We start from the raw sequence: 288358 nt of genomic DNA, 5'->3' as shown, positions 1-288358 counted from the left end.
CTTACTAAACATTCCCTTCTCACAGGACACAGTGTGTAACACACTTCTCTCTGTAATACACCTCTGAAGATGCCAGCCACAGATGCAGGAGAAACGTTAGGAACAAGATCTACCAGACCACGGCCACACAGCCTGGAAAGCCCACAATAACCAGTTAACCATAGAGAGGTATATATACCTCCTTCACAAATAGGGATTGTAGAGTTTGAAATTTAGTAAGTATTTTGCATCTCAACATGGCTACAGTTAAATGGGTTGTGATTTAGTCCCACAGAAAATAATGGAATATAAATAATCATGACTAATGTACTTCATGGTGTTTGATCATGACTAGGCCACTTGAACTCCCTCATATGCAGCTCATATTCTGCTCACCAGTCATGAACAGGGACCCAGTTTTTTGGACAACAGGTTTGATAGTTCATCAATCTGTTGGTGCGGTTTTGGCATTCCTTCCTAACTGCCATTTAGCGCAACTGGATTTTTGCCCTTACACTTGCACTCACACAATCCAAAATTAGTTTTATTACAGTCCCATCCTTGTCCTATAACTGATCTGCTCAGCTGATGGTTGTTACTAGACAATTAGACTATTCACACAAAGGTAGTCTTTAATGACACTAACAGCTGCTGATCAGTATAAACTAGCAGCCTCTTTATGCACGCACTGTTTTGCAACCGTTTTTGTAGGCATTTGCAGCTTATTGAATGAACTGATGAGATCATGTCTGAATTCCACCTTCGAACACATCTGCTCAACTGCTGATTGTGTTCACAGCATCTTTAGTCACAACTAGTTGAGTAGGACCATTGTGTTTACAATGGAAACTCATTAACAATTGGATGTCCCATGCACAAATGTAAACAAGGTAAAAGCTATGACAAGAGGAAGGTTTTTATAGACATAGCATGGAGCAGTAGACATAGCATGGAGCAACAGCAAGACTGTATCTCATGTCTGTGCCAACAGAAAATTGAGTTTATATCTCTGTTCAGGTAAGTAAATGCTGTTTTTTTGAAAAGGAGAGAAAATTCTTGCAATCCCTGTCATTGGAATGACAGTCAATTTTTGAATTCACTGATTTTAAAATTATCCAAATCAATTTCTTGCAATCAATTTCCTCTTCTCATAGTTGGTGCCTTTCTTTAAAGAAAACCAAAACTTTTCCTGGATTCGATGCTTCAGAGCCTCATGCTTTGATTCTTCACAGGTCATGCAATCAAAGCTTTGAAGATATCACCTCCCCTGCAAATAAACAGGCGAGGAAACAGAGCAAGTTCAGAAAACACTGCCAAAGAGGAAGTCCGAGGACTGTAGAGATGCATGGGAAATGTTTTAAAGAGATAGACACAGCAAGTCAAAATGTTTTGAAAACATTCAGAACTAGAATAACTAAAATTGAGGATGCACTTAAAATGTTTTGAGGTTGGAAATAACACATTTTGGGCTAAAAAGTTGTAGAACTCCTCAGACAGACGTTTTATTTCCTGCCTCAAAACATTTTATTTTGGTTATGTGGAACAGACCAGTGTCTATTGTGGGGAGGAGGGGAAAGGATGGTAATTTTAAGCTGCTTTAAGACTCCTTAAAGGTTGAGAAAAGCGGGGTATAAATCCAAACTCTTCTACATCTCCTATATAGTAGCTGAGCAGGGAGATTAGTAGGATTACTACTGCTAGTTCCAATATTGTAGCCATATTTTTGTTTTGCAATTCTTAGCTCATGTTTATCTCTTGGGTGTGGCTGGGAGGATTGAGCTCTCGGCTGTGAATTGAAGGGAAGAGCTAAAAGGTTTTTGGCCTTTGGCCTATACCCTGTGAATCTACCCCCCCCACACACACACACACAATGGCTTGGGCTATTGGCCTACTGGGTTTCAAATTGTCCCCAGAACGTTTTGTTCTTCTTCTCTTTTCTTATATATTGGTGTGGTGGTTAAGAGTGGTGGACTGTAATCTGGAGATCCAGGTTTGATTCCCCATTCCTCCACATGAGCAGCAAACTCTTAGCTGGTGAACTGAATTTGTTTCACTGCTCCTAAACATGAAGCCTGCTGGGTGACCTTGGGCTAGTCACAGTTTCCTCAGAACTCTCCCACCTACCTCACAAGATATCCATTGTAGGGAGAGGAAGGGAAGGAGTTTGTAAACCGCTTTGAAACTCCTTAAAGGTTGAGAAAAACAGAGTATAAATCCAAAATCTTCTTCTAAATTGTGTATACCACTTTGTATCTAATTATATTTTTACAATTTTTGCAAGCTTTGAGTTCTGTAGTGAGAAAAGCAGCCTATAAATATACCAGCTAACCAACTAGGCTATAGACCCCCCAAAATATTACTGAAGATGTTAAACTTACCCAGTGGGAGCTAGAAGGGTGAGAGTTAGGGTTGCCAACTGTGGTTTGGGAAATACCCAAGGATTTTGAGGGTGGGGCCTGGAGAAGGTAGGGTTTGGGGAGGGCAGGGACTTCAGCATGGGCAATGCCATCCTAGGAACTAGCAAAGATAGTGGTAGACAAGGAAGAAGTTCTGGCAGCCATTGATAGACTAAATGCTACCAAATCCCCTGGCCCAGATTGCATTCATCCAAGAGTTCTTAAAGAGCTCAGGCATGAAATTGCTGATGTTCTCACTTTAATATGCAACTTATCCCTGAAATCTGCATCCATCCCTGAAGACTGGAAGATGACCAATGTCACACCAATCTTTAAGAAAGGGTCTAGGGGGGATCCAGGAAATTATAGGCCAGTCAGTTTGACATCTGTTCCTGGTAAATTAGTAGAATCTATCATTAAAGATAAAATTATTAAACATGTAGAAAAGCAAGGAAGAGTCAGCATGGCTGTTGCAGAGGCAAGTTCTGTCTTACAAACTTACTAGAGTTCTTTGAGGGTGTAAACAGGCATGTGGATAAGGGGGAACCAGTGGACATTGTCTACTTGGATTTCCAAAAGGCTTTTGACAAAGTTCCTCACCAGAGACTGTTGAGAAAACTCAGCAATCAAGGAACAGGAAACAAAGGGTGGGTATAAATGGGAAGTTCTCACAATGGAGAGATGTAGGGAGTGGTGTCCCCCAAGGATCCGTTTTGGGACCAGTGCTCTTTAACCTATTCATAAATGACCTGGAAGTAGGGGTGGGTAGCGTGGTGGCCAAGTTTGCAGATGATACCAAATTGTGTAGGGTGGTGGAGAACCACAAAGGATTGCAAAAGAGCTCTAAGTGGACCTTGATAAATTAGGTGAGTGGGCTAAGAAACGGTGGCAAAATGTAGTCTCCAACAATGTAGCAAAATGCAAAAGTGGGATGAAACATAGGAGCAAAAAAAAAATCCAAACTTCACATTATAATAATACACTACGCCAAGGGTCAAAGTGCTATCAGTCACAGACCAGGAAAGGGATTTTACGCCTTAGAAGTTGATAGTTCTGCATGGAATGTCAACTCAAATGCATGGTATGCAGCTGTGAAAAAAGGCAAACTCTATGCTGGGGATAATTAGGAAAGGAGTTGATAATTGTCATGCCCTTCTATGAAAGCCATCGCGGCGACCGCGACTTTGGAGTACTTGGTGTTCAGTTCTGTTCGCCACATTATCAAAAAAGGATATCGAAGAGATAGAAAAAAGTGCAGAGAAGGGCAACGAGGATGATTGAAGGATTGGAGCACCTTCCTTATGAGGAGAGGCTTGCATGCTTGGGACTCTTTTTTTAGTTTGGAGAGGGAGACATCTCGAGGGGATATGATTGAAGTCTATAAAATTATGCAGTAGGGTTGAAAATGCTGGACAGAGAGAAATTTTTCTCTCTTCTCACAATACTAGAACCAGGGGGGGGCTTTCATTGAAAAAATGCTGGGGAAGAATTAGGACTCAATAAAAGGAAATACTTCTTCACATCAACGCGGTGATTGGTGTTTGGAATATGCTGCCACAGTGGAGGTGCGGTGATGGCCACCAACCTGGATAGCTTTAAAAGGGGCTTGGACAGATTTATGGAGGAGAAGTCGATTTATGGCTACCAATCTTGATCCTCCTTGATCTGAGATTGCAAATGCCTTAACAGACCAGGTGATCGGGAGCAACAGCCACAGAAGGCCATTGCTTTCACATCCTGCATGTGAGATCCCAAAGGCACCTGGTGGGCCACTGCGAGTAGCAGAGTGCTGGACTAGATGGACTCTGGTCTGATCCAGCAGGCTAGTTTTTATGTTCTTATGTTCTTATGTTCTGGCTGAGAGCTAAGCATCATCCTCTTGCAGTTCTTCTAAGCAACCTATCCCATTTTTCATTTTGGGATCATCTACTTCTGTGTAATATTGCACTCAAGGTTGTATCTCAATAATATATGCGTGACATTTCTAGTCAAAATAAAACAAGAGGGCTACTTTTACTTGCCTCTGCTAGTTTGCTTCCAAGCTTCCTCCCACACATCTTGTCAAATATTGATACATTTTGTGTCTCATTCTTAGTGGAGCAGCTATATTATGAGCAAAGTGGATTATTTACAACCTAAGGACAATGACCACAAGGAAGTTCTTTTCCTTAAGCCCCACTGAGTTGAAAGAAAACGGTACAAGAGCACAAATCAGTATATTGCTATTATTATTGTTACGAATATGGCTGGCAACAACGCACCTCCTAGCGATAAGTTCTATACTTACAACAGATAAGAATCTTCCACATAATCACACTTTTCGGTCAAAGCAACTGGGAAATTAAACAGTAATGAGCAGGTCCATTGTACAGGCAAAAAAATTATCCATCACTAAGTTCTGGAATAACATTATGAGTGGGAGGAAAATAGTCTTACTTGGTTGCTTGTATGGTTGAGTGTGAAATTCAAGGAAAGATTCTTCAAACCAGGGACCAATTATTTTCAAGCTCATCTATGCCCTAAAATGCATAAGTCATTCAACTATATATGTGTCATATTGCTTGAGAGTCTTCAACCAATTTCTGCACTTTTTTCCTCTGTAGCTGTTGTTTATCAGTGTTCTCTGTCAAACGTTCTTCAGCTGCTAACTTATAGATTACAATACCAATATGAATTGACCCCACAAGGCCACAACTGATACCATTTCCCAAAGGACATTATCAAGATCCACCAGAGTCATTATCCATCCTTGTTATCCTACCTCCATACTAATTAGTCCCCCTCCTTCTTCCATATCATCACCATCATCATCATCATCCAGGGTTGAAGCCTAAGGTGTAACATCATTAGCAGATGCAAATTTTGTTTTAGTCTTTAAAGAGGGCAGAAAATCTAGTACAACATGAGGCCTCTGTGTATACAAATGAGGTCAATGAGTAATTATGAAATGTAATTGTCATTCCTAAGTGTGAGATTTGCATACCTATTATGCAGTCCACATTCTGGGAGGGCTTGGTAAATAAATATCAATTACAGATACCTCCCTTCTCGAGCTAATTTCCAAAGCAAGAGGAATTCATTTGCCCCGCTATGTAAAATGCAAGTAGGATTTATGCTACTGCCTAGTTCCCTAACAGCCTTCTCAGTCAACGAAAAGCAACATTTGCAGACTGAATTATAGCTGGCTTTATTGGAGATACATTGCAGCATAGCAGATGCTCTTTTGCAAAGTGTCTTTATTAAATGATCCTTTTGGAAGATGTTGAGATTGGACGATACCTGTAAACTTTTGTAAGCTGCTAAGATGTTTCATGTGCTTTTGGGGAGATGGCCTGGGGAGTAAATTAACTCGCTGAATTCTCAACATTCTTGCCATCGAATCTTCCTTTAGTGCCAGCAACCCGTAATGTTCTGTGGTGCAGCTCAGGTATACCTTAGATTCAGGTTAATAAGCAGCAGTTGAAGATAATGAAAAGAACCCCACTGGAAATAGAGGAAGTGAATGTTAGATGAGGTTCAGAGTTCAAATCCACAAAACTTGCTGGGTGGCCTTGGATAAATATCTGCCTCACCTACTCTCTGTATATCTGTCTCTGTCTTCCTCTCAAGTGCATGCATGTTCTTTCTCTCCCTTGCTCTCTGCCTAACTTACTTCACAGGGTTGTGGCAAAGATCAAGTGGACTATCCTCATGTATGCCACCCTGATGGATGCTAGAGGACACAAATCTATTGTTAGTCATAGCAGTATTAATTATAACTAAAGATAGTAAAATTTAGGAGGTCCTCTCAGTGTCTGCCCTTCTTCTCTGGGGTAAGTCCAGCACCACTCTGCTAACTCCACAGTAGCCTCCTGCCTGGTGTGCTGGAGAGCTCTGCCTGCCTCTCTTTAGAACCCGCTTCATTGGTGCACTCTGGCTCCTGTCCCCTGACTTGCGAGTGGCTTCTCAGCCATCATGGAGGAAGAGCCTGGGGTGGACACTGGGCAATGCCAAAGATCTCAGCTGGCCGGTCACTGAAGCAGTGGTGTTGTAGGTGGCTCTGACCACAGCCAGGCACCCTCCTCTGGGGATTCTCTGCCTTGGGTCAAAATTCTGGTCATTACCTTTGGATTTCCAACCTCCACAACCTGGGCCTACTTGCTTTCTGGCCTCCAGATTTTCTCTTTTCTTCCCCCCTCCCACCCAGATTGGTTTTCTTCAGGGAGGGTTGTGGGTGCTCACCCAGGAGCCATGCTTGAGGTGAGGGGGGCTTCATCTTTGTACTGCCAGGGACAGCAGGCAGAGGGGACCTTTTTTACCTTTCCAAACCTTTGAATGAACTCCAGCAAGTCTCTTGCCCCTCCTCTTTTGCACTGCTTCTACTTTAACTGACTGTTTGAGGGGGGGCACAATTTCAGTGCTTGCCTCAGGCCTCATTTTCTCTAGATACACCCCTGATAGTATGATCTGAGTGGATAAAGCTAAAAACATCCATATATCAAGGCAAATACATGCATGCACGCACGCACGCACGCACGCACGCACGCACGCACGCACGCACGCACGCACCTACCTACCTACCTACCTACCTACCTACCTACCTACCTACCTACCTACATACATACATACATACACACATACACACATACAATTCGCTAATGTCACGACAATGAACCCCCAACCACTGGGCACACAGGAGACTGTCCTGCATGCTCATTGGTTGCAAATTAATTGTCTCACTTAAAAACCAAGCTTGCCTGGCATCACTCAAAAATCAAGCCAGACTGGTGGGGCAGTGGTGCCTTACCCGCCTGCTACTCCACCGGGCCCACCTCCAGCCTCCCAGTTCACCCCATCCCTGCCCTCCAACCACTCCTAAGAACCAAGCTGGACAAGTAGGGCATCAGCACCTTGCCACCCACTGCTGCCAGCCTCCTGGTTCTCCTCCATCCTCCCACTACACCAAGCCACCTCCCACCAGTCTTCCACACTTACAGAACTCTTGGGATCACAGAATCATAAGGTCTTTCTTTCTCCTCCCCTCCCCCACCCCCAGCAGCCCCAAATTCCCCCTGAAATACTGGTCCCGAGGAACATCAATTATGGCTGGAAACAGGTAGGGAAGAACCACATTTTTAAGCATCTGAATTTTCTGGAGAGTTTTCAGTGGCAGTCCTACATGCATCATCTCACCTGGGTGTGATCAGCGCTTGGATCACCATGGCCAGATCTCATGGAAGAAAGACAGCAATGGGAGTTATCTTATGTTCCACATTTCAGCTTAGAATTCAAATCTATTATATTTTTAAAACTGAAGTGAGCTGCTGAGATGCACACATCTTATTCTGTTATTATACACAACTAGAGAAGCTTCATAAAATACTGTAGCATCTGTTGGGACTTGGTGGGACTTTTGAGAAGTTGGTACTGTCCATTAAGTATAGATGATGGCAGATCAATTGTCCCACATATTAAGGAATAATGAGACACTTGACCCTTGATCATACTGTTACAGTGGAGTAGGCCAAACTAACTCATAAAAAAAGAATATGTTGGCGATGATCACATGTTCAAAAAGTTCTGACTATGGGTACTTAATTTATGTCTATTTTGCACTTGTAAATATCACTGGATGCTGCAGTCACTGAAGTCTACTTTAGTTGTGTCTCCTAGCTTCTGATACAATGAGAGGTTAGGCAAGCACAAATAGGAATTATTGCACTTCTTGGCAACAACTTCCTTAAGTAGTGAATCCTGCCAACCAGAAGAAAACTGGGGTTAAATTCTGACCAGAGTGGAGGGATCCTTGACTGAAAACTGGAAGAAGAAACAAGCACTACTGTCTGATGATTACTTTTATATCATATTTCTCTGAGTATTATATACAATGCAGAAGAGATATACAGTGCAATCCTAATTTCACACTTCTAAGACTATTGACTTCAACTGATTTAGAAGGAAGTTAATGCTACTTAGGATTGCACTCCTAGAGGTAGATCTTGCTTCTTTCCTACCACTCCACTGAGACACAATTTAAAACCTTAGTGGAAGGAGAACTTAAGATGGAGGGTGACTCCTTAAACTGGAGGAAGCTCCTTAGAAGATGCTTGGTTCCATGCCATAATTCTTGCCCAGATACCGCAGTTTTAGAAAGAAAGAAAAAACAAAATGAGCAAAGGACCTGATTAAACCAAAGTAGTATGTGCAGGGGAGATACTTCACGAGCACAAAAATGAACTATGCTTATGATGGTCCAGGGTGGTGCAGTTGCAGAAGAAGAGGATCTTCTGCAAGGAAAAATGTATACAATGATATGCCTTTGTCCCAAGTGGCAAGCCATGGAACTCAATAAGGCTCCGTAATGGGTTCTGAGGACATAATTGCAAGTGGCATTGTGGCTAGACACTAACTTTTCCTATTTGTCACACTCAGACTACCTGCTCAACCTGTACAATCTAGTGAAGTTTCTATGGATAAGCATACAATACAAGGAGCATTGCAGCTTACCCAGCCATTACTCACTTTTTCCAAATATATACTGCGTCAACACCACAACGGTGCAAGGGTAGCTGGGGATTATTAAAAGTTATTACTGTATGTATTAAGATATTGTCGCTGCATAAATAAGAATGCTAAGTCAAGGGAGCTGAGAGTTTGTTCCTACCTGGCTGTAATTTATTATCCTATTATCACTCCTTGCAAAGCGCCTGGGCTCAGCACTTCCTCCTTACAGCTGGCTCTGAAATACGGCAGCACTTTTGCAAAGCTTAACCATTGGCAATAAACTGCTGCGTGCACTAAGGTGGAATTAAAGCCTTTATTTGGGGTGATTTATGTTAGCCACCCAAGTGACATAGGAGGCTATAAAAATCACCATCATCTTGATTTTATTTTCCTCTCCTTTGGCAACACTTGCAATGATTAGTTGGCATATTAAATACGGGGCTTTATAATTTGGGGTTCACAAATAAACACCGACAACCTCATAAAACTGATAAACCAGAGAACACCTGTCAACGTTATTATAGCCAGCATTTAAGTCAGTGTTGGGATTAATTGGCCAGATGTTTGCTAGTGCTTCACACCTGGTTTAATGAAGAGATGGTGGTCCTGAAAAGAAAGAATTAAAAAGAAGAAAGGATAGGGCCCCAAATGAAAATGACAAATGTGTGAAAATTGGAGCCATCGCAAAATTCTGAGAATTTCAACTCAACATTCCCAATTTCAGCATAGTCAATGATCAGAAATGATAAAAATGGTTGCGTACAAGGGAAAATTTGAAGAACGTAATAGAGTCTATGTAGATTATTCCAAGCAGAATTATGCTGAATTGCTTTTGGGGGTTTCACACTCCATTTAACATTGCATTTAAAGCAAGCCATAGATACAGGCTATAAACATTAAATCTTGATTTCCTCTCAAGGAATACTAGACAAGGCAGCCCTCAGCATTGGACCCTGCTGGAATCCCTACAATGGTATTCTACAACCATCCTGGAGACAGTATGCACCTCAGTTACTGATTTGATCAGCTATCTTTGCACCTTGCATCAGACCAGGTCAACTGGAACATTGACTGGAACAGGATGCTAGATCACTGGTCTGATCTATAGGTCTCTTCTTGTATTCTTATAATCCGTAGTCTATCTAATCCAGTTTTAGGATCTAACCAGATGCTCCTTAAAAGCCTAAAAGCAGGGTATGACAGCTAACTTCTTCCCCTGTTGATGCCCCCCACCCCACCCCACCCCACCCCAGCAACTGGTACTCAGAGGTATTTTGCCTTTGAAAATGGATGATCAACAGTTACTTACCAGGAGTATTGTAAGATACAACTGTCCTGCTGACCTACTGAGGGCCATGGAGGCTGACACTATTTCTGAGGAAAATTCAGCCTTTAAAAAACTGCTGTGAGGGCCCAGTCCTGATTGGGCCAGTGCTGCAGCAGCGTCGGGTGATTTTGTTTCCCTTTCCCTGCACCTTTTCAAGTGCCAAAACAGCCAAGGGGAGATTAAACCAAACAGCTAAAATGTCCTCTAAAACAGCCCTCGTTGCCAAAGGGTGGGCATGTAGTTTGGCTTTCGGTCTATACATGCATTAAAGATTTAGACTGGGGCTTTTTTCCCCCAGTTCATTTAATCATGGACGCCATCCTACGCATGCTCCACTGCCAACACATAATTTATAAGGGGCTCTGTTGTGGGGTGCTAATTAAACTGCATCTCTCATTTAGAAAATAGATACTCTCAATGAGGTAATTGTGTTTAACAAGCAGGGGGGGAAATGCATTACAACAGATCAATAAAGAAATGTGCTCATTTTCTGCCAAGTTTGCTGCCTTTACATTTCCTGTTTGAACTTGTCACACTGGCGGTCCCCTTTCCCGCAAAGCTGGGATAAAGAATGAGAGACTTGTGAATATTTTACTTATCTCTGGGGAGAGGCAAAAGGGGGAATGGGAGATGAGATGGCTGACTGACAGTCAGGAAATCTGTTTTGCATAAGAACATCTGCATCTTATGCCTGAAGACCTGTTTGAAGCAAGGCCTGTTTCCTTGTATCTCTGCAACAATACAATTACTGCATCATTGGTTTCAAAAATTCAGCACATATGTTCTAGGTAGCTACTGGAAGGATAAAATCCTCTGATTGGAGAACTGGCTATCAAATTTCAAAATTAACGACGTTGCCTAGAGAATCTGGGGAGGGGGGCAAAAGCTTTAGAGATACCCAGAAATAAGCAGACTTTTGACTGAAGTTCATTCTGTCATTTGGAAGTGTAGTGGTCAAGGTCAGCATGGTGGGAACCAAAATAAAGAGCTACAGGAAGCTCCATCTAAATTGGGCTTGTGGTAAACAATGTTACAATTGAAGTTCAGCATTGGGAAGAGTAAGGTGATGCAGACTGGAACAAAAAATCCTACCCTTAAATGGAGATGTTTTGTGGTGATGAACTGACTGAGACTAAGTTTGAAAGAGATCTTGGGATTACGGTGGATAGCTTGATGAAAATGTCAACCAAGTATGCAGCAGCAGTGAATGAAAAGTCAAACTCCATGTTCAGGATTATTCAGAAAGAGTGGTGGTGAATCAGCACGGCCACAGTTGCTGCTCGGGATGGGCAGGAAGGCGTCCCCAGCTTCAGCTCTGGTAGGGGCAGAAGTGGGCTGTTAGCCATGCCATGGCAGGGCAGACAGTCATAAAACCAGTATAATCGACTAAAACTTATAAAAGCAGCGAGACTAAACTAAACAGTAGCATTCAGTACAAGCATAAATATACACGTAGGTGGCGCCCAATAACCTAATATCAAATTCTTCTCCTAAGGGAGGAACGGCAGGTCTCGCAGATGTTATAGGCCCAGATGGAAGGGCCAAGCGGCTGGGGGCACTATCAGCGGCTGGTCCCTCCAAAGGCCCGGCGGAACAGCTCCGTCTTGCAGGCCCTGCGGAACTCACCAAGGTCCCGCAGGGCCCGAACAGCTGTTGGAAGAGCGTTCCACCAGGCCGGGGCCAGGGCTGTAAAGGCCCTGGGCCGTGTGGAGGCCAGCCGCATCATCGAGGGGCCAGGGACCACTAGTAAATTGGCCTCTGCTGAACGAAGAGGCCGTGTGGGAACATATGGGGTGATGCGGTCTCGAAGATACGAGGGTCCCAGGCCGCGCAAGGCCTTGAAGGTCAACAGCAACACCTTGAAAACGATCCGGAACTCTACTGGGAGCCAATGCAGTCGGCGCAACACAGGCTGAATATGATCCCAACTGGCGCTGCCTGTGAGCAGGCGAGCCGCCACACGTTGGACCAGTTTCAGTCTCCGGATCGAGCGCAAGGGAAGGCCAGCGTAGAGCGAGTTACAATAGTCTAGCCTGGAGGTGACCGTTGCATGGATCACAGTGGCTAGGTCTGCTTGGGAGAGGAAAGGGGCCAGCCGCCGGGCCTGGCGGAGATGGAAAAAAGCAACCCGGGTTATATGGGCCACCTGGGTCTCCATGGAGAGAGACAAATCCAGGTGGACCCCCAGGTTGCGCACGGAGGGGGTCGGCGCCAATGTGACCCCCTCCCACACCGGCGGCTGAAAAGTCCCGCCCCCCCCTTCGCGGCCAAGCCAGAGGATCTCCGTCTTCGATGGATTCAGCTTTCCAATGCTGCCGCGCCTGTGCAACCTGTCCCATTTTTCTGACATTCGGATTTGCTGCAGGCGACAAGGTGGGAAAAATAAACCGGTCTGTGTCCCGCAGTGTTTGCATAGGAGTGGGATCGGTGTGGGTTTTTTAAAAATAGAAACACCAATCTATCTTTTTTTGGAAACCCTGGGATAAGGGAAATCTCACAGGGTGGGCCCAAGTTAGGCCCGGAAGCCATGCGGAAGTCATGGCCGAACTGGGATGTTTCACCTCCTTATCCCAGGATATATGGTCCATGCGGAAAACGCCTACCATTAAACATCCTGGTCACAAGCACAGATGGTTTTAGAGGAAGTTAAGGAGGATATGTCCAGCAATGTCTACTAGCTCTGAGAACTAAAGGAAACCTGCATATTTAGTGATGGTACACTTCTGAAAACCAGAACTAGGAGGCAACATAAGGGGAGGGCCGTATTTGTTGGTTTTGTAAGGCAACTGATTGACCACCTAATGAAACAGGATACTGGACTAGTTGTATGGCTGGTGTGATCCAACAGGGTTGACTCTATCTATGCAACCACATGTTGCTGTCATGGTTTTTAGTCATCCTTAGAGGATTTTTTAGCTATGCTAACATGGGCCGAGGTGTTGTGTGACTGCCAACCGGAATGCAAAGAAGCCAACATTGATTGAGCATCAGCACTTGATCACAAGTGTTTGGGAAGTTTTGGTTGCTGTCACTGATCCCAAAACCACCAGCAACTTAGCTATGCAGTCAACACAGGTTTACTTGGGAGTCATTGCTGCTTAGGTAGTGGTGTTGATGTTATTCCAGTTATTCCACCCTGAAAAACTGGAATAAATTGACATGGCCAGGACCTGTAAACTGGGCTTATATGTATGCATACCAGTAGTTTTTAAACAGGGTGATCCTGTTAGGGGGTTGCCCAGTGGTAGACAAGTTTCCCTGAAATACAACTTGCTTACTGCCCCCAATCATCATCTATGATGTGCAGCCATAGTTGGGGGCTGGGGGTGTTTTATAGCATATTTTCCATTTACATGTAACAACAAGGAAATCAATATATGCTTAACCAGTGTACTTGACAGTACAGCAAGTAGCAGGTTTCTGTGGCAGTTCCCTGGAGTGCAACATTCAGAAACCACTGATGTAATCCATGGGCGCAAGACTGTAGCTTTCTTGGCTCTGCCCTACCATGGTGGTCCATATCCTCTGAAATCCAGGGAGAGAGGGAATCCCCAGGAACAGGATTTCATGGGGCATTTCAGGCTGCTGCTGGAGAGGTGGACCTAAGAAAGTCACACTCCATGGGTAGAAGTTCTTTCACCTCTTCTGGATCTAAATATTGCACAGACAGTACAGTAACATCTATCGTAATGTAATAATATCCCAACATGGAAGTTGTGGAAATACCCACAGTAAAAAAAAAGTTTTGGGGAACAGGGTAGCCTAAGAAAATCTAAATATGCCTGCTTTATTTTCTAAAATCTAAGCCTTTGGGTTTAAAAGTAAATCATAAGGAATTTAATAAAGGTAAAGGAACTTTAACCAGATCAATGAAGGCAAGTTCAGTCTGTATTTTTTGACAGAATGTAAAGTGGAAAAAGAGAAATTGAAAGTCTTTGAAACATGCAACACCAACACCAACAAAACGTTATGAATTTGAAATTTTCAAGATGATGGCCCGTTTTATACACTTCTATAAAGTTTAAATTTAGTCTTATTACAGAGATTATCTGCAGGCACCTTTCAAAGAAATTCTCAGTGTTATGATTAATAGAACTGTCAGACTTTATGATACAAAACTGAGAAACTAAAATGCCTCAACTGTACAGCAGTGCCTGCATTTGTATAATATGATGCTAAAAGGCCATATAAAAATACACACCTGCTCACCATGGCTGCACTTTGGGAGTTAAAGGAACTTAGATGTCTGTATAGTTTCAATAAGCACAATGAGAGCAATGACAACATAGCATGCAGGTATCAATTTCTGACTTATTTCCACTATGCACAGATCCCTTTTGTAGCTTTTAAGTGCTGGTAAATTATCTGTGACTAATTTGCTGAGAGGTGACAGCAGCCACCAGTTCTAACGCATGCTGCCTGTGGATTTCTAGCAGTCATCACTATTATTCAAAAGTGCATAAACACTTCTAAAGGAAGATCTAAGGCAAGACTAATGTTTGGACTCTGAACAGTGATTTGGCACCAAGGGTGGCTCCCAGCTGATTAGAGAGAGGCCAATTGTAGGAAAGTGAAGTGCAATATTTTGGTTTGGTTCTAATACAGAAGGCATCTGTTGTCTGCAGATGCTTCAGGCGCAGCACAGAGAGTTTCCTATCTTGCAGAGCTGTGGAGATAAATGGAATGGGAGAACTATGTATGTTGCTCTGAGGTCCTTGGATAAAAAATGGAATAAAATGGATCGAGTGAGAAAGTATGAAGTGGTGAAATGGGCAGATTTCTAATCCATTGGGACTGATAACAAGACATCAACATTGCATCAAGCTTAAATTTCACTTCAGGATTTCATAACTAAGACCTGTGTAGTATATTGGGGGAAAGCTAAAGGGAATTTCCCCCAAATTTATTTCAGCTCTGTTTGTAGTTTAGAATTTCCAGAATAGTTGTCTCTGGGATACAGTTCAACAAAGCAGAAGCCCCAGACAAAAGTTGTTTCACGGGCATAGGACTGCATGCCGAGTGTAGAGTTAGAACTTGTCAGCGATGGAGGTGATATTGAAGAGAGCTAAAATGTTTTATTCAGATGGTGATAATCCTGCTTGACAAGACAAGAGGAACAACAATTTCTTGGAATCTCTTTGAGACTCTTGACAAAGATCCATGAAAGAAGAATCTCACCACACCCCTTTGGAGCTCAGCTGGTGCATTTTCATGTGTTTATATTATCCAATGGCAATGAAAAGGATACTGCTAATAGCCTTAATAATTACACAGGAATCTCATTTTAATTCAGGTATTCTTCATGGATATACCAAAGAGAAAAACGGGGGAATCCTAATTGTGTCTCAGGTTTACACATTTTTTTCTTTTCCCCCAAGAGCTTCTAAGATTCATGACTTCCTGAAACAATTTTGCAATCGGAATGTGTTATGGAAGCTAACTTCTACTCAATATGGTTTTCAAATGGATTAGTATTTTCAAAACTGTGCATCAAACATGCTATGAATTGTGATCAGTCTACAAGAAGAATACTAAAGTTGTAGTTAAAATGTGAATTCATCAGTGTATTTAACAAATGTTTACATTAGCTAATCAAAGATTAACTACTTTTGTTTTAAGCAGATTTTAAACTGATACTCTTCCCTTAAGTAGATTCGCCACTGGGCATAGTTTTGTTGTGCGCCATCCCTTGGAGAGCAATGAGTCCTCAGGGATGAGCAGAGCCCAGTAAGCCTAAATCAGGTTGGGAACCAAGAAGGGCTGGCCTTGGAACAGCCAGGACCCCTACAGGCTCTACAAGGTGAACAACAGGCAGGTCAGAACCAGAAGTGCCACCAGAAGCAGGCCATGCATCCAGCCCTGCTCTATCTGAAGAGACTCATGCATCTAGCTCACCTGAGCCCACATGTCAACAGAGGCAGCGACGCAGGAAGCTTTTGCAAGTTAAACTGAGAAGAGCGCACCTGCTAGCTCAAAGAAAACACCTTCTGTAGCAGCGGGGAGCAGAGTCGTCACAGGGTGAAGACTAATGTGTTGGAAGACCTTATATTTAGCAGGTTCACAGAGCATACCAGCCTGGATGCAATGAAGCATGTGACTGCTGCAACGCTTCCTCTGACTTGTTCACTGTGTGTTCTGACTCTTGGACTGGATCTCTGATGCTGAAATTGCTTGACAGACTCTCTGACTAGACTCAGCTGTCTGCTGTAACTCAATACCTCTGCCTGGCAGTCCAACAGGACAAGTTTCATGCATGCACTTCTATTATTGCAAACAATGAGTTTTAAATCAATTTTTCTGAACTTTTTTAGAAGAAGAGGAGGAGTAGTAGTAGTTTGGATTTATATCCCCCTTTCTCTCCTGTAAGGAGACTCAAAGGGGCTTACGATCTCCTTTCTCTGCCCCCACCCCCACAACAAACACCCTGTGAGGTAGGCGGGGCTGAGAGAGCTCTGAAGAACTGTGACTAGCCCAAGGTCACCCAGTTGGCATGTGTTGGAGTGCACAAACTAATCTAGTTCACCAGATAAGCCTTCACAGGTCAAGTGGCAGGGAATCAAACCTGGTTCTCCAGATCAGAGTGCACCTGCTCTTAACCACTACACCATGCTGGCTTTATTGTATCATTAAGTTAAAACAGGTGATGACAATATTCAATTGAAGGCAGCTTTTTCTGCATGAATCATTTACTTGCTGCCAAATGCTGTATTATTTTCTTTGAATTTCCAATTTTTCCCTATGTTTGGTTCCAGAAATATTTTCCCTTTATTTTTCCTCCACTGATTTCCTGAGCACTTTAACTTTGATTTTTTTCAACCCATTTCCAAGCCAGCTGCCCTTGAGCCGAGCCAGCAATCATGTTAAAATGGCCTTTACTTCTCCACCCCTTCAAACACCTGGCCCTTATCCATTTGTATTTGCCTAGCCTCCCCTTCAGCCATTTTCTTCTCTCCCTCCTCCTCTGTTTTTTTAAAAATATATATTTATCATACCAAACTAGTAATGTAACATTCAAGCAGAGATACCAAGAAGCCAGTTTGATTGGATCAGCTTTGTCAATTTTACCTAGAACCAGCAATGTAACATTTTGGCATAGTGATTTTGAAGCGGTGGGGGAGCAGGGAGTTGCATCAGCAATAGAAAGCTGAGATACTGGGGTGATTGAAAAGAGTACTAGGAGTGATTGCTGCATATAATTGAGGATTGCTGCAGTAATGATCACACATTGCTGCAGATGCCAATTGGCCAGAAAATGTGGTTCTTTGTGTATGGGGGCTACATGTTTCCATTCCTTCAGGTAATGGCACCTGCTCCAAGAGTTGTTTCGGCTTTCATTTTTGTTTGATAGTTCTCAATAGTTGAAATGGAGGCTAAGGCATTTTTGAATTGGTGCTTCAAAATGTAACTGTGCAGTGACACTAGAGCACCTGTGCAAAAGTTTAAAAAAGGAGAGTTGTTCTTCTGCATCATGGATGATATTCCATCCCCATCAAGAATAATACTTTTTCAGCAGGAGCACGGAGAATAAATGCAACTGAAGGGACAAGGGTGGTTGAGAAACCCAAAACAATGGGAGAAAGGAGGTGTATGGAATGATTTCACAGAGAGCATTTCCAAGACACAAAGTATGACCACTAGGAAAATTTGTGGTAAAGATTGTGGTAAACATTGTGGTATGTGGAAAAGGCCAGTGTTTGTAACTAACAGGCTAGTGGCCGTATTTCACCACGAAATTAACATTTTAAAATTATACCTCAATGAACAATGCCGGATATTTCTGTTTCAAAAGATTTGTTCTGAAAGATTGAAAAAGAATGTTAAAGAGGGAAAGTCCACAGAATAAGATAAATGAAATTGTCCATTTTTAATGTTAAAATAGAGAAATAGATGCTTGCAGATATGTCTGTTTCCAACTCAATTCTTCATTTGGAGGGAGAGGTCGTGGCTCAGTCTTTGTGTTTCTGCTCTGCCTGCAACATGCCCCAGGTTCAATTCCTGCCACCGCCTGTTAAAAGGACTAGTGATGTAAACAACCTCTGCCTGAGACCCTGGAGAACTGCTGCCAGTTAGAGCAAGTAATTCTCACACTGATAGACCATCGTCTGACTCAGTATAAGGCAACTTATGTGAGTCAGACATGCTCCACAGTTAGGGATTTGTCCCATGCCCTAAAATAACCCCTTCAAAACTGCATGGTTTGAATTTAATTGGCAAATGCAAAAAAAATATCATTTTACATTCTTACTCCAAAACAAGGGAGCTAATTATCCAGACAGTTTTCATAACCTGACAGATCTTAAAACTGTAACCTATTGAAATCCGACGTTGCTCAGTGAACAACTTCACTTTTGCTAAATGAGAAGTCTTACTCCAGAGAGAGAAGTCTTGCTCTAGAAGAGGAAGTTTCTTCCCTCAGAGCAAGACTCTTTCCTTTACGAAAGTAATAACTGGATCCAATACATTGTTGGTAATGAAGAAGAAGAAGAAGAGTTTGGATTTATATCCCCCCTTTCTCTCCTGTAGGAGACTCAAAGGGGCTTACAATCTCCTTGCCCTTCCCCCCTCACAACAAACACCCTGTGAGGTGGGTGGGGCTGAGAGAGCTCTGAGAAGCTGTGACTAGCCCAAGGTCACCCAGCTGGCGTGTGTGGGAGTGTACAGGCTAATCTGAATTCCCCAGATAAGCCTCCACAGCTCATGAGCAGGTTCATTAACTGGATGCTGCAAGCAGAAGCAGAACCAACTTCTCCTAAGATGTCAAGATCCGTGAGATGTCCAATGGAACATTCTCATCCCAGTCTCATGATAAACTTCATTATTTAGTTCATAAACTCATGACATATCTCAGACTTTTCAGGTCACCACACGTGCATGCATCTCTTAAAGCCCTTGTAGCTGTGCCATTATACAAATAAAACAGTGATTATGGCAATAATGGTGGTGGTGGTGGTGATGATGACAAAGTTGCAATGGCCAATTCCTAAAACTCTGTACTGACCTGCAGATGTACTCATATTCCTTTATTAGGCCTCAAGGGATGGCAAGCGGTTTTCATGGTGTCATTAATATTCATCTGCCTTTGATACAATTTGCTCTCAGAGGTTCCATGGGAACCAGGAAGATTAGAATAATAAAATAATAGAAAATTGCCCAAGGCAGAATTTGTATATCAAGTCTCTCTAATACATTCAGTCTTTGGACAGCAATATGTGGATGATAACTGAATTATACTTTTAACATGATTTTGACGATTGATGGAACAACTACGGCCTTGAAAACAAAATCTCCCCACTCCCCCCCCCCCCAAAGAAATGCCTGAAGAATGACATCCGGACCATTCCCTTTGTGAATGAATCATTGTGTTTATGTATTTCCTCTCTCATAGGCTCCATGGGCTAGGAAAAGGTCCAACCCAGCTTATTTTGTCTCCACATTATTAAAATCACTATTACCATTGCAAATGCTTCCAGGGGAGATAGTATTAATAACAGTCTGCTCTATCAGATCCTGTCAGTTCCCAAGGTGATTAATATTCCTGTCGGCAAGAAGCATTATATCGTTTAGAGTGAGCATATTGCTTGGCTGGTAGGCTATTCGTCATCGGCTGTGATAAGTGCATTGTGATCTGCCATTATTGCATTACTGTTTGCACAGCTTGAGATGCCTCATAAAGCAGTTAGGAATGTGACCAAATGTAGATTGATTCAGATTTTGGAAATGAGAAAGGAACCACAGTTGTTACTGGGGTTGTAAGCTTCATGACTTCCTCCTGTCTTCATATTTTTGTTCATACTGTGGTGGCCACTGAGTTGCATTTTTTTTAAAAGGGTTTTTAAAAAAAAATCTGAAAATTTCCCAAAAACTATCACTGATTTGAAAAACTATATCAGCAAATTCCCAAGCTGCAATTGAGCCAGCACATCACAAACTTGCACAAGGGGCAACAGAGTTTGGTCATAATGGTTTGGTATGGTCATTTCAATCTATCTAGTCTATTTCCCTGGCTTTGAAAGAACTCCAATAGAGGCTGCATTCAGACAACACAATAAACTGTGGTTTGTTTAATCTGTTTGTGCAGCAGACCATGGTTGGTCTATCAAATGTAAGTTACAAATCCCAGTTTCTGCATAAACACTTAGTATGTTTCTTGCCTCTTTCCTTCTTCACATCAAAGAAGATATTCTGCCTGTATGGCTTTCTCTATGTCCACACAGCTGCAACAAACTGTGGTGAATTCAGACATTACAGCAAAGCACAATTAGCATAAACTATGGCTAAGAAACCTTCAATTAAACCTAGAGAAGCAATTGAAATCCATAAGCACATGGACAATTTTAACAGGAAGGAAGAAACTATGAAAATGAACAGAACTTGGCTGCCAGTGTTGAAAAATACTAGGGTCAAGACTGTGTCAAACCAGCTCCACACAAACACAGGATGACCATAGACAAAAGAAACAAAGGCCAGGATACTTCTATTCAGATGCTCCCACCAGTGACCTTGCTATCTACAGGGTTACTCCCAGGCTATAGTCTTCATTGTTACTCATACTTCTATTCAGATGCCCTCAACTATTGACCTGGTTGCCGCCTTTGTTACTCACAGACAAGGTTTCCCCACCCACCCTGGACACTCCAACAGATATATACTCCACTTGCTTTCCCAACATCAGATCCTCTGAAGATGCCAGCCACAGACGCAGGCGAAACGTCAGGAGAGAATGCTGCTAGAACACGGCCATACAGCCCGGAAACCACACAGCACCCAACTAGTAGGTAATACTATTTAAATTCAGCTGGCTTTACTTCTCAGTAAGAACTAAAAAGCCCACTTCATGGGAAGGTACAAAGTGCTGGATCTCTCTTGGAATGAGGTATGTCCATCTCAAATATCGGGGCTGTGGCTGTAGTACTGAACACTCACAATGCCACCAATTTGGCATCTCTTTGCTTGATGTCTGAAGGTGCCTGCTATCAAAACACTAGTTGCCAACTGCATTAGGCACCTGATTTTATAGTGTGCTCCAAAGAAACTGCGTGGGAACATTAATCTTTAAAACATTAAAGGCATCTGACAGCTTGTATACACTTAATGCTTAGATCACAGATTATGTTGATGGATTCCCCTGGGAACTGTAGGCTGTACACATCTTTATGGAGCAAGTCAAAGCCTATTAACATTGCATGGTCAGAATTAGACAAGACAGATTTTACAACACCTGAACAGGTGGTTTTGTACCAATGGCAGAGTGAGAAAGGAATACAAAACTCAAAACGTAAGTTACTCAAGGGCATTTCCAGTGCTGAATGATCACATAGCTCTTTGTTTTTTCGAAGAAAAATGGTAATGTAAGGATACCATAAGGAAGGGATCACTGAAGTCTAGGAGATGCTGGAATAGATGTTTATTTTATTCATTTAAATATGGTTTTAAAAATGTATGAACCCACCTTTGTCGCAGATAACTAGAAATCAAGATGGATACCAACAATTTAAAAAGTATAAAAAGTATTGTAAAAAAATTTCAAAAATCAAAAATTGGGGATGTTTAAAATCAAAGGCCCCCACAAAACAATCACCTTGTGGACCTAGAGGCTCTTCTAAAGAGTTGTATTCTTGCCACTGTGCCATGTTTTACTGTTACCCTAAGACAGTGGTGGGATTCAAACATTTTAACAACAGGTTCTGATGGTGGTGGGATTCAAATAATGACTGTTAAAACGTATTTTTAAAAATATTTTTCATATCCCTTTTGATTCCCCACTCCTCCACATGAGCAGCAAACTGTAATCTGTAAGTAGGGTTTGTTTCCTGGGTCCTCCACATGAAGCCTGCTCTGCTGGGTGACCTTGAGCTAGTCACAGTTCTCTCAGAACTTTCTCAGTCTCACTTACCTCACAAGGTGTCTGTTGTGTGGAGTGGAAGGGAAGGGAATTGTAAGCCCCTTTGAGTGTGAAATATAATTAAAATGAACAGAATAAATAATAAACTGGCTAACCAGTTCAAACTGCTGATAGTCACTTCTGGTCACAGCTGCCACCTCTTATCCAGCAATAGAGCCGGGGCCAAGAGGCCCCCCAGAGCTCTTCCTTTAAGGGGAGTGCAGCTTCATCCAGGATGGGTGACACCTTAAATCCCAGGTCAGATCTTCCACCCTAGCAGCAATCAGGAAAGAACTAAAGCAGGGGTAGGGAACCTGCGGCTCTCCAGATGTTCAGGAACTACAATTCCCATCAGCCTCTGTCAGCATGGCCAATTGGCCATGCTGGTAGGGGCTGATGGGAATTGTAGTTCCTGAACATCTGGAGAGCCGCAGGTTCCCTACCCCTGAACTAAAGGATCTGGAGAGCCGCAGGTTCCCTACCCCTGAACTAAAGGATGGCTTGGAAGAAAACTAAATGACCAAACTGCAATTATAGGTGTGTGATGAAACTCATTTTGCAGTTTTAGTGCACTCAATAAAGGCAATGAATGTGAATCTACATCTCAGTTCATTAAACACCGAAGAAAAACACAGCCTCTGGCCCTCCTGCTTTATTTACATTCTACCTTTCGAGGATGACCAAGGTGACTTTCCAAAACACATTTGCAGTTCTTCCATAGTGTTGTCGCCACATGTTCCAAGTTTGAGTCTGAATCACATTTTTACAACTTAATTCTATACACTTGGAAACATTGTTTATAAATGGATTGCTGTGTGATTCTTAAGCCTAAGGACATACTACTAGAATATTCCATAAAGTTTAGGAAATGTGTCTCTAACAGCACAGTCTGGCTTGGGATACTAATGAAATGGACAGACCTCACTACTTTGTAGCCAACAAGGAGGCTATAATTAAAGGCCTAATTATACAAAAGGAGCTGATGTGACCAGTGGATATCTTCCATTAAGTGGATAAAATCCTGCATTTATGTGGACCTATGGTAGCTATATAGGCTGAACCCAAAACCTCAAGGCACAGGAATGCTGGCCTTCAGATGGCACCTGGGGACCCCCTGGAATTACAGCTCATTTCCAGACTACAGGGATCCATTCTGCTGGAGAAAAGAGATGCTTTGGAGAATAAACTCTATGGCTGATTCCGCATGGACCCAAAACACCAATGTGAAAACGGTGTGAAAATGGTGTAAAAGGGTTTAAAACGGTGTAAAAGGGTTTATACTGTTTTCACACTGCTGTTTTTGGTCCATGCGGAATCAGCCTATGATATTTTGAACCCCAGTGAGGTCCCTGTCCTCCACAGGCTCCATCCCCTTACCTGCAGGGGTTTCTCAACTTGTATATGACAACCCTACCTACCAGAGGCATAGCTAGGGGAAATGGAGCCCGGGGCACGGAGCCATGACAATTTCTCTGCCATTTTTAACAAGTCTTTTCATATATATTTTCATATATATACACATATATACACATATACACACACACACACACACACACACACACACACACACACACACACACACACACACACACACACACACACACACACATATGTATAAACCCTATAAACCCTATGTATAAACAGTATAAACCCTTCCTGCACCTGAACCATGCTTCTTGGGAGGTGAATCCGAGGAACTAGCGAAGATAGTGGTAGACAAGGAAGAAGTTCTGGCAGCCATTGATAAACTAAATGCTACCAAATCCCCTGGCCCAGATCGCATTCACCCAAGAGTTCTTAAAGAGCTCAAGCATGAAATTGCTGGTCTTCTCACTTTAATATGCAACTTATCCCTGAAATCAGCCTCCATCCCTGAAGACTGGAAGATGGCCCATGTCACACCAATCTTTAAGAAAGGATCTAGGGGGGACCCGGGAAATTACAGGCCAGTCAGTTTGACATCTGTTCCTGGTAAATTAGTAGAATCTATCATTAAGGATAAAATTATTAAACATGTAGAAAAGCAAGACCTGCTGAGAAAGAGTCAGCATGGCTTTTGCAGAGGCAAGTCCTGTCTTACAAATTTACTAGAGTTCTTTGAGGGTGTAAACAGGCATGTGGATAAGGGGGAACCAGTGGACATTGTCTACTTGGATTTCCAAAAGGCTTTTGACAAAGTTCCTCACCAGAGACTATTGAGAAAACTCAGCAATCAAGGAATAAGAGGGGAAGTCCTCCTATGGATTAAAAACTGGTTGAGGAACAGGAAGCAAAGAGTGGGTGTAAATGGGAAGTTCTCACAATGGAGAGATGTCGGGAGTGGTGTCCCCCAAGGATCCGTTTTGGGACCAGTGCTCTTTAACCTATTCATAAATGACCTGGAAGTAGGGGTGGGTAGCGTGGTGGCCAAGTTTGCAGATGATACCAAATTATGTAGGGTGGTGAGAACCACAAAGGATTGTGGAGAGCTCCAAGCAGACCTTGATAAATTAGGTGAGTGGGCTCAGAAATGGCAAATGCAGTTCAATGTAGCAAAATGCAAAGTGATGCACATAAGGGCAAAAAATCCAAACTTCACATACACGCTACAAGGGTCAGTGCTATCAGTCACAGACCAGGAAAGGGATTTGGGCGTCTTAGTTGATAGTTCCATGGGAATGGCAACTCAATGCATGGCAGCTGTGAAAAAGGCAAACTCTATGCTGGGAATAATTAGGAAAGGAATTGAGAATAAAACTGCAAGGATTGTCATGCCCTTCTATAAAGCCATCGTGCGACCGCACTTGGAGTACTGTGTCCAGTTCTGGTTGCCGCATCTCACAAAGAATATTGAGGAGATAGAAAAAGTGCAGAGAAGGGCAACAAGGATGATTGAGGGACTGGAGCACCTTCCCTATGAGGAGAGGCTGCAGCGTTTGGTACTCTTTAGTTTGGAGAGGAGACGACTGAGGGGGGATATGATTGAAGTCTATAAAATTATGCATGGGGTAGAAAATGTTGACAGAGAGAAGTTTTTCTCTCTTTCTCACAATACTAGAACCAGGGGGCATTCATTGAAAATGCTGGGGGGAAGAATTAGGACTAATAAAAGGAAACGCTTCTTCACGCAATGTGTGATTGGTGTTTGGAATATGCTGCCACAGGAGGTGGTGATGGCCACTAACCTGGATAGCTTGGACAGATTGGACAGGGGCTTGGACAGATTGGACAGGGACTTGGACAGATTTATGGAGGAGAAGTCGATTTATGGCTACCAATCTTGATCGTCTTTGATCTGAGATTGCAAATGCCTTAACAGACCAGGTGATCGGAAGCAACAGCCGCAGAAGGCCATTGCTTTCACATCCTGCATGTGAGCTCCCAAAGGCACCTGGTGGGCCACTGCGAGTAGCAGAGAGCTGGACTAGATAGACTCTGGTCTGATCCAGCTGGCTTGTTCTTATGTTCTTATATATATCAGTAACATTGGGAATAAAAAGATCAGCTTTGGCAATCTATTCATTTTAAACACAGAAATTATTCCTAACCAGGAAATTCTTAACTTTTCCTATCTTTGAAGATCTTCTTTGATATTTGTCCAAAATGGCTAGGAATTATAAATAATTGTATATGGAGCGGAAAGTAGCCAAGACAAAGATTTTAAATATTACAAGATTTTTAAAATGAGAAAATTTAGCTGTACCAAACATTAAATGGTACTGTCAAGCCAACATAATAGTTTGAGTGTCAGATTGGATTACTAATCCAAACTGAAGCAATGGAAAAATGGAAAAAAATGTTATTAAAGAAGGAATACATAACTCTTTATGGATTAAAAGGTCATTGAGAACAATACAAATGAATGACATATTTAAATGAATGACATTTAAATGAATGACATATTTTGAGAGATAATGTGCTAAGAATATAATTTCAGTGAAGAAGTAGAATCAGTCTGCCAACTTCACTGCTGGTATCTCCAGTTGATGTTTACTGTGATAACAGCATGAAGACAAAAACTGATTTTATTACTTATGAGAACATGATTGACAATCTGGGAAAAATAAAACCTTGGTAAACAGTCAATGAAAGAAAAATATTATGTGGTTATTCTATCATCAGATGGTATCAAAATTGAGAGAACAAATAGTCAAAGAAGGCAGCCAATTAAGGACTACAACTTTTGAACAGTGGATCACTGGCATCTCAAGATATTTATTAAGAAAAAATTATTAAATTTTATTGCAAGATGATACTGAAACAGAGCAGATGAAAGATTGCATGATAAGATGGATGCAAAATTTTGGAGAAAGCTTACACATGAATTAATGGGAAATACAATACTAGAAAACTACAACCTGGAGTAACCATACACAGAACAACAGTGTAGAGTAACCATATGCAGTGAAACAGGTAGCAATCCAACTGGTACAACAATGTAACACATGTGCTGTGACTTGGAAACTTGGCTGCATTGATCTAGAGTTTTCTGGGGCTTATTGTTGCAGAATTTTGATAAAACAAATGCTTTTCTCTTATTTTTTTAATTGTTCTAATTTTGTAAAGCAATCATTTTGAAATAGAGATAGTTCTTTATCTATTTTAGAATGCAGATCCAATCCCTGTGTACAGTGGTGGGATTCTATTAGTTTATCTACCAGCTTGCCCCCCCCCCCGCTGCCCCCCCTGCCGCTGCCTCCGCTGCCCCCTTGCCACACACTTACCTGGCTGCTGCGGAGGAATGTGGCTGGCCTAGCCAGGGCCTTTTCCTCCACTCCCCACCTTTTCTATGTTGTGCTGCCAGGGGGGAGATGAGGGAAGGCTGTGGCTTTACCTGCGTGCTGCTGGGCCAGCCGCCTGGCCACCAAAGGGGCCAGGTTTATTTCACGGTCAGCTGCAGGAATCACGCAAGCACTGTCAGGCTGCACTGTCAGTGGCCAGCGTCCGAAGCCTGGCACTGCTGCATGGCTGGTAGGCCTCTCCCCTGCTGGGGGATTGCGCCAGTGTTGTCCTACTGTGCTGGACGGCGCTGGCAAGATCCCCCAGTGGGAGAGAGGTCTTCCTGGCTGTGCAGTGGGCCCAGCCTTGGGCGCCCCGACTGGCATAATCCCCGGCCTCGAGCTCAGCCACATGACCATGAAGGCCTCTCCCTGCTGGGGGATTGTGCCGGCATTGTCCAGCACAGCCAGACAATGCCAGCCCAGACAATGAGAAGCCTCCTGGCCATGTGGCTGGGCCCAAGGCTGGGGATCACGCCAGCTGCGGTGCCCAAGGCCGGGCCCGCCGCTTGGTCAGGAGCCCCCTCTGCAAAGGGGGTACTCTCTGGGCTCCTGTCCTTACTGCTCCTGCCCTCCTCGCCTGAGCCACTGAAGTAAGTGGGGCATGGGGGGAGCAGGGGGGCGGTTGGTTGGGTGCTGCCCTCGGGTGCCATTTTCGCCCCTGCTTGTGTAACCTCAGCTTGTGGGTTCTGTGGGGCAGAACCTGGAATGAGTTTGCAACCACAATTTAAAAAAACAAAATGGTTTACTTTCTGAACACATAACACATAACATCAACATTTAACATCACATTTCAAGGTCCTGTTCAGGTTGCAATTTCAAGTCCTTCTAGTTACAGTCTACTGATACTGCCAAGTCCAATTCTTCTTTGCAAGTGGGTTGGCTCCTGAAGACTCCAAGGGCTTGATGAACAGGATTCAACATGATGAAGGTTTCCAGGAGAACTCTCACCAATTATAACCACAAAAAGAAACCCTGAAACAATAAACTCCAACATTCACAACATAGCAAAAACAAACAACTACCCTCCCAGTAGTTCCCAACAATATTGCAGTTTACCTTAACAAGGTGTTAAGGGCTTATAGAAATCAAGGCCCGAGTCTGGTAGCCTTGTCTCCTCCAACTACATGAGGTCTGCTGCCTCGTGCTGCTCTGAGTCTCCACCCCTTACTGGGTCAGCCCATTCTGAGCATGGGGGTTACACTTGCTCTCCCCTAGGAGAGAGGGTGATGGGGGTTTTAGCGCCTCAGAGCAGCCTGGCAGCAAGGCACCTGGCTGCTATGGGGTTCTGAAAGTCCCTTCACGCCTCCTCTTCTGGTGTGGTGGGATTCAGCCAGTTCGGTGAACTCAGCAAAAAATGATCTACTGGCCGAACTGGTGCGAACTGTCTGAATCCCACCTACGCTTGAGGAGAATCTTTTTGGACAGGTCTTTACTCAGACATAAGTTGCAGGCAAAAACAATGCTGCTGAGTTCCTTAAAGGGAACTTTATAAATATATAGAAGAATAAAAGGGTTTTTATTCCCTTTCGAAACAGAAATTATTATCACCCAGAATGCCTGTTCTTCCGTATCTTTTTGAGCTGTTATGACTTGAATATTTCTATTGGATATTTCATTGTTGTATCAGTTGGATTACTTATGGTTGCTCTACACTGTTGTTCTGCATATGGTTACTCTAGTTTTCTAGTATTGTATTTCTTGCTCAGGGCATTTTTTAGGTAGTGCCTTCATATTGTAATAAATTTTTACATAGCATCAGATTGTCGTTGCAGTTTAGATATATTTTGCTTATATTGCTTTGGAGGCGGCAAGAGTAACATAAGCAGCAGAATGGAAGGCAGAGAAATAACCAGATTTAAATGAAATGGATGAGAAAATTAACTGAATATGCAACTATGGCAAAATTCACATCCTTTATACACAATAGATCAATTTCAAAATTTCAAGAAAAAAATGTCTTTTTAAAATTATATAGATGAAAATAAAGAATAAAGTAAAGTCAAATTAAACCAAGACAGAAGGGGGGGGGGGGTAGGTAATATGTTTCACAATAAATATCTTATTAGCTATGGCGATATATTGAAAAGGTAAAGTTTTATGCCAGTAAAGGAGATGAGAACAAAAAGATAAAGTAATGTAACTCAAAAAAAAGGGTAAATTTAGATAGTAAGCTCCATACAAATTATAGGAATGTGAATGTTTATGTTTTGTGTTTATCTTTGTTTTGTGTATTGAAATAAAACTTCTGATCCCAAAACAGATCTCAAAACAGTGTTCAGGAGCTGTGGAGGACCCTACCAGTGACTTTGCACTATCTGCTGGCATATCCAGAAAACAAAAGGGAACCCACATGTGTGTGGCATTGATCCAAAGACCTCCACACCCTTCCCCAAGACACTTTATCAACTGTGAGTGTGGAGCCAGTAGTGGGAGCCCATGGGAGAGATGGAAACCCAACAGCTGTAACAAATCTAAGGGCGTTTTCGCACACACTTTTTATTCCAGAATAAAAGCGAACCGCATTGATTCCTTACCTTTTTAATGTAGTTTCGTCGCTCGATGGCATTCACACATGGCCCAGTAGTCACACATCTTCCACTCTTGCTTCAGCCCAACTCCTGGGTTTTGCATTCCTCAGGAATCACGCGGCGCGAACGACGTAATCTACTAGATTGGCTGGCGTGCAGTCCTGGGGCAGTCCGGGGGTGGGGCCTAAGTTACCCTGTGAGGTGGGTGGGGCTGAGAGAGCTCCGAGAAGCTGTGACTAGCCCAAGGCCACCCAGCTGGCATGTGTGGGAGTGCCCAGGCTAATCTGAATTCCCCAGATAAGCCTCCACAGCTCAGGCGGCTTGGAGCTGGGAATCAAACCCGGTTTCTCCAGATTAGATACCACGAGCTCTTAACCCCCTCACATACCACTGGCCGGGTGTGTTTTTCTCCAGTGGTTCTGCTTCTCCCACTCTGGGAGAGAAGGCACAGGAACTACTGCTTTGTTCCGTTTCCCAGGAGGACTTTTCAGCACTGGATCCTTGAGAAAGAGAGAGGGGCCGAAAACAGTGGAATGCCCTCTTCTCTTACCCCTACTCTTTAGCTTAGGATGAGGGAAGAGGAAGCGGGGGGGAAAAAAACCCACACGCATCCCACCCCACCCCCCCCAAAGGAGGGTCTGCAGGCAAATCTAAGGCACCCATTGTGCATGACAGTACAAGAGAATATTCTTCTGCTCCTCTCTCAAAGATGCAAGCCCGTAGCCTCTTTCCAGCCCTCCTTGAAAATCCGCGATCCTTTAAGCTAACATCTCCTACCGGCTCCGCCAAAGCAAGCATGCTTTCGCTTTCTGCCGCGCTCCATTCAGTTGCGGACAGTGGGAGGGACCAGTGAGAAAAAAGCAGAAAGGGGTGGTGGTTGGTTTTTAAGCACCCCTTCAAAGAAGAGTGCCATCTGTGGAGTTAGAGAAATTTCGCTACAAGGCTTACAATGCGACCCGAGATGGGATGAGGGGGGGAAGTCGAGTGAGATGCAAAAGGAACAAAGGAATGTGCGCGCGCAGCCAGCACGCCCCGTCGCACTCCCATTGGATGGATCAAATCTCGTCACACGGTGGGCGTAAACCCTCGCTGCTGCCTGATCCACTTTCGCTCCACTTTTGTTTCGCAACTAGGCACCAAATTCTGGGGGGAAACTGCGTTTTCCAAGAAAGTTGCACAAGTATCGAGCGACAGGAAAAATGCGGAACAACGGCTGGAATGTGGAACAGAAAGGGGGTCGGGACACATTTCGGCTTAAGTGTGTGCAAAAAAATGTGTGATACGGCGACGACCTCACATGCCAGATCTGCAACATACGGTGTGTGCGAAAACGCCCTAAGATTCTTTGAACTAGCTTTATACCCCAAAACAATTCTGATAGAAGGTGAAAATGCTTCTTGATGCAGATTGGACTGCTGTGAAAAGATCCAAACATGACTGGTTGATCAGTACGATAACAAGGAATGGGAAGTTGTGAGTATTTTCTACTCTTTTGGCAAAGTTTATTGGCCAACTAGAATAACAAATGGGCAGCCCCATCCAAAGACCAAGGCACCCAACCATGACACTGCAACCATGCTGCTCTGCTTCCTCCAGAGTGCTTTCAGGTGATGCAGGGAGGCTAACCCCCCCCACACACACACACACAATCCCTGGCTGCCTGAAAGCCCACCATGGGACTGAATGGACAAAGGGTGGCATAACTTTGAGAAAGCAGCTATGGCACTCATGGGGTGAATGCATGGGTGTGGTAATATATTCAGCTCCATAGTCAGTTCCATCCCCAGGAACACCTTCAGCATGCCCCCACTGTGCCAGCGTGGCACTGGGTGCTGTGTCTAAGCACCCCTGGGGGCTGGGTGGCATTTGTCCACCAGTGTTTCTGCCCCTCTGCTGGAGTAAGTGCCCTGGGGAAGGCAAATCTGCCAGTGTAGGCCTGCACCACATTTGGAGGGCAATTTTCCTCTCCCTTTGGATGGGGCTATTAGTTATATGGTGCCCCATTGTCTGTTTATTTTTCTTAATTCCAGAGAAGACACAGTGAGGGAAATAAATATACTGAACAGAGACTGATGCATCCCATCTTACATAGTCCTGTTATTATTTGTGGAAGGCTGAATGTTTTTAACAGAGACTGTTTATTACCTTGCTGGGAGGAGGGAGGGGTTTAAGCTCACATCTGTTTTTTCCCCAAGCTGTAGCTTCTTTGAAGTGTTGTGCTGTGCTGTGATTTTGTACTGCAACATTTCCCTTCTTTATGCTTCCAGATTAAAGGCAGATACCCTAATTTACTATTTCTCACCTTGGTAGAGGCCAACTTTAGGAAATAAACAAACAGGATTCATAACTCTTTTGGGGGTATCAGTGAAGGAATCTTAGCTATGAATGTAATACCATGATCAGAAATTTTTCTCATGGGGTAATATTATAACATCATATTAACAGTCTCTAAAATAGTAAATTTATTGTAACTTCTCCACATTATCTCTCACACAAAATGGCCACATGACTTCACTTGCAAGTATTCCCATCAGTCTTTCTCTTTATGCAACTGATATGTTCTTCTCTTCAAGTTCCACAAAGCTTATACTCAGGGACAGATAGATAAACATGTGGTCCAAATAGAGGAACTCTCAAGTTATATTGAGAGCTTGATTTGTCTGAGATTGTCCTTTACACATTTTTAGTTTATGTATTTCTCAGTCCTTGCTCACATAAGAAAGATAGGTACCTAGGCCTATCTTTCGCATAAGTACATTTCCTGGGGTGAAAAATGGGACTCTACAGAGGCTCTGTGTGTGTGTACACTGAAGCACTTCTACCACACAAATGCTGTAATCCCATTAAAGGATTCTTGAGCTTTATAAAGGGCAGTCAAAGACACGTGCACTTAAGTTTGCTGTAGGTAGGCATAGCCTAAAAAATTGTCAAGACCATGTTCATACATTTAGTGCTGGACAGTGTGAAAATTACATGATGATAAAGGGCTGTAAGCTTCTCCTTTCTAGTGTAAAATGAGCTTCTCTGTGACTAGGCACTTTCTATAAAGAAATTCAGGAATCATCTATGTATATGGATTTTGGTGGTGGAAAGTGCCATCAAGTTGCTGCTAACTTAAGGTGACCCCATGGGGTTTTCAAGGCAAGATACAGACAAAAGTGGTTCCCCATCACTTGCCTCTACATAGCAACCCCAGTCTTCCTTAATGGCCTCCCATCCAACTACCAATCAGAGATTATTTGGATTTTATCACTGTTTAATAATTATTTGATTTTTTGGTTCCAATTCTGAGAGATAAACCTTTTATACAGCATTATTGAATTAATAAATTGATTAAAAGATCTGCTGAAACTCTCAATACTGCATTTTCAAACTTGACTCTCTCTCTCTCTCTCTCTCTCCTTGTCACTGGGCACTGTTAGGAAAACAAAAAAAAGACATAAACTGAGAAAAACTAACCAAAGCTTCCAAGTGATGGTGCAAAGTGTCTTTCATAGGATACTATCTCTAAGTCAAGCTGACCCAGAGGCTCAGAATTTATCCAGATTTTATAAGACTTCATCTCTCCCTTCCATTTACATGTTCTTCTTCTCTTTGAGAAACCCATTTTCACCTCGCCCTTGCCTTTTAATGAGGACAGCTGCTGTTTTTCTAATTCACCAATAGAGTAATTCATTACTTTTACTGTCAGCTCAAGAGACAGAAGACCTCTTTAAATAAATTCAGAATCAGCCTCGTCTGCAAAGAGTCTGAATGAGTCTACCTCAGCAACAAGGCTGCTACAACACAACAAAATAATAAGCATGGGAGGAAGGAGATGGAAATCGGTAAAGGAACGGAATGACTGTGTGAGATCTAGCTTGATATCCTGGCACAATTCTCTCTACTGGGGTTAAGTATATGGCCTATTGTATTGTCGAAGGCTTTCACGGCCGGAATCACTTGGGTGCTGTGTGGTTTCCGGGCTGTATGGCCATGTTCTAGCAGCATTCTCTCCTGACGTTTCACCTGCATCTGTGGCTGGCATCTTCAGAGGATCTTTTAGGCGGTTATAGATGCGGTGAGCCTGTGGTGTTTTGAAAGTCCTTTTGGCTGCAAGAAATGATGGGATAGTACCTGTGTCTCTGCAGCGTAGAAGAAAGCTTAGAGAACACAGCAAGTGTGCTTTCCTGAGCCATAGTTTTTCCAATTTCCGTGTGTCTTGGAGCAATTTCTCCCCGTAGAGATGTTCAATGTATTGTTGAAGGCTTTCACGGCCGGAATCACTTGGGTGCTGTGTGGTTTCCGGGCTGTATGGCCATGTTCTAGCAGCATTCTCTCCTGACTTCAGAGGATCCTCTGAAGATGCCAGCCACAGATGCAGGCGAAACGTCAGGAGAGAATGCTGCTAGAACATAGCCATACAGCCCGGAAACCACACAGCACCCAAACTATATGGCCTATTGATTTCAAAATTCAGCAAGTGCTTAAAACAGTCCTTGCTACATCATTCAACTGGGGGGATGTTGTACATACATTTCATTTCCATTTTCTTGACACTGAAGTTATGTATACAAGTTATACTATGGGATGGTGCAGTACAGCCTGATCTTGTCAGATCATGAGGCTAAACTGGGTCATTATCTTGGAAAGAGGGAGACTTCCAAGGACATCTCTGCAGAGGAAGGCAATAGCAAACCAACTTTGCTTAATCACTTGACTTGAAAACCACATCAGAGGTCACTGTAAGTCAGCTGTGACTTGATAGCACTTTACACACATGTACAAGTTACACTGAATTAATATGTAATCCATGTATACCATTTTTATGATTTTTCATTGCACATACATCCTTGAGTACCATATGTGTACAGCTGAACATGCGGCAAACTCCACATTTGGCCAGTTACTGGTTCTTGGTTTTGTTTTTTAAAATAAGCTCATTGGATTGGCTCTTTCTTACAAACAGACCTCCCTATGCATTTGCAGGATGAAGGCATGTTCACTGTAACTTGTAAATTCAGTTAAGAACATTGCATAATGCTGTTCAAGATTCAGAGATGGAAAATCTTAGGTTTTAAGAAGAAGAAGAAGAAGAGTTTGGATTTATATCCCCCCTTTCTCTCCTGCAGGAGACTCAAAGGGGCTTACAATCTCCTTGCCCTTCCCCCCTCACAACAAACACCCTGTGAGGTGGGTGGGGCTGAGAGAGCTCTGAGAAGCTGTGACTAGCCCAAGGTCTCCCAGCTGGTGTGTGTGGGAGTGTACAGGCTAATCTGAATTCCACAGATAAGCCTCCACAGCTCAGGTGGCAGAGCGGGGAATCAAACCCGGTTCCTCCAGATTAGATACACGAGCTCTTAACCTCCTACGCCACTGCTGCAAGAGGATCAAATCAAACCAATCATATTTGATAGAGTGGTTCATGATCAACATTACATTCTAAGATTTTTTTATCATAAAAAAAAGAAATGTTTGCCTGGAGAAGTTTTTTATTCTCTATATTATTATTTTTAAATGATCACAGCCCTCAAAAATTCTAAGCAGAACTACCAACATATTTGATGGCCTCAATTCTCACCTACTCTGTGAATACACCAAATCGCAGCATTGCAGTAGTGATAGACCTCTGAAGAGACAGACTTAAAAGTGCTTATTGGTTACAGCAGTTTATTGGTTACAGCAGCATATTAAACTTAAATGGGGAAAAAATGGAATTACAGCTAAACTCTCATAGAGTAGAAACAAAAAAAGAATCTGATGCAGCAATGACAGGATACAAAGATTCTATCTAGACAAGAGGAGCAGCATCTCTGAAACAGGAGATGTGCTGAGGTGCCATTTTATTCAGAGAGGAATGGGCAGGTTATCATCAAGATGATCCTCTTCTTTCGAGACAAAGAGAAAATTTATTTCCCTTGTCTCAGAGAAAAAAAGGCAAAATGCCAAAACTGCCGCAGATATGAAATACTGAGAGCACGAGGGAGCATCATTTGATATTGTTGAGATGATGAAGTATCCAGGGTCAATGAATATGTATTGGTTCATAGAGCTTTGCCATATCTAGAGTTGTTTTGGTTGGTGTTGGAGACCATTCTTCCTTTGAGCGTCGCCATAATCAGAACAGTAATGGCTCTGGGAAAGATGGTGATAGTCGTAAAGCATCTGCTTGACATGCAGAAGGTGCCAGGTTCAATCCCTGGTCTTTTCAGTTAAAAGGATCAAGCCGTAAGTAATGTGAAAGGCTTTGGGCGGTGATTGTGGAGAGCCGCTGCCACTCTGAGCAGACATTACTGACTCTGATGGACCATAGACCTGATTCTGTATGAGGCAGCATCATGTGTTTATATGTGAGTTTAGAAACATGAGGAAATTCTTTCCACCTCAAGAGTATTGTTTGCAAGTGAACTGACTGCTATCCTCTAATTTTCTCTCAGTAGGAGGAAATCTGGCAGAAGAAGTGTATAGATATTGGTTTCTTCTTGCTTGTTATCATTGCATTACTGCCCCTTGGTTACCAATTAAAGTCCATCTGTTTATGCAAATTTGGATCTGTGGTACTGACATGAAACGATTACTGTTTTTGCAAAATCCTCTTTAATATGGAGAAAGGAGGTATCAGACAGCAAAGGAGTGTTATACATGCATACATGATGCTAAAGTGAAATTGGAGGTGTCAGTCAAAGGAACTGACACAGATTAGTTAGTCGATACAAAATAGAAAGTAGAAAACCTGCATAGCCCAGGTTAGCCCGATCTCATCAGATCTCAAAGGCTTAGAAGGATTGGCTTGGTTAGTATTTGGATGAGACCACCAAGGTGACACAGAACCAGGCAATGGGAAACCACCTCTGCACAGCTCTTGCCTTGAAAACCCTACAAGAACTCCATAAGTCAGCTGCGACTTGATGGCAAAAAATGGGAAAGAAAATCAGCACTGGAATTCAGGACTTTCTCTCTCTGTGTGTGTGTGTGTGTGTGTGTGTGTGTGTGTGTGTGTGTGTGTGTGTGTGTGTGTGTGTGTGTGTGTGTGTGTGTGTGTTCGTTCCTTTTCAGCAACCCTGTGAAATTTAGGCAATGAGAGACCAACTGGCCCAAGTTTGCTACATGGGTTGAGTCGGTCTTCCCAGATCTAGTCTGACACATTGTGCTAGGATTTTACAAGTGCCTGCTTCATTCAGTCAAGCAAGAGTTAACTGCTGAAGCCACATGCCTAGAATCACATGAGCTTCTGGAAAGATCTCTCCTTTCTTCTTCCAGCAAAAGATGAGAGGCAGATACACAAGCACAGATAGACTGAACAGATGCCCAGATTAAGCACTTGCATAGACAGAGTTTGCTGTTCCTACATTTAGTGTAAATTCATTTGTTTAAAGTTCTACAAAACAACTCACCTCTCTGCCCTTTATTTGCTCTCCTAATTCATTGCAACAGAACACATTGGCTCACAGGAAACTCAATTTTCTGTAATCATCTCTTAAGAATGTTTTCATAAAATACCCCCACTTGGTTCAAGATATGTGGGTATTAGGAATTTCTCTCCTGGGCTGGTCTTAGACAAATCTGAAAGAGACTCTGACAACTCTGTTGTGGAGCTTTTGTTAAATAATACAGAGGTTGTGCTCTTGGAAAAAGTAGCAAAATTTCTTTTACAAGTGACAGAACTTTCTAAGTAATGTCCAATGCTAGATACAGTTTATCTGTCTGTGTTTTGAATGTACTTTTGATTTGTACTTCAGAAATGTCTGTAACGCTCTGGAGCCTATTTTAATATGCCTAATAAAGGTTGTTGTATTGTATTGTCCCACTTACATTAGGTTGAATCTTTGGATTGCAACAAGGCAGGCTTGTCCCACGTTTTCCATCCACAAGCCTAACAATATATGTTCCACACTTTACCTAGCTGCACAGAATATGGAAAGATCCTAAGCTTTGCTACATTATGCAAGAATTCTGGTTTGAGAAAACAACCAAAGTGTGGAAAAGCCACTCTGAGAGATGCAGCGATATCTTAAACTCATGAACCACTAGTCATCAGACTTAGTTAGCATGGGCCTCTTGGACCTCTAGCTTTGCATTATGGGAATTGCCATAATGTCAGTGCGGTGTAGTGGTCAGAATGTTGTAGTGCAATTGGAGAAACCAAGATCGAACCCCCTTTCTGTCATGCAAGTCTTCTTGCATGTACTTAGTAGGGTTGCTAAGTTGTAGTTCTGCCTGGAGATCCCCTGATATTACAACTCATCTCCAAACAGAGAATGGTTATCCTGGAGAAAATGGCTGCTTTGGAAAATGGACTGCATGGTATTACATCCTGCTGAGGTCCCTCATGCTCCCCAAATTCTGCCTTCCCCAGGCTCCACTTCCAAAACCTCCAGAATCTCTAGGCAATAGTCCCTCTAAGACTTCCTTACCACTGCAGAACTGAGCTACCCACAAGAGCTCCCATTGCTGGGCGGCCACCCAACCTATCCAGCACTAATATAGTGCCTGCATGACTGTGTGGCCAAACGACTTACAGGGAATGTCGTTTCCAGGGATTTCCCAATTTAGAGCTAGCAACTTTAGTTCTTGGGCCAGTTGTTGCTTTTCAATATAACCTACCTAACAAGGGTGTTGTTTTGAGGATAAAGTGGAAGAGGGGACAACAATACTGTAAGTCATTTTGCACCTCCACCTCCATGATACAACTGAGTAAAAATAAGCACTGAAATCATTTTAATATTTGGAGGGAGTTTTTACATTATATCTCACTGTGAACCTATGTGATGAAGTAGTTATTATGGTGGTGATCTCTGCCCATTCCTTGTTGCTTGCCTTTGCTCAGTGCTCTGGTGCTATTTGCAGTATATGCTGGAAGCACTAAAAAAGACTGTCTATGAGACAGAAGAAAGATAGTGGGGGAGCCTGCAAGATCTCTGCAGTGATATCAGAGAAATGCTAATGGATTACTCCCACTCAGTAAAGTGTTACTATTTATATGTAATTGGGTCTCTAATAGGCTAATTGCGCTGATTAATTACTTAAAGCTTTTAGCTGAAAAGAAATGGAACAACTTGAATCATATCACAGATAGCGAAAGCTCTGGGGAAGAAGTTGGAGCTGAGATTGTCTTAAACAAAGGTGGTAGGAGCCATAGCAGCATCAGTGGAGTTGCATTGCTTTATCCTAAGAGATCCTGAATGTGTCAGCTAATTATATTTTAAAAGTTAATTAATATATGGGATTGATTTGAGGTTTCTGCTAACCCATTGCACAACTCCTCTCCATTCTGCCAAAACACAGGTCTAGTGGCCCTTGTGGTTTTTCCAGTCAGAATGACCATGGTCTGGTAGTTTTAGCTCCTAACGTTTCACCGGCATCTATAGCTGTTCTCTTCAGAGGCATCTAGTATTTATACTATAACTACAGTATTTATACAGTCTAAACCTCAAATATCACCCAGGTAAGATAAACAGGAAATTGTTAAATGTATTGTAGAAGGCTTTCACAGCCGGAATCACTGGGGTGTTGTGTGGTTTCCGGGCTGTATGGCCATGTTCTAGTAGCATTTTGTCCTGACGTTTCGCCTGCATCTGTGGCTGGTATCTTCAGAGGATCTGATGGTAGTAAAGCAAGTGAAGTATGTATACCTGTAGAATGTCCAGGGTGGGCTAAAGAACCATTTGCCTGTTAACAAGTGTAAAGGGTGCAATTAGCAAGCTAGATTTGCATGTATTAGGTGGGATTGGTGGTGTAGCGCCAAGGGGGCGGGGTGGAGCATGATGTACCGGGCGCACACCAGTGTGGGGGCATGGCAGGGGCATTCTGAGGGCGTTCCGGGAGCAGGGGCACAGGGCACAAACATGCCCCGGGCACAGTTTCTTTGCTCTGCCCCTGGGTGGGATAGACCCATTAAGTGGGTGGATCCCATAGGAAATTGTTAGTTTGGGATAATGGGAATCCCCTCCTTGCCTCTGAAGAAGTGATTTCTCATCCACAAAAGTTTATGTTGAAATAAAATTGTGTTTAGTCTTTACAGTGCCAGAACGTTCCTGTTTGTTATTGTTTGATGGGGTAACTCAGGTTCTATTATGGGGCTGCCCTATCAGTCCTTGTTTCTCCTTTACATTGCTATGTAGTGAAATGGTCAGTATAATTACTCAGAAGTAAGTCACATTAAGCTCCATTGTGCTTAGTCTCTAGTAACTGTGTGTAGAAGTGTATCCTTAGGTATCCACCTGTAAATTGCAAACAGTGTTCCAGTTCACATGGCTGTTGCATGATGAACGTGACAGCTTTTGTGTAAGGTTGCCAACTGAACGGGGCAAAAAATAATCATCCTCCTTTAACAGAGGTTTAATGAGCAGAAATAGGCAGCGGAAAAGTTTCAGGACAGGAAGTTTTAGAAAATCACCTGCTAATTGCTGCTGATATTAAAGGGATTGCTGGAGGGACCAGTTTAAAATTGGCTATCCTATTTATGTGTGGCACTGTACAGTAGTGGCTACAGTGTTGAACTGATACCTGGGTTTGAAGCTTCCTTCAGTCACAAAGCAAACTGGGTGAACTTGGTCAGTGACTCTCTCAACCTAATTTAGCTCACAGGATTATTATACGGGTAAAATTGAGTATTTCTCCCTGTAAGCCTTGAAAGAAAGTGGGGATAAAATGGGTATCTAGATAGATAGCTGCATTGCTTTGAATCCAGAATATTTCATAATAGCTAGCATAGGGGGAAAGGTCAACCGCTCTCTGACTTGGGCTGGTGGAGAGACACTAATAAACCCCAAATGGGGCATGGGATCCCAATGCTAATTTTCCTATGGGTAGGAGCTAAAAGATACAGAGAGCAATCCCAAGCAGATCTATTACTGTTCAATGGGAATTACTGTCTGGAAAGTGTTCTCTGGATTATAGCCACATAATCGGATGAAGTTGCTTATGGTGTGAAGATGAATGGGGACAAATATTAGCCTCTTATACAAGACAAGGAAAAGAATATTCTACCTCCCAACCCCAAATCTGGATATGGGATCACTGGTTACACGAAGAGGAGGGAAAATCAGGCCCGGGACTTGATCGCTTAATAATTATTCAAAGGATTTAAGTGTTTTCTCCTTACTAAAACATCCATGAAATCATTTCCTTTATTTTACAAGCCCGTGTTTCTAGCAGAGAGCTACTAAAAGCATATGCAATCTATCTAGCAAATGGGATGCTGAAAGGAAATCCCCCAAACTGTGGTCAAGGTTGGGTTACAGTTTATACATGCTCACTGCCTAATAGGTTTTTGGGGAAATAATGATATCTACAGCCTTAGTAAATTCATATTGGCACCTGCTGAAACAGCAACTGCTCCAAGACGCAATCCTCAGTAACAGCAATATTACCACAATGTTACTGTTGCAGCAATATTTGTACCAAGCTTTTCATCCATGGTCATTTCAAACGTGGTAGCTTCCCTAAACATAGGGTGGGGGAGGGCGACTCATAAATTGAAAAAAGAAAGAAAAAAGAAAAAACTCACCTCCCTGGAATGTGGGAAGCCCACAGGAGTGTTAACTCTACTCCACCCTTCCCAGTATATGTGTCACTCCCAAAGCAAGCTGACTAGCTGGACATAAATAAGTCCTTTTTCAGACATTTGGTGTCAGTATTCACTATTAAACCACAAATGGGGCATGGGATACCAATGCTTACCAATGCCATGGGTAGGAGCTAAAAGACACAGGCCCCTTCCGCACATGCAAAATGATGTACTTTCAATCCACCTTCAATCCACTTTGCAGCTGGGTTTTACTGTGCAGAATAGCAAAATCCACTTGCAAACAATTGTGAAAGTGGATTGAAAGTGCATTATTCTGCATGTGTGGAAGGGGCCACAGAGAGCATTCACTCTCTGTAAGGGGTGCATGTAATATGCACAATCCTACAGTTAAACATGATTGACATATTGTGTGAATGGGGCACATCTCTCTGTTGTCCATGCATATGGAGCTTTGGTATTCATGAACAGAATCCCAGATTGTTGAGGGAATGCATTGTCTCATACCAAAGCTGTATGTGCATGGAATGTATGCATGTTGGCTTCACTAACACACAATGCTGGCCACTGGTAGTAGGAAGATTACATGTAATGCACTCCCATTATTTTGTGTTGGAGCATCAAAACAGAATGTCTGGAAAAGGCTCACAGAGAATTACACCAGGAAAACTAATTTTCAGATCCAGGCTTGGACATGAAAATCGTTGGGTGATCTTAGGTCAGACTGAGAGAATGACTTCCCTTTCTGACAGTGTTGTGGCATAGAGGCTGGTAGATGGAGAGAGGAAAGAAACTTCAACATGTATGCTGCACCTTGAACTGCTGGGCAAAATTGCCCAGGCAAATGAATCCTGATAAAGCTTGCTACATTTCCAAACATCTTGGCTCTAGGTAATCTTTGACAGAACAGATGAAAGAATGTGAAAGATGCAATGCCATCCATCAGGAAGATGGAACAAGAATGGGAATGTCAATACTCACAGGTCCTGGCAACAATCCTTTAGGTCACAGGGCAACTTGTTGTCTGAGATATTTTCCAACTTTTGTAGAAGTGCATAATACTGTTGCACTAAGAAAAAGTTATTTTGAGGGAATCATTTTTATCCACCTATTGTTGCAGAAGACTATTTGGTAGACAGGATGTAGTCCTTGTAAAGAAATCTGGCTAAGAAGTGAGGCTTTCACCTCAATTCACTAAGAATGTAGAGGTACACCTTGCTATCTATCTCTCTGTCTACATCTGTCTGTCTATATCTATCAATCATTTTTATTCTGTGTATTGTCGAAGGCTTTCATGGCTGGATTCAACTGGTTCTGGTGGGTTTTCCGGGCTGTGTGGCCCAGAAAACCTGTGTAGGGAACCAATCCACTGGCGTAATGCCCATTGGGCAAGGTGGGCAGCTGCCCAGGGCATCACCTTGTGGGGGGCATCAAAATGCTGGGTTCGTTTTTGGGTATTTTAGTGGTTTCCCATTTTTGGCCTGCAGGGGGCGCAGTTTTTAGGCTAGCAGCACCAAAATTTCAGCGTATCATCAGGAGACTGTCCTTATGCTACCCCCCAAGTTCGGTGAGGTTTGGTACAGGGAGTCCAAAGTTATGGACTCCCAAAGGGGGTGCCCCTATCCCCCATTGTTTCCAATGGGAGCTAATAGGAGATGGGGGCTACAGTTTTGAGGGTCCATAACTTTGGCCCCCTGAACCAAACTGCGCCAAACTTGGGGGGTATCATTAGGGCAGTCTCCTGATGAGACTCTGAAAGTTTTGAGACTGTGCCTTTAGAAATGTCCCCCCCCCCTCCCCATAGCCTGCAACCCCTATTGACAGCAATGCAGAAAACTCAATGCAGAACAAAGATTCTTGGGCAAATTTCTAGGATGTTCCTGCAGGGGGTGCATTTTTGGATGTATCGGCACCAAAATTTTAGGGTATCATCTGGAAACTGTCCTTATGGTACCCCCAAAGTTTGGTGCAGTTTGGTTCAGGGGGTCCAAAGTTATGGACCCTCAAAGGGTAGCCCCCATCTCCTTAGCAAAGAATGGGGGATGGGGCACCCCCTTTGGGAGTCCATAACTTTGGACTCCTTGAACCAAACCTCACCAAACTTGTGGAGTAGCATAAGGACAGTCTCCCGATGATGTGCTGAAATTGTGGTGCTGATATGTCTAAAAATGCACCCCCTGCAGGCACCAATGTCCTGGTGCAAAAAAATTGGTCGTGGTGGAGTGGCCGCCCATGGGGGGGGGGGCGCATCCAACTCAGGTTTTGCCCAGGGCTACAGTTTGCCCAGGGCTGCCTCGTTATGCCCCTGAACCAATCATTAAGTGTTTGGGTGGAACTTGCTATGCAAAGGTGTTAATGTTTGGTTCCCCACCCTGGGACATGGACAATATACCACACTAAACTTTCCCTTCTCACTTAGACACAGTGTGAAACAGACTTTTCTCTGTGATACACCTCTGAAGATGTCAGCCACAGATGCAGGTGAAACGTTAGGAACAAAATCCACCAGACCATGGCCACACAGCCCAGAAAACCCACCAGAACCATTTTTATTCTGGTTTTCCTACAAGAGAGTGAGGGAAACATACACCAGGGTTCCCTGTCCCCTAATCCTGTTGAACTTGATGGTGCATGATATGGAAGGGAGTTCTCATCTCCTTTCAAGGCCACCTTACATCCAACAAAGCTCAGCCAGAGTCAAATCACAGCTTTTCCAGCCAGACTTTGTAGTGCAAAGTAGCAACATTCAGCAAAATTCAGCTCCCCACTTTAAGCCTTTCTGCAAGATGAGTGGTGAGATTCAGCACGTTCGCTCCACTTCAGCAGAACTGGTTGTTAAAATGGTCCTTGTAAACAACCAGTTGTTAAATTACTTGAATCCCACCACTGAATCCTGCCCAGATATGAGAATATATTCTTATCCCCTGATTATTGCTCATTTACTTGATTGCGTTATGCATGTGACAAAATGGGTGAAACTCCTCATATATACTCATTTTCGTTTCAATGTCTAATAATTCTTGGGAATTGATGCAAAAAATAATGTAGTGCTGGAGAAGGGGAAGAAACTTAGGACATTGGTCTAAGGACCAAAATGTCCAGATAATCTGATTATCTTCATTACACAATACAGAAGGCTATTAAATTCTCCTTTTTAAAAAGTGACTGGATCTTGTCTTTAATGTTTCCTCTTTTACAATGACACTTTTTGTTCCTGGCAAGCAGAAGGCAGTAAATATAATCAAAACAATTCCTATGCCACCCAAGCCTCATCTTAATTGGATCTGTGGAGCCAGTTGCTGAAATTGAAATTAACAGAGTTCCATTTAGGTATTTGGTTCAAACAAATTGGCTCCAATCACACAATGTCAAGGAATTCCCTGCTATACAATGACATATACACTCCATTCTGGCTCGTGAAAATAAAATTTGGCTGCTGTAGTTCGGCTGGAATAGCCACAGCATGGTTTACTGCATGCATTCATCCCCAGTTTTTACAGCACTGGTGATTACAAACACAGATTTTCTCTTTCCAGACAGTCATCAGCTATTTTTAGTGTTTCTGCAAATGAGGCTGTGACAAAGATCTCTTTTTTACATCTCTGCAAAATTGTACTCTGCGTCTCCTGCAAGGAAGGTACATTATGACTGCAGTTCTGTCCTACAAATGATGCAGATTTCAGATGGGGGCACTGGTCCCTTCTTATAATTTGTGTAAATAATTAAAATGAGAAACACTGAATAACAAAAATTGTGTGTGTGTGTTAACTGCCATCAAGTTGCTCTGACTCATGACTTATGAATCAATGTCCCCCACAATGTCCTATCATAAGGGTTGTGACTTCCTCAATTGTTAATCCATTTCATACTGGGTCTTCCTTTATTCCTTCTACCTTTAATGTTTCCTAGTGTTATTGTCTTTTCCAATTAGTCTTGTTTTCTCATAACATGACCAAAGTACAATGGCCTCAGTTCAGACCTTTTAGATTCTAGGGACAGTTCAAACTTGATTTGATCTGGAACCCACTTATAGTAAATAATTAGAAGACCAATATAAAGATTAAGGATTGGAAATTTAAAAATAGAAGCTGATAATCTCAGTGTTTATTTTTAAAATTGTGGGTTCAGGTGGCTGCATGAATCAGATGTGTAGCTACAAGGGGGCAGGGTGGGGACTGGTGCACCGGGCGGGCACCGGTGGGGGTCACGTGGGGATGGAAAATCACCCCAGACACAGAGGTGGGATCCAGCAGGTTCTCACAGGTTCCCGAGAGTAGGTTACTAATTATTTGTGTGTGCCGAGAGGGGGTTACTAATTGGTGATTTTGCCACATGATTATTGCCTTAGTTACGCCCCTCCTCTCAGCAGTAGCGCGCAGAACTTGAAGCAGTCTAGCAGGAGGTGCACCGGTGTGCGTGGCAGCCTGCGCCTGCGTGCATTCATTTCCTGCCCAAGGACCGGTGCAGTGGCTGTGTCCTTGCCACAGCCCCGCCCAGGAATGCCCCACCCCCGGAATGCCTGGCCACGCCCCCGTTGTGCCCCGCACAGCCCCATTGGCACTACGCCACAGTTTGAATCCCACCACCATGGGAACCTGTTACTAAAATTTTTGGATCCCACCACTGCCCAGACTCCTCCCCTTTCCCCCTCACCCCGCCCTGCCAGGCCCCACAGAGGCAGCTGCTGGGCATCCCAGCCCAGCCCTGCCCTAGCGTAGCGATAAAGGGAACAGGGTGGGAATGATGCAAAAAAAGAGCAAATCTCTTCTCTTCTCCTCCCCTCCCCTTCTGGCCCTCCAAGCAAAACACCAGATAATGGGGGGGGGGCGCAGGGGGCATGGGGGGGCAGTGCGGCGGCCCATGGGGCAGGGGGCAGAAAACTTGGAGTCCGCCTTGGGCTCCATTTTCCCCAGCTATGCCTCTGGTGTGAATCCATTTCATCAGAAAACCAATAGGAGCCTTGTGGCACCTTGAAGACTTGTTGTGGCATAAGGTTTCATGGGCTAGAGTGTGTTTCATGCAACACATGAAGTGCATTGTCATTTGGCACAAATATTTATACGCATAAGACAGATGATAAACAATGGATTCAAAAGGCAATGTAAAAGTGAGGCGTGGAGTCTATGACATTTCTGCACAAAACTTGGATTCATGTCACAGTGCCTCATGCATTTCATCTTCTTTTGACTTTACTGATTACAGTTTCTTAGTGCTCCATGAAAATGTCAGCTCCGTTTATTGCAGTGGAACTGAAAAAGGTAAATACCATGTGAACACTAACATGACTAAAACAATATGGACACTAACATGAATATTAGTTATTTAGAACAGGCCTTGTATGAAACGGGTACAACTCTCTGCTCTGCAAGAAGAAGCCACAGAAAGAATAAAGCTCTGCCTACTGGAGAAACCTCCTCATTTAAAAAAGGGAGTTGTATCAAGCCCAGGCTGGATACGGTGCAAAAATACATTCAGGTGGGAGATAGAACAGGAAAAGTATCAACAAAAGTGTGCAAATAACGTGAGGGTGGGGGACCCATACATTGACAATCAATAGTAAAGTAATTGCAGAGGTATTTGTTGAATATTTCGAATCACCATGGGTTGTATCCAGTCTCCATTTATTCGACTCCATCTCCAGCAGCCATTTTCAACCCCAGTAAAGTCGGTTTCAGGGGTAGTGAGATCTATGCAGATCAGTAGAGTACCGTGAGGCAGGGGAAGAGGGTTCTTTTCTTCCTCTTCCCTCAGTAGAGCTCCACTTATGGAAAAAGCAAGAAAGATAAATAAATATTTCAACCAATAAATGATGTGTGTATATTAAACTTGAAGAAAACTATCAGCCCCATCCAAAGGGCTGGGCACCAAGATGCAGCCCTGCAGCTACGCCATTCCCAAGGAGAGTTTCTAATGGCTTGGGGAGGCAAAGAAAACAAAAAGCCACCCCCTGTCAGGAAGCCCCCAATTGTGGAATCAGTCCAAAGCCCTATCCACTGACATAGCAGGGGCAACAGCTGGGAGGAAGCCAACTATCGTCAGCTCCTCCCCTGGGCACACCCCTGGACTGGCCCACTATGCCAGCAGCTGGAGTGCAGGGATGCTGGTGCAATGTTCAGTGCTGTGTTCCACCACCATGGAGGGCCATGCCAGCTGCTTGCCAGCAGATCCACCCCTGTGTCATTCCCAGCAGCAGGCTCACTCCACCACTTTGGATGGGGCTGTAGATTATTCATTAAATATTTTCTTAATATCTGGAAATTGCATTTTAAAGTGCAATCCCAAATATACTTTCCACGGAATAAGCCCCATTGAATATACCTTCCTAGAATTCTGAGTAGACCTGCATAGGATTGCAATTTTAGAAAGTTTAAAGCAGCCAGCAAATCAAGTTCAGTTTTTTCAACTAGAGAGTTAGTATGTTAAGAGACCTAGGTTCAAATCTCTGTGGGCCTTCCCCCACTTACGATTTCCCGCGCGCCACTCCCAGCGCGAGCGATTTCCGGCGCGGGGTCGCGTTCCCCACTGCCCTGCGCTCTGCTCTGCGCGGGGCAGTCAGAAGGTGCCGTTTCTTCCAGCGTCAGAAATGACGTGCGCTGAAGGGACGTTGGAGCGTAGAGTCGGGGCGGCTGCATTGTCGCCGCCCGGACTCGTGGGGAGCACCGCTGGACCATGTGCTATTTGGGGGCAGTAGCGCGCAGCAAATGGTAAGTGGGGAAAGGGCCTGCTATGAAACTTTCTGGATGAATATGGGCCACTCATTCTCTCTCAGTCTAATCCCACCTCATGGAACTATTGCAAGGTTAAAACAGAAAAGCATTTCACTGCCCTGAGCTCTCAGGAAAAGGTGTGAGAGAAGTATTTACTGATCTAAATAAATAATAAATAAACTAGTCATCAGTTTACAGATTCGGGCAAATAAAATGTTATATATGCTATTGTATTTCTCCTGTCTCAAAACAGCAGAAAGAATAAAAAGAATCAGGGTGAATTCCAAGAGGCATTTTCCCCATAGCCAAAACATTCTAGGGGAAAACCAGGACCATACATACCGGGATGTTTCCATCTCGGTTCCTCCCTCCGTACGGCAGCCCGTCAGCGCATTCAGGTTGGGAGAAAGAACTCTAGGTGATTATGCATGGCCCCCGTTTCATTTTCCTCACCAATGTTGTCGAACATGCGTGAACTGTCCCATTTTTCTGCCGTTCTGATTGGCTGCAGCTGGCGAGGTGGGAAAAACAAACTGGTCTGGCTTCTGCAGTGTTTGCATGGGAGTGGGAGCGGTGCAGTTTTTAAAAAAGAACCCCCAATTTCATAGCTTTTTGAAAGGCACAAGATAAGGGAAATCTTACGGGGCAGGCCCGAGTTAGACCTGGAAGCCATGCAGAATTCATGCCCAAACCGGGATGGTTCACTTCCTTATCCTAGGATATATTGCCTGTGGGGAAAATGCCAGAGACACTCACTTCTGTCTCTTCTGGCAAAATAGCACAAATGAGTAACTTTCGTGCTGTAGAAGAATTTTGCCATGTCTTATAATAGTGAGATGCTGAGTTCTCCTAGGAGAGGCAACTCCATCAGGAAACTATTATAGCATTTAAGACAAACATTCATTCATTCATTCATTCATTCATTCATTCATTCATTCATTCATTCATTCATTCATTCATTCATTCATTCATTCATTTATTTATTTATTTATTTATTTATTTATTTATTTATTCCACTTATATACCGCCCTCCCCCGAGGGGCTCAGGCCTAAAAAAAACCATCCACGTTAGACTTTCACATCTGGATGTTGCAGCAGACAAGGTCACCTTTGTACACCGTTGGGGTTGCTCCCAAGATATTTAGGAAGTAGAGGGCTATCTTTAAAAAGTCAATCACTGATCCAAACAATCAAAATAGCACATACAAATGGGCAGGAGAGATGTAGCAAAATGGGAAATCAATGGGTTTTACCTTGTGTCTCAGCTCTTGTGCTTTTTCCTTCCATGATGTCAAGTTGACAGGAAGCTCCTGGATTAATGGGAAGTCACAGGAGTCCCTCTTCTGTGACTTATTTTTTTAAAAAATGTTTTTGACCAAAACACATGAGTCATTCTTATACAATATGCTAAAAAAGAGAGACATTTTTCATTCCTGAATTGAAGCTCATTTTCAATTTGTATAGATATGTAAAGGGGTTCCAACATGTATTGCTGAAGGTTTTCACAGCCAGAATCAACTGGCTGTTGTGCGTTTCCTGAGCTGTGTGACCATGGTCTAGTAGTTTTTGCTCCAAACATTTCATTCACATCTATGGCTGCCATCTTCAGAGGCATCTATTAATCTATTGCTGGCATCATCAGTAAGATATGTTTCTCTCCATGACCACCACCACCACCAGACTATGGCCACATGGCCCAGAAAACCCACAACAGTGGGTTTCCAATGTTTTTTTACTGATTGATGGAATAGCTTGTACCCATTGTCAGAACGTTGTGCAAGTATAAGCAGAGCCATTGCCTTAAATGCCTTAATCAATCAAATGGGCAATCAACTGGCCAAGTTACTTTAATTCAATAAACTGAGGGCAACCACATGGCACTCAGAATTATTCAATTATATGGACATCGAACTGAAAGGTGATAATACAGAAACACATGCTTGGGTCAGATCACACTTGGTGTAACTACACCAGACTGGCTGGTGCTACACCAAGGAAGAAGACGGTCCATTACAGCAGCAGAGTCACAAATTTCTTTGTCTTGGGGTCATGGGTAGAGTCAATCGACCCCTCTGGCCTTTGAAATGAATTTATACTCACATTCATTCTCTTCTGCCTCAGTAACAGGAGGGATGGTTTATGGGAGATGTCTGTAAAGAACAGCATTGATATTATTACCTGGTATAGCAATAATTATTCTTGAATCCTGAGGCCAGAGGGAAAGCATCACGGTCTTTTATCTTTTAAGCCAGGCATATCAGCAACATGATGTAGATTTTGTTGAACTGTTCTTGTCTTTATGCTTTAGTTGTATATAGAGGGAAATGTTAAATGTCCAATCATTCCCAATGCCAATTTCCTTTTTCTGTGCATTCTCTCTTACAAAAGTCACTATTATTTTTTCCACTAAGGACTACAACAAATGTGTGTGGTCATCATTTAATTATTAAGAGTTTGAATTTAAATCCCACCTTTCTCTCCTATCAGGAGACTCAAGGCAGCTTACAAATGTCTTTCCCTTCCTCTCCCCACAACAGACACCCTGAGAGGTAGGTGGGGCTGAGAGAGTTTCGAAGAACTATGACTAGCCCAAGGTTCCCCAGCAGGCTTCATGTGTAGGAGTGGGGAATCAAACCCAGTTCTCCAGATTGCAGTCCACCTGCTCTTAACCACTACACCACGCTGGCTCTCCCATCATCAGAAAGCATCTTTCTGAACATTTCATCACAGCACAATACTATTTATTTGTGTTTTTAAAAGGCCTCCTGAATAGGTCAGTTTTACATAGTTTGAGGAAAGTCAGGAAAGTGGACTTTTTCCTAACCTTGTCAGGCAAGCCATTCCCTAAGGTAAAGACCGCAACAAAAAATCCATGTGTAAGGGGAGGTGTTGATTTCAACTGTTTGTGACATGGCACCTGCTCATATAAACAAAACTGTCATGAAGGAGCATAGGGAGAGAGGCACACCTCCAGATATGATGGACCAATGCTATAAAGGGCTTTGCGTGTGACAGCCAGTATCTTGAATTGAGCCTGGTAACTGATGAGCAGTCAGTGGGAGTATTATGCATATTCTACTCAGCTCCTGATAACAACCAAGCTGTGGCATTCTCCACCTCATGGAGTCTCCAAGTTTGAGGGGAGATCTAAAGAGAGTGCATTACAGTGGTCTAGTCTCAGTTTTCCAAGGCATGGATCCAGTTGGCCAAATAGGCTGTCGATTTTCCTTTCACAATAACAGGAAAAAAAGAAAAAGAAAACCAATTCAGAAACACTTTACATACAGAAACAAAATAGACTCTCACCACAATAAAAAAATATTGGAAAGAGAAGAAGCTCCTTAATTTTGTTAACTATTGATCTCTGTGAATTCATATCCTTGAGTTCTTCAGCCTTCATCCAAATGTGGAGGAGGAGGAGGAGGAGAGTGGTTGTTGAGTGTCAAATGACCAAGCAGTCAGATGAAATATTTAATCACACTGCTATTTATTCAGCAACATAGTTGTCATTAAATCAATCCAAAGAGGCATGTCTTATGCCAGTTGAATATATATAAGAGGTCCCAGCAAACTATAATGCATGTGATGACACTAAACAGGAAAAACAGATTTGTGAATATTAACAAATGTTTCTGGATTCAGCCTGTAGGATCAAAGAACAGCAAGGGCTACCATAACAGTGACCACATCGTAGTAAGAAATCACAAAAATAATATTCATTTATAAGAATATGAGCACAACCAAGTTAAAACTAATTGTTGCTAAACCAATTGTTGCTAAATCATTGCCGCTGGAAATAAAAGGACTCCAGTCATGACAAATTTAGTTGAAGCATCATCTACATGTATTACATTGCAAAGACAATAAATATTTTAACCAGCATTCTATTTAGGCATTTGTATCTCCTCTGGAGGTGGACTTATTCAAGAATGGCTATGGTAGACTGATACAGAAACCAGACTTGCTGATCTTATGCATTAGAGAACAGGAAATGTCATGATAAGGAGGAACTTTGGGGAACTAGCGTTACCCAAAATGATAGGGTATGTCCAGTGGTGGGATCCAAAAATTTTAATAACAGGTCCTGATGGTGGTGGGATTCAAGCAGTGGTACTGCCGCATACACGCACCTCCAGTCCCTGTTGGGCAGGGAGGTTGCTTTCGCAACCCCTTCTCTGGACTCAGAAAAAATTAGTAACCACTTCTAGAGAAGTGGTGAGAACTGGTTGGATCCCACCTTTTAGAGTGGAAAATTTGTGGGGCAGCTCTTGCTTTGCAAGAGGGGGTAACCACGGATCTTTTCCACCAAAGTTTATGGAGGTGGGTTTCCACAAGATATCCACAGGACTTACACAAGTAAAAGTTAACACTTTTTATTGGGAAAATAAAATAATAAACTTACACACACTCAAATATAAAACACAAGCACAAAGAGTATTCATACAATCCTGGGATATGAATAGAATTGAGTGGATCAGTCTGGAATAGATCAAGGTGTTGTGGGAAGGGTAATAATGACCTTTTCCTGAAGAAGAAGTCCAGACAGACAGAGTCCAATGGCCTGTGATAGATTCTGAAGGAACAGTAAAAGAAGCTGGCACCAAGTGCAACAGATACACTGGGCAAAGACTGCATTGTGGGCAGCCAAGTTATGGGAACATTTGACCCTCTAGAAATGTTAAGAGAGTTAATATTCCTTAAACAAAGTCCTTGTCCTCTGGGAGAAAACAATACAGGGGATATTTGGCCAAATGACTCAAGCCAGGGAGCATCCAGTGGATGATTAGAGTTAGGGTAGAACTGATGAAATCATAGTTACAGAGTAATTTTAATTCAAGGTGAAATGGCAGTTCCCAGAAGTATGGCAGGAATGGACTGATATGATTAATGACGCACAGAATAGCTGTCAAATAGTTTTGATTGAATTAGGCTTGGCTGGCTTTAGCATATCTGTTGTTCTCTTGGGTGTCAAAACCGTGGCTGTTTTGGGGATAAATCCATTGTTTTCCTAATAGCTACAGGAAGGGCATACCTGGTAGGTATGCATACAAAATGAGGGATTGAGGGACTTGTCCAGACAGATCCTTTCCTTAAGGCAACACAGTACAGGGCTGGAGATGGCATCCATCATTGAACCTGTATTGCCAGGGCACTCCTATGGGAGACTGGTAAAGCACAGCTCAAAAGCAGGTACCCCTGTCCTATCACAGGTCAGTCTGGTAACACTAGATGTACTGCAATTATGTGGAAGAGGGATGAAGCTTGTTGTATAGTGGTAAGAAAAGGAGCATCAGTTGAAATGCTGTTCAAACTATATGGGAACCCTCATATTCTTGGCATCTGCTCAGTCTAAGAATTGAGGAGGAAATATAGCACAGAAAAGTCTGAACCATAAGCTGTAACAAATGCAAGAGACTGCTCCAGATCCTGATGTCAAGACTACTATTTGAACATAACAGGCCTGGTTTGATTGCTGTGTCTTCAAAGTCTTGGATCCCTTTCTGAGCTCCAGAAGTGTATTTTTATTTACACTTTTAATTTGAATTGTTTGTGATCTCTTGACAACAGCCTGTTTAAAATGCAGCGCTTCTTATGCTCAAATGGCACTTTAAATTTAGTAGCAGGAAAAAGAAGTGTGTTAGGTTACGGAATCCACCCCTGCTGCTCCAAAACAATCAGAAACAGGAAGAGGTAATCAAAAGCGAGTTTTAATGAGTTATAGAGCCATTGTTTACTCGACTAGAGCAAGATACTTGGAGCCCTAGACTTCAGGACCTCCGTGACCCAGCACTGCCTCTTGGTGGCAAAATATTTGCTTGAAATTGTGTCAAAACAACACAATGTGTGTTTCTGGAGGCCAAAACAGGGGGAGGGGAAGTTGATAATAATAATGGAAACTCCCTTAGTCTCCAGGCCCATGTTTTTAGAAGCTGTGTGTTCTGGGAGCTTTTCTTGAGGAAAAAAAGAATGAAAACAACAGCTGTATTTACATGTTCAGATTAAAGTAGACCAGTGCATAGAACTATTAATCTGGCACAGATCTAAAAATACTTCTAAACCTTTGTTCCACTCTCCTATTGGCACAAATGGTGCAAAACCCCAAATAGGTGAGAAGTTCATCTAGACTTTAGATCCATCAGAGGAAGTGAGCAAAGGGATATGTAAACCAAAAATTTTCATACGTGCAGTGCAGATTCCTTATTGTATATAGCATTCCTTATGGTATGGAAGTCCATTGCTTCACCATCCCAGCAAACCTTTTGCCACATCAAATAATTTTTTGTTGTTGGAAAAGAATAATCAGGCTGGAGCTAGACATTTTAAGCCAACATGGAAACTTCACGCAGTATACACAAAAGATCTGTGAGAACAGTACATTAACGGCAAGGTAAAAATAATTTATAATGATGATGAATTTTTTCATTTTCTTCGGAACTTATTAGATAGCAACTGTTAGTTCTCAGTATCTTACCTTCAAATGTATAGCTTCTATTTACACATAACTCTGAAGTTCTGTCATTGTAAAGGCAGCCAAAGGAGACAGGAGTCTGATCTAAATGAGGCTATGTTGTGTGGGACTAATAGTGCCAAAAGGGGCACCTCAGTTACAACCAAGGTTCACCAGTTATGGACATCTTTTCTTCAATGCAGTATGTAGGTGATATGAGTTATAGGCTCACCAGTAATTCCACCTGATCCTCTTAACCAGCTGACTCTGGCCTGGCTCTTCGATGTAAGTGACCCATTGCTCTGAAATAGATTGAATTCTCAGACTGGCTGTACTCAGATCCTTGCATGATTGTCATGCAAACACGTGAGAACAGGTGTCATGGTCCCTCTTGAGGCATCTCACAGCCTTGCAGAAAGATGTCAGTTGAATCAGTAGAGCCTGAACCAGCACAGGCTTCTGGCTCAGACCTAATTAACAAGATTAAGGAAGATGCCTTTAGCTCTGGGTCTCGAGATGTAAGTCAATGTTGCAGACAGAGATTGGGACTGGCCTTAAAGGAGAGTCATTGCTCAGCAAGATTACAGGCTAGGCATTACCCAGAGTCTTTGTAGAAGCAGTCCCAGGTAAGTAGCTCTGAGGGAAAAAAAGGCCTTTGGCAGAAGCTGCAGTAGTGGTTGCAAAGTGTGTTTTTCCTGATCTTGCCTGCACACCACTTTTGTTTCCAGACCCTGACTGACTACAGACCAGCTTCTTGACCTTGATTCTTGGGTTCTCCTTGTTGCTGTGTACCTTTCAGGCTTTTGATTCCTGGTTTGACGAACATTGCTCTGGACTCTCCCATGGACTTGGTATCTCTTGAATTATTCCTTGCTAAACTATTGTCAGCATAGCCCCAGCTCTGAGTCTCCTCAGTGCAGTGTGTTGCTGTGACAACATACCAGCCCCACTCCATCTGCACAACGGGTCTGACTCTCTTCTAGTCTGAGCATTTCACAAGGGTTGCAACAGACTTAGCACAAAGGGTTGCAAGCCCCAGGTGGAGCCTGGAGATCTCTCAGAATTAAAACTGACCTAAAGATGTATTTATTATTTACTTTATTTATACACCTTCTTTATACCCCTTCCCCAGTGGGCATCCAAAGCAGGTTACATCATTCTCCTCTCCTCCATTTTAACTTCACAACAGCCCTGTGGGGTAGGTAACTGGCCCAAGTTTCCATGGCATCAGGGACATAGCTTAGTAAACCAGTGCCCAGGGCTCCCCATAGGCAATGAGCCTGACAGCTGCTCTGTGAGACACAGCTGACCGGTGGGGCCACACCCAAACTCCACATGAGTTGGAATATGAAGACCAGGTGCCTCACCTCATCTCCACATGGAGTTCAGATTGATGTTTGCTGTTGGTCTTCCAGCCTGAAGTTTTATAGGCTCTAGTTTTATAGTGTTGGCTCTGCCCCTTCCCAACTCCACCTCCAGTCAGGTAAAACTTGGAGGCAGAGTCAAAACCACAAAACTGGAGTCAGTCAGCCTTCAGAGCTCAGTTTGCTGCTGGCCTCACTGAGGCTTGGGACCAGCTGAGGCCAGCAGTAAATAGAATGCTCTGATATCCACGTGGAGATCAGGCAGGGTGCCTGGTCTTGCACTCAAACTCCACGTGGAGCGGGGGGGGGGGGGGGCAGCCCAGTGCATGACATGAATAGGATTTCAAACCTGGGCCGGCCAGATCTTAGTCCAATGTTCTTAACCACTACACCACACTGACTGCAAGTTCAGTTCCCCTGGAAAAAATGACAACTTTGGAGGGTGGACGGTGGCTATATACCCCACTGAGCTCCCTCCTTTCCCCAAACCCCTTCCCTCATGAGGCTCCATTCCTAAATCTCCATGAATTTCCCAACCAGAGTTGGTAACACTAGTCAGCAGGTTGGACAAAACCCAGAATGCAGGATTGTTTTATTAAAGACTGAGGTGTTTTAAAGAATCATCCAAACATACTTCAGCTGCTAATATTGTTAATATTGGTATGAATCTGGCCCCATTTGTGGGATGTTGTGAGTTACTAGAATGAAACTTACTTTGTGGCATAAATGAAACTTACTTTGTTACATAAATGCAGAGAAGGGAAGTGAGAAGGAAACAGCACAGGGCCACTGCAGTACAAGCTCCAGTGCTGTTCTCCGTGCCCTCTGAGTGCAGGAAGTTTTAAGGGCTTGTTACATTTGTTCCCTGACCAACAACAACCAAAAAAAAATCAACCAGGAAGTTTATGAGAGTTGTACTTTTCTGTGATGGAAACTTGGGCCTTGTTGTTTAGCTAGTGCAATGATTAAGAAGCTGGTCCAAGCTGGGCCATGGGTCAGCACGCACATAAAGAATGAAAGTAGCACCAAACGCTACAGCGAGAGAAAGGCACTCATGCAAGGAATACTAATTGTTTAGACCAAAAAAATTTAATAGTTCACTATTAATACAAACACAGGGGGAAATCCAGTGGAAACAATTGGGTGGCAGATGCAAAAGAGGCTGATCAATAGAATCCAAAATGTTATGAATATGTTTTCTCTCTTGTTCCATTGCAGCATTAAGGATTGGCACAACTGGATATTGAATGGTATGTCCAGTAAAGGACTTAGTGCAGGGGTGGGCAATTATTTTTTCCATGGGGCCGCATAAGAAACAGAAAATATTGTGGAGGGCCGGGCCAAAAAGCAGGGGGGGCGAGGCGCTTTTGAAAGCCCCGCAGAAGCCGGCAGCCAAGGCAACCGGCTTCTGCCGGGCTTTCAAAGGCACCTTGCTCCCCAGCACGGCAGGGGGGCCAGTCAGGGTCATCCAGCGGGGCAGATGTGGCCCACGGGCCATATAATGCCCAGGTCTGACTTAGTGAATGGGGTTTCTTATGCTTGCTGATCTCTGTATATAGCATTAGGAATATACAAAGCATAGGTACTCCCCTCCACCCAGTGAAGCTCACATACTGATCACCATTCATTTAAGGTGGTTTCACATGGTTTTACACAATGTAAATAAATAGATCTGATCAGTGATGCAAAAATAGGATTGCAAAATTAGAAATGGCTTTTTGCACTATCAGACATGATATGTCAAGCGATGCAGAAAGTAGGAAGGAGAAATTCAGGGTAATAAGATCAGGATAATGCATGCAGCAATTAGATAATACATGCCATGTAGAATGGCTTAGGTGACTGTCTTGAACCATTCTGTTATACTATTGCCTTTATGAAAATGCCCTCCTGAACAAATGTGTAGTGAGAAGGAGTCAATAGCTTGGTGAGCTTCAGATGACTCCAAACAAATTTAAATTTCTGTTTCACGTGATTACTTTGCTGTTGGAAAACATAGTGGCAGTTGTCAACTTCTATCCACATTTGGGTGCTGTGTGGTTTCCGGGCTGTATGGCCATGTTCTAGCAACATTCTCTCCTGACGTTTCGCCTGCATCTGTGGCTGGCATCTTCAGAGGATCTGATGTTGGGAAAGCGAGTGGAGTATATATCTGTTGGAGTGTCCAGGGTGGGTGGGGAAACCTTGTCTATACTTCTATTCAGACGCTCCCACCAGTGACCTTGCTATCTACAGGGTTACTCCCAGGCTATAGTCTTCATTGTTACTCATACTTCTATTCAGATGCCCTCAACTATTGACCTGCTTGCCGCCTTTGTTACTCACAGACAAGGTTTCCCCACCCACCCTGGACACTCCAACAGATATATACTCCACTCGCTTTCCCAACATCAGATCCTCTGAAGATGCCAGCCACAGATGCAGGCGAAACGTCAGGAGAGAATGTTGCTAGAACACGGCCATACAGCCCGGAACCACACAGCACCCAAGTGATTCCGGCCGTGAAAGCCTTCGACAATACATCTATCCACATTCTTTGCCCTGGCCATCACCTTTAAAAAAAATAAAATTGCAACAGGCAGTTTTCCTGTGGAATGGTGTCATGATATGCTCTTTAAAACTGAGGTATAATTCACTAAGGTTAGCAAACAAAGGGAAAAACACTTTTAGGTCACTGATTACAAAGGGTTTTTTTACAGCCACCATCCCTTCTCTTCCTGCTCCCCCAGTGCCTCCAGTTTTAAAAAGCACAGAGTTCAAATAATAACACTTAATTTGAATGGAAACGTGTACCATTTCAGTGTTTCTGCGTGTTTTCTGTTTCTTGTGCTGATTAATCTTCTTCCCCTCCTGTGCCAGTAGAGGTATACCTCTTTCATTCTTCCCCTCCCATTTTGAGGCAATTATCACTGTAAGATCATGCCACCAACATGATTGCCCAATGGTGGGAATGGTGCCATAGTATCCAACTCCATTTGAGGATGTCTGTGGAAAAAAAATGACTGCACAGAAACTGCCAGCCCTTGTAGAATTACTGACTATTGCACAGGGTCCAAGCTGCTTGACACAAATTTTGATACAACCCATTGAGGCAATTCAATCAGGATCATGTGCTGCATTTGTTTGAAAGAGTTGAGCAAGGCAAGTTCACTTGGCACTCATTTAGTGCATCCTCTCCTGCTCCCCTCCTAATTGGTTGACTTTATGATTATACACAAGTGGATTCCCCCATGTAAATTTAGTGTACTTGCAAAGAAACAGACATTTCTTGTGATTCTGAGGAATGAAGTACACACTGGTGATTTCCTCACTGGCGATTAATCCTGGGATAGTTACCCGAAATATCCAGGTTTCCTTGAGATCTCCTCACAGCCGAACAGTGGAACACAGATAAGTCTTGTTTCTGGCGCTCCCCCCCCCCCCCGCCTTATCATGGGATTTTCCTGGACCTGCTTGTATATGCACCTTTTTGGAAAAAAAACACTCCAATGGGAGCTAATAGATAGGGGCTACACACTTGAGGGTCCATAACTTTGGCCCCCATGAATCAAACTTCACCAAACCTGGGTAGTATCATCAGGAGGGTCTCCTAAAGATACTCTGAAATTTTGGTGCTGCTAACTTAATAATTGTACCCCTGACAGCAGCCCCCCCCCCCAAGGGGCAGGCCTAGATGTCTTCACTAGAAACATGCTGCAGTGAAGATGTTGGAACCTGGATGAAAAGGTGCTGATTCTTTTGTATCTAGATTAAATTTTCAGTGGGAATTTGGCCACTGTTTTGGATATGCATACAAGAAGGTCCAGCGCGCTTCGTTGAATAGCATCTCTCTCCCTGCAAGGGCTCATTGCAAACATCAGCACTAAGGACAGCCATTCCAAGTCAAACCCCTCAAATGTGCATCCTTTTTTGAATTAGGATACTTCCTCCTGCCTACAAGAAACAAGTCTGTTCCTCTTTCCTGCTGCATCACACTCATTATGTATAATGCAAAAGTTCGCTCATTCCATCTATAGGGTTGGATCCTGTCAGCCATTTCTGAATGATAATTTGGCCAGTTCCTGCTTTTCTTGACAGATCCTCCTTCAAGCTGTTTCTGACCATATTTTGTCCCCCAGAACCAGCTTTTAGGGAATTTGGGGGCTGCAGCAGGAGCTGACAGAAATCTCACCTGTGGTGATTTTTGAGAGGATCTAAATCATACTATGAAATATGTTGTGCAATTTTCAGAACTTTTTAAAAACTTACCATTTGGAGTCTGACATTTGGGGAATAATTCAGCTACACAGATATACAAATGAATTCTTCTGAAAATCCTTAGGTTTGCAGCCACTTCAGATATCAGAATTTGGCACTAGACACAAACATAGAATGACTTGTTATAAGAGTTTTGTGTCACCTTTGGCAATACAGGTCCCCATAAGCACTATTTAGAAATGAGAAGGCAATTTCCAGGGCAGAGAAATATTTTTGTTTTTAAGAAGTCAGAAAACAACTGCTCTAGTTTCCTTTCATGGTAGAAAAACATGTTTTGCCTTGTCTTATAATAGGAAAACAAATTGGAGTGGGGAAAAATAATTAAGGGCCAAGGCATCGCACCCCTACGCTTTCCTATGTGAAATAAAATAAGGAAATGGAAGGCTAGTGTGGGCTGCAAAACATGTTTTCCTTTGAAAAATTGAGATGTAGGAATATTTAGAAGTTGTTACAAAAATACCAGAAACATAAAGAAAGGGAAAACATGCTTGCCCATTTTGCTGAAAACACCGGATATTTGCCATTTTCAAAGTGAAAACATGTTTTGGATTTGCCAGGTTTTCTCCTGGTTTTCCTCTTGTTATAAAGGTTATGGAAGCTGTTTTTCTGTTTCCCAGCTCTGTTATCAGGTAACTGAGACATTCTTAATTTTACAATGCATCAGCTCTTTATGGTTAGATAAAATCTTCCCACACAATCCGGTAGCTGTCCAGAGAGGAAGCCTCTATTGCACTATTGACATTCATTGGCCGATTACACATGGTGAAGTTCCCGTGACTTCAAAGAGAATTGGCCGGGGAGTCTTTGTTTTGCGGCATGTTTGACATAATTCCCCACCACCCGGTTTGCAGTGGGGCAGGTATTGCCCATCAGCTGGCTTTTTGCTTGTTTCCAGGGAGGGGGGATGTTTTGCGGGTGCATGCGTGCTATAATTTTTAATATAATCTTTAAATTTTATCTTTAATCTTATCAATAGATCAATATATCTATCTATGGCCCTTTCCACACCGCAACGGTGCGGGGGTGCGTCGACGTTAAAGACGCCAACACACACCCCTGGGACCGTTCGCATGGATGGTCCCGGGAGGGCGGCAGGCAGTGGCACAGCCTTCACACAGGCTGCGCCGTCCCTGAAAGCTTACCTTGTCCCTTGGCCTCTGGCTCGTTGCAGAGGCCAGGGGACACGCCCCTACAGGCTGGAGCGACGGCTCTAGAGTCGCAGGCCAGGGGGGCATGTCCCCTGGCCTCTGCGACAAGCTGGAAGCCAGGAGACGAGGTAAGCTTTCAGGGATGGTGCGGGGGACATGGCGCCTTCCAGCCGCTGCCATTCACACAGCAGCAGTTGGAAGCCGCTGTTTCCGGAAAACCTTGCTCAGGGAGCGAGGTTGGGAAACAGCGGCTTCGCGCCGCTGGGGGGGGGAGAGAGGGCGGCGATGCTGCAATGTAGCAGTGCCCCTCATGCGAACAGCTCCCTAGGGACAGCTGATATGGTTATTTAATTTTTTTTAATGATGGAAAGATCTAAAGATATGCAGGAGTGGGGAGGCCACAGGCAATAGAAATGGCACAGCAGGACAAGAAGTGGGAAACAACTGGCAACTGGCAACAGGGAGGAGGGGGAGGGGGAAGCATGCAAAACAGTGTGAGGGAGTGGGGGATAAGACTAGGTGGGCTGGCCATGGGCAGAGGGAAGAGATCTGGGCAAAGTTGTGGTCACTGGCAAATCTGTCCCACTCTGGCAGCAAAGCAAAATTAAATCATGCTTGCTGTGGAGAGAGTGGAAAGTGAAAAGAGGGCTAGAAGAAATACTTCTATACAAGAAAACTTGCCGTGGTGGACATTTGCCTCCACTATGCAGCAGACTCCTTGAGCATAACTGGCCACTGTAATAGCCAGTCAGTTTCTTATTTTGTTAAGTTTATCAATCAGCTTGTAAAATGATGGGCATGGTTAAACTGGAAGCATCAAGGATGTATTACATTTCTGTCAAAGAAGAAAGGATAATGCCTTATGCAATAGAACCCATTAACCAGTCTATTGACAAGGATGCCAATGAAAATTTTTTTGGATCTATATTTGTCTGTAATGAAGTGGCTGGCTGGATCAGATGCTGTTAAATTATCCATCAAGGAAAACAAGGTTGCTTCAATCCACCAACAACAACTGTTCACTATTACCATATCTACAAGGTAGTTCCAACAGAGTCAGCATAATTGTGTCTCCTTCCTGCTTCTCTCTCCACAAACCCGCTACTTTTTATCTGAGTCACCAAGACCATTTATTCCTTCACTTACAGGCATGGATCAGCAGATTCTAGTAGTGTTAGGGGGTAGCTTAGGCATACCCTTTTCAAATTTGACAGCTACTTCCGGTCCCGCCCCCTGAATTAAAAAGGGGGAGGGGGAATTAAAGGGGTTTGAATTAAAGTGGGAGGGGATTAAAGGGTGGGAAAAAAAATGCTTGAAATGTGAGTTTGATTTTATTAGGTTTGTGTGTGGAAATTGGTTTGTGTTTTAACGAGTGGCTGTAGTCTGGGGCAGGGATCAGAGAGTGAAATGATAGTTTCCCCAGATGCTGGTAGAGTGAATGCTGTGTTTGAGAAGAGGACTTTGCCTGTTTTTACACACTTTGTGGAGAACACACTGTGAATAAGCAAACCCTGTCCTTTAAAATCCGGCAGCACTCTGTGTTTCACACTTTCCCATTTTACACACTCTGTGGAGAACACAGAAAAGCAAACCCCCACCACTCTTTCTCTGGAAAGCCTGTTTCACTAGCGGCACCCACAAAAAAGCTGTACCTCAACAAACACGGTTTTTACATGCTCTTTTGGAGAACACTGTGTGAATAAGCAAACCCTGTCCTTTAAAATCCCGCAGCATTCTGTGTTTTAAACCTCCCAAAAGGTTTTAGGAAGCAGAGAGCCAGCCAGAGTTCCCAAAACTCTACAAAAGCAGTCCCTCTCCACACCCCAGTGTTTTAAATCCCACAGCACCCTGTGTTTTACACACTCTGTGGAGAACACAGAAAAGCAAACCCCCTCACCCCCTTTCTCTCTCTTTCTCACACCTCTCCCACCCCAGTGTTTTAAATTCAAACAATCCTATGATTTTTACAGTCTATGGTTTTGCAGCCTGTTATACATATTCTTTCATTCCCCAAACTGCGTGCCTTTTGCTAATGTGTGCCTTCCCCAAAATTCGCTGGCAGAAACTAATGCATTTCCAAAATACACAGAAGGATACAACGACCTGCAAGTCCCACACAATAGGGTTGGGAAAACAATTAGTCAGCATATCCTGCCTGAATCTAAAAATAGCTCACATTCCCCGAATCTCATCCGACTTTGAAAAGTTCCCTGCAGGAAGCTAAATTAACTTACACACTTTATAAAATGATATAAAATGGAAATTGAACCATTGGGGATAGGGGATACAAGTTCTGAGGTGTTTCCTGCAAGATGCTAAAAAAATAGTTCACCCATCCCCCCAAGCCTTTCACATCCTTCAGCCCCTGAGTGCAAAGCAGAATCTCTCATTCCAAAAGGCTTGTAGAGGCTGACAGCCCAGAGCCTTCAAATCCCCTTGAAAACCATGTGTGTCAGTGTGAATGTTGGCAAATGGGACAGGCAGCACTTTTTTGCACAGTGGCCAGGCGGTTTCAAGCAGATATTCACAGTAGAAGCATACACCAACCCTGCAGAGTAGACCTGTCCCAATAAACCATGCAAACCAGGCCATTCCCTCACCAAGTCGCTATCATAAACACAAACATCTCTGTCTCTGAAGTATGCATTTTCCCATATGTTAAGACTTTTTAAAAAAAAATAAGAAAGCCCAGAATCCCCATTGTTCTGAATAAATATTGACTTTTTATCTGAACAACACTATACAAAGTGCAGGGCCATTATCCATGAGTAGGTTTTAAACAGTAAGAAAATGTGCAGGCAACCTGAAACTGGATAACCAGTGTGTTGTAGCAGTTAAAGAAATCACAGACACATTTGCATTAGGGAATCGGGTTTTATTTAATTATGATTTCATAGTGTGAATTTACACAGTTTTATATACCCCTTCTAGGTTTTCATGCAGGCGGGCTATGGCATTAGCCCACCAAATCAAAAAGCAGATTGAAGGCCTTGATTTTTACAGCATTCTAAAGTTACAGTAGTTACACGTGTTGTGAAGGAATGTTCCCACCACGGTCTGTTTCCCCACCCTTCCTTGTAAGCACCCAGGATGGTGGTGAGGTGATCAGTAGCAGCTACACTGAAATCCCCTAGGGAGTTTGTTGTACATTTTACCAGAAGCGTATGTTAGGTGACCAAAGCCGGTCACAATTCTTCAAGAAGCACCACACTGAAGCCTGTTGTGGGGAGATTGAAAGCAGTTTTGAGGGTCTTTAAAGCTGGGGTCTGAATAGAAAGCAGTTTGGTCTGAAATCATGGGCAGAACCCCAGCACTAGGAAGCACCACAGCCCTAGTTTTCAGGGGAAAAGACCATACACAGGGGACAACTGTGGAATCAGGCATTCAACCGTGCGGCGATAAACCCTGCAGGGCAGGCACAGGGTCAGAAATAGAGTTTGGCTGTAAACCAGACCAGAGTGTCAATTTTGATTCAGTGCGTGGCGTCATATGTCAAACAGAGCACTTTGGAGATCACTTTGGAGGCTGGGCCACATAGCATTATAACCTGCCACCCCAAACACACCTTCCTCAGGCATCCCCCCGGCCCCTCCATGAATTTCCCAGTCAAGATTCTATGCAAATCCCCAAACTCTTTGCAGATCTAGATGCTTGACAGAAGAAGAAATGTCCTCTAAAAGGAAACTTTTGTTATTTATCGGTCCCTATGTGTTTTTTTACTTGTTCGTTTTGTTGTTTCAGCGGTGTATTCACTAAACCTTGCAATACCAATTTTAGATTTAGATTTTTAGTTTTAAAGCGTCAGCTATTTTAGTTTCTTTTATTCAGGAATGCTGTAAAACTTTTAAGAATGACAGCAAACCATTCTTAAGAATGTTAAATAATCACAGATTCAAGGCCAAAATGTTTTCTGGACTGTAGGGTGCCCATTCAAATGGATTTTCTACAAATTTCTTTAAAATTATATTCCCATAGCAGATACATAAAAAAATGCGGGAACTGGGGTGTGTCTTTGCTAACATACTACTTTCGGCAAACAAAGTTTTGCAAACCAGCTTTTAAAATCACCTTTTAAAACTTTAGATTACCCTCAAAATCCTAAACCTGATGGAATGCCCTCCTAGAAATATATCTAAAGTTGCTGTAGCAAGTGAGGGTTGTTCAGTAGTTTTCTAAAAAATCTGTGGGGAGTTTTCACATCTGCAGAAAGCTGGCTGTTTTCTGAATGATTTTAAAGCATGCCTTCAGGACAGCCAGCAAAATACAACAGAGGGTCTTCATCTTTGTAAACCCTGCTTGTCCTAAAAGCAGGAAGTTAGAGAAGCTGTATCTACACTCCTGAGTTTAACTTTGTCAGGAGGTCTTTTAAAAAATACAGAGGGATAATCAATGAACCCAACACAATCAAGCACTCCCAGCCACCGTTCTTTCCAGCAAATCAAAAGCTGCCCTGTCATTTCAAGAGCAGTTCCCTAAAACAACTATTGGAAACTGAGGTTTTGCTCCTAGTTTTCCACAGGACTCCTGAACTTTGCCATTTTGTACTCTAAGGGTCAATGATTATTGGAGCATCCAGTGTTTTTTTTTTATTGTGCCATCCCTAGGCTTGATAAAATGTGTGTTATTTTTTCGCGTTAGTGACATTCCCACAGGGCCCCCCGAGATCCCAGTTCTGTCTTTTTTAGAGATTGCATTTGATCTTTCTTCATTACTGATCTCTCGCGGTTATCTTCATAGGCTTACACCTACTCGAGGAAGCTTTAACTCTACCTACTCAGGATAGGCAAAGCGTCCTGCGTAAAATAAATTCAGGGCCAGAAACTTGTTTAATCATTTCCTATGACAAAGTTGTTGGCCACTGTATTATACTTCAATCTCTTTTACACTTGTTCTCACAAAGAAAGTTGATTCTTCCTACCATGCATAATAAGTATTGGCTGAACGTTATAATACTGTTTCCTACTGGTCAGTTTCTCTTCTGACTGAATGTCCTCCTTGATAGGGGAATCTCCGATTAACGATGTGGGAATAATAATGGGGAGATGTAGAACTGTGTTGCTTAAACATCTGCCTCCCCTACCCACAGGAAAAGATACACGTGGTTAAACATTTTGTAACTGTATAGAGAAGTAATTGCACCATTTCTTGAGTCTGTATGTATTTGCTGAAAACCAATCTTTCAAGTTGCTTTCGCCACTTATACTACTACTACTACTACTACTAACATCTTAGCTACTCAATGGTTGATCGTAGTTAAGAAGGAACCCGTTGCTACTTGGATGTCGGGATGCACTGTGTTGCAGAGCTATTTGTCGGTTCCTGACCGTTCAGTAATAAGAAAACTTGGATGCTTTTATAGAAATGTAGGCTGATGACAGGCATCGTCTTTGTTCAGCTGTTAAGGTTTTTTAGCACACAGATCTATGTGTATCAGGAGGAGAGAAGCCTGAGTGGCTGGCAGATAAGCAGATGGTAATTTGGGGTGTCACTTTGTAATGAGACTTCTTATGTGTAGTAAAATGGTCAGACTCTTCACAGAAGGATAGTGCCCGGATGGGTAATATTCTAAGATAGAAATTCTAAGATACACTAGTGTCCTTTTAAAGGGTGGAGGGATGTTTACAGGGAATGATGATAACTATAACAGGTTCTGGAAGATAAAGGGGGGGAAGTGGTGATAAGGCTTTTGTCCTAACCAGACCAGAGGTTTTTTCCAAACAAACTATTCGGAAGAGGCATTAAAACTCTCCCGATAGGAGCATAGCTTTTCTTGCCTTTTAATAATCTCTTAGCCCAGAGCATGGACGGGCGGTTTTATAACATGAGAGAAATTGTACTTTTAGCAGACTAGGAACAAAATGAGAGTATATAAGATATCCCAATTTAAGACCCACAAAAAATACTATTTTGATTTATAAAGCGGCCCCAGCTCTCCAAAACAGAATTGAAAATTTAGGAGATGAGACTGAGGACTTCATGGAGATGAATTATTTTGCTAGGAGTAAACTTTCTAGACAGCAACCTATAATGATTTTTTTAATTCTAAAGAGTAATTAATATCACACCGAAGCAACATTTCATTTTCAGCAGCAAAGCTCTTTTCTAACACACAGAGAAGGGGCCAAACAACGAAGACAGCATTTTAAAACGCGTTTTTTTGTAACTCTCTTTTTTGGAAGAAAGTTTGGGAAAAACACAAAATCGCATAAAAACTGAAATACTTTTTCAACCATTACGTGGGCAAGAAGTAAAATCATCCAGGAGGGTGTTGCTTAACATGTAAAGCTGACAAAATCTCCTGAATTCTGGCCCATCTACTCCCACCCTATGGCTCCCCAGTTTCTCAAAAGATACATTAATACCCAGGTATTGCCCTACGTGCATACAGAAATAAAACAGAGAATACAACTGAAACAGTTCCGTTGACTTTTATTTATCGAGAGAGTAGCATTTCACCTGAGGTTCCTGTTAAGCGCTTACACCAAAGGTTCCTCTTACTACCGCCCATCAGGTATGTTGATAGCTCTGTGTGTGGGAAGATTTTTTACTGTCCCCTTCAAAACTGGCTGCTCTTTTTCCAACCTGTTTGGTGAGACTGGCATGGAAAGCGTAAAAGGCATTCTGGACCCAAGTGCACAGTCAAGTTATCATAATTGATGATCATCGGTTTCCCTTTTTTTTTACCTATTATATATTTACCGAGTCTAGCCTTATCCAACCATGAGAGATCCCAACGAACATTTATTTTATCATACGGCCAGCGGACAACAAGAATTGTACCGGCAGCGTGGTGCAAAACAGATAAAGTGCCCATGCAGGAAGATTGGGAGAGACAAGGTGCTTTCCTGCTATATGTGAACTCTGAGCCGAATACCTTTTGAATCATATGAAGTGATATAAATGGGAGCCCTTGGACCAATTATGTGTGAATGACTGAATTTTTTAAACTATTCCTGAATAAAAGGAGGGAGGTTTATTTTATTGTTCATTTTATCTTATACTCTAGATTCTCAGGGGAAAGTAGGGACTGATGATTGGTATAGAGGAGAATATGTATCTGCTGTAAATGTTAGTAAGGGTATAGTTGTTTTGGTGTTAAATAGTTATGTTGCACTTAAAGTTATGTGTGGCCTTGTTTTTAAAAAAAGAGAAAAAGTGTTAATAACAATAACAATTTTTTTTAAAAAAACTGACTGCTCTTTCCAGACTGGAGTGTGTGGCCCTTAAATGACTTTTGAGGCTTATTACTGTTATTGTGCTCTGGCTAGAACTCTCTCCTAGAGCTCTCTATGTAAAAAAACTCATACTCAACTAGGTATTTCACGTCACTGCATAGTCAACAAACCTTTCAAAGTTATGGTGAGTCTCAATTTCATTGTAAACAGTGTCCCCCAGCATCCTCAGGGCATCTGCAAATCACTCTTTTACGATTAATTTGCCCTCATCCCTTTCTGCCTCTCCAAGAAGATATTTCCCTTATATTGTCCCCAGCATCCTCAGAAGCCTGCATGCAAATGAGCCTTCTTCATTACAGCTCTCATTCACTACCAAGCCTTTGCCTCTCTCATGGGGTGGGGGTGGGGAGGGTTGGGAGTAGAGTCGGGAGAGTGGAGGTCGAACTTTAACATGCCCTTCTGAAATCCTCAAGTAGCACTGAGTTTTAAAAAAGAAAAGGCGATCTTTTTTAGAGAGGCCCTCTGCAAAAGGGGCTAATTAGTGGAGCAAAAGACATTTTACCTGTAACCTTCCACTACTATGAGCACTTTTAATTATGATATTTGTGAATTGTATTTGCATGAGGATCTTTAATGTATTGAATATGAAAATAATCCCTTTTTTTTAGGTAATGGTTTCCAAATTTCAGTTCTGAATTGTAAATTTTAGAAATATTGCATCCAGCCATGGTAAACTTGAACAACAATGGAGCCTGCAAAGCTCTTTTTTAATTAGTAATATTTTTATATTATGCTATTAAATGGTGTTGCATACTTGGAAAACTTATTTATCTTTAAGTCTTCTAGTCTTCCCCTTGCTGTATATTTTAGTTTGCCTGTGGCTATTTTTGTTTTGGTATATGGCTTTTGGCAATATAATCTTTTACAATACTGTGTCTCTCAAAATGCATAATGTGGTTTTCACCATTCAGGGTAGTGGAATTGAATTTCAGATACATAATAGTTAGCCTTTAAGGAGTCGCGAGTCTTATATTGTTCCCAACCTCCAGGTGGTGGGTGGAGATCTTCTGTAAATCATGTATAATTCCAGGAAAAAATGGCAACTTTGTATGAGTAGATTCTGCATTCGTTCCACCTAAAGCCTCGGGGCCAGTCCCTTCCTCTCTCTCTGAGGGCACCCCTTCCTTGGGTTTCACCTTTGAAAATCTCCAGGTATCTCTTAGTCTGGAGCAGGCAAACCCCTAGTTCCTGCACAATGTGGGATATTTTAATAATAGCTATATTTTTTTCCAAGCGTTTTAATGTTAGCACTGCTTGTTTGTGATTAATAAATTGTAACCTAAAAGGAGTATAGAAGAAGAAAGAGCAGAGGACGTGAATACATAAGCTGTTCATAATGTTTCTGCATCAGGGAGTTGTAGAGAGCTGCATGTGTCGGAATGCTTAAACTCCCGAGGTTCAATTTGCTGTAATTTGGATCATCAGTTATGATGAACAGCCTCTGAGAACATTTTAAAAAAAATAATTGCATTTTATCATGAATTCTAAACTGAAAGGATGGACTTGAGACAGGGCCTTGGAGTGTTAGAAGTTAAATGTTAATGTTTGATTATTGTTATATGTTAAAGAAAAGTAAACCTTTTTGTTTTAAAATTTAGTTGTTGCCAAACCCTTCCAAGCTCTGCCCCAACAGAACCCACAAGCTGTGGATTACACTACCCGCGATGTCATACCGGATCTATGCTTTTAACCCCTCTTGGCGCGAGTACAGGATCCACGTTCCTGAACTGCGTGTACAAAATAGCATCTGTAACAACACTCAAGATTTACTTTCTCTTGAACACACATAGCCAAAGAGAGCGTAGTCCACGGACCCATCCCATACCTGCATTTAAACACGGAAACACATGGTGTTTTCCTTTACAACAATGAACTTTTTTTCTTTATTCAGCAATATTCTATACAGAAGAGGGCACTCGAATCCGCCCGCCACAAGCCCTGAAACACACTTCTAGTCAGTCCTGGGTTTTTTTTTCATCCCTTGTATGCAGGTCGGGCTTTAGAACGACATGCTCATTCACCAACTTCATCGCTTATAACCCGTGGTAATTTTTTTGAAGCCTTACCGCACGTGCTTTACCTCGGGTCCTGAAGCTGCTATTGCTTAACGCTTCGAACAATTCCGATCCAGGCTTAGCACCGACTACAAGCATTGGGATTCAGTTCTCCCCTGAATCCAAGCTTAATAGCAATGTCAGATCCGCGAGCTCTGCCACACCTCACGGGTTTTAGAAAAACATTAAAAAATACCACATCAGCTTTGGGTTTGTAGACTTAATACACATTGGCCTTTTTTTCTTTTTTGCATACTCACGATGGGAAATAGCTCCGATCACACAGAGAGTCTTCTTTGCATCAACCTCTCAAGAGGGTCGTAGGCCTGTTCCTTTCTGAAGCGCATTGGTGGCCGATTATGGTGGGGTGTCGATTGGAGTGTCACCCTCATCTTCCTCAGAAAAAATCTCATGCTCGAACTGGCAATGACCAGAGATCCAGGTTCGTCATCATCATCATCACTACAATCGATCCCTGAATTCCTTATAATATGCAATATTGAAGCTTAATAGGGACAACAATCGAATCCAACTTTCCACACCCAAGCAGTGTGCACTGGCCTTAGCGAAAGCAGTGTCAGCATTGAGACACCCTCACAAAAATAAAAAAAGAGAAAGAAGATTGTTTGCTTTTCACAATACTACTACTACCACACACACACACACACACACACACACACACACACACACACACACACACACACACACACAGAGAACCCCATTACATTTTTTTAAAAAAATCACCCCCCACCACCCTCCAGAGCGCTTACCCGGCTCTAACATGGGTCCTATACATTTAAGCGGGCCTCTCCAAAACCGCGAAGTGGGGCCGCTTGTCCTTGAGGCGGGGCGTTTCCATCATAAATGGGCTCTTCTTCGCAGCTCTAGTTCTGCAGAAGTCATAGCACCGGCACACATGTTCTCCTTTCTCCCAATGTATTGTCCACTTAAAGGGTCCTTTAGCCAGCAACTACAGAAGCGGCTTCAACTTGTTCCTCTTTTTCCATATTTATACCGTGTTATAACCTCTAGAGAGCATGTAGGGGCCATGACGCACACACCATTCATGTCTCTGATTGGTTGTTTTTTCAAGCGCTTGGAGTGGGAAAGCTGTTTTTAACTATGTGACCTATAAGAGCTGCATTCACGTCCATTTTATATCCTTTTATTACATTTAAGAAAGGGTGGGATTCCATGTGGAGTCTGGCTGAGGGCTTGGGCGCCAAAGATTAAAACATAAAGAAGTTTGAGTATTACTACATTACTAACTGAAATTATTGGATATCGGTGTATGATTTTTTTGAGAGCCGTTGAATTGTGTTGCTCTTACATTTCACCGGAGGCCAATTCAAATGGGTGGTCCCCATTTATTACCTGTTTCCATAGATATGTAAGCGATTAGGTGCATGAAGAAGGTGATTCTGAACATCAAGAAGGTGATAGTAAACTCTCACCTATATTGTGTTTGTATTTGTTCCCCTTTCACTCTATGGCAAGGTTGGAGGCTTGCCAAAGCCAATCCCGGTTTACTGTGCCCACTATATAGTGCATACAGCAGAAATAACTGGCGATAAAACTACAGACTGCTTTCTCAAAGGGGTGCCCGACTTCTTGTTTGTTTTGTTGTTCTCAGGGGGCACAGCTAGGAGTCTCTCCCCACTCCTTCAGACTGACAGGGACAGGAACATTGTAGGGTTGCCATGACACACACCTGGGCCACATTCACCTCCATCAGGAGTCTCAAAGAGAGCAAAGGGACGGCTGTAAAAGCTATTGCTTTGCTTTTATTCTTACAACCACCTGTAACACTTCAGTAATTTTTTAACAGTCCAACAGTCTGTTTTAACAAGCCTGATAGGAAAGCCACCTACATGCTTAGTTTATAAGAGCTGTTGAAGTGAAAAAGAAAATAATAATTTCGAGACATATTATTTCACACAGCAATACCCTAAGGAAGATTAACATTTTGTAATAGGAGAATGTGTTTATAAGGTTTTGCTTATGTTTTCCCATCTCTTAATGATAGATTCTTTTAGTTGGCCCTAATTTGATTTCACGAACTGCATATATAAAATGGGGGTTTGAAGGTTTTATTACTTCAAGGCTTAAAACAACACCCCACAAATCCATTATATTCATTATAAAAGGAATGCACATAGCTACAAAACAATTATTTACGACTTGTCCCAATATGGTCTTTAAATCCGCAGAGCAAGAAGCAAGAATGAATAATGAATGTATGTAGGATTTGAAAGATCATAACTTAATGGCGTGACTACGAGAAGTTTGGTCCGGCATCGCCTAATAAGGACCACGTCAGAAACCCCAGTGTTTGGTAGATGGATGCCCCTTTAAAACCTACAATCCAAAAAACTCCACAAGAACCAGCACTTTAGAATATTTTTCAATAATGTGTTTTATTAATACCACATATTGAGATTAATGTTATTAATACTACATATATTCAGATTTATTTTACATGATAATCTTGAAAAGCTACCAAAGGTTGATTATACATATATACAGAGTTTTATTTTTCAATAAGGGTAGAAATGTGTTGTGTTCTATTAATGCACTACATATTCAGATTTATTTCTTTACATGGAAGGGTTTTGCAACAACTAGAATTTTAAACAAAAAAGGTTTACTTTCTTTAACATATAACAATTATCAAACATTAACATTTAACCCAACACTCCAAGGCCCTGTTCCAAGTCCATCCTTTCAGTTTAGAATTCGCTGATAAAATGCAATTATTTTAAAATGTTCTCAGAGGCTGTTCATCATAACTGATAATAAAAGTACAAATTGAACCTCGAGTTTAAGCATTCCGACACATGGCTTCCTACAATCCCTTCTTCTTCTGATGCAGAAACATTATGAACAAAGCATATGTATTCACGTCCCTGCTCTTTCTTCCTATACTCCTTTTGGTTACAATTTATTAATCTGGAAACAAGCAGTGCTAAGCACATTAAAACGTTGAAAAATATGGCTATTGTGGAAATATCACTGGGTACATTTGTGCAGGATCTAGGGTTTGCCTGGGCTCCAGGACTAAGAGATGCCTGGAGATTTTCGAGGTTGAAGCCTTAAGGAGGGGTGCCCTCGGGGGGGGGGGGACTGACTTTTTGTAGTGAGGCGCAATGCAGAATCTACCATACAGAAGTTGCCATTTTTTTCCTGGAATTATGCCAGTTTGAGAGATCTCTCCACTTACACCACCTGAGGTTTTAGACAATATATGACTGCGCACTCCTTGGCTAACTGTTATGTAATAAAATTCATTTCCACTTACTGTAATTTGAAAGCCACATTGGCCATTTGGGGGGACACGGTATTTGTAAGAATTGTATGCCAAAGCTTTATGCCAAAAAACAAAATATGGCACAGGCAGCTAAAATAGCAGGGAGGAAGCATCTTTAGAAGGCTTGAAAGATAAATGTTTTCCAAGTATGCAACACCATTTAATAGCCAATATAAAAAATATTGCTAATTAAAACTTTTGCAGGCTCCATTTGTTCAGAAGTTCTCATGGCTGGATGCAATGTTTCACAAAATCTCTTACATTTCAGGGCTGAAATTTGGAAGCCATTACTCCTTAAAAAAAGGGATTATTTTCATGTTCTATTGCATTGAAGATGCTGTGCAGAGTACAGTTAAGTAATAAACTATTAACTTTCATGAATGAAGGTTGAGTAAAACTGTCTTTTCTCTAATTAACCAGGCCTCTCAGGTCTTCTTTCTGAAACTTTCAGTGCTCTTGATGATCTCCCTTCCGACTCCCAACTCCCCACTCCCCCACCCCCCACCCCGTGAGCAAAACAAACAGTGAGCAGGCTTGAATGAGCTCTGTTACATGCAGAATAAGAAATATCTAGGCTTAAAGACCAATTACTAGTACCCTAATAAGCTGAACTCACTTTGTTGATTATATTGACAATACCCTAGTTGATTTTACATATGAAAGTTCTTCATCTCAAAAGTCACTTGTCTTAATTTTAAAAAATTATTGTTATACTACTCTTGGCTAAGCCACCGCTAAGTGCAACACATGTTAACATAGGCTTCTAACTACCCTTAACATTGCAACAGTCTCTATATAATCATCGTCCCCAATAAATGGTGTAAAACCTCCCCAATGTGAGAATAGTTAAAAAGAGTGGTCATTCACATATTAATTGTTGTTATATGATTCAAAGAGTATTGTTTAGAGCTTGTCTCCAATCTTCCCGTGCTTTTCTGTTGCGGTATGTTGCATGCCATGCCTGATATATGACCGTTGAAGTTTATCAGTTGAATGTATAATAGGTAAAGAGCCGATCTCAGTGAATGACGACTGGCACTTAAGGTCCAGATGCCCTTGTCTCTGCAAACAGGTTGGCAGCGGAGGGACACAGTGTATACCTGATAGACGTGAAGGAACCTTTAGTGTCATGCTCAATTGTGTATAAAGTCAGCATTCTCTACTGACTATTAAATTAACGGCTCTAGTCTTTTAACTGCTGAGGAGTGATGGGCGGCTGCGTCGGCCCTGTTTTAACACCTCCCTGGCCTATTTTGTGTTTGCAAACTTTCAAAGAGTACAAGCGTTTTAAAAATGCTTCTGTTGGGTGGCCCCTTCTGTCAGAAAGAGTTTTGCTATGAAATGTTGCTAGTACTCTTTAAATTAAAAATCATAATTGCTGTCGAAGTTTACCCCTGTAGTAATCGTCTCCAATGGTCATGATGTCATCTCCCTTTCTGTTTGACTGGCAGCTTTATATTGAAATGAACGTGTCATATGATTATCATATGCTCTCGTTTGGTCGATCTGTAAACAATTTCTCTCATGTTAATAAAACGATCGTAAGGCTAGATGGCGGCGTTCGGTGTTGCCTCTTCATCGTTCGAGAAACCTCTCTCTGGTCTAACCCACTTCCCCAGCTTTCCAGAACCTGTCTCGTCATTCCCTCTTTAAAGGTTAGTGCAATTTCTATCTTAGTATTACATCGAGGGCATATCTGTGAAAGTCATGCATTTTACTACACCTGATTACAAAGTGACCTTTAATACCATCTGCTGTATCACCAGCCGCGAGGCCTTCCTGATACATATAGATCTGTGTAACGGCAGGCGATGGTATCAACCACCGCATTCTATAAAAAAAAGCTGGCTATTGCGGCTGGTGATGCCGGACATCTTCTGCTGTACAATTATCCGACATCAGTTCATGCTGCATCGAGTAGCCTTGATGATGATGTATGAGTGGCCGGTGGTTTTCGGCAGATGCGGGCGCTCAGTATTATGCAGTTACAAAATGTTGAAATCGTGTTATGTATTTTTTTTATTGAGGGAGGCGGATGTTTACAGTTCGATATTCACATCGGTGAAGTGACCGGTAGGTTGTGCGTATTGTGGTGCGTCAACTTTCTTGTGGTGAGATGGTGAAGTGGCGCAGTGTGGCTTCTTGTCATGATTATGGCTCTATTATTTTAAAGGCGGCGCAATTAGGCAAATTTCGAGTAATATTATGATAACGAATCGTGAAGATCTGCAATCTCCTAAAGAAACGGAGACGCTACCGTGATGATAGCGCAATTTTTTATCAACTGGGATGACGCAATGAAACGCCGGGGATAACCAATCGACTAAATTGCAAAATGAGCAGTCCTATTGAGCTTAGAATTATCATAGTTGTTTTGAACTGCTCTTGATGAGGGAGCAGCAGCGATGGCACAATGTATTGAACCTCCTGACAGTGAAGCTCGGGAGTATTAGTTGCTCCGACTGGCGAATTCTCTTTGGTGTTTATGCGAACGTACTTTGTCTGTTTAGAACGAGTTTACAAAGATTGATATACGGCGTCGAAGGCACTGACCGGCTATTACTCCTGCAGTTTTGAAACTGAACAATCGCTACGGCGAAGGTGGGGAATTCCTATCGGTTACGGAGAATCTGGTTTAAAGGTGATTTTTGAAAGCTGGTTTTGCAAAACTTTGTTTAGCGTAACAGTTCCCGTTTACTTTATGTATCTGCTATGTAATTTTAAAATTTGTGTAAATCCACAGTCTTCCAGCGAAGCATTTGGCCTTGAATCTGTGTTAAGAATGGTTGCTTTGTCATTCGGCATTCTGATAAAGAAACTATGGCGGCTTAATAAATCTAAAATTATTGCAGTTTAATTGAATACTGCCGTTGAGAACAAACGAACAAAGCAGACGATGAGAAGTTTCCTTTTAGACTTCTTCGGCTCTGAATCACCATTTGGGGATTGCATGTAAATCGACTAGCGTCTGGTGATGGTGTTTTGATATGTCTTTATGTGGTGACTGAAAGTCTGTTTGATGATACTTGTGAAGCGACGCTCTGATGGTTGTACGTGTCAGCAGCACCATATTAACAAAGAACTGATAACGACAATTCAGTTGTCCTGATGATGTGTTTCTGATGCTGGGGTTCTGCCGCTTCAGACCAAACTTCGTTGACCCCAGCTTTAAAACCCTCCAAAAGCTAACCAATCTCCCCGCAACAATGATGCCATGGTGAGCGACTGATCACCCTAGCCGTGGGAAGTCGGCTGCCGTCTTCTCGCCATGGAGTGTAACGAAGGTGAAGTGACGAATTTCGCAATGACGGCTGGAATGCTGTAACCGGTGCGTTCAGTTTGAGACTGGCCATGGCCGTAAAACTGGTGGCAAAACGTAAAGATAGTCATGGTGGGCGTTCGTGTTAAATCTGTGATTTTGGCTGCTGCTTATTACCGGTTGCCTGCGCATTTTCTTGTTTAATTACTGCTATATGCTATGTTGTTCAATAAAGGAATCCTGTTATTCGAACAATGGGGATTTTCTTATTTTTTTTAGTAACGTGAAAATGCGTCGAGACACAGTGTTTTAATGAAGGCCTATTACGTAGTTTATTAGGACGAACTCTGCGGGAGGTGTTGTGTAGTGTCTGCTTGAAGCAGCACCGTGCTGCGCTCTGTTGCTGTCACGCGGTATGTTTTATTGTCAGCTTATTTTGGAGGCTTCACTCAGAGCGAAGAAAATAATATTAATAGCTTGAAGTATTTTAGCATCTTGAGAAACTTGAAGCTTATCTATTCGCCTAACCGTGCAAAAGTGTGTGGATTATTTAACTGGCTCAAGTCATGTCGAGAATGCTATTACAGATTCGAGCGAGATATGCTATTCCCAACCTGTGTTCTGTCGTTCTGTGTATTTGAAATGCGTGAATTCTGCCAGCGTACAGTACGTGCAACGATATTAACGAGCACAAAAAAACAGACTGAAATCATAGATACTGTGTTAAAACACTGGGGAATGAAAATGAGAGAATTATTTCTATACTCCGCAGATAATGGCTTACAGGGTGCTGGAAATTGAACAACAGTGAAATTGTATGCTCGCGGGAAGGTTTAAAACACCATGTGCAATCAAAATGTAAACAAATTTTATATGCGCTGAGCTTTCGAAGAGAAAGTGTTTGCTAAATGTTCTCGGGGGGGGGGGGGGGGAGGAATGAAACGCAAAAGAACTGCGGTGGGCAGGGTTCTTATTCGTGTGTTCTCCAAAGTCTCAAACAACACCGGCTCTGGAAATCATTTCACGAACCACTTCGTTATGCCTGAAATCAAACTCACATTTGCCCGTTGAAACCCCAACTGTCAAATTTGAAAAGGGTATGCCTAAGCTACCCCCTAACACTACTGATTCTCATATCAAAAATCATGTACAGGGCCATTTTATGTGCCAATCACTTCACCTAAGCACCTAATCCTCCAGCAATCTCAGCTATTCTCTGTCACTGTCTTCCCTCTCTCATTTTCTTGAGCCAAAGCCCCCTAAACATGGAAACGTCTCAACTTGTTTGAAAGGGTGATGAAGGAATGGCCCGCCTTCTTTGCATCTCTTGAACATATGCATCAGCTGTTTCTTAATTAGTCTGCATTTATGTTCATGATGGAACCTGTTATGCACAGAAGTTCATTCTTTGGTGAAATGTCCACAGAGCCAACCTGTACATCCATGAATGCAGTATAGTAGCACATTAGGTTATGTGGTCATTCAAATCATTGCTTAATAAGCTTAACCTGTGAAATAGTGAGCGATGATGAGTGCCTGTCATGGATGGGTGCCTGTCAGTACCTCAGGCAGTTACCAAACAACATTAGCCAACAGTCAAGGATGAGAGCTCAAGTAATGGGTCGACTGGGGACCGAAGATGTTGGATGTTGTACTATTATTGCCCTAAAGCAATCACTCACAACTGGACTAGCTTGTCCAACAGGATATTCGAATTGTGAATGATTACAAGTGCAATGATAGCATCATATCAAATGATGCGCAGAGGCAGTCTACGAAACAGACCAACAAACAATAGGATCAAGGGTATCTCATATTAACATCACCAAGTGACTGAGGCCCCTTCCTCACATGCAGAATAATGCACTTTCAATTCACAATTGTTTACAAGTGGATTTTGCTATTCCGCACAGCTGCAAAGTCCATTGAAAGTGGATTGAACGTGCATTAGTCCGCATGTGCGGAAGGGGCCTGAGTGAAGGTGTGGTTGAATTCTCCTCTACTCCCCTCCTATTTCTCCATGATGCTAGATAATTTTCCCAGTCTAAAAGAATTGCACTCCCTTTACCCACCAACTCCATTCGATGAAACAATTTATTCTCTCCATCCACTTTACATTTGTGAGGCAGCCATGTGACCGAAGGCAGTCATATCTAATTTGACTCTAAGCAACTAAAGCTTCAGAAGTCACAAAGGTCCAAGAAGTTCTTAATTCAAATATTGACTCTTTCATACATACACTAGCCATCTTTAGTAAGCCACTCTCTTCCAGTTCACCCTTTCATCTGCTATACGGGGATTATAATACTGGCCTATGCTACGTTGTTTCTGTAAGGAATATTGAGATACAGTGGAACCTCGGTTTTAATTGCCTTTAATTTTCATCGGTTTTAGTTTTCATCGATTTTTTCAGTGAAAAATTTGTCTTGGTTTTCATCAATTTGCAGTAAGGTGCAGGGGTTTGTGGGAAAAAAAATCACCCGGACAAAGCTGTTGCAGGCCGTGTCTGCAACTTGTTTAATGACAATGTCTTGCCCCATTTCGGACAAATCTTAAAGAGGAGTCCGAAGCAGACCTCTTAGGACAGCTTTCTGGTGCGACATTGGTCCACTGGCTCTGAAGCTGGTCCTAGTGTTATTGTTTGTTACGGTTTTCAGCATTAAACACTATGTTTATTCACCCAAAAAATGTGGCTTTGGTATGTTTTATGGAGTGCCTAGAGCGGATTAATTGGATTTACATTGATTCCTATGGAAAAGTTTGCCTCTGTTTTCATCGGTTTCGGTTTTCATCAATTCTTTTTGGATGGATTACCAACGAAAACCGAGGTTCCACTGTAATGTATGTGAAGCACTTTGTTTTCATTTTAAGTCCCTGGAAGAATTATGATGTCTGTATAGGACAGAGGTTTAATCAATTCAGTGAACCATCAGTTTTGGGAAGGCCATTAGATTTTTGGCTGATTTGTGTGTCTGTGGTGGGGGGGGAGGTTCTTTACAAACTCAGATGTGTTCAGGAGATGAAAGCATGAAAAGTGGCTCTGTGACTGATTATTTGTAATACTTAAGCCGTCAGAACTCAGAGCTGAATATGGATGCAAAAACAACGTAGTAAAAGCTTTTTGAACCTCAACCGTGATTCTGTGTTCTGAACCTTCAGGCAACAGATGTTTCGGTTTTGCTGTTTTTGAACAAAATTAAATGAGTGGAATGTAAGTATGCTTTGGGAGCATGAAGTATGCTTTTCAATAACCCAGGTGATTTGACAAGAGAGAAACTGGCTGGAAAGTAATTATTCTGCAGCAATAACTACACCACTGTTATTCTCGAAGCTAAGAAAAAATACATCTGCCAAAATGACGGCAAAAAGTAGCTTTTGATTTTAAAAAAGTGCCTTCGGGTAACATGCCCTCCAGAATTATAACAGAGGGAAACATGAATCTCTACCCAGACACAGACAGACAACTTCCCTTGATATTAATTCCTTCCAAAGGCTCAATGTCTGTTCAATGGAAAATCATGTTCCTCCTTTTATAATCTCATGCAGTACAATACACTGACCAGAATACCAGTGTCGACAAGCTGGATACAATACTTTGTAAAAGGCACATGTCTGAATAATATTGTCAATTATTATGACTTAATATTGTCAGCATTTGAAAGATGAATCAGCTTCTGTCTGTCACAGAAAAATCCACATATTTCACGAGGCCATGCACAGCTTTCCAGTAACAAGGGCACCACAAACAAGAACTTCCTGCTTCTCCAAAAGAGTGTAGAGGCCACTGTTGCTCATGTTCCTGGAAAGACTCCCTCAGCACTGGTACTTTCACAGCTGAGTACCTTTGTTCCAAATGCTGACCAGTAGGTGGCGATAGTGTACATTCACAATGACCAAAGCATCCCTTCGTACTAAACCAGAGATGAGATCTTTCAGTTACAGGTGCTTGTAGAAATGCATTCATTAGGCTTGTTGTCATAATCTCTGAGCTACATCAAAGCCAGACAGCAGAAAGTGGACAAACCCCAGTGAGGTAGTCTGTTGCGGGGGGGGGGGGGGGGGGGGGTGGAGCCTTAAAGCAATTTAAAGACTAAAAGATTTATCGAAGCTCTTGGACTAGCACCACATACATTTGATACCACGGGCTCTAGCCCACAAAAGCTGCTTCAATAAATTGGTTATGCTTTAAGGTGTCACAAGATGCCTCTTTTTTTTGTTAGTAAACAGGCAGTAGATTATTGGCAACATGGCAGTTCCTGCTGTAGTAATGCTCTGAAAATGAAAAATCAACTTAATGTTCAAATTCCTCGGGAGCTCATAGCCTTACCAGTGCAAAAATAATTGTCCCATTGAGTACAGTGTTCCGTCACCAATTATTCCTGGTTCTAAATAGTATATGGGCAACAACACAAGCAAATAAAGTACCCTACTTTTGATGCCTTCCTGGCAGAATGGTGGTTATAAATATCGCTCCAGCTCAGCATGTTGCCAATGTGGCAGCAGATGTACATATGGATGAACATCTTTTTCATCGTTATGATATCCATCTGAACCCCACTGGCCACATCTTTTCATACTAATGAGATTATGAATGTGTGTGTATTCTCATTAGCATGAATGAACACACACACACACAAATACAGACACACATATCTATATCGCCAATTGTTAGGAACGACTAGTTTCCAATTACTATTTATTTATTTATTTTGTTTATTTTATTAGGCTTTTATACCGCCCCATCCCCAAAGGGCTCTGAATGAAACTACAGATACTACAGATGAATGAAAACCATAGGATATGAAAAACAGACACTCACTACACTTTGTAGATCATTTCTAACTTTTGGCAGTCTGGAATACAGAGATAACCATTGTAAACAATAGCCAGTGATATTAATTATCTTCCATTTCTTTTTAAACAAAGGACCATTGGCCCATCCCCCATGTTCCAGGAAACAATGGGTAAGAGGTCCAAAACAATCCATAGTTCTCCACTGTTCTGCCCCCCAAGTGAGTCAGTTTTTGGTGCCCTGTACTTGGCTAGGACAGAGTCGGGGAGACACAAGCCAGGTTCAACAATGCAAACAGTATGTTTATTACTTAGGAGAATTAAGACCCTAACTCCTCCCTTGCGTCTGTCTAAATCAAAGTACTTGCTTGTCTTGAGCAGATTTGAAGCTGTAGAACAACAACAAGAAGAGTTTGGATTTATATCCCCCCTTTCTCTCCTGTAAGGAGACTCAAAGGGGCTTACAATCTCCTTGCCCTTCCTCCCTCACAACAAACACCCTGTGAGGTGAGTGGGGCTGAGAGAGCTCCAAGAAGCTGTGAGTAGCCCAAGGTCACCCAGCTGGCGTGTGTGGGAGTGTACAGGCTAATCTGAATTCCCCAGATAAGCCTCCACAAGCGGCAGAGCTGGGAATCAAACCTGGTTCCTCCAGATCAGAGTGCACCTGCTCTTAGCCACTACGCCAACTGCTGCTCCTTACGCCACTGCTGTAGACTCTTGGTTGCTTTCAAGAAAGTCCACTGTGTCTTGCTTCCATTGAATTCTTTCAGTCTTTGACTGGTTCTAATTGATGTCAACCTTAACTTGTGCTCTATCTATCACCATAGACTACTATGGACTATATACGTCACAAATATTACAGTCTCCAGCTACCCTTGGCACCTTGCTCTGACAGACTGGCTAGAGCTCAAACAGGGGATTGCTGGGTAAAGAAGGAAGACTGCTTCTTGGGAAATGTCTCAAAGGGACAGGAGCTAACTAAAATCCCCTCCCTTAGAAGACTTAACAATGAACTAAACCCATGCTAACTATGGGGAAACTGAAGCTTATTGGGAAATAACAAAAGCCTCTGTGGGGGCATGACATCCACTTGGTTTAACTGTGAAAACCACAAGCCGACACTTATTTAGGTAGGTTTGACATCTGTCCATTATTTGCGGGAATTATTTCAATATGATTCAAGCTGCAATATTGTGTACCTGATCTGGAAGTAAGACCCCTTCTGCACATGCAGAATAATGCACTTTCAATCCACTCTCACAATTGTTTGCAAGTGGATTTTGCTATTTTGCACAGTAAAATCCAAAGTGCATTGAAAGCTGATGGAAAGTGCATTATTCTGCTTATGTGAAAGGGGCCTTAGTCCTGTTGCCCAAACTGGAATAAACAGTTGAGTAAATATGCATAGGACAAAAGATTTGGACTTGCCAGGAAGTGCAGATTTTCTCCCCCTCTCCCCAGCTTGATTATCTTCCTCTTAGGTGTAGCTCATTTTTCCATACAAGCTCCAGTTTACTGACACTTCAAAGACACTTCAAAGAGTGCAATATCACTGAAAAATTTGCAAGAATGGTGGGGAAATTAATCTCAGCTTGATTTTCTGGTCTAAAAATGCTTGACTACCAATCTTGATCCTCCTTGATCTCAGATTGCAAATGCCTTAGCAGACCAGGTGCTCGGGAGCACCAGCAGCAGCAGAAGGCCATTGCTTTCACATCCTGCGTGTGAGCTCCCAAAGGCACCTGGTGGGCCACTGCGAGTAGCAGAGTGCTGGACTAGATGGACTCTGGTCTGATCCAGCAGGCTGGTTCTTATGTTCTTATGACTTCTGACTCTGGCTCACCTATCCTATTCTCCTGACCTGTTCTGGCTGTCCTTGCCTCCACTTGCTCCTGGCCACTTTCTCATCATCCTGGATGTCATGTTTTCATGTGTCACTTCAGATTGCAGCAGAAAATGCTAAATGCCACCCAAATCTCAGGGGTGTGTGTAGGGGTGTATGTGCGCGTGCATACACGCGTGAGCATTCTCTCATGCCATTTTCACTTGAGGGTACCCCCATTTTAAAAATAAGTTTTGTTTAGCAAAGCTGGCAATTCATCTGGTTTCACAAAACCCAGGGTTGTAAGTATTCATGGACCCATTGTGAAGATTTACCTATCCATATGGGAGTCAACCATTGGATATAGAGACTGGTATACATCTTCTTCCTGTGCTGTTCCTTTTGTGTTGTTTTGGACTGATCAGACAAGTGTGTGTGTGTGTGTGGGGGGGGGGGGGTTGTTCCTAGGACTTTCCCCGGAAAACCTTTTTCTTTTCTCCCTTTTTTTGCCAGTTTCTCAGATTACCTGGCATCGTTTCCACACACCCCTGCTCAAACTCTCCCGTGAAGAAGGTGATTCACAGGCATAAGCCATCTTCCAAATGTATGTGTCATTTGCTAAAATCAAAAACTGCACAAATAGGTTAAGCCTTTAAATTAGGTTTGCCAACCTCCAGGTGGAGCATGGAGATCTGAAATTACAAGGGATCTTCAGATGACAGAGCTAAGTTTCCTTGAAAGGAAATGGCTGTTTTAGAAAATGGACCCGGATGAGGTCCCTCGCCTCTCCAAACCCTGCCTTCACCAAGTTGACCTCAAATCTCCAGGAATTTCCTCACAGAGTTGGCAACCCTACTCTAAATGACCCAAGAGTCTGGCTGGAAGTTACATGTGTATTTCTCTTGAATGGAAGCCCACCAGCTATTCTGCCTACAGTTGTGGGTTGGAAGAAAGGGGAGGCATAGAAGGAACCTCTGAGTAACGCTTTGGAGTGTCAGGGCCAGTATTTGCCTTGCATTGTTTTGAGTGGAAAACCATTTGACCATACATATCCCCATTTTGGTGCAACTTGTTATATGAGCGTATCTTCTAAAATTGTGACTAGAGCTGTGCTGGGTGAAGTAGCACAAATGCACCGTGCATGTCTCCTAAACAGCATGTGGAAGTAGATACAAACTCTCCTTCCTACTGCCCCTTGGGGAGTTCGGAGGAACTCATCTAGACTAGAAGCTCTGTGCTTCTTTGCTCACTTCATTTACTTCCCAAGTGTCTATTATGTTGAAATTACAGCTGTCCTCAAGACTTTGGAGAGTGCTTCACTGTGCAGTAGAGAAGAAACTCTTTCAAAACATGAAGAGCCAGGAGAGGAAGACTTAAATCTCCTAGTCAGGGCTGGCATGCCTAGCATCTTAATGGATTTAACACACACACACACAGAGGGATAGAGAGAAAGAGAGAGAGATGAGGTGAGTGGTAAACCAGATAAAAAGAGATAATTGTATCAGCTGGCTAGAGCTTTTTAGAGCGGTACCGTTAAAGCCTTCGTTTATCTGGCATCAGTGAATAAGAACTGATAGGCTTACTGGTTAATTTACACCTATTTGGCAAGTGCTCTGAATTTCTGGCATGTCTTAAAATTTGCAAAATGAGAGTCTTTTAAATTATTTGTGCAACATTATGAAAACAGGCAGATGTTCTGAAATCAGTGCTTTGAACATCTTTTTCCAACCAACTATTAGACTAAAGGTGTTCACAATGACTCAGTATTGGCACTTTGTCAGTCCCATGGAATCTTTTGTCTTGCCGGAAATCTAATGATGGCACAAACCAGGAAGTATGATTGCACCACCAGAGTCCAAATAGGCATGGATTTTCTCTGACCTGGAAGCTCCTTCTATAACCCAATACCTGTGATGATGAGCGGTGCTTGGTCAAGGTGAAATATGACTTCAACTTTTTTTGTGGTGGGGGGGGGGGAGTGTGAAAGAAGCTCAATGAAAATGAAACCCTGAGTTTAATTATTTACAAACCTATGTAAAAAATCCAGGAAAATCTTAGTCTGTAAAAACAAATTATAAATTTCCATCTTGTGATTTCCAGCTTTGATTTCCAGGCCTAGCACCTTCTGAGTCCCTTGGACAAAAACAGTACATTAGCCATGTGTGTAAAGTGAAATTAAGTCACAGCCAACTTGCAGAGGTCTGGTAGGGTTTTCCAGCAGGAGGCTAATAGAGATATGCCTTCCTTGCACCGTGACCCTTGCATTCCTTGGTGGTCTCCCTTCCAAATACTAACCAGAACAGGCCCTGATTCTGAAATGTGATGAGATTGTGCTAGCTTGGGCCCTCCAAGTCAGGGAAAACTAGTTATATTTGAAAGCAGTCTGTCAGGGATGGCATCTGATTGAGATGCATTCCTAATTCCAAACCCGAGCTACATAAAATATGGACGGTGATTGTATCTAGGTGATTGAGATGCATTCCTGTCAATGTAACTGCTTTTAGATGTATGTACTTTGCTTGTTATATATTACCACTGCAATAATGGAACATTCTTTCCTTGATCTTGCTTTAATGGTTTTGCACACTTGGTAAATAACTAGGCCTATCCTTGATACTCTCTACTCCCATCGGAAACAGAATGTTTCCGTTGCTCTGTGGGGGTGAGAGACCAGGTGACTTTGGCCCCTTCCGCACACACAAAATAATGCGTTTTCAAACCACTTTCACAACTGTTTGCAAGTGGATTTTGCTATTCCGCACAGCTTCAAAGAGCACTGAAAGCAGTTTTTCTTGGCTTATCATAACAATGGGCATTTTGCTAGGTTTCTCCCCTTTATAAACTGGTGAGAAAAGAAAGAAGAAGATATTACTACAGCGTACTAAGATGCATCTAGCCCTTACCATGTATAAGCGCCCCAATTTATTAGGTACAATTAATTATATTAATTGGTACATGAAAAGAGAGCTAAATCATCAATGACTGGGGACCATCAATAATTAGAGGTTAAGTTTGTCATCTCATTTTCTGGTAAATGCGAACACTCAGACAAATTAAATGGCCTTTAACAATACTCCTTGATTAAATGGCCTTTTCATCTCATAGCCAGTGTCCAGAGTACTTCTGGCTTTGGATGAAAACATCAACAAATGTCATGATAATGGGAAAGAGAAGCTGGCATCTATACATACAGATGTGGCTCAGAGAATGTTCTGCAAGCACATTATAAGGTTAAAAACATAAACACAGACAAGCAGAGTCCTTTTAGAGCAGACCAAGAGACCATTCGTCTATTTCCTACAATGTTCAGCCAGATTCTTGGAGAAAGTCCTGAAATAGGACATGAAGGTGACATCTCTGACCGTTTGCCCCACCAGCAACTGATACACTGCCTTTGAACATGGAGGATCCATTGCATTATCTAATGCATTTATCTCTAAGTAGACTGGTCCTCCATGATTCTTTCTAAACCACCTGTCAAATGACCTAAGTCAGGAGCAGGCATGACAGAGATAAAAAATAATGGAGTGGGGAAGTCGGGCTAGTTGTCATGCCCCCACAGAAGCCTTTATTATTTTCATTGTTAAGTATCAGTTTCCCATAGATAGCATGGGTTTAGTCCTCTGTATAGTCTCCAAAGGGAATTTTAGTTAGCCCCTGTCCCTTTAAGAAGTTTTCCAAGAGGCAGTTTTTCTGTTATCTCCCAGCAATGCCCCTGCTTAACTCAGTTCAGTTCAGTACAGGTGCCCAAGGAGTTAGGAGGCAGCAGTATTTTGCCACATCAAAGGTGTTCAGAGAGCACACAGTTGAGGTTTACAGAGAATAGTAGCCAGAAAAAGACTCAAAGAACTTAAAGAAGTGGACTTTCCTAGAAGCAGTCAAGGAAAGAACAAAAGTCTACATTGGTCGAATCCCCACTTGAAATTTGCACGCAGATCCAAACCTGTTCGTTTTGAAACTGTGTCCTTTTCATCGGAGTTTCTCCCTCCCCACCGCAGTGAGCACACAACAGATACACCCAGTTGCAGAACTCTTAGCAATCCCCACTACCAGGCTAGCTCGCTTCGCTGGTCCCCCCTGATTGGCTGGCGTGCCTTGATGGGGCGGGACCTTTTCCCACTGCGGAAACATACATTGTAGGGGTGTGATAAAAAAAACCAGCGTGTAAAAGTTTAACGTTCAACTGTTTAACTGTGCAAACAGTTAACTGTTACCTGTGTAAACCATGAATGATTAAAAGTTACGCGTTTGTTTAATGTTTGCCTCCCCTTCTGCTGGCTGATTGCAAAAGCAGAAATGAAACCAAGGAAAGGCTGCATGTGCATTGCAGTGCTGATTGGTTGCCCAAATTCTGCGTCACACTCCAGGGTGGGAAACAAGTCATGGTTTCAACCCTCATCCCTCCCTCCCCTTGGATCAGCTCTGAACCGTGTTAATGGGGTCTATGCCACTTGCAACCAGGTCCTGCCAGAACGCAGATTAACGGGGAGAATGGGCACCAGAAATGGAATCTGCCACGCAAGCAATGGGGAGGTCGTCCCTCAAACCTGGTTAGTTTATGTTTTGAAACCTGGCTAAGACGGTAGTGGGGATTCGACCTTAGTCTATTTTGACCACTGCAGCATCCTGGTTTGGTCTGAGTGAGATATATAGAATTTATCATCCCAGCTGCTTTACTATAAAAAAAAATTCACCTTTCAATTGGCTTCTCGCTTTGTTGCTAAAACCTGTGGTTCTTTATTTTTCATGCAATTTTCTGTTTCCAATCACCCCCACCCCTATCATAAATCAATATTATATGCCTCAGTAAATCAGCATTGTACATAAATGAGATACATTGTACATATAAATAGCATATTAATTTCATATAAAATGATATACATACTGTTAGATTTCGTTTAGAGTCATGGATGTGCCCAGTAGTGTGTGTGAATGCAGTTTGTAGAAAGTTCTCCAGAGACATAAATGTAAAAGGTAAAACTTACATTTATTCAATCATCTTCAGTTCACAACTTTGTTCCAAGAAAAGGTAAATAGAAAGAACCCTATCTAAAGAGATTACTTTCCCTATGACAAGTGGGCACAACTAACGCGTCATCACGTGTGTGGAAGTGAGTGGATGCTGCAGTGGCAAAGGCCCCACTGAGCAGGCTGCCATTGACCATGCGCTCGGGTCAAAGGCTAGAGCAGAAGTGAAGCTAGCATGGGGAAGAAAGGAAGTTAGTGGGCGGTCTCCTGGCCCAGACAAGGAGGGCAAACAAGAGAGGCAACATCACAGTTAGAGTGATATACAGCACCCCCCAGTGTCCAGGCATGCAGAAGTCGCTTATTCCAACACTCCCTCTCGACACTGCATGCTTTCCAGGTATACAATGTTCAGTTTGTCACGCAGGCTTTGGAACTTGTCTCTTGGCAGTGGTTTGGTCAAGATGTCTGCTGTCATCATATCAGTAGGACAGTAGCGAAGTTTCACAGTTCCTTCTGCCTGTAAGAGTCTTACATATTGATCCTTAATTCCAATGTGTTTAGTACGTGTACTATTCTTTTCTGAAAGAGAAAGAGCTATACAACTCTGGTTATCTTCTAGCATTTGTACAGGTAAAGGTTCATCAATACCAAAATCTTCTAACAACATTAAAAGCCATTGTAATTCTCTACATGCCTCAGAAACTGATACTAATTCTGATTCAGTAGATGAGTGAGCAACAACACTTTGTTTACGGCTCTCCCAACTTACAGCACTTCCTCCATAGAAAAACACATAGCCACTGGTAGATCTTAGATCTGTTCTTTCTCCAGCCCAATCTGCATCAGCATATCCCAATAGTGTGGGATCTTTAGTTGCTGGCAGTTTCAGTTTAAAGTCTAAAGTACCTCTTAAGTACCTCACCACTCGTTTAACAGCAGTCCAGTCTCTTGTGGTGGGTGCGCTAACCCTTCTGGACAATATACTCACAGCTGTAGCCATGTCAGGTCTGGTTGTCATTGCTAAGTACAAAAGCTTGCCTATTGCAGTCCTGTAATCATTGTTGTCAGGTAGCAAGTCATCAGGTAGTACTTGTCTGTAGAAATCCGAACTCATTGGGGTAGGCATTGGATTGACACCTTCCAGGTTCAGACTCTGTAGCAGTTCCAATATTTTCTGCTTCTGGCTAAGAAGATAGCTTCCATCTGGTTCACGTTCGATTTGGATCCCCAAGTAGAAGCTGGCATCTCCCAGGTGCTTGACTTCTACTTCCTTGTTGAGTTGGGATATAATCTCAAAGCACAGTCAGTTTCATTTTCATGGCAAATAATCAAGTCATCAACATATGTCAGGATAAATGTCCATCTCCCATTTCTGTGCCTGCTATAAAGACAGGGGTCTGCATTGCCTTGTTTGAAGTCCTGACTTAGTAGCATCTTGGCTAGCTTATCTGACCAAGCTTTAGCTGCTTGTTTCAATCCATAAAGTCCTTTCTGAAGTTTACAGACTAAATGTTTATTCTTTTCATCTATGAACCCTGGTGGTTGCTTCATATAAAGCTCCTGTTCAATTTAAGCCATGCAAAATGCGGTTTTAACGTCCAAATGCTCAGTTCTCATGTTTCTAGATGCAGCAATGCTTAAGAGCATTCTAATTGTAGAATATTTTACAACAGGTGCAAAAGTCTGATCATAATCTGTTCCATAGATCTGAGAGAATCCTTTAGCAACAAGTCTGGCCTTTATATCTCTCAATCTGACCTTCTGCATCTTGTTTAGCTTTAAAAACCCATTTACAACCGATAAAGTTCTTACCCTTAGGTAGTTCTGTGAGAGTCCATGTTTGGTTTTTATGTAGTGCAGCAATTTCTTCTTGTGCTGCCTCTTTCCACTTCTTTGCTTCTGGTTCAGGCATTCGCTGTAACTCAGACCATGAAGCTGGTTCATGCAGTGACGGCGCCCTTGCTAGGTAGGTAAGTTTCTCGGCTGGAACTCCCTTGTTAGGCCGCGATGAGCGCCTGAGGGCCAAAGGTCTGTCTGCCTCCGCAGTAGTCTGTGACTCCTCTGCCTCACCTGTCAGGTCTGGGATTTCCACCGCTGCTCCCTCTTCAGGTTGAGCATTTGCTGGCATCTGCACGGTGATGTCATCCTGGGACTCTGGGCGATGTAGGATCAGCTGGTCGCTATCGCCATCTCCCTCTGAATGGTCATCCATCACAGCAGGCTTGCCATTTCTGGGTCACTCGTCAAACTGCACAACTCTGCATATAGTAATTTGGTTAGTTTCTGGATCAAAAATCCTGTATCCTTTACTTTCTGGAGAATAGCCCAAAAATATACCTGCTTGCGTAGTAGGGTCTAGCTTGGATCTCTTTTCTATTGGTATGTGAGCATAAGCTTTACATCCAAAGACTCTGATGTGTTCTACATTTGGTTTCCTGCCATGCCATAACTCATATGGAGTTGCTTCTGTGGCTTTGGTTGGCAATCTATTTTGTAGGTAAACTGCAGTCATTGCTGCCTCTCCCCAGTGCTTGCGGGGAAGGCCTGAATCAATGAGCATGCACCGAATCATGTCCATTATATAACGATTTCTTCTTTCGGAAATTCCATTTTGTTCTGGCGAATGGGCCACAGTAAGTCTGTGTTGGATCTCATGTTCCCTCAAGAAATTGTTTATAGATATGGAATTGTATTCACCTCCCATGTCCATTTGAAAACACTTGGGTTTCCTATTAAACTTATTAGATACCATAGCAACATAGTCTCTTAATTTCTGTTCAGTCTGAGACTTTTCTTTTAGCAAATAACACACAGTGTATCTCGAGTAGTCATCAATAAAAGACAACAGATAGGTGTTATTACCAGTTGATGCTGGTTTGATTGGTCCACATAGATCAGAGTGAATTAAGTCAAGAGGCTGCTTAGAGCATCTTTGGCTTTGCTTTGGGAATGAAGGCCTAGTTCCCTTTCCTCTTAAACAACAATCACACAATTGGTTATCATTGGGACAGTCTTTTATGGAAATACCTGTTACCAAGTCCTTGCTTTTCAGCTTCAGGATGGCCTCTTTATCACGGTGGGCAAACCTCCTATGCCAGAGCTCCAAAGACTGCTGGGTAGAAGTTATCTTGGCTGTGCAGGCTTGTGGTTCCTCACAGTCCAGTTCAAAGACTCCATTTCTTAGAGTACCTGTGGAATATAGCTCACCATCCCGCGAGATAGTGCACACATTATTCTCAAAGTGAACAGCAAATCCTTTTTTGACAGTGTGGGGGCAGCTGATCAGATTAGCCGCAAGGTCTGCAATGTACAGGACATTTTCAGCCACAATCTCAGTTCCATTATCATCCAGTCGGCAATGTAAAGTAACTTTGCCCTTTCCATTCACTGGAGATCTGTTTTCCATTGGCTAAATACACATTGCATCCAGCATCTCTGTCTAATTCATTGAACAAAGCAACATCTGAAGCCATGTGCCTAGAAGCACCGCTATCAATAATCCAAGGCTTATATTTTTCATTAGTTTGTATCATGTGGGTTGTGCAAAAGTTGAATGGATTTTTAGGAGTAAAATCTCTTTGTCCGTGTGAATAAGCAGTGTAGAGATGGCTTGCTGCCAGTCTCAGCATTCTTATTGCGTCGACACTCCCTCTGGATGCGACCAGGTTTATTACACTTGGAAACAGATGGGTGGGCTCCTCCCTTTCCCCTGTGGGATTGGATTTTCTGTATCCAAATGATTTAGTTCCCTTGCCTCTGGCTTCTTGGGCAATGTAACTTGAGCCATTCTTCCCTCTGCTCTCAGAGATACTCTTGCTGCTTGCGAAATTCAGCCCTAGTTAGTCCTAGAATTTCCTCAAATGTGCAGTCTTTGCCATTTACAGTAGAGACAAAAGCTGAATATTTCTCAGGCAATGAGCTTAAAAGCAGTCCAATTTTCAGTTCTTCCTCCAGAACTGTGCCAGTGGTTGCTAACTTATCAATCAGATTCAGCAATTTCTCTATATGGCAATCAGCATCTCCATTTTCTTGTAATTTGATTGAAAATAGTTGTTTGAATAAACTCACTTTGCTATTTCTGTCTTGCTCTCCAAAGACCCTTTTTAATGCTTCTAGCATGTCTTTGGCAGAATCTTGTCCTTTAACATACACCAGTTGTGAGTTTGTGAGAGTACTAACAATTACATTCATGGCCTTTTCATCTGCTCTTTGCCATCTAGTTTCTTCATTTCCACTGTTTGGTTTTGGTGTAGTTAAAACAAAACCTATGCCCTCTTCCTTTATTTGGGATTGAATTCTGTAGAGCCATGAGTTAAAATTCAGGCTTGTAAGCTTCTCAAGAATTGCCTTACGCTGAGCCATTTTTAATGCAAAAGGTTTTCTCTGCAATCTCAATGAGTCACACACACAAGAAAGAGAAAGCAAGCTTTTCAGGCTATGCAACCTTTTGTTACTCGCTGGCCTGTTAGAGCCAGGTGAGCAAGAAAAACACAAGAACCAAGGCAATGGCTGCTAAGCCATGCAAGGAAAAAATTTTTGCTCCAACTTTAAAACAACTGGGCTTCAAAAACAACCATCAATCTCTGCTACCATGTTAGATTTCGTTTAGAGTCATGGATGTGCCCAGTAGTGTGTGTGAATGCAGTTTGTAGAAACTTCTCCAGAGACAAAAATGTAAAAGGTAAAACTTACATTTATTCAATCATCTTCAGTTCACAACTTTGTTCCAAGAAAAGGTAGATAGAAAGAACCCTAGACTAAAGAGATTACTTTCCCTATGACAAGTGGGCACAACTAACGCGCCATCACATGTGTGGAGGTGAGAGGATGCTGCAGTGGCAAAGGCCCCACTGAGCAGGCTGCCATTGACCATGCGCTCGGGTCAAAGGCTAGAGCAGAAGTGAAGCTAGCATGGGGAAGAAAGGAAGTTAGTGGGTGGTCTCCTGGCCCAGACAAGGAGGGCAAACAAGAGAGGCAACATCACAGTTAGAGTGATATACAGCACCCCCCAGTGTCCAGGCATGCAGAAGTCGCTTATTCCAACACATACATCATACAAACAGAATAACTTACAAGTTAGTTGTAACAGATAACTTACAAGTTAGTTGTAAGTTAAGATCTCCAGTTCCCACCTGGAGGTTGGTAATGTTTTATTGTATTGTAATGTTGGCAATGTTTGATTGGTAATGTTTTGTTGTATTGTAAGTTTTAAAAGCCACCAAGTTATTACAGGGCACTTGCCTAGACTGTGCTGTTTGTGAGGCGTGTTCAGTGGTGGGATTCAAATAATTTAACAACCGGTTCTGGTCGGGGGATTCAAATAATTTAACAATTGGTTGCTTACAAGCACCATTTTAATAACCGGTTCTGCCGAAGTGGTGCGAACCTGCTGAATCCCACCACTGGGCGTGTTGTGAGGAGTCCAGTAGCAATGGGTAATTCTGGGAGGCCACGGGCATCTGGGGAGCATTGGGAGGAGTCAGGTGGTGACAAGGGGTGCTGGGAGGCATCACACTATGCACCTTTGAAATGTGTCAAGTGGTGAGGGGACCGTAGGCAGACATTAGTGACAATGGGTAAGGTTGGGAAGCCTCGGGCAGTGGGGAAGCTTTGGGAGGAGTCAGGTGAGACGGGGAGCACTAGGAGGAGTTGGGCCACATGTGGGAAACTTTGGGAGGTGACGGTCTGCTAAAAGGTGGCAAAAACGCAAAACGTTGGCACAGGTGATTGGCCAATCGCTGCACAGGACTCACAGGTCTTTAAATGGAAAGGAGTCCTGCATAGTGATTTGTGGCGGGTTCATCATCATGATGTTCTAAACATTCGACAGTTATAGGTGTTGGAATAAGTGACTGCTGCATGCCTGGACACTGGGGGCTGCTGTGTATCTCACTCTAACTGTGATGTTGCCTCTCTTGTTTGCCCTCCTTGTCTGGGCCAGGAGACCGCCCACTAACTTCCTTTCTTCCCCATGCTGGCTTCACTTCTGTCCTAGCCTTTGACCTGAGGGCATGGTCAATGGCAGCCTGCTCAGTGGGGCCTTTCCCACTGTAGCATTCTCTCACCTGCACACACGTGATGGAGCAGTAGAGTGCCCACTTGTCCATAGGGAAAGTATTTCTTTAGACTAGGGTTTCTTTCTATCTAGCTTTTTCCTGGAACAAAGCTGTGAACTGGAGATGCTTGAATAAATGTAAGTTTTCCCTTTTACATTTATCTCTTGGGAAGTTTCTAGAAACTGCACTCACACACACTACTGGGCAGATCCATAATTCTAAACTAAATCTAAACAATAGGTTAGGATGTAAAAGATCTCTACGTGAGATTCTGTGAGAGTCACTGCAAGTCAGATTTGACACCTGGCACACTAACCGCTATACCACACTATCTCTCCTAATACACTGGCTCTTGGTACCCTGAAAGTGTTCATCACAGTCAGTCAGCAGGCCTCCTCCTCTGGTACCTATTAATAATACTAGTTTGAGTCACATCCCAGTGTGATGCATGTCAAATTGGGGAGCAACCAAGGAAGGGTGTGGGGCATTTCAGGAATGTTGACTCACTCAGAATTTTCCCCAAGTTGTTGTAGGGCACTAATAATTAATTAAAGCATGTAAACATTGATCAGGAGTTGCTGGGAAAACAGGCAAAAATGATTGCATGGGGACCAATGCCAGCACAGTCTGATAAATCTCATCATCTGGAGCATCAGCAGAGTGTTCTGGTTTGACTAGAAAGAGCCGCATTGAAAGCTCAGGTCATCTCGATTTCCAGATTCTGCATTCAGTATATCATGAGGCAGGATGTAAAAAGGTATAGTATAGATCAATCTCAGAAGAACTCAGAAGCAAAGCAGGGTCCATACTCGGATGGGAGACCACCAAAGAAGACTTTGCAGAGAAAGGCAATGACAAACCATGTTTGCTTTATTCAGGGACCCCCCCCCCCCCACCATTCTGAGCCTGTGGTCACATTGAAAGTTCAGACCCAGGGTGGTTGGTGCGGCCACAAAAATGGCTGCTGCGAGAGGTGGGGCTAACCACAAAATAGATAGTGCGGGAAGCAGAGAGAGGCACACCACACAAGAACTCCAAATGTAAGGGGGAAAAGCAGTAAGGAGAGAAAATAAAACAAGCACTCTGGTGGCAGCTTGAGCTAAAAAAATGTTATTTTAATCTGCACAGGCAGATTTCCAATACAAATCAGAATCTGGGCAGTCACCCCACTTGGTCACGCTCACTTTCTAAAAGCACTTGGTGGGCACCAGGAAAGGTGTTGCTTGGTGCCATGTTGTCCACTGGCACCATTCTGAGCTCTCCTGACTTAATTACTTGCCTGGAAAACCATATTGGGTTGCCATGTTAGCAATGACTCGATGGGACTTAATGCACACACACATATTATTAACCCCATGGAAGACAATGACATTAATGGTCTTGCTGTTACCCAAAGGGTGGGAAGTCTCTCCCTTTTAAGAGTGGGGAAATAGCAGAAGCAGATTTTTCGCTTTGCAAAAGGCTGGGCAACATGAGACCTTGATTGCCTATGTCTGCGATGATTTTAATTCTTTCCTTTCTATTTCTTGATCGTGGAGAAATAAGGTATAAGATGGAGGGGTGCATGTTCTATTTGTTTCAGAAGGATTCTATTTTGTCTCTGCATGCAGTTTTTTAAAGCCATTGTGAGAGGAGCTGACACTCAATGGGGATAATGAGAGGCAACGGATTGCACTGTACAGGGGAAGCATCAGATAGGAGGAAATAATGGCACAACTGATTTGAGCTGGTAAGTTGTTGATGGGTGATCTGATTCTAGAGGAATCAAGGACAAGGCAAGAAGACTCCCATGACAGTAAGGAAAAATGGGCAAGAAGCACAGTTGGCCCTGGGCTGATAAGAATTTAAGGAAAGGCATACACGAACAGCATCCTATCAGGAATGACAGTCCAATTTCAGAACTGTGTAGTCACTGGATTCTAGCACCAACATCCATGAAAAAAGAAATTACCATAGTCAGAGGAAATGCTGGCAGTTTTTCACACGTGCTGCCAATCATGGTAGCTGCGGAGCTCCACATGATAAAACATTTGCAAGAGTGGTTTTCCACATGCTACAGGGAGATTTTAACCATAACCAAGCAGCCCTTCGTATAGGGGGTGACACCGGTATCTGGACACATAAAGCAAGCCCTACAACCCAATCCAATGCATGTTTACTCAGATGTAAACTTGTCTATAGCTGTGAGATCTGTACTGCAATTTTATCATCTGCAGAAAAGACCAGTGGTCTCAACCTAAGAGAAAAATAGTTAGACATTGCCTTCCCCCCCTACCACTCCATCTACAGCACAAGGCAAGCCTTAAGTTAAGGAAGCTCCATGGCATCTCTCTTAATCTATGAACATATTGGGCTACTACTTACATTATTTATTTTATTAGTTGCTTCATTTATACTTTGCCTTTCCTTCCAATGGGGACTCAAAGAGGCTTACATCATGCTCCTCTCCTGTATTTTATACTCACAACTATCTTGTGAGGTAGGTTAGGATGAAAAAGAATAACTGAACCAAGGTCACTGACCTGCTGTTCGCTACTGTTCAACAACAGCACCCTATGTAAGTAATGCAGTGTAAGAGTTTACAAGAGTTATTTCCATGTTTTGGGGAGTAGCCACCTGCAATCATCAAGGAGACATTTCAGCACACCAAGTCTCTTGTCAAACATATGACATAAATGGCTGTTGTGCAAAAATCTGCCAAGTGCTGGAATGCTCTGGCTAACTGGCCATAAGTCACAACACCATTGTCCAGCAATTGCTGCTTATGTGAAAGCTCTTCAGAACTTCAGAAAGGTGTCAACTGACTTAACAAAGTCATAGCATGGTTGAGTATCAATTATTCTTCATGATTTCAGTCATGTCCTCATTTTTCTTCTTTGTACTAATTTCAGATGTACAACTGAAGACCAGCACAAGTTAGACGTGGCATAAGGATGCATTTCACTTGCCAAGAGAAACTCACAGACATGTTTTACATGCACGCCTATGATCACCCCTATCGGCTTCCCTTCTGGAAGTGAACCATCGCCCTGGTATAAATCCATTCAGAACAATATTCAGCTTGCGAATTGCAGAGTCATCAGTTGGAATTAAGCAAGCTGTTTGGAGACTTTTCTTTTTGCAGACATTTAAACATTTCAGAAATATCATCCATAAATGTTGGTAAATGAGAGATAAGTCGAAACACTTTAGTAAACTGACCCTCTGCTAGGTAAAAAAAGAAGGTCCGCATTTGTGAGACTGGTATGCTACTTTCATAGATCAAGGTGGTGCTTATGATTTTTCTACATTTGGAGATTCCCAAGACTCTGAGGCAAAAACTGATAGGTAAGCTCTTAGGGTTAAGAAAGAAGAATGTGCCATTGAGTTGCAATGTATTCATGGTGGCCCCACCCATGAGGCATTCCAGGCAAGAGAGGGACAGAGGTGGTTTTCCATTGCCTTCCTCCACATAGCACCCCCTGTCTTCCTTGGTGATCTCCTATCCAAGTACTGACTATGGCCACTGTTGCTTAGCTTCACAAACTTTGATGGGCTTGGCTAACCAGGGCCGCTCAGACCATTCCTTAAAGTTAAACCTATAACATAAAGGGAGACATTAATAAGAAATCTGTTCATCTTGCCTACACCTTAAAGACCAAGAACCATATTTAACACTTACACAGTTATAGAATGAAGGAGCAGATGAATTTGGATATTTCCAAGAAAGTGGGAAAGTGGGTTATAGAATGCTGATGCTCAAAATAGTCCTGGAATGTTATGACCACATCTCTCTGAAAGAAGAAGAGATGTAAGTGCCAGTACCAATGACATCATCAACTACAATTGAACATCCATTGTTCAAATAATTATGGTGCACTGTGGTTTCCGGGCTGTATGGCCGTGTTCTAGCAGCATTCTCTCCTGACGTTTCGCCTGCATCTGTGGCTGGCATCTTCAGAGGATCTGATGTTGGAAAAGCAAGTGGAGTATATATCTGTCCAGGGTGTGTGGGGACTGTCCAGGGTGGGTGGGGAAACCTTGTCTGTGAGTAACAAAGGCGGCAACCAGGTCAATAGTTGAGGGCATCTGAATAGAAGTATGAGTAACAATGAAGACTATAGCCTGGGAGTAACCCTGTAGATAGCAAGGTCACTGGTGGGAGCATCTGAATAGAAGTATCCTGGCCTTTGTTTCTTTTGTCTATGGTCATCCTGTGTTTGTGTGGAGCTGGTTTGACACAAGTCTTGACCCTAGTAGTATTTTTTCAACACTGGCAGCCAAGTTCTGTTCATTTTCAGAGTTTCTTCCTTCCTGTTAAAATTGTCCATGTGCTTATGGATTTCAATTGCTTCTCTATGTAGTCTGGACGTAGTGGCTTTCAGAGTGGTCCAGGAATTTCTGTTTTTCAAATAATATTTCTATGTTCAGGAGTTGGTTTATCATATGTTCTGCTATTGCTTTGATTTTTTCTGGCTGAAGAATAGTCTGCAGTGCCTTTTCGTGTTCTTTTGATACGTGGTCTGTGCTGCTGGCGTTTAGTCGGTGGTTCCTATGTAGACTCTGTCCACAGCTGCATGGTATGCGATAGAGCTCCTGCAGTAGCTAGAGGGATCCCCTCTTATCCTTTTAGCACTGGAAGCGTAGCATCTGTTGAATTTTCTTGAGTTGGGTCTGTAGATTGTTTTGTAGGTTGTGCTTCTTCATCAGTTTTCCCTATCGCGAAGTCCAGTGTGGTTCCCTTGATGTATGGTAAGAACACCTTCCCTCTTAGATGGCTCTCTTTATCTTTGTTCATGTGGCTTGATTCTTGGTCTTGCAGCCCTTCTGATTTTTCTGTATTAGGAGTAACCACCATTAGCCTGTAGGAGCCCCTGTTTCAGGTGATTCAATTCATCTTGTAGGAGGTGAGGAGTTCACAGATTCTGTTTGCGCGATGTACCAAAAATTCGTTGCTTTCATAGGTGCTCCTTTTTTTTTGGCCCTGGATGGTGATTGGAGTTTTTTGTGTGTAGATATCTGTCTGTGTGAGTAGGCTCTTTCTGTATACTGTGTGTCCCAATTGCTGGTTTGGTTTAGCTTGGGATGACTAAAAAACATCTAAAAAATGGTAGTTTTCCTTCATTTCCTTTCTCCATAGCGTAGAATTGGATGTTTGGGTGGATCTTGTTGATATGGTCCAGGAACTTGTTTGGATTCTTCTTCTCCTGGTTGGCTCCAAATGGGTGAATAGTGTCATCCACATAGCGGAACCATATATGGTGGGCTTTTTTTGGTGCTGTTTTCAGGGCTTGCTTCTCAAAATGTTCCATATAAAAAAATTCAGCCGTATTACAGGGGCTAAGAGGGCTACCCATGGCTACCCCATCTTTCTTGTTCATAGTATTCTATTATCCCACTGGAAGTAGCTGGTAGTGAGACAATGTTGAAACAGGGCTGTGATGTCTTTTGGGAATTTCCTGGTTAATGAGTGCTCACAGGAATTGTCTGCTATGGGGACGCTTGGTGAATAGGGACACCACATCAAAACTGATCCCAGTTTGGTCACATTTGGGGTTAAAGTTTGAGTTTGCTGATTTTTTTTTTTTCAATGAAGTGAGTTGAGTCCTTAATGTAATGTGTAGTAAGTCCAATATGGATTTGCAGTTGTGTGGCCATGAGAACTTTGCCAAATCATATGCTTAGGAGATCAATTACACTCACCTGTAATAGGTCTGAGGTGGAGTGGATTCCTTGTGGATTTTTTAGGAGTCCACTAGAGTCTAGGAGGGTTGAGCTTCAGATTTGCCAGAGAGCGTTTGCGAATGATAGAGGATCAATTGAGGAGTTTTTAATCCAAGGTGTTGGTTTTCCTGGTGATTTTGTTGGTTGGGTCCTGTTTTAACTTTCTGTATGTTGTGGGGTCCAAAAGTTGTCTGATTTTTTTCTTTGTATTGGTCTGTTTCCCGCGATTAACCGTGGCATTACCTTTATCTGCTGGTAGAATGATGATTTCCGAATCAGGGGTAAAGGATCTTTGATGGCTTTTCTTTCTTTCCTTGTTGTATGTTACTGGAGGAGAAGTTTTGCCTTTCTCCAGAAGTATCCATCTTGCTGTTTCTCCTCTTACTTCCTCCAGCTTCTTCCTCAGGGGAGATGATAAATAATCGCTGATTCCACATTGGCGATTATGTTTTCTCCTACTGAATTTACGGAATTCTGGTTGGCAGCGACGGCTTAAAATTGCCTCCCTTTGCTCCTTTTACTTCAAGATGGATGCTTCATCCATCCATCTTAGTAAGAGCAAAACTTCCCTCCAGTAACATGCCAACAAGGAAAGAAAGAATCAAGCCATCCAAAGAGATCTCGAATTCTGATTTGAAATCATCGATTCTGGCAGTGATCAAATTGTGCCGCGATTTATCATGGGGAAACAGACAACTCCCCAAAGAAAAAAATCGAACAACTTTTGGACCCTGTATACAGAGGTGAAAGGTACAGGACTTAATTTCATCACCGAAACACCTTGATAAAAACTCCTCAATGATCTATCGTTATGGCGTCTCTGCAAATCTGGCTCACCCTCCCTAACTCTTCAGACTTCCAAAATGCACAGGGCTCCCTCCGCTCGAACTATTAACAGGTGCAATTGGATCTCCTGCACGCTGCTCGACGGCTTGGCAAAAGTTTCTGGCCTGGTACTGAAATCCATATTGAACTTACTACGACCCATTAAGGACTCCAGCTCACTTCGATGATAAACAAACTGTACCAATGATTCAAACTGATCGATTTTGATTCAATCCCCTATTACCAAGGTCCCCATAACGAACATATGACTTGCCTTTCATTAATTTCAGAGAAATTCAAAGGCCATCGCAACCCTGTTTCAACATTGTCCTTACCAGCACTTCAGTGGAATAATGAATACTATGAACAGAAAGATGGGGAATTTCTTAACCACTGTATTGGCCAATGAACATATGGTGCAATTTTGAACCTGGTAACGCACAACTTTCGCCGCCATATGGTTCCTGGATTATGTGGATGAACATTCGCCATTTGAACCGCGGAAGAACTAAACAATTCTGGACCATATCCGCCCAAACATCAATTACTATGGAGAGAATGAAGGAAAACTACAGATGTTTTGGTCGTCCGCCAAACCAAACTTTCCGGCGATTGGAGAACGCATTATAACCTGCTCGCACCGAACAGATCTCTACACCAAAAGGCAATCATAAATCCGGAAGCAACGAACCATAAACAGCTGTACGCCAATTGTCGGCAAATATCACCTCCCTACAGAACAATTGGTCTTACCTAAACACCGATCAGCTCACAGGCAATCGAATTGCTGAAGTCGAAGGGCTGCTGGACCGGAACAACCGCATGGTGAATGAAACCGTCACGAGGAAGGTGTTCGCCCTGCGTACGTCGAGGGAACCGCTGATGCGTAGGCGATGAGGAAAACGACCTGAACGTCTACAGACCCACTGAAAATTCGGCAGACTCTGCGTTCGGCAGACTGGATAAGGGGATCTCAACTCACTGCGAGTCTATCGCATACCATGCGGCTTTATTGGTTCGAAATTATGAGAACGACCACCAACGCAGGCGGCACGGTTCATTGTCGAAACGCGGTACTACCATTTCGACCGGAAAAATCGGCGATAACGAACATATGATAAACCAACAACATGGTATCACGAATATTTGAAAACGAAGTTCTGGACCGCTCTGAAAACCACTACGTCGAACTATGAAGAAGCTGATTGGCGAAATCCCGTAGGCGTAATTTGGCTGAAGGAAGACTTTCTGAAATGAACGGAGACGGCTGCCGTGTTAACGGGGTCAGGTTTAATGTCAAACCGGCTCTTTGCACTGACTGAGACTGAACTGTAAAGGAAACTGAACCGGAGATACTATTCGAATGCTCCCACCGGTGTTCCTTTATATCTACGGGGTTACTCCCGAAGACTGGTCTTCATTGATTACTCATCACTTCTATTCCGAATGCCTCAATATTGACCTGGTTGCCGCCTTTAATTACTTTCACGAACAAATTTCCCGCCGCCCTGGACGCTCGCACCCTGGACGTGATATATGCTCCCGCTGGCTGACATCGGATCCTCTGAGAGATGCTGACGATCTGAAGCGTCGGGAACCGCGACTGCTAACCGAAAATGCTGACCGCGCTCGAAGCCTGGCTAGTGATTCGACGTTGAAGCCCGACGGTACGTTGAACGTCTCTGCGGGGAGTTGTTTCCCGGGAGACCTGCGAGGTGGAAGAAACTGCGGCTAAACCGGAGCGCACGCTTGCTGTGTTCTCACAACCTTTTCTTCTACGGCTGCAGAGACACGGGTACTATCCCATCATTTCTTGCAGCCGGGGACTTTCCAAAGGCACCACGGGTACTCACCACATCTATAACTAGCCTAGAGCGTGCGGCTTTATGTGGAGATCACACCGCCATGAGAACTTTGCAAACTTGGACGGGGGTTGTGGTCCTTCATATCCCAATGCCAGCCAAAGGTGGGTACTTGCGAGGACTGGGATGGAATTGGCAACTTCGCCTGCAGCCAAAGATGGAGAAGAGACGCTGACTACCGCACTAAAGGGCGAAACTAAAATTAGACCAAATCACCAAAAACATCCAGGTGAAACCTGTACTGGACACATCCACTTGGACCATCATCAATCTGACTGAGAGGGAGGCAACTCTCTGAGGAGGCTGAAGTATCCATCTTAGCATAAAGGAGACATTTTGCTGTTACCACCACCAGAATTCCAGTAGAAAACATAATCGCTAATGTGGAATCAGCGATTTATCATCTCCTAATGAGGAAGAAGCGGAGAGTAAGAGGAGAAACAGCAAAGGATTCTGAGAAGGCAAAGAAACTTCCCATCCAGTAACATAACAAGGAAAGAAAAGAAAAAGCCATCAAAGATCTCAATTCTGATTCAGAAATCATCCCATTCTACCAGCAGATAAAAGGTAATGCCCACGGTTTATCATTGAAACAGATAATACAAAGAAAAAAATCGAAGACAACTTTTGGACCCACAGCTTGCACAGAAAGTTAAAGAAACAGGACCCAACCAACAAAATCACTTGGGAAAACCAACACTTTGATTTAAAAACTCCTCAGGTGATCCCTATCATTCATAAACGTCTCTGGAAATCACAGAAGCTCACCCTCCTAGACTCTTTATGGACTCCCAAAATCCACAAGGAATCCCTCCACTCAGACCCCTGGTGTGAGTGCAATTGGATCTCCTACATATGATTTAACCAAGAGTTTCTACAGCCACCTGGCTGCAAATCCATATTGGACTTACTACACATTACATTAAGGACTCAACTCACTTCATTAGAAAAAATCCAGCAAACTCAAAACTTAACCCCAATGACAAACTGATCAGTTTTGATGTGGTGTCCCCTGATATTCACCAAGGTCCCCATGGCAGAACTTACCATGACACTCATTAACCAGAAATTTGAAGACATCACAGCCCTGTTTTCAGCATTGTCTCACTCCCAGCTACTTCCAGTAGGATAATGAATACTATGAAGACAAGAAAGATGCAAATTTATGTGGGTAACCCTCTTAGCCCTGTAATAGCTAATTTTTATATGGAACATTTTGAGGAAGCAAAGAAGCCACTGAAAACAGCACCAAAAAAAAAGCCCACCATATGGTTCCGTTATGTGGATGACACATTCACCATTTGGAATTACGCAGGAAGAAGAAGAACTAAACAAGTTCCTGGACCATATCAACAAAGATCCACCCAAACATCCAATTTACTATGGAGAGAAATGAAGGAAAACTACCATTTTAGATGTTTTAGTCATCCATAAAATAAACCAGCAATTGTAGGACACAGTATACAAGAAAACCTACTCACACAGACCAGATATCTACACAAAACTCCAAATCCTGCCATCCCAGGGCAAAAAAGGAGGCACCATAAAGGAAAAAAAACAGCGAGGTACATCGGCATAAACAGAATCATAGCAAGACCTCACCTCCTACAAGATGAATTGAATCACCTAAACAGGGCTCTACAGGCTAATGGTTACTCTAATACAGAAATCAGAAGGGCTGCAAGACCAAGAACAAGCCACATGAACAAAAGATAAAAGAACCATCCTAGAGGGAAGGTGTTCTTACCATACATCAAGGGGAACCACTGATAGCATGCCAAGGAAAACTGATGAAGAAGCACAACCTACAAACAATCTACAGACCCACTAAGAGAAAGGAATTCCAACAGATGCTCACGTTCGAAAGCTTAAAGGATAAGAGGGATCCTCTAGCTACTGCAGGAGTCTATAGCATACCATACAGCTGTGGACAAGAATCTACGCAATAGGAACCACCAAGCATGGCTGGCACAGTGCAAGTATCAAAGAACCGCAGGCACTGCAGACTATTTCAGCCAAGAAAAAATCAGCAATAGCAGAACATATGATAAACCAACCTGAACATAGAGATAATATTATTTGAAAAAAACAGAAATTCTGGACCACTCTAGAAAGCCACTCACGATCCAGACTACATAGAGAAACAATTGAAATCCATAAGCACATGGACAATTTTAACTTAGGAAAGGGAAGAAACATCTCTGAAAATGAACAGAGAACTTGGCTGCCAATGTTGAAAATACTAGGGTCAAGACTGTGTCAAACCAACTCCACACAAACACAGGATGACCATAGACAAAGAAACAAAGGCCAAGGATACTTCTATTCAGATGCTCCCACCAGTGACCTTGCTATCTACAGGGTTACTCCCAGGCTATAGTCTTCATTGTTACTCAATACTTCTAACAAGATGCCCTCAACTATTGACCTGGTTGCCGCCTTTGTTACTCACAGACAAGGTTTCCCCACCCTTCCTGGACACCCCCCACACACCTAGGACAGATAAATACCCCACTTGCTTTTCCAACCCATCAGATCCTCTAGAAGATGCAAGCCACAGATGCAGGCTGAAGCGTCAGGAAGAATGCTGCTAGAATACTGACCACTTACAGCGGAAACCACACACAGCACCCAAAGTGATTCCGGCTGCTTGAAAGCCTAACCGACAATAAATTATGGTGCACTTTAAAGCCCTGTTGGCTTCTCTGAACTCAGGAAAGAAAGAGGGGTGTGCTGGAACAAATGACATCATCAGTATCATTGTTTGATTGGAGTATGAAGTATTGGCACAGAAACAGAATTACATGATGCTCATAGCATGATGCTCAATCAATGGTAACAAAGCAATCATTCTGTGGAGGAAATGTATGGTGTTAAGACAGATTGGCACAAAAGGAATACATTTTGTGTTCTGTGGGAAGGAGAATCACTGGGAGAATGCTAAATGAAATAGATAAGTCTTCATAAGCTGATAGAGGAGGGCAGATGAATCTCCCTGTGGAAAAGGTCCATAATTTTTGTGCCACAACCAAGAAGGCCCTTTCTTAGATTTCTGCCCATCAAATTTCAGATATTTCAGTGCAGTATATAGTAGTGGGATATTGATTCAGCTCTTCCCTTCTCCTAAAACCCCTCATTGACAGAGGTGGGATTCAGGGGTTCGAAGGTTCTAATAGAACCTGTTGTTAAAATTTAAAATATCACTTTTTTAAATACTTAAATATTTTTATTAAGTATTTATATTTTTAATACTTAAAATAAAAAAGTGATATTAAAAATATTTTTAATACTTTTTAACAGTCATTATTTGAATCCCACCACCATCAGAACCTGTTGTTCAAATTTTTGAATCCCACCACTGCCTCTTGATATGATTATACATTTGGCCATATTGTGGGTTTTGTGAGGGGAGGAGTGCATAGGTACATCAGGAAATCCTTACAAACACATATAAACCCTTAATGAGGTGAGTCATCTCATCAAGACAGCTTGTTTTCAGTGCTTTATGAATGTATATCAGCAACATGGAGTGGATATAAATGATCTGAAGGAGCTCTGCACTGCAGCAAATTATAGATGTTCAGATTCTAGAATTCAAGAAAGTGGAAATGGGGGCTCGCTTGCTCCCCTGTCTATACTTTGTGCAATAATTATATGATGGCACTGTTCTTAATGAACAACACTGCAGTGTCAAAAATATCTTTCTCTTTTAAAGACACTTTGAATATTTGTTTATGACACTGCTCTCTTCATCTCATGGACTTCATAATATTGCCAGAGATGCAATACTATGCATACAGTGCAATATAGTGATGCTATTCTATTACCAACCCTGTTTATGTCAATTACCTCATAGCTTTGTCAGTATGTATAAACTGAAAACTTATTTTATTTTTAGAAAAAAAGAAATGCACAGCTTTGAATGAAGTGAAATAACACAATAAGTTCCTGGTCTTTGCCCTCTAATTAACAGAAAAATAAATGTGAATTCGGAGTACCTATAACAAACTGGGAGGATACAGAAAGAGTCATTCAGTCTTTCAAGACAGGAATGCTACGTAATTTATTGCCTCCCATTGTGTCTGTTATGGCACCCCAGCGGTTAACAGGAGCTTTCTTTGTCCAGCAGTTGTCAAGGAAACAGTTCCTGTACTTCAGGAAGCAGGGATAGCAGTTTCCTGTTTTGAAGTAGGCTTAAGGAGTGTTTTTCTCCAATCAGAAAGCAGATTCATGAGCCGGATATGGAGAACACAGATGCCAAGGACATATGAAATGATTTTTGCTCTACTTTTAAAAAAATTGTAATAAATAAAAGTTGATCTGAAAACATCTCAGTTGACCAACCTTATGACAGTAAGTAGGTTACAGAGTTTATGGACAGATGTTTTGTGGAAGGTGACGACAAAAAAGAACAGTGAATACACAGACCAAACCAGCAACCAAGATGCATTGAGGAAGTGGGTGTTTTGATCTCTTTTTTGGTGTGGATGCAGTTTACACACAATGAATCACACCCAATATAGGTCAGGATAAAAATGCCATTGGTAGCTTTTAGAAGCCTGAGCCTGCAGCTCAAAATAACACACTGGTAGAGCTACTGACAGGCTTTTAAAAATTCTTTCCTCTTTTCTCCCTGTTTCTCTTTTTCCTATCTCTGCTTCCTTCCTTTTCATTGTTGTTGTCTGACCTGCCCAGCCTTGGATAATTTTATAAAATTCTCAACCCCTGCCCTATTACCATGTAACTCCATTAAAAGGCAAAAATCAGAGTTCTGGTGATTACTTGCTAGTAGTACTAGTACCCACCACCGTCTGTCTCTTAGAATATTAGCGACAGAGAGCAGAAAGTGGTGAGTTATGAACATGTTCTACTTGCCCCTTTGTTTCTATGTCAGTAGATGACTTTCAAACTTACTTTAGGCAGCTGAGATACCTCTAAACATCAAGGAATAATGATGCAATCGTGTCAGACTATTAGAAAGACAGCAGCTTTCCAGAGTCTTGGATTTTTGTTTGCTTTATTTATACTCTGCTTTTCTCCCTATTGTGAGCCAAAGTGGCTCACACTGTACCCTCATGGTAATAACCTTGTGAGGTATGATAGGCTGAAAGTGTATGACAGGGATCTGAACTTAGGTCTCCCTGATATTGGCCTAATACTCTAACCACTATACCAGGGGTAGGGAACCTGCGGCTCTCCAGATGTTCAGGAACTACAATTCCCATCAGCCCCTACCAGCATGGCCAATTGGCCATGCTGACAGAGGCTGATGGGAATTGTAGTTCCCTGGCTATCTGGAAAACTTCAGATTCCCTCTCTCATTATGACCCCTAGAGAAAAGTCTTTTTCCTTCTAGAGATTCCAGGAACTAAAGATGTCAGGGAATCTTCTGCTTACAGACCACACAGTCTACTACAGTCTCACAAGCCCTCCTCAAAAGAAAGGAGCTGCCTTATAGGGGGCACACCATCTAGCCCAGTATTGTTAGTTCTGGTGGGCAACTGTTTTCCAAAGTCTACTACATTCCTAAAATCTTTTTCGTTTAAATCAGGGGTCTTCAAACTATGGCCCTCCAGATGTTCATGGACTACAATTCCCATCAGCCCCTCTCAGCATGGCCAAGTGGCAGGGCTGATGGGAATTGTAGTTCATGCACATCTGGAGTGCCATAGTTTGAAGACCCCTGGTTTAAATCCTAGGGGCTCCTGGATGCCTTATTTGTTTATTTAAAACATTTTTGTGCCTCCTTCCCACCTGATCAGAGTCTCCTAGGACTCTGTAAAATCATTTACCAGTAAATATTTGTACAATTTAAAGAAACTTTAAAATTATAAGATAATTAAATAAAAGCACAAACAATACAAAACTTGTACCTCTCCATCCTTCCATTGCTCCCATTTATACCATGACATAAGGATAATGAGGACTGTGACAATGCTTATATCCTGCAGAGGAAGAAAATAGAGGAAAAGCAGCAGAATTCTGCTTCCTCAGTCTATTTTATTTTTAAATGGCAAAAACACGTTTCTAGTTCTTCTGCTTGAAAATGTGAGGGCAAGGCTTACTAAAACTTCAGAAGCTCCATGTGAAGCTAAAAATGATCCATACCAGGAGGCACTGGAGCTCAGTGGCCTGGTTAAAGTCCCTGCCCCTTCTCATAATAGCAATCTTCCAATAAATAACTAAAAAGGATAAACATCACTGAAGACATTATATGCAAAGAGAGAAATCGTGTAAGTTTTATTCATTAGCTGCTCTGACACAACATTTGGATTGCCTGGCCACAAAACTTTAATTGATTGTAATTGTTTATTTGTTTCACTGCTGTTGTTTTTACAGTATATATTTTTGAAAGTTTCTTTTAATTGTTGGGGTGGGTTTTCCCGGCTGTGTGGTCTGGAATCTTGTTCCTAACGTTTCTGGTGGATCTTGTTCCTAACGTTTCGCCTGCTTCTGTGGCTGGCATCTTCAGAGGTGTATCACAGAGGGAAATCTGTTACACACTGTGCAGTGAGAATGGGAATGTTTTAGTGGGGTATACATTTGTCATGTCCCTGGGCGGGGAATCATTCAGTAAGTGTTTGGGTGGAACTTGCTATGCAAAGGTGTGGTTGATAGTATAGTATTGCAGGTGGGATTTTTCAGTCCAGGGAGTGATTCACATTTGCATTCCCTGCAGCAGCAGCAGCAGCAGTATTGGTGAATGCAAGTCACCAATTTTATACCCTACTGACAATTTTATACTCCACTGAAACATTCCCATTCTCACTGGACACAGTGTGTAACAGACTTCCATCTGTGATACACCTCTGAAGATGCCAGCCACAGATACAGGTGAAATGTTAGGAACAAGATCCACCAGACCACGGCCACACAGCCCGGAAAACCCACCAGAACCAGTTGAATCCGGCCATGACAATACATTTCTTGTAATGGTTTGGATGGTTTGTCGTCTTGAAAACCCTAAGTTGGGTGGAAAGGTGGCATAAAGATGTTTTAAATAATTTTTTTTTAAGCAGGGACTCTGCAACAATGCCAACCTCTTAAGGTTGAAAGGAAGAATCTCATCACAGAGGGAAGACATGTTGGCCTGCACTAGAATAGCTAGATTTGAGTCCTGGAGCACCTTAGAGACTAACCAGATTTTCAAGGTATGAGCTTTCAAGAGTCAAAGATGTGAAGCACTGACTCTAGAAAGATCATACCCTAAAATTTTTTGTCAATCTCTAAGGTGTTACTGGACTTGAATAGCAAAGAATATAATTCTGTTTGGAATAGGTAAGACAAAAATGGGGAGAAATGTGTACATATTCTTGAAGTCTGCTGGAAAGCCTACTCCAAATGACTGTAATCTCATGCATTTTAGACAGGATACTGAAGGGTTTTTCTAGCAGGCAAAATGCAGAGTGAGAAGGCAGTAACAAGCCTGAAAAAGATATGTAGAAAGAAAGAGGAAATTAGCTAAGTGCAGCATTTTGAGAATAAATCAATATGTTGTTCTGATGTTGATAGGTTCCTTTTGCTCTTTTCCAAGTCCGGCGGTGCCTTCACTTTTGAGCAAAGTGTTAAACGCAACCCCCACCCCGCAAAAAATACAGGCATGAGAGTGAGAAAGTACAAAAAGCACCTTGTAGATCTCCCGGTAATGAAACAGACCTCATCTGTATTAACACATTTCAAAAGAGAAAACCTATTAAGATGTGAAAGTTGGTGCAATATAATATAAGATTGATGAAGTCTTTGGAGTCAAATGGCAAGCGTGCTAAGAGGTGCATGTTGATGTGACAAGATTTTGGCTTACAGCCAAGAAAATTTCTTTTTTACAAGAACACATTCAATTTAAAATCCAGGATAGCCTTGGATGTCAATAGGACAATTTTCATGGTTACAATGAAAGAGACGCCTAAATCACTTGTCAAATTATTTTAATGCCAACGCCCTTATTTAATACTGTGAAAATTAATTTACATGTTATCAAAACCTCAGTACAGGTGACTTCTTGAGTCCATTCAGGAAAAGTGCAGGTTGTGTGAAATGCGACATTACTTAGCATCTTTAAGAAGAGGTTATTACTCAGTTTAAGGCAGGGGTGTCAAACTACTATTCCCATCAGCCCTTGCCAGCATGGCCAATGGCCATACTGAGGGGGACTAATGGTAATTGTAGTCCATGAACATCTGAAGGGCCAGATTTTGACACCTGTGGTTTAAGGGATGGAAAAGTTGTCTCCCATATTGTCTCCTTCCGCCATATGAGAATTTAGAATCTATTGGAGTGACAGCTCAGAGTGACAGCCTCCAAATGCTACCTGGGCATTCCCCTGAATTACAGCTTGTCTCCCAACTTCAGATATGAGTTCCCCTGGAGAAAATGGATGTTTTGGAAGGTGGTCTGTATGGCACTGTACCCCATTGAGATCCCTGTCCTCTCCAGGCTTCATCCCCAAATCTGCAGGAGTTTCCCAACCTGAATCTGGCAACCCTACCCCCTCATCCCCCACTGGTGGCCAGTGAGGACCTGGCAATTCCAGTTCAGAGCCAAAAAGGACAAAAAATGAACACGCTCAAATCCCTGCTCCATTATGGAAGATGCAGATTTAAGACACTATACATTGATTTCAGCACAGCACTCACAGCTTTTATTGCCTATAATTTTTGATGTTGGAGGAAAGAGACACATCCAGTCCAATCAAACATAACCGTACATGACTAACGGTGCCATCCTAAGAACACCGTCCTAGGAGTAAGTCCCATTGAATAGATCTGAGTAGGCTTCTAAGTAGACCTGCTTAAGATTGCTCTCTACATTCTACCAACACCAGTGAAAGTTAGACGTAACTAGTCCAAGTCTCAATGCTTTTGGTAATGCTTTTGGTATTTGGCAATGATCCTCTTTAGCTGGAAGAGAACCATACCATCAGGTGCAATGGTAAAACATAATGCTGTGTGAACTAACCAAGAGGAACTTATGCTCCTTGTCTTTTTCTTTTCCTCCTTTTCTTGCACTGAGTTACTTCCACATTAATTCCAAATCATGACTAGCCATAATTATGATTGCCAAGAGACCTGCAGAAAAATGTCTTGTCCCACTGATAGAAGCATAATGTGTGGAAATGAGCAAGTATAGTTTTCATGGCATGGAGGAAAGTAATATCACCTAACAAGCCATTAAACCTCTGTTAAAGGGGTCCTACCTGCTCACGGAATTTCATGGTCTTAGAAACTACCAATCCTAGATTCCAAGAAGGAATTTCTCAACAACTTGTCAGAGAGGGTGAATTATTAGACTTTAAACTGCTACAGCAATCCAGACCGTTCAGGTGAAGAGTCTGTTAGGGGTCACCCAACCCACAAAGCTGTTTATTCTCTATGGAACCCAGTTGAAACATGGTGCTCCACTAAGTATGTCCAAGGAGCTGTGTCATACTTTGAAATTCCCATCTATGTTATTTGAAAGGAGAGCTCTGTTAATTATTAGTCCGTACTTGGAATTGTAGGGGCTGAAGTGAATTTTGAATCTTGTTGGGTTGACACCTGCTATCCTTGGGTGCTCAGTCAAGTCCTCCATTCGTACCTGGATATCAGTATAGTTGGAAAACAACAATGCTTTACTGTTAAATCAACAGGTCGCGATGTTTCATTTTGGCTGGATTATGATTTAGAGTTATTGACAACAATGAAAATTTTTCAAGAATTTTTTTCCTTGAAAATTTGAAGAAATCAATAGAAAGGTACAGTGTACTGCTGAAGCAGCAGGGCATTTATTCATTTATTTAAGACATATACCTTATATACTTGCATATAAGTCTACTTTTTCAGCACATTTTTTGTGCTGAAAAAAGCTTCCCTCGACTTATACGCGAGTGAATGGGTGGTGAGCAGATGGAAGGAACGGGTGGCGAGTGAAAAAAGGTTGGGAGCTGAGGGTGTTTTTCTGCACCTGCTCCCTGCTATGTGGACACAAAGGCAGCTCCCAGGTAAGTCTTGGGCTGTTGCTTCGCTGCACTACAGGTGGCCAGTAGCTTCATTTACAGTGAATATTCAGTGAATAGGTGTGAATATTAAATATTACATTTATATGTTACAGAATTTTTGTTCAGGCCAGGAAGCTCCATGAATGCTAGGGAGCCATACTCATTGGGAAATCCGCACCATTGGAGCCCATGGTGGCAGGAATCCCCCCCACACACAGGGTGCCCTGGGGTGCAGCCACTGCCAGCACCTTTCTCGGCCCCCACCTAGTGTTTTTGGAAAGCAGGTGGGACTTCTGTCCAGCTGAGCTTGCAGACCTGCAAAAAAAAAAGACTTGCTTGGGGACAGCGGCTGCCATCACCACGCAAGCATCTTCACTGTGTAATGATAAGCTATCCGTGTTGAAGGAGAACCTGTAGGGACTTTTTAAAAGGGGGATCTTGTTGAGCATCTTCCCTATGAAATTCTGAAGAGATACTGTCTGTGAGAGTTAGATATTCCACTTCAGAACTTTTAAAGTTATTGTTGATACCATATTGTTTTTCTTTGAAATAAATATTTAAAAACATTTTTATTGGTATCTATTTTTATTTTTGAAATTTACCAGTAGCTGCTGCATTCCCCACCCTAGACTTATACATGAGTCAATAAGTTTTCCCAGTTTTTTGTGGTAAAATTAGGTGCCTCGACTTATACTCGGGTCGACTTATACATGAGTATATACGGTAGATCCTGATTTTTTTCCCAGTGGGGACCCAAAGCAACTTGTAACATTGTTCTCTCCTCCACTGTTTTATTCTCAGAACAGCCCTGCAAAATTAGGTTAGATTGAGAGAGTAACTGACCCAAAGTCATTCCATGGGCTTCGATGACACTGTGGTGATTAGAACCTAGGGTTTCCCTGATCCTTGTCCAATGTTGTCCAACCAAGATGCCCACTGTAACAGAACAAGTACTATGAATACATATGAGTTCTAGGGTTGTAAGTTATATTAGCTGGAACATACCCATATTCTAATCTTGTGTAGTGATTAAGAGTGATGGACTTTAACTCACTAATACATATGACACCTGCTTGGTGACCTTGGCCTTGTCACAGTTTTCTCAGAACTCTCTCAGCCTCACCTACTTCACAAGGTGTTTGCTGTTGAGAGAGGAAGTTTGTAAGCTACTTTAAGACACCTTATGGTTCAAAAAAAGCAAGATATAAATCCAAGCTCTTCTTCTGTGATGAGGATGACAATTAATTTACTTGGGTACAAAATAATCCTGATCCTACATTTTTGGAACTTGCATATCATAAGAAGCAGGTAGACCATTTAGCCCATGATCCCCTTGGATCAATACACCCCCTTGAAAGCAATCCAAGTGGACCTGTAGGTGAAAAAATATGACACATCTTACCTCTAGCACAGACTCGTTGTGTAGCCCTGAGAAAGGTAATAACTGATTTCCTGAGCAGGGTTGCTGAGAAGATAAATGGAGTCAGGACCTTTGTAACAGCAAAAAGTTCGGTGTAATGATAAAGAATAGTAACGAGAGTGGGTGTGGGGGATCTTCCATATGCTCTAACTTGAAAAGATCTGTGAAATTTCACAGCCATGAAGAAAATTGCTAACTATTTTGTAAAACCATCAAAGTGCCTGCTACGGGCAACTGAGAGAATAAAATTATATCAGTAGAGTATTTTGCACAATGAATTTTGCAGTGCTTTTAAAATAAAACTTGTCATGGTATTTTTGCAGCCTCTAGCGCTGGTTATGATAATCTTTGCCGTGTGGGATTACTTTTCCCCCATCGAATGGAAGCCAAGTTTTTGTTATTAGACGCCTGCTATAAAAGCAAACCTGGGGATAGGAAGAGCCACATTAGCATGTAACAACCTATAAAACCCCTCTGCTCAGTGGAGGAACAAATTCCCTTTGCATGAATACTTGAAAAAAAAATAACAATAAAAGAGAAAATGGTTGCTAAATTAATTAAAAAGCAGGAAGAAATGAAATCTCATAACCAGCTTAATGAAATGCTTGCACATCAACAAACTGTCTCAGTTTGATAGCATTGCTCAAGATTCAGAAACTTATGAAAATGTACCCAGTAAATACTGTTTGAGAGTTGGCTCACAGTTTCTATTCTGTTCAGAGTTTCTTGTCCTTCATATTGAACTTTAAAAATCTGGTAGCTGTGACTGCCTGTAAAATTCTGATCTAGACTCCTTATAAGTGAATTTTAAAGGTCAGAAGGTAAAGGAGAACTAAGATAAGCAGAGCTTCCTATAAACAGTTTAAGTGAGTACAACATCCCATTGGACTTGTCCAAGCTTCTAAGCATATTGATATATTGCACTCTTCACGATTTTCAGCATTAACTTGATATAGATTGTAATCAAAGGATTGTAAAACTTTGCATTTTCTTCATTGTATGTCTCACTTACGCAACATTTTAAAATCCAGTCAAATATGAAAAATATCAGTTTGCCCCAGGGGGGAGTTTTCTTTATAAGATTTATGATACAGAAGATAGTTGAAATGGACATGTATCAAAAATCTCCCCCTGCTTTTTGCTAAACAAAACCAAGACTTGAAGGCTGCTGATACTGTTGTGGATTCCTATCCACACATGCAATGGCTACTAAGAGGGAGTTTGTTTCATAAAGCTACAGGTGCTGGTTCTGTTATTGGGATGGTAGCCAATCAATGCATTTTTATTTGTAGATTTCAGATTTTTCTGCAAATCTAGTGTTTTTTTCAGATTTGTAAAAAGATCCATCTTGTCTGTGCCCCAGTGTCTGAAATTAAGTGTCCACATATTTGGCCATGTCAAGAGTTAGATATATTAATGAGAACACAAGACTACCTAAGACAAGGTATAGTATAAACAGTACAGAAACTTGAAGATACCTCTGCTCATGTCTGTTCAGTTCGTTCATTCCAAAAGTTCTTTCCCACAACATTTCTCACAGTCATTTTAATTGGAGGGGGGTTTTTTTGTTTGCAGGGTGTTTTTACACACTACTCTAGAAGTTCTGGGTATCAGGCACAGATGTCATCTGGTGCATGGGTAATTTTGTTCATGCAGAAAAAGAAGGTAGAAAAGAGCTGTTTCTCAGATGAATGCGCATTTTAGCCCAGAAAAAGCTTTGCATTCAAGTTAGAGATGTAGAAAATGGCCAAATAGTAGGGGATGTGTCAGATAGTAGCTTTAGGGACACCTGCAGCAATCCACACTAGGCCCAAAGCATCTTGATTCTTAAATGGCTTAACTCTGGTAGTGAATATCACTCATCGAGCCCTTCGGGGGTGAGGCGGCTTATAAATCTCATTATAAATAAATAAATAAATAAATATCAGCCATGCAGCCTGGAAAGCCCACAGCCAATACCAGCAAATATCATAATTGTAAAATGTGAGTGCAATTATCTTTGTCCCAGCTAATGCTTGGTTCTTCCTCTTTCAGCGCGATGTAATTTCAATAAAAAAATCCATTGATTAAGTTTATAATGAAAGTAAAGTAACGATGGACTCTTATGTGGTCGCCCCCCCACTTACCCCCACACACCATAAATGGACTAGAAACAATACTACTTGTTGTGAGATACTTCATAAGAAATAAACATGACATATTGCTATGAGAAACCAGAGCTGTTGCACTTTTTCACCTTGCTGAAGAAATCTTTATTAGCGATTCTCATCACTGAGCCCATAATCCACCAAACACAAATAATTTTCAGGGATGTAAAATATTTACAGCACTTTGAGTATCTTGTATAAACAGTACTGTGGTTCAATATTGTAAATAAGCATTTTTAAAGCTTCTAGCTGAAAACCCTACCTTTGAATATTCAACAGCGCAATAAAATAAATTAAGATCTCACTGTCTGTTGGACCATATATACTACCCTTCTATTCATGAACACAGTGGGCTGTAAGAGGAGAAGTGAGCTGTAGGTTGACATCCAACTCATACCTGCCAATGCAAACACCTTGAATGGGGGACTCTGTTGATCCTGTCTCTGTCAAAGAGACAAAGGAGCACTCCCGCCCCAGCTCTCTAAACTGGAGCTGTTTTAAAATCAGAGGTAGGGTCAGAAGAATAGCAGATTTCCCTTAGCTCCATCCCATTCAAGAATGCAGAAAGTGCATGAGGAAGAGCAACCCTGCACAGTAATGGCCAGAGGATGGGCAATGGTCTTCTCATGTGATCTCGCCCCCCTACATCGTTTCTGCCTTCATACATCAGGAAAGTCATGAAAGCTCAAGGTGGTAAATTTTGGGCTTTTCCACATAATTCATTTAAAACAGTTTGAGGCAGGAAATGAAACATTTCCTCCGTGGAGTTCCACATTGTTTTTACCCCCAGAACATTTTATTTCCATCCTCCAAACGTTTTTAATATTTTAAAATGATGCCCTGGTTGAAAAGTTTTGAAAACGTCTTCAGTTGCTGTGCGATCTATTGACCGACATTTCCCATGTTTCTCTGCTTCCCTCAACTTCCTCCTCAGCATCATTTTCTGAGCTCACTCAGGGCCTTTCCCCACTTCCCTTAAGCCCCGCGCTACTGGAGGACTCGGCACTCCCCACTGAGAGGGGCGGCGACAGTGCAGCCGCCCCGAAGCTGCTGCTGTCGCGCCCAGCACACAGCATCCCAGGCGCTCTTCTCAAAGGCGCCTTTTGATGGCCCCGTGCAGAGCGCGGGGTCGTGGGGACGGCCGGGCGCACGCCTGGGATGCTGCGCGCTGAGAGCAGCGCGTGGCATAGAGGGGAAGGATGAAAGTGGGGAAAGGCCCTCAGTTCCCCCTCAACTGTTTATTTGCAGCCTTTGTTTGTTCTTTTAGTTGGGTGGGCAGTCTTCGAAGCATTGAATATATGAGGAGTATGGAATGCAGCTTCAGGCTATGAAGCATTGAAGCATCAATTCAACAGAGACCTAAAAAAAAGGGGGGGGGGTTACATAATGTTGGCCAGGAATGGTTTTAAGGGAGTGAGTGCAAACAAAAGGGGGGGGGGATTGAAAATGTTTTAGGTGGAGATCGGTGCAGAAAAAGCCAGAGTCTCTGCTTTGCATGTGGAAGGTCCAGGCTCAGTCCCAACATCTCCAGTTAAAGGAGTCAGGCAGGTAGGTTATGCCTGAGACTTCTACATGAGACCCTGGGGACATCCTGCTACTCTAAATAGACAGTGCTGGACCAATGGTTTGATTCAATACAAGGGAGTGAAATGCTTTTCATAAAGACAACAAACAATACTACTGCATGCCATTGACATTTTAAAACAAATCAAATTCAGGCCAAGTATTGTGATGCCACCACTTTTGAATTCAGATCTATACATAGAAGTCATGCCAATACATAGAATCGTGTGTTCTCATTATCTTTGCATCTTCATGGTATTTTTCAGTCTCCTTCTGTTAAAGCATCTTCACCGTCACAAATCAGGTATGTGGCTGCAACAGTGGCCCCTTCCGTACACGCAAAATAATGCGTTTTCAAACCACTTTCACAATTGTTTGAAAGTGGATTTTACTATTCCGCACAACTTCAAGGAGCACTGAAAGCAGTTTGCAAGTGCATTATTCTGCATGTGCGGAATGAGCCAGTAATAGCTTTTTATACAATTTTAAGACTACGGAGCCCATGATGCAAACCCGGAGTAATACACTGAAGGCAAAATACAAGTAGATGGAAACATCAGGGGGTCTCCATAGAAGTAAGCAGCATTACTGAATAATGAACTGAAATATTGGAAATGACATTCTGTAGGTGCATCTACCCAGAGACTAAAATAACAACATGCTAACAAGCACATCATTTGGAAGAACAAGGAGAAAACATAAGAGAAAAAAAAGAATGTGCACTTATTGGCTAATAAACTATTTACATGGATAGATTCATGAGAAATCCTGTGGATCAAAGTTTGGGTTGGAGCCTAGTTTCGCATTGTCTGAGAAGAACAGCAGGAAATGCCCGAGAGGAGGGATTAGCAACCTTTTAAAAAAATTAAAACCCAACAATTTCAGAATTCAAGGAAAGAGATCAACAAAAAACCTGTATAATAAATTTTCCTAACTGAAAATGTACAATTGAACAGTACTGATAATCCTTAAAGTTTCTCTACTCAAACACTGGACCGAAGCCAGTCTTTTTATTAGAAGTAGCACACACAAGTCTCTCAGAATACAGATGTACACAGGACCACTGTGCATGCTTGTTTAGCACGCTAGCATCAGTCTGTCAACGGTTTACCCTTGGATCACTGACAACTACTCACCTCTTATCATTTCCTTCTCTTCAGTCTTACAGCAGTCTTTGCTGCCACCCCCTTCGCGCATTGGTTATTCTAACATCCCACCTGCTATATTGCATAAGTCATAAACCACTCTATCTGGGGCCACATTCAGCCCCGCAGCCGTAAATTGGAAACTTCTGCCTCAGAGATCACGCCAAGCAGTACAAACGAGTAGCAAGTGAACTTTTAGAAATTATTTCCTGCCATCAGATCCCTTCTGCTACCAAATCTACAAAATTTAGCAGAATCAATAGAAAATCTCTTGTTTGGAGTATGGTTCAACCCCATCCACCCACCCCTTAAAGTTATTCATTCCTGAAGTTTATTACTTTTTTGTCCTTCCTTTAAATCTTCGGGATGCCTTAATGATAATAATAATTGTATGCCATCAAGTTGCAGCCGGTTTATAGGGACGCCCTATGTTTTTCAAGGCAAGAGATTATCAGAGGTGGTTTGCCCTTGGCTGATTCTACAGAGCAACCACACTAAAAAGAGAAATAGTTGTTGTCTCCCATCCAAATATTAATCAGCCTGACTGGGCTATTGGGCAACTACTGTCTTTGGCATTTATTAGCAGAGTCCTGTTAACCTCATATTGAGATGGAGAGATGGCACGGAAAGTTAATAATGTGTTCCAAACTATACAGTGAGTGGTTGATTTAAAAACAACAACCCACAGCCAGATCTTCCTGAAATGCAGCTAGCCTCTTCTACTTTCTGCCCAGGCCCATTGGTTCAAAAGGCACTACGCTGGATGAGAAAGCAGTTCTTGCTCTGTGAGAGTGCCCAGGTGTCTGCCTAGCCCTCTGGCTGCAAACTGAAGCGATGGGTGAAGCAGCCACCCCAGCGTGAACACCACAGGCAGACAGCTTTCTTATCACTCTAAACAGAGAGAGCCCTTCAACCAAAGGCAACCCATTCGGAGGAGTAACCGGGGAGGGCAGACAGGTTTGTCTATCTGAATCCCACTCCCCTCCTCCCCATTGAAACAACCGATCCTCATCGCAGGCTCACGATTCTGGGTCAGTGGGAAGAAATGACCTGCCGGGACGGGATTATCAATGAAGCTGGATGAGAGGAGGAGGAGGAAATTATGTCATCCTTCCTGAGGGGGGGGGGGGGGCAGGATCGCCCGAAAGGGAGGAAAGCAGGCAAAGCGGGGCGGGGGGAGGATAGTCCACACGTGAGCTTTAAAACGCTTCGTCCACCCAGCCCAGGCTTGCTGGGCCAGCAGAAGTCGCTTGTGGCCACGGAAGGTGTCGGGAGGGCCACCTCTGGAGTGGGGCTGGAAGACCGACCCTGGCTGTGCTCTCAGGTGAGTCCCCAGGGACCAGGGTCGTCGGACCGGGTTGGTTCTCTTTCTCTGGCTTCCTTTGCAGTCGCTGGCCCGAGAGGGGGGGGGGGGTTGCCTCGTTTGGCCAAAGGAGTGTCGCGGGGGGGGGGCACACGCATCCTCCCCCAGCTCCTCTCCCAGGGACTATCCCTTCCATCCTGCATCCCATACCGATGTGTGGGTGGGGCGGGGGGATTCTTGCCCTCTCTGGGATCTCGTCAAAGCTGTCGAAGCGTGTCGAGTGTACAAACCGCGGAGGCCAATGGGACTCCTCTAAAAGTAAACCGTTCCGAGGTTTAGACACTTCCAGGAGGCATGGATGACCCCCCCCCCCACACACACACACACCCAAACACCCGCATACCGCGAAGTCCTTTCCCCGGGAGGGCTGCCAAGGGGCCGTGGGAGTTTGGCTTCTTGCGGGCTCTGGGGTGGAGTGCGGGTGCCAGAAACCACCTGGGGGGTGGGGGGTGGGGAGGTGGCATTCAAACAGCACGAAATGAACTCTTGCTTCTGCGAGACCGATGCCCCCTCCGGTCCGCCATCCTATCCACGGACGCCGGCTTGCTCCGATCGCGGAGTTCGCCCTTCCGGCTGAGAATCGGCGAAGCCTCCTCCTCTCCCTCGTAGCTGTGAGTTCCGCGGGACGATCTGAAGCGGGCAGCTGGGGAGGGGGCGCCTCCTGTCCCGGCCCCCCTTCCAGCCGAGGAGGACCCCCCTCTTGCCGGCTGCGAGCGGAGCCGGGGGAGGGGGGCTGGCAGACGCGGCCCCTTTAACTCTATCCTCCGCTTTGGGAGTCCTGCGCGGCCCCCCGCCCCTGCTCGCCCCTCCCGCGCCGGGCTGCAGCGGCTCCGTCCCCGCGCCGGCAAAAGGGCTGCTTCCTCTGCAGGGGAGGCCGGGCGATGCCTGGCGGGCGGAGAGCAGCAGCAGCAGCGCGGGCGGCCAGCTGATGGGGTCGGTCCAGCCGGGGTCCCCGCCGCCCTAAGCCCCGCCGCCTCCCGCGCGCTCCCTGCCGGACCCGCAACTTGGCCGCCCGGATCCCCCCACCCCCACCCCCGGCCATGCCCCGGGCTGAACTTTAGCCGCCGCGCCGGAGGGGCCACCACCTGCAGAGTCCGCGGGGAGCATCATGCGCTGAGCCGGCGGCAGTGGCGGCGACCGGAGGGGGCAGAGAGCCCGTCGAGGGGGGCGGGCGCCGGAAGATGAGCGACGCAGGTAAGGGGCCGCTGCCGGACCGGGTCGGGGGCAGGAGGGCAGGCGAGGAGGCGGCCGGGGGAGATCGAGGACCGCGGGCCGGGCAAGGCGCTCCGGGGCTGGTTTTGGTCAACTCTGCTGCGCTCCGGTCCTGCCGCCGCGCGCCGGGGAAGGGATGACTTTGCCCTGGAACCAGGCTTGGGCTCTCTCGGCGGGGTGTGTGTGTGTGTCTACCTCTTTTTTTTGGGGGGGGGGGCACACAATTGCATCCGTGAAGAGAGCCCCTTTGATCTGCCTTTTGTGTGCCTCACAACGTGATCCTAAACAGAGTTATGCTCTCCGAAGCCCCCTAACTTCAGTTTGGAAAGCCGTGACTGCTTTCTGGGTTGCATTACGAAGGTCCGAATCTAAGCGGTGTTCTGCTGGATCATAGCAGCCCAGATCCTGGTCGGTCTGTCTGTCTGTCTGCCTGCCTGTCTGTCTGTCTGTCTGTCTGTCTTTCTTTCACAAGGGAGGGAGGCAGAAGCAGGAGGGCCAGGGACAAGTCGTCAGGGCGGCTGAAGCATCGCCTTAAGGACTGACTCCTTGGATGCAGCCCGAGTCTGTCATCTGGGGGGGGGGGGGCTTGCCTGAGACCTGCCGAGAGATGGGCCGGGGCCCTGGAGGAGCTGGCTGCCAAGGGGAGCTGCCCCCCCTGCTATCCCCGAGGAGCGAGTCCCTCCCTCGGTGGCTGGCACAGCCTGCCCGGAGAGGAGCCAGGCTTCACCGGTCTGGGACACTGGCCTGTTTGTTATGCCACCTCTGTCTTGCTGCAGCTTGCTTTGCAGTCTTCTGAGGGAAACTTGTTCACCCTTGAGGTTGGGAGGGGAGCAGTTGCCCCTGGTTGCCCCCCCCCTGCCCCTTGGAGGCGAAGGGCTGAGGCAAAAAAAAAGACCTCCAGGAAAGGCCAGATGCCCACTTGCCTCCTCCGTTATGGTAGGAGCTGTCAGTGCTCTTGTGAGCCACCAACACACACTCTTGTGACTTCTCTAGTTTGGACTCACTCACCCCAGAGCACTTTCCTCAGGTAAGACCTACCTGGGGCCCTTTTCCAGCAGGAGGCATCACAGCCTTGTCACTGCAGGTCTTTGCAGCCAGCTGGTGATCCCTGATGCCTGCAGGACTTGAGGGGATGTTGGCAGTCGCTGTATCTCCCCACCATCACCACCACCACCATTGACTGGTAGAACTGCCAGCAAACAGTGGGCTGGCAGAGGGACCAAGCTGCAGCATTCACAGTGGCACGGCTGAGTTAGGGAGCGATTGCAGCTGTTTCAGTCATCCCAACGAAAGAGGGATTTTAAAAATGGTTCGGAGATTCTTAGTTAACGACTTTTACCCTTCAGGTCTTTCTCCGAGCCCTCCTCCTCCTCCTCCGCCTTAACATGTCCCTGTCTGTCAGTCAGTCTCTCTGTCTCTCCGGCATTTGTATCCTGCCCTCCTTCCAAAGAGCTCAGGGCAGTGTGAGTATTTCTCCCTTCCCTGCCAGAGCCGAGTGTGAGAGAGTGTCTCCCAGCATGAAATGCAAGGCAAGAGACTCCACACGTGTGGGAAAGAATTGCGTCAGAAATACTGCAGGGTGCCGAGTAGTCCAAACAGAGTAGTAGCCCCAGAAGATGTAGTAACTCAGACTTGGATGGGCTTCCTCTGTAACAAGCCGAACTGCTTTATCTGAAATGCCTTTGCTTAAGAGAGCTCTCACAAGAGAATTCTGTTTGGGCTCATTTCTGGGCATGACTGTCTTGCGTTTCCTTTGGCTGGCATTGGCGCAGGCATCCCCCACACTTCTGTGGGGTCCTCAGCGTGCTCTAGTCTATGTTTTCTGAGATGTCAGGTCTTCGTGAGACTGCCCACTGTACCCTTCTTTCTCACAGAGAGATTTGTCAGAGAATCTCTTGTTCTGGTGGGGTTTTTTCTCTCTCTTCCTGTTGACACTGTGTTGGCACTTCCTCTTGGACCTGCTTCCTTCCTTCCCATTCTCCAGCATCCTGGCGGCTTTAGTTAGCAAACTGGGTTTCTTGGGCGTTTAATCTCTCTCCAAACAAGATTTTAAATCTCCCTTTCTGTTCTCAAGTGCGAAGGCAAGATGGCTGCAGTGCTTGCACTGGAGTCAATGGGATTTACTTCTGAGTATCCATGTTTAGGATTGCACCGGAATTGCAATCAGATGGGTTCTAGCCAGCCACAGAATTTCAAATTTTCGTAATTCTGAGTATAGATACCTACAAAATGTTGATGGTGAGCTCAAAGGAAGTGTCGTATGCAGCACATCAACAACAAGTGACAACGCTGAAAGGGGCTACCTTATTTTCATATATGAGAACACATGCCTTAAACTGAGTCAGGCCATAAGTATGTCAAGGTCACTGTTGTTTACTCAGACTGGCAGTGGATCTGCAGGATCTTAAGTGGACAAGAGTTTGAATTTATACCCTGCCTTTCTCTTCTGTAAGGAGTCTCAAAGTGATTTACACACTCCTTCCCTTCCTCTCCCCACAACCTTGTGAGGTAAGTAGGGCTGAGAGAGTTCTGCGAGAACTGTGACAAGCCCAAGGTCACCCAGCAGGCTTCATGTGTGGGAGCAGGGAAACAAACCTGGTTCGCCAGATTAGAGTTGGCCAGTCAGGTAGAGGAGTGGGGAATCAAACCCAGTTCTCCAGATTGGCATCCACCTGCTCTTAACCGCTATACCAGCAGTGGCGAACCTATGGCATGGGTGCCAGAGGTGGCACTCAGAGCCTTTCTGTGGGGACTTGTGCACAGAGTCTGTCATGTGGAGGGGCGGAAAATCACCCCTCCCCCCCCACACACACATCTAGGCTGGCCTGGGCGTGATCATTTACCTGGGAGTAACCTCGGTTGCTAATAATGTTACTTGCTTCTGAGTAAACCCTCCTACGGTTGTGATTCACCCATTTGAAGCGTTGCATGGTTGCTTCACCAAGCTTTCTCCTGAATAACGTGTTTCTAAACTGAAACCTCAGTATTCAGATTAAATTGCCGTATTGGCACTTTGCAATAAATAAGTGGGTTTTGGGTTGCAATTTGGGCACTCTGTCTCGAAAAGGTTCGCCATCACTGCGCTATACCACATTGGCTGTTTTTGATATTGCCGGCTGCCGGCTGCTTTTTAATGGAGGTTCCAGGAATTGAATCTGGGATCTCTTGCCTGCTGAGCAGAGGGTCTCTACCCCTGAGTCATGCCCCCTCCCTTTTCTTCAAATCTTGGCAACCCAATCATTAGCATTCATGGCTGTTATTCATTCAGGCTGTTTAATACACCTATTAGTTTTACCCTCCAGGACAGAAATTATTGAGAAAGACTTTCTCAGAGGTATTGATTTCCAGAACTTTTTATTCCTTGCTGGAGGGTTAGAATTCACTGAAAACCAACCACTAGGGTGGTTTTCAGTGAATTTAGGGTGGTGCACGCCAGGGCAAAAGCCCTGGGCGCTACTTGCCTAGGGGTGCCCAGGTTGCCCCTTTGCAAAGCAGGAAGTGGCCACCACTTGGAGGGCTGGTCTTCCCACCATTAAGAAGGCCAAGTCTACCAGTTCGTCTTAATGGCAGGTAGACCAGTCCTCTGGAGAACTGGTTACCTACCTGCAGTTGAAAGGAATGGGTAGACCTGGACATTGGAGAGCTGGTCTTCCAAGATGGGGAAGACTTGTCAGATTGGAACAGGGATGTAATTTCAGTGCTTGCATTGGATGCCATTTTCTGTAGATGCATTCCTCAAACCAACTGTTTATGGTTAGACTATAACTGAAGAGACCCATGTTAGAATATCTGCTCTACCAAGAAGCTCCCTGGGTTTATCTTGGGCAACTTACTATCTATCAATCTAACCTACCACACAGGTCTGTTGTGAACATAAAATTGGGGGGACACAGTGCATACTGTGAACTCATTGGAAAATGGGCAGGAAATATTGAGTAAGTGTTATTGCTCTCTTAAGCAATTTGATGTATAGTTTTCTGAAGCTCCCCTCTTGTTTCTCCCCGCCCCCTTCCAAGAAACAAAAAGATGCAATCTGATTTACATCATTTAAAAACTTGCTCAAAAGCAAAAGAGAATCATGGCATATGAATACATTTCTCCTAGGACAGGGGTAGGGAACCTGCGGCTCTCCAGATGTTCAGGAACTACAATTCCCATCAGCCCCTACCAGCATGGCCAATTGGCCATGCTGACAGAGGCTGATGGGAATTGTAGTTCCTGAACATCTGGAGAGCCGCAGGTTCCCTACCCCTGTCCTAGGACAATCCTGTTTGGCAGAAAGATGAGCTAACTTTTTTGACTGGGCAGTGGTCCTGCCAGGCACATTTCTGCCAAGTTGGTCTGTCTCTCCCCTGGCCCTCCCATTTCCGACTGCAAGGGAAAATGAAACTAGGCACCAAATTACAAAAACAAACCATCAATTTATAAGCTTTCCAGCCACTCCACAAAACTGGAAATAATTCTGTTTAGATTTGGAGCATTGCCAATATTTACAAATGAGTATTGATCAGCTTACCTCTTGGCTAGTACATTCCCAAGGTGCAAATTTCTATTCATCATCCTACTTACAGGTGTACCATTTACAGAGTGCAGTAGTGTGTCGCTGTCCCCCTTGTGTTTTATATTGCATTCAGTGATTCCTCCAGAGCCCTTGTGTCTGTGGTCAGCTCAATGGTTTGACATTTGTGCAATTAAATGAGGTGATGTACAAACTGTGCATGCTTTTCCTCTCCTGCTGTAATCTGAGGTCTAACCAGGATTTGAAACCCTTTCCCCTTGTTGGAAACAGTAAAATGTAATCAGAGGCAGTGCCTGCATTATGAAAGGACTGATGTCAAATCAACGAGGTGACTGAGGAGATACTAACTGGTCAGAAGGGCTAACTTAGAAGGAACTGAATTGAATTATTATTTCTGTAGAAAAGTACAGTAAAGCACAACACTTTCATTACAAGCTGTGTGATTATCTGGGCACAGGGTAGTCATGAGGAAAGTCTACAATTTGTAACTTCCAGCCAGTGGAGAGGAAGGTTGTGTGCCCCTACTGTTACACACAGGATTCAGCTTTTGTTATATGGTGGGAAACACTACACTGGGTGTGTGGGGGACATGCATTCAGGGGAGTTTCCTCCCACTTATGTGTTCAGAGGGGTGCAGTTTCAGCAATCCATAGAAAGATCACAGAAAATAGAATAGATTGAAACTAGAGTCCTTCTGCATTTTCATACTTCCTCTTAAATTGATGGAATGTGACTGGCAAAATATACCCGTATATACTAGGGCAGGGGTAGGGAACCTGCGGCTCTCCAGATGTTCAGGAACTACAATTCCCATCAGCCTCTGTCAGCATGGCCAATTGGCCATGCTGGTAGGGGCTGATGGGAATTGTAGTTCCTGAACATCTGGAGAGCCGCAGGTTCCCTACCCCTGTACTAGGGGATACATTTCCTTGGCACTGTTTGTCTTACATTATATTATTAAATTAACATTTATGGGCAATAAAGAAAATGCACAGTTAATGTTCTGATCTCTTAATTTGACCTCTCAAAAGCTGTAGGTTATTAATGTCTTTTAAGGGAAAATTGCTTTAAATAACTATGTCACGGCACATTTTTGCTCTGCCATATGACTTTCTGCTAAACCATTTCTGCCTAAATTCCAAGGAAATCTTTCGTGAGTTGTAATTACATGCAATGCTTAAAAAAAAAACCTTAAGTGCTAATAAGCATTTAAGACAAAGTAGGCAATAAAATAAACATAGGTGTTGACTGAAAGGGTCATTTTAACTTGAACAGCCATATTTTAAAATGCTTTTGCAGGCTACCAAAATGTAGACTTGAATAAATCTGTTCATCTTTAAGATGCCACAAGACTCCTCTTCATGTTTGTATAATTGTTTTAACCACTGCTAAAATATGCGTTTGCTTGGTGGTGGAGGAAAGTACTGTCATATCACAGACCCCATAGGATTTTCAAGGCAAGAGATGCGCAAAGATGGTTTGCCATTTCTTCCCTTTGTGTAGCAACCCTGAAGCTCCTTGGTGGTCTCCAATCCAAGTACCCAGGCCAAGACTGACCCTGCTTAGCTTTTGAAGTCTTATGAGACAAGACTACCCTTGGTCATCCAGGCCAGGACACATAATTGTGTGCTGTCAAGTTGCAACTGACTCATGCTAACCACAGGAAACTTTATCTCATGGGGTTTTCAAGGCAAGAGGTCAGTAAAGACGATGCATCATTGCCTTCCTCCGCATAGCACTCCAGTCTTCTTGGTGGTCTCCCAACCACGTACTTATGAAAGTTGACTCTGCTCAACTTCCACCGTCTGACAAGATTGGACTAGGCTGGACTTATTAGACTTATGTTGATTTTTATCTTCTACATTTATGAGTTTATGCCATGTTCCTGTGTTTCCTTTTTCCATATGGTGAAGTCAGCTGCTTGGAGGAGGTGGAGTTTACAGCTGTCTTCATCATCTCACTATTAACAAAGACAATATAGTCTTTGGGAAAATATCTCAATGAATTAAGTGAGACTTCTGACTCTTGGGATTATGCAGAGTTTTGGGATTATGCAGTATATATCTGGTGAGAAACATCAGGCCTCTGAGAAGTTGAATAGGTCTCGCTGCTTTCTGCGTTTGTTTGAAACCAAGTGGGCTGAGCTGCTACCATCTCATTGATTAAGTGTTGGGCTGGAGTCCAGGGTTTCTTCCCACAGACACAGTGAACCTAGAAAGATCCATGTTTTATCAGTGGCAAGCCCTTAACCCTTCATTTTGAGGAAGGGATGGGTATGCCCAAATTCACAAAAAATTATCAAACAATTTTAGTGAATTTGGGAGTCATTTGGAAAGCAAAAGCTGTCTGGGCCCTGTGGGATCTCGGTGAATTCCGCAGGGCCTGTAAGACTGAGTTGTTCTACCGGGCCTTTGGAGTGACCAGCCGCTGAGTGAGGTGCCCCCTCTTGCTCTTTTTCCATCAGGGTCCCTTTCTTGGGGAGGGTTCTTGGGGAGGGTTTTAAATATGGGTCTTGCTGGACGCCTTTTATTGTATTAACTGCTGTTTTTAAAGGGATTTAGTAATATATTTTAAATTGATGGAGCCTGTGTAATTTTGTAATTTATTAATTTTGCTCCCTGTTTGGTTGTGGTAGATTTCACGTTGTACACCGCCCAGAGCCCCCCAGAGATAAGGCGGTATAAAAAACCTAAATAATAAATAAATACAATAAATAAAAAAAGAGTGAAAAGCAGATGGCATGAAATCTACCAGAGCCCCTAGAGGATGGGGCGGTATAAAAGTTTAATAAATAAATAAAAAATAAAATAAAAAAATCTAGCCGATCTTGAAATTATTTATTGTTTCAACCTGGGCTTCTGTTGATGACAGCTCAGATGGTTTATAACATCAGCAGAACTTCCTCTTATGGAATTATTTCCTTGTAAATCACTCCAGACCATCAATTTAACAGTCTCTGTAACATATGGGAATCAGGTCACAAAGCATATGCTCCAGATTTATCTAAATTCTGAAAAATGTTAATGTGGCTTATCTCTATAGCCCTATTAAACTGCGCTTTATAGGCTGGTTAAGATAGCCCGAGGAGTAGAAATTAGCATATGTAGACTTCATTCCAGTAAAGCACTTCCAAACTGAGTTAAAATTAATGAGGATATTCTTTTATTTTACTGTAGTCCGTAATAGTGGATCTCCAAACTGTTAGTCTCAGTTTTGTTGGAACCATAAGACCTTCCATGCCACAGAACAACCTTTCTTATATTAGGCATAGTTAAATGTTTTGTTTAACTAAGGCCCCTTCCACACACGCAAAATAATGCGTTTTCAAACCACTTTCACAACTATTTGCCAGTGGATTTTGCTATTCCGCACAGCTTTAAAGAGCACTGAAAGTAGTTTGAAAGTGCATTATTCTGCATGTGCGGAATGAGCCTAAGACCCATGGTTTTCAGTGAGGTGTGGATTGTGTCTATGTGCTTTGATTCAGGGACCCTTTAGCACACAATGCGCTATGGGCCACTCAAGAGGAGCAAAAGCTTTCCCTCCCACTTAAATGTTAGGGATGTGCATTATTTCTGATTCTGACTTAAGCTTATGAACTAGTTGGTAAACTTATTAAATTTGAACATGGGGCTGAGTAAGGCTGTCATCTAAGTGTAGTACTTCAATTATTCATATGGGAGACACAGGTTCAGGCTAGCCACTCTCTCTGAGCCTAATCTACCCAGGAGAAAATGAAGAAGGGGAGAATGAATAAAAAGGGACTTCGTTCTAAGTAAATCTGCTATGGATTGCTCCCTAAGAGACTGTCCTTCTTTTGGAAGTAATAGTTTCACACTGTGTTTTGAGATTTCCTGAGGTGCGCCTGACAACCAGTTCTGTATTTTCCAGCATGGTGTAGTGGTTAAGAGCCGTGAACTCTAATCTGAAGAACCAAATTTGATTCCCTGATCCTCTTCATGACAGTGAACTCTGATCTGGTGAACCAGGTTTGTTTCCCCACTTGTCCACATGAAGCCTGCTGGGTGACTTTTGGGCTAGTCACAGTTCTCTCAGAAATTTCTCAATCCCATGTAAAGTGTCTGTTGTGGGGAAAGAAAGGGAGGGAATTTATAAGTCACTTTGAGACTCCTTACTGTTGAGAAAAGTGGGTATAAGTACAAACTCTTCTCTCTCTTCAGATTCTTAAATGTTCAACCATAAGATGGTGTTGGATGAGTTGTAGACTTCATTCTCAGTTGAGACTGATGCCAATAGACCAGTACTGAACTAGAGGGACCAATATTATTCCATATGTTCAAATATGGAGATACTGTTGCCAGTTTTGTGTAACACACACACACTGCCTCACAATAGAATGGTTTTTGAGAGTGGGTTCAAAACAAAGCCACGGTCAATAAAACCAAACATTAAAACAGGAGCACTTAAAAAAAACCCTAATATTAGCAGATAGAAACAAAGATAAGATTTAGGAGCAGCAAACATTAAACAGAAGAATCACAAAGGAGAACCATTAAAACAAATGCATGGCCACTAAAACCAAGAAGCAGAGCTAGACACATTATGGGTTGCAGATTCATGTGACACAAGTTGGGTCATGGGTGCCTAGTCCAACATGTAGTCACATGTATGATCAGGGGAATTCACCTTGGTTTGGCTTGGGAGCACTGTTAAGGGGGAAAGGGCTTCAAGTTTTCCTCTTGAAACATTTATCAGAAACAGCTGCGTGAGGTTAACTGATTCATGTCACACATTTCAGTGTATTGGCGCTTACATAAAGTGAAATCATTTTAAAGAACAAGAATGTTTTTACCTAGAACTGAAAATGAAAACAAGATGGAGCTAGGCATATATAATAGAAGAGTTTCACAAATTGGGTGCCATCCGACAAGATAATCTGCCTCACTTCAGTAGGCATTATCAACAGGGCCACAGATGACAATCTTAATGTTTGGACAGCCTCATCGGGGAGAAGACAATCCCTGAGGTACCACTTCATGCACTCCCTCCACTCTTTTCTAGCATATTTCAGATAGAAATAATCAACATGGAAATAGGCACCTGGCCACTCAGACAGTATCCATGAACACATTACAGTCATTCACCTCTACACAGGAAAATCCAGTCATAAGGGACTGGATAATGTGTGTGGATGTAGCCTGGGTGTTCAGAAGGACAGTAATCAGTGTTGACTCTCCAAATGACAAAGACAGCTGATGGCTTGTGTAACCCGAGTGTCCTGTCAGGTGTTTTTTTTTATTTGGCAAGTGTTCCTTTCCATTGCTTTGACTACCACCCTGGACTACCTCCTACTGTAGGCTATAGTGAGAGAAAGGAACGCATATATGTGAGGCTGTCTTCACATGTGAATCAGACTGCTAGTCCATTGACCAAAGGATTCTCTTCTCTGACTGGCAGTGGCTGTCTAACAGTGCCATACTAAGCAGAGCTATACCTTTCAAGTCTGTTGATATCATTGGGCTTAGAAGGGTATAAATAGGATTTCACCCCAAGGCTCATACAGAGATCTTCCCAGTATGGAAACTGGTAATGGCTGAGAATGGGACCTTTTGTGTGCAGAGTATGTACTCTACCACCGAGCTAAGAACCCTTGCAGTGCATATGTGGACATTCTTCATGGGCAATAGGGGCAGCTGCCCTGGGTGCCCCCCTTGGAGGGCCCAACTGTCTTCACGTATCCCTGAAGAAGAGAAAAAGAGTTTGGATTTATACCCTACCTTTCTCTACTGTAAAGAGACTCAAGTTAGCTTACAAACTCCTTTCTCTTCCTCTCCCCACAACAGACACCTTGTGAAGTAGGTGTGGCTGAGAGAGTTCCAAAGAACTGTGACTAGCCCAAGGTCCCCCAGCAGGAATGTAGGAGTGCAGAAACACATTTGATTCACCAGATAAGCCTCTGCCACTCAGGTGGAGGAGTGGGGAATCAAACCCGGTTCTCCAGATTAGAATTCACCTGCTCTTAACCACTCCACCACACTGGGGCGAGAGTAGAAGAGAAAGCAGCTGGTATCTAGTGGCAGCAATGGCTCTAAATCACTTTGCTTGGCCCAAGTGAAGAGGGCTGGTGGTGGGGTAGCAGTAATTCCAAGGACCCATCTTGAACTTTTGCCTAGGACCCCAGATTCACAAATACTGACCCCTGGTCTGTTGCCACTTTGTAACAGGCTGAACACAAATTATAACTTTTTTTTTCAACGATGGCAGCAACATAGCAATTACCTATCGTAAACACACTCATTTCATTGCTGTTGCTTCTCACCAACATTGCAAATGTTTACTCTGTTTTGGAATTATGTGTAGCCAGAGGTTTGGTTTGATTCGCTCAAATTCTGATTCGAAATCCAATCTACTTATCTATCACTTCATCCCTCCAAGGAGTTCTGAGTGCCTTAGGCTCATTCCGCACACACAAAATAATGCACCTTCAAGCTGCTTTCACAACTGTTTTTGCCATTCCGCACAGCTTCAAAGAGCCCTGAAAGCAGCTTGAAAGTGCATTATTCTGCGTGTGCGGAATGAGCCATAGAGAGAGAAAATGGTTGCGGCAAAGACAGCCATAGGCTTCATGGCTTAATATGGATTTGAAATCACATCTTCCTGATCCTAGTTTAACACACTTAATGTGCAGGCAAAGAGACTCTGCTACTCATACCGTGGTTAATCATTCCTTTCATTTTAATCCCTCCCTTTCTCCAAGAACCTCATGGTAACATACATAGATCTCGCTATCATTTTATCTTCACAACAACCTTATGAAGTAGATCAGGGTCAGAGTCAGAGACTGGACCAAAATACCTTGTTTTGTGGATTTAAAACCCAGCATTCCTAGTCTAAGCCTCACACTGACTCTTCCTGCACAAATCTCCTAAAACATTTGTAAAACATTTGTAAAATGTCCCCTTTTGTCTTCTCTCACCCCCTGGAAATGATCCATGGCTGCCATTATATGACCCCCCCCCCTTTTGAGTTCGTTGATGAATTGATGCTTCATTTCTTTACAGCATCGTGCTGCAATTCTCTGCTCCTCATAGACTTGATGCGTAGAAGATTACTCCCCCCCCCCCCAAAAAGATCTAATAAATAGGGGAGGGGGAATGGAAAGTGAGCTCACAAAATGGCGTGAAGGAGGAAGTTTGGGGACAGCAGAGAGGCTTGTAAAACATTTTAAAGTCATAGATACACACAGTGAAGACATTTTGAAAACTTTTCAGCCTCAAGAATCGTTTTAAAATAAAATAAATTAAAAGGGGATTCATTTAAAATGTTTTGAGGCTGAAAAATAAAACATTTGGAAGTAAAAACAATGCAGAACTCCATAGGGGAAACATTTTATTTCCTGTCTCAAAATGATTTAAATGAATTGTATGGAAAAGCCCATTCTGATCCTTGCACCATATTGTAATATGTGTGTCTGTGTGTATAACTTTGCCATTAAGTCATGGCTAACCTTATGGCAACCCTGTAGTTTTCAAGTCAAGAAACATTCAGAGGTGGTTTTGCCATTGTCTGCCTCTGTGTGGGCTGAAAGAGTTCTGAAAGAACTATGACTGGCCCAGAGTCACCCAGCAGGCTTCAAATGGAGGAGTAGGGAATTGAACCTGGGTCTCCAGATTAGAGTTTGCCACTCCGAACCATTATACCATTCTGGCTCTCTCATTGTAATGCAGGAGGGCAAAACAAATATGCTTTCTTCACATGGGAATTTAAAAAAACCTAGCTTGTCACCAGTCTCAAAGGTTCTGAAAGTGTGATGTAGTGGGTTTCATGGAAAGGGATGTGGCCCTGCTGAAACCTAGTCTCACCCAGATGGAAAGGGATGAGAAAGAAGCAGAGCCTGACAAGGAAACCTCAAACAATACGGGGAGGAAAAACACAAGAAACTGTCTGATCCCAAAAAACGGTTTTCTTTGGGTACAGGGTGTTTTTCTCTCTCCCTCCCTGTTGTTCAATGACACACAGTTTGAAACAAACAGACATGTTTACCATTTTAAAAACATGTACACTTTGCATGGCGTAATGTTGCTTTTGTCCTTCACAGTGGAAAACCTTTTTGCTGGCCAACTGTTATGGAAGCAGGAATGTACAGAGAGTAGAACTCCCTACTCCCCTGCTGATAAAAGGGGTCTTTTTGCTTCTTCACTCTGGAAGATATTTGTTTATTTTTATTTTTTTTTAAAAGCAACCCCCCAAAATACGGACTGAGGAGCAACTGAGGAAAGAGACTAAAACAAGCTCAGTTGACAACATGATGCAACTGCAATAAAACACCTTGTGGCAAAGCAAAGGTGGCAAGTTTAGAATGTTAGAACACAGAATACTGGATGATGCCCACGAGAAGCTGTGAACCTGCCTACATATAGCTCCGCAAAGACTTCCTTATTTCATACCATCTGGCTTGTACTACAGATAAAGTTCTTGCAGCAAGCAGCGCTTTTCCCATCAGTGTCATAAAGTGGAATCATATGCCTTAATCCTAGCCGGGGAATTCAAATAATAAACAGGCACATATTGGTGGCTTTTCACCCTATTATTTCATATCATCTATGGGAGCTCAATTTTATATCCATAAAGTCAAAGGGGTAATGGGGAAAGATGCTGCATTCCAGTTAAGAAGATAATAAATTTCTAGATAAATTTGTTGAAGACTGAGCTATCAATAGCTATTGGTCATGCTATCACAGTGGCACCTTGGGGGAAAGACACTGTAATATATATGCATGGAGTTGTAGACTTAGAACATACACTAGGTGGGGGGGGGGAGGATAATCTTGTCTCCTCTCCCCACCTCGATCCCACGATTGTTCCCCCCACCTTGCTTTCTAAGTGCTAACAGATCATCTGAAGATGCCAGCCATAAATGCAGGCGAAACGTCAGGAGAAAATACTATTGGAACATGGCCATACAACTCAGAAAACCCACAACATCCTTATGGTGTTATAGTTAGAGTGCTAGACCATATGGGTTTAAATTGCAACTCTGACTTGAAGCTTAATGGGTGACTTATTGGGCCAGTCACACTTTGTTGGTTTAATTTACCTTACAGGGTTTTTGTGAGAGCAAAATGGTAAAGGAAAACCATATATATGGCGCTGAGCTCCTTAAAAAAAAAAGTTTAAAATGCTCTGGAAAAATTAACTCTTTTCTCCTGCAATGATTCGTAATATTTAAAGAAAGATCCTTAAAATGACAGGCACTAGTAAATCACTAGCCTTATAAAGAAAGTTGTGCAAGCTTGGGGCAGGGTTTTTTTGCCTTGCAACACAGTTTACCTATCTGTAAAATAGGAATGCTCATATTTAATTGCTTGGTTTGTGATGTTTTCCTACTGACTAGATTTCTGTTCTCGCCAGATTGTATTAGCATTTATGAAAGGCCAGATGGTTAGTGTGGGGTTCAATGACTCATGCTTTAAGTATGCTTGAATTAGGGTTGCCAACTCTGGTTTGGAAAAATCCCAGAAAACTGGGGAGGGGCAGATCCTAGGAATGGTGAGTTTGGGCAGAGGAGGGACTTCAGTGGGGTACATAAGGCCATGGAAGCCATCCTCCAAAACATCTGTTTACTCTGGAGAACTGATCTCTGTGACCTGGAAACCAGGGAGATCTCCACCTGGAGGTTAGCAACCCTAGGTTGAATCCGTATGGATAGCCATGTTAGTAGTTTGCTGCAAAATCCACTTGCCCCGTAATTTTGGTTTTGAAGGCTTCTGCAACATGATCCTGCGCTCTGTGTAGCTGATGAAGTGAGGTCTAATGAATGATAGCTTATGCTGGAAGGTGTTGTCAGTCTTTAAAGTGCCACTGGACTTCTGTATCACATTTCATTGAACAGAAGCTGAGAAAGTGGAATGCTGTTTACACAGCATTGCAGTGATGCAAGGGAAACACAAACGGAGCACTGGGACAAACAAGGCTGAGGCAGTGGGAGTTCTCCTGTGTATCTCACCCCAGCAGAAACGGAGCAGGTCTTGTTGTGATATCCTGAGCTGGGGTGTGGTGGAGAAAGCGGCTATTCCTCCTTCTTCAGCAGCTAAAACAGAGCCAAAAGCTGCCAAGACCATCAATCATAAGGCTCTTGTGAGCACCAACAGTGACTTTAAAACAAAAGAAAGCTGCTTGCCAAGGAGACTTGCCCTTTATGATGTTGCTCTTTAAAACAAGCAAAACAACTGCAGGAATTATTTGGGGAAAGTGAACTTGCATTGACACTGATTATAGTTCCCTGTCTTGGCTACGAGCATGTATCATTGCAAAGAGTTTCGTTCAGCCCGAGAAGCCCTCCTTTTAAGACCCAGTGTGTTATGAGGAAAGAGCATGAGCTTCATTCACCCACTGAAATCAATGAGGCCTACAGCTGGGTCAGACCATGCCCAAACTTGATTGGAAAATGGAATACAAGTCTCTTTATTAACTGGCCAATTGAATATCTTTGAATAATTTTTAATAATTAATTTTCTTAATAAGTAATTAATTTGCTTTAGTTAATTTAAGCAGTTAAATTGTAGAATTCACCACTAAGCAGTGTACTGGTAGTCACGACTTTAAAAGACAGGAGGTAAGGTCTATTTATGCCTAGAAGAGCTGGGGCCTAAATGGAATTTCCTTATTCAGAGCCAGTAAGCAGATGACACCAAATTAGGGGTCGCTAATACCACAGAGGACAGGGCGAGAATTCAAAATTACCTGCACAGATTAGAGAGCTGGGCCAAAAGTAACAAAATGAATTTCAATAGAGATAAATGTTAAGATCTCACTTTGGCATAAAAAAATTAAATGCACAGATATAGGATGGGTAACACCTGGCTTGACAACAGTACATGTGAAAGGGATCTGGGAGTCTTAGTGGACAACAAACTGAACATGAGTTAATAGTGTGATGTGGCAGCAAAGAAAGCCAATGCAATTCTGGGCTGCAACAGTAGGAGCAGTAGCATACTGCTAATAGGGACATGGGGTATCTCATGTCCACGGGCGCACACCATTCCATCACGTGGGGGGGGGGTGCTGGGTGCCGGCCGGGTCCTTGTTCCTGGCCTCTCCCATGGTGTGGCAACCCAGCCAGTGCCCAGCGGCTCCCCCCGTGCTAGGGTGCTGCTTGCCAGTTGAGCTGTTTGCTACAGCTGCAATTGGGGCACGGGGGGCACAGCAAGCCAGGCAGGGAGGCGGTCAATTTAAGTCACTGAGTAGGAGTATAGTGTCTAGAGCTGGAGATATAATAGTAACTCATCTGGAGCCCAATCTAAAGTATATATTGCTGAAATATTGTAAATCTTTGAGGCCTTCCTAATTGGTTCTTCAAGAAACTTAAACAGCTCATTGACCATGTATGGTTGGCTTTCTGGACTGCAAATATGGTGTGTGTGTGTTTCTGTCAAGCCCTTGTTAAAGGGCATTCTGCTTCATGAGTTGGGGTGCAAGGCCTTTCATACCCCAATCTAAGCTGGTACCATTAAAGATACTGGCTTCAGAGATCTGTTTGGGGGACTCTTTTGAACACCATTGGATGTATTGCGGAAGGCTATAATGGAAATGGAGAATTGGTAGAACTAACTCTCCACCTTTCACCAGCAGAAGTACAGCTGAATCCAGTTAATTGATTGGCTTGCTTTGTTTTTCCTCATATTGTTTTTCCTCTTTTGAACACCATTGGATGTATTGCGGAAGGCTATAATGGAAATGGAGAATTGGTAGAACTAACTCTCCACCTTTCACCAGCAGAAGTACAGCTGAATCCAGTTAATTGATTGGCTTGCTTTGTTTTTCCTCATATTGTTTTTCCTCTTTTGAACACCATTGGATGTATTGCGGAAGGCTATAATGGAAATGGAGAATTGGTAGAACTAACTCTCCACCTTTCACCAGCAGAAGTACAGCTGAATCCAGTTAATTGATTGGCTTGCTTTGTTTTTCCTCATATTTAAATGGTAGTAATGAACTGATACTTTTTAATGTAGTATAGAAACTTGCTAATATAGCCTTTCATTTCTTCATTTCACAGATTTCACAAAACCACCGCTAGCACCAAAACCAAAGATTCTCAGTCATTTTGCTTCCAAATTTCCTCCATCACTGTCGAAGTCTGGTACAGTTCTCAATTCAAACTCTATGTCTAGGGGTCCAAAACCACCAATTGCACCCAAACCAAAAATCTCCAATGACAGCAATCCAGTGATTATACAGAGATCTAGTGTTTACGCCAACAACACTTTTAACAGATGTGCCAACGGAAAGCTAATATGTACAGCAGGACATCTCTGTGAAGGAAATCAGTGTAACACTAAGTACTCAGAATTGGAAGCTGCAGATGAATATATTGTAATTTCTGAAACTGATCTGACGGACAGAGACTATAGTGACTCTGAACAACTGCAGGAACCAGAGGATGGTATCTTAGGCAATCCAGGAACACCAGCCGATAAGGAAGAGGACAATTACACTGACAATGAGATCTATGATTTTGAAATAAATGAATTACAGAGCAATGATTCTTCATATAGCACCCAGCCAGTGGATGAGGACTCATTTGAACCAACTGATATCCAAACTCTTGACAGCCCTGAAGGAATAAAGCAAGATGCTGAGTATGAAAATGTAGACTGTAAAATTGATCCCAGTGTAACGGAAAACTGCTGTGCAGATGGGACTGACGAAACAGTCAGAGAACTCGGTCTGATGAAGGACAATAATGAGTATAATATGGATGATAAAATTTTGAATGGAGAAGCTATTTTGAAGGACACTATATGTGAAGATATTATTCTACAGCATTTAGAGCCAACACCCGCTTCAGATGACCTGCCTCCAATTTGTGAGGATCCAGGAGAAGAACATTCATTTCAGGCTTTGGAAGTCAAGCAACCCAGTGTTGACACAGAAATGGGTGCCACACAGAATGATGGAGATGAATCTCCCTTGGACATAGAGTTGGAGCTTGTGGAGGATGTTTGTGAAAGTCCCACTATTCTTGCTAATGGCTCTGAAGAAGACGGCACTGGACTGGAACTCAGTGGACCTGAATCCAGTACAGAAGGGACATTGGGAGAGGCTGATAATGAAACAGATGCTGAAAAAGAGCAGGAAGCTGATCCTAATGCTGACTGTGAAACAGCCATACAACCCGAAGAACCTATAGATGATGGCCACCAAACCACTGAGTTGAAGAGTGTTGAGGAAACATCAGATACAGTGTGTCACACAAAAGAAAACCCAGAAGAACAAAATGACGATGTGCTCGAGTCAGAGACTGCAGATGACAACTGCCAGATTATTCCCTTTGAGAAGGAATGTAGTGAGGATGGCCCTGACTCTCCTGAAGAAGATTTGCCATTAGAACAGCGGAAAATGTCTGATAACTGTCAACCCTTTGCTCTTCAGGATGCTAGTGGGCTGGAATGTGAGTCACTGCTGGCAGAAGAATCTAACTTAGATGCTTTCCTAGCAGGTTGCACTGAAAGTGCTTTGCAAGACCCAGAAGCACTCAACCAAATGACTGAGGGGGAGCGCAGTGATGGTGGAGAAACTGCTCCAGAGACACCCAATGAAACATCAGTTGAAGATACATGCTGTGCCATAGAAGAACTGAATAAATGCCATCGAAGCAGAACAGAGACAAATGCAAGCAGTGAATATGCAATTGATGAATCTGCAGCAGTCCCTGAAGTGGTGGTTGCTTATGATAAAGATGAAGGAGAAACAGCCAGTGACTCCCTAGACAACCCATATGTATTGGGAGATAGTCTGCCTTTATATGTTGGAAAGGAAGTGGGGGAGGCTGATGTTCAATATGCTTCAAGTGATTTTCTGGAGGGAGGGAGTATGGACACTGAAAACCACTTGCTCCCTATTGATCGGAAAAGCATTGTTACTAGAACAAGGTCCCTTTCTGGAAAAGTGCCTGGATATGTTCCAGAAACAGTACCAGAAGAAACAGGCCCAGATACTGACTTACAGCCCTTGAATACAACCTCCCTGGTGTCTGAAGACTTAAGCCATAGCTTCTCTTTGTTGGATGGAAAGCCTATGGAACTGAATAGGGCATTGCCCGAAAAGCCAAGACGCTTTATTTTCTACCCTCGGTCTTTTTCAGTAGAAGGCAAAGACATCCCAGGCTCTGTTTACAGAGAATCTGATACCTCTGTAATGGATTACAATAGAATAAACAGGACAGAAGATCTCTCTTTGCCTTGTATAATTGCTTCATCAGGTAGCTTTTCCCAGAGAAATCACCTTCCATCCAGTGGGCTGTCCACCCCATCCTCAGTTGTGGATATACCACCTCCTTTTGAACTAGCCTGCATCACCAAAAAGCCAATCACTAAAAGTTCACCTTCACTTTTAATAGAGAATGAATCCCCTGATAAGTACTGCAAGAAAAAGAAGTCCTCTTTTAAAAAGTTCCTCACACTGAAGTTCAAGAAGAAGTCAGAAAATAAAGTCCATGTGGATGTTCATCTTTCTTCTTCAAGGTCTTCCTCGGAGTCTAGTTATCATGGACCTTCCAGGGTCGTGGAACTAGACAGGAGGAGTTTGAGTAGTTCACCTCAACTGAAATCACGAACTGGCAAGCTGAGGGCTTCTGAGTCTCCAACTGTTCTCTTCTACAAGGATGGCAAGAGAAAAGGGACACCCAAAACCTTCAGCAGGAGTGTGTCAAGGGTGGAGTCTTTTGAGGATCGTTCAAGACCACCTTTCATGCCCCTTCCATTAACTAAGCCTAGATCTATATCATTTCCTAATGCTGATACTTCTGACTATGAGAATATTCCAGCAATGAACTCAGATTATGAAAATATACAAATTCCTCCACGGAGACCCACGAGGGCAGGAACTTTTACTGAATTTTTTGAAGATCCTAGCAGGGCATTATCTGCTGCTAATGAAAATGATGGCTATGTGGATATGAGCAGTTTTACAGCTTTTGAGAACAACAAACAGCAGCCCACCAACCAGGAAACAGAAAGGTATTGTAACACACATTTATGTAAGACTTGTTAACCTTAATGGGAGAAGTGAGACTTTCTGTGCATTGCATATCCTCAAACTTGTTTGCCTTATTATTAAGCATTCAAGGAATGCTTTCTATAAATACAAGATTTTTTTTTTTAAAAAATAAGCACACTTAAAAAAAAATATGTTTGAAAACCTGGGCATACCTTGATCTAAATGCTTACCAATAAACCACTGATTTATCACATATGGGAAGCCCTGGGACATCAAAGTTAATTTTTAGAAACCGTTTCACTGCTACGGAGATTGGTTGAGCCATTTTTATCATCGTTATTCTGGACAATGCTCCTGCATTCTTTTCTGATTACAAGCCATCATTTCAGGGGGGGCAGGATGTGACTCTCCCGTGTGTGCCATTGCAATGAATGGAGGCTGCAGGGCAATAGGTGCCACACTGCATGCAGCGCGTTTAGTTTTTGCACTGTCGGTCTTGTCTTTTCTTCTAGGCATCATTGTCAGTTTTGGTTTTTGAAAGTAAAAGGATTAATCTATGGACTTTGTTCAAAGTCAACTGTTGTGAACTGTGTAAGGTTCATTATTGGCACTAAAGCCTATAGTAATCAATGCTTGGGAAATGCTGAATGGATTGCGAAACCATGTGAAGCTTTGTGCATTGGGATATCAATGAGGTTATTTTCCATCTGATCACTGGGGGGGGGGGACTCCCATCTCAATCAAGTCTTTAATTACATCATTGTATTTCCATTGGATTCCTTTTGCCTTGACATTCATCTTGACAGTCCTTTAATTGCAAGTTTATAACGGAGAAAACTGATAAACTTAGAAGCAATTTGTCTGTCTCAGTTGACTCAAGGTAGAATGACAAGAAAGGACAACATTTAACTTTCTGGAAAAGAAATGCAGTTTCATTGAATACTATCAGCTGGGCCAAAACAATAATATCTTGGGTATGACAGATTGCCCAAACTCATTATCATGTTTGATTACTTACGTACACACATCATATGAACTGAAAAATGAACAGGGTGGGGTTTTTTTTTCCCTGTTCACTACTTTGGTGTATGATGTTCATCTTCCTAGTTTGCATCTTCAGACCATAGAAAGTTATTATATATATTAGAATATTTAGAACTGCTAAGAAAGGAGCTGATAGAATTTTACCAAAAAAGATCAAGAAAATTGTGATGGCCCAAGACTGTCCGTTATAACAAACCTTTTAAGTTTATAATACATGTGTTTGTGTGCCAATAATGGCCACCTTGTACATAGTACACGTGTAATGTCTTTAAGCTACAAGCGTTTTAAAGAATGTTTTTCTTTGTAATCTTACTTTCATTTGATTTTTACTAGTTTTTTAACAAGTGATAATAGATTAGTATATATGCATAGACAGAGACAGACAATGTACAGTGTATTATATATTTTTAAATGTATTTATATGTGGCATTTGACATGGATTGGATATGTCAAAGAAAACTGGTGCTTTACATTTTTTTTGCTGTTGAAATACAATCCCATTTCAGAGCATTACAAATATGGAACAACACCAGCTGCTGAAATTTAGACACATTTATTAATTTTACATAGAAGCATGGTTGTGCTAGAGGAAAGCCAATCCAGCCAGAATTTTCAGCATTACATTATAGGTTGCTGTCATGTGTGTCAGCTTCAGTTCTACAGGGGAAAAAAACTGAAACAGCTCTGTGTCAAATTGGTTCACTATTGGAATAGAAACGGATGAAAAAACCAACTTCGTAGCAACATTTAAGAAACCCAAGAAATGATTTTCTTTGAGTGATGGTTTGAGGTAGCCCTGATTCCCTCAACACACTATATATTTTTCTTTGAAATGTGTAGTATAGCTATGCAGCATAATAGCATGGCTGCAATCCAGAAGGTCTCCTGGTTCAAATCCTGCTTCTGTCAGAAATAGGGTTGCCAGATGTCCCACTGTAGCTTTCTGCTGGCAACCCCGACTTCCCAGCACTGCTCCATCAGCTGGCGGGAGAAAAGGTAATTTTAAAAATCACCATTGGCACAATGCCATTCTGTGGTATCACACCATTACACTCGTGGTGCCATCCAAGTTCATCCCACTCCCAAACTGGCTGGCAGAAATTTCCACAAACCATTCTCTATCAGATAAATTTTTATTCTGCACTTCATACAAGAAGTGCAGGATAATGTATATATCACTGGGGTGCTGTGTGGTTTCCGGGCTGTATGGCCGTGTTCTAGCAGCATTCTCTCCTGACGTTTCACCTGCATCTGTGGCTGGCATCTTCAGAGGATCTGATAGGATCTGAAAATGCCAGCCACAGATGCAGGCAGAATGTCAGGAGAGAATGCTGCTAGAACACGGCCATACAGCCTGGAAACCACACAGCACCCCAGTGATTCTGGCCGTGAAAGCCTTCAACAATACAATGTATATATCTCTGACCTCCTCAATGGAACTCAGAGTGATAATTCTCCCATTCTCCTCTTTATGTGTAATTAGAGTAGAAGGTTAAAGGTCAATCAATGACCTTCACAGTATAGTGGGGATATTTATGCAGAATATTTATATATCTCTTCTTCAGAGACCTGCTGCTGACAATCCACTAAATAAAATATGTTAAAATCATAAAACAGCATAAAATTAATAATGAATAGTCATAAAACCCAGCCAGGGCAAAAAAGAAAACAAGAAAAGCATAAACTCCACAGTCAACAGTCTAAATAATGTTAATAGAAACAGCCCTCAGGCTGAGATTTGACCCCAGGTATTCTTAAACATGGTCTAACACACTAGGTACTACGCCATACTGTCTTCTCATATTGTCCTCCCCACAGCTTCTCCCTGCATACTTTGCTCCCACCAGCACCTGTTCCCTCCATACTTTATTTTTCTTTCAACCATCCTTGCACTGTGGTTTTGCTTCCTTCCCATATCCTCCTTTTCATGATTTTAACCTTTCCATTCCTTCTCCCTTGTAACTCACCTAAATTTTCAAAACGAAACAGAGCCCCTTGGGGATGGGGCGGTATAAAAGTTTAAACAATAAATAATTAAATATTTTGGATTACCGTGTATACTCGTTTATAAGTTGACCCGCATATAAGTCAAGGCACCTAATTTTACCACAAAAAACTGGGAAAACGTATTGACTCGCATACAAGTCAAGGGTGGGAAATGCAGCAGCTACTGGTAAATTTCAAAAATAAAAATAGATACCAATAAAATTACATTAATTGAGGCATCAGTAGGTTACATGTTTTTGAATATTTATTTCAAAGAAAAACAGTAAACTAGCTCCGTAAGTGGAAAAGAGGGCCAACAAGAACAATATGGTATCAACAATAACTTTTAAAATACAAAAACCTTAGCTCACTCAGCAACTAAGTAAAACACAAGAGTTAAAATCCTTCAAAACTGGATTTTTGGTCAGGGGAGGAATGTTTATGTTAGCAATACCAACATTTTAGAATATCTTTAGGAGACCCTCCTGATGATACCACCCAGGTTTGGTGAAGTTTGGTTCAAGGTGTCCAAAGTTATGGACCCTCAAAATGTAGCCCCATCTACTATTAGCTCCCATTGGAAACAATGGAGGATGGGGGGTACCCCCTTTGGGGTGCATAACTTTGGACTCCCTGAACCAAACTTTACCAAACTTGGCTGGTATCATCAGGAGAGTCTCTTGAAAAATCCCTGAAATGTTGGTGCTGCTAGCCTTAAAACTGTGCCCCGTGGTGGCCAACAAAGTAAAAACCCTAAAATATTTTTTAAAATACACTTCACTCACGTATAAGTCGAGGGGGGCTTTTTCAGCACAAAAATGTGCTGAAAAATTCGACTTATATGCGAGTATATATGGAACCTAGGTATCTACAGACAACATCAGTGATGTGTGCAGTTGATTAAGCAATCTAAAATTAGGGTTGCCCGCACAATTCAGTCAATTAACAGTAGATTTACTAACATGGGATGTGACTTGTGACACCACAGATGACATAGTGACATCATTTCTGGTATGACCCCAAAATGACATCACACCAGGTAACATTCTAGCATTTGGCCCAACCTCTGTAGTTTTACTTGTTTTGTATGATTGCTAGAGCATCACCTGATAGGATGTTATTTCTGGGTTTGACTTAGGGCTGCCAAATTCCTGGTGGTGGCAGGGGATTCCTGCTCCCAGGTCCTGTTCCTTTCATTTTACCATAGTGTTTCTGACAATTTCTAGAACTGCTCTGATAGCTCTAGGAATCTTACTGGTAGCTCTAAGAATTTCAAAGGACAATATGTTAAGAATTTCATGTAAATAGATAAGGTATTACTATTTTTTAAAAAATATATCCTGGGACACTGCCCCCCCCGGAATCCTGGTACAAGAGGTAACATCATTGCATTGCCACATTCTTCCACTCTGGCAGGGTAAGAGGACTTCCAGCAGGAGGTCTTCTGTCAATCTAGGAGACCTGTCACCCTAGTCAAGATCTTGTAAAGTAATCACATGAGATATAAATATTTTAAAACTTTTAACTGTTATTTATTCCCCTCTTTTTATTTTAATGGTGTGTTTGTTGTTTCTGGTTTATTTTGCAAACCTTGGGTGTGTATGAGAGAGAGAGAGAGATTTAGAATTCTCTGAAGCTCTAGAGTTCTGTGTTCAGAGGGGCTAGTCCAACTAGTCAGATAAAAGATTCACTTTTTCATTTTCTTTCTTCTAAAAAAAATATGTTTGCATGTGGTATATCCTGGCTAATAATTTTTAATTAGATGCAATCAAATTTATAGAGAAAGGACCCAATAATGGCAGCATACTGGATATAATTTTTTCTTATAATTACTGATGTGTGTGTAAGCAGCCAGAATATTGTCCCCTGAAGGGCAGTTACTGCTGTTCCCCAAAATTTAGCCATGTAGTATTAATAATTAAAATATAATTTGATAATGCAAGATTAGAAATGCCGTTAGCATTGTACATCCTGTGAAAAGTAGTTAGTCATGTCATGTGGAGAAGGCCTTTGGGTCTCACAAAGCCCATAAACCCTGTGGTATAGAATGGCCTAGGATCATAAAACAGATACCGTATATACTCATGTATAAGTCGAGTTTTTCAGCACATTTTTTGTGCTGAAAAAGCCCCCCTCGACTTAAACACGAGTCAGGTGTATTTTAAAAAATATTTTAGGGTTTTTACTTTGTCGGCCATCAGGGGGAACATTTTTTAAGCTAGCAGCATCTAAATTTCAGGGTATCATCAGGTGACACTCCTGATGATACCAGCCAAGTTTGGTAAAGTTTGGTTCAGGGGCTCCATAGTTATGGACCCCCAAAGGGGGTGCCCCCATCCTCCATTGTTTCCAATGGGAGCTAATAGTAGATGGGGCTACATTTTGAGGGTCCATACCTTTGGACCCCTTGAACCAAACTTCACTAAACGTGGGTTGTATTATCAGGATAATCTCTTGCTGATACCAGACAGGTTTGGTGATGTTTGGTTCAGGAGGTCTAGATATGGATCCCCAAAGTGGGTGCTCCCATCCCCCATTGTTTCCAATGGTAGCTAATAGTAGATGGGGCTACATTTTGAGGGTCCATAACTTTGGAACCCCTGAACCAAACTTTACCAAACCTGGGTGGTATCATCAGGAGGGTCTCCTAAAGATACTCTGAAATGTTGGTATTGTTAACATAAACATTCCTCCCCTGACAGGTTGTGTGAATGTTCCTTCTAAAATGACACCTGCCATGTACAATTTAAAAAAATATGTACACTAAAAATAATGAACTATTCTTTTAATGAACTATTCTTTTAAAAAGCAGGGTAGTTTTGAGTCAGGCATGTTCATTCCAGTATTTATTGTAAGATCCATTGTTTAAAACCCTTCCTAACAAAAAAGCTAAGGTTTTTGTACTTTTAAAGTTATTGTTGGTACCATATTGTTCTTGTTGACCCTCTTTTCCACTTACAGAGCTAGTTTACTGTTTCTCTTTGAAATAAATATTCAAAAACATTCAACCCACTGATGCCTCAATTAATGTAATTTTATTGGTATCTATTTTTATTTTTGAAATTTACCAGTAGCTGCTGCATTTCCCACCCTCAGTTTATACATGAGTCAATACGTTTTCCCAGTTTTTTGTGGTAAAATTAGGTGCCTCGACTTACATGTGTAACCTCTAATTGTGGGTTCTGTGGGGCAGTACTTGGAAGGAGTTGCAAAGAACCAAATTTAAACAAAACAGTTTACTTCTCTTTACAAATAACATTAAACATCAACATTTAACATTACAATTCAAGGTCCTGTTCAGGTTGCATTTCAAGTCCTTCTAGTTACAGTCTACTGATACTGCCAAGTCCAATTCTTATTTGCAAGTGGGTTGGCTCCTGAAGACTCCAAGGGCTTGATGAACAGGCTTCAACATGATGAAGGTTTCCAGGAGAACTCTCACCCATTACAACCACAAAAGAAACCCTTAACAAGGTGTTAAGGGCTTATAGAAATCAAGGTCCGAGTCTGGTAGCCTTGTCTTCTCCAAAGAGCTCTGCAGCCTCTCTGCTGCTCTGAGACTCCACCCCTTACTGGTTCAACCCATTCTGGGCATGGGAGTTACACATGCAGGTCGACTTATGCACGAGTATATACGGTACATAGCTTTCACTTTTTGTTTTTATAGTATGTTCCTCGTCTTTATATTCTCCTTGTAAAATGTCAATAATTATGTCTCTCTCGCACTCTGTGTGTGTTTGTGTGTGTGTGACTCCCATCACATTTCTCCACAATATCAGTGAGAGGTATGCGTATGCCACTTAATGAGAATTCATTTAAAAAAAACCCCACTTGTTCAAAGGCAATAATTTACTCTACCCTCTCCCACAAGAAACCTTGCCCTCCATACCACTTGCTGCAACTTTCACCTCTTACCTATAAGCCGCCCTGAGTTCTTCGGGAAATTGGTGGGGTATAAATGCAAACAAACAAACAGACTCAACCTCGTTGTCTGTCTGCTAATGCTTTGAAAATCTTACTGGCCCCCTGCAGCCCACCAACCCCACCTTGCCTACTTCACAGCTGAGCTGTAATGATTGAGCTGCACATCTGTCAACTTTTTAAAAAGTTAAAGGGCTTAAAGGGTGGGAGATAATATGGAGCTTTGCACCACTGTTTTGAAGGATGAGTTGAGCTCTTGTCACTCCTCCCAGATTGGCTGTGGACAGAGGTTCCAAGCAGAAATTCTGCCCCCAACCACCATTCTATTTCTCCTTAAAGGCCCCTTCCGCACAGCAAATGTATAACGGGTTGCAGTTGGGATAAAGTAACCCACTTTTCTGTTTTCACATTCACATGCATCCGTACAGACAGTGATTGAAGCCCACAGAAACAATCAGGGTTGCCGTTGCGCTTTTGCACAGAGACAGTCTCCTTTTTTCTTTTCTTTTTAAAAATGTTGCGGCTTACATCTGCATAGCTACGCAGATGTTCATACAGTGAGACATCAGTATGGCTGTGGGGGTTCATTTGTGCATGCCTGTGTAGTTACACATTGGTGGGAAGAAAAACAAAGGTGAACAACACCTCCTGCCACTTGCAAGCAGCTGCAACCCAGGATTTTTTTAGAAGACTCGCTAATAGTGTGATTATTAAAAAAAACAGTTTGGGGAAAATAACATGGGACAGACTCGTTTTAGGGATGGGATCTGTGCAAAATCCCTTCCTCGATGGGTTTTTTTTACCATCCTACACCTGTGTTTATTGGCCTGTGTGGAATGGGCCTGATACAAGGGTTCCCTTTGCTGCCATTTAAAGGAGAAAGCTCTGAGGAGGCCACGTGTCATGTTCGGAAAGAACCCAGTGTTGTGTGGAGACAGCAATACCAGGCCTTGAAGCTCCATCAGGTGGAAATGCTGTCATATGCCACTGTAATATCCTTTCCAGCTGGAAACCAGATGTGACATCACCACATTGCAATGATACTCTAGCACAGTGGTTCTCAACCTGTGGATTGCGACCCCTTTGGGTGTCAAATGACCCTTTCATGGGGTCGCCTAAGATTCCCTGCATCAGTGTTCTCCATCTGTAAAATGGATAAATGTTAGGGTTGGGGGTCATCACAACATGAGGAACTATATTAAAGGGTCGTGGCATTAGGAAGGTTGAGAACCACTGCTCTAGCAGTTCTACTAATCTTTGTGGATTTTACCACTATATCATGGTGATGTCATTTTTTGTTTTTTCAGCTGGAAATGACATTGCCATGCCACGAGCTGCCATTTTCCTCTCCCTGCCCTGCCCTACTGATCTGAGCTGTGCTATTGTTGCTTGCTGCTGATCTGAGCAGCAGTGGAGAATTTTGTTAAAAAAAACCCCTGACAGTGGCCCTTTTCCCACTTACCTCCGACGGAAGGTTGCTGCGCGCAATTCCCAGCGCGCGCAATTCCTGGCGCGCACCTTGGCTTCCCCATGACCCCGCACTCTGCGCAGGGTCATCAAAAGACACCACTTCAAAAGGTGCCAGGAATTACGCGCGCTGAGGGGCCGCGAGAGAGGCAGCGTCGGGGCGGCTGCGTTCTTGCCGCCCCTGCAGTGGGGAGTGCAGCTGGACCCCGCGCTACTTGAGGAGAGTAGCGCAGGGCTTAAGGTAAGTGGGGAAAGAACCAGTGGTGTCCAAAAAAACCCTCAGAAGTGGCATAAGCTAGCTGGAGGAACTGTTGGAAACTCTGATTTTACCTACCTTCCTATAGTTTTACCCACTTACCTATGTCATTTCCTTTTTTTAACCAGAAGTCATGTGGCATCATGGCTAGCAATGCCCCTCCCCAAATATCCACATGCTCAGCCACCCTCCCTAGTTCTTAATCAAATGGAAGTTCTAGCAGAAGACAAAGTGCACTCCATAGCACACTAACACTACCAAACTCATTCGTAGGATGCAAGTCAATATGACTGGCTTCCAAATCTTTAAAATCTTGTGTTAAAAATCTTGGAAACACTAAAATTTCCATATGTTGAGTAGAGACAAGGGGGAAAAATCCATGCACAGAAGCCATATGTTCCTTTTTGTAGTTTTTTACTGATAAGAATATAATAGACAAGATTACAGCACATAAACTTTATGTTAATTCCTTTCCATAGGCTGATCTTTCCTATCTTTCTTTCCAGTTCCTCCTCCTTTTCTTCTGAGGATCATGGGGAGTGCAGACAATCAGAATTCTTTAGGGACTGATCTGCCCACACAAACAACAGAATAATCTACTATGATGTAAGAGATGTGTGTCTGTATATATAGTTTTTAGTGAGTCTGTGAGAATGATTGTCTGTTTCGCTCAAGGTCTATATGGATGGAGCTTCACTTTAGCCTTGTCTTTGGTTGTTGAGGTTGTAGACCCTGACTGAATATTAGAGTTGTCCATTTGAAAATATTCCCTCTCAGTTGGAAGCAATAACAAAGACTTGTGGAAGGAAGGTACATAAGCACCCCACCCCACCTACTCCACCTCAGACAGTAGGTACATATGTTTCTTAGAACATGAGCCAATCCAGTTTTCACCACAGTAGAGATTCTCATTTTTCTTGTATATAAAGTAGATTGAATCCTGCTGAAGAAGGAGGTTATACACCAGGATCTTTCCTGGTTTTCCTATTCCTTAGCAGCCCTTACATGAGTGTGGGCTGAATGCATTAAAAGAGTGCCAGTGAGGTGGTTATGTTAAAGGACTAGGATCTGAGAGATCCAAATCCCCACCCTTCCATGAAAGCACACTGGGTGACATTGAGCAGTCACTCTCTCAGCCTAATTTACCTCATAAAGATATTGTTGTGAGGATAAAATGGAGGAGAGGAGACTGATGTTTTAAACCACTTTGGGCCATGCTAGGGAGAAAAGGAGGGTACAAATATCCTTATAATAAATATAAATAAATCTCCATATGCCTAAAAAAGGCTCAGGGAGACGATTATCCCAGACTCTATCTCTCTGATGTGTGGAGATTCTTTTTTATTCAGAAAAGGATATAAACAAGGTTCTACTACTTACAGGTATGATTTTTCAATCTGTGCTGCATGCTTGAAACCAGAATGACAGAATACTTTTTTTTGTATAAAAGAGAAACATTGGGCGGGTTTAACAAGATGAAAATTGCACAGCTTAGAATTCTCAAGTAGCCACTATTTTATGGCCCCTATTGTACAGTTGTCAGCACAATCAGACACCAACAAAAACTAATTGGTCCCTGAGTTATAAAACAAATGACAAAGTCAGGATTTTCTTTCTTTTTCTCAGTGTAGCAACACCTTAAAAAGATTAGCTGAATTTTATTTTCTCAAACTTTTATGGACTAGAGCCCATTTCTTCAAATGAAATGAGCAGTTATTCACTAAAAAGAATTTTTATGTAGTGGGTATGAGAACAGACAAGGAGGGCCAAGAAATCATGAAATGCAGGATGCACCAGAGTGAAATGTAATTACATAAAATTGGAATCTAATCAAGAACAATTCAGAGACTCACTAGTTAGCTGACCCTTTCAACCATTAAAGATGTAAAGTGGTTTAACAGAACTTATAAATGGTCTAAGTATTTTTCTTGATTAATTGGTATAAGGCGAAGGTAGTCTACTGTGCCACCTCTGGGCCATTACAGACCCAAGGGGTGATGTCACATCCTTATGTTTGCCAGGCCTACTTTGTTTATGGGGTGGTTTACCAGTGCCTTTCCCAGGTGTCTACATTTTATCCCCAGCAAGTCAGGTACTCATTTTATTGACCTTGGAAGGATGGAAGGATTCAGCCTTGAGCCAGCTACCTGAAACCTGTCAGGCCCAAAGTCAGATTGTGAGCAGAGCTTTGATTGCAGTTCTGCAGCCTACCGCTCTATGCCATGGGGCAGATTCAATCAGACTGGTACCTAAATACATTTCTTCCTGTACTTCCTGCATTTTGTGGTCCCTTGGCCCCACTTTATTTTTTTTAATGCCTCCTACATTAAAGGTCGACCTAGCAAGAAGCCAGTCATTGCACATGATGAAGCCGGTTCAAGCTCACAAAAACCTATGTTGGAATACAATTTTGTTAATTTTTAAGATGCTACAGGACTCTGGTTTTTTATCCGGCAACAGACTAACATGGCTATCCCTCTGGACTCATGTTAAACACTGTGTTCTCTGTAGTATCACCCTGAATCCATCCAGATTAAAAGCATTTAATTTTTCTTAAGAAGGGGCAGTGTTTTTTTCTAATCCCTCCCTTCTACCACACTCCCCTCATTGTATTGTTTCTTAAAGTGTATTGGCCCCCAGGAACAAAAATGGGTGGTGCTCAGTAGAACACTGTGAGGGAAAATCAGTGAAAATCACTGAGCCCCTCATAAGAAAACTTAAGCCACTTCAGTTGGATTTAGGTCACTGTGTGGGAATGGAAATTATGGCAGGGAAAGCTAATAAGACTTGGGTGGTTTCCACATGGGGAGGGGCTTGGGTGGTTTCCACATTGCTACTGCAGCTACTGAAAAAACACAGCCTCAACAGGGCTTCGACGTTACAGGTTTCCATCATTTTCCCTGCTCTCCAGTTGCACCAGATTATAATTATAATGACATTGTAACAATAGAGCCATTTACGCATAGGGCGTCTTCACGTGGCAAGCCTAACTTCTTGTTGGGGTGGATTTTCAATTACACACCATATTTGCTACATTATCCAGGTGTGATTTTCACTTACACAATGGTCCCAACTCCTCTGTACCTTTGGGGAGTCAGTACCAAAGCAATGTCTTAATGACACTGGTAGTGTATCATTTTGGTCTTTACAATACCCATGCTACAATTCCCATCAACTAAATAAAAACAAATCTGCATATAAGAGACAGGAGTTCATAAACTTGCAGAACTAGGCTTGTGTCGCCGATAATGAGAAGAAGAATGGCAATGTGGCTAATCTACATCTTAAATCACTGGGTATCATTCTACCTTGTGGAGATGTGTTATCTTCTATATTTGCTGTTGCTGATTGTTACTGCAAAGATTTATAGGATGAGGCAGCCTGTGAATCTTCTTTTTCTTGCTTCTTAATGATACACAGTGCTTATATCCCATAGCATTAAAAATGCAATTGCTTTTGGTTGTTCTAGTTGCAGTTGTTACAAATCTAATTCAATAGTTTATGGTTGGTTGTTCCATCTGACACAGTTATTTATAGCATACAGTACACTTTTAATTATCCTGCAAGAACTGTGCTTTCAGGGGACCCATGGGGATTTAATGTAAAGCCCCTTAATATTGGCTTTTCACTGGCATGCAACAATTAATTTTATCTTAATGGACCAATTAGAGTTAATGGATGGGAGAATGTATTTAAGAAGCACAGTCTGTTTTGGCAGGACCCCTCTTAAAGAGCTAATAGAAGAACCCTTTCACTTGGGTAATTGATTGGATTAATTAGATGGTATCTCTGTAAAGGCCTAAAGTAAGCACAATTAGACCTATTGCAACCCAACACCTTTCAGTGATCTATCTGCCATGTTATAAACTTCTATCAGCTTTGACTGGAGCTGTCAGTGGGAGTTTCTTCTTCATCACACATGGAGAATAATCTAATTAGTAACATATTCAGAAAGACCTTCTTACATTCTTATTTCTGTTGCTTTCTGCGGTGGAGAATTGTCTATCCATCCACAAAGCAATTAGATTGCATAAGTAGCTCCTGCTGGCTTTTCTTCAAACACCAGCTTTCACCATGCCTTAGCATTCCTTCAGCTTCTCTTCCAATGAATGTCAACTCTGCTGTTGGCCATATGTTGGCTTAAGTGCTACAGAGAAAAATGAATGCAGTAATCAGTGTAGACAATTTTATATGAAAATGGCATCTTCCTAGGCTTGAATTATGGTGTACTGGGCCAGTTTGATCCAAGGCACACAAGTTGATGGTAATACATTATTCCCTTAATTTGCACCTGTTCCTAAAAACAGTGGATTTTGTGACATAACTATAGGACACTAATTCATATTGAATCTGATCATTGCTACATCTAGTCCAGTACTGCAGTTTTGACTGGCAGTGACTCTCGAAGGCCTTTACTAGGCTTGGCATCTGAGCTCGTTTTAAGTGGCAATGTTAGGGACTGAACATGCTTATAAAACCTGTGTCTATTGCTGAGCAATGCCTTCACTTCCATGATTAAGTACAATTAAATCCAGGGTTTTCTCCTGAAATTCTCTTGGACCCTATGGAACTGATTATGTTTAACTTGAAAGGATTTTCTTTGGATTAAGAAACAAGCAGGAATGTCAAAACAGTGAAGATTCTTGATTCAAGTTTTGTAACTGGATGAAGGAAAAGTGATAATGTGACTTTAAAAAAAAGGAGAACCAAGAAAGAACAAAATCAAGTTTGCAGTCCCTGATCTATAGCAGTACAGTCTTAATATGCTCTGGCTTGTATCCCATGTTAAATTTGTGCCAACAGAAGGGAAAAGTGATTTTTCTTGATTTCTCCCCACCCACTGCAGATGTCCAACTGCCCTTTTCTGTTTCAGGGAGTCTTTTGTCACTTAGAAGCAGAATTTTAGGCGGTGCCAGTGAGGGTAAGCATATCCCATCCCCTGTTGAAAATGGTTTATGTGGGTGGAAATTTACCACACAATTCAAGCCTCAGTGTGGATTTATGTCTTTGTTAATGCCAGGATTATGAATTTGAAAAAAGGGGGGGGGAGAAATGAAGCTTGAGCTAGAGTCAAAAAAGTGAACACCAAAATTAAGTTTTAACAAAGACTGCATTCAGGCTTGGACAGTTGAAATAGATAACATTCCATTGACTTCACCAAAGTTATGCCAGTTTGGACTGTTTGAAGACCAGAGTGTAAATCTTCCTGTTCCTTCCTGCTCCACTAGAGGCATAGAATTTGTGGCATAGAATTTCAGTTATGCAAAGTTTTATTTTTTTTTAATATCCATGAAATTTATATGCAAATTTCAGCTAATAAGCAACAAAAAAACTGAATTTATAAGGCATGCTTAGGAATGAGTCTTATCCCATGCCAGTCCAACAAATTCCTATTGGCTTCAGCTTCTGTGGACTAGCCCTTTTCACTCTTGTTTTCTTGTTATGAATATTGGTCATCAACAGTTTGGAAAATCTGGAAATAATACTGCCCAAACAATTGTCCTTTTTGTACTATCCATCCAAGTTGACTGTGGTTTGATATCAACAAACTGTTCACCCCTGCTGGGGAAAATTCCATATTTTGTTCCACCCAGTGCCTGAATTGTATTCTTTATTATGTGGCACCTCCTACGATGATACCACTGGAATTCTCTGAATGACTACAGACTATACATGAGGATAAATCCAATGAGTCAGAGAAGGGAAAGAATAACATACAGTGGGAAACCTAAAACAACCTACATCTAAAAACCTTTTTTAAAAAATAAGCAACATTATCAAGGATCAGCTTGGAAAAAGTCAAATGTAATACATGGCAGAATGACGTTTGCATAGATAGAACTCAACTCCTGCCACTGTAAATTATATTTTTTATCCTACACTCCTTCCAGAGAGGTTAGGTGGCATGAATAGGCTTCTATCCACTCATTTTTTCCCTCACAAAATCCCTATTAGATTGAGAAATGCTGAACCAAGGGCACCCAATAAGCCTGTGTAGGGACCTGAATCTGGATCTTTGCAACAGTGTCGATCACTTTAGGCATTTCACCCCAATGCCTTATGATTGTGAGAATAAGATAGTTTTCCCCAGCACATATGTGATTAGGGGTTTTATGGATTCCATAGCAGGTGGCACAAATGAGAGACAAACTTGCAGTAATTCACTGCTCATTATATTAGCAAGGCACCGAATGGACAGCTGGACTGCACATTTTGAAAGGGAGGCTGTAATTGTTTGTACTCTTATTGGAGAGTAAACCCATTGAACTCCGTGAGATTTACTTCCAAATTAATATGCATAGGATCAAGTAAGCTAACATGCATCTTATACTGCAGATTTCATGGGGAGTCTTGCTCATGGGCTTATGGCTTGGTTCACACATGCAATTACATCCCTTGTTGGCTAGCAGCTACATGTTTGAACGGTCTCCATTATAAAGGATTGCAGTTGGCGAGGCCTAGGATTACATGTGAGTTCTGTCTATGTTAGATGTGTAATGCTCATTCATAGTTTCAGATAGTGTAGACAGGCAGTGCCTGAATTATATTCTTTACTATGAGGGGTGGTGGTTAAGGTTGGTTAAGGTGTGCAGGTGATTTTTTTTGAAAAATCCAGCCTCATGTACTTACTGGAAGTTCTCATTGGAAGTGACAAAAGGTAGTTCTAGGAATTTCTGGAAACTGTATGATTTTACTGAGTAGATCTGGAAATCACTAAGCACTATATGGTTTTACCATAGAGCTTCTACCGATTTTTAGAGCTAACCTTTGTCACTCCTGATAAGAACTTCTGATAAGTACACAAGGTTGCATTAAAAAAAATCTCCTAACTCCATCAAGGGTTTAGTAGCCCTAATTTCAAGTTGTCATCTGCTGTTACGGTCATCAAGTGACAAGTTCATTTGTATGCAACAACCTATTCTCTTAATTTGTCATCTGCACCACAGCAATAAGAATGGTACTGTCTCCAATGGTATTGTGAGGATAAATGAGAGGAAGATTGTATGGTGCTCTGCATTCTAAGGAGTAATATATAAATAATAATGAATGATTATTATGGCTGGTATTGCTTTGATTGAAGAACTCTTATCAGATGAAATTACCCTTAATCATCTCAATTACTTGGAACAGTAAACCGAGGATTTCTTATTTCCTTAGTCATTCTAATTCAATCCAGATTCTGTTCCCAATCTCCGTATCGTCTTTTCTTCCTAAATTCATCTATTTCTGTTCTGATTTACGCATGGCTGAAGAGAAAATGAAATCAATAGTACCATAATAATGCACAGTATTAGTTGTTTGATTATGCTTCCATTGTATATATGTGATTTGCAATATTCACTTTTATTCACCACTTTAATGCTATATTACCAGGACTTTTGGAGAAGTAATGGCCATTACTCACAAGACACAAGTACTGTGTGTACCTAAGCATGTTGCAGAAAGTCATGATTGGCTTCTGTTCTTCGATATTGTGTATAAAAAACAGAATTGTCTCATGAGCTATGGGTCTGAAATGGGTGTACATTAATGTAGTACTTGTCAGATTTGACAAGAGTTTACAAATCTGTTTCATTACAGGCATTCGAGGCAGGAATTCATGACTGGTAACAAGTTCCCATGGTGAAGTCATGCAGTGAAATACTAACAAATGTGCTTATTGTATCTGACTCTAAAGAAACCCTGGGCACAGAGTGGTAAACTGCAGTTCTGCAGTCAAAGCTGCAGAGGTGTATCAGGGTGAAATGGTGTCCGGAGACAACTTCTCTGGGTGCCCCATCCCACCACCATGGCCCCAACCCTGACCCCCCCTTCGTGCAGGCTGGGGTCTCGGGGCAGGGCCATGGCCCCAAGGACCAGGCATGTGGGAGGTGGGGCCATGCCCCCGAACTCTGCCCCCCAGCCTCCATGCAAGCCAGCTTTTGAAAGCCAGCTTTTGAAAGCTTTTGAAAACCAACCTGCATGGAGGTCAGGGCCTGCCGCCAAGCCCTGCCCTCCACCTCCCTGCAGGCCAGATCCTGGGGGCGGGGCTTGATGACATGTGGCTAGGGTGCATGCCATTTGGTCACTAGGGGGTGTCTGGCACCGCTCCCCCCCCCCCACATGACCAAAAGGCATGTGCCTAGGGTCATGGGTGTACTCATGTCCCTAGGGTAGTACGACCCTGCAAAGCTGTAACCAGCTCAAGGCTGACTCTGGCTCATTCTGCACAGCACAAATAAAATGTTTTGGGTTGGAAAATGAACTGTTTTCTGCAGGAGTTCTGCACAGTTTGTTTTCCCTACAACATTTTGGAAATATTTTATTTTACCCTCAAAACATTTTATTTGGATACACTAAACCAGCAATTTTTTTCTCCAAATGGTTTCAAAACATTTCCTGCTTTCTGTATGGAGATCAGGAAATGTTTTATTTCTCCCACCCAATTTTGAAGCTTTCACTTTTGTTGTTCTGCTGCCCACCATTTTCTGCCTTCAGTGATTCTCTGCACTGTCCGTCATTTGCTGTAATTTCCTATGGACATTTTGTCATCTGACATCACAGCTGCCCCCAAATTATGTCATTTGTGTGTACTAACAAAGTCATTTTTGTCTGCCGATGATGTGAATGTGCCATTTTTTCTTTGTATGTTTGTGTATGTGTGAGGAAGATTCAAAACTTTGTAGGTATAACATCTGAACTGGCAAGGTTGCGGATTTTGAGTCTGTAGCTTCCAAATTAAGTCTGCATGATTTTTTAAAAGAACCATTTTCAACTGAAATGTTTTATTTTTCCGTGCCATGTGGACAAAAAAACAAGATTACAGTTCTTTTCAAAACATTTCCCAAACATTTTAAATGTTTTGTGTGGGAAAAGCCTCAGCTTCCCATCCTTCTGAGGTCAGTAAAATAAGTACCCAGCTTTCTGGAGATAAAGCGTAGAGGACTGGGGAAGGCAATGGCAAACCACCTGTAAACATAATCTGCCTAGTAAATGTTGTGATATGACATCACCCCATGGGTTACTGAAGATCCAGTACACGCACAGGGTACTACATTTACTATATATGAATGGACACAAACATATGTTGAACATACTTTTCTTTGGTAAAATGTTGGGAAATTATCTAGTATATGCCTATTTTGGCCATGTAATATGTAGACTGTTTTGTTTGTATGTGAGCAGTCTGGAATCTTGCACTGGATGTGTTTCTGTGATACGCATTGACATTTTTTTTAAAAAGACATGTTGCTATTTCTTGTTTTATGGAACAGAAACAAGTATGTGTTGAAATGTACTTATTTACTAGCGTAATGACAGGTTGCCCTTGTTCATGGCTGATGAGTCACCTCTTTCCCAATACTGAGGCGTATACTCAAGTAATAATTCCCCTTAATTTACCAATTAGGCATGCATAGAAAAAACAAAAGCAAAAACCCTGAAAACAACTAAAATATTAACTTGCCTAAATAGTATTGTAAGACTGTCTGGAGTGTTACCTAAGGCTGTTTCGCACATTACCTTTGGAGTTCTTTATTGGCAGTTTTCCTAGCAGCTGTAGAAAATCAAAAACTCATCTTTCATTGTAAAATTGTCCTCCTATCCCCAGCCAACTAAGTCATTGCCTGAAGCCTTGGGGATTAGCTGGCAGCACTGCAGGAAAGTCTATTAATAAGGAGGACAGTGAAAACGGATGATACGGAAATGTTGCTTGAAATGTATTCTGTGTTGAGTTTTCAAGCCAGCATCTTTTACCTCAGTAATGACAGATAAGTTCTAGGAGAATTCAGATCATGTTTGATATTGCGTCATAATGTGGCATGTCTTGGTCCATCGTTCTGTTGGTAATGAGGCCCACCATCTAGGTCCTGTGCTTATTAAATGCATAAAAGAAAATATTAAAGATCCTGCTTCTTTTTTTTATAGTAACTTCTAGTCCTAACAACTGCAGGTGCACTCTGATCTGGAGGAACTGGGTTTGATTTCCAGCTCTGCTGCTTGAGTTGTGGAGGCTTATCTGGGTGACCTTGGGATAATCACAGTTTTTCAAGCTCTCTCAGCCCCACCTACCTCACAGGGTGTTTGTTGTGAGGGGGGAAGGGCAAGGAGATTGTAAGCCCCTTTGAGTCTCCTACAGGAGAGAAAGGGGGGATATAAATCCAAACTCTTCTTCTTCTTCTTCTTCTGCAATGTGCTCCCTGTGTGGGGCTGCCCTTGAATTAACTGCTCAGAATGCAGTTGTTTTTCAAGTTTAAAGTCCTAAGTGGCCAGGATCAGAGGTGCTTGATAAACATGAGAATTCCCAACTCTGAGAATTGAGTTCAAACAACAGGGTCTAACAGTAGAGCCCATCCTTGAGGAAGGTGACATAGTAGAAATATGCCTTTTCATTAGTGACTTCTCAAATCCACTTGGTTAAAATTAAGTTTTTAAAGTTAATTCTCCTTTTTAAAAAATAATAATAAACTAATTTGTTTTTGCAAATACCAACAATATCAGATCTGAGTTGATGAGTAAAAACTTTCTTATTATTCTGCTACAGATAGGGAGCAATTCTATGTGGGTCTACTCAAAAGTAAGTCCCATTTGAATTTCACTCCCAGGACAGAATCATATAATCATGAGTTGGAAGAGATCACAAGGGCCATCAAGGCCAACCACCTGTCATGCAGGAATACACAATCAAAGCACTCCTGACAGTTGGCCATCTAGCCTCTGATCCTAAAAGTGATCTTAGGATTGTAGCTTTGAAACGTTAGATGAATATTTGACCAAATTTTAATAGTATTTGATCAGTCAGTTGACCAAAACTTTTTTGATTGACCAACCCTAGAAAAACCATTGGAGGGAATGTTGGTAGGGATAATTAACTTTGTCTACACCCCCCCCCCCCCCGGGCAATATCTAAATGTCAAATTAGAATCTTCCTGGTTGCTTTCGCATTGTAGTTCCTGAATCTGAGAAGCTCTCTCTTTCTCTGTTCCCTTTCCTGAATTACAGTGTACACATTCTGGTGTATTTTCATTGGAAATAGTTCCTTCCTCAGTTTATTTCTTGGTTCAATATAAAGTGGGGTGTTTTTTTACCTTTAAAGAGATATAAATGATTTGGCCCAAATTACCTGAAGGATGGCCAACACCTGACTATATATGTCTGACTAAGCGACTGTATGTGAAATCTCTTGCATAAGAACCCATAATCATAGAAGTATATTTGGTACAGATCTGATCAGGGCAGAAAGGAGGAGTATAAATTTTACAAATAAATAAAATAACAACTTTCTTAGCAGCTGTACCTCAAATTTAGAACTGCCTTTTCTGGGAAAAACACCTAGCCTTCTTTATTATTATTTTTAATTTCACCATCCCTTTTTATATTAGGTTTTTATCCTAATTTTAAATTTCATGTCTAATATTGCAATTGTTTTAAAGTTTTCTGAATTTTTAGTGTAATTATTATGATCAAATTTTTATTTTGTTGTTTTGTGAGCCTGAGCATTTTTAAAACGGGAAGGCAGCAGATCCTTTTCAGTTTGTTTTGGGGGGGGGGGGAGTCCCAAGCCAATCACCTACCACTTCCAAATAATCTCCGATTCGTTGAACTTGTTGAAACTTAGCAATTAAGAGATAAGGGATTGATTCTGTGCACATAGATTTGCAAAGGAACAAGAAGGCAAAAGTCTTTTCCTCAACTCTTTATGTTTATTTTATAATATTTTTGCTGTGAGGAAGAGGCATGTTATTTCAACAGACCCAAAGTTCTGAGTATTGCAAAATGACGCAACTGTGATAATATCTTCTGGATAGTAAAATTGCTCAAAATAAGCTTACAAAAACCTCAGAGCATAACATTGTGAATGGATTAATGGAATTCATTTATCAAAGCATTTACACGTTGCATGAATATACAGTCTCATGCTACATTATTAAAAACTTATCCTTATCTCCTGATGAATAACCTTGGAAATATAATGTATCTTAAATAGAAATCTATCCTTAGATAGATTTTTCCTGAAAAAGCATTTTTTTAAAAAAAAATCCAATTTAAATTTTTAAAAAACCATTGATTTTTATTCACCCTGAATAAACTCTGTATGTGCCTTTCTTGTTTCTCATAGACCTGCAGAAAGACAAAAGCGGCTACATCAAACTCCACAGCAGAGTTCTCCTTAAAAGCCTTGAGCAGTAAAAACAAATGCCAACACATGCTATTAATACAACTCCAGACTGTCTATCTTCATGGCCTTGTGACACTTTCTTAAGATTCTCTGCCTTTCTAGTATTCACTGAGATGCCTCTCTTCAGTTTTTTTCCCCCTTTCCCCCCCAAACTGAAAGTCTGTGGAAAGTGGAACTAGATAAATCTTCCCTTGTCCAGCAGGTATATTTGTACAAAAGCCATGCCCAATTGGCTGTGTAGATAGAGGCGTGAGTGTCTCAGACTAAAGAGGACAGAAAGTCCAGGTTAACAAATTTTGCTATAATAGTTGCAGACAATTCTTGCATCTCTGAGACTGAAAGTCAGTTTTAAGACATTCTCCTTGTCAGGTATTACAGTCCACTCAGATGATTGTTCCATCCGCCTACATGATGATGTCATTTCCAGACTGCAGTGAAAATGTCATCATATCATTGTCAGATAAGACCCACCATGGAATTTTCCCATTGGCATTCAGACTCATGAGTCCCTCTGACTGGTTGCCAGAGCCATCCATGCGTCGACTCATTGTGTGGAGAGGGAGAACAAGCGCAAGTGTGCTGGAACCACCCCTGCCTTTTGGTGTAATTGCCAAGTTGTCTTCAGGGTGTGAACTAATAGAGGAAGTGCCCATATGCATGGTCCCAGTGATCAGAAGCGTTCAGAAGCTGAGCATTTTCCTCCCATATTTGCAGTGTGCAGACAACTTGATAATGGCATTGAAACAAGCTGACTGGCATCCTCTCACCTTTCCTGTGTGGTGAGTCAGTGTGTGGATGGATTGCCTGCAAAGGACAAGTGAAAAAGGTGTCCCAGTGATCTCCATGGAAGAGAGTTTTGTGGAAATAGATGGGACAATGTCCACAGCATATTATACACAGTTCTTTGGTGTGCTGAAATTCCAGTGTCAGTACTTTTGAGTGCCTTCATTCCCCCCACCGCTTAACTTTAAACAACATTACAGAAGTCTTTAAATATAAGCATTATTCCAGTTACAGTAATTTCCACACAAAGCTTTGACTTTGTTTGAAAATAATATTTAAACCAGACTTCCTAGGGTTTTTCTTGTAATAAAATATTTCAGTTCAAGTATTTGTTGCTACTGGAATGCAAAATTAACAAGGGGTACTTCTGAAAATTTTGTTAACCATAAAGCACTAAATTTTGGGAGGAATTTTTTTTCCAATTCAACATTTTCTGGAAAACCAGCATCACTGCTGTGAGCCTTGGAGGAAGGGTGGGACAGAAATCTAATAGATAAGCTCACCATCGAACTCAGGAAAGAAAAGGCAATCAGAAACACCCTCAAAATCTTGATTTTTGCATGGCTCTTCTTTGGTTCAGAGTAGTGTTGTTGTTGTTTTGGTGTTTGCTCTCATGCTGTGTAAATATTGGATTCTGAAAGGTCTAAATAATCTAGTACTTACTATCAGCTGTCTGCTGCACCTTCTGTCACAGCAGGATTCTGGGTGTGGTACATCCCATCATCAACCATTGCTAGTTGATTGCCAGGTCATCTCTTGGGAGGAAGTGTTCCCTGTTTACAGGAAATGCAAGACAAGAGCTAGGGCTGCTAGCTAAATGATAGGCTGAAAAATCTTGTTCATGTTTTAGGCTGAACTGTGGGTATGAACAGTTTCTAAGAATCCCAAGGTCAGAGTTTTGAGGAGGTTTAAAAAATAGCATTAAAAAACCCAAAGACTTTTGTACTTACTAATCATAGTCTATGCTTTGTTCTCAAGAGGACTACTTTAATTCTCATGTAGCTACCAAACCGTTCCAGTTTGAACTAGAATCCTTTCAGGGAAAAGAACAGCTTGGGTGAACCACTGAGAGTGAAAAAGTGTTAAGTGTAGGTCAGGAAGTAGTCTCCCCTCTCCTCTGCCATCACTTCTCTGCACCAAATTCCTCTGGAAACTGCTTTTCTTTCTTTAAAAATGGTCTACCATGATTTTAATACTACTGTTCTTTCAAGGAATTTGGAGCACTGTCCAGGGCTACCTCCCGGCACCTGGCAGCCTGTTCTACTCCCTCCTTGTCACAACTGTCCACCCAGGGACTTTGGAGCACCCCACAACTGGCAGCCCCACCCTTTGGCATACCAACAGGAGCAGGGACCTCCACAAAGCCAGAAGCTGGGAGGAACTGCAGAAAAAATGGCAGGAGGGCCTGAGCAGCAAGAGCAAGCTGCAGAAGTTCCAGGGACAGCCTTAGCCAAGCTGCAATCAGGTAGTCCTCAGCAGCCTTAGAGAGTGGGGTTGGGTTGGCACAGCCCTAGTCAGGCTGCAATCAAGAAGGGCCAGGAAAGCTGAAGAGCCAGGCCCAGACTGACAGGGCTTGACAAACAGGTCACCAGCCACTGGCAAGCTGGAACAGGAGCTCCCAGGAAGGAGGGAACCTCCTGAGAGGGATAAAAGGATGGCAGGCAAAGCGGGAAGAGGTTGGTGTGGTGTATGGGCTCAAGTTTGCAGGAGTGCTGCCTGACAGAAGTAAAGAGCTTATGAATAGAAGCCAGAGTTGTGCATTGTTTAATCCGGAAGGATAGCTGAGTCCCTGCTTGGGCTTTAGGCTTACCTTGCAGGGGTGGTCGACAGGCGGTGCTCACATGCAGTACACGTGGTTCTTCTTTCAGTTTGTGCTCAAAACAACTTTGTCAGATGAGATAGGTTGAAGTAAAATGATGCAGTGAGTTTATGGCTAATGTCTCCTTAGTTCTACTCAGCCATTCTAGTTACTGAGCCCTGCTAGCTCTCATTTATATAATTGTGTACATGATATGTTGTTAGCCAATGAAATGCTATAGTGGGATCTTCATTTCATCCTCCTCCTTGAAATTAGCCTGAGGAAACTTCCCTGGCTTTGTTTTGGGCACCACATTTTAAACCCAGCTGCTTTGCTGTTTTTCAGTTTGGTTCTTCCCTTGGAGAACCACAGCAAACTTTGTCCAAAGCCCAGCTGCCTATTGAAGTGAATATGAAGCAATTAGGAAATTAGTCACTGTGACTGTTCTGCTCAAAGTTTAATCATGTTTCAGTTTGTTCATTTAGAAAAGGTATATGGTGCCTGAGATCATGCAGTCCTAAACAGAGTTGTTTTCTTCCAATCCATTGATTTTGTAACTCTGTTTAGGATTTCGCGGTCAGTCACACAATTCCCAAGGCAGCTAGCTATCAAAGAAGACACAATCACCAATGAAAACAAGTTAAAACAGCCTTTTATTAAGACATCAGTGTCATCATTGGTAGAGGAAAGTCAGTGGACTGTTAGACCAGGTGTCATAAACATAATTGGAGCTGAAGAGTGGGGGGGGGGGGGGGGCGGAAAATGGTTCAACCAACCAAGGGCCATTCGGCACAGCACAAATAAAATGCATTGAGGCTGGAATATAAAACATTCCCTTTAGGAATTCTGCACAACTTTAAGGCCAAAATGTCTTGGAAATGTATTATTTCAGCCCCAAACAGTTTTATTTGAAAATGCTAAACTATATTTTTTCCTGAAACGGTTTCAAATGTTCTCGCTGTGCGGATATCAAAAACATTTTATTTCTCCTGCCTGATTTTTGAAGCTGTCCTTTCATTTCTCTGCTGTTTGCTGCCCACCATTTTCTGCCACTTCAGTTTCAGTCAGTGCCAACTGCCATTTGTTGAAGTGTTCTATGGACTTTTTGTCACCTAGCATCGTAGTTGCCCACCATTTTCATTGTTGTGCATTAATAAACTTAGTATTGCCTGCCAATTATACTAAAATGTCATTTTTCTGGTTTTTAAAATTTTGTGTGAGATATCTTCAAAGCTTTGTAGAAATGATATGAGAATCAGCAATATGCCCCAATTTCAATATGCCCATCTTCATAGCTTTGAAAAAAAACATTTTAGCATCAATTGCTTTATTTTTCCACACTATACAGACCAAAAAAAAAGAGTCAAAATTGTTCATTTCAAAAGGTTTGCAAACTGTTTTAAATGTTCTGGGTGGAAAAAAAACTCAAATTAACGCTAAGCATGGTTGAAGAGAAACATTCAAACTTGGTTCATAAAACTAACCAAGGCAAAAATAATGAATCTCCCAGACCTCTTTTAATGCTAAATTTAAGGCATGCTTAATCCTTCTACTCATGCATGATATCAGTGATAGAAAATCCCCACCCCACCCCTCTTGTTAGCACCAGGCAAACAGAAGAGAAGGGAGTTCCATAATCCAGGTGCCACTACAGAAAAGGCCCTATGCAGAGGTGGGATCCAGCAGGTTCTCACCAGTTCCCGAGAGTGGGTTACTAATTACTTGTGTGTGCTGAGAGGGGGTTACTAATTGGGTCTGCTTTTCTGTTAGAAATTCCATTAGGTCCAAAAATCATAAAGTCCTGTTGTTTCCTATGTGGCTGGTTAACAAAGGTAGAAAACGAGATAATTCTCCCTGTTGGGCTGTTTTAAAAACATGTTTTAGAAATATGGTAAAGTTCCTTGTTTAAGGAAAGTATCCTTCTTTTGATTTCTAGAAACAAAATTAAGTATTTGAAAGTATTAAGTATTTGACAGGCAGTCAATTAGAGGAGAAGTAGTTGTTTCTGTTGGCAGTAGACGATAGGACTTGCTATAATGAGTTTAAATTATTGACAAAAAGATACCAGCTGGAAATTAGGAACTTTTTTTACAGTAAGAGTTTTTTACAGTAACAGAGAAATTATTAATGCCCTGCCCCTGGAATGCCCAGCCACGCCCCTGTCGTGCCCCGCCCAGTCCCATTGGCGCTATGCCACTGTTTGAATCCCACCACCATGGGAACCTGTTACTAAAAATTTTGGATCCCACCACTGGCCCTATGACTAGTGCTGTCAGAATCCAGACCAGATGTATCCTGAATGTAACCTCACAGTGAATATCTGTAACCACTGATATGTGTAACCAGCCTGGCATATGTAAAAACCAGCTTGATATATATGACAACCGATATATGTGACCAGCCTGACACGTGTAACCAGCATGATATATGTAACCACTGCCATCTTTGCATTCTTTCCTTGACCTACATTTTATGTCTTCCCTATGCTTGTTAGAGAAGTAGGCCTCCCCGGCATGCTGACCCACAGAAAATAATTATTATTGTTATCTTGTCACCTGCATACAGCCATGTGGCTTCGGTGTTATCGCTGCTGATTTAGGTGCCGGGCACAATTATAGTCTAGTAATCAGAGCTTGCCTGGGAATTTGGGAGAGGGGAACATAGAAAAATATATGGGGCTAACTTTGCCAATTCAAATAAAACTGGCTTTTTCTCAATCTAGACCTAATCTACCTCTTCAGTAAAGACTGTTGCATAATATGTTAGAGTCTGTTTATTGAGTAAAGATCCAGGGATCTAACAAGTGTCCATCCACCTTGTTTCAGAAAGTGGAAACATACAGATTGGAACTTCAGCGGAAATTTTTATTTGCTAGGTCGGCTTGTATGGGATCAGTCAGCTCTTAATGTTGGCTCTTTTGCTTCAGTTCCTTCTTATTCAGGAGACTTAGCCATGAGGCTTCAGCCCTGCTTTATTGGTCCACTTACTGTGAGAGAAATTGAGAAGTTCCTGACTGCCAGATCATGTGCCAGGAAGCAACAGCCCAACTGGCAACTTTCACTGAAGGATTTTTTTCTCTTTTATGGAGCCTGAGCAAACTTTGTAGTTGTTAAATCCATAACATGCCAATTCAGTGCTGTCTTGGGCGACTCATTCCCATTTTGTTTATATTATATATGGCTGTTCATCCACATGTCAAACCTTGACTGCATCCAACTCTGCACAGGTGGCTGCTCATTATAGGTGGTATTTGTAAGTGCAGTGGGAAAGTGCTGGTGTTTCTGGTACATTGACTGGATGTCAAGCAGCATCCTTCAGACCACCGATGTTCCAATAACAGAGTTAATGGATCTCTTCCATTTTGACAGTCAGCCACTAGCCAACTTCCAAAGGATTTTTTCCTGATTCTTCTGATGCATCATAAAACATAACTGAGGCCAAAAGGAGTACACTAATCCAGAGACTTTATCAGAAGGGAACATCCGCTCATGAGTGTTAGGAGCGAGAGCCATGAAGCAGAAGACAAACAAGGTGAACATCCTTTGTTAGGTGATAAAGAAGCATCTTAATTATAAATTCTTAGCAAAGCATATCTGTCATCCCTGGCAACTGAAACTCATCAAAATAATGGCTTTCAAAGTTTTGTTTTATTTAAAGTTTCTGACAATCCATTGGGGATTTGATTGATACCTCAGAAGGTGACAGAAAAGGTATACATTTATTTTTTAATTTCATTTATTTAATATATTTACAAGCTACCGGTACCTTTTTCACTGAGACTTAAACTAGATTACACAGAGTATGTCAATGCAGTTACTATGCTGAGACGTATAATAAGCAATGTACTAGTACAAGAATTCCATAGATTTTAACGTGTAGAATATTAGATACCGAATGTAGATACAATGCAGAAAAAAGTATCCTATCAATAGAAAATACAGTGATAGCAAGATAGTATATATAGCAAACTGATTATATGTCCTATACACACTGGTATAGACAACCATCCCTTTATAAAGCATCTTGGCATATTTATATCAGTATTTTAAAGATTATTGAACTAATATGAGACAAGCCCTCTAAACATTCGATGAGTTAAATAAATCATTATCATTTGATGATTTTTTTAATGTGTGCAGGTATTCACTTTGTGAATGTACTGAAGAATGGAAACCACTTACTTCCTCCACTTGAAGCAGTATGTAAAGAGTCTGAGGTTACAGTTTGGGGCCTTTCCCCAACATCTGCTCTTTTCTTCTTTATAAAAAAACCATTTCCTATAAACTAGAAATGAGGTTATCACAAAGACATTTTAAAAGCATATGAGTGGGATAAGAGGTCAATCTTACCCCAAGTTTGAGCAACCTTAGCAATTGTTCATTTTCTTATAATCCTATACTCTGAGGTTCTGTGTTATAGTAAACTACACTGTGGTTAATTTACTGGTTAATTTGGCACAACTTGCTTAATTTCTTTTTTTAACATTAAAAAATCCCAGTTAAATTCATATTTATTATCTGGAGTTGGCTGAATAATTAAAAGGGACTCTAAATCATGTATTCGTTTATTAAACTATTGATGCGGTGGAATTTCAAAACTGATTTACAGGATGAGCTATATTTCGCCATCTGTAGACTTCAGCACACAGTGAAAACATTTAACTGTTTAATGTAAAAACCCCAAAAATGTAACAGACAAAATTGACTACAGAAATATTTTATAAATGATATTTGTTGACCAGTTTGTCTTCCCCCTTAGCTATTTCCCCTTAACAATTCTTCCCCCTCCACAAACTTACATGAATTGGCATCTATAGCTAACCATCACGCATTTTTACATTTTTGTTGGGAAATATGTAAAAAATTATATGACAAGATGAAGTGATCAGACAATCTAATTAATCCATTCAATGTACAGAATGCCCAAGGCTTGTTTGTGCCTTTTCCAATCCATAGTCACGTAATTTTTGTGCAGGATCGAGGAGCAGCCACCCAAACTTGCAAAATCTGTAAAAGAATGTGAGAGGGTCAGGACCTTAAAAATGACAGTTAGATAGGGTTGCCATGTAGAGTTGCAACTGGGCAGGATTGGGGTGGGGGAAGACTTTGGAAGCAAATTTACCCCCAAGGCCTCTGGTGTGAAATATGGTGGTCGTTTCCAGCATCTTTGGCCGTTTCCCAACTCACTGTTTGGTGCGGGGTACTCACGGCAAGTAACCCGGGGTTGCGGTGCACTCCCCACTGCACCACTGGCGACAATGCAGCCATCCCAATTCTGCTGCTCTTCTAGCTCCTCAGGGCACGTCTTTTCTGCTCCTGCACGGAAGGGCACCTTTTGGAAAACCCCACGCAGAGCCTTTCCCCTCTGCTGGCTCTGGGCGTGGATCGCCCTCCACCCCCCCCCCCTTGGGTTGAGTCGCCGGCGCTGCGGGCTGGAGAGCACGCGAGGGAAGAATGGTCACGGGAGGGTGGGGAGGCATTAACCCGCGCTCAAGAACACCTGTTTCTTACGAGCACGGTCTGCCTCCGCTTTCAATTGAAGTGGGAAATCGGCCTTTGTGTCGCTGCCAATTTTGGGGATATTCTGATATTTAGGCAAAACTCTATGGTAGAAGTGGTTTCTAACACAGAGTTTAACCCAAATACCAGAGTGTCCCCATGGTCACCAATGACCAGTGCCGGATTTAGAAGAAGAAGAAGAAGGAGGAGGAGGAGGAGGAGGAGGAGTTTGGATTTATATCCTCCTTTTCTCTCCTGTAGGAGACTCAAAGGGGCTTACAATCTCCTTGCCCTTTCCCCCTCACAACAAACACCCTATGAGGTGGGTGGGGCTGAGAGAGCTCCGAAAAGCTGTGACTGGTCCAAGGACACCCAACTGGCGTGTGTGGGATTCCCCAGATAAGCCTCCACAGCTCAAGTGGCAGAGCGGGGAATCAAACCCAGTTCCTCCAGATTAGAATTCACCTGTTCTTAACCACTGCACCACAGCTCTTAACCACTACGCTCTTAACCACTATGCCACTGTTTGTCATTTAGATAAACCAAAAAAGGGGAAAACAACAGTCTCATAATCACCAGGAAAAACTAAGTTTATTCATTTACTTCAAACACCGAAATAGTTGCTGAGAAAACATCCACGGGAAACACTCAGCCAACGGCAGGCAGTACAGAGGATCCCTGAAGTGGTAGAAAATGGCGGACATGAGCAGCAGAGAAAACAAAAGTGGAAGCTGAAAAGTTAGGCAGGAAAATATATTTTTTTTGCTTTCTACACAGCAAACAGCAAACGTTTTCAAAATGTCTCAGGAAAAAAAGATTGCTAGTTTAGGGTTTAAAAAACTATTTTAGCACAAATGAAATGTTTTGGGGGGAAAGCTGCAGAATTCCACCCCGAAATGATTTTTTCCTGTCCCGAAAACTTTTTATTTGTGCTGTGCAAAAAAAGCTTTTCATTTAGTCCCAGGGACAGGAGAATAAAGGGATCCTGTAAAGAGAACAGAAACTATTTTCAGCTAGAGCCCAGCTTTGCAGGACCCATTAATTCACAAGGTTATATTTTACATAGCAGCCAAGTTTATATCCTTCAGGAGAAAATTTGCCTTCCCTCAGTCTCAAGACTCCCACAATGTAAATGTGAACTCCTACCAGAAAATATAAATCTTCCGCTAGTTCCCTCAGAAATTGGGGTCTTGAGACAGCTTCTATCTCTTTCTCTAGCTAGCCGGTTTTATGGATGGATGCTGAGACTTCCAAAGTCTCCTGAGACAGGTTCTCTCCCAAGTAAAACTCTGGAGACACAAACCTTTTCTTCACATGTTTACTGTTTTACCCTGTTTACATACAAGATCACTACGGACACAGGAGCGCTTTTACCAGCTTTTTAAATTCTTGATCTCCCCTACCATTTGACTCCTTCAGTCTCCATGGATCCTGCTAGCTGCTGGGCTCTCAAACCCAACAGGACTAAAGGAGATAGTTGTTTTCAGAAAGTTGCAAGACCTTTGCCCATCCTTGGTAGGATGTTTCTGGCATCTTAACAAACAGCAACCTTAGCTCAGTCTTGAAATAAAAATTCCTAGCCTGAAATAGAGGCATCAGGACAGAGTCACAATTAGGGTTGCCAACCTGCAGGTGTAGCCAGGAGTTCTCTTGGAATAACAATTGATCTCCAGACTACAGAGATCAGTCCCCCTGGAGACAATGGTCGGTTTGGAAGGTGGACTCTATGGCATTATACCTTGTCAAAGTTAATCCCCTCCCCAATCCCCACCCTGCACGAAATCCACCCCAAAATCTCCCAGATTCACAACCCTTATCAGTGTTGAGGGAGGGTTGAGTAGTCATCCTCGTGTTTCAGATCCCATGTGACTGTTCCTCAGGAACACTTATATTTCTGGTTAACAATTGAGTCTGTGCATTTGACTATTGCTATCAATGATTATATTAGTCAGTGTGCTTACACAATGATAATGTGGCATGGGGCAAAATGAAGCACTGGGGTCCTCTTCTTCCACCAACCCATGCTATCAATTTTAGTACACTGAATATCAACATAATACATAGGTTTTATCAGCATGCAGGATTTAATAATTTCTTAACAACTGTGACTGCTGATTCATCAAATAAGTGCCCTATTTGACTCAACTGCAAAACTGAAAATCTAGGCAGGCATAACATTTGTTCACTGATCTTAAGCAATATGAATGTGTGTGTGTGTGTGGGGGGGTAAACCCTGTAGGATTCCAGAGTATTTTGACTCTCCCCCTCATACCCCTAGTGCTTGGTATGTATGCCAGGTGTCAAACGCACACATCTTGAAAAAATGTGTGTTTCAATAAGTGTTGATAACATTGCTACAGTTATGAGATTAAAAAAACATTCATCAGTGCTCTGTAAATATGCAGTTATATGGCTTAACTTTTATAGACTCAAAGCCAGGCCCAACAGATATCCATCCCTTCTTCCACACCATTTCCATTAAAAAAAATTGCCTTCCAGATTTGCTCTTACCCCCAGCTGGAGGGAAAAGACCCATATTGAACTGTGTGATTTTCCTCTTCTGGGTTTCCCCCCACTCTGGTCAAAGAGACTTTGGGAGAGGAGATGGGTTTTAATAATTTAATACTGAATTATTTGAAATTGATTCTCTTTAATCTGCTGTAGTTGTTGATTTATTCTATTATTCTGATTTTGTTTCGTTGTTTCTCAAGCCAGCATGGGTCCAGTTTAAAAAAGACAAAATACAAATACCCAAAATAAGTTAAATACATTCAGAGAAAGAATTCACTGTCCCCCCCAGCCCCAATCTAAATTAGACCTTTCTTGGCTGTTTTTGAAGGCAGACTGATCACTGGACTTTCAGATAACAGGTAGTTTAGTTCCCAGTTCAGCAGTTTTACATAGATGAGCCAGAATAATTCTTTCTCAGCAAGACTGTCTGCTTAACAGGAGGATAACCCTCCGCTAGGCAAATGGTGGCCTGCTTGTGTAACCCCTGTGTCGGTCTTCTTATCCCATACTACCAACAGCTCATAGTGATAGAAGCACAACAAAAGAGAATGGCTTTTGTTGCCAGGCTTTCCCTTGTACTGACTCAGCCAGTTCAGGTTAGCTTGTCCCAAAAGACCCATTGCTGCCTCCAGCATGCTGGCTAGCTCTTGGAATGATGGCTAGCAATCATTGGAAGAGCAGCAGATAATATGCCCGCAATCTGCTCTCATTCAGGCGTATCATTGCTACAAGCAAGCAAATTAGTTGGGGATTAGGGAGAACCTATTGCGATGTTGTCAGCTGTGCGTCTTTCCCTTCCCAACCTTGCCCAGCCTCCCAAACACACTTTTATGAGCACGCTTCTCCCTCTCCCCACTTTTGCTGCTGCATTAAAGTTTATTGCTTGCAGTAAGTTTTACTTAGCAGTGATTTTAACGATCTCAGGAAGAATATCATTTAGCTGAATTAAGAAGCACAACTCCCTTCTTTACATAGGCTCCCAACATTTTAAGAGTCTGTAATGGCTAATTTTATAGAAAAATCTTAGGCCTTGTTGCAGCAGTAGTTTAAGATAATGACTTTGAAGTGGCCACATTTTATTTGCACTTAAAGAATATGCTTCATAAACTGAGGGGAGCAGCAATGCTCATACAGCACACTGAATGTGCACGATTGTGAGTTCAGTTTATTTAATGGTGTTTACCAGAACTCCACGGAGGCATCTAAAGTGTTTTGTCTTTATCACGGTTCCAAATATCTCTTTCCTGATAGGTAATGGGAAGGTCTTCATTTTATCCAGTGGACTTTTGGGTAGAAAGTGGAATGATTGGGAATTCTCCTATTCTACTAACTATACAGAGGGAATTCTGCATTTCTGCTCCAAGTACGCACTCACCATATGCATAGAATTGTCGGCCTCCAGGTGGAACCTGGGGTTTCCCCAGAATTACAGCTCACCTGCAGACAACATAGGTCTGTTCCCCTGGAGAAAATGGGTGCTTTGGAGGGTGCCCTCTATGGCATTGTACCCCACTGAGGTCCCTGTCTTCCCCAAGCTCCATCCTGAAACCTCCAAGAGTTTCCCAAACTGGGTCTCACCCAATGGTGGGATCCAAAATTTTTAGTAACAGGTTCCCATGGTGGTGGGATTCAAACTGTGGCGTAGCACCAATGGGACTGGGCGGGGCACGACGAGGGCGTGGCTGGTCATTCCGGGGGCAGGGCATTCCTGGGCAGGGCTGTGGCAAGGACGCAGCCGCTGCGCCGGTCCTTGGGTGGGAAATGAATGCATGCAGGTGCAGGCTGCCACGCATGCCGGTGCACCTCCTGCTAAACTGCTTCAAGTTCTGCACGCCACTGCTGAGAGGAGGGGTGTAACTAAGGCAGAAATCACATGGCAAAATCACCAATTAATAACCCCCTCTCGGCACACACAAATAATTAGTAACCTACTCTCAGGAACCTGTGAGAACCTGCTGGATCCCACCTCTGGTCTCACCCCATCCCCTGCCAACACCAGGGAAAATCTGGCAACCCTAGCAACATGTGAGGTAAGAGGAAATGTCCCCAGCCCCTTGCAACCAGAAGCAGATTGGTAGGTTCAAAGAAACCCAGGCAATACGGTTATACCAGTGAGAAAAATAGTTATAAATTATGGTTCAAAAACAGCTGACCTATGATCCCATCCTGACCCTGGTGTAGTGGTTAAGAGTGGTGGACTCTCATCTAGAGAACCAAATTTGATTTCCCATTGCTGCACATAAATGGCAGACTCTGATCTGACGAACCAGTTTTGTTTCCCTGCATCTACTCATGAAACCTGCTGGATGGCCTTGGGCTAGTCACAGTTCTCTCCAAACTCTCTCAGCCCACCTATCTCATAATTGTTGTGGGAAGAGGAAGAGAAAGGAGTTTGTAAGTTGTTTTGAGACATTTTACAGGAGATAAAGGCAGGGTATAAATACAAATTCCTCCTCCTCCTCTTCTTCTCTGTACAGAATAAAAACAGGGCAGTTGCTTTTCTCAGATGTTCTGAGAACACAGACTTGTGAAGGAGAAAAGCTTCTATGTTGCATAAGTTGGACTGCAGTTTTTACATCAGTTGCTACAAGTATGAGGGGTGTGGGCTGCTTCTCTCCTCAGAGTAGGAACTGCTACCCACTGAACAGCTACTTTCTGTACATGATCTGCAGCACACGGTGGATCAAAGAGCTTTTTTCCAAGATCACCACAGCTTACTGATATGTTTCCTTCTTTCTTTTCGTGCTTTAGCATTGTCCAGTCCTGTGTTTAGCTCCTCCTCTTGACCCCTCATTCTCACTTGGGCCTGCGGGGGGTGGCTCAGGGTTTCTCCAGAAGTGGCCCCTAACACCCCCCCCACACACACACACACTTGGCAGGGCAGGAGATGCTGTTTCCACTCCCAGTGTGCCATCTGACAGAGAAATTCTTCTCCTTTTGGCTCTGAGATGTTTGTAGGTAGCAGCTTTCTCTAGTTCTTTGTGTGGCATTGCCACCTTTTAAAGCATGCTCTGTAGCTAAACCTTGATCTGTGGCTATTGACAGCATTTAAATCTATACCATAAAAATCTTTGTCCACTGATTTCTGCACATCAAACTGGTGATAAAGGTCAGTCTGTTTTTTCCCTGATTGTTTGTCAACCCTTTCCTTGTCCCCCTCTTTGCATTTCAATCCTGTTTCGCTGTTCTCTCCAGATGAAAAAAAAAGCCCACACATGACCCAATACCGATGCTATGCTATGAAAATCCCATTTTCCCCCTTCCATGTGAAAACTCAGCTTTATTCCTTCCTCTCTCTGTTCACTTTCTGTAATTAACTGATTTATTGAGGGGCCATACTTGGCTTGTGGCTGCTAAATTTGCTTATCACCTTTGGATGTTTAAATGCTTGTTGACTATGGAAATTTTTTTTAGTTTGTATACTAGTTGTTCAAATAGTAGAAAGTGTGGTGTAATAAAGTGATTAATTTTGACTTGGTGGGGGAGAGAGAGACACAGGTTAAAAGTCTCCCTTGGCCGTAGGATACTCAGATGTCATTTCCAGAGGACAATCTGATGTTTGAGGCTTGTCTTCTGATACACACAAGTTCGGCTACCATCTAGTAAACTTAGCTCGAGCTGTAGTATACCCAGAACTACAAGCAGTTGGAAGAACAGCTGCTACAACTCACCAGGCTGTTAGGAGTGATTTAAAGATGATGAGCCATAAGAAGGGAAAGCAGCAGGGGCCTTGAGAAATTCTCATCAATAAGATATTACCTGGATAGCAGACAATAGTGAATTATATTTCTGTTTATGTGGAAATGTACATCTTGAATGTACATTAGCTTGTGCAAATATGGTGCAGATTTTGTCCTTTTCTGCCATATTTTGAGGGCTATTGTGTTCTTTTTTGGTAAGCATTAGATGGTCATTTTGCTCAGCCATGAAGCTCACTTAGTGATTGTGGGCCAGGAAGGGGGATCAAAAAGAGTTGTGTGTTGAGAATATGGGCAGAAAGATTCATGCATGCCACCAGAAATAGGGTTATCAGACCCCTACTGGGGGAAGATGATCCCTTGCTTTGGGCCCCTTCTCCTTGGTGCTGAAAACTGAGGCCTAGGCCTTGGCCCTGTCAGCAATATGATGCCAGTTCTGGAAGTGGTATCCTCCTGTTGACGACATGAGAAATGCTCTGGTATTAGGGGGAAAAATCTAGGATAGTGGCTGTTTTTATCATAGAATTTGCCCAAATGCCAGAGCATCTCCCAGATTGTCAGCAACATTATGGTTTTTCTTCCAGAAGCTAACAGGGTCAAGGCCTAGGACAGAACTACTTGATTGCTATTTCAAAATATGGGATCCTTTGCTACGATACTTATATAGTACTGATTCCCAAAATAGAGCTTTAATAACAGCAAAACAGAATGCAATTAATAACACATAGAAATATGATTTTTTTCTTGTTTGTGATATGAATTTCTTTGCTTGTCATGTCCCCACAGAGGCTTTTGTTATTTCCTCATTAAGATTCAGTTTCCCCATAGTTAGCATGGTTTTAGATCATTGTTAAGTCTTCTAAGGGAGGGTATTTTAGTTAGCCCCTATCCCTTTAAGACATCTCCCAATGGGCTGTTTCCTTTCTTTACCCAGCAAACCTCTGTTTTTGTTCTGGCCAGTCAGTCAGAGTGAAGTGCTAAGGGTAGTTGGAGACTGGAATATTTGTGACGTACTTATTAATATATGGTGGTCCATAGAGCACAAGTTAAGTTTAACAGCAGTTAGAACTAGACAAAGACTGAAAGAACTGGAAGGAAGCAAGACACAGTGGACTTTCTTGAAAGCAGCCAAGAGAAGACACAGTCTACAGCTTCAAACTTGCTCAAGGCAAGCAAGTACTCTGATTTAGATAGGCCCAAGGGAGGAGTTAGGGTCTTGATTCTCTTAAGTAATAAACCTATTGTTGAACTGTTGAACCTGCCTTGTGTCTCCCCCACTCTGTCCTAGCCAAGTACAGGGCACCAAAAACAGATTCACTTGGGGGGCAGATCATTGCTTCTGTCACATATATGGTATTAATGTTACCTTATATTTATAAAACAATGCTATTATTTATTAAATTTAATTATTTATTAAATAACAATCATTAAAACATATAGTATATTCACATGTATCATAATTTTTCTTCTTTGTTCTTCTTAAACATCATAACAACTTTTTTCGGTTATGTACTGTATTTCAATGATATCATATTTTACCTGAAAATTAAAAAAAGGATTGTTTAAAAAAAATCCTACCCAGTAAGTCCTTGGGCATGATAACATAGGAAATTGGCTCCATGGGTATATCAGGGAGAGAACAGAAGTGGTGTTCTCATTGATGATTCTAAAACCTTAGCTGATCATTTCAAACAGGTTTCCCAGGATACCTCATCATTTCTAAATGGCTTTCATTTTGAAATTCCAAAGGTTCTTTTGACAAAAGAGCAGCACGGCCTCTTCCAAAAGCCAGTCTTTCCTTGGTCCTTTCCTGTGGCTGGATTGAAGTTCCCAAGGGTGTCCTTCAAATTCTCAGCTTTAACCTGTCTTCACATAGCAGATACTGACCTTTGAAGCAGCATTTTGTCTATGAAGATATTGTATCATCAGGGACCCTATAAACAATTGTCTCCATACAGCAGTTTCTTCTTTTGCATTCTCACATGTCACCTGAGGTTCATACTCTTATCTTAAGAATAGTTTTTATTATCATAGTCTGGAAATATCAAGCCACTGTCTGATAACACATTAGCATAAAAAGAATGCCTGGAACATGTGCTCATACTGTAATCTCCCCAAACTGGCTTTAATGTGTTTCAAATGTTTAATGCAGCATATGCGGTCATTGCAGCTCTAACAGCCCAAATTTGGGGGGGGGGGGGGGTGAAGTCTTTGAAGCAGTGCAGGCTTGCGCTGACGTGGGTGCTCACCTCACTGGCGCAAGGGGCAAACACACTTGCAGGAAGGTACTTCACAGCTCCATAATGTTCAGATCTGGAATATCCCGATCTGTATTTTGGTCATCCCACACTGCCTGAAACCTCTTTGGAGGTGGAACAGAAGCAGCACCATCCCTGGTCACTGTGTACTCTGGATTTGGCTTCCAGAATACCAGCCAAATTGACAATAAAAGTGACTTCCTGCTTCTATTTACAATGAGAAAAAAACATGAAGTAACATTGATACTAAGCTACCAAGAAGAAACTCTGGCTCATTCCGCACATGCAGAATAATGCACTTTCAAACTGCTTTCAGTGCTCTTTGAAGCTGTGCGGAATAGCAAAATCCACTTGCAAACAATTGTGAAAGTGGTTTGAAAATGCATTATTTTGCGTGTGTGGAAGGGGCCTAAGATTCTCAGTAACTAATGGTGGAAAGTACTGTCAAGTCACTGCTGACTCATGGTGACTCTGTAGGATTTTCAAGTCGAGAGATGTTGAGAGATGGCTTATAATTGCCTGCCTCTGCATAGCAAGCCTAGACTTCCTTGGTGGCTGCCCATACAAATACTAACCAGGGTCAACACCGCTTAGCTTCTGTAAATCCAACCCTGCTTAACCATTGTCTCATGTTGTCTCTTCTTTCCTGCTGTTGGTGGAATGACTGGTGGGAGAAAATAATCAGTACAGCAACCAGGTAATGGGTCAAACAAACTGCACCTACAGTTAACCCTGCAAGTTTTCATTTGAGTGTAATGAGAGGTAGTCAATCAGTTTCCATGTACAAGAAAGGATTCTGATGGGAAGATCAACGGGAGCACATGATTATCATGACCAAGCTTTCTTTGTATATGGCACTAACAAACCTGCAGAAGAGTTGCTTCTGCCACCGAAATACAGTTGGCAATAAGATCCCTTTTCCTTAACCCCTCAAACAGTAGACCTGTCTCCAGACTTTCCAACAATGACAATGTGTTGAAAGAGGGAGGTAATTTGGATAGACAAACCTAGCCAATTGGAGATCAGCTTGGACTGGAAACCCTAGGTTATCTTGTCAGCTGTTTGAAGGCAAAGCACAGTCAGATCAACCTTCATCTGTAAATGAAATCCTGGCCCACAGAAAGGCAGTTCTGCCAGGGTTGCTACTGTAGCACTCGTTAATAGTGCACCATCTATAACAATTACTGAATGTAATATTCCAAGGCATTTTTACTGAATTAAAATACAGTTCTGCATAAATGTTATGCAGCCATTTATCTTTAAGGAACCTAATTCTGCATCTGCTTGGATAAACTGTTACAAATTGCAGAGAGGCAGTTTCCTAGAAAGATCAGCAAAGCTGTTACACAGGCTCTCAATCTGTTCTTAGATCCGTTTTGCTACTGCTACTGTTTACTCTTCTGCTGAGCAAGCTGCTCATATCTCTGCCATGGCACTTTCCAGTCTCTTGGGCACTTCCTTAACATATCTTCTTCTGATGAGCTCCTAATGAGGAAAGATCAGAGAGCAACATTAACACCATATTTTTATCATTAGTCATCATTGTTACACATTATGCAGGATTATATTATCAGACAGATAGATTGTTGTTAGATTCAGCTGAAGACATACTGCAAAATAGTGCGCATGTGTTATGTATGGGTTTTTAGAGGGTACCTGTAAAGAGAGGAGCCTTATGGTGTTGAGTGGTAAGCTGCAGTATTACAGTCAAAGCTCTGCTCATGACCTGAGTTTGATCCCGACAGAAGTTGATTTCAGGTAGGTGGCTCAACCTTCCAACCTTCTGAAGTTAGTAAAATGAGTACCCAGCTTTCTGGGGGTAAAGTGTAGGCAACCGGGGAAGGCAATGGCAATCCACCTGATACACATAATAAACATTGTGACGTTACATCACCTCATGGGTCAGTAATGACCCAATGCTTGCACAGGGGACTACCTTTACCTGTAAAGAGAGAGTGACTAATTAGAAGGCAGAGATCTGCAAATTTGTCACATAGCATAGAGATACCTGTACGTCTTTATTTTTACTGTATTTCAAATTCCTTATAACCAACTCTCTTCCTTGAAGCTCAAAGTTACTGACACCAAAGCAATTCAAAACATCTCAGCTGAAACATCAAATCTCATATTGTTAGTGATCAGACTATTCCAGTGGTGGTGAACCTTTGGCACTCCAGATGTTATGGACTACAATTCCCATCATCCCCTGCCAGCATGGCCAATTGACCATGCTGGCAGGGGCTGATGGGAATTGTAGTCCGTAACATCTGGCGTGCCAAAGGTTCGCCACCACGGGACTATTCCCATGATCCTAAGGGGCAGCTATGAGAATGTTAACATTCCTCTATGTGTGTGTATAGTGAAGGTTTGCTCAACATGACTCCAGCAGAGACAAAATGGAGTCCAGGCAGAAGACAGCTGGCAGGAGGGCTAACTCAAACACTAGCCTCCCTATTCCTCCCCATACCCTTAATGGAATGCAAGCTGTAGAATAGTCGGTCTCCTGCCAGCAACTACTAATCTCATCAGGCCTGATTTCATCTTTCTCCTCTGAAAGAGCTATTGCTAACATACCCCTTGCAGTACCCATCCCTCAACAGAGAAAACCATTAGCGTTTGCCTCACCTTAAAACCATTTTCTAGTTTCAGAAGGTAGCCATGTTGGTCTGCAGCAGAACAGATACATCTGAGTTCAGTACCACCTTAGAGACCAACAAGGTTTTTAGGGTATGGAACTTTAACTCTCAAAACTCATACCCTGACATTCCTGTTGGTCTCTAAGATGCTATTGAACTCAGAATTATCTGTTCTGCTGCAGACCAACATGGCTACCTTCTGAAAATAATTTATATGAAACAGAAATCCTAATTTTTGAGCCATGACCTGGATACCCCAGACTAGTGGGATCTTATCAGTGCTCAGAAGCTAAGCATAGGAATCCCTGGTTGGATGAGAGATCTCCAAGGAAGTTCACGCTATAACAAGCCATCTCTGAACATCTCTTGCCTTGAAAACCCTGTGTGGTTGCTATAAGTCAGTTGCAGCTTGATGGCAAAAAAGAAGTTTGAACTCACCCTGTGTCCCATTTATCTGCACTTTTAATCCTTCTAGATAGACAGTAGGAATCCCATTGGTATTATGAGAATGTACATGCATGAAACAATGACTAATTCCCTTTACTTTGTATTGTCAAAGGCTTTCACGGCTGGTTGTGGTGGGTTTTCCGGGCTGTGTGGAACCAGACCACGGCCACACAGCCTGGAGACCCTCCCTGTACTTTATTTTTTTATTGGCAAAAAGTATCCTGACAAATAGGCTCGAACTCAAATAAATCAGCCCTCTTGGTCATGAGCAGCAATCTGATTGAACTGAACTAGTGGATGTTCGAGCATCTCTACATACTGCCTGAGCTCCCTGGAGGAATGATTGGCTAAAAACAATTCAGAGAGACTATTCAGAGGATGAGAGTCTAGGTGTTATCAGGGAGGGGGAATTAGATAAGAAAGCTCTGTTATAGATGCAGAGGGCAGAGTTGGTGTTTTGGCTGTCCTGAATAACTTCTCCTCTGTGCCTGTCCTGTGGGCTCCTTTCCAATTGTTCTGCTTTAGTTGTTCTCCGTTGATTTCTGCTGACTTCTGTTTCACTGTACCAACCTTTCCTCTGGGTGTTCATTCTCCCTTTGTTGCAATATTGATTCTGCATGCTTGGCCTGGAGCTTATGCAGGTGTGAAGGGAGGAAAGGGGAAGGTAGGAAGTGAATGAAGCCAACAAAACAATAAGGGAAACAGCCCTGAGTGCAGAGAATTGCTTACAGCCCAGAAAGGTGATAAAAGCAATTGTTCCAAAGTTACTCCCTGGATGAAGAGCTATTGTGGGGGGCGGGGAAGGCTGCCATCCGAGTCTTTGAGCAAAGTAGCAACAGCAGTCCTTTCCCCTTTAATGGAAGAGATCTTTGCAGACTCATGCAAAGTAAATATGCACAATCCAAATCAGCTGCACTTCATGTCCGTAGAGAAGAAGAAGACATTCTAGAAGACCCTCTTCATCAAGTTGAATCTGCACTGACTCTAGATTTTCATGCACAAAGACTGTTGGCCTTGTCATTATAATATTAATAAATAGCACTCCCAAGAATCTTCAATGCCTTGTTCTGCAAAAGAGGCAACTTTGAGATCGCTGATACTCTTAGAACTGCCAGATTGTTTTGAATAACCTTGGCAAAGAATTGCAATCTCGACAAGTATTGTACATATGCCACTTTTGGCAGACATGATATCATAGCATAAAATTACTCTAAAATGGAACTCGAAATTGGACCTTTGCTTGAAATCTCTGCACTAACAGCGAAGCTACTTCAAGAGACCTATTATAGAGCTGAAATATAATTTATCATCATTAAATCTAAATGAGGGAACAGTTATTTTCTGTCCCCCTGGAGCTCATTAAGTTATTAATACAGATACTGGGAGAGCAGCAACCAAATGTACTTTTGAGTTGTGTTGTGAACAAGCTAGAGCACTACCACAAAGGCATTTGTTTCTTGCATTGTAGAAGCTGTAGCAATGTATGACCAGATGATATTTTGGCATCTGTATTGCTTTATAAGGAACCTGAGGCAACTAGCCAGTGCTGAATATGTGAAACTGCTTTGTATTGAGTTAGACCATGGGACTATCTAAGGCAGTGGTTCCCAACCTTCCTAATGCCGCGACCCTTTAATACAGTTCCTCATGTTGTGGTGACCTCCAACCATAGAGGTGCGGTGTCTCACTTCCTAAGACCATAGGAAATATGTGTTTTCCGATGATCTTAGGTGACCCCTGTGACTCACATGTTGAGAACCGCTGATCTTAGGTCATTATTGTCTGCTCTGGCTGGCAGCTTACTTGCAGTCTCAGGTATAAAATGGTCTTTCTAACACCTACTGAAATCTTTTAAGTGCAGATGGCACAGATTGAACTGAAAACCTTCTGTGTGAGATATATATATATGCTTTCCCATGGAGTCGGTAGATTCTGCGTTGGCATGAGGGAGACAGAGAAAGAGCCAATCAGCAAACTTACAAGGTAGAGACATCTGTGTGTGAAATGTTTCCACCTTGAAATGCACACACACTCACCAACTGACTTGTCCTTCTCTGTTTGCCCCTTCTTTATTAAAATGACACCTGAAAGTGGCAAAAAAGGGGCTGTTGCTTCTTGATGGTGTCATTCCCAATCAGTGACATGCAGAGAGAAAGCATACGGGTGAGTGGCAGCAACTGAGTCTGCCTCCTCCTATGCTGCCATGTCACTAATGTTGGATGTGACATCAGAAGAAGTTTCAGATTCGTATCCATCACTATCTTTATTCAGTTAATCAGTGATGAAACATATATGGTCTTCTGTTTGCACAGAACAATTATTGTTTTATTGTTTTGTACATGCCCACCGTAATTTGGATTATTTTAAGGCTTGGAGGTTTTTTTGGATGTGCAATTATTTTGTCTAAGTTGTTGTGTGTGTGTGTGTTTCAGGGCAGTTGGCCCATGTTTGGGTTGCATAGATGGATGTGATCTGCCCTAGGCTTTTTTGTTTCTGTTCCTTGTACCAAGAACAGCTTTTTTCGACCTATGTAAGAGTTCTGCTGCAGTGTTGTTTGTTTTGCCTTTCATTCCCATGCGTTTGTCTTTCTTTGGCTATGAAACTGGACTTCCTTCTCCTGTGTCTCTCAGATTTGACAGGCCATGATCCTTAGAATGGATGACAGGTGCAATCCCTGAATGTTTTGTCTAAATTGAGTGAAAGATTAAAAAGTTTTAGGCCAGAAACATTTCCCATCGAAACGGTAGAAATCCAGACATGTCATGATCAATATGATTTTTAAAAATGGAGCTTTGAATATGAAAAATATGTATACATGAAAATGGGAGAAAGGAAAAAAAATGCTTTCACAGAGTTCTCCCATGTAAACAGTCAGTGATTGCAGTTGCATCAGAAGCTATGTAGAACTCCTTCCTTGGCAACATCATCTCTCTGGCCTGTTCAATTTAGGTGTCAAGATAAAGAAAGGAGTCAGCTGCTGGGGCCTGTTTTAGCCATAGTGCTGAAACTTTGTCTTACCTGGAAGCATCTCTTCCCTCCATATTAGTCCTTGCTTGCCTTCTGTAGTCTTTTGATCAAAAGAAATCTGTAACCTGTTGACAAATTCCGCTGCCCTTTACAGAAGACATTTTTTTTACTTAAGATTCTTGTATTGTAAAGAATAATAGCTTTCCAAGATGGAGAAGTTATTGCCCATCGTAAATAATCAGAGTTGAAGATTAATGCTTGCAAAGGGGATGCGTTTGTAATCATACCACTTCTGTGCACTGAATACCTATGCCAGGAAACATCATATCTCATTCCAGTCCCATTTGGAAAGATCGCCTTGCTAAATCACTTGTCCTTTTAAAAATCTATTGACAGAATTAATGTGATATATGCATTTTTCATTCCAACCCTTAAGGAAGCCATAGAATACAAGGTTTTCTGCCTTCCTCAGAACCTTTGCGGTCTGACTGTAAAGCTAGTCTGAGAAATGTTACGTTACTTTGGAAATAACTTTTAAATAATGGTTAGCCATTTGCTTATTCTTTCAGCCCATTTTCACTTTTGCCATGCAATACAACAGGATGAAGACATGACTGGGCCTCATACCTCCACCTTGTCTCCTTACCTCTGCTTGCTTACATCTAGAACGGTGTAGAAACATAAATACATATCTGAAGAGTTTGGTTTATTGCCATTAATCAATATGGATGCACAGGAAAACATCTGCTCTCAGCAAGAATCTTGTTTAAATATATATTAATAGCACCCTTGTTGAGGGAGGGTGACTGAAAAAGGAGGAATTGAACCATTTCCTCCTGCCTCTCTTCTGTGATGTAAAACAGTGTAATTAGCTCTACAAGGGGGAAAGACTGGCACAGCGTTTGTACCTGCCTTTTCCCTCCTGCAGAGTTAATAGAAGCCTTGGAAGGGCAATTTAAACAACAGAAGAGGCCTGAGAGGAATGCTCCCTTCCCTACCATTGTGCTAATTCACTTTTTAAAATCTCCCAAGGAGCCCTAATTTATTGCACCATGTTTAGTTTGGCCCATCAGCCAGCCATTTTCTCTCAGCCTCATCCCCACTTCTCTGCCCCCCCCCCCAATATGGGGATAATAATTCCGCCTTACCTGATGGGGTTGTTGTAAGGATTAGAACAAGATCATGAAAGAGAAACACTTTGAACACTGGAAGCTTCACATGTAAATGTGAAGCATTTTATTATTGGAAGCAAGGACAAACTTGGACCAAGTTATGCAAAATAGGGTAAAATGATTCGGAACCACGTAATTGCTGGAATGTGAATAACGGGTAAGCCAGACCAGAAACATCAGTGCCAAATGAAGAGAAAGAATTTGGCTGTTCTGCATCCTGGAGCTATTTGCTGAATTAAGGGTTGGAGGTAGCAGAAAAGAAGAAACATAAAGGTGATGAGTTGCCTACAGCATGCTTAGGGGAATCATAATGACTCACATTTACACAGTGCCTTTTATGTTTCCCATGCAAATGTGCCACAGGTTTCTTCCCTAAGCAGTTGCAGTTCATTTTAAAGCCATTATGGTCTGATCACGTACTCCGGACATTATTAACCATTGTTATGAGCTATTACCTGAGGTATTACATGATTAGTCCAGGACTTTCTTGGAGTAAGATTTTTAAAAATTCACTGAATACTCTTTTAGCTCAGCCTCCTTCTGTACCAGAAATGCAGACCTGATTTTTATTGTCTTTTATTCAGGGGTAATTTCAAGTGGGTTTGTGGTCAGTTTTGGCAAAAGTGAAAATGACAGCTGAATGATCGGAAACGTGTTGAAATCATGAGCTTCTAGGCCTTGCTTCTTACTCTTCAAAGATTTTTCTCCCAGGATCAAACAACATTTAGTGTTGGAGTTCTGTGAGTGGAACTCCTAATTTGTAATCTGGCCTTAAAAGCATCCATGGTCAGTTGATAGAGATACCGGTAAGGGTACTGGTGAAGGAGGTGTTGTAATGGGGGCTTAGAAAGGTCCATCAGATTTGTCAAGAACTGGTCCCACAGTCTTATGAAGGAATTAAACATGTTTATTTACATATTATACAATTTGTACCTATAGATCCTAACTACAGCCACTTCAGCACCCAACATATAACATCCACTCCTGTTTCTTCCTCCCAGACACCACCAGGAGAATCATGGCTTCTACTCCTAACTCTTTCATTAACTCAATAATTCTCATGTATACCCTTATCCACAGCAGGGATTTATCCTTTGCTTTAGCCAGTCATTCTTTTTCAGCCTAATTTAAAAGTATAAAATGAGGAAGGAAGAATCCATGTATTCCATTCAGAGCTCCTGAATGGATGAGCGGTGGGATACAAATATGCTAAATCTTCTAAATGTTTTCTGGAAAGATTTTAGGATTCCATCTTTGTCTTCCCATGTGCAGGACAAGTGCACGCAATTTTATAATACGCAAGTGGGGATCCCGTGAGAGAGATCCCATCCTCCCCGCAACTTATATGGCAGTGGTGGGGAACAGGAATGGTAGACTGCATTCCTCCCATGTCCTTTTTTCTCCTGCCCTGCTTGTCAGTGAATTGACAGCAGCAGCAGCTCCTGGTCTCCAACAGTTGGTTGACTGCTACCCTGCCACCTTCATAATGGGGGTGGGGGAGACAGATCCCTGCTTCCTCCTGCTACCTGTCTAAAGATAAAAGGAGCAGCATCAGTGGCTTTTTTCTCATACACCACATAGCTCTTCATCCAATAGGAGTCATTGAGTTGAGTGGGTAAGTCAGTCTGGTGAGTGGCTTACATTGAGGCAACTGGGGGGGATTGCTGTGACAAATCCATCTATCTTTCTTTCTGCCATTTGGTATGGGGTGGTGGCAGTAATGGCTCCTGATCCTCATCACCTGCCTGCGATACCATGTTGGTGGTGGTGGAAGTGGCTCTCACTGATTCTCCTGGCCTGCCATTCTCCAAAAGATAGGGCAGGGTAAGCGGTATGAGGGCATATGGGGTTACCTGGATTCTCGTTCCTACCACATAGATGATAACTTTAACTTTTCATGTGCAGATAACTTGTCCCTCTGTTGGGGGGTGGTGGTTAAACCCTCTGTCATGTTTTTACACTTCTCAGACTTTTCTTCAAACCTAGGTGGGAGCTCTACATGGCCCCAACCAATATATTTAAGTATCCACAGATAAAGCCAAGTTAACTATTAGATATATTGGTATAGAAAATCCAAACTCAAGTTAATTTGTAAGTGTTCAAAATAAATCTCTATAAATTAGCATATAACTAATTGCTGCACTGTGAGTAATTTGTAAACCCTTTTAATGTGGAAACTGACAATGAAATGGATCCAGTGATCCATCAAGAGAAGGTGATGATAGTTGTGTATCCTTGCCTTGTTCCGTCCTCCCAGTAGTCTTGTCTGACCCCAGAAAAGTTTATTATTGGAATTGCAGGAGCCATGGGAACTAGTATCCGTATAACTGAGAGATTATACTAAAAGATGCACAATTGCCCTGCCCGCTCTCTTCTGTCAGCCTGTACAGATAGCTCAGCTGCTTTACCCGTAACAGAAGACTGTTTTGCTTTGGATTTTGAGGCATGTGGGCTAGATTTGAACAGGGATAATAAAGACCACAGTCCACATTCACATTTATTAAATTTGCAGTTAACAGCCCTTTTGGAATTAATGTCCATGACAGACTCCATAGGATAACCTATTCCCTTTGTTCACAGTGCCTACACAGAGCCTTACAAGGTGTGCCCTATCTCTGAGATTCCCATTGAGGATGTCACATCAGATGAAGAACAGAAAAGTTCTGGAGATGAAGACAGTAACCAGGGAGAGTCCAGCCTCATCCACAAGGTAAAAAGTCTGTGTATTTTTCTTCCATTTGTCTGTAACAAATATTTCAGAAAATGAAGGGTGGGGCACAGAAAAATGCACACATGAAGAGAAAGAGGGAAGCCAGAATGAACGATTGATTTATTTTTATTAAATTTCTATACTGCCCCCTCCCCTTTCAGGCTAGGAGGGACTAGGAATACTGGACTCTGAGGCCCCTGGGTGCCTAGCAGATTACTGCTGAAGGATGGTAACAATATACTTGTTGATATCTTTGTTGTGTTTTTTCTGATTGTGAAGGGGGCTCAAGGGGTCCTTTGCTAGGGGCCACATGTTCCTGAACAGGAAGATCCAAGGGGTGAATTGTCATGATAAAACATCCATGAATGTGTAGATGCAGTCTTTGTGCAACCCTGAGGGAACCCCAAGAGAACCAAGGTGGAGTCTCCCTGTTTTGCCTTCTTTCTTTCCCTTCTTTTGCCTGAAATGTTTGTTTCTGGTAAATGGACAATATAGAGAAGCTATCCAAGCAAATCATTGTCTGGTAATCATCACATATGCTTACTTGAAGCTATTATTAATCACTGTTGTTATTATTTTGTTTTATTCCCTGCCCTATGCAATAGTCTCAGGGTGGGTAATCTGCTACAATTTAAGATGTGGACATGTTCTAATAGGAAGACCTTGATTACGCAACAAAGCGAGAGGGTCCAGGTAGGCGTCGCTGATGCTTTCAGTGTCATAGTCTCTTGTTTAATTCAGGCCAGTTAAAGTACATTCAAATATGGCTGAGACGTCTAAAGCATGGACATCATAAAACAAAATAGTCTCTGATACCAGAAATCTGACAAAAACTCCTCTCAACACCTCAGAAGCCATTTTAAATTATCAGAGCAACTTGTGTTAACCTTGCTTACCTTATGAATGGTATACCAGGGTATCAGGAGAATATGTAATGACCTCCCCCAGACATTAGACAGTATACCTAGAACATGGTGCTTGGTAAAGATCAAAAGAATTTTGGGGAGATTTCCTGCAACACTTTACACCAGTCAATGAACTTGGAATTTTCAAGTGACAACAGCAGGGTCAGTGTATGTAGGAAATGAAATTTTTCTCTTCCCTTCAAGGATGGTCAAGTTGTTGAAGGGAGGGAGTGCTGAGTGGGTTGGGGGAAGCGGTCAGACAAGGATGGTGAGGGGGGGGGGAGTTGTCCATGGACATAGAGGATGTAAGGGAACAAGAAGACTGGAAGACTGAGCCAGAAGACTGGAACTGATATTGGCAATAGCGTATTTCCTCCTCATTGGTCTTTGCAATTCCCCCTTTGGTAATATTTCAATATTGTAATAGTATCACATTGTATAATGTACAAACTCTTGACAGGGTTTTAGAAATCTGGTGGCATGCCTCTAATCTTATACTCCTGGTACTTCGCAAAGCTGGTTATTATATATATGGGGACTCCTGAAAAAATCCTCTTAGATTCTATAGAAACTTTAGCTCCCCTGTCAAAAAGCAGCACTTGAATGATGAAATGCACATAAATTGTCCAAGAACCCAACATAGTCGTGAAATCATTACAGCAAGATGAAGTAGCTGTAAAACAAGCACGGATTTCAATGAACTGTTGCTTAAGAAGAGTTGGCAGATGGAGGTAGGTTTGGATGCCAAAAATAGTATCAGGGATTTGGAAATGAGCTAATCTTGTGAAAACAGTGTTTGGGCAGGTCTAGTAGCAAGGGCTAGCTTCGGGGTTTTTTTAAAATGTTTTGCTGGTGTGTCTATGATTTCCACCTCTCAAGGGAATATCAGCCTGAATAAAGGCATGAGATCAGCTTGCAGATAAGATCTTATTATTACTTTATCCAGAAAGTGTGCTTTGCATTAACATTGCTTCTACCCAGTTGGCAGGGATCTGCTATATGAGAGAGTTTGAGCTCTTTGATTTAGCTGAGTTTAAGGTGGTGTTCACTCACTCCCCTTTCAATCTAATTTTACATAAGCCTGAATAATACACCGTTATGTGAATTGGGCTCCTCTGCTCTGCTGAGTCAAGACTTTTTTTTAAAAAGAAGGGGGCATTTAAGGGTACCATGGGATACATTGCCTTTTGCTCTGTTGCCACTTTATTTTACCTTCAGGGTTTTAGCAAATATAACCTTTATCTCAAAATGGTCCCCCCCCCCCCCCCGGAAGTCACATTGGTTTTTATTTGTCTTTCAAACTTATCTTGAGGATCTTCTCATTTAATTTAATTGTGCATTTGAATTTCTAAAAATTCTTTGGCAGATGGTGTTCAGCTAGAGAAGTCCCAGCTGAGGAGGTTGTCATTTTTAACCTCTGTGATAGTCCACAGAGAAATGGCTGCCCTTCGTACAGACTAAAGTAACCGGGATTTCCCCTCTAACTAGTTCACCCCTGTTAAAGTTACCTAAGAGGCATATTGGGACCATTTTTCACATGTGTGCTTCTTGACTGTATATATTTACTCAGCTGCATAGTACAAAGGTGACCTTGTCTCTTGTAGACTGGTAAACAAAGAATTTACTAGAAAACATTGCTGGAGGGAGATGATAAAACTTCTTTACATTTTCCCTTTCATTTCCCATGAAATGGCCACTTTTCAATAAGGCTGCATCAGTGGAGTGCTTTTTTTTATTTTAAGAACCAAAAATCCATGAAAGTGAACTACTTGTTCTGTCTAGACCCTCAACAGCAAGAACATCTCAACAAACATTTCAACTCCTCAGTAGAAGTGCATTCTTTTGTTCTGTGATTCCAGCAGTATCAGAGTTAAAGGGGGAGTTAAAGGGGGAATTAAACGGGTTGCCACTGGGGAACTTAATCCTGACATCTATGTAACATCAGCCCAAGGAGACTGGTTAGCAGGTGTGTCAGGAGAATGCATTTCTGCCAGTTCAAGGCTAGGCAGCAGTTCTGTGGTGAAACGAATTATGGCTAAGCCCTTAGCTCATTTCTACTATATGAGTAGAGCTGCAGTGTCCTCTTAGCATGGCATAACTCTATTTGCTTCTGAAGGGTTAGGTTCAGCTCACCATACCCCTCCACGCCTTCAGTTGGAAATATTAGAGTGCTACTGTTTTATATGTGGATGACAGATACATCTGAATGAACAAACATGGCTACCCCAGCAACCTATAGTTTGGCTCTAAGATAATCACTGCTCTGAAAGTTATGTTCATGCAGGCAAGCTGACAGTTATATCTGGAAAGCAGAAAAAATTCACTGTGCAGATGAAATGGGATTAATGTATTATCAGCAATAATGCTAATGTTTACATAGGAGAAACTCAGGATACAGATGTTTAAAGGTTATAATAGAAGCTATTAAGCGTGATTTTGGATTTATAGTAAGTCATTTGCAGCTGTGGAGTAGACCTGCTCGCCATTTCCTTTAGAGGCAGAAGAAATAAAAAAGTAACATTCATTATGCTTAACTGCTGCCTGGGGTTTAGTACAAAGTTAATGTGACATGTGCAGTTAGGAAAATTCTCCCTCATATGTCTACTCAGCTTGATTCTTTTCCAAGGGGAAACTCCATTTATGCTGAGAGTGAAACAGTAGGAAAGTAAAGCTATGGCCTGGAAGTATATCTGATGCACACATGGGCAGAGCACTGTGATGATGATAGTGACATGAGCATAGAGTTCCTTAAAGGGGCACTGCTCTTTCAATGCAGTCCTAAGCAGAGTTATACATTTCTTAGTTCATTGATGTGAATGTTGTTTGGAGGATATAATTCAGTTTATGACTGCACTGGTACCTGGGCTGCATGGGACACCCAGTACCATGGTTTATAAACCATGCTTTGATTTTTTAAAAAATCCATGTCATTGTGACCTTCAAATGCAGATGGTAAAGCAAAACACAGTTGTTTGATTGTCACCAAACTGGAATTTCAAAATAAGGTTGTAGCTGGTTTATTAAGTGGTTTGTACTGATTATATTTTGCTGTGACAACTGAATTCTCAAAGTTTGCATCAGTACCTCTTACAACCATGTATGGTTGAAACACTTGCTCAGGTTATATGGTTTATTGTGATAACTGAAACAGACCAGATCATATGATCCTCTTCTGTGGCTCTTTTCAAGATAGAAAGACTTCCTACAATGGAGAGTGATTATTTTTCTGACAGATAAAGCCTTCTGTTGAGGAAGATTGGGTAGAAGGGGGCAATTGGATCATAGGATTCAACCCTGACTCTTCCAGACCATGTAAATTGATCATAGGATTGTGCAGAACGTGCTTCAAGTGGATGTCGTTTACATTCAGGATCAACCTGTAGTAAAAGGATACAATGTGTGTTAGAATAACATGGGCATGTTTATGAAAGAGGATGGGGCAATAAAATCCTAAAGCCCATCCAGGAGTAGGAGGAGACAAGTATATGGTGACAGATGGGCTGGGAACAGCACAGACTCTGTAACTCATATTCTACCATTTGGCTCAGCTTTAAAATAAGTTTTAATTTCTTACCTTAGCACCCTAAAATCCTTATTAAAACATTTGAAGTGATTGGTCAACGGGAGGCTTGGAAGGAAACTTTGAGCCTGCCCATCCCAAATTTGATTGAGTTAATGAAGATGCCTCCAAGCTGCACAATGGCTGATAAGACTGTCAGTCTGGACTGCAGCAGGTTGATAAGATTTATTTATTTATTATTAGACGCATCACCACCCTTCCCATGGGAGTCTTGGGGCAGTTTCCAACATCTAAGGCAAGCAATGCAAGGTTGTGCTAGGATGCTTTGTCATGAAACCATTCGTGGGAGAGGAATATTAGAAGTATAAATTTAGCTAGAGCTACATCTTTTAATTCTTTTGCTAGATATTATGGCTTAAGTGATTTGTCTTCTGATACTTCTCATTTATCTGTGTTTTGTTAGGCTTTATATTTATGTGTTAAAGATCAAGAAAGCAAATTGTCTACTTAGAATCTCACCCATATATCCCAGCCATTCTTCCATGCAAATTAGGTACTGCCAGTTGCTGAAAGCATGGCCTTAGCTGAATGACAAAGAAGAGCAGAAGGAAAAGGGAAGAACAGCCCATGCCTTCATCTCCTTCTTATTATAGTGCACCAAGCACTACCAAGGGATTTGAAAATGGTGTAGTATAACCTGATCTCAGAAGTTTTGACCAGGAATTAAATGCCACCATTCTTCATCCCCCTACCAAGCACCCTCCAGAAATGTACACAACAGAGCAGGGTGGTGAACAATTGCCGCATGCAGAACAGACCTGTCTGCAAATAAAGGAAACAGCAGGCTCAGCCTCACAGATTTTGCAAAGAGCCAACCAGCAGCAGCCTGAATGTCACAGCACGTCAGATTGTCTTTGCTGCTTCTTATCTTTCTGCTGGGTGGGAATGGTTTCCAGGCTCCATTAATCATTCTGTTTTGCAAACCTTTAACCCTTGTATAATGAAGCATACCCACGGACTTCTTTTTAGTTTTTAAAATCTCCTCAAAAATAACTTGTGTTCTGGGGAGTGACTGGTTTGCGTCCCTTAAGGAAGGGACAAATTTAGACAGCTTTTTCAATAGGATGTGTATAATTAAACAGATTCCCCAGGAGATGGTGTGGTACACCCTCTGTGAAAGATAACAGGAGACAGAAGTTACAGGTTATATTTCCTACTGCAAATACAAGTTTAGTATACTGATTTCTCTGTCACACACACTTTGGCTCTCTCTGTGACATTATTTACCGTCAAATATATCAATGGCAAGTTTGACCTGTTTAAAGACTCTGTTAATAGGCATCAGTGAGGTACCAGTCAGTGAAGTAGACCTTGGCAGCTGCCATATTTGGTAGTTTAGTATACAAAAAATTGCTCAAGAGACTTGGAATTCAAATTCTAGTAACTGCCTAACCATGAAACTGTTTTGTCTCACTCTGCCCAAGCCCTCTGTGACTTCAGAGCAGTAAAGCCAAGGGCAGTCAGACTGAGTGGTGTGACAGTCTTGCTTGCAATTCTTCGCCATGGTATCTAGAGAAGCAGTTCAGAAAAAAAGGGCAGAACTGTTGTAATGGAAGTTTGGTGATGCTCACAGGGCCTGGTACTGACAGACATTGGTAACATATATACAAGGAATGATTCACTGGCAAGGTAAATGTTACACAGCTATTCCTGGAAGCAGGTGTGATATGCTACTGAATTTCCTCATCCATAAAATTCCCTCATCCATAAAAAGTTTAGAGAACTTGATTTCATTATTCTTATTTCCCATCTTGCAATAGCAACTCCTGCATATGTGGAATATAGATATATTCCGTTCTGTGGATCACTAATAATTATATTTGTTCAGACTGTAAACTAATGTAGAGGCCAGTATGGTATGCTGGTTAGAGTGGCAGACTAAAACCTGGGAAAGCCAGGTTCAGATCATGAACTCTATGGGGTGATCTTGGGCCAGTCAGTGTCTCTCAGAATAACCTACCTTGTTGTGAGGACAAAATGGTGGTGGAGAGAAAGCTGGGTTTACTGCCCTGAGCTTCTTAGATGAAAGGCAGGATGAAAACACAGTTAGACTGGTATAAAATGCATAATGTTGACTGCAGTGGAGAGAGAAAAGGCTTTTAGGATACAAAGGAGATGGTACTGATCATATTCCAGGATTAACATCTGGAATTCTCCTTATCTGGTTTGGATTCTGAGTTTGGCAAGTGAAGTTTGAAAAGTACTAATGAAGATATAAATTGCACTGTGCCCCAGTTTGATAATATCAGAAAGGTTCCAAATGCAACAAAATTATTTCTAGGCAGGTGAAATCCTTCTGCTCCAATAAATGCTCCTATGATCCAATCCTTCATCACCTAATTTTTGTTATGGAAATATTAATATTCATAATTATTCAGCAGAGTAAAAAGTGCAACAAACAGAGCAAACGTTCTGTGAGTTTATACAAAAATGCTTTACTAAATCACACTAGATATGAAGGGAATACATAGGTAGAAAAACAATAAACAAATTTCTGACCACCACAGCTGCATCTTACCTACACTGTGACTAGAGAAGAAGAGTTGGATTTATATCCCCCCTTTCTCTCCTATAGGAGACTCAAAGGGGCTTACAAATTCCTTTCCCTTCCCCCTAACAACAAACACCCTGTGAGGTCCATGGGGCTGAGAGAACTCAGAAGAACTGTGACTAGCCCAAGGTCAACCAGCTGGCGTGTGTTGGAATGTACAGGCTGATCTGAATTTCCCAGATAAGCCTCCACTGCTCAGGCGGCAGAGCGGGGAATCAAACCCAGTTCCGCCAGATTAGAGTACACCTGTTAGTAGCTGGAGAACAAAGGGTGGTGAACTTTCCCCCAAACTCCCCCTTTTCTGCATATATGACTTCAGACAAATCTACACTGTTACCCAGTGGTCAAACAAGTCCTCTACTAATTATGCAGGAGAAATCTACATTCTAGAAAGACCTTTATTGTCGGAGGCCCTATTTGCTACAAGGTATCCTAACTATGTGGTTACCGGGAAACAAACAAATTGCAAGTTAACTGGCCGTTGTGGGTTGTTTTTGCTCCTAATGTTTTGCTTGCAGTTGCATCTATGGCTGGCATCTTCAGAGGCATGTTACAGCAAGATGTGTTAACTCTTTAACTCTTTCATGACTAAGGGGGTTAGCAGTCACAAAATCCAACAGTTTTCATTTTCCATAAAACAAGAGGCGCTAAAGCAGTGAAAGGAGAGAGTGACCCAGCATCAGAAAATGTGTCTGTCTGATAGGGGTAAATTAAAAAAGAAAAAAAGATTCCAGGTAACAAGTGGCAGCTTCATTGACAGCCTTAACGCGTTTCACTATATAAGCTTTTTCAGGGGATCTATAAAATGGGCCCCTTCCGCACACACAAAATAATTCGTTTTCAAACCACTTTCACAACTATTTGCAAGTGGATTTTGCCATTCCGCACAGCTTCAAAGAGCACTGAAAGCAGTTTGAAAGTGCATTATTCTGCATGTGCGGAACGAGCCTATGATTTATAACATATACGACTAGTAAAAGAACAACACTTTTAAGCATTATAAACTTTTGAAATGAATATAAATTGAAAACATGTAATGAAGCTCAAGAAATGATGCATGCTGGTCAGGAAACAAGTAGAATGTGATAAACAATCCATACGTTGAATGAGAAGGAAGATAACACAAATATATAAATGCATGAAATATTTACTGGAAAGAGTTATTTTGTGCTGACCCTCAACATAATACTTGAGTTGAATGGCTGAGTGTAGGATGACAGAATTTTTTATATAGAGCTTAGCTGAGCAACATCAGGAATCCCACTGCACTATGTCCCGTTGATTAATACATGGGCCTAATGTCATAGATTTATTTCCTGTAGATGTGATTAGCCTGGAAATTAAAATTTAATTTGTCTGCATATGTGTGGATTGTGCTTGGTGAACTGGGGTGGGGGTGGGGGTTATGCAGGTTACTTGTGGCTTGTATCTTGTTGTGGTTTGTTGTGGCCCATTGTTGTTTTCTGTAAAGGGTTTTTTCCTAGTTCTAGTTACCTCCCTCTCTTTCCTTTGTTAATTCCCTTTTATTAAATTTTACATTTGAAGCTTCCAGGAACTTTGGTTCTTGTGTTGTGGAAAACTCCAGGCCTAACCTGGTGATTGGTAACCCTTTCTGCCCTCCTTATCTGTTTTAAAAAAATGATTAGTGGAGAGACACTTAGACCTCTCTCTCCTTTTCCCCCCTGTTAAAGTTAACATCTCTATTTTTAAATAATAAATGGCAGGGTTGGTGCCATCCTTTGCAGCTGGTCCTGTTCTTTCCCTGTTCACTGGGTGAAAAAGGAATGTCGCATCAATGGCCCTGAACAGGGTTACTACAAGAATGGTGCTAAATATCAAAGTCATTTTTTAAACAGTTCATCTGGAAAAGCCCTTCGATTCCGAGGAAGATAAGGCTATTAAAAGCAGAGGGGCTTGACTAGGCAGAGAGCCAGAATTTTATGTCAGATCCATTGCTTCCTTCACCAAAGTTCAGACTAACAGCAGGGACTGGAGCCTCTGTTGTTACTGGGAAACAGGAGTCTGGGAAGGAAGTTTACAAAGCTCTCACTACTAGGCTAAAGAGCAGCTTGCAAAAAAAAATCACTTAGATGAAATGGCAGATTTTCATATTTTAAACACTGCTTCATTGGGAGTTAGGAACCTTGATGGTTGAGTGATCAGAACTCCCCCCATCTCCTTGTTCCCAGAAGTCTGTCTCCGGACACTGTCGTCAATCTCGGAGTTCATTTCCTGGTTAAACAAACAGTAATTAAATAACACAAGACAGGGCAACGCCTAGAGACACTGTCTCAAAAGTTGCCCTAGACAGGCTATGTGACACTGGGGGTCCTGGTGTTTTGACTTTTGGCTCAAGACAAATTAATCACTAATAGAAATACAGACTCAGACAAACTGTATATAACAAGGGACAGCGGACATGGGCCAGTGGTGAAATATGCTCCGCTTCTTGGCAGCTTTCAGCCGAGCCATGAATAGAGGACGTGCAGAGTGGCCAGTGTTGCTACCTCTTGCATTTCCTGGCCTTTTAGCACCACTGTGCTTACGAACTTTTTCCTGTATGTCCATCTGTCTGTTCTAGCTGAAAACACTTCCGACTCCCCCAAAAGCATATGCCACCATGAAAACATTCGCTCTTACTTGATGTTGTTTTCCTTATTCAGTAAGTGATCCTTTGAATATGAAATGGTATAGTACAGCCCAGTCTTGTTAGGTCTTGGAAGCTAAGTGGGATTGGAGTGACCACCAAGGGAGACTACCAAGGAAGACCCTGCAGAGGAAGGCAATGGCAGACCACTTCTGATTCTCATTTGCCTTGAAAGCCCCTTGCTGGGATCACCATAAGCAGCTGTGAGTTGACAGCACGTTATACATACACATGCGATGCTTTGGTGTAGAAATGGCACTGATGGCTTTTTATCTGGGACATTTGATGTCTCAGAATATAACATGCAATTAAGGACATGGTAACTTGTGCTTTAGAACTGATCTCCCTCTCTTGCCCTGTTGCCTTTTTGCCTGATGCAGGTCTTCTAGGTTAGTGCGTAGATTTGTGTGGGTATAAACACACACATGTAGAAGAAGACTTGGCCTTTATACCCTGCTTTTCTTTACTATAAGGTGTCTCAAAGTGGCTTACCATTGCCTTTTCTTCCCCTTCTTCCCCACAACCTTGTGAGGTAGATGGGGCTGAGAGAGTTGGAGGAAAGCTTGGACTAGACTAAGGTCACTCAGCAGGTTTTGTCTGGAGGAGCTTGGTTTAAGAAAAGGTATCCATATATATTGACTATAACTTAGAGAATAGAACAGAACTATGGTATCTTAATAGCCCAATCCACAAACTCCCGGTGACTGGAGATGGTACTGCTGCCACGCTGCATCCAGAGAGCTTTCAGGCAGCATGGGGAGGCCACTAAAACAAACAAAAAACCCAGCCACCTGAAAGCCCTCCATAGGGTGTTCCTGACCCTAAAGCCCAGGTAGAAGCCTTCTGATGTCGGCTCTGCCTCCAGGAATGCTCACTATTGTGGCAGTAAGGTGCAACAGTGATATTGTGCTGGTTTGCTGTATGTGTCAAATGTCTAAAATTACCCTCCAGATGACCTCAGCATCTCTAGATGATTGAATCCCAGTGATGTATAGATTGCTATTTTACTAAAGAGTTGGAGTCGTAGTGATCCTTGTGTATTTTGTTTTTAACAGAAAGAAGGACAATCCAGAGCCCACCTCATCGCCCAGGAACTTGTGTCTTCTGAGAAAGCGTGAGTTCACAACCTAAAATTTGGTTTGCTGGTATCTTCTTGCTCATTCCACAGTGGTTCATTCAGCCTTCACTGGAAGGCAATTAATAGAACTGTTGTCTCTTTTTCATAGATATGTGGAGATGCTCCGGCAGTTACATATGGTAAGTAAATCATTTTAATTGCTGAAACCTAATTGCCCTCTCACTTAGTAATAATTTAGGAGACAGGAAAAGCATTGAAGAGGCTGAGGTGAACTCTGTGAGGAGTGGCTTGTAGCTTGTCATGCAGAAATGCTTCTTGAGGCATTGTGGAGAAGTCTGTCTTGTGATAAAAGAAGTTATCCTCCTTTGCACATGCCAAAAGTCTAGAGCACTTCATCAGTAAGAATGGATTCTTGGCCATATATCTTGTGAGGAGAATTTGCCTTAGGACAATCATTCTCTTGAAAGCTATCCCACAAGTAGAGGAGAAGGGCATTCAGAAAGAGTTTACAATTGATTTGGAGGCATTAGGCCTGAGACAGAGCTGAGCAGTTTGACAGTATACTAGGTGAAAATTAATGCAAGTTAGCCTTGGGTTGGGGAAAAATTGTTTTAGGCATGGAATAACTCCCTGGAATCATTATTGTGTCTTGCTACGCTTAGAAATATGCTTCATGAATGAGCTATATTAGCATGATTTTTGATATGCACTGTAAATTCTCACTTGGATTCTGGAACTGCATCATACACAGGTTTATTGAATCATAGAATCATAGAGTTGGAAGAGACCCCAAGCGCCATCAAGTCCAACCCCCGGGCATGCAGGAATACACAATGAAAGCACTCCTGACAGTTGGCCATCCAAACACATGTTCAGTTTGTGGTCTACTAAGACTCCCAGATCCCTTCCGCATGTGTCACTCATCCTCTATCTGTGCATTTCATTTTTTGTGCCTAACTATAGTGTCTTGCATTTATCTCTGTTGAAAGTCATTTTGTTAGTTTTGGTCCAGCTCTCTAATCTGTACAGGTCATTTTGAATTCTGACCCTGTTCTCTGGGGTAGTAGCTACCCCTCCTATTTTGGTGTCATCTGCAGATTTGGTTAGCATGACCCCTATTCCATCATCCAAGTCACTGATAAAAATATTGAATAGCACTGGCCCAGGACAAAACCCTATAGCACTGCACTAGTCACTTCTCTCCAGGATGAAGATGAGTCATTGGTGAGCACCTTTTGGGTTCAGTCAGTCAACCAATTACAAATCCATCTAACAGTAGCAATGTCTAGCCCGCATTTTATTAACTTGCTTGCAAGAATACTATGAGGAACCTTGTCAGAGGCCTTACTGCAATTAAAATTTGCCACTAAAAAAAAGAAAGATAAGATTAGCCTGGCCTGACTTGTTTTTAAGAAACCCATGCTGACTTTTAGTGACCATGGCATTCCCTTCTCAATGCTTACAGACTGTCTGTTTAATGATCTGCTGTAGAATCTTTCCTGTTATTGATGTCAGGTTGACTGGGCGGTAATTGCTTGGGTCCTCTTTTTTCCTCTTTTTGAAGGTGGGGACAACATTTGCCTTCCTTCAGTCCGCTGGGACTTCTCCTGTTCTCCAGGAATTCTCAAAGATTATAGCAAGTGGTTCTGAGATTGTTCTGCCAGTTCTTTTAATACCCAGGATGTAGTTCTTCAGGCCCGGAGAGTTGTAGCTAGGTATTTCTGTACTACCTCTTTATATATTCTGTGCTGAATTTCCCCTACTGCATCTTCTGTTCCATTTCCCCCCAGCTGGGCACTGCTTTCCTCTTGGGAAAAAACCAAGGCAAATAAGGTGTTGATTAGTTCTGCCTTTTCTCCATCTCCTGTTAGCATTTTGCCATCTTCTCCATGCAGTAACCCTACAGCCAAAGTCTTGTGCAGCCAAAGGCTTGTGGGGTTTTTTCATGCAAGACACATTTGCAGTAATGAGATTATTTTACAGGATTTGTCTTGTCAGTGCAAAATCCCTAAATAATTACCAAGTCAAATAGCTGCCTTGCTCTTAAACAATTAATCAATTAGTTAGCTGATTAGTAAATATCACAGAGTTGTCCCTGGAAATTACATTTAATGAAGATAGATGATGATAGCCAAATAAATCCTAACAGATCATGTATTGTAGTGAAAAGATTCTAAGACACATTGCCTGGAACAGTTCAATAGCAATATTTATTTTCATGGTCCTACACCTGAAGCCTGCTGGGTGATCATGGGCTAGTCAAAGTTCTCTCAGAACTCTCTCAGCCCCACCAACCTCACAAGATGTCTGTTGTGGGGAGAGGAAGGAGTTTGTAAGCCACTTTGAGACTTCTTACAGGAGAGAAAGGTAGTATATAAACCAAAACTCTCCTGCTCCTGCTCCTGCTCCTGCTCCTGCTCCTGCTCCTCCTCCTCCTCATCATCATCTTTCTTCTTCTTCTTCTTCTTCTTCTTCTTCTTCTTCTTCTTCTTCTTCTTCTTCTTCTTCTTCTTCTTCTTCTTCTTCTTCTTCTTCTTCTTCTTCTTCTTCTTCTTCTTCTTCAGGGCTAGCCACTAGTGGCACTCACCATCACTATCCTGTATTCCTTCATCCTGTTATCACGTCAACTTCTTTGCCCTAACATCCGACATCTGTTGTGATATGAGCACCTCTGGTGGCAAGTTTGAATCCATACTGACTAGAAATTTCATCCAGACTTAATTCACTTCTGCCTTGCTAACAATTCTTGGAAACCTTATGTGACGTTGAGCTAATCAATTGTCTCTTAGAATAAAGAATATATAAGTAGTGTAGATGTTAGGATATTTTATTCCTTGCCTCATATCCACAAAACTGGTAATGGCTCCTTGTTCCTTGTCCCCTCCTTTCCTTTTCCTCAGGATCCTGCCTTTAAAGATCCAAATAGCCCCACCCCTTCCCTAGATGTACTTGGGCTCTCCCTGAGGGAGGGCAGTGATCCCTTCTATTAGTCTGCTGGATGGCTCCTCCCCTCAAACTGACTTCCCTCTCTCCTGCCCTACTGATTATGGCAGGAGTTTGGCTGGGGTAGGCTGCCAAACTTTGGTGTGTCCTCTCCTCATTTCCCCCTGTTTGCTATAGGACTTACTTTCCCTTGTGCAGGCCTCTCTGGCCCCTCTGGCTTCTGCCTTGACAGTGAAAGTTGCCATCTTCTCTGAGCTCCTTCAATGGTGAACCTTCCATCTGCCTCTGAAGTCATGGTTCCTGTTAAGGGCACTGTGCTGTCACCCAGGAAGCTGCTGGACTCTCTATTGGTGGGCATGGGGCTGCTGGGAGTTGCATCTTCCACAGTGGCAGTGGAGGGTCTGGCCTTGAGTCTGATAGTATATTTGGAGAACAAAAGATACACACCTTAGGCCACAAGTATTGTCAAGCTAACATACGTACGTAAGTGCTGTCAAGTCACAACTGACTTATGCCATCCACAAGGGGCTTTCCAGGCAAATAAAGGTGGTTTGCAGAGGTGGTTTGTCATTGCCTTTCACTGCAGAGTCTTCCTCAGTGTTCTCCCATCCAAGTACCAACTGGATCAAGTCTGACAAGATTGGGCTATACAATGCCACCTTCCCTTTCAGGGTTGTGAGGCTAATATCCTAAATGAGAAAGTATCCACCAAAACTGCTCCTTGTAATCTTGGAAGGCTGCCTGTTCAAAGAGTCTTACTTGATGTATCATTCTGGAGTTTCCAAAGGTAAATGGTGCACTGGGTTATTCTCATTCAGTAGTTCCATTTTCTTTTGTCTGTGAAACCCATCAGATAAGTCTGGAATGTAATTTTGTCTATTCTTATCTAATTTCAAGCTTGCAGTTGTATCTAACAGTTCTTTTTTATGCTTGTGTTTAGAAAATACATTTGGCAATGGCTAGAGATTCTTTTATATATACATTTCTTTCCATCTGGAAACAACATCTCAAAATTATTAAACCATCCAGTATAAAATTAGGCTACTGTCAGGAAAATGCAGCTTGTATACTGACTTGAACCGGTGCAGTGATACAGAATTGGCAAGAAAATATAAGCTGAGGAAAACAAATTGTGATTCCTTTCCTAAAATCCAAAGTGCTTATATATCTTTGCTATCCCATAGGTAAACTAGTACACCTTTTTCATACAGCTGATGCATACTGCAGATGCTCTGTAGCATTATATATTGCTCTGTTTGCCAACAGCAACATTTTGTTAAAAGGCAAAAGGGAAATTGACCTTGTGTTCATGATTATTTAAACACGTAGAATAGCCAATTAGTATGATTGCAGCGGGGAGCAGATACCAGCAATTGCTGGACAGAGCTGCTGAGTCGCTTGCAGAGGTCTTATTAATCACCGATGGAGCAGTTGGAGGTTGTTTCTATTAAAGGCTTTGGGCCAGTCATAGCATGACATGCAAATGACCTTCAAGTGGCTTCTCTATAGCTAATTCTGAACATGGCTCCAATGTGCAGATCAAAAATTGGCAAAAGTGGACTCATGTGTAGCAGAAGGGGATTCCCTACAAACCCCCGCAAAGCTCCAGGCTTGCAGAAAAATCATACAAGATTTTTAAAAAGTTTATTTAAAAAACCCCAAACCAGAAAAATTGAGTCCATGCTTATATTAGAGTTACCAACCTCCAGATGGGACCTGGAGAGCTCCCAGGATTACACTTGATCTCTAGACTATTAAAATCACTCCCCTGAAGAAAATCACTGCTTTGTAGGGTGGACTATATGGCATTATACACAGGTCCCTCCTCTCCCCAAATCCTGACCTCCCCAGGCTTCTCCCACATAAGTCCAGGAATGTCTAACCCAGAGTTGGCAACTTCAGCTTGTATAGCCGCCACACTGCAACTTTTTTAAAAAAACGTGAAGATCTCACATGATCAATAGTCAGCATTACAACCAGATATTTCAAAATCAATACAATTGGGTCGGCAGTCAAAACATCCCTATAATTGCTGCAGTAGTTCTTTGATCAGTATATGTCCTAACTGTGAACCTGCAATCTAACTTTAAAGCCATCTGTTTCTCTAAGCGATCTTCCCTCATCCTTTCTTTCTTTCTTTCTTTCTTTCTTTCTTTCTTTCTTTCTTTCTTTCTTTCTTTCTTTCTTTCTTTCTTTCTTTCTTTCTTTCTTTCTTTCTTTCTTTCTTTCTTTCTTTCTTTCTTTCTTTCTTATCCAAGCTTTTCTAGGAATCTCTCCCTTGTATATGTGCTATCTGTTCTTTGTACCACTTTTTTTTGTCAGCACAAATTATGGGAATGATGACAACCCATACAAAAGTGATATGGAAGCTTCAATATTATGTCTTTTTAAAAACCCAAATTCATAGGCCTTTCCCCAAATAATATTTATGTTGGCCCTCCAGCCAGTTGTAATGGGAGCAAGCTTCCACTCATGATATGTCACTGTCATTTTGTCTGCATTCTAAAGTGAAATTTGAAACAAGCTTAAAATGTATTTCCCATGTGCTTTGGTGTGCACAAACAGAACACTGTGTTTTTTAAGACTCTCATTTGCATGTACCTGAGCTGTGCAGGTATGGAAAATGCACACATTGGCTAAGTTTGCACAAAATTGTGGCCATTAGTATTGGGAGATTCATGAGGAGTAGCATGATCCTGGTGTGTGAGCCTCTGAAAGGGGATGCACATGCTCCATCTTGGATAATCTACCAGTGGCCTCTGCACCACTGGAGCTGCTGAAAAGCAGGAGAATTGCTGGGCTGCTGTTTTGCAGCACTGCTGTTGCTGATGACTGGAAGATGTACAGGGGGCAGGGTAACTTACTAGTGGCCTTGAAGGACAGGAGGTTTAGGAGACCTGATAAACTAATAAAGTTCCATTCAATGTATAACTTTTACCTTAACGTTGGCTCATTAGTCTAAAAAAACTCATTATTTAGCTCACATTAGATGTCTGTAGGTTCCTGGAAGAACCTGCTTGGGCCTGGTTTGCTCTCCTGGCTGCCATTGTTTGATTCCCTCATGACAGGTGGAAACACTTAGAGTGTGAACATTCATGTACTCTTTCCAGTCTTATTCCATACTCAGTAATATGAACTTTTGGAAAATGCAAATTTTCAAAATTTTCAAGCTCTATCCTGAATTAAGACCAAAAACAAGCCATAAGAAGAACTGCACTATTTTTTCTCAAAAAGTCCTGTTTATAGATTAGCTTCCAAAAGCCTACTTGAAAAATCTTACATTTCTTTTGAAATATAAATAACATAGGGACACTCCTCACTTCTTCTGTGAATGTTCCCTAGTGCTGAAACCACCACTGCATAAGGCTGCACTGTGGCTGATCAGAAAGTTTGATGGGAGAGCTCAACCTAGCAGAAGCCCCTGGGAATAGAGTTTCCAACCTCCAGACAGTAGCTAGAGATCTCCTGGGATTACAACTCATCTCCAAGCAAGAGAGATCAGTTCACCTAGAGAAAAGGGACACTTTAGAAGGAAGACACAATGGCATTATACCCCATCGAAGTCCTTCCCCTCCCCAAACCCTACCCTCCTCAAGCTGTGCCTCCAAAGTCTCCAGGTATTTTCCATTCCAGAGCTGGCAACTGTACCTCAGAAGATCTGAAGTTCAAACAGAATTCAGCCCAAATAATCTGTTTTTATGGCTATACTGCAGAAAAATTGATAAACAGGAACATTATTCTGGGATAAACCATTCTTTCTATTTCATTATCGTCATCCCTGCCCACATTACATTTTTTTGAGGGGGGAAAAGGCTATATTTAAATATCTTATGTTGTTATTTCCACTGTTACATCTCCATATGTGAAACAAAAAGAAAAGGCCAGAAAAAGAAAAGCCTTTCATTTTCTGAAGGGCCCAAGGACACCTTTTTTTTCTTATGCCCCCCTCCCCAAACAGATCACCACCCCATTTAGCATAACAGAATTCTGTTTGGCCTTTCTGTAGAAGCCTTAATGGTTTGATTGATTGCCAAAATGATGACATTTCCATTCACCCACTCTACTATTCAATTGGAAGAGTGGAAACATTGTGTGAGTTCAAACCATATATCAGCTGGTGTGGTTTAAAAATAAACAGTTTGATGATAATCTAGAAGCTTAGCTGCTTTTTATCCAATTTTAATAATTATTATTTTATGAAGGACACCAGCAAACTGAGGAAATTGGTGGGGAGAGAAAGCTGAGGAAACTGGCAAAAATATTTTAGACAATACTAAGGACAAGTTTTCATATAAGTATATTCATTGCCTGACAAGTACAACATCAAGTAATGACTTTCTTGGGAACTGCTACAAAGCTAATACAAAAAGAACTTTCTTATGACCCAATGTCACTTCCAATTCACTGAGGTTTTCAGATGTGCTGTGCTGTGGAGGCACCAAAGTGTCACAGTTTTTACCTGAGCTTTTTCATGCCGTTGTTGTCCACAGGGATGTACTAGCTACAGGGACATGTGGACCCCCCCCCCCAGAGGCTGGCCACACCCTCCCCACTCGTTCCTCAGTGCCAGGGTGAGTGGAGCTGGCTAAGATGGTTGCCGTGGCGGCAGGCCAGCTCCTGTCCTTCCCAGGATGGCCAGGGAGGGCAGGAGCCGGCCTGCCACCATGGTGCCCACCAGAGCCGCCCACCTGAGCCGCCTGCTGCTGAACCCTGCCCCCTGGCCTCCCTGCTGGCTGTTGTAAGTGGGGTGTGGGGGGCACAGGGAGCCAGGCATGGGAGTGGGCGCAGGGAGCCAGGGCAGGGGGTTGGGGGTGCAAGAAGCCAGTCATGCCCTGGGCGCCATTTTCGCCCGGTATGCCTCTGGTTGTCCATATATTGTTTTCATGGGTTACTCATGACTCCTCCATGATTTGCAAGATCAAATCAAAGGTGATTTGAGAAAACATGGGAAAAAATGAGGAAACCATGGAAAGACATTATGATCTGAGGAAACAGAAAAAAATATTGCAACTTGGCACTCAAACCTTAGGAAAGCCTGTGTTGAAAATCCTCTGACCAGTAGAGTCAATTCATACATCAACTGCATTGAGTATTCAAATGATTAGAAATCAAGTGTTATAAGTGTTTGTGTGAACTGGTTTTTGAGCCCTTTAAATAGTTTGTGTGCTATTTGGCTTTCATGTAAATATGAACTAGAACACGGGAAATAAAATGAATACACTATTTGTCAGTGTGAGTTTCCCATTTGCAGTTCAGACAGATTAAAACCTTAACTGTAAGAAAACCCTTGAGTAGGACATGATAGCAGATCCCAAATATCAGGATCCCAAAAAGCAGGATAAAATCAGTGAGTTCAAATTGTAGACAAATTTAGGATGGTTGTCATTGTTTTAGGTTGGATGTTGGAATATATTATTCCACCTTCAGCCTTGACCACTAAATAAAATTCCCAGTTTTCTTGTCTGAGTATTTTCTGTTTGAATATTTTCTGCTTTCACACATGCTGACACTCAGTATATTTCAAGTCAGATCCACTCCCTGATTGAAATCCCTTCAGAGTAGATGTTTAACACACAGTTAGAGGACTTGATGTTGACTCACAGGAATACAAATTCAAAAGCTCACATAACTTTTCCTCTTAGATTCCTCCTCCCTTTCTGAGTCAGGTACTTGCTCCACCAATCAGAGCACAGGTCAGCTTACCCAATCAGGGTGTTTTCCACTTCCTAGGAAGTTTACCCCCACTTTGTTCTGATAGCACATTCTACTGCCTGACTTGCACTTTTACACCTCCATTTCCTGCAGCTGAATGAGATTACTTGTGTTTCTCCAAGGTATATCCATACATTTGTGCTGCTAAAAACTTTACAGTGAATTTATGTAAAATTTGAAAACTGAACTCAGAAATTTGATGTGTGTGTTAAATTAGCTTCATTCTAAAGTGAAACTTGAAACAAGAAATCTGAAAGGCTGTTTCTGTTGGTTTAATACAATCTCAAGGGTTGCTCTTTGATACTAACCAAGGCTGTTTCCAGACGTGCCGTACAGCTGGCAATGCCTTCCACGCCGCAAGAATTCTGCCGGCGCTGGAGGCGGAGGCTGTTCGCGATGCAGCATGTATGCGCTCCGGAGAGGTCGGGCAGGCGGCTCCGCGATGGAAGCTGCCTCTTCGCTCTTGACCATCCAGCCGGGCAGCCACGCTGGTCGCCGAGTTGCTGCCCATCGCTGCCCCTCCTCACCTCCAGTAGGGTCGGAGGGACAGCATGGGCGTAGCCTACTCTGCCAGCAGGCCGACCAACGGGACAAGGTGAGTGGACGGGAAGTGGAAATAAGCTGCTTTTCCGGCGGGTGTTCGCATTGAAGACAGCAAAGTTGGGGAAAACAACCCTTTAAAGGGTTGTTTTTCAGGGCGGCGTCAGGGGAGGGGGGAGCGCCGCCTGTGCGAATGGCTCCCTGGGGACGGCGTTTATCCCATCCCCAGGGCGCCATTAAAGGGCCGTGCGGAAACGGCCCAAGTTTGATGTGCAAGAAAATAAACTACATCTGATTAAGTTACTCGAATAGCTGTAAATGTGCATTCGCTCTCTAATGTATACAGTCTTTTTAAAACCAGTTATTGTTCTTTGTGGTCCAGCTGGGAATGTTACTAGGCTTAATAATTTCAATAACATACTTTGTCATACAGAGATGTTACAATTATTTATGCCTTTCTAAATGCTGTACAATGAATGTGTAGTTGTTACATAACTGTGTTGCAGTCTGGATGGCTTCCTGTGAGGTTATGCTCCTTTTGCAGTGACGTTGAATGTTCCAGGTGCTCAGACCACACTTCTGTGTTCTGTCCAGCCCAGTTGTAACTGATTCTATCTCAGCTTGAATACAGCATCGTGCTGGTAGTCTTAGATGTCATCAGGTAGGGCCGTCTTAATACATGGGCATGTTGGGCAGTTGCCTGGGGGACCTGCAAGCATAGGGGCCCCATGCTAATCTATGTATGTTGTGATGTGATGTCAGTGAATAAATAAATAGTATACTATGCTAAACTAGAAATATTTGGTTTTGGAAAATGCATATTTAGCATGTATTTTACTAAAGATAATGAACAACGTTAATGTTTAATTTTTATAACAAGTGGACATTGGGATTCGCCTCTGATTTAGTATGTGTGTGTGTGTGTGTGTGTGTGTGTGTGTGTGTGTGTGTGTGTGTGTGTGTGTGTGTGTGTGTGTGTGTGTGAGAGAGAGAGAGAGAGAGAGAGAGAGAGAGAGAGAGAGAGAGAGAGAGAGAGAGAAACAGCCTTAACAGGCTTAATTTTACTAGAGCAAAACCTGCCTTCAGCTCTGGATGGCCTGTCATTGGAATCCTCTGGATGGCCTGTCATTGGAATCCTTGTCATATACAAGCTCTGTTCTCCACATTCTTGCTTACACTGTCGCCACCCATTTGTAATACTGGACATTTTTAAAGAGCAGTCATATTTTGCATGGAATAAACAGAGGGTTAGGAGCCAAAGTAGTCAAAATATCCATACGTGTAATGAGATGTGAACCTCTGTTAATTAACTGGAAGTGATTGGGGAGGGTTCGTGAGTGATTAGCCAAAAGTTTACTTTCTGCCTTGGATTTCCTGGCCAGTGTTGAAAGTTCAGTTGGACCAATCAAGGGCTTGTTTTGCTAATGAAATCCTTCAATGAATGGGAGAAGTCTAGCAAAATAAAAGAACTACTCTGGCTGCTACAGTGCCTGAAGCACTCAACAGAAACATAGAGGCATATAACATCTGAGAACAATAGCCTGTTTTCACTTGCAACTGATTCATTTATTCTTCTGTTTCTTCATTTTTTCCTTACCAGCAGGTGGGAAAAGGACTTTTAATAGGTCTTTGCAGCAGGAACAGGAAGCCAGAATAGCTGTCAGACCACTTAGTATCCCTTCTCTGAAAATCCACATGGGAAATTGTGCCAACCCCACTTGGTACATGGCCAAGTATTTTGTAAAGAACCTACTGAGGCAGCTTTTGAAACATGCATCCTACAGTTTGCCAGTGCATAGCCTCATTTGGCGTCTGTGTGTATACTGAGATCAGAAACCATGACCTAGATTCTATCTAGCAGTGGGGAAATAACAGGCAAATTGTGTCTGCAGTGTTAGTCACAATTTACTGCAACACATCTCTCACTGGAAAAACAAGACTGGGGCATGAAAAGATTTGGAAAAATCTGTGTTCTGGCTAGTACAAGGGCATTTGCAATGCCATCCTAAGAACCATTTCCTGAAAGTAAGCCACACTGGAGCCCTGGCCTGGCCTGACCTGGCAAGCCTGGTCTCTTCAGATCTCAGAAGTTATGCAGGATCAGTCTTGGTCAGTATTTGGACGGGAGATCACACAGGAATACTATCGTCGCTATGCAGAAGAAGGTCATGGCAAACCACACCTCGTTTCTCGCTTTGAAAACCCTATTGGATTGCCATAAGTCAGCTACAACTTGACAGCACTTTACACACACAAACCCCGTTGAACAGATCTGAGTAGGGTTTTCAAGCAGACTTCCTCAGGATTGCTCTGTCATTCTTTACCTTCAAATGTGATGCTTTCTCCTTATTCAAGAAATGTTGGTTTTCGGATTTTCAAAACTGCCACAGCAGAAAAAGGAGCATGTTGCTTGCTAACCTTTCCACATCTCTGTGTCCTGCCTCAGTCTCTCGGAGTTCATTATCAGTAGCATTTACGTTCCTTGGTGGTGAGTTACAGTGCAATCCTGAAAGGGGGTGGTTGTGCCATGGCTTGCTGCGCCATGAACAACAAGCTAAAAATGGCACTGTCCCTTCCCCAATGAAAGTGGCTTGTGCACCTCCACAGGCTGCACCACTGATTTTGGCCATGTAAGTCTGCACTGGCAAATGGTGGTGTTTCCAGGGCAAAAGGGGTCCGGAAGCTGACTAAAGGCAGCCCTGGGAATGCCTGCTTCAGCCCTGTTGTGGGCTCCTGTACTGAAGAAGCATTGGCTCTGTGTTTTCACTGGCGCCCAGCTGTCACATTACCAGTGGCTCCCCAAGACCAGCATGTGCCTCTGTGCTGATGTAAGTGCCTCTTATGCTGGCGCAAGTGGCATTTAAGCTGATGCCAAGGTCACACCTCTTCCTGTGAGGTTTTGGTCCCTCCCTCAGGATTGCACTGTTTGTGTATCTATATTCTAAATAAATGAAGTTATTTCCCAGAAATGTGATCAGACTTTTGGTGAGTCATGTGGTAGTTTTTGATGGGTAAGGTTAAACTGGTATGGGTAGTTTTAATTTGATATGTGGTGGTATTTAATTTGAAGCTTTTAATACTACTTTGGATATGTTATGAAACTGAAAAATGCATTGCCTTCCAAAAAGACATATCCTTACAATGAATAACCCAACAGTGTGTGAATACATTGCACTTACTAACAACATGATTACTCTTTAATAGTCCACTCCACTTTTTAATAACCATGGTGGTATTTTCCATTGGAGTAAGATTTAATACCTTTCTAACCCACCCTGAAATTGAGGAAACCATTAGGGTTTTCCAGTTTCTAGTCCACAAAGTCTTTCCTGCCACGTTAAATTTTTAATAAGACATCTATAAGTTTTAGTATAATCAAAGGATTTGGATGTTTTGTAATTAGTCAATACAATTAATAACACCGTAAATATCTTTCCAGTATTTTTCAGCCGGCAAAGAAGTTGCCAGTGACTAGATAACATTTCCAACATTTGTAAAATAGTTATATACTTGTATCCTGCCCTTCCTCCAAGGAGTTTAAGGCTACTACCTTGAACATGTAAAATATGTTTTGCCATACTCCTACTGCAAGAAGCTAAGAGCAGCATGCATAGTCCTCCATTTTATCCTCACAATAGCCTTGTAAGTTGTTAGGCTGAGACAGTGGTTTGTTGAAGGTAACCCCGCAGTCTCCATGGCTGCAGGGAAATATTAATCCCAGCCTCCATAGTTGGAGTCTCACCTAACAACAGATGGTGGGAGCTACTGTTCAAGAAACTCAGAGTAAGATAGAGACAGCCGTGTTCTGTTATGTGCTCCCAGCATCTTCCCAGGTATAATTCAGGTTAATTTGTGAACTGGGGATTAGACATTTTGATGGAGCAGAGGTACTATTAGTGCTGCCATGGTGACTAAAGGTGAACTTCTATGCTCAGAGGCAGTCAACCTCTGTGCACTGTTGTAAGACTTCCAGAGGGTGGGTAGTCTGTGAGACAAGAAGCTGGACTAGATGGACCATTAGTGTGATCCAGTAGACCTCTTCTTTCATTCTTAATTTACACATTAATTCCCACATAAATATTTGTTAACTTCAGAAATAACAGATTGAACAGCATTAATTTCAAAAACAACAGATTTAAATAGTCAGGTGAAGTTGCTCCAGTTCATCGGAGCAATGGTTTTATAAACATCCTACTAGACCAGGGGTAGGGAACCTGCGGCTCTCCAGATGTTCAGGAACTACAATTCCCATCAGCCCCTACCAGCATGGTCAATTGGCCATGCTGATAGAGGCTGATGGGAATTGTAGTTCCTGAACATCTGGAGAGCCGCAGGTTCCCTACCCCTGTACTAGACCCAGGATTCAACCCTCATGTGATTCACTGACCTGCAAGCATGTAACAGGATTATCATGACATCACTGTGTGATAGAAAGATGAGCTGGAATTATGATCTCACTGTTTCTAAACCAGGACTGTAAGCAAGGAGATAGATAGCCCCATCCAAAACCCTTGCACGGGACACAGAACTGCTGGGGCACCACCCTGCCACCTCCAAGAGATTTTTTAAGTGGCACAGTGATAGGGAAGGGAAAAAATGCAACCCCCTCCCTGCCTCCAGATAGCCTTCCTTATGGCTTACAGAACTTAGGCCACCCAAATCCCCAAGAATGCCCCCCGCCCCCACCATTCTGCTGTCTGATCGGGATGCCAATGCAGCCCTACCTCAGTCTGGACCTCCAGGTTTTGCCCCAGCAGAACTGAGGAGTGGGCAGCCACTGGCTCTTCTGCCTCCTCTGCTGTGGTAAGTGCCCCAGGGAGGGAAAACATGTCAGTTCAAGGACCCTGCCACTCCCCAATCTCTTTCAGGAACACCTCCCCCCCCTTGGGACAGAAAAATCAAGCCAAGCCTAAGGAGGTGTACCATAGTAAGGAACAAGCCATAGGTCAGAGCCATGAAAGGGATCCTTTTCACCTCAGTGACTTTGTCATGCTTTCCTTCTTCCAGGATTTATGTAAAGAGAGGCATAGTGCCTTCTTTCTATGCATATGCATGTTGTCCTTTCAAAAAGCATAAGTGGTGATTCTTCAGCATCTTGTGACCCAACAAGGTGGGCTTTATAACCTGAAGTACAAAAATTAGGTACGGCATAAAACACTAAAAAAAAGAGAAACCCACCATATCCTGGCTGCAAAATATGATGCAGGTCACAGCTTAGATATAAGTGTTTTAATAGTGGGAAAATAAGTGGGAAAAGTGACAAATGTGTAATTAGTTACACACACAAGCATCCTATACACAGAACATCAGCCTAAAAGTCCAGGCATCTTAATATCATCAGCAGTCACAAAAGTCAATGATGTCTACAGCAGAGATTCTTCTTAGTTACTGAAATCAACTCAGCCGGATCAAACTGAAAGGATAGTTTCCTCTCTCAACAAAAAATAGTACAGATGGAAATCCCCTCAGTGGGCAAGCCTCCAAAAAACTGCTGTTTCTAAAGGCTGCTGACAATCATAAACAATTATAGCTGGTCTCTAGATCAGCTTCCTTAGACAAAATTGCAGGTTTGAAACTTTGTAGACTCTATGGACTTATACCCGGCCGAGGCTCCCTCCCCTTACCCCAACCCCACCCTCCCAAGGCACCGCCCTCAAACATCCGGGAATTTCCCTAGCTAGAGTTGGCAACCCTGCTTTCAAGTTGAGGGTGGCTAGTATTTTTGTTTGTTTGGCTGTGTTTTTCAGATGATGGATTGGGAGGCCTTTCAGGTATTGTGATTGATTGGAGTTATTGAGACTGCAAAAGTACTTTACCCTTGATTAATGGTTTCTCAAACCCTCAGCAGTTTATTCAACAGCGTAATTTTTTTTTTAATGGATGCTTATTGCGATGATTATTAGGCATCAGGTTTGGGGGATTAATCATTGCAAGGCTGGCTATCTGGGCTATTGGAATTAAACCGTCCATCTGAGAATTAATTATAATCACACTGTAATCCAGGCAATTAATGATTAATTAAATTTGCTGGAGTTATATGAGAAAGCAATATTGGCCTTTCTTATTCGTCAGTGATTATATTCAACTCTGTAAACTGAAGTGATTTTTTGTAGGTTTAGGGTGTACCTTTATAGACTATCAATAGTGTGATTTGTAGCAAGCTCTGAAGAAAAAAAAAGTTGTGAGATTAATGGATTTAGAGTTTAGATGGTTGGCTTTATATTTCCATACGTATGTTACAATGAAGGGCTAGACCATTTTTTCAAGCTAACGTATCACAGTAGAATCTGTAGGTTAAACAAATGAGATATGGGAACCATTTGCAAGGGATCTACTTTGTGACTCCAAAATAGCTGTTGTTTGGATGCCGTAGCCCCTATGTAGGCAGTCCTTGGCATCAGAACCAGATTGTACTGCAGACTATAGCCAAAGCATGTGTTAGCCTCTGGCTGTACAGTAGGAAATCTTGGGACTGGCTAGACAAGCAGAAGGCCCATGGGGCATCCAAATATTTGATTATCCCACCTTCATTCTGAATTGGAAAAGTGAAACAGCAGCAGGTATATCAAACTTGGTTTCTGTTCATATGCGTTTTGCCCTTGTTCCAGATTTAATGATGAGCCCAGCAGTGGAAATTGAGCTCATATCCCATTCACATTTTAGCTGGAAGTGGAAAACAGCTTTCAAAACAAGAAAAATAGCTGAGCTGAAACCAATTACTTCATTTCTAAACTGCTTACCCTTTAATACTTATTTCATGTTTGTGTAAAAGCATTTTCCATTTTTGACGATTTTCGGTCATTGTTGCAAACCGATTCACATTGTTTTGATACATCTTTTCTTGACTCCGTTTTGCTGCTGCTGCTACGTTCCCTCCCAGCCCTGAGCATCATTTTCTAATATACTGCCATTTAATCCCATTGATCCTATAGTACACAATTTTGTCCATGTTGTCACAGTGCTTCACGATGATATCATGAATGCTCATAAAATCTGTGAGTCGATCAGCCAAACACTGTGAATATGAAGAATATGAGGGTAAAGAAGAAAGAAAACAGTGCTGAGAGGCAGCAGGTACTATGGAAACAGAAGAGAAACATATAGCACTGGAACAATTATAATGTTTGGCAGGGTATTTTTGTGAGCCATTTGTTCAGCTGAATGAGCTGCTTTCAAAATGAGCATCACAATCAGAAAATGTTTGGCACAACAGTAACTAGAACCAGGCTTTTAGATTAGCCCTTGAACACCAAAATTCAGCCCAGATAGAAAATGATACTTTCCCTGGAAGTACTTAGAGAAGGCGTGTAAGCACCCCCCTATGCTTCATCACCAAAGGTACTCCTTCATCAATATTAAATGGTATCTCAGATTGGCTTGGCAAGTCTCATGGGATTTAGACAGACTGGACCTATCTCAGAGCAAAGTTACTCATTATGTGTAGTTGTGTAATTATTTTTTCAGGTTTTCTTTTTACATAAGCCAACTGTACCCACAGGAGCTGCAACTTGAAGCAAGCAACTAGCATAAAAGGAGAGGGGTATCTAACTTTTCCCCCTTTTGTTGTTTTCCTGCCAAAAATTACTCCCCCAAAACTGTTTTTACTCCTTTTGGATAAAATGTACTGATACCCATAAAATATCCAGTTTTGTGATGCACACTATTGCTAACAGTAGTTAGCAGTAGAAGGAAGTTCAGCAAAAACCTGAGCAGAATCACCTGCTGGGGTAGAGTTATAGCAGTGGAGTAGTTATCCTGACCAAACATCATTTTGCTTTGTAGAGAAAGTAAACATGGTTTCTGGGAGCATCTGTAACATTTGGAGCAGTATTGTTGATTTTTCAGCATGTCAGACCCAATTTATAGAGCTGCCTAAATGTATGAAGTATGGCATCCTTGGAAGAGATGTATGACTACAGCACTTTCTTTTTAGATCCCTCTTCCTTTTGCAGCATGTTTTTCCATACCACAGACAGTCGCTGGGAAATTGCACATAGTTGGGGGGAGGGAGCAGAGAGTGTGCTGTTTTTCCTGTTAATGCAGCTAAATCTCATGTTTCACAGTATTGTTAAAACAGCTGCACTTCCCTCCACTGTCACTCCACCTATTAACATTTTAAATAGCTTGCTTCTTGTACTGTAGTCTCTCCAAACATGAATTCCCCGTAGATAGTATTCAAACAGTCTGGATAGGGAATGTCCTGCCTCAGGCTGAAAAGCTTGATGACAACAACAAGCTGTTTAACTTGATGAAATGATGACTTATACTAGGGTTTAACTCAGTGAGTAAAACCATGCGTATAGTGTCATGCGCAAGCCGTCACTCTTATTGTACTCCTGGAGCCATGTCAAAGCACTGAGCCAGTCTTCAAAGTATTGTTGAAGGCTTTCATGGCCAGAATCAACTGGCTGTTGTGGGTTTCTCAGGCTGTGTGGCTGTAGTCTCGTAGTTTTAGCTCCTAACATCTTGCCTACATCTATGACTGGTGTCTTCAGAGCCCAAAAGCTACAACAGTTGGTGTTCAAGCATACTTGTCATCCAGTACCCAAGCCAGTTTCTCATTTCCTCTCTGGGGACCCATTGTGGTTTCCTTGCAATTTCACATGTGGTTTTCATATCCGAAGAGCTGTGTCATGCCCAAACAAGACTAGTATGATAGAACGATCTCAAATTGGCTTGATGTGTCACTGAGAGATGTGATTCCTAAGCCAGAAACCAACCCCAGAGCCAATGTAACAGAGCCATGTTATCCTTACAGCTTCTACTCGCTGCCCTTTCCAATAGTTCACAGTGAGAGAAAGCCACATATTCTAGAGTCTTGTAAACCAGGATATAGTTGCAGATCAGATGAGTCAACAGTCTTGCCAAAGTCAACCACATCTGTGGCTGGGCAGTGCCTGGATGGGAGACTTCCTCCTGTGAATGCTAGTTTCAGAGGGTAGCCATGTTGGTCTGCAGGAGAAAGACTAGATTCGAGTCCAGGAACATCTTAGAGATCAACAAAAAAAAATCAGTATGAGCTTTTGAGAGTCAAAGCCCCCATTGAGAAAGGGAGCTTTGACTCTCAAAAGCTTATTCCCCAGAAATTGAGTTGGTATGCAAGGCATTACTGGACTCAAATCTAGTTGCTCCTCCTGCCAAAGACATCCGGAGTTCTGTGAAGGAAGAAAGGTGGGGAATAAATGTAATTAACCAATGTAATTAACCAACGGCGAGACCTGCCTTTCCTCCCTTAGGAGAAGAATTTGATATTAGGTTATTGGGCGCCACCTACGTGTACACCTATGTGTATATTTGTGCTTGTACTAAATGCTACTGTTTAGTTTAGTCTCGCTGCTTTTATAAGTTTTAGTCGATTATACTGGTTTTATGACTGTATTTATTATATGCTGTACATCGCCCAGAGCCCTCCGGGGACGGGGCGGTATAGAAGCCTAAAGCATAAATAAAATAAAAATAAATAAGTAAAAGCTTGAAAAAAGGGCTTGTCATGAGAATGAGGTAAACCTAGATATCCTTTAGTCGGCTGTAATTACCCTCATCTCCACTTTTCTAATGTCTCTTGTCAGGCATTATTCCTGGCCCTGTGATATTCCAAGTCACTTTGTCTTTAGCATGATTTAATAGAGAGTCTTCTTCCAATACAAAAAGCTAAGAAGGGTCATATTGGGACAATCTTTTTTCATGAAAGCAGGAAGCTTTGCAACTTGCACATCTGCTGCCGCTGCCATCAGCAAGGAACCACTGGGAGCTTTCAAATCCCCCCACCCTCCCACCCCCACTTGAACAGGGTATTTCTTTTGAGCTGGCTTTTCAATTAATGGCTCCCACTCTTCCTCTCTGAGCCACTCGCTCATTCTTCCTTTTCTTGTGCAATTAAATCCCCAGACACTTCCAGGGTTTACTTCCAAAGAAGGAAGGATTGGGAAAGCACGGGATGTTTTTGTAAGTGATTCCATATGGATCTCCAATGTGAGCAGAAACCTTGACTGTACTTCCAGGCTTCCCCCCAGTGTGCACTTATTTTCATAGGCAAATGTAACATTCAGTTATTTTTCCCATAAAGATTAGATTGGCAGAATACGAGAAAGTTGCCTGCAAGAGCCAGACTAAGGAACACCCAGCTGCCTGGCTCAGACTCCTCCCCAAGCCTATTGACTTTAGGGGAATAAAGAAAATTTATGTTTGTGAATAGTTCTTCAGGGCACTTGGCCAGATAGAACAGAAGGTAAATCCTACAACACTATGATAAAAGCAAAGACTTGTGAGACAATGTGGTACACCAGAGGAATCGCATACAATACCATTAATCTCAACTAATGGTGCCTCTAGCACTGTTTACCTCATGAAAAAATAACAGCAAAAGGTCCAGTGATGCTATCAAAGCTTTCCTTTAATTCGACAGTGATATTTTTAACTTGTTCCATTAATTATATTTTGGTCGATTCCCCACCGGAAAAATGAATGTAGATACTAACTGGTTTGGGAAAAAACGGGACATTTTGAGCATGGTTTCAGCGTCCCCACTGCATCTTCTGCCCCACAAACTTTCCTTGTTCCCAGAAATGCAGCAGCAATGAAGGATTCCCCCCTGAGGTGGATTGAACACGCGATCCGCTCAGGGGCTACCCTGATTGGCTGCTGCGTTGTGTTGGGGTGGGAATTTTTTTATTTTTAACCTTGCAGATCCACATCTGTGCAAGCATGCACAGAACAACTCTACATAGAGATGAAGAAACGGGCGATTAAAACAAAGCCCTGTTTCCGTGCACCTCCATGTAGTCGGATCCACATGGATACGACGTGTAGCACTGCTTTGTATTGCTTTCTACTCAGTCAATCAGTCAAAACTGACCCCATGTTGCTTCGTATCCACGTGGATCTCTGGTCCGTGAAATTAAAAAAGGCTGCATTCTCATTGGATGGGAGGCTCCACGTCACTACCAGCGGTGGGAAAAACAAATCCGAATTCACCCCCACAACTTCCCCACCGCTCCAGATTGCCCACGCGTTTTTTGAAAAGGTCTACTTTCTTCCAGGTTCTAAAATAATATGTGCGGGGGGCGGGGGGGAGCGCCAGAAACGGGATAAAAACGAGTTCGGCGCTGGTGCAGTGGGGAGTTCTGCTGGAAACCTGGATATTTTGTGTGATGAGCATGCATCTAATCCTCAGTGGGGAATCGACCTTTGAAATACCTTATTTGTGGATCAAAAGGAAAAAGGCAGGGGGAGTGAGGGAAAGTATTGGTGTTTGGTTTTTTTACAATCATTATGACAACATTTTTTTTTCAATGGGACTCAAAGCAACTTACAACATTGTTCTCTCTTCTTTGATTTTCTTGTGAGGCAGGATAGTCTGAAAGAGAGAAAGATTGGCCCAAAGTCACCTAGATGCTTCCATGGAAGTATCTCTCAGATTCTAGTCTTACACTCTAACCCCTGCACAATGCTGGCACCATAAAGAAAGTAGTAGGTTCTGATTGTCATATACGCATGGTTGATGTTAGGTGTTGATGCTAGGTTGATGAGAGCTGTGACCTTGCATTGTGTGAGAGAAACAGAGAAACTGGTATCTTTAACTTCTCATTTGATTGGTAGCTTCATACAAGAAAGAATGAGGCGTGTTTTATATCTAAAGAAAAGAGTAACACTTATGTATCTGAAGAAGATGATTTGATTTATTTGGGAAACGTTCTGCTAACAGCCATATTTTATTTGTGTGTATGCATGTATTCCCTTTTGTGCTTCTATACTTTTTTGTAGGTCATCTTGATATCAGGGGTTAGCATTTTCATGCACACATCTAACAATTAGGCCTGACCCACCTCTGTAGCTGTTTCTCACTGCTAGGTCTGTGAGCCATTGCCTTCCCAGAAATAGAGAATGGACAGTGTGCTGATGGCAGGTGCTCGCTAGGGCATGGCCAGACAAACCAGAGTCCAGACAGGCAGCAAGCAAGGCAAAGTTCCAGACAGGCTGGGGTCAGGGCAGAGGGCAGGCAAAAGCATAGTCCAAAACAGTCCAGGGTCAGGGTAGGCAGCAAGCAAAGGCGTAGTCAAGGCAGCCCAGAGTCAAGGCACAGACAAGAGATCAGGCCGGCTGAATGAGAGCCGGAGGTCAGAAGAAGACCAGACACATGGAGCTTAAATAGAGTACACTCATTGCAGCCAGGCAGAGTTAAGCCCAAGACAAGGTTTATATAAGAGATTCTGGGTAATGAGGCTAGCATCCTTCAAGGACTCAGCCCTCCTCAGATGCAGAGGTCTCCATTTCACAGAGTCTTCTGCCATATCTAGAAGTGAGCACTTCTTTTACTCTGCAGCCCTAGCCTGTGCCTTGTCTCCTTCGTGCAGCTTGGCTCTGGAGATTTCTTATGGCTCTCCTAGCTGCACAGCATCAGGTTCTGCCTTGGCTTGCAAGGAAGGGCTTGGAGGTGGCTCTACAGTCTGCATTTTCTTGCAAGAAGCCAGTTCTGGCTCCACTGTGTCTTCAGGCTCTACATCAGAGGCCTCAGTGTCCAAGGACTGACTCATGACAGACAAGCCCTACGGTTCTTTTATTCTGCCTGATTTCTTTCTTACCTGCTGGCTCTTTGGCATGTGTATGTATAGAGGGAGGAGCCACTGTCACATAATACCTCATCTTGAGACCAGTTTTGACCTGGGATTTAACAGCATCAGAGCTGGAACCAGTGGTGGGATCCAAAAATTTTAGTAACAGGTTCCCATGGTGGTGGGATTCAAACTGTGGCGTAACGCCAACGGGGCTGGGCAGGGCACGACGAGGGCGTGGGCGGGCATTCCGGGGGCAGGGCATTCCTGGGCGGGGCTGTGGCAAGGACGCAGCCACTGCACTGGTCCTTGGGTGGGAAACGAATGCACGCAGGTGCAGGCTGCCACGCACGCCGGTGCACCTCCTGCTAGACTGCTTCAAGTTCTGCGCGCTACTGCTGAGAGGAGGGGCGTAACTGAGGCAAAAATCATGTGGCAAAATCACCAATTAGTAACTCCCTCTTGGCACACACAAATAATTAGTAACCTACTCTCGGGAACCTGTGAGAACCTGCTGGATCCCACCTCTGGCTGGAACATAGAGAGTAGGGATGTGTACCTTTTTAGGTGGTATTTTTTGAATCAGACATTTTCTAAAAAGCTAAACCACCAACCAGATTTTTTTTGCTTTTTCAAATGTTCAGAGTTTTTAAAAAGTTGAACCCAAAAAAATTCCAAGCCTCTGCTGCCTCCTCTGCCCTGTCTGAAGCCCAAGTGGACTTTGGAGGTGGCGGGGGAGAGCTGAATGCAGGGATTGCATGAATTGACCCTGGCATTCAGCTCTGCTGCCTCTCTTGCTTCCCCCAAAGCCCAAGTTTTAAGGATGAATTTATTTAACAAAGAAGAGAAAGAAACTTTCCAAGGCCAGGAAGTAGCACTGGAGGAAGGTGCGGGGCGGGGGGGGGGGGGGTGAGCGAAGTGAATGGAGTCTGTAATAAACTTGTTTTGTAAAGCAGTGAGAACAAGAATGAAATAAAGGAAGGACTGGAGTTAAATATCAGGAACAAAATGATAGATAGTCTAATTACAAAGTCTAGGGGTTCAGAGTTGACACAAAACTAAGAAATACTCCTATAGAGAATTTAGACGGTAAATGTGATAAGAAAAGAGAGATAACTTTACTTATTAATTTAGAAAATGTATATGCTAGTTTTTCAGAGATGCACTCAGAGCAAGATGGCTTACTACTTAAACAAAGCCATTGAAACACTGTCATAGAAACTAAGCATAAGCCATTAAAACAAGCCATTAAAAACAATCCAGGACATAAAAGCGTCAGAAAGCAGCAGACAGCGATGATTTTCAGTAGCAAATGGTTATTACATCAGTCAATATTATCACGGTACGGACAATAAATTTTGCAACGAAGAACAGATTTGGTGAAACAATGGAAGGGAAAAGAGGGCAGGATTTGGCAAAAAGCTTACAAAAGATATTATGGATCGTGTGTTCACAGGGTTTCTACGAAGCAGTCTTAAGAGTGCTGGCACATAAGGGTGACAATGACCTTGGAGAAGAAAAGCTGCAGGAAGGGTTGAGAGAACTCCCAGAGATCTACAAGCTGCATCAAGAAATGCTTGGAGAAATGGAAGAAAAAGTCATCAACTGGTAAGAGTACAGTTGCCAACTCTGGGTTGGGAAATTCCTGGAGATTTTGGGGTGGAGCCTGGGGAGGGCTGGGCTTGTGGAGAGGAGAAACCTCCGCGGAGTATAGTGATATATAGTCCACCCTCAAAAGCAGGGAAACAGACTTTTGTGGCCTGGAGATCAGTTGTAGTTTGGGAAGGCTGACAATCATAGATGAGTGACAGGTTGAGGCTTATATAATCCCTACATTTGGGGAAATCTCAGTTTACCTCTCTTTCAGTCATTCTCTTCTTCAAAGGGTGATGGTTGGTGTATGCCACTCCATGCTGCTTGGAGAAGGGTTTGGATAAAATATTCTAAAGCTAACTGTACTGTCAAACAAAATCCATTTAAAAGTAGAGAGAGATGCTGAACCAGGGGAAATAAAATATATCAGACTTTTCCTCATTAGCTGTTCATTGTGGCCTGCCAGTCTGAAATCTTTTTTTACTTCTGAGAAGCTGGTCAAAACCACCTTTATGAAGCTCCTGGTCTGTTGTGTTAGACCTGGTAAACCACACATTGTGCAGGCCTGCAGCAGAGCTACTCTCTGTGATCCAGGTCTTCTGGTGTACTATTGCTTGTTTATCATCTGTGAAAATCACACTCATGGGTAAGTGTGACTGGTTGCATTGTGAGATCGCTTTGATATAGGTGGTGAACTGAAGGCTCCTTGACCATCTTCAGGTCCTACATTGTATTATTTCAGCCAACTCTCCCAGACTGATGTTGAGAGATGCCAGGTAGCTTTGAAGCCTACCACTTAACCTTTAGATCTGGTCCTGTCTTGGCTGGTGAAAGCCAGTGGAGACATGGTACAATCTCTCCAGGGAGACATTATCAATCTGTCCCTGAGTTCAGGGGTCTTCACAGGGAGTTTAAAGGAGGCAGTGGTAATGCCACTTTTGAGGAAACCATCTTTAGATCCTACAGATCTATACAACTACCACCCAGTGTCTTTTCATTCTTGGGTAAGGTAGTTGAGAGAGCTGCTGCGGAGCAACTCTAGGCTTTTCTGGAGGACACATCAGCTCTGAATTAATTTCAATCTGGCTTCCAACTTGGCCATGAGACAGAGACCATGCTGATTGACCTCACGGACAATCTCTGGAGACAACTGGACTGAAGCAGATTGTCACTGCTGTTATTACTTGACTTGACAGCAGCATTCGATATAGTCAGCCATGATCTTTTGACCCACTGCCTCGCCAACGTGGGGATATGTGGAACAACTTTAAAGTGACTGGACTTGTTTTGCCAGGGTTGGGGGCCAATCAGGGAGAGTACCTCATTGTGCCACTGATTAGTTTGTTGGGTCCCACAAGGGGCAGTCCTCTCCCCAATGTTGTTTAACATCTACAAGTGTCCTCTTGCCAACTTGATCCAGAGTTTCAGGCTGGTGTGCCATCAGTACACTAATGACACCCAACTGTATCTGTTGATGGATGGTTGGCCAGATACCACCCCAGCTATATTGATCAACTGTCTGGAGTCTGTGGTGAAATGGTTAAAACAGGGCCAGCTGAATCCATTAAAGTCAGAGGTCCTGTGGCTGAATTGGGAAAGGGCAGGTGGAACTGCCAGCTCCCAGCTCTTGACAGGGTACAACTAATATCTATGCCCGCCATCAGGAGTCTATGAGTGACCTTGGATGTCTCCTTATCTATGGATGCACAGATCACAAATGATGAAACTTGGCATTTTACCACCTTTGCCAGGTGAAACAACTGGCCCCCTATCAATCCCAGCCAGACCTAGTCACAGTGATCAATGTCATGGTCACCTCCAGGTTAAACAAATGTAACTCACTGTACACACAGCTTCCCTCAAGACTGATCTGGAAACTCCAGCTGGTTCAAAATGCAGCTGCTCGAGACTCCTTGGGGATCACACATTCAGCCAGTGTTCCACCAGCTGCACTGGCTCCAGGTGGGGTACCGGGTCAGGTTCAAGGTACTGGTATTAACCTTAAAGCCCTAAATGGTCTGGAAGCTTCATACTTGTGAGACTTCCTCTCCCTATACATGCCCCCAAAGATGCTTGTGCTCAGCAAACAACAACTTACTATCTGGCTGTCCTGGTTTGACCAGTTCCTTTTTGGTGCTTGCACCAGCTGTCCTTGACCAGTTCCAGGGCCTTTTCTCCAAGCAGGCACACTTCATCCCATGCTCCTCCCTGCCGTCAGCTAGTAAACTGGCACAGTTGCTCTTCCAAGTATGATTAGGGCCTGTAAGACAGCTTATAGCTGAAAACAACAACAGTTTCCATCTTGCTGGTCTCCCTTTTCCCTTTCCTCCTCCCATCTTGATCATTGTATGGCTGATTAATATTAATATTTTAGCAGGGGGAAATGGTTTCTGTGTTTTATCCCTCATTTTAAGGGGCTCCAGGATGACCAGTATTTGGGTTTTATTGGATGTTTCAATTAAATTCTGTAAGTTGGCTTGAGCTCTTAGGGAAAGGTGGTCTAGAAATCAATCAATCAAACAAGCAAGCAAACAAACAAATACAGGTTGATAAACAGAAATATCTTTGAGTAGCACAGTAGGCCAGAGTGAGTTTTCTTGTTCCTCATGTGCTTGTTTTGATACTGTTTTAGGGAAGAACACCAGAAAGTGGCCGATGTTTTCCTAACTAGGGAGTCCAGATTTGGCTGCCACACAGCTTTCATTATGCAGTTTGATAGGAATTTGGCTTTGCTGGATGAAGCCCGCCTTAAGTCTTCCCAGCTGGGTGCTGTCATTCAGGAGTTTGAGGTAAGACTCATTTTTTTTCTTTCCTCACACTAATTTATGGTTGTGCTACCGTTCTGCCTTCTCTCTGAGGGAGCCCTGTCCTCCATTCTGTCAGAGCTCAGACAGGATATGGAGAGAAGTATCAATGGTGACTCAACTCAGGTATGGCTTTAGATGGGCAGTAAGTCTAGAGGAATACAAATACATAGTAGGTCTGTGTGCATTCATGCAAGTGAGCAAATGTGTGTAAGAATTAGTGCAATTTGTCCTTTTATGTATGCAACATTAGATGCTAAAACCATTATTAATAATAATAATGTCTAATCTTCTGTACTCACATGTAGCTGGTGGCTGTAGGGAAGGGGAAAAGTTGTAATTATAATCTGAGAATTTTTTGTGCTCCATTGTCTAATAATGTGGATGCCTGTATAATTTTCTATCACCTATGTTGCTCTATCATGGCTTTTGCTCTATACCCGTGGTGGCGAACCTTTGGCACTCCAGATGTTATGGACTACAATTCCCATCAGCCCCTGCCAGCATGGCCAATTGTAGGGGTTGATGGGAATTGTAGTCCATAACATCTGGAGTGCCAAAGGTTCGCCACCACTGCTCTATACCCACTATCTGGTGAAATTTCTGATGAAATTTCTTCTTTGTTCCTATCTCATACTCCACTATTTCCAACTTCCTGATGCAATTTCTGTTTTTTCATTCCTCTGCTTCCTGTTTTTTCCCTCTTTTTTTCCCATTCCAAGTATCATTGTTAATGATAGTGATAATTACTGCTACTTTTACAATGTGAAAAAACCTTTTCAGTCTTTGCTTGTTCTTTAATTAATCTTTCAGTGCGGGTAGGAGACTGAGGGTTAGTTTCATTTCCTATCTGAACTGGGATTTGAACCCAAGCCACAAGGCCAAGCATTCTGGTCCCAGGGCTTCATTAGGGCCACATTCATATGGGCAGTTATTTTCAATTTAAGAAATATACTGTGATGAACCTATGGAACAGGCAGAGGCAGAAAAGCCTAAGTGTAAAGTGACATCCCTCACAGAGCCTGAGAGTGTGAGTGACAGGTTGATAGTGGGTAGAGTTTTAGGAGGAGTGACTGCTTCAGACAAGATTTGAAGGAGTTCAACTCTGTTATCCAATGAGAGCAGACGTACTGTAGTGTCTGTGAAAAACCTGTGGTTTTGGCAGGAAGAGAGCAGAGGCGTAGCTCCAAGGAGACAGGGGTGCATGACACACCGGGGAGGTGCCCCTGTGGGGGTGTGGTGAGGGCGTTATGGGGGCGGGGCAGGGGCATTCCGGGGTGGATGGGGGCAGGGTGGGGCAGAGGATGCACCAGTGCACCGTGCGCTTTCCCCCCTTGCTACGCCTCTGGAAGAGAGTATTGGGAAAGAGACACCCTGCTGTAGCCGGGAAGGGAATTTACTTCTAGAGAGGAAAGAATTCCTAGCCTAGGTTCTTAGAGCAGAGCTAGTTCATCTTCTGGACAGAGTGGGTAAAACTGAGGGAACTGACTTAGGAAGAGTTTGTGTCAAAGAGGATCCATTCTCTTGTCAGAAGGGGAAATCACACTGTATGTGGGAGAAGGATTTCCCTTCCCTAATTCTTTAATAGGTTTTACTTCAAATGCTGTGAGATAATCTTAAGGTTTGAGAAGTCTGAAGGGAAAAGTGAGTGCTGAAATACTCCTTTCTGCATAATTTATAGGCACTATACACAAGAATCTGGGTGCTAGCTTGGATATAATCCATTAAACATCTTGAAAGTCTATCATATGTTAAACGCATTAAGAACTGCTTCTTTCCTTGACAATATTCCTTCCTCTTAAGATGTTAATAAAATTCTACTATTTATTTGTCAAACTTTGAAAAAGCCTGTTGTGTAAAATATCTATCTGAGGTAAATATCTATCTGAGATAAAATAGACAGAGAGTGAAGGGGGAGGAATCACCGCAGTTCTCTAAGTTGGTTCAGTTAAATTTTTATTTTAAAGTGAAACATTTTGGGACAGAGGGGATTTATGCCGGTGGAGGGGAGGGGGCCATTCGCACGTGAGCATGCGAGTGGCCCCTGCAGAGGCCAGCACAGAAGAGGCCCCCGCAGAGGCAGCACAGAAGAACCAGGGGTCGGAGGGCCTCAGCAGCCCTCCAGACCGATGCTGGAGGACGAGGTGAGTGGGGGGGATGGGAAAGTGGTGCCTTTGGCGCGGTGCGGTTCACTGATGGGAACGCACCGCTTTCCAAAAACCTCCCTTGGGAAGGGAGGTGGAAAGCGGCGCCTTCACGCCGCTCGGGGCCACACAGGACGGGGCCGCACAGCCTGTTTGAACGGCTGCCCAGGGACCGGTGTTTTTCCGTCCCTGGGCCACTGTTTTTGGCCCCATGCGGAAAGGGCCCTGGAGAAAACCCCCCAAAAGGTTGAACAAAATACATAGGAAAAGCTGACCAGCAGTGAAGAAAAGAAGATCTTAGGAGTATTAGGGAACATTCATTGCCCATGGAGATATCTCTGAGGCCCCTTCTGCACATGCAGAATAATGCACTTTCAATCCACTTTCAATTCACTTTGCAGCTGTGCGGAATAGCAAAATCCACTTGCAAACAATCGTGCAAGTGGATTGAAAGTGCATTATTCTGCAGGTGTGCAGGGGCCTGAACTTCAAATGTGACAGGAAATGGTCCATCCAGGTGCATTTAGTCCCTCAATGTCCTTGTGAGTCATTCCAATACTGCACATTTCCGGATGTAGCAGACATACTCTGTACCTCATCCCTCCTGTCTGCTTCCCCCTACACTGACTGTCAGCCTTAATATATGTCAGTTTTTCCATTTGCAAAGGGTAGGGGTGGAGAGGTAGAAATATTTACTTATCTGACAGAAAAGGTTATGAGGATAAATTGGCTGCTGTATTTTTAATGTTGCTTGGGCTGTCAGCTATTTGAGATATGGATTTTGTCTTCCTGAGCAGCATATCTGAAATATTAATAATGATAATTCATTAAAATGGCTATTCATCAACATTTGCCCATAGATATTTCACTGTCTGTTCCTAGACAGGTAGTCTACAGAGCTACAAAGTCATTGCTAGAAATTACAGGTTTTTAAATATTAGTAATTGCTTTTTGAATTCTCCTCAGCTAAGCCACTGGGAACCTTTATGTCCTTGTTGCCCAGAGGTGCTATATACTGGATCCAAACTCGCTCTAGAGACAGGCAATAAGACTGGCTAAAGAAAGGAAACAAATGCTGTTAGGATTATTACCAGCTGTCATACATTCACAGAAAGAGAGAGAGAGAGAGAGAGAGAGAGAGAGAGAGAGATTCTGTCATATCTGTGTCACAAACTTAAACTGGTTTAACAATCATTTCCTCTTCCCAGAAAAATTTCATAGTTTTGTGAAATGGGCTAATGTTGTATTCACTGAGAGAAAAAAATAGATGTGGGATCTAAAGTGTGGTAGAAATGACTTGTTACCTATTTGCTACATTCCAGTTCATTTGTTTTCAGGGAAGAAAATGTGCATTCAAGCCACTTCTATTACATATAATGTATTCCTTTCTTCACCTGACAGAGGCTCTTGCTACAATTTTTTGGCTTCTTTAGAAGGGCCACACTGGTACAAAATTTATTTAAGTGTTTCAGGTGCTTTTTATCCAATTCTTCTCTCAGTTCACCAGTTCAGAGGTTAGGGCCTGGCCCTGCCGCCAGAAAGGTCTTGGTTCTCTTTGAGTTTATGGTTGGCTCGGCAGTTGGATGTGCTCAGCTCCCTTGGGTGTAGCTGAGAGCCTTGCCTTAATCCAGCTCAAATTGTCTTTACCATAAATCAGGAGAGCTCTTCTCAAGTGGCCTGTGGTGTGTTTCAGATCAATGGTTCTTGCTCTGCCCTTTTCCATCTCCCCTGCAATGCCTCAGGAAGCAGGGTCAGAAAGTATTTCATGGGAGCATCATGGCCCCTAATATTAAATAAGGGATGAAAGTTGCAGCTTAATGCTTTTTATCTGACTCGTGTGTTGCCCCTCAGTTTGACTACAATTGGAGTTAATGGGATTTTTATTTGAGCCATAAATCTGTGGTCAGGAGCTTACTGAGAATCTTTGTCTTCAGTCGCAACGGTATCCGAATAGAAATAAATATAAATATTAGTTGTGTTTAAAGGTAGATGGGAGAATCCTGTTTTGAAACTGGCTTTATTGATTGTGCTTTTAAAAAATAGGAGTGCAAACTGGGGTTGTCAATCCTGTTTCTGACCATACCTCCTGCGCCTTTAGTTGCAGGATTGGGGGCAGGAAAAACCCCCAGTGGGGTATAATGCCATAGAAGCTCCCCCCCCCCCCCCCCGCAAGCAGACATTTTCTCCATGGAAATTGATCTTTATAGTCTGAAGAGATCTCTAAGCTACATCTGGACTTTGGCAATTGCCTCTGTAAGGCAAGGAGAACATAACCTCCAAACAAACAGTCCTGATGTTTGATTTGTTTATTTGTTTTTAACAATAGTTGAACATTAGATGGGATGTAGGTACTCCATGGGCAGCAGGCTGTAACATCACCATTCCACTAGAGACATGGCAGCCTGACCTGTTGCAGGTTTCTAAGAATGTTCTATATGCCGTATCAGGAGCCTTTGGCTGTGGGGGTTCTACTGTTTAGTTTTATGGAATTCTCTGTTTTTAATTTTCACTGTTTGTGCCATGAGATACCTCCAGCAGTTTTTGTTGCATATAAATCTCCTAACTGAATAACAACTGCCTGCTAGCTGGTGGTGCCCCTAAAGACCCCTCTCCCTATTTTTCACAAGTTTTAGCTTTATAGCCCTTTTCTTGTGAACTCACACACCAACAATCTCTTTCCAAATTCAGCCACTGTCACTGCATTCTTTCTAGGTCACCCCAGATACCCTTGCTTCGTCCTGGTCAGAAGGTCCTTCTCTCCAAAGACAAGTCAGCTGTGCATGCAGTCCAAAATAGATGCTTTTTTCTGGTTTACTCTGGGGTGAAGCTATGGCAAACCTAGAGGGTTTTATTTACTGCAGAGTGAGAGTTCTGCTGATTTTGCCAATGGAAGGTAGGGCAGGAAGGTAGGGCAGTCCTGTTCCTCAGCTGCCATTGTAACTGAGTCCCTCATATGACTTTCTTAATATGGCTTGACACTGGTTGTCTCAGAAGGTGATCAGACCCCGCTTCCAAATCCCCCTGATAGTTTACACCTATGCTCAGATAGCTCACTGCAACTGGGATTAATATATTACAGAGTACCAAAGTCACATGTGATTTGCAAATTCTTAGCAGTCTTTTCCCCCTTCCCACCAACCTTTTCCATGTTCTGAAATGATTGGGCGGGGGGGGGGGGGGGGTGTTGGGAATCTCACAGGGATACGCATGGGTTTTCCCAATGGGCCAAATAGCACATTCCTGCAAATCAAGAAAGCAGCAGGAGACAGAAAGGCTGAATCCCCTTCTACGTGTGTGCCACAGTCACAATCCAAAACATGTACCTCATGCATGAGAACTGAGAATGTGTAATTCAGTTGTGAATTTTACAAAGCATACAGGGTGAGGATCCCTATCCTATCCTATGTAATATGTGGACATGAGGTTCCATCCCTAAAAACCATGACAGTGATTCTCTGGGGAGGCCAGTCACTATTTTGGTTATGAATAGGGTTTTTTGTTGTTTTCTTTTGATGATGAAATGGAGTTGTAACTTAAAACCTCTGCTGGCAAGAATGTCCATTCAGTTTCTCTTCCACATTTTACACGAAGTAGCAAATTTCAGACATAACATAAATAGCATGAGAGAGTTTGAAAGGTGCTTTTCGTGTGTGTGTGAAAGCAGGATAAAGTACAGAGTTTCTGCCTGGCTATTCCTCCCTTACCATAATCAGTAACAATTAAAGATGCTGTTTGACATCAGCATTAGCCATAACTGACTCAGCTCCTCTCACTCCCTGACCCAGCTCTGTGACAAAATGTTTTGAACTGCCTGAGTTAAAAAGAGGTGAGCCTATTTGTTTCTCTGCCAAGTCTGTGTGTATTTTTCCATGTTTCTGGTTATATTCAGAGCTACTGTGTATGTGCGTCTGTGGAAGAATTCAACACTTTCCCTTTGCTAATGAGTCTCTAACTGCTGCCAAAAATTATATATTCAAAAGGGGAAAGAAACAGCCTGCTTCCTGCTCTGCAGCTACCTCTGTGATTTTTGACTGCATTTCCTAAAGAGAGTGGTTTAGTACTGTTTTTCCACAGGAACACTGTTGAGATTGCTGGGTCATGCCTTACCAGATGTGTCAAACAGCCATGACAACACACCTGTTTTCTCTTTTTCTGCCATGATAAGCTACTAAGCATACACCAGGCCCCTGCAGTGTCCTTTGAAGTCATAAGTTCATGATGAAGGACGCTTCCTTGGTGGGCTTGTGTACAGGGTGAATGTTAATTTCTCCTGGAAAAGTTCTTAGCTTTGACATGAGCCATGGGTTATTCATGTGCTTGTCATGCCTATGGCAAAAAGTGCAAACAATATCCCAGAAATGGTTAAAGAAACCTGCCTGTACAAAGGGAGAAAGGCCAAGGAGGAGGCTGGACCCACAGTGACCAACACTGGGGAATAGCTTGAACTGGGAGAGAAAGGCAGCTGGTGAGTCCTCCTCCCCCACTTCCAAGGTCAATGAGAGATCTCGCCTAAGCAAATGGGAGAAGACACCCCAACCTGCAGGGGCATCACAGTGGGGGTTTCTTTATAGTGCCCTATTGTTAAACACTCAACTATAAAGGCTGCTGTTAGGCGGAATTATAAGCTAGCATACCTGTCTAGCATACCTTAGCATAGCTTTGCCTGAATAAGAGGGCATGGGGCATCACAGCACTGGGGACACAATAGGAATGCAGACCTTACTGTATAAATAAGTCTGGTCCACAGACTTATGCTTCAATCCTGGAGTGTTGCACAGGATGACCTCCTGTGTGATTGTAGCATCTCCATTAGGGAAATTTGGCATTTTTCTAAATTCAGTGGGTTCCAGAAATAATCCTTACAATCCCACCCTCTGGTCCAAAGAGATATTTTATACATGCTACCATATATAAGATGCCATAAGGGATCGTGTTTACAGGATGCATCTTGAAGATTTGCATTGTACCTATTAATAAAGGGGGGGCTTTTTGTCACCCCCCTCTTTCTCCACCATCTGTCATGGTCAGGACTGCATGTATATCACATCACCGCTTGGGAAGAAATGAACAAACAGTCTGGGGAAGGAGTAAGTGGGAGAACCTGTGGATACTATATCTTCTTCTTAGTCAACCAGGCATCTGTGGAGACAGAACTCAAAAATATTTCCTCTAGTATTTTATTTTAGGCATGTGCATTCAGACATTAAGTAATCAAACCCAAACTGCAAATGCTCCATTAGTTGATATAATTAATATAACTCATCAGAACTGAAAAATTGATGAGGTCATTCATTGGAATTTTGTGGACTGGTTATTTTACAGCTTAGGTGTTTGGGTTGACATTCAGGGTCAGAAAACAAGGGAGAGTTATTCAATAGATACGTTACATTGATTGGAAGGATGTTTTCCAATCAGCAGGCTGCATACGCAGTGAAATTCTAGCAATGCTTTCCTGGGAACAAGCCCCAGTTAGTAGGCTTGAATAGGATACTGAGTTGATCTGTTTAGAATTGAACTGATAGCTCTTGCCATCAAAAAGGACTGTATTGATAGGCTTGTCTTTCCAAGCATTTATAGCAGCTTTTTAGAGATATGTCCTGTGAGACATTTGAAGGCTAACTGGCTTTTTATCTACTGGTTATGGATTCTGACCTCTCCCTTCACACTTTTCTCCCCTTCTCTTGAGAACAGCAGGTTCATGACAGCAGATCCTTGAATGTGAAACATCAGCTTCTCAAAGTGGTGCAGCGCATATTCCAATACCATGTGCTTCTCACAGGTTAGCAAGACTGAAACCTCTGTCCTCATGACAAGACTGCCTTTGTTAGCCTGGTTTTGTGCTTAGCCTGAATCATTGGTCTTAACTGTCAGATTGTGTTTAGGTTCTATCCCATTGTATTGTATGAGTAGTACTATTACTATTTCGTCTTTTTAAAGTTCCTATTGATGAAGAAGGAAAGAGAGCAAAAGATAGAAAAGTACAGAGTGGGGGTGGAGGAAAGAATAAGAGGAAAGGTGCAAATGGAGGCAGAGAAAAGGATATATACCATGGGGGCCTATGGTAGCTTGCAGCAGCCTGGTCTGTAACATGATAGGATCCTTTTACTTTTCTGTTATATATATATAAAAAAGAAAACACCAGAAAAGTAGAAGGATCCTATCATGTTATAGACCAGGCTGCTGCAAGCTACCATAGGCCCCCAGAAAACATTTCATGTTCCCATATAAGACCTTGATTCAAATGAAACACCATAAGAAAACAAATTGCATGGCTTCCTGATTATATGAATAAAATTATTATTATTCCTTAGGTAAGAAACTTTAAAGGAAAAAAGGTCAGGTTTATTAAAGAATAGATTTTACTTATGATTCTTCCTGTGCATACTCCCATAAGATACAGTTGGGGGAGGGTGATAAATCAGAATGATTTCTAAGTCAAGGGATTTAGCCAGAATGCTAAAGTGCACCATAAGTTAATGACAGATGAAACACAAAGTACCCAGGAATAAGCCCCATTGAATGACATGAAATTAAATGAGGTTCTAGTTTCTCCCCAAAATTCCTCAACTGAAAGAATACTTTAAAATACTTCTGCCCACCTAAAAGAAAAGAAGCAAGTGCATGACAGTTGTATCCTCCAACAAGAAAAGGCATGTTAGCCAAATCCAACAGATTTTCATGAGGTCCCCCCAGTGGCCATTTCTTACCCCCACTACATGAGGCTTTAATTATTTTTAAACTGGAAACAAAATATAAATATAGCAATATAATGTTTTGACAAATATATGTACCGGGTTCTCTGATTTCCCAACTTTCTTTTTTTTAAAAAGAGTAAGTCTCTAGCACCTTCTGTTGCAGAGATATGAGGGGAAAGCCATATCCATATCTCTGGAATGGAAAAAGTTTGGGACTTTTTAAATAAAAAGTAGACATTCAAAAAAACTAATACAAATCTGCTCCTAGAATTCTTGCCTTTTTGTGCCTAAGGGCCAATATTCAATCCATGACTTTTTAAATTTAAATGATCTGAAATAACAGTACTGGGGAAGACCTGTTACTGGGATCAGGGGTGGACTGGCCATTTAACTTACAGGGAAATTTACTTGTGGCTCACTACCTTAGAGGGCTGCTGGCGGCCAGAAGAATGTAAAGCCAAGCCCAGCAACTCAGCTGATGTCTCAGGGGCATTCTCACTGGTTGCCAATAAAATACCGAATCATTTTCAAGGTGTTGGTGTTAACCTTTAAGGCCTTACGTGGCTTGGGACCCACATACCTGCGGGACCGTCTTACCCCATATGTCCCGAATCGGTCTCTGCGTTCGGCAGAGGCCAACCTACTGGTGATTCCTGGCCCCTCAATGATATGGCTGGCTTCCACTCGGGCCAGAGCCTTTACAGCTCTGGCCCCCGCCTGGTGGAACGCTCTCCCACCAGCTGTTCGGGCTCTGCGGGATCTGGTTGAGTTCCGCAGGGCCTGTAAGACAGAGCTGTTCCACCGGGCCTTTGGGGAGCCCTGGCCGTTGATAGGGGCCCCCTCCCTCTCCTCCTCTCCTCCCTCTCCTTTATTATAACATCAAGTGGATCCACCACCTCATCCCCCCTCTGGGGCTCTGGGTGAACTGAAGCTGGCGCCATCTTGTTTTAATGTTAGTTTAATGCTAAGTTTAATAATGTTGTATTTTTAATAAGATAGGGTTTATTATTAGAGCCATATTAACTTATATTTATTGGATTTTAATTTATTATTGTGCTCTGTTATATGTTGTTCACTAACGCCATTCTGATGGGCCCTTCTGCTGGGAAGGCAGTCCTATAAAACCCAAGTAATTAATAATAATAATAGCAATAATACAACAATAATAATAATACACATACAATAATAATAATAATAATAATAATAATAATAATAATAATAATAATAATAATAATAATAATAATAATAATAATTAGTTATTTATTTATTTATAAATTTATTTATTTATTTTATTATTGTATTTGTATACCGCCCTCCCTGAAGGCTCAGGGCGGTTTCCAACAAAATAAAAAGTTAAAACATCATATATATAAATTAATTAAAATACATAAAATATTAGACTAGAGATGGCTTCAGCTATTCTATTCCCCCTTTTATGAACCCACGGGAGGCCAGATGTTTGCTTTTTTGTTGCAGTGCTCGATATTATCCCGTGGCCATTAAACGCATACTGGTGGAGACAAGAGGTCCGCTTTACAGGCCTCCGCCCCCCCCATGGAAACTTTGTAAATCCCACAGGGCCCTGATCTCACCTGGAAGCCTGTTCCACCATTGGTGGTAGCCGACCAGAGCCGTAAAAGCCCTGGCCCTTGTAGAGGCCAGCCGGATCGCCTTGGGGCCTTGGGTCACCAGTAGGTCCGCCTCCGGAATGAACGGAGGGGCCTAAAAGAGGTGCGATATAGGGAGAGACGGTCTCTTTAGGAGTATGCAGGGACCCAAGGCCGCTGAATGGCTTTAAAGGTCAAAACCAAAACTTTAAACATGACCTGAATAGCGGTACTCGCATCGGCAGCCAGTGTGAAAGTTGGTATAGGGACCGAGTAATCCAGGTCCCTTTGCTGTTGCTCTGGAAGAGGAGTCTGGCTGCCGCAAATTTCTGTATGAAGTTTCAGTTTCCGGATCATGGCCAAAGGTAAGTCTGCTGCTAGAAGCGAAGTTACAGTAGTCTAATCTGCAGAGGTGACCGTGGCATGGATCACATGTGGCCAGATCAGAACGGAGAGATCACGGGGCCAGTTGCCGTCGCCTTCGCCGCGAGATGGTAAAAGCTGCCTGGGCTGTCTGGGGTGACCTGGACCACCAATGATAAAAGATGGATCCAGAGTCGACTCCCCGAAGGCTCTTGGCATGGACAAAGTTAATTTTAACATCTCTTGCCAAGAAGGGTAGACAGGGCCAAAGGCACACCGGACACTCCCCTCGGCCCAGCTTTTCACAGGACCTCCCGTCTTTAGTGGGGATTCAACTTCCTTGCCAATTTGCACTCCAACCAACCAGCCACAGCATCAAGACAACGCTTGGAGAGCATCAGGGGCCGCAGGGTCGGGCTGCCCTCCATTAGAACAAGAGCTGGAGGTGTCTCATCAGCGTGATTGGATGACACCGCAGCCCAAAACTCCTAACTAGGACTCGCCAGGGGTGCATGTAGATATTAAAAAAGCATTGGGAGAGAGTGATATCGCTCCTCGCGGCACCCCACACATAATGGGGCTTAACGCTTTGAGATCTCATCCCTCGATGCCACCTGCTGTCCCCGATTCTGGAGGAACGTAGATCAGCCAATTTAAAGAGCTGAATCTCGAACCCTCGGGATACTAGCCGTGGTAGGCGGTGGGACCAAAAGGTCAGTGGGTCTACCATATGTCGAACGGCATGCGGTGAGATCTAACAACACCAACAGCTCCGAACCGCCTCTGTCCAGGAATTAGTGTAGTCGGAGGTCGCCCACAACAGTGACCAGCACTCCATCTACGGTCCCATGACCAGCGCTTGGAAGCCAGACTTCGGAAGGGATCCAGTACGTTTGTGTCATCCAGGAATCCGCTGGAGCTGAGCCGCCACTCGCCGGCTCAATTACCTTGCCCAAGAATGGTAAATTGGAAACTGGGCGGTAATTGGCCGGATCTCTCCAGGATCTAGAATGCGGTCTTTTTTAGGAGGTGCTGGCGGACCACTGCCTCTTTAAGCCGCACTCAGGGAAAACTCCTTGCTCAAAGCGGAGCAGTTGACTATATCCAACAGAGGTGGCTCCGAAGCTCCTCCCCCGCCAGCTTTCACCAAATCCAGGAAGGGCATCGGGTCAAAAGGACAAGTGGTAGATCATAAGCAGCATCCAGGGATCCTGTCAACATTCGTTGGGTCAAGTGAAGCTGAAGTGGTCCAAGAAAGCGACCAAAGATCGGCCCAGGGGCCTCTAGTTCACATACCGTATCAATAGTGGCAGGGAGGGACTGGCGGAGGGTCAGGAGTTTGTTTGTGCAGTAGTTCGCCAAATCCTCACAGCCTAATGCCAAATCAGGCTCTTTTGGACCTACTCCGGAAGAGGTCGGGCCAAGCGTCCGAATTCACATCTTGTAAAACAATTGTGCTGGGCGCGAACTAGGAGATTCAATAGCGGAAGCAAAATATGCCCGCTTCGTCTCCTTCACAGCACTCTCATAGGACTTCATAAACGATCTATATTAGTGTCTTGACCCCTCGTCAAGTACCCGCCGCCACCCTCGCTCAAGCCGTCTCAGTTCCCTTTTCATCTTCCTCAGCTCCTCGGTGTACCAAGGAGCCGGGTTGATGCGGGTACGGAGAGGACGCTTTGGAGCGATACCGTCGACGGCTTCAGAGAGCCTGGTGTCCCAGCTCTCTACCAGCTCATCTAGAGTAGCGCCAGTGGGCGGGAGTTCCCGTAGAGCATTTTGGAACCGTTCTGGTTCCATTAGTCTCTGCGGGTGGGCTAAAATATGCCCGTCACCTAGACGGGGGGCATAGGAGCATCAATCCGAGCCTTCAGGACATAGTGGTCAGACCACGGCACTCTTTCTACAGAGGATAAGACCACATGCACACCTGCCGCGAAGACTAGGTCCAGAGTGTGGCCTCCTTGATGAGTAGGGACACCAGTATTTATAAGAGAGAGGCCTAGCGTCGCCATGGATGACACTAGATCAGCGGCCACTGACGAGGAGGCCGAATCAACATGGACGTTGAAGTCACCCAACACAATTAAGCGAGGGTGCTCCAGCGCCCACTCAGAGACGACCTCCAGCAGCCATGACAGGCTATCCGCCGGTGCGCTAGGTGACCGGTACACTAGCAGGATAGCCAGCTTCTCTTGGTAGCCCCAATGAAGGCCTAGACACTCCATGCCATCAATCACCGGGACAGGGGATGTCCTGAAGGCGATAGTATCTCGGATGAGCATCGCCACGCCCCCCCCCCCCCCGGCCCTGTGTCCGAGGCTGCTGGACTGCCACAGTACCCCCTGGAGTGAGATTGTTGAGGGCAACCGTTTCGCCCTCTCTCACCCAGGTCTGTGTGAGATCTGTGATCCATAACTTGAAAGCCCTTGCCTACTAGATGATACCAGCTTTAGTATGAAAATGTGTTCTTGTGTTCCAAAAATGTGTTCTTGTTCCGCTGGACCTATGTTTCCTGAATAGAGTGGCCCCTGTGAATATAGAATTTAGCTATCCTGTGTCTGGAAAATAATTTATTTTGCTCATTTCTAGCAAGTTTGTTGAACTCTGACTTAATGTATTCTTTATTTCACAAGCTGTAGTTCATGCTTAGGCCCCATTTATGTCAAGCATAAATTGCAAGATGGTGGATGGCAGACAGTGTTCTTGCCTGAAATCTCATGTTACCAGTAAGGAATCTATTGTTTCCTAAGAAGTGCTGAGATGACCCCCCCCCCAATTAAAAGACCTTCATCTCACAATAGCATTGTTGCTTTTATATTGCTAAACAAAAAGAATAACACGTATTACAAAATAGATTTAGGATGACCAGCCAAAGAACCACAGCTGCAACGTTTGTGATTTGCCATGCACATGGGGGGATATTACTGTAAACAGCAGTGAATAATCAGAAAGCTCTTTGCAAGCTGCCAAAGACAGCTATTGTGTGTAGTCCAACCAGTCACTGCAGATTGGTTGTTGCAACTAGGGTTGGAGATTCGGATGAACTGAATCCCAGATTCAGCCCGAATTTGGGTGCATTTGGCATATTCGGGCCAAAATCGGCTGAATATATCCTGCCCGAATGTGAACGAATCTAAATGTAAGGCATTCAGGTTTTTTTGTGTTTTCTCACGTTTCTGCCTGCTTTTTAAAGCTAGTAGCACCAAAATTTGAGGGTATCATCCAGAGACAGTCTTGATGGTACCACCCAAGTTTGGTGAAGTTTGGTTCAGGGGGGCCAAAGTTATGGCATCCCAAGAAATTTGCCCAGATTCTCTGCTCTGCAGTGCCTTGGCACCATTGTACCCAATGGAGAATTTCTGGTGTGTAAGCAGGCTGCACATTTTTGAACGTAGAATCACCAGACTTTCAAAGTGGCTCCAGGAGGCCCTCCTGGTAATAGCATCCAGGCTTGGTGAACTTAGCAAAAAGCTTGAAAATGCCTCATAGCTTATAGCCAAATCCTTATGTTTTGAGCCCTCATTTAGGGATGTTAATGACCGATTTATACAAAACAATTGTGCTGGGTGAGAGCAAGCAGATGCAATACAGGATGCAAAGTAATCTTTCTTGGCCTCCTTTATCGCCAACTCATAGGCTTTCATAAGCGCCCTATAAGTTATTCTCATTGCCTCATTGCCTCCACACTCTCTCAAGTTGTCTGAGCTCTCATTTCCTCAAATGTAGCTCCTCTGTATACCAGGGAGCACGCTGGGGATGAGAGTGCAGAAGATGGCAGGGAGCAGTGACATCCGACAGTGACATCGACTTGCTCATAAAAAATGCCAGTGAGTGTAGGGTCCCACAGAGCATTCTGGGAACTAAGTGGATCCATAAGTCTCCGCGGGCAAACTGAAATCTGCTTGTCGCCCAAACTGGGGTAGGGCAGTAACTCCACCTGAATGCTCAGGGCGAAATTGTCGGACCATGCTACTCTACTAACAGAAGATACAACCATATCTATTCCCACCCCAAAAATCAAATACAGAGTGTGACCTGCCTGATGTGTGGGGTCAGTGTTGATAAGAGAGAGGCCTAGTGCCACCATGGATGACACTAGATCCACAGTCATGTGGCATGAGGCTGCATCCGCATGAATGTTGAAGTCCTTCAGGACAATAAACCTGAAGAACTGCAATCCCCACCCCAAGACAGCCTCCAGCAGCTGTAACAGGCTGCCTGCCGGTGCACTAGGCAACCAGTACACCAGAAGGACAGCTAGCCTCTCCAAGACCCCCCACATCAGACCAACACACTCTATCCCAGGGAGTGTCAGCACAGGAATTGCCCGAAAGGGAATAGAATCATGGATGAAGACTGCAACCCCCCCCCCCCCCCGGCCTTGTGTTTGGCATTGGTGAAGGCACACAACACCTGGGGGACGAACGCACTCAGAGTAACTGTCTCATCCTCCTTAACCCAGGTTTCTGTGATGCATGCCGGGTCCATCTGCTGGTCCTTGAGATAATCCCTGAGGACACTGATCTTATTGTTGATGGACCTGGCATTCATCAGCACCAATTATGAAACAGGGAAAACCCCTTGTCCACAACCCTCAGATCTGGGAATAGGAATGAGTTCAGAATGGGGATGAGTCATATATTGTCTCAACCCCCTTCTCTCATTTGGCCTCATCCTATCAGCATACCTTTCCCATCCCTGCCCCCTTTTCAGCCCCTATAGTGGCCAGTCTCTCCCCAGGAAACAGGTTCAGGTTGTATTGCTTGGAGCGGGCATCCTAGCGCTGCTCCATTGCTTCCATCATTTTGGATTCCCCATCCCATCCCCCAACCAGTCCCCAAATAGGCAGCGCTCTTGTGCTAGTGCCCTTGGCCACTGCCCAAGGCTGCTGCTGCAGTATCTTATATAGCTGCCAGGCCCCACCTTCCACAGGTGTTCCAAATGGGGTGGGTGGGGAAGGACTCTCCCTCCCTCTGGCCACAGGTGCAAGCAACAGGTCACCAGGTCTTGTTCACGTCTTGTTCTGCTGGCAGGTAAGCAGGCTCTCTTGCACACAGGACTGACAGGCTTACTCACGTAGTATTGTAGCCATGAAAACTCAGTATGAACTTGTATACTACATATTTTTATTTCAAATCCCAATTCCGTGCCCAATCTGAAAAAAACCCAGTGATAAAGTTTATATCTGAAAGAATGTTAGAAGTTACAGTCCACAAATTAGTTAAGAATAGTCTTTGGTCTAAAAAACTGTTATACTTCATTCTGAGTGGAGATAGAAATGACTTCATTAATGTATGGTATGGGCTGAAAATCTTCTAACACCTTGTCTTACATTACCATGTACATGAGAAATTAAGGACATTACAGAAATGCAGATTTAGCATTTGATTGGATCAAAAAGGGTTCTTTGCTTGTGTGAGACTTACTATGTATTTTCAATCTGATTGTTTCTCACAGATTACTTGAATAATCTTTGTCCTGATTCTGCTGAGTATGAGGACACACAAGGTAATTTAAAATAAGCATAATAATATTTATTTTAATTATAAATAACTAGTGACTCATTTTGTTTAGGAAGAACTCTATGAACTCTATGAAAAGTAAACTCTATGAAAAGTAAATGATGAAACTGTAAATACTTTGTTGTGGTCAAGGGTTGCTTGTTGTATGAGGTTTATATGATACATTGGGCATGTGATCATGACTTTTCTCCTTAGGGTTTCATGTGGGGTAGGATCTTGTTGGAAGGATTTTTAATGTATATGCCGGATCTTCCAGTCTAAAAGCCATGCTGATGTGAGAGAAACTCATAGAAGTAGAAGCCCCCAGTATATGCATAAGCTATAGAGATTTAATACGAGAGATGTACCTAGGATGGGGCAAGGCAGGGCATGTACCTTGGGTTCCATTCCTTGAAGGGGGTGCCAGTGTGCACCCCACAACCTCCAAGTGGCTACTATTGAACTGCACCCTCCCAGAACTCCGCAGAGTTTTGGGGATGGGGACACAATTGAATGCCGAACCCATCCAGAGCAAGCTCAACTTTCAACTGGGGTTCCTCCACCCCAAACTCCATGTGGAGTTTGCGGGCCAAGCACACATGTTCAACGCTGAGCTCAGCCTGGCTCGGGTTGAGTTTCAAGCCTGCAGTTTAAAGCTCAACCCAGCTAAGCTGATCTCAGCAGTGAACTGAAGAGTTGCTCTGTCCAGCTCCAACTTTATTCTTCTGGCACACACCCCACACTGCACCTGGAGGACACACAAGGCAATTTAAAATGAGCATAATAATATTTATTTTAATAATAAATAACTAGTGACTCATTTTGTCTAGGAAGAACTCTACGAACCACACTTTACCATTGTACTTGGATCTCCACTTAATATAGAGATAAGGTGAAGGTGGAGCTTGGGGGCAACAGAGCCAGCAGGTTAAAGCTGCTTCCAGTCAGAGCCACTGCTCAGTGCTCAGAGCCAAGTGGAATTGGGCGGGGGGACAGCTAGTAGTACTTGCCATGATCACCACTTTCTACAGATACACCCCTGATTTAATATATTCTATAAACACATCCTCCCTTAGTATGACTAAATCAAGAATTGAAACGCAGAAAGGTTTCAGATACATTCTATGAACTCACAGAAGCAAGCACACACAGAAAACCCATTCTAAATCTACATATCTGTCACATTACTAAGATCATTGAACACTTTTGTATTTGGTTTTCGGTTTCATCTGTATGGTTTTCTAAATACGTAGTCTTCTATGAGGTTTGCTTATGCCTTTCCGCTTCATTTCCCTTCCCAGCTGCCTTGCTCCTGATCTCTGAAGTTGCAGACCGAGCCAATGATAGCATGCAACAAGGGGTGAGTGCTGACAAGCCGTGGTTCTCCCTAATCAGTAGCCCATTTCCAACATCTCAGAATCTCTGCAGAATTCAGTATTCATGTTGTTTTTTTAAAAAAGAAAGAGATAGAAGAAACCTGAGATGAGATGGAAATGTTCATTAAGGAAGTAAGAATATACAGAATCACAACATAAAAGTTTGATCCTGTGTATCACAGGTGTCAAACTCGCGGCCCTCCAGATGTTCATGAACTACAATTCCCATCAGCCCTTGCCAATGCTCATGTTGGGAGGGACTGATGGAAATTGTAGTTCATGAACATCTGGGGCCGTGAGTTTGACACCCCTGCTGTATATGCTTACTCAGATGTAAATTCATTTGCTATCGAACAAAATGAGGCTTACTTCTGAGTATATCGTCGAACTTTGTTAGTAGTTCACTCACGCATGTTATTTGCCTCTAATATTCACATACTTTTCCAACAGTACGCTGTGCTAACACGATTCTTATGAGAATATGCTCTGGAGCCTGCAATACCTTTACAATAATTCTAAAGAGCTTGTTGTTTCAGGGGAAGGGGGGGAATCGGCTTTCCAGAACTACTTCTGACAGCTTGTGGTACACCTTCACAGGTTAGGGTTGCCAAGTTGCAACCTGGAAATCCTCACTATGGATTTGATTTCCTTGATGTAGCACTTCCTTCTCCAATCTGTCATCCACTCCTTTCCCCCATCTGCTGTAACAAGCAGGACTCCAGGGATATGGCACAGCAGGCAGAAGACAGAAACAGATGACAGGACTGGGCTTTTTGCTGCATCAGGAAATGTATAGATAAGTGCTGATCTATGGCTTGCAACCTGGCAACACTAATTTTTCTACACCCTGAAATATAGAAGCTGCAGCTCTTATAAGAGCATATGGACACCGGTCCTCAGACGAAGTGTAAGTGCTCAGCAATATAATACATACATTTTCCAGATACGACTTTTTGATTGAAAATAGATGGGCTTGAGCAGCTTCTGTTGAACTGTATGTTGGAAATGGAAACTGTTCTGCTTGCTCACCTGCCCTTTCATGCTGCTGGAGGATTCTGGATTGGCCTTTATTGTTGTTTTAGAAATGAAGGCCTTTTGGGAGAGAAGGGTGCCAATAGCCTGTGAGGCAGATCTATTCACCACCTTGTGTCTGGTTGAACGAGTCCCTTAGCATCACTGAAGACAGAAGTGTCTATGAAGTGGAAACAAACTTCCACCATTTAAAAATGAAAAACCAAGTGCTTGGTCCATATGGAAAATAAAAACAGCCACTTAAAACAGAGCCAAGAAGGCCCCCCTTTTCCTCACAGCTGGGAAATCCTTCATTGTGGGATTTTCAATTTGTGATTGTGGGATTTCAATTCTCTGAAACATGTGCAAAGTCTAAGCACTGCTAACATATTAATGAACTATTTTATGGACCAGGTTTCACTGGTTCTTCCTTGTGAACAAAAGACAGATGGGTCCTTGCACAGAAAAGCCTGTGGATAGTTATATAACACCAAAGGGGAAACCGATTAATAAGAACCAAACTTTTTAGAATGATGCCTTCTAACGCATCGGTAAGGTTGCCACCGAAAATTAAATTGTTTATCTGTGATTTTCAATAAAGCAGCACTTTGACTTGGATCCCACCTAGAATTTTTACAGCCATGGGTTGCCCCTTCCCACTGCAGCCCCAGGCTCCCTCCAGATGGCCACTTGTGGGAAATGGGGTCCCCCGGAAGTACTTGGGGGGAGATTAGAATTGGCAGAAATTACAAACACACACATCTCCTGCATGCCCGTAGAAATTCTAGGTGGGATCCAAGCTAGCTAAAATAAAATTCTATAGGTGAAGTTTATGGATAGCATTAGCTTAGAAAATGAAAGAACATTATTTTAACTAAACTATTTGTAATATCTATCAATAGATATTAACCATACTAGTTAAAATATTCCTCCATGTTGAATGAGAATTCACCCAGGAATCTGACACCCTTAGAATTAGAATTCGCCAAGTTGAATTAGAATTCATCCGGAAGTGTGACACCATCTCCCAAGGGCTTAACAATGAATTCCTCAGTCAATGTAGGTGTCCACTAACATAGCAGTACCTGGGCTCCCCCAGCTAGTACAAGTTCTAACAAAATTAGGGAAATGACATTAGCTCAAATTATTGTTATTGTGAATAGTCTCTGTACTCTTTTTTTAAATTTTAAATAATTACATCTTATTTTGTACTCTGTGCATTTCATGGTCATTTGACCCTGCTGCTTTTTAAAAAAATCAGTCTTCAATCTTTATTTTCTTTCAGTCTTTTTTTTCAGTCTATTTAATATATTTTTTCAGTCTTTTTTCAGTCTTCATAAACGTTGTGAATGCAGAGAGCCTGCTTAAACTATCATTACAACATTTCAGCCTTCTGTTGATATTTCAAGGTCATTTTTCAAATGGTGGTATTCTGACACCACCAATAACACCAATGATGACAATGTCCTCCCTTGAAAATCTTCATTATTTAAGCCATGTGTGAAAGAAAACAACCTGATTCCATACAGCAAAAATGGGGCGGGGGGGGACATGTGAAAGAACCTTGCTCAAACGATTCCAGTGCTTGTGGATCAACTCCCAAGAAATTCAGGAGTAACTCAAGTGTGTAGAAAGGTCACAGGGACTAAGGGTGGAGAAAGGACTGTTTAGGGAGTGAGGGAATGAGCCATATTTTATTTATTTGCTTCAGTTATAGTCTGCCTTTCTCACAGAGACTCATACCCATGGAAATTTCCCACAAAACACTTCCTCTCTTCCTCTTCCCCAATCCCAAAACTACTTTGCTAAACATTAAGGGGCCTTGTGGTGTTCAACAAGTAAAAGAGATAGGGAAATGCTATCAGAGAGTCTGGTTCTTGAATTCTTGGCACAACTTTAAAGTGAAGAAAAGATGTTTTTTTTAAAGTAAATTACAGGTCTTGCTGTTAAGTAACGAATTGTTTAATTTGCCTATTAAAGTAATTATTATAATTTTCTGTGCAATGAGCGTAGCAATTTCTCTCAATGGAATATGGGCCAAACATGTAATCTGGACAAAATTGTACAAAGCAGGTTTTGTATGTACATGATTGCCCTTTTGCTGGACTGATTAAAATTCAGTCCACACATTTAATTCATAATTACTTGGTTTATCATATCAATTAATTTATTTAGCCTTTTATTATTGGCCCTAAGCAAAACTTAATGGGCAGAGTCATGTTCTTTTGTAACTCTCTTTCATATCCTGATGATCTTACATATGTTTCCTTGGAAGTAAGTCCCACTGTTTCCCAAGGGATTTTCCCAAAGTAAGTGTGCAAAGCTGTAGTCCCACTCTCCCAAAAAGCCATCTGTCCAATTAACATTGCCCAAGAGAATGAGGAAACTACGTCAGAAGAGGGGGGGGGGACTTTGGAATGTCAGTATCAGTGCCTGTATCAGTGCTGCCATTGTAATTAGAGTAATTCATATAAAACTCATCCCTTTCCTACCCAAGAGCCATCTAACACTGTCGCTTTAATGGGAACAGAGCTCTTGTTAGATTAACTTCAGATACTGTGCTGTGGGGAATCATACAGCTTGCCAGGGCTCGTTGATTGCGTCCTAGCAGTTCAGCACAGGTAGACAGTTAATAGGGTCAGACTTTGATAATGAGCTCCCTGATCTCTGCAAACCATTTGGAAAGGAGGGACAGTTTCATTAGGCACTTACAACTTAACCTTTTAAGACTATGACTATGAATCTATTGCTCCTGAATCTTTTTTAAAAAAACCCTCAAATGATTCCATCAGTGATACTTTGACATTAAAAGGTGATTTCAGTTACCCTTATCACTTTTAGCAATTATGTGGTAACAGGAGGTGGGCAGGAAAAAGGGATGGTTATTTTAAAATGTGTTTGTAGATTAATTGTCAGTCTTACCCATCAGGCAAGAACGGCTTTAGATTCCCAAGCCAATTTAAAATATCCCATTAAAATCCAGGTTATATTGCTTAAAGCACATTTTGACCATATGAATTATTCCACCGTTCCTAATGCTCATCTATGGGGGAGGGGGGGAAACTCAGTCTATTAATGACAGTAAGCAATTTCTTATTATCCATTGGACTGAACAGTCACCGGTCTGAGCCCTTCAGGGGTAGAGCAGTTCATCAAATCGAATGAATGAATGAATGAATGAATGAATGAATGAATGAATGAATGAATGAATGAATGAATGAATGAACTTCTAAGAGTTGAGAACTAAACAATCAATGATTACTTACCTGTCACAGGAAAATTTGCAGAAGTTGGTGCATATAGAGCACAGTGTCAAGGGACAGAGCAACCTCCTCCAGCCAGGAAGGGTAAGTTGACTTAGCCTTGACACCCCTGATCATAAATTTGCCAGTTCTTAAATCTAACATTCTTGTGCCCATAATGTCTGTATAACAGGTACAGTTTTCGCAACTGAAGCAATCACTTCTGTCTCCTAGCCTGTGAAAAAGTTCAAAGGTTGATTTTCAGTTAGCTATGCAGTTTTTAGGACATCACAGCTTTGCCAGGTTGCGGGGGGGGGGGGATCCTCCACTCCTAATGGTCACATAGGTACATGTTTACATTGTTTGATTATGGTTAACACACATGTCTGTCCAGGACAGATGGTGCTCTATGTTACTTAAACCAAGAACCAAATTAGAGCTGATGTGGGAAATCCATGATCAGCCGTTCCTTCAGTTTGTCTGATGTAATTTTATTTTGAAGCATTTATTCCTTTGCTAATTTGGCAGATCGTTCCTGGGATGGGAAACTGTCTAATACATTTGTGTCCTCCAAGGAGTTCTAGGCAGCATACACTATTTTCTCATTCTCATGACAGTCCACTGAGGCAGGTTAGACTGCCAGAGAATGACTGAGGCAGCACTTGCGCATTATGAACAATGTACTGTAGCAGTCCTTTGCAACTGTATTTTCCCTTGCTGACAACTTAACCTAGTTGCCAAACAATTGCTATAGTGCAATGATAGTACAGTATGCAGGAATGCACATGGTTATTCATGAAGACATGAAGCTGTGTTCTACTGAATGAGACCATTGGTCCATCCAAGTCAGTATTGCCTATTCTAACTAGCAGCAGCTTTTTTGGGTCTTCGCCAGAGGGTTTTCATATCACCTGCTACCTGAACCTTTTCTCTGGCAATGCCCAGAACTATCTACATGCCAAACAGATGCACCGCCACTGAACCACAGCCCCACTCTGCTAAGTAACTGTATGGCAGAGGAAGGGTATGAACCCCTGTTTCCAAGAACCTAGACCAGTGGTGGCGAACCTATGGCATATGTGCCAGAGGTGGCACTCAGAGCCCTCTCTGTGGGCAAGTGCGCACAGAGTTCATCATGAGGGAGGGGCAGAAAATCACCCACCCACACACACACACATATAGGCTGGCCTGGGCCACTGGGCATGACCCGTTCAAAGCATTGCATGGTTGCTTCACCAAGCTTACTCCCGAGTAATGCACGCCTCGGAGCCCACCGTTTTTTCTAAACTAAAACCTCAGTATTCGGGTTAAATTGCCGTGTTGGCACTTTGCGATAAATAAGTGGGTTTTGGGTTGCCATTTGGGCACTCGGTCTCGAAAAGGTTCGCCATCACTGACCTAGACCAACTTCTTACTGACATATCACACTAGCTCTCTTTAATATTTTTTCTGTGATATTTCTCCAATCTAATCACTGGCCTTTAAAAAAAATTAGTTCCACTAACAAAATTAGAAGGGGGAAATACAGGTACAGTTCTGTCCTCTCCCTCCATCCCCAGAGGACTTGTAGCAGCTTCAGGGATGTTTGGAGTCTATATCTAGAAAACAGAATAAAAGGAAAAGTTAAGTATATCTTTCCCCTGGCACTGCTTGCCCCAACAGATTAGTACCTCCATGCAATTTATTTGATGTTGAAAAAGAAGCCACGGGAGATCCTGATCAGAGATTCTCTGTGTCATATCCACTTTGACCCAAAGAGACTGAATGTTTCAAGGACGCTAGAAATAGAGTATTATTCCAAAATGTTACGATGTTGAATATGTCGTTTCCTCCTCAAGAAAGTGCTCTGTAGGGCTGGCTGATGCCTTGCGACAGCTGTGCTAGCGTCACTTTCTACCCTTCCAACACGGAAGCTGTCATCACGCAATAAGCTTCATGGGTTTCTTTTTATTCAGCAGTGACAGACTTCACTTACAGCAGTGATGGTGAACCTATGACACATGTGTAAAAGGTGACATGCATGACATTTTAGGTAACATACCAGCATTCACCAACACCTGACAACTGTTATTCTCCCTGTTTGAGTTTGTGTCTTTTTTGTAATGATTTGACATTTCTTTACATAATACATGGCACCACACATGATCGGGCTGTATTTTTTTAAATAAATGAATATGTAAATAATTGTTTCTCTTTTGTTCTGTGTGTGTGTGTGTGTGTGTGTGTGTGTGAGAGAGAGAGAGAGAGAGAGAGAGAGAGAGAGAGAGAGAGAGAGAGGTGTCTGTGATGGCATTTTTCCTCTTTTTACTTACTAAATCAGTGCACAACGTATACCAGGTCACATGATGAATCACTGAACACAGTAAATGGTGTCCTCTTCATGCGTCTGTTTCTTTCCACAGGTGTTTCTTAAAGAAGGAACGCTAATGAAAGTGTCTGGAAAAAACCGGCACCCTCGACACTTGTTCTTGGTAAGCCATTTATATATTTATTTGTCTCTGGCTGGATCCACACATCATTGGTTATTGTATTGTTGCAGGCGTGTAGCTGCAATGGGGACATCCGGGGTGGCTTGTCCCAGGCGGCTCCATTGCAGTCATGTAGGGAGGCGGGGCCAGGGGCGTGCTGGAGGCGGGGCAGGGGTGGGGCATGTCAGGGGAGGGTGCATGCGGGCAATACACGCCCCAGGTACAGTTCCCCCTTCCTTCGTCACTGTACTGTTGTAATCATTTTCCTGGCAAGCAGGTGAATGATTACAATATTGCACATTATCTAATTAAATGTGGATCCTCCCTCTGTCATACATCAGTCATATGTACTGACAAGCAGAATTTGGTGATGAAATCCAAATGCAACTACCAAATTATTGGTCAGAAAGAGCTGCCATCTTGGCATTAGTACTGATTCAGTACAAAAGCGTTCTAGTGAAGTTACTTCCAACAAGTCTTATTTATCTGAGTCAAGGCTCAGCTCTGGAACCTGTGGAGGAATAAGAATGTAAAAATGAATATACAGTGGGTGGTCCCTTATCAATGAATGCCATTGGCCTCAAGTGTGAGATGAGGAAGCAAGAATTTCCAGGTACCAGTACATTCTCATGTAGTACTGTTCTTGCCAACTCTGTTTATTTATGTGATTGTTTTCAATTCATTTATAATCCACCATTCTCATTGAGGCTGAAAGTGGATTGCATAGTTAAGAACAATACAACAGAAACAGAACAATAGGTACAACAAACAAAGCAATAAATAATGGATTGCATAATTGGAGATGTGCTAGAATGCTGTATGATGCATGCTGTAAAGTAGAATTACAAAACAGGAGTGCAATACTATAAAACAATGCAATATATATGATACATAAAATGAACAATATATATAAAATAAATAAAAAATGATCAATGTAATGAAGAGTATCTAGATCAATGTAATGAAGAGTATCTAGAGTTTCACAAAAGACAACTATACCCTTGTGGGAGTTTTCTGACCTTGTCAACCACAACAGAGAATGGGCAGGGACAAGCAGCTGTTGATCTAACTCATTTGCAGGGTAACACCTTCAGAAGGTTTAGCTCACATGAGCAAAGCTATCTCAGAAGAACGTAACAAGAGAGGCAATCTGGCATCTACCGTATATGCTCAAGTATAAGCCGACCCGAATATAAGCTGAGGCACCTAATTTTACCACAAAAAACTGGGAAACTTATTGACTCAAGTATAAGCCTTTGAACTTGACTCAGTAGCAGCTAAAAACAGAAGATTTGGGAGCAAGATAAGATAGAGTTGCTTAACAGAGTTTGCATTAGGGATGAGCAGCTTACCAGCACTCTAGGAACACAAATGAACCACTGTTTTCCTCCAATTCTGGGATTCATAGCCATGCCAGCCTAAACTTTGCTCCAAAGAACTCTTTGTCTTCAGCAACATCAGTATTTGGCAGTAAACTACTGTATGAAGAATTGTATGAAGAAATGCAATGCACCAGTAACCCTTAGGAGATAAATGCCTCGATTTCTTTTAACACACACACACAACCTAGTTGTAATGCTTTGCAGGCTGTCCTTACAGCTTGTTTGTACGACTCTCTGGTGAGTTAGAAAAAAAACAGCAACATGCTTCGCGGATTCCCACAGCAGCCCCAGCTCCAGCTGCCATCTTGGAATTACCGTATATACTCAAGTCAAGGCTCAGCTCTGGAACCTGTGAAGGAATAAGAATGTAAAAATGAATATAAAGTGAGTGGTCCCTTATCAATGAATGCCATTGGCCACAAATGTGGCCAATGGGGGGCTTTTCCCCCTTAAAAAATGTGCTGAAAAAGTCGGCTTATACTCCAGAATATTTGGTATGTGGGTCATAGACCAAGAAGCACTTTGATGAACTGAACCCAGAAACCAATTGGTAGTTAATGCAACAACTGCAGAACAGGTGTATTATGCAACCACACCTAACTTCCAATCAAGCATTCTGTTACCCTGGTGAAGTAATAGTTGGAGGTGTAGACCTAGCCTAAGGTCTCATTATAATTGTTAAAGTGTCATTGCCTGATATAACCAAAATAAGGGATGAATTGAAATTAGAGTAACTGTACAATAGGTAGCGTTAACACCTCCGGGTTGAAAATCTGGAGATTTGGGGGTGGAGACTGGGAATCTCAATGGGGTACGTTGCCATAGAGTCGACCCTCTAAAGCAGCCATTTCCTGCATGGGAACTAATCTGTGTAGTCTGGAGATGAGAGCAAATTATAGGGGGATCCCAGGTCCCAGCTGGAGATTGGCATCCCTATCGGGGAGTTATGGGGTAGCCGTTCTAAATTAGACATGACTTTGAGCTTTTGCTGAAAATTGTGCACCTCAGACTGAGACTTGCTGTTAACTTCAGGGAGGAAGTGATGATAATCCCTTGGCAGCTGAATGTATTGCTGGAGCCAGTTCTTGGGCCTTTAAGAGACACATGAATATATATACCGGTGACAGTTTTGTCTGCTTCCTTGCCAGAAATGGAATGGCAAGGTCAGGCACATACATTGTTGTTAGTGATAATCTGCTGGAGTCAGACTGACAGCAGAGCCACCGAGTCTCATGATTTCTTAAAAAAAGGTTTTCAGCTAATTAACTGACTGAATTAAAATAAAATGTGTGATATTTTGTGGTATTTCCCAGCACCATCAGCTGAGCAAGAAGACACTGTAAGGTTTGCTATGGAAGTTGCAATCTGGATAGCTATACCCAATCTGCATAATAAGTGAAAGATATTACGTAGGAAGTCCATGTCGGTTTTAGGCAGACATCAGGCTGTGGCTACAATGGCATTTCCTTGGTGGTGGTATTTGGTATGGGACTGACACAGACTGAATAAATATGTTTACTAGGAATAGTCCCACTGAATTCATAGGGACTTACTTGTTTTCAAGTATGCTTTGGACTGAAGCCCAAAAGACATTTCAACATCTTTTGAAGTCAGTACCTTTCCAAACTTTTTTGTTCGTTTCACAGTAAATGTGCAGTTGTTATTTGTTTCAGATTCATTTCAGACTCATATCAGATGATTTGTATACAGATCACAGGTCATTTCGTACATCTGAATTGGTCCTTTAGAGAGAGGGGGTGGGGGGAAAGGGAGGCTAGGCAGGGTTGGCCCTAGTTAGTATTTGGATGGGAAACCATCAAGGAATACCAGAGACAAGCAAGCCACCTGTGAACATCTCTTGTCTTGAAAACCATACAGGGTTGCCATAAGTCAGCTGCAACTTGATGGCACTTTCCACCACTGTATATGTATCTCTCTATATAAAAATCTATCAGTGCGTTTTTCTGCTGACAGGTAATCTCCCAAACTACTGGACCGATTGCTTTGAAATTTTCACACAACGTCGCATTCGCGTGCGGCCAGGTTTCCATACTGTTTCCACACCTCTTGTTGTGTACATGTCACAACTGTGCCAGTTATTGTGTACATGCCACACCTGTGACAGTTGAAACCACAGTTCTGTTCCGACACAGCGCCATCTGCTGGCCATCAAAGCAACACCCTCTGATACAAGGAAAACAACCATGCCTTCCTTGAAAACCGCTGCCATCTGGAGTGAAAAAGATGGGGCCCACCATCTGGACATGGCCCACCCACCCTAGCGGAGGAAGGGGAAGGTGAGGGAGGGTCCGGGGGTTTGCTGGACCAAACACTCTAAAATTTGAACACAACGTAGCTCATGCCTCCCAGCATGTTTTAAGCTAGGTAATTCGCCTGCAAGGGAAGGGAGTGAAAGAGGCAGGGTCTGCCACCTGGACATGGCCCACCCACCCAAGCAGAGGAAGGGGAACGTTAGGGAAGGATGGGGCGGGTTGCCATGCAAGGAAATGGGAGAGGGGGAGGGAAGTGAGGAGCCCCTTGCCCCTCCCCTCCCTTGCAAGCATTGTGCAATGACACATGTTCGAATCGTTCACTTCCCCTTTTCTTTCTTTTCCACTTCACCAAACTGAGCCACAGCAATGCGTGGCCGGGCCTGCTAGTGTGTATGTATATGTGTATGTGTGTATGTATATATATATGTATATATATGTGTGTGTGTGTGTGTGTGTGTATTGTGTGTGTGTGTGTGTGTGTGTGTGTGTGTGTGTGTGTGTGTGTGTGTGTGTGTGGGTATATATATATATTTGTCTGTGTATATGTGTGTTTTGTAGCTAGAGAGCTCAGCAACTTTAGCCACTTTAAAATGAATTCCCTCTTTCATCACCCTTTGTCCTTTTCCATTTAAAGCCAGGGGGCAGAAAAATGGCTTTTCATATGTGCATGTTTCCTTACTTCCTCTGAGTTTTTGAGAAAGAGTAGAGCTGTTCATATAAATAAGTAAAATGAACGTATGCTGTTGCAGAAATCGCTTTGCAGTTGAGACAAGTGAACCCAGGTGCAGTCATATTACAGAGTGGCTGGCACAGTTGACTGTCTTATACATGTCAGTGAGATTGCCGAATGTGGTGTTTGCTGACAGTGATTCAGTGTGCTTGTTCCTGGAAACCAATTACTGTGTGTGTGGAGTTGAAGTCTCATTTGAAAGAATGGCAATTTGCTGGCTCTGGTACACATACTCTCTCTCTCTCCTTCTCACTGTAAGTTCCTATTCTGGATTCTTCTTTCCATTCACGTTTCTTCTTGGGACTTTCTTCAAGCCAGATATTACCTCTTCACTCATACACTTCAGGATTTTTGTGCAAAGACTGTTTTCTGATGGGCAATCTGGGCATGGAAGGCTGCCATCTTCTGGAAGTCTATGTTATATCAACTGTAGACATTAATAATGGAAACAAGTGGGACTTCAGCAGAAATTATATTTAGAACTTGCTTTTGCATGTCCACTAAACTTTTTTGCACCCACTGAATTTAGTGGTATTTAGCAAAAGTCAGTCTTGTAAATGAGAGAATTGTCTCACAAGGCTTTTGGGCTAATGGGCATCGGTATGTTGGTATCAAATGATACTGAGTTTTTTGTCCTGACTGTAATGCAAAATAAAAATTTGGTGTAACATTGGTGTAATCTGGTGTAACTCAGTTGAACTAACTCAGTTTGCTCTGTACTGCTGCCTACTTTGTTTAGGGAACCCAAACTCTTCCTTTTGACCACTTTACCTCTCTTTGCCTTGTTGAGGTGCCAAATGCCTCCTTGTGACTGCTCACCATGAGACTTGTACTTAATAATAAAACCGGGACTCTTTTTACCATCTCTCTCAGTTTTGGAAGGTGAGGTCCTTTGGGTAAAAGGTACAGTCACTGAGAATTCTGTCCCAATTGGATAGAAATCAGAGACTATACAACAAGAAACGTGTTGTCTGTAGAAACCAATATAGATCTAATAACTAACAAAGATACTTACTAATGAAATTAAAAAGAATAGCTTTATGTTGCATATACTGTAACATATACACAAAACATGGTTAAAATGGAATCACCAGCATAGAGAACTTGGTGAAGTTGGTGGACACCCTTTTTGGCTGATGTGTTGGTGATATACAGGAGAACTCCACTCCTACTGAAACGAGATAGCTGATATGAATCTTGTATAGCTTTGGTCCTGGCCTCAGCAAATCCCACCCATACTGTTCTGTAGATACCATGGATAGCCTCTGCATTATTAGTATTACCATCCTCCATTCTGGCAAATTGTGCGTTAATCTGAATTTCAGAATAGCAAATCATGGCTGTCGAGAAGTTACAAGAGACTGTAGGCACATTTCCTTAAATGTAAAGACAAAACAGATGGGAAATAACTGTAATGGGCAATTAACAAACAAAACCATCATTAATGTTTAATAAAACAGAGGGATACTAATCACTGCTGCCATAGCAACAGTGTACACTTGGGCGGCTTCCTTAATCATCACCAACTATAGAATGTCTGGGGCTTTATGAAAATATTTCATATATATATAATAAACAGAATTTGTAGCCAAAGATGCTGCAGTGCATGCTGGGAAGAGCCTGACAATGCTTTACATGAGCTAATTTTGGGATTGGCAGGGTGTCCTTCATTAGCTGTCTTTTCTGTGACCTGAAATGACCCCAAACTACGTGTCTACATTGAGAAGCAAAGAAAGAACCTAACCTCTCCTATAATTAAGTAAGCCAAATGTTCAAGGGATGCTTAAGCTCAGTTCTTAAAATATTCATAATCTTTTTCAAAATCTTTTTAAAAAACACTTATTAGGTGAAATTCATTTCAGTGGAACACTTTCTTTTCTTTTTAATTTGCTGAGGTTTTTTCAGTTCCAAATTTCATGAGGCTGTAATGTATTTGTCTCCATGGGTATGTTTTGTCCTTGTTAAACTGGGATTTATAATGAGATCTGGACGATGCGGGAGGGTCACTGTGATAATTAGATTTATGTTGGGAGAGCCAGTAATTTATGGAGCAATAAGTAAATGATTCAAAACTTTCTGGACAAGCCATTTGTCATCTCATTGTACTGTTGCTGAAACTGGAAAAGTAAATATTTGCCCTTTGAAAGGGTAAACCCCCTCCCACCTCCCAATTTCTTTGTGTTACTGTAATCTTTGTGCTCTAGTAAGAGTATGGAGTGGTTGGAGTAGTGTCTAATATGGACAGGGACTCTCACGAAAATGCACAGAAGACTTGAGGCAATCATACACTACAATGATCTCCAGCTCTATCCTAATATTCTTGTAAATGTATTGAGTGCATGCTTTTCATATGGTTCCAAGTACTCTCATTTAAAGGACTGATCCGCATGTTACATAGTCAGAAAAGCTTCCTAAAAGTCCGGGAACAATTGCTGGTCAGCACTGGCAGTATTCAGAAATGGATTCCTGACAAATCGAAACAGAGGATAGCCATAGTTGATTGTGTACAACTTTTGACAAAAAGAATTAGAATAAATAATATACTGCCAAGACTGTGTCAAGAACAGTGAAACATTACAATTTAGATGCAGTTATCTGCTAAATAGTGGGTTACAATACTGAGAATTAAAATACTAAGGACTTTTTTGTGTAGGGTTTTTTTTTTCATCAGTGCAGGCCCAGTGGTGGGATCCAAAAATTTTAATAACAGGTTCCGATGGTGGTGGGATTCAAACAGTGGCGCCACCACACACACGCACCTCCAGTCCCTATTGGGCAGGGAGGTTGCTTTAGTAACCCCTTCTCGGCACTCAGAAAAAATGAGTAACCACTTCTAGAGAAGTGGTGAGAACTGGTTGGATCCCACCTCTGTGCTGGCCCTTTATTGCTTGGGTTTATTTGCTGATTTTTGTGCTTTCCATTTTCACTTCAGGTTTTGTTGTCCCTACTCCTTTTCCAGTACATTGCCCAATGTTTTTTTCTGGAAGTTGATTTTGAGTTGGCTTTTTCTTATGCAGATTCCGCATGGACCAAAAACAGTGGTGTGAAAATGGTGTGAAAATGGTTTAAAAGGATATAAAATGGTTTAAAAGGGTTTACACCATTTTCACACTGCTGTTTTTGGGGCAATGCGGAATCAGCCTTAGTGTATGTTTCTCTCAGGTTTTTTTTTTGTTCCAGCCACCCACAACCCTCTTTTTAATTATTTGACTGTCATCAACATTAAACTTCTCCCTATGCCCCTGGACAAATTATTTCCATTCTTTTAAAAAAGCCCTAAAATAGAGATATAGTGCTGTAATGTTACAATGATAGTTTAGGCAGGTTCTCTGAACTTCCAGCTTTCATTTTTAAAAAGTCTCTGGCTTCTTCTTTCATGGAGATATAAAGGAAAAGGCATATATCCAGGAGGATAGCTGAGATTTCAGAGAACGTGCCTGTAATATCATTGTAACACTACAACATCCTGTTGTTATTTAAGGCCATTTTAAAAAAATAAGGAATGGTGTTCTGACATCGCCAGTAATGACACCAATTATGACAGCACCCTTCCTGGAAAATCCTCATTATTTAACCCAAATGCAGAAGAAAATAAACTGACTCCACAATTGAAAAAAATGCCCAAGGAGCATAGGTGCTGAAGAACTCTATCCTAACCAATTCCAATGCTTGTATATCAATTCCCAAAAAAATCAGGAATAACTCCAGTGTGCGGAAAAGAGCAAAAATATACAAGCTGTTATATAATATCCATAGATTGCAGTTCAGTAGTCCAGCAGCTGTTGATTCCATGGCTGTGTAGAAGGCCCACTCAGGTAGCCTGGTGCATCGAGTGGGCTCAACTACATGTTACACTTAGCTGCAGAGATTGCTTTATTAGGGATGGGAGGAGACAAAGGGAAACTTTTGGATACCCATATTCCTGGCATATAAAATTGGGAAAAAATTAAAATCAACGTGACAATCATAATGTGTAGTTGAGCCCTCGATCAAGAGCAAAACCAGAACTGATACTGAAGGGGCTGAGTTGTCTTCTAGCTGCTGATCTCTGTGACTGTCAGCTCTCAAAAACTGTAGGAGCATTCATTATTTAGAACTTAAAAAGAAGACATATCTATGGCAGTTTTGGGGATCTCATGGCCACACTCACATTCTGGCAATCCATGATCACATTTTGTGAAGTACCGTTTTCATTTTAAAAGGCAGGTTGGATTTAAAAGGGGGGTTGGATTGGGGCTACTGGTTGTAGGGGAGTTAATCCTTTCTGCTTTCCATTATGTTTTCCTGGTTCTCATTAACTCCCTCTTTTAGAAAGACAGTCTTTTCCATTATAGCATCATGAGAAAGTTTATTTTTCTTTTTTAAAAGAAAATCTTCCTCACAGATCATTCCAAATCCCACTCTTGCCAGCTGCTTGTTGTTAGCAGAAATCAGGATATGCCACACAATGCAACCCTCAAAAACTGGCGACTTATAGAAAATATTACATCTTGCTCAACTAGGATTACCAACTTTTAAGCAGCTCCTTCCAGCTGTCTCTATCATATCAGTTTGATCTGAAGCAGTCGTGAGGTGATGTAGTACTCTGCAATGAAAAGCTTCAGTGGCCCATTTCTGCACGTTCAGCCCCGTTAAAGGGACTGGACTTTTTCCCCCTGGTGAGTCGGCAAGGCTGTGCTCAACAGCTGTCTTAATTAAGGTGTTGCTGTACAGTATTCCCCAGGAGCTACTTGAAAGGCTAAATTTGTGCTTGTTTTAATTAGGATTGATTAGACACTGCAGTGCTGTGTTAGCTCTGAGGGAGGGGGAGCACACAGCTGATCAAGAAAATCCTCAAAATGCCACAGACCTTTGAGGGGAAGGGAGTTGCATCACACTCTTGAGATTTTTTTTCCCCCTTTGGCAACTCCATTTGCTGACAGTTGATAACATGGATGACAACTCCACTCAGAAGTCCCATTTATTCAGCAGGGGCTTTGTCCCAGGGAAGTGTTCTTAGGAGTGCAACCATAGTGTGCTTGACACAAAATGTTAACATAATAAATATATGAGATACTTTAGTATGTAGTATTTGTTATGAAGACAGACTCATTAATAATTATGAATGGTGGTGTCCTAGCTAAACAAGCAGGCTTCCTACTTGACCCTAAAACTCATGGTTCTTAAGATCAAAGGTGACATATCAAATGGGCACAACCTTAGGCCTTATGAATCAATGTGTTTATTTATTAAAACATTTATATCCCTCCTTTCCTTATGGTTCAGGGTCAAGGCCCTTCAGCTATAGAATCCAAGGACAGTTTACATACACACCCTACAAGTCACTGAAGCTGCCATGCAACAACCCAACTACATGCACAAATTCACCTACTCACATTTATTTAACAACTCAGGAAAGCCAAAATCATAACCTGAGATTTGGAGTTGGATTTTTTCTTTAGAGAGCCAGTGTAGCATAATGCTTAAGAGCAGTGGACTCTGATCTGGAGAATCAGGTTTGACTCCCCACTCCTCCATATTAATGGCAGACTCTTATCTGGTGAGCTGGATTTGTTTCCCTGCTTCTCCAAGTGAAGCCTGCTGGGTGACCTCAGGCTGGTCACAGTTCTTTAGAACTCTCTCAACCCCACCTGCCTCACAAGGTGTCTGTTGTGGAGCAAGAAGAGAAAGAAGTTTGTAGGCTGCCTTGAGTTTCTTTACAGGAAAGAAAGGTGGGATATAAATCCAAACTCTTCTTCTAGTAACAGCCCAGCCCATTGTACTTAGTTCTGAACCTAGACTGTGACTTGTCAGGCATACTGAAAATAACTGACCTTATCTTCCTCTTTGTGCAGATGAATGATGTTCTTCTGTATACGTATCCTCAGAAGGATGGCAAGTATCGGCTGAAAAATACCTTGAATGTATCTGGCATGAGGGTAATGCTAAACCCTTTATTTTGTTCACAATTAAATACGGTTAGCTGGAAATCTACTATGATTGTGTGTTGCTTTACTTCTCTTCTTTTTTATTAGTCAGGAAGGAACAGTGGGATTCAGTCTCCCATGTACCCTTGTTTAGTTCTAGATACTAAAGAGGCCAAACTGTATGCGTAGCTTGTACATGATGAGAAGCATTAAGCAAACATATGCATGAATTCCTAAGAGGCTGGTCATGAATAATGTGAACTAAAATCAGATTTCCCATTCGATCAGGATTCTCAGTGGCCTTCATTGTAGACAATAAGAGCTGGTTGGAAGGTTTAGGGGAATCACAATACCTGACCTGGTTAGCTTAGGCTAGCCCAATCTCATCGTATCTCAAAAAAAAAACTAAGCAGGGTTGGCCCAGGTTAGTATTTGCATGGGAGACTACTAAGGAAGTCCAGGGTCACTATGCAGAGGTAGACAATGGCAAACTACCTAGTTTGCCGTTGTCTACCTCTGCATAGTGACCCTGGACTTCCTTAGTAGTCTCCCATGCAAATACTAACCAGGGACAACTCTGCTTCGTTTTTTTTTAAAAGATATATCTTGCCTTGAAAACCCGGATGGTTTCACCATAAGTCAGTTGTGATTTGATGACAAAAAAAAAGAGCCACAAAGCAATTGAACAATTTGCATTGGTTATTAGATGATCTTCCTATTGTTTTCTTTGGTTTACACTGTATAATCTGTCTTGAGTCTCAGTAAGAAAAGGACAGATTATAAATGAAGATGGTCATGACAATGATCAACTGTAGCTCATTGGACTTGGCAATAGAAGAAGAAATAATCTTCAGCAGAAGAGATAAAAGCGAATCATCATATACATTCTTCCTCAGCATTTCCTTCTTCTACAACAAAGGATTTTCTATATTACTGGTAGAGCATCTGCCTTGCATGAAGGCCCCAGGTTCAATCCCAGTCCTTGACCTAGAGTTCAAAAGATCAGGTATCACATGATGGGAATGTCCTCTATTCTGGATAGCTGTTGCCAGTCTGAGTAGACAGTACTTATATTGATAGGCCAGTGGTCTGACTTAATAGATAAGGCAGCTTCATTCTTTTATTTGTGAATGTATATATTTTGCTTGCACTGTTTATTGCTTTGGGAACCATGATAGTAATTCGGTGATCTAAAAATACAGCTAGTAATAATTCCAAGCAATGTAAGATGTAATGATTTTTTAAAAAAATTACGTGAATATTATCCTTCCATTAAACGATGTAGCCTTATTCCCTTTTCTCCTTCTTCCGCTTAAATTTTTTTTGTTGTAAGGGATTCAAAACAAAGAATGAGACTGTTGTTGAGAAATGAAATGACTGATTTTGAACAATATTTTGGGAAATATTAAGCTTAAAGAAGAAGCAAAATGTTTATGGTACGTACCATTGAATTGTCGAGGGCTTTCATGGCTAGAATCAAGTGGCTATCATGGGTTTTCTGGACTGTGTGACATAGTCTGGTCGTTTTAGCTCCTAACGTTTTGTGCCACAGAACTGTGACATGCCTCTGAAGATGTCAGCCATGTCAGGAGCTGAAACTACCAGACCACAGCCACACAGTCCAGAAAATCCACAACAGCCAGGTTATGGTATCAGTTCAGTCAATTCTCAGCAAAGCATTGATTGTTGCTTATCTAAGCTGTACTGAATGGGTTGAGATCTGTAATGATCACAATTTTGAGGGGAAAATTGAATGTAAATCCCAGTTTTGCCATAAACTCAACTTGCTTTGTGGTCTTGGGCAAGTCCATTAGTTTCATTTCCCCATTGATAGAACTAAAATAGTAACGATCTACCTATAGGGGTTATTGTGATGATTAAGAAGATAATTATCCAAGCCCCAACAGAGAATCTTATCTGAGAAGTATAAAAACATGTTTATTGTTCATCCTACAAAGTGAATATAAAATAGCAACTTAGGGTACAATTAACGCATGTAATTAAAAAAGCCATGGGACTCATAGTTGGATTTACTACCACAGACTAACATGATGACTACTCTTCCAGATTTTGTGTTTAAGGTTTCCTTGATACTACAGTGCAATTGGTCCCACACTGCTACCAATCTATTATCTATTCCATTTTTAGCAGAACTTTCCTCAAAGGAGCTCAAGAGTGGCAAATATAGTTCTCTTCTCCTCACAGCAATTCTTAAAAGTAAACTATGCTGAGAAACGGCAACTGGCCCACCAATTTACTTCATGACTAAGTCGGGATTTACCACAAGATCTCGAACCATTGCGCCACACTGGTTCGTATCACTGCAGCATATATATAGCAATTTATATGTGCTTCCAGAGTGCCAGTGTGGTAGATTGTTAATCTGGCACCAGGGAGGCCCCAGTTCAAATCCCCTCTTGTTGTAAAACTTACTGGTGACTTTGGGATAGTCACAATCCGCCTAATTTACTTAACAGTGTTGTAGTGGGGTTAAGATGGAGGAGAAAAGAACTATACATGCCAACATGAGCTTTTTTGAATAAGGTCAGGATTAAAACACATGTGATAAAATATTCATTGCGTAGTTAACGTACTTAACATACGACGAGTAACACCCACCACCTTGAGAAGTCCATTGTTTGTTTATTATGTAAACTCACAAGGAAGTCCATGTGTGTGGGTGGAAATGTGGATACCTTCTCAGGTGTGGTGTGGGAGCAATTGCAGAGGCATTGTAGGTGCATGAAAAGGACAGGTAAAAGTTTTTTCCATACTCAGAGCATCCATTGATGCTTACTGCTTTTCTTTACTCAAATGCCATTTCCTTTTAGGTTAGTCGTGTCATGACTGAGAAAGCCCAGAATGCCCTGAAGATTGAATATGCTGAAAATTGCCTAACCCTATCAGCAAGGTAAGTAACATCATACAACCATTTTCTCTATTTTAGGCTGGATGTCTAGACCACTTCAGTGGCTCTTTGAGATTAAATTGGTATCTTACTATCTTTAAACTCCATTTTACATCCATAGTGTGTGACAACTAATTACTGGATGTCTGGCTTTAAAGAAGGTATTTGTTTTAAATGCTAGGCTCAGAAGACATAGTTTCTTCAGCAGTTACCGTGAGCCAAAGGATTCCGCTTTGAAACAGAGACAGAAGGATAGAAAAATCTGTTTCTACTAGCCACACAGCCTGTTCTGTGGTCTGTTCTTACTTTCTCCCTGACACTTTTTGCCCACTTCACTTCTTACATCTTTAAGTGTCAAATGATGTTGTGAGGTGACTGAAAAGCTAATTAAAAGTAATGCGCCAGTTTGGCACCCTATATTTAAAGGTATTTTATAGCTTGTGAATAATAGAAAAAAGATTACAAATGTTATATTTAGTACAATATGGATCTCTGTTTCTACAGAACTTCCTTAAAGTCCCGTTCATACAGGCTCCACTTTGGCTTCTGAAAGCAAATGGATTTTTTTGAAAGATTTTACAATCTTGAAAGATAAAATATTGTCCTCCCACAGTTAATGAAGCTTTCATGTAGGTTTTCTAAAAACGGCTCTGCTTCAGTTGTCTGTTACTGTTGTTGCATTTTACCCTAAAAGTGTGCAAAACATTAAACAAAAATTTTTGTTTGCCTTCAGAACCCAAAGCAGGTTAAATAGTGATAGCTACACCTGCACTGTATCCTGAACTATCTTTTGGTATGCTTGACTGTTCTCTTTGGGTTATCACCTTCCCCCTTTCTTTATTTACATGGTGATTCTGAAAGAAATTACATTCTAGCAGGCTGTAGCGGTGCCTGGTTATGTTATCAAAGTGACCAGCACTCTAGGGAATTCTTGCAAAGTAGAAATGGGTAAGGAGCAAACTTTGCAATTAAATGCTTTAAATGAATCTTGCAAAAGTAATTGACTGGCTGTAGGGCTTCACAAATTATTATCATTAGAAATGACTTTTAAAGAATTATATTACTCTGGGATATGGGAAAGCTATCAGTAAGTAGAGATGCCTGTGTATTTGCCAATTGTTCACCTTCTCGTCCTTGTTACTTAGCGGCCTGGCAGCAGATTAGGTCTTATGCAGAATAAGCATTATTGTGCTTAAGCTAAATAACAAAGAGCTGTGGAATCCTAAAGACTAACACATTTATTACAGTGCAAGCTTTGGTGAGCCAGAGCTATTTTGTCAGATGCGTCTGGCATGCATTTAACAAAGCAGACGCTGGTTTACGAAGCAGACACTAGCTTACAAAAGCTGATGCCACAATAAATTTGTTAGTCTTTAGGAGGCCATAAGACTTTTTTGTTGTTTTGGCTACAGCAGATGAACATTGGTTGCTTCTCCGTGTTGCAACCAGACTTTAGATAATCCAGCAAGTTATCCAATTCGTAAAATTATCAGGCTGCAGAAAGGCTACTATTTTATCTTTTCCTGGCTGCTCCCATGCTAACCTGATGTTCCCTGTTGCCTGCTGTGGTATAGTAGCAGTCTGGTGTTGTGTTTCCAATTAGCCTAAACACCTTATTAAAACAAACAACCTGTCCCAATGAACAATAGACGGGGGTGTTAGAGCAGTAGCTGGGAAAGGGAGAAAATCCTCTTCTTTCCCGAGGAAGCCCATAGTTGTGAATGACTTATGTCACTCTTTTCAGTGGTGTAAGTTTGAGCCGCAAAAAGATTTTCCTGCTGAATCTCCACTAAAGTCAGCTCCTCCCCCTCTCAGGAACATCCCTGGAACACCCTCTTCCACATTTTTGATTATCAGTACAAACCTGCCTGTCTTAAGCTGTTCCATCTCTACCCTAAAAGTGAGTTATTTACATGGCAGAGATCAGTGGCAGTTAACAAAGCAGAAACTATATTTTATCTGTACATTTAAGAAATATGATAACCTGTAATCCAATTGTTTACTGGCAAGTAAAAAGGTCTCCCTTTATGGACGCGTGATCCCTGATTGGCTGTCATTGCTAAACCTACTTGGAAATGCCCTGTTGACTTGCATGTCCACTCTTCCCTCTTAGTCAAAGACAAATCTAGGTTATGTGGAATAAAGTTGAACAATTAAAATTGCTTTTATGCTACTTGTTAACTTTCTGGGTAATGCTACTATTTTGTGCCGCACAATCATCCAAAATTCACACATACGTCACAAGAAAGTCATCGATACAATAGAAATGTAAGGTACTGATCACTTCGTGTTGCAGCTAGTGTGTGGTTTTTGGACAAGTACTTCATCTGATCCTCCTGATTCTCCATATGCAGTAGTGATACCAGTTCCACCACTTTTCCACCTTCACCTACATTTCTTTTAGATTCTTCTTCCCGGTTCCCTTTCCTTCTCTTTACAGCACAAGTGACAACTTTTGCCACTTTTTAAAATTACTCACTCAATTACTCTTTGTGCGACAGTTCCTGCCCCTTGTAGCTTTTGTCCATGAAGGTTCCAAGATCCCTGACATGGCCCTTTTAGTGGTCAAAAGAGACTCCACCCTCCTTTTTAACAGCTGAAAACTTGGTTGGATCCACCTCTTAGTGACTCTAAGTGAACACAGCTAGTAAATGAGAAGTTAAAACGTATTGCCAATGTTTATGTATACATTCTAAAACTCCAGCAAGCCTTTTGCTGTGGCATGTAAAATTCACTGCCAACTGTTTTTCTGACTGGGTCCCCGTGGCTTCATCATCTGTATGACAAGCTGAAATTCAGCCACTGAAGCTTTCCCCAGCATATTTGTGGCAGTGTTAGGAACAAGTTTTGCTTGTTAGCTTGTGCTTTGGACTCATAAAGACACAGGCGTCCTGCCAGAAGAACATGTTTGCAATTCTAATCTCGGGAGTTTCGTGCAATACCCATCCTGAGAACAGGGACTAGAGGGCAGAAAGTTGAGTTAGTTTTTGCGACGTGAAGAGTAAATAACTCTGGAAGTCCAGGCCGTAAGGTGATACACAGTATCTTACCTCATTGTGCCCCTGTCCTGGGCTGCCTTTTCCACAGCAGGGCCATTGACTTTTATAGTGGCTGGTGTTTTTCACAGTAAAGTGCTCACCGGCAGGGATGTGGGAATTTCGACATCAGCCAAGGATCATTGATCAGCTCCTTGCTTTTCTCCTGCAATGGAGAAATTAGTCTCTCGGGTCTTGTTTGGTATCCTTCTAAAGGACAGGGTGAAAGGCTGTCACCACTAATATATGTTGTTGTTGTTAAAAGGAAGTTAGAAGCCAGAAATCTTCTGTGTTGAAAACCAATGGAAATGACAGCAAATTCAACAGTGACAGTGGGTCCTTGAAATAATGAACATAACCATGATAAGACATAATGGGCACACCCCCTCATTGACTTGTAGAACGTATTGCTGGATGATGTGTTGATGGCATCTGGCTTGGATGGATTGAAACGTAGGTTGATGAATGGAGAATGGGCCTAAAAGTAGCTATTAGGCATGATGCCTGAATAGGATATCTAGAGCCAGAAGCAGAAGGCCTCTGATTGTCACAGATTAGGGAGCTAGTCTGCTGCTCTGTTTCCTCTGGCATCAGTCTGGTTACCATTACAAACAGGTTGCTAATGTAGAGGAACTGTTGGTCTGGCCCAGCATGAGATAACTTAACAGAATGGCTGCAGAAAAGGTATCTGAAACAGATTTCTTTCAAAAGGCATTTGGTGGAAGGCAGAGGCGTAGCAAGGGGGGAAAGTGGCTGCTGGTGCATCCTCTGCCCCCGTCCCACCCTGACGCCCCCACCACTCCCCTGCCATGCCCCCACAGGGGCGCACACCGGGTGCGTCGCGCACCCCCCCTGCCCCCTTTGAGCTATGCTTCTAGTGGAAGGAAAATGGTTTTGGTAAATTTGACTGTCTCTATTTGCATACTGTTCTTAATTTTACTCATGTTACATTGGTGTCCTTGCAAACTGTTATCCGCCTTAAGTCTAAGGAGAAAAAGCAAGATGTAAATATTTTAAATAAATCATCTTTGACCAGGGCTGCTGCATTTCTCTCCACAGCTCCTGCTTTGAAAGGGATGAGTGGTACAGCTGTATCAGCAGAAGCATTCCAGATGACTACAGGGCTCACAATGCAGCTGCTTTTCACAACAGTGTGGAAGTAAGAGCAGGTTCCAACAGAATTTGTGGGCCTAGTTGAGTAGGCATAAAAAAGAGTCCCTGATGGCCAAGCATTTAGATTAGTTTCATGTAAATCAGCTTGCCAAGCCTAGATGACAAAGGTCAGCAGGGGCACCTGTGTTTAATATTCAGCCTGCTAAGGTTGTTGCTGGAATTTTAAATACTTTCCAGTTCTGTTTTTATGCAGTGATCTATAGAGAGGTCTCCAGGTGCATTGCTAGGATGGGGATGGCATTTTTCCGTCTTTTATTTCTCCTGAAAACATTTTCATTTATTAATTGGAGCTGCATGCATTGATCCATAGAAGGTGGTGGATGGATAATCACATCTTAAGGCAAGACTATCTGGCATTTGGGGGAACTCTTATAATTTTTTACCCTTTAGATGCTGTTGGCGTGGAAACTGTTTTGCGAGTATGTAAAGTACAAACAACATATTCTGCACAGGCATTCATTTTCCAGGCAGAATCATCTGAATGCATCTTGTGGTTCACTTGAAAGGGCACTATACATTTGCTTAGAAATCTGTGTGTGTGTGTGCGCGCATGCGCATGCAAGCATACACACATGCAGAATTTGGTAAGAATCTACAGTGATCATCTGGGTTGGAATTGCAAAGGAAATGTGGGACAAAAAACTAGATGCCATCCTTGTGGTTATGATTTTAAAATGACATGGTACCACAATCAGACACTGTGGCAGGCTGAGGGCTCCCCCCCATCAAGTGCATCCCCCATAGCTATTTCAGCACTGGGCGGGGGAAGAGTGTCACATTGTGGGCTTGATCAGGACTGGGCTCTCGTGGCATTTTAAAGTCACTGTAAAATGTCCAGGGTGCCCTTGTGTGACTATGCGATGCTGTCATGTCTAGTTTGACCCTGAGTTTGGTGGCTTCTGCATAGATTTAAAAAACAAAAATATGTCCCTAAAGCAGTGGTGGCGAACCTATGGCACGGGTGCCAGAGGTGGCATTCAGAGCCCTCTCTGTGGGCATGCACAAACAGAGTCCCCCCCCCCCCCCACACACACATCTAGGCTGGCCTGGGCTGCTGGGCTTGATTATTAGCATTAAACCTAAGACCTAGTTTTTGGGAAGCAGTGTAGGCAACCCTGTTAAACGCTGTTAAACCTCACTGATTTCATGCAAAGAACTAAAGCGCGATCCTTTACCTGGGAGTAAGCTCGGTTGCTGGCAATGGGGCTTGCTTCTGAGTAAACCCTCCTAGGGTCGTGATTCACCCATTGGAAGAGTTGCACAGTTGCTTCAAAGCAAAGCCACTGACTACCACCACGTTTACTCCCAAAGTATGCACGCCTCGGAGCCAACCGTTTTTTCTAAACTAAAACCTCAGTATTCAGGTTAAATGCTGTGTTGGCACTTTGTGATAAATAAGTAGGTTTGGGATTGCAATTTGGGCACTCGGTCTCGAAAAGGTTCACTATCACTGTCCTAAAGCATGATGTAATGATAATTCAAGGTTGCTACACTCATGGAAGTTCTCATATGTAGATAAGACTTGCGTGCATGTTTCTATGTTGAGTGATAACATGATGAAGGACGGCACTGAATCCCATTCAGCTTATCCACCACAAGGTTCTTCAGATGATGCGTTGTTTCTATTACATGGCAAAGCTTCGAATAAATGAATATAATGCTGCATTTTTGTTTTAAGCTTAGGGAAAGACTGGGGATGTCCTTGGGTGAGAGACCCCCAACTTTGGTGCCTGTGTCTCACGTCATGATGTGCATGAACTGTGGCTGTGACTTCAAGCTGACATTGAGGCGCCATCATTGCCATGCATGTGGGAAGGTAACTGTTTTACATGATCACGGGATATTTTCAGACTGCTTAATAATTATCATTTTTCTCTGTAAGGCCTCTTTATCACACCAGAGGAATTTAGTGAGTGGGATGGGAATTATTTTCACCAGTAAAGGATTCTGTAAGAACTGTGCAATAAGCATTAAAGTAACTGAATCACCACAGGGATGGTGAGTGCAGATCACATTTGTGCCCTCAGTGCAGAAAGCCTTGCACCAGGGGTCCATAGGAGTTCATCTGTGCTTCAGTACTGGTGCTGTCTTATTATAAATTATTATAGAACACAGTAGGCTGGAAACCAGTTTGTTACTTGTCATGATAAGGTTGGACAATAGAAATCAGGTGCATAGTAGGAAGTGAAAATGGCCCTGGAGTCAGCCAAACAGAGCTACCCATACAGTGCTACATGCTACACTGCATGGGTCACTGAGCTCTGGTAGGACATACTCATTGCCTCCTCCCAAAAAAATGGTGGTAGTTCCTCCCTTGAGGAAGCAATTGATGAGCTGGCACCAATTATAAATTCCTGTTGAAAGGTCCAGTCCAAGGATCCAGTGGGGTTCTGGAAGCATTGCTAAGGTTTGGCTCAGTTTGCTTCTCTCCATCAATAGACCTCTTTGGCAACTGCCCACCAAGTCATTTCTCTGAAGTTTAAATGGCCAGTCCACTGCTGATCCCAAATGATGTAATCAAGAAAGAGATTTAAAGGGACTTCATTTAATCCATGTCAACCTCTTTGTTGAGTCCTGCAAGGATTTTTTTTTTTGCAGTATACCTGTTCTGGCATATTGTATACATTGACTGGGGTGTGGTTAGATAGTCTTCCTGTCATGTGAGGTAGAGTTAGCCTGAATGTCCTTTAGCCTCTTCCAACACTGACTCAGTTATTGCTAAAGTTAGGTTACAGCAGAATGTATCGTTTGGGTTTTGTGTTCTTGCAGATCGTGTGCCGAAACTGTTCAAGAAACAAGTATGCTCTGAAGTACCTCAAAGACCGACTAGCAAAAGTTTGTGATGGCTGCTATGCAGAACTGAAGAGGAGAGGTGAGTCCTCTGTGCCTCTGGACTGTGAGCCATCAGAATTCATGCCTGCCCTCAGGATTCTCTAGAAGCTGCAGTGCTGGAGTAGACGGATAACCTCCCTTTAACTGACACTCAGCTAAACTATATGTTATGTTTTTTTAATTAGTTGGGCCCAGATTCCACAGACCCAACTCACTGTCCCTGCAGCTGCACAGCCGCTGCAAGGAATGGCATTTTAGGTTGGGACCACTGTATCAGAGGAGGAGGGGCTCCTGCCTTTGACACGGCATCTTTTTTCTGAGCCGAAGTGGCCCAGGGAGAGTTATTTGCCCCGTTTTGGTGCTGCACATGAAGAAATCATAGGATGAAATTTGGCCTTCTGCTGCTATCAATGTTCTATACTTTCTGGAGTATACTCTGTCCTCATCAGATTGTGTTTGTGGAATGAAGGAGGCCCATAGCTACTAGGGCCATATGGGGCAATGCCACCTTGCTGATCCCCCTCTCTGAATTCCCAAATTTATTTTTAAAAAATAATTAAGTCACTTTTTTGTGGCGATATAAGGGAAGATGTGCTAACCAAAGCACTTGATGGATTCTTGCATGTCTGCTTTTGGTAACTACTGCACGTGTAAATGGGAGATGAAAATCTAGCACCAGCAACAGAATTATATTTTGCGTTTAGTCATTTCTGGAGAGTCCCAAAAGCAGAGATCCCTACTATGTTGTCCTGTGTAGTTTTCATTACTGGGACAGGTTCCTTGGAGAGGTAGCATAGACGTTTTCTAGATAAATAAATAGTCACGGGAGGGGGTCAGCCACTCTACCATTCGATGTAGAGATAGTAGTAAGAAAGTGTTTTGAGACTGGATGAGATCCTTGCATATGAGATGGAGTGCCAAACAATCTTTGTTCTCTTTCCATCTCCACCCTTGCAGAGCGGCCAATGAGTGTGAGCTTCCCTACCAGTTCATCCAGGTTTTCAGGCAGTGCCTTCTCTTCTGTCTTCCATAATATCCACTACTCATCCTTCAAAAGACAAAAGAAAATCCCTTCAGCTCTTTTGGAGGTAGGACCAAGGATGCCTGCAAAAAGGCAAGGCAACTAAAGGACTGTGTACTAAACTGCTGTTCAGCCTGTAAGACATAGGCCCCTTCTGCACATGCAGAATAATGCACTTTCTATCTACTTTCACAATTATTTGCAAGTGAATTTTGCTATTTCGCACAGCAAAAGCCAACTGCAAAGTACATTGAAAGTGGACTGAAAATGCATTATTCTGCGTGTGCAGAAGGGGCCCTACTTAGGAACCTGCTCTGTAAGCCTCTTATGTCATGACCTCTGACAAATTCTTGTACTAAGGGGTAACTTTGGATTTAAACCCCGCATGGTTTTTACAGGGTAATATAATTTCTCAAATTTCCATCTGAAAATGACGGTGAAAAAATTAACATATTGGTTCAAAATATGATTTCTATGCTGAAATAGGGGCTTTTTCACACACCCCATCCACCGTGATATAATTGCTTACCTGACCCAATACCACTATTTCTTCTTTTTATGACAACTGAGATTTTAATTAAAATGCATTGTTGACCAGGGAAGTGACAGAATTTGTGTATTCTGAAACAAACAGTGACTTCAGTTTTGGTTTGATTATTAGATTCCTGATAGATCATTCTGGCCAATCAAATGTATTCCCCTTGCTAGTGCTCCTGCCTGACTTAAAAAATCTTATTCAAAGGTATGGTTCAGGCATAGTATGATTTAATTTGTGAAACCAAAATTCAGTTGCCTGAATTGCCTGGTTGCCTGGGCTTCCTCAAACCCAGCCGGGAGGTGGAGGGAGCTCCTTATTTGGGCAATGACATCAGGGGGAGACACTGCCCAAATAAGGAGCTCCCTCCACTTCCTGGCTAGGTTTGAGGAAGCCCAGCCAGCTGGAAGGTGGAGGGAGCTCCTTATTTGGGCAATGACATCAGGGGGAGTCACTGTCCAAATAAGAAGCTCCCTCCACCTCCCGGCTTATACGCAAGTCAATACGTTTTCCCAGGTTTTGGTAGTAAAATTAGGTGGCTCGGCTTATACACGAATTGGCTTATACACGAGCACATATGGTACAAATAAGCGTAAAAACTATTCAGTCAATCAACAATTATTTAACTTCATTTTCGTCTACTCTTCTCGCTGAGACCCAATTCAGATTACAAATACTCATAAAACTATTCAGTCAGTCAACAAGAGCATTGCAAAGTATGATAAAAACATTTTAATCTAAAAGCAGGTTCCTGGTAAAACAGAATAATGTAGTGAGGCTTGACAAACTACAAGTATGAGAAGACTATTCAGTCAGTCAGCAAGCTAAGTACAAACTATGCTAAAACTGTTCAGGCTTAACAGCACAGATTTTAAAACAAAACTATGCACTCGATTCAGTTGCCAGGTTGCCTGCTATAGTGCGAGTCTTTTCAGAATTCCAGTATTTTATCCACTCTTGCTTCTGTTGCAGGAAATGTGGTGAAAATTGGGGCACCTCCCAGTGTCAAGTTGATTTTCACTGGAAGTGATACAGCACACTGTTGCAATGCTGGCGTGCCATTTCCCACCCCTTAAATTCTCTCAGAGGTTGCTGGCTGAAGCCCGGCAACCTGAGAACAGGTCTATTATTCAAGAATTAGAAAACAACACAAGCAAACAAAAGTCTAAGGCAACAAAGCAATTGGTGTAGATAAAATGTATCCCTTATTTAAAACAATTCAGTGTAATAGCAAAATTTCTTAATAAAACAAAATAAGGCAGTGGGACTGGGACTGAAAAATAAAATCATCAGTGTAGGAAAAGATTATCTCTTAGAGCGGTCACCTCCTGAACTGATCTATTAAACTATAGCTCCTCTCCCTTTATAAGAGTGCCCTCCTGGACCTTTTTGTTTTACACATTCTGTGAAATGTTAGAAGTGGTGTTTTCCTGGTAATCGGAATGGTTGATAGCTGATTTTATTTGTTTGCAAGATGTCACCATAAACAATGGACAAAGTTGCATTCATATATGTAGTCAAAACAGAACATAAAGAGCCCTCCTGAATCAGACTAAAGATTCACCTAGTTCAAGCATGCTGTTTCCAATAATGGCCAACTGCCTTCATGAAATCCACAAGCCGTGTATGAAGGCAGCAGAAAGAGACCATTCACATTACCTCTGAACATAGGGATGTCATGGCTGGAGATATACACATCCTCCATGAAACCTTAGCCCATGTCTTGTACCTCGTCTTAATTTTTGTGTTCTGCTTACAAAACCAGTAAAGCAAAACGAAATTTTCAGCAGCTCTTATTCCTTTTTAAAACCATTAGGGGGCAGCATGTACCTACTGAATTTGACCAAGAGCGCTCTGACTCCAGAACGTTGTGCGGGAATGAATTTGTCAGTCTTCAAGATGTTTACTGGACTCCTGTTTGACAGTGTTATCAAATTCCTTCTGTAATGAAGCCTTGTTCCTTAAGCCTTCCATGTCACTTTCTATATGTTCTGTTACAGTTACAATATACTATGTACAGTTACAATATACCTTATTGTTTTATTGTAATGATCACAGGAGTTCAAAATTGCTGGGGCGGGGGGGGGGGGAGTGTAGCATTTTAATAGCATGATCCAACTGCAATCTTAAGCAGCTAAGCAAAAGTGGGATCTTGGTCTGTCGAATCAAAACTATGCATCAGTTTCTCCATTGGAGAACAGTACCTCTTACTATAATGGAGGGAAGTGCCAACAAGTCACCTGATGCTGTCGGGCTTTCAAAATAAGAGACTTTCAGAGGTGGTCTGTCATTGCCAGCCTCGGTGTGGGTTGAGATAATTCTGAGAGAACCCAGCAGGCTTCATGTGGAAGACTGAAGAATTGAACCTGGTTGTCCAGATTAGAGTCTCCTGCTGTTAAGCACTACACCCCACTGGTTCCTCACTATAGTACTAACAGTTTAAAGAGTATATTCTGGTATATTTTTGCAGTTATCTCACCAGCTTCTTTGGTAGCAATTATAGCAAATTAGGACACACTTGCATGCCAAGACTAGGTCATATCTATGTTCATCAGTTTGAAAATATGGAAGAATGAGATTTGAATCCAGGAATGCAGCAAGGGGGGAAAGCACCCGGTGCACTGGTGCATCCTCCACCTCCGCCACGCCCCTGTCTTCCCCCGCCCACCCCTGGAACACCCCAGAACACCCCCCACACACCCCTGAAATGCCCTCACCACCCCCCCTCAGGGGCACGTGCCCGGTGCATCACCCCGCCCCCTTGGAGCTACACTTCTGTTTGAATCCCCATTTTGTTCTAGAAGTTTGCATGTTGACTTTGGCTGAGTCATGCATTCTCACCCTAACCAACCTCACAGGATGGTTGTTATAAGTATAAAGTGAAATGAGACTGATGTGATGTAGGCTGCTTTGGATCCTCACTGTAGAGAAAAACAGGGTATAAATATTAAATAAATATAAATGAATGAATAAGCTCATTACATGGCTGAAATTGTGCTTTAAAAGGATGTTGGGAAAAGATGCTTTCTTGGTTCTGCCAGCCACTCATATGTTTTGTCCAGTGGGACTTTCTTCTAAATAAATGTGCATGGAATTCCAATACAGTTCAAGGAAGTGATCTTGTGTGGCATCCTGGCATATAATCAGAGAAAAGTCACACATCAATTTGCTCCTTGTGCCAATTCATGCAAGTAGACTGGGTAAATAAAAAATCTGGGTTATGTTCTTAGATGGTGCAAAGACTCTATGCAAATGAATGTTTTAACTATTACATCTCTCTATTTATAGGCATGTTTTTGCTTAAGCTACATATAAAAATTGGTAATTTTAATTAAATTAGAAGTTTACAGAGAGTTGGGGGGACAAGATATTTGAAATTGCCTTGATTGACATTAACCGCCACTAAGGCATTTCCTGGTGTTCTTCCATTTATAGGTGTCAGCCTCTGGAGAGGGTTCTTCTATCAGTGGTTATCTCAGTAGATGCAAGAGGGGGAAAAGACACTGGAAGAAGCTATGGTTTGTCATCAAAGGCAAAGTGCTCTACACCTACACAGCAAATGAGGTAAGGTCCAGAAGATGAGAGAGAATTTTCAGGATATTCTCAGACATGACCTCACATACGAATTATATTTGGTGCTCCAATCAGTTCTGGCGATAGCCTTCCACGCTCATTTCCTCCCTGAAACTAAGGCAATTTGTAAATATCCAGTGTGCCATCAAGCTAAAGTTTTGTTTATGTTTCACTAACAGCCAGAAAATCCATGATCAGCCACTGGAATCCTTATCATGGATTCATGTAACAAAAACAGGCTCTATTTAGCTATCACAATAAACCTTGGATCCAGGGGTGTGTTTCTTTAGGAGAAAGGATTTCAACTAGGGGTGCGCAGCAACCAACAAACCTTGGTTTGCTACGCAATCTGTATTCAGACATCACAATCAATCAGAATTTAAGCAAACTGTGGTTAACAAACCATGATTTGTTATAATGCCTGACTGCAGCCGGGATCTCCGCACCATCCTTACCATGAGTGGACATCTCTGTGCTTAGTATTCTCTCTTAAGCCCATTTCCCCTTCTGCACCGATTTTAGGATAAAGTCGCCACAGAGAGTTTGCCTTTGCTGGGTTTCACAATTGTCCCAGAAAAGGAAGACAGAAATATGGATGCAGTTTTCCATCTTTACCACAAGCAAACTCTGTTTTATAGCTTCCGAGCAGAAGATAACAATTCCGCACAGAGGTACTGAGTGTTGATCTGCCCATGATAACATACTAACCAGTGGGGGTGGGGGGAGTGTCTGCAGTGCTTCTCACTCCGCTAACTTATGCTTGCTTCCTTTTGATCCTCTTTGAATGCTGCTCAGTTAAGTCTTTACTCTTGCACAGACCCTTATTAGTGCCAATTTTAATGCCAACAATTTAGTACACAAAAATAGAGGCTTGGATTTATATCTGCTTCACCGTGTGAAAAGATCTGGGGTGGTTTATAGAGGTAAATACGTTTCTGGTGCAGTGACTGGGAATTCTTTGACATAAGCACACCATGTTTCGTAAGGCAAATGCACTTTCCACTTTGCAGTCTTATAGTCACTTTCGTTATTACTATCTGAGCATCTGTGGAAATAGAAATGTAGGTGCATATGTTGCTCCTCTACCAACCCATGAATTCTTCATTTCAGAGCTGAACAGCTCAATCCTATGTATGTTTAGTTGGAACATAACTGTGCATAGGATTTCAACTGGCCATATGAGTTGGAAAATTATGTGCATGTATGAATCATCCAACCATATTTCTAGAGATAAAGGCACAGGAATAATGTGAACAGGTGATTGAAAATATGCCTTGTTTGTGGTTTATTGTTTTAAATAGAGGTAAATATATTGGAAACTCAGAATAGACAGGAAGACAGGAAGAAGGCTAAAATGTGGTGGAACTGATTGATATTACTGTTTGTATGCATAAACACACAGTTCACTACTTCCACCAGCTTTCACAATATTCTTTGTTATGAGTAACAAAGAAGGAAAATTTCTTAACTGTTGCACAGTTGATGGAGATCTAATGATTAAAAAAGAATCATTCTTCCACAATTCCTAGCACTGCTGCAGTTCTCTGGCATCAGAGTGACAGTTTTATGTGTATTTGCATATAAGTATACAATAACACTTTCTGATCTTTTTTTAAAGGTGGATTAAAGCCATGGAGGAAGCATCTGTATTATAGCAGTTATCATCCAAGTGGACTTTAAATGAATACCTTTATATTTGCAGCAAAACTCCTTGTACTGGAAGAAACAGTGTATACCCCAACCTGGATATAATGTGTCCAAGACTATTCCCCCCCCCCCCTTTGTTCATTCCTCCAACTTGCTTCCTTAGAAGTGGAGATTTTAAAATAAGGAGTATTTATGGCCCTTTTTCTATCTGTGTGATGTCATCCTTCACTGTATACTCCAATATAATACATTTCCATCCTATTTTCAAGACATAGAATGTATGATTGTTTCTGAACTTATAAAATATGCTTGACTTGTTGCATCTGGCTCAACTCCACTTACCTGTTACAAGTCCCATCAACTCTTAATTTGTTTTTGTGCCATCCATGAAAGTGAAATACAACATCATACATTTTATTAAAACTCAGCTTCTTTTCTTCTCATCTAAAAGCTCAGGACTGACATAACTACCAGTCCCTTTACAATGCCAGTGTGAAATTGCAGCAGGCTCACTGGGAATGCTATCACTGAAAGTATGTGAACATCCTCCATCCGCCAGTGTTTGGTAACAAGAGCCCAGGACAGTAATTCAGCACAAACTTACTGAAATTGATGGTAAGAGTTTCCCTGCTTACCAGCGTTAACAGTGCATTGCCAACCCAAACCCAAGTGAAAATTACATCAGTCTCCAGTCCAAAGGATATTAATTTATTGTAAGCCTTTACCTAGTTTGTTTGTTTGTTTTACCTAGTAGCATTAAACTATTTTAATAGCTGATGGAGTCGGAGTTTATTTTAAGACTAAAAATCTTACTGCTATAACAGTAAACAAAAAACAGTGTTGCCAACACACAGCTTCAGTGGGAAAAAGTACTTAGCAATAGACTTGGTGGGCTGTGGAAAATATTTCTTAGTAGAAGAATAGGAGAGCAAGAACAAGAGACCTCTGGCAACCTATGTGTCCTTGTGTTTTCAGATAACAGGACAGTCATGGAGTCCAAAGAATGGGGACAAAAATTCCCCACTCACATATGTGCATCTCACAGAGCCAATATGCCAACACATACATGGATAAAATGTTGCGTTTGTACACTTATCAATGAAGACTGGTTAATCTGATCCTAATTTAACTTCCAGATTCTATTCCCCTTACATCAACGAAAGTTTCTGTGTAAAACTTCAGTGTTTGTAGGGGAATCAATGGAATCAATGGCAAGCCAGCAATTAAGTTATAAATTAGTCAATGGAAGATGCAAGTTTGGACAGGCTGTGCATTCAAGAACATAAGTCCCTGATGTCACATTCTCATTTGTCAATAGCCACATATAACTTGAAGAAAATGTTAAGAGTCTTTATGCCAGTTGACTGTCTTGGATTTGGTCTTGCACATCCCATTTTTAATGTGATATTTAAAAATAGCAGAGTTGTTTCTGGGAATGACAGAGCAAACTGACTGCCTTCTTCAAGATACTGATTGGGGTATTTTCATCTACAGCTTCAGTCCTTGGCTATAGGCTATTTTTATAGCTTTCTTTGCATCACTACTCAACAGGTTCAAGGTTCTAACACTGACGTTTAAAGCCCTTTATGGTCTGGGCCCAGGATATTTGCATGACCGCCTCTTCCGTTATAACCCCCAGCCGACATTAAGATCTGGAGCCAAGGGACTCCTTATAACCCCTGACCCATAGGAGGCTTCAGTGCAGGCCAGGGCCTTTTTGGTCAAGGCCCCTTCCCAGTGGAACAGTCTTCCAGAGGAGATCAGGGCCCTGCGGGATTTCACAGAGTTCTGCAGGGTCTGTAAAACAGAACTGTTCCGCCAGGCATTTCGCTGAGGCTGATCTCTGACTATCAGTCTCCTGTAGGGCTATGTGTCTCCTTAGCCCATATGTAGGGTTTTTTTTCCATCTGCTTGGTTTTTACAGTTTTTAGTGTAGTCCAGTTTATTGACTTCTGATTTTATGGACTATGGCTATTTTACCTTATTAATTGGGTACTGTTTCATTATTAAATCATGGGCTCTAGTCAAAACATCTTTTATGTATTACACTGTTGATTGTACATCACCCTGAGCAAAACACGGGAGGGGCGATTAACAAATCTAATAAATAAATAAATAAATAAATAAAGTTCCTACATCCAGCAGGAACTGAATCATCTTGTTCAAATGGTCTTCCATCTGCATTAAACACATCAATAGCTTGTTTTCATGGGTGCATGTACGGCTTCTGAGCTGGTTTAGTGTAGTTTTGAAAATGCTTACCTGGCACGTCATCACAATTTTTATGTTTGAAATAAATGATCGTCTTCAAAATCCAAAAGCATATGTGAGCTCTGAAAACCTGCCTCTGCCCATTTGAGTAGTTTAATTTGCTGAGATTCTGATGGCTCCATTGTCACCTTTGATCATTTTGTTCTCTTCATGAGACCAGTCAGCAGAAAATGCAGGAAACTTTTGACCTCTCCTGCTGATAGTGAAACTGTCACATGCAAATGTAGGAAACCTATCTGGGTGCTTTTCCAGAAGTGTTTCAAGTATGCTAACAAGTATTGGAAACCAGAGAGTATAATCTGTGGTATCCAAAGAAAATGTCCACATGCATAACTGCTTAAGTGTATCCACATGCATTTCAAAATTGAACGTACAGACGCTTGCAATATAAGCTGTAAAAGAAATGACTTCAATTTACTTGCAATATTCCAGTACTGCAGCTATGCTGACAGCTTCCCTGCCCCCTTTGGCCATTCTCTGATTGCATCAGCATCAAAAGTGAAAGTGCGCCACGGTGTTTCCAATTGGGCTTGGGTTTGGAGAAAATGTAAGGTAGCAAGAGAGACTTTATGAGTACACCTTGCCCCTTTGATATGGGACCTGCATTTCATGAATAGAGCTTGTTGCTTGCTGTACTTATCGGGCAACTCCCATTGTAGTAGTTTTCCTGCTGCACATACAAGTTAGTCAGTGGTTATTACTGTTTTTTTTAATGTTGCATTTGTAATAATGTCCATCACATGTGACACCATTACAAGAGAAGCAATTTCATCTTGCATTAGTAGAAGTAAAATAGAATGACATTTCTGTTTTGCAACACCTGCTTAATTGTGAGCATGAATTACTGTGAAAGATATCCCACCCTCTCCTTCCTCGAGAGAGCGGGTGACCATTTTTCTTTCCATTGTATTCAGCTATGGATATAAACAACGGCTGAAAATCACTGCATAATTGTAGTCGCATTGATCAATTACAGATTCAGGTAAAGAGCAACTATTTACCCATATGCAAAAATATTGGTTTATGATTTGGCCTAGTGAATGTTTACATCCCAGTGGTAGTGTTTGATGCCTACAGGACCAATTCAGTGGAATCCTTGAATTGTAAGTACTGGAAGATTCTCTTGATCCATGAAAAGAATTGACTGAAATTGACAATGACTGATGGTCTTCAGTGTTCTTGTTAGCAATAGTGATGAACACATAGGAACCAGCCTTCAATGGAAAAACACCTACTTGAATTGTTACACTTCTTGTACTCAGTTTGGGTACTGTTTCAAAAGAAACAGTCCAAAAGAAAGCCACCATGGTTAACAAGAGAGGTTGAGGAAATTATCAGAAAAAAGAAAATGTCTTTTAGAAAATGGAAGTCCAGTTTGGCTGATCAAGAATATGAGAGGGAACACAAATGGTGGCAAAAGAGAAGCAAGTTAGCTGTAAGGGAGGCAAAAAAGGATTATGAGGAACGCATGGCTGTGAACATCAAGACCAGCAACAAACAGTTCTTCAAGTACATCAAAAGCAGGAAGCCAGCAAGGGAAGCGGTAGGCCCGTTAGATGACAAAGGAACAAAGGGTGTGCTAAAAGATGGCAGGGAGATTGCAGAGAAGCTGAATGAATTCTTTGCATCTGTCTTCACCCAAGAGGAGGTGAGGAACATTCCTGCACCTGAACCAAGCTTCTTAGGAGGCGAATCCGAGGAACTAGCCAAGATAGTGGTAGACAAGGAAGAAGTTCTGGCAGCCATTGATAAACTAAATGTTACCAAATCCCCTGGCCCAGATTGCATTCACCCAAGAGTTCTTAAAGAGCTCAAGCATGAAATTGCTGATCTTCTCACTTTAATATGCAACTTATCCCTGAAATCAGGCTCCATCCCTGAAGACTGGAAGATGGCCAATGTCACACCAATCTTTAAGAAAGGATCTAGGGGGCCTGAAATTACAGGCCAGTCAGTTTGACATCTGTTCCTGGTAAATTAGTAGAATCTATCATTAAAGATAAAATTATAAAACATGTAGAAAAGCAAGACCTGCTGAGAAAGAGTCAGCATGGCTTTTGCAGAGGCAAATCCTGTCTTACAAACTTACTAGAGTTCTTTGAGGGTGTAAACAGGCATGTGGACAGGGGTGAACCGGTGGACATTGTCTACTTGGATTTCCAAAAGGCTTTTGACAAAGTTCCTCACCAGAGACTGTTGAGAAAACTCAGCAATGAAGGAATAAGAGGGGAAGTCCTCCTATGGATTAAAAACTGGTTGGGAAACAGGAAACAAAGAGTGGGTGTAAATGGGAAGTTCTCACAATGGAGAGATGTCGTGGAGTGGTGTCCCCAAAGGATCCGCTTTGGGACCAGTGCGCTCTTTAACCTATTCATAAATGACCTGGAAGTAGGGTGGGTAGCTGGTGGCCAAGTTTGAAGATGATACCAAATTATGTAGGGTGGTGAGAACCACAAAGGATTGCGAAGAGCTCCAAGCGGACCTTGATAAATTAGGTGAGTGGGCTCAGAAATGGCAAATGCAGTTCAATGTAGCAAAATGTAAAGTGATGCACATAGGGCAAAAAATCCAAACTTCACATACACGCTACAGGGGGGGTCAGTGCTATCAGTCAAGCAGACCAGGAAAGGGATTTAGGCGTCTTAGTTGATAGTTCCATGGGAATGTCAACTCAATGCATGGCAGCTGTGAAAAAGGCAAACTCTATGCGCTGGGGATCATTAGAAAAGGAACTGAGGAATAAAACTGCAAAGATTGTCATGCACCCCTTATATAGAAGCAGTGGTGCGACCGCAATTTGCCAGGTACTTGTGTCCAGTTCTGGTCGCTTAGCATCTCAAAAGGATATTGAGGAGATAGAAAGAAGTGCAGAGAAGGGCAACAAAAAAAGGATGATTGAGGGACTGGAGCACCTTCCCTATGAGGAGAGGCTGCAGCCAGTTTGGGGACTCTTTAGTTTGGAGAGGAGGCGGCTGAGGGGGATATGGATTGAAGTCCACAAAATTATGCATGTGGGGTAGAAAATGTTGACAGAGAGGTAAATTTTTCTCTCTTTCTCTAGCAATACTTCAGGAAACTCAGGGGGGGCATTCATTGAAAATGCTGGGGAAGAATTCAGGGAATCTAATAAAAGGAAACACTTCTTCACGCAATAGCGTGTGATTGGGTGTTTGGAATATGCTGCCACAGGAGGTGGTGATGGCCACTTAACCTGGATAGCTTTACAAGGGAACTTGGACAGATTTATGGAGTGGTAGAAGTCCATTTATGGCCTACGCAATCTTGATCCTCTTTGATCTACAGGTATTGCAAAATGCCTTAACTAACAGACCAGGATTGACCGGGAGCAACAGCAGCAGAGAAGGCCGATTGGCGTCTCACATCCTGCATGGTAATGAGCTCCCAAAAGGCACCCTGAGGTGGGCCACCTGCTGAAAGTAGCAGAGAGAGCTGGACTAGATGGACTTTGGTCTGATCCAGCTGGCATGTTCTTATGTTCTTATGTTCTTATGTTCAGTTGACATGAAACACTCAATCCAAGATCACACAATTTATCCACTTTTTTTCCTTAGCTAGATTCTGTATCAAAAACGCCCAAAGTAATGGAAATTAATTTTCCCTGTCAAAGAGTGATTCATTCTTTCATAGTTGGATTCTTTCACTCCTTTCACAGTACTGAATCAAATCAATTGAACAATGGATAATTCCATAGTCTGTCCTACGTTTACAACTGATTTGGAAAATCTTGGATAATGGTGCAGTTATGGAGCCTGCTGGGTGACCTTGGGCTTGGAGAGGAAGGGAGGGAGTTTGTAAGCCACTTTGAGAGGCCTTATGGTTGAGAAATGATGATGTTATCCATTCAGTCATTCTCAACCCTTGGCGGCCCAATATGCAAGCTCTTTCCACATTTTTCTATTAAGTACTGCTTCCTTCAGCTGGTTGATGCTCATGCCTATATCAGCTTTTATGGTATCTAGTTAAGAAAATGGTTGAGAAAAGCAGGATATAAATCCAAACTCTTCAAGTACCATTTATCTAAATGTTAATAGTGCTGCTTGAACAAAATTACTAGTGACAGCTTAACTGAAGGAACCTTCACATTTCAGGAATTCATGTTTCTTCACAAAATAACAGCTCTGTATCCTAATCTCATCCCATCTGAGAAGCAATTGACGGCAGAGCCATCTTTGTGTTGCCAACAGCTTCTCAAAGATTGGAATGATTTCACAAGCTGCTTTGTATATGTTGAGTCCAATGACAAATGAAATTAGATATTCCTTCAAATGGATGCTTTTGGTGCCTTTTACTTCAGTCTGTATCCCCATCTCACATATACACAGAGAAACTACTTTGCTACTTTAAACCCAGGTGACACTTTGCTGCATATATATCAGTTATTCCATGTTGGTGGCTTTTTCTTTATGGTTCTATTTATGTTCAGAATTCTAGCATATGTGAGAAAACGTGTGTAACTCTTTTATGGTACTTGGTCCTAATGCCACCAAATCCAATGAGACAAGCTTTTTATGCAGTGCATCGTCACATAGCTGTACAACAAGGCTGTAAATTAGCCCAGTGGCAAAATTTGATATTGATGCCAAAGTTTCCTTCCTCCTTATCACAGAAGAGCACATTTTTAAATATGAGGATCATTATTATATGAGGATGATTTTGAACATGATTTTTTCATTATATTTTTCATTTTATTTTGTAAAAGCTATATATTTGTTGAGATACAATAAGATACTGTAAGTCTCTTAAAGAGACCATAATGACGAAGGGTGATGTTTTTAAGTCTGATAGAATGCCATTTTATATCTAACTTTCTAGCCTCTTGAGTGATATTCTTGGATACTTTGATAATTGCCTCACTAATGAATGACGTACACCATTTCATCATCAAAGCAATCTGTGAGTATGTAAAGTGCCTTCAAGTCACAGCTGAGTTATGGTAACCCTGTAGGGTTTTAAGAAACTATGGTGGCTTGCCATTGCCTGCCTCTGCATCATGACTCTGGGACCCCTTCCGCACATGCAGAATAATGCACATTCAATCCACTTTCATGATGGTTTGCAAGTGGATTTTGCTATTCCACACAGTAAAATCCGGCTTCAAAGTGCATTGAAAGTGGATTGAAAGTGCGCTATTCTGCATGTGCGGAAGGGGCCTGGAATTCCTTCGTGGTCTCTCAAATACAAACTGGGCTGACCCTGCTTAGCCTCTGAGATCTGACAAGATCAGACTAGTCTGGGCCATCGAGGTCAGGGCAAGCAATCCATACTTGACACAAATTTTGGAAGACCTTATACTCTGCAATGGTCGCCAAAGTGATGTCAACTCTTCTGAAATGATGTTCGATTGGTAATTTATTTCAAATATGCAACACATAAAAGTAAAATGGTTTACTAGTACCTACCATTACAAATTAGCTATTTAAAGAGAAGTATAGCATGGGTTTTCAAAGAGGTATCCAGCAACAACTTTTAGGATCCCATTTACCCCTCCCCACTACTTCTATGCCTTTGGACAAAAACATTCTGTGGTGGACACTATATATATCCTGAGAGTTAGTACTGTTTACAGGCACAGAATTTTGCCTATAAATATTTGATATGATATATTTTGGCTACTAGAAGAGGTGAGAAAATTTGTGTCCAATTTTTAGGGGGCGGGGGCTCAATCACAACCATATGTACATATCTGATTATATGAAAACAATAGTGTTGGTTGCCATTAGAGACACATTATGTTCTTCTTATCACAATATATCCTCTCATCTCCAATAGTCACATAGTTTTCAAAGTTCACATAAAGTGGCATCTTAGATCTACGGTCCCCCCCAGGTCTTATTTGCAAGTCTGGTCTCCAATACTCTTTAAGTCAGAATGCACCCAAAGGTGATGGTGAGACCTTGTCTGCCTTGCTTAGGTGGATTCTGCATGGGCCCCGGGAGCGGCAGGGCACCAGTGGATATGACACCAGCACCAGCCTGGGGCCGTTCACACACTTGTGTGTTGATGGCCCTGGCACTGCTGCGGCCCGCAGCGGTGCCCCTGAAGGCATGCCACTTTTTAAAAAAAACCTTGCCTTCTCCTCCCTGCATAGCTCCATCTGGACGAGGAGACACGCCCCCATGGCCCTGGGATCAGGAGGCACGGGCCGTGTCCCCTTGTCTCAACGGAGCTACGCAGGGAGGAGGTAAGTTTTTAAAAAGCAACACACTGGAAAACTGCGCCTTCCACCCAGTGGACGCCGCTGCTTTCCAAAAGAAAACACCACTGTGGGGGGGAAACACCGTTGCGGCTCTGCTCCAGCAGTAGCAGCATGCGAAGTCCTCCCCCACAATGGCATTTTTAGCAGCTGCACGTAATACCATCTCTTTATGGCCCAGTATGAATTCCTGGCTAGTGAAGCGACTGTAGTAGGTTCAATTCCAGGTTGTTGAATACATTCAGCATGGATAGCTGTTCATTTTTATAAGCATTGTCCTAATGAGGTTTAAAGCTGTATAATTCCATGCCAATGTCCATAATAAGACTAGGTTTTTCAAACGATCCAAATGGCTACAACCTGTCTTCCATTTCACTTGAAAAAGCTGGGTTTAGGCTTAAATGAGAAAAAGTTGTATTGCACCAAAGTAATTTGTGACCTCCCTCCCAAAAGTTATGTTATTACTCCATCAATACAGTGACATTGTAGACAGATATACTGCTGCACATTTATGTGACCCGTTCTGTCTAAACTTATTGCAGCAGTGGAATGTGGGCTCTTCTGGACAAGAAAACCTGACCTGGATTATATTTTAGCAGCAACTCACATGACTTGTGACATCAGCATGGGATTTATTTTTAAAGTGAACTCTGAAAAATTTGGCCATATCATGAAATAACTTTTTGTGTGTGAACAGTAACCTTAATATTGATATTGTGTGCCACAACCAGAATGCCTAATTAAATCTTACATCAATGCATACATGTATTCAGTTAAGACTCTTTTAATTGGTTCATTTCAAAGGGATTGTATGGTTTGGGGAAAGAATCACAATGGATTGGATCCACATTCCCATGAATGCAGCTTTCAGAAGTGACTGTCACCTTCTCCTTTCTGTAACTCTGTGCACTCCCCCAAAAGCTGCTTATCCAGAGCTTTCTTGGACACAGAACAGGGAACTGTAGTAGATGAGGAAACAGCACTTACACAAACTCCTGCTGCATTCACTGTGTGTAAGGGAAAACAATTTCTATCCGTTTCCCCTACACACTGCAATTCTTAAGTTCACAGCTATATGACGTAGGTTTTTATAGAACGGGGCACCCAGAATAAGATCCCTTGTGAATGCTCTGTTCCACCTATGGAGCCTTGTACTATGGGTATACTATTTTGCTGAAGTTTCACTACCACTGCACTGAACAGGTGCTTTTATGCAAAGTATTAAAGCAAAATAGATATTATTTTGTGTATTTTAATTTTATTCCATTTATATCCCATTCTCCCCTGGTAAAAGCCAGGCTCAGGGCAGCTTCCAATAAAATGCAACCACTTTCAGAAAATTCAATTCAGTAATTTTACATTTATAAGAAAATTCACTTCGAGTTAAATAATAAATTCACTTCTAATTAAAATTCATCATTTTGTTTTTCCAATTATGTAGCAATGTGATGTTTGGATGTAAAGTTTGGGAGGGATGGAAATAAATGACTGGGGACTATATTGATGGGCGGAGCACAGAATGGGAAAAGATGGGAGGGGAAAGGGAAATGAGAAAGAGAAGAAAGGAAAGGAAAGGAAAGAGGGCAGGGAGAAGGAAGGCCAGATTGCATCTGGACTGTTGCTGTCACTCAGCCATCGGCTTGGTGGAACATCTCTGCCTTACAGGCCCTGCAGAACTACGTAAGCTATAACTGACCCTGCAGGGCCTGGGTCTCATTAGACAGAGAGTTCCACCAGGGCCAGAGCTGGAAAAAGTCCTAGCCCTGATTGACGACAGCCAGATAACTCTGGGACCAGAGATTACCACGAGAGCATAATACCCTCTGGGGTCCCAGACCTTTTGAACTTGAAAGGCCAACACCAGAATCTTGAACCTGACCCTCTATTCAGTCTGGAGCTGGTGGGGTACAGGTTGTATATGTGTTCTCCATGGGGACCCGTGAGGATCACAAGTGACAACATGATAGATTAAGTGATGCAAAATTATACAATGGGGCCAACACACAGCAACCTGTACACAGTAGTGTAGACCACAGTCCCCAATAATTTATCCAAGTAACTTTATGAAGCCTTTTGTAACAGTGCAGCCCTATTGCTTGCATAGAAAAGGCCTCTTGAATCATTCAGTTTTGCATAGTTTGTGGAAAGCCAGGATAGTGGGAGCCTTCCTGGTCTCATCAGGCAGGCCATTCCACCAAGTGGAGGCCACAAAACAGAAGGCAAAGGCCTGAAGCCTTCTGGCTGCTTGAGCCCTAGAACCTTTCAAGTAACCACTGAGGAGATATAACCAATGAAAAAAATTCAATTGTCTTCAATGCAGATTTGCATCCCTCGAAAAAGTCTAAGCCTCAGTCCCATATCAGACATGAAGAATATTATGTTTTTCTGTACAGCTTTCTGTATTGTTTTTGTGGACATCTTAAAGCTGTTTGATGTTCACTGCTGCTTTGGCAACAATAGCTGATACATTTTTAGCACACCTGTACCTGGAACTTAATTCCTTCAGGCACCAATCGCCCAAGACAGTGTAGCTAGCTTTTCCTCTTAACAAACAGTAAAATCCTTTCAAAGGTGATATCCAATTTACTATCCTTATGGAAAGTACATTAACAGAGCACTAGTAATTTTTAACATAATTATGACAGTCCCTGAGAGACTAATTAACAAAAGAACACCTAGCCAAACCTGACTCCCACCCGCCCCAGAAATAAAAAGAAAATCTGGGTCCTGTCTTACAGGCAAGAATAGATCGCAAGTATTTCTTATTAGAAGTTTCCAAGCTTTGCAAGAATAATTTGAAATAGAAAAGCTATTTTACTTTCCTCTGTAGGCAGTAAAATACATTTTCTGTCTATAGAAACAAGATCTAAAAAAAGTTCTGAAATGCAATTATAGATTATGATTAACCTCTATTGAATACCTTCAGCTGGACACTGCTTGTGGGGAAAATTCCACATTAGGAACAGAGAGAGGCTTTTTGACTGCTGTCATTTAGATCCTTGAAAAATAGATCCGATTAAGTGTCCTTCACTATATTTAGCAACAATTGCTACATACTGGCTATTTGTGCAAATGTTATACTGTCTAGAAATGACACAGGTCAAAAGAAACACAGTGTTTCAAAAACAATCACCACTCTCCACTAGCAGAATTGTTAAGCTAACATTTGATATACATAAAATCAAATAATTATATACATAATTTAACCCACTGCTTACCCCACATAAATGAATCATGTAATATCCACAAGCACTGCTAGAGATTTT

General features: G+C 42.4%; 1 protein-coding gene across 5 annotated transcripts; it reads left to right on the top strand.

The window, feature by feature from the left end:
* The first annotated feature begins 120076 nt into the window (after positions 1 to 120076).
* On the top strand, positions 120077 to 277384 carry FGD5 (FYVE, RhoGEF and PH domain containing 5). 5 transcript variants are annotated; one of them, XM_048490925.1, is made up of 21 exons: positions 120077 to 120238; positions 138028 to 140989; positions 188149 to 188278; positions 199017 to 199075; positions 199188 to 199218; positions 222242 to 222393; positions 225011 to 225167; positions 233018 to 233105; positions 241452 to 241502; positions 242797 to 242855; positions 247158 to 247229; positions 249527 to 249595; positions 259812 to 259895; positions 262715 to 262794; positions 266886 to 266985; positions 268678 to 268815; positions 269769 to 269871; positions 270789 to 270945; positions 274823 to 274951; positions 275483 to 275631; positions 276579 to 277384. In XM_048490925.1, exons 2-21 carry the CDS (start codon positions 138135 to 138137, stop codon positions 276638 to 276640), a joined length of 4725 nt encoding a protein of 1574 aa, XP_048346882.1. In that variant the 5' UTR covers positions 120077 to 120238; positions 138028 to 138134; the 3' UTR covers positions 276641 to 277384. The 5 variants fall into 5 exon arrangements, with proteins under 5 accessions (XP_048346882.1, XP_048346883.1, XP_048346880.1 ...); XM_048490923.1 differs by lacking the exon at positions 120077 to 120238 and adding an exon at positions 120696 to 121471; XM_048490924.1 differs by lacking the exon at positions 120077 to 120238 and adding an exon at positions 120697 to 121471 and having other exon boundaries at positions 270789 to 270919.
* Positions 277385 to 288358: the final 10974 nt, after the last annotated feature.

The sequence above is a fragment of the Sphaerodactylus townsendi genome, linkage group LG03 (assembly GCF_021028975.2).
Source record: "Sphaerodactylus townsendi isolate TG3544 linkage group LG03, MPM_Stown_v2.3, whole genome shotgun sequence".
NCBI classification, from domain to species: Eukaryota; Metazoa; Chordata; class Lepidosauria; order Squamata; family Sphaerodactylidae; genus Sphaerodactylus; species Sphaerodactylus townsendi.
The sequence above is the reverse complement of the archived record's forward strand: the minus strand, read 5'-3'. Positions and strand labels throughout refer to the sequence as shown.

Excerpts from the sequence above, each read along its gene's own strand:
- FGD5 (XM_048490923.1), top strand. Across the intron at positions 140,990-188,148 it reads ACCAACCAGGAAACAGAAAG|TGCCTACACAGAGCCTTACA; the intron begins GTATTGTAACAC and ends CTTTGTTCACAG. Across the intron at positions 274,952-275,482 it reads ACACCTACACAGCAAATGAG|GATAAAGTCGCCACAGAGAG; the intron begins GTAAGGTCCAGA and ends CACCGATTTTAG.